The sequence below is a fragment of the Marmota flaviventris genome, chromosome 6 (assembly GCF_047511675.1).
Source record: "Marmota flaviventris isolate mMarFla1 chromosome 6, mMarFla1.hap1, whole genome shotgun sequence".
NCBI classification, from domain to species: domain Eukaryota; kingdom Metazoa; phylum Chordata; class Mammalia; order Rodentia; family Sciuridae; genus Marmota; species Marmota flaviventris.
In genome coordinates this window covers 76,679,664-76,968,021 of record NC_092503.1, presented here as the reverse complement: position 1 = coordinate 76,968,021, position 288,358 = coordinate 76,679,664, and the positions used below count along the sequence as shown (strand labels likewise).

The 288,358-nt window shown below is 36.1% G+C and overlaps 2 protein-coding genes, 1 non-coding gene and 2 pseudogenes across 3 annotated transcripts; 4 read left to right on the top strand and 1 right to left on the bottom strand.

Moving 5' to 3' along the window:
* Window positions 1-20,834: 20,834 nt before the first annotated feature.
* On the top strand, window positions 20,835-20,956 carry LOC114087005 (U6atac minor spliceosomal RNA). Its single transcript, XR_003581735.2, has one exon. It is a non-coding gene; the product is annotated as a U6atac minor spliceosomal RNA (small nuclear RNA).
* Window positions 20,957-32,517: 11,561 nt separating this feature from the next.
* LOC114086879 (tripartite motif-containing protein 51 pseudogene) lies at window positions 32,518-35,459 on the top strand (annotated as a pseudogene).
* Window positions 35,460-38,209: 2,750 nt separating this feature from the next.
* Prss35 (serine protease 35) lies at window positions 38,210-47,882 on the top strand. Its single transcript, XM_027928008.2, has 2 exons — window positions 38,210-38,250; window positions 46,625-47,882. The coding sequence occupies exon 2, from the start codon at window positions 46,644-46,646 to the stop codon at window positions 47,880-47,882; it is 1,239 nt and encodes a 412-aa protein (XP_027783809.1). The 5' UTR covers window positions 38,210-38,250; window positions 46,625-46,643.
* Window positions 47,883-60,403: 12,521 nt separating this feature from the next.
* Snap91 (synaptosome associated protein 91) lies at window positions 60,404-178,388 on the bottom strand. The gene is made up of 29 exons (XM_027928180.3): window positions 178,259-178,388; window positions 137,152-137,294; window positions 136,223-136,298; window positions 135,422-135,524; window positions 133,665-133,758; window positions 131,737-131,848; window positions 122,696-122,802; window positions 118,063-118,104; window positions 111,494-111,564; window positions 109,471-109,476; window positions 106,233-106,260; window positions 103,369-103,478; window positions 101,543-101,655; window positions 98,116-98,130; window positions 97,805-97,972; window positions 92,001-92,108; window positions 91,081-91,359; window positions 90,764-90,841; window positions 90,524-90,595; window positions 89,925-90,008; window positions 88,600-88,683; window positions 80,873-81,007; window positions 79,094-79,243; window positions 72,976-73,006; window positions 72,003-72,114; window positions 67,964-68,047; window positions 67,259-67,363; window positions 63,724-63,826; window positions 60,404-61,813 (listed from the first exon to the last, which is right to left on the bottom strand). The coding sequence occupies exons 1-28, from the start codon at window positions 178,386-178,388 to the stop codon at window positions 63,734-63,736; spliced, it is 2,733 nt and encodes a 910-aa protein (XP_027783981.1). The 3' UTR covers window positions 60,404-61,813; window positions 63,724-63,733.
* On the top strand, window positions 145,258-150,687 carry LOC114086849 (uncharacterized; annotated as a pseudogene).
* Window positions 178,389-288,358: the final 109,970 nt, after the last annotated feature.

Here is a 288,358-nt window from a genome sequence, read left to right as displayed (position 1 = left end):
GCAATCATCAAAGGCAATAGCAGCCTTGTTTCCCAGTTCCTGTGGGAGAGTAGGAACCTAAATTCATGGGTACCTTGCAAAACGACCTCCTGTCATAAAGATATGAGAAGTTGATTTTTTTCCCCCTTAGGATAAAGCCAATTAGCAAACAGCTTGGTGTATGACTTCCCCCTAATGTCTTCCAGTACTTTCCTACCAGCTCACCTCAAACCTTTAAAAAACCTTACTTCCTCTGCCTTATTCTTCCCCATCGCGATTTGCCTTGTATGAAGTTTTACTTGTCTATTTAACTTTGTTTTAATTTTTAATTTGACACCAGCTTTCAGAAAATGAAAATAGTAATTGTTTTCACAATGTAAGTCTTAGATTATTTTCAAAATAGTTTTGAAATTTTTATTTCTGTTTTGACACAGGGAATTGAAATCGGGATCTTGCTCATGCTAGGCATACACTTGATCACTGAGCCACAACCCATGTGATGTTTTCGTAAGTAAACCAACCGCTAAGTGGTCTGTATAGGTAATCATATAGCAATGTGGGCAAAGTGAAATGGTTGGATTTCAAAGGTAAACCCAATTCCAATATTTGAGGGTATGTAGTTGCAATTACCTGTAGCTATACTGATACCATTTTAGCCCCACCCATACCTATTACTTAGTTTAACAACTGTAAACATAACAGATCAGGAAGCCAAGTTTTTTAGTCTAGGAACCTTTCTTCTGGAACATGATCTCCCTCTAGCTAAATATAAAATATCCTTGCTAGGTTCATTGGTGAATCCTTCTAGTAGTCTTCTCCCATTATGATTCTCAGGCCCAGCCAAGGCTACATGCAGCTCAAACCTATATTTCCAGGTCTCCTCAGAATTCATATTCTCTGTGAACCTGAGGAAATGAATCATTATGTCTTTCAGCTTCTTCTCAGCATTGTGCCAAAGTTAAGTCACTATTAATAAAAAATATTTTTTTTTCAGAAAGTAAATGCAAGTTCATAAAGTGACAGCTCTTAAGGGTATTTTTCTTTTCTTTTTAAAATTTATTCCAATTAGTTATACATGACAATAGAATGCATTTTGACACAGCATAAATAAATGGAGTATAACTTCTCATTCTTCTGGTTGTACATGGTGTAGGATTACACCAGTTGTGTAATCATATATGCACATAGGGTCATAATGTTTGATTCATTCTATTATCCTTTCTACCCCCAAACCCCTCCCCTTCTTCACTCTTCTCTGTCTAATCCAAAGTACCTCTATTCTTCCCTAATCCCACCCCCTCATTGTGAAATAGCATCCACATATCAGAGAAAACATTTGGTGTTTCCTTCTTTAGGACAGGCTTATTTCACCTAGCATGATATTCTCCAGCTCCATCCATTTACTGGCAAATGCCATAATCTCATTCTTCTTAAGGCTGAGTAATATTCCATTGTGTGTGTGTGTGTGTGTGTGTGTACACATATGTCACTTATATATATATATGTCACATTTTCTTTATCCATTCATCTATTGAAGGGCACCTAGTTTGGTTCCATGTCTTGGCTATTGTGAATTGAACTGCTATAAACATTGATGTGGCCACATCACTGTAGTATGCTTATTTTAAGTCCCTTGGATATAGACCAAGGAGAGAGATAGCTGGGTCAAATGGTGGTTCCAATCCAAGTTTTCTAAGGAATCTCCATACTGCTTTCCATATTGGCTGCACCAATTTGCAGTCCCACCAGGAATGTATGAGTGCACCATTTTCACTACATCCTCACCAACATCATTTCTTTTCTTTTTTGCAGTGCTAGGCATAGATCCCAGGGCCTCACACTGTACTAGGCAAGCATTCTACCACTGAGTTACAACCCCAGCCCTTTCTTTTCTTTATTGTGGCATCCTGGGTGATTTACTTGTGTTTTCACTGACCATAAAAGAGGATCAAAATTATTGGCACTCATGCAGTTCAGATTTTAAAAGAGATGGCTTTTGTGGGGAAGGGAATGTATATGAGGAATCACAGAATTTCATAGAACTAAACATTCCCAATAATATATAAATGTATATATAAATTTCTGATTCCTTATAACTTTCAAAAAATTTTCATGTTAATTCTTTTAATCCTTCCAATAATCCTATGGGGCAGATGTTAATATAAACCATATTTTGCTAAAACAAGACATGAAACTAGGAACCCTAGAGACACTGAGTGGCAACCAGTGTTTACAAAACAGTTGTCTACCTCTGCTGTCCCCACTTCTCATTGTCTTTCTCTATATTCCATGGCAATTTATGCTTGGGCTTCTTCCACTTGATTAAAACTATTCCCACCAAGATCTTTTGGTCCTTATCTATTCATGGTATCATCAGCACTTGGCTTCCTGGGCCACACCTTCACTTGGTTTCTGGGATACTACACTCATTTGTTTTTCTCTTGCTTAACTTGTTTCCCTCCTGAGGACTTGATTTTCTTTAACTCAGAGCTTCCTAACAGGCAGGAAGCAAAGAGATGTTAACTGTGTCACTCAGGTGGATTCTGGCATTGCAGAACTTCCTGGTTGGTTGCTGTCATTTTACTTTTATTCTGGGCTCCTATGGGGGTCACCAAAGAAGAGTAGACCTGAAAATGTATCTGTCTTCTTTCCATAACCATAAAAACTTATTGCCTTCTAGTAAGTTCTCTAGTTCTAAGAGAGGCCAAGTTGGACATCAACTTTAGTAGCCCAGAGAGTACATAGCTTAAGACACAGTTGGCAGTGACAAAGAATCCAGGTAGGGGTTATTTTCTATTGGAGCTTCAAGTAGAGGACCAAACTCTATCTTTAAATATGTAGTTCTAACTACAGTGATATTAGTATCCATTGTAGCTGAAGTATGAATATCCTAACAATGTTCATTCATCAGGAGAGAATTTGAATTCAAAACTGTTCTTAAAAAAAGCTATTCTTATCTTTATGAGAAAATTGCTATTACATTTATCAATAAGAAAGGAAGAGCTAAGAGATTCTTTCAGTATAATTTCAACTGTCATAATTTCTTGACTGACTGTAAAAATATTCTTACTTTTTTTACTTATATATAACTTACCTACAGGGTGCTATATGAATGCTATTTTCTATGTGCTATGATATGTAAAAAGCTGGATAGTATAGTCTTCCACCCTTTCCAAAAACATAAGCATTTGCTAGGAGATTTTGTCCTTGGTCCTCTTATCTTCTCATAGTCAACCTGTTCTTGCTGGGTAATTTCACTATGCCAGTTACACCAGAATGTTGATGATTTCAAATCTTTGTCTTCAAACTCATATCTCTCCTGAACTCCAGACCCTGTAGTCAACTTCTTGCTATATTAATTAGAGGTACCACAGTCATTGAGACTGTAAGACCCACATGGGATAATAACATGATTTCTGAGTGGCTTGAATTTAGATTATTAAGATGGGCTTGGAGATGTAAATATCTGGGTATCACTTCGTGATCGAGCACTATAATTTTCTCTTTTGAGACAGAGCTCCATCTTTAAGACCTTCCTTGAACCCATCTTCCATGAAAGCAAAAAGAGAGTGAAGGAATATCATCATCTTGAGGAGCCTAAAATGCTGGCTAGGTGTAGTACATAGTCTCTGAGACTTTAACCAACTTTAACCGCACTGCAATAGAAGCAAACTTACCATGCATTAAAATTAGCAAGCTCATGATGTTAAATAAAATTACTCACCGGACATTCATGAAAAATGACAAGACATACTTTGTTTAAGTTAACTACAGTGGGGAGAGAGACTTGTATATAGAACTAAACTCAAATTTGCAGAAACAAAAGGCAGAAGTCTTTTAAAAAACATTTCAATGTGCTCAAGGAAAATACTGAAGGATGTCAGTGGGATGTGTTCATTGTGTTGGTGCTTATCAAAGTTAGGCTCCTACTCTCCCACAGACTGGGTGGGGGCAGGGCTAAACTTCTTGAAGATTATATTTCAAAGTGATGGCGCCCAGGTCCTTGAGAAAGATATTCCTGGAATGTAGAAGATAAATCCCAAAGAGAAAGTAAATTCACAACTGCAAGTTTTCTAAAATAAGTGCTCAAGGAAAGGGAGGTCAGGAGCCTGTTTTGGCTGGACTAAATGGTAAATTCTTTTGACAGCATTGAGCTTTCTCAGGCACACATTTTAAGAGGTCTGGGATTGTCCTCTTAGAAACACAGCCTTGAGCTGATGGAAACTATTCTAAAGTTTGTTCCATTTCTTGAGGTTTGGGGAGAAGTGAAAAAAATGTGCTTGCAGTTGCAGTTCTTACAGGCCAAGGTTGAGGCTGGTCAAGAAAAGGGCTCAGAAGAATCTGATTCAAGTTTAGTCAAGGACAGAGTCATTGTCAACCACAGTGGGAATCTAGGTAAAGTTCTTCTCTCACATTGGTGCTCTCAAAGAATTTTTAAAAAGCTGTTAATTTTTCACTCTACTTTAAAAAATAGTTAACACCTTTTGTAAAAAAATCAAAGTCAGACTAGATGAATTTGAGGTGTCTTATCACCAATGGCCAAGAGACAGAAATTTAATTCATATTTGTGAACTGTGGGGCTAAGAAGAGAACTTATTGGAGAAGCGAATTATCCTAGCAACTCATGAGGCTGAGGCAGGATGATGCCCAGTTTGAGGCCAGCCTCAGGAACTTAGCAAGACTCCACTTGAAATAAAAAAATAAAAAAGGTCGAGGAGGGGGAGGGGGGAGGGGGAGGAGAGATGTGAGCAGATTCAGGTTATATTTGAAATTGAATAATTTGCAAATGGATTAGATGTAAGGAAAGGAAGAATTATGGGGGCACATGGATTTGTGGCTTGAAGGAAACACTGGGGAAAATAAGTTTGGGAGGACGACATGAGTTAAATTTAAAAAGAAATGTGAATTAAGTACTGCATATATGAGTCTAGAATTTGGGGAAGGGTTTGAGCTCAAGATGTACATTTGGAAGTCATCAGCATATTGATAATATTTAACACATCACCTTTTGGATTGAAGAACACAAAAATGAAACATTATAGCCAAATGGCCGGATAAGGCAAATACAGTTGTCTCTGTCATTTATTAACTTAATGGTAGTTATTATATATTGCATATATGTATTTTATATGTTAAATGTTCTCTTAGGCACACTCAGGAATAGGGGGAAGAGAAAAAGAGAGACCCTGCCATTATGTTTTATAGTATTGTAATGCTCAAAAGTATATATTGATTTCTCACATCAACAGTACTGCACATGCTAATAAAAACAGTATATTCACTGCATGATATAAAAGTAGAGAACAGAAGTTTCTGTTATTATCTCCTGGTGCATTCCTGAATTATTACACAAAAATTATAGTAAATGCAAGGACTTTAAGTTGTCACTCTTCTTGAATTCAAGAGTTTGGAACAGAAGAGCTTTATATGATATTGCTCCCAGAGACCCATCTGAAGCCATGCTACATTGTATCATTTATGATTCCTGCTGATTGCAGTAAATATTTCATGGCACATTCCCAAAGAGTGACTGACAGTTTGGGCCTGTTGCAACCAGCAGACAGTTTGATTATGGTTTGCTGATTCCACATCTCCATTTCTCAAATACTCAGGTTAATCCTCTATGAGATTGTATATTATCCTACAGCAGGTTGAACAACTCTTCAGCCAATGCTTTGAGATGTTCTTTTTGAAAGGTGTCTTTTTCATTGACGTTGTACTCCACCAAAGTATAATCACATCCTCAGTGACTATATCCTTAGTCACATCCTCACATCCTTAGCATTTTAGCAGTTTATTAAATATTACTGTGTACTCAAAGTTTAATTAACATTTGGGGGAATTATAAAGGGAAATTGTGTTCTGATTCTTGGAGTTACTGGAATAAATGATTATTTATTTCAAGCTTTAATTTCCCTATTTATTCAAATGAATGCTATACATTACTATTTAATAAAAACTATATCAGACAAGTTGTTTCTAGGCTTGCTTCTGGTAGATTCAGAATTTTTAACTCTCCAACATGTTCTAAAGTGGCATGGTGGTTTAAAGCTGATATAGCCCTAGCATATCCAGCAGTGCTAGGCGTAGAGTAGAACTAAAAGTATTAACTCAAATATATTTGCATCAGGTAGTTACAGTTTTAGATCCCCTTTCTGCTTCCTTAAGGCTACAATATTGGAGACATCAACTTTACAAGCCTCACTTTCATCATCTATAAAATCAGGCCAAAATGGTCATCTTATAGGGCTTTTTTAAGGATTAAATGATGTAAAGTGCTTAGAGCAATGTTTGGCAATACTAGCATCAATTAATTGTAGTGATAAGTTCTGCTCTATATCTCTCACCCTGTGACTTTTACCCATCTGGGCTACAAGTAATGCAATCTAAAACTTCCATTGTTTCAAAAGGGTTACTTTAAGTAAAACAAGATTTCAAACTTTTAATATTTTGTTTCTGTGCTGGGGATTTAATTCATGGGTTCTTTACCACTAAGCTACATATCCAGCTCCTTGTATTTTTTATTTTGAAATAGAGTCACGGGGTCTCAGTAAGTTGCTGAGCTAGCCTTAAATTTGCAATTTTCCTGCCCCAACCTTCTGAGTAGTTGTGGTTACAGGCATTTGTTATCACAACAGGACAAATTTTCAAATTTTTCAAGAGGATCTGGATGAATAAGTGAGCCAATTCCTCCATAGTCTCTCCCCTCCCATCTTCTGAAAACATGAAGATCTTCTGAGCTGAGGGAAGGGAAATGGGAGTTGGAGTACAAAAGTGTTAGGTTTTAAATGTATCCTGGCCTCTACCCACCTAGCCCACACTACAAACTGTCAATATGGCTTGCAGTTTGTACACTAAAAAAAAAAAAAAAACACACACACAACAACACCACCCATCTTCCAGGTATGGTCGTGCACACCTGTAATCCCAACAACTCTAGAGGCTGAGGCAGGAGGATCACAAGTTTGAGGACAGCCTCAGCCACTTAGAGAGACCCTGTCTCAAAATTTAAAAAATAAATAAAAGGGCTTGGGATGTGGCTCAGTGATAAAGCATCCCTGGGTTCAATCCCCAGTATCAAAAAAAGGGGGGAAGGGGAAAAAGCACCCATCTAAGAAGGAAGTGAGAGGTAGAATCTAATTCATATCTCCTTAACTAACCCTGGTTTCTTATGCTGAGCTGGGGAAGGGAAGCCTTTTCTTCCCACAAAAACACCAAACCATAGTGAATGGGACTGCATTGACTCAGAGGTGATTACTTTATCTAATTCACAGGAGAATGGTCGTATCCTAGTAGATCAATTTGGATGGAAACATTGTGGGCATTGTCTTGTGCTCCCTTCTCAAGTCCATAAAGTATGGGCCACCATATTCTGGAAAATATGAAACAGAGGTGATTAAGGGACAAATTGTCTGATGCAATTGGACCAATTGCAAATAGACCAAAGGTCTGATGCAATTCTACAGAGTTTTCACACAGTCCAACCAGCTCAGGAAGCAGCCAGTTATGTTCTCTGATTGAGAATGGTCCAGATACAACCCTAATTGCATGAAGAACTTGAGAGATCTTTAGATCCAGATAGAAGAATTTGCTGTGAAAACCTCAGCAGATGACAGTATAAAAAGCTAAATACCCTTGAGGACTGCCTGACATTGAAGAGGATGCCAGGATATAACAAAAATAGAAGACCTTAGGTGAACAAGCATTTTTATCAACATTGTTAATATATGTTTGATACCTAGGACTCAATAAACACTTGTTCAAGGACTAAAGGAACCAAGGATAGAATTAAAAGTGAAGACCCATGTTTAGGTACTCCCTTTCCCCTGATGCCAAGGTGTATTAATTATCTACTATTAAAAATTTTTGCCACTTAAAACCATATACATACATTAATCTTATAGTTTCTGTGCATAGGGAATGTTAGCAAGGCTTTGATGAGTACCTCTGCTTAGGGTCTTATGAGCCTGAAAACAAAGTGTGGACCAAGGCTGTGATCTCATTTGAGGCCTAACTAGGGAAGAACCCACTTCCATGTTCACTCAGGTTGAGAAATATCATTATTATCTTTATATTGGTGAAAATGTTTCTCCACTCTAATTTATACCCAGTAGTCATATTTCTATCCTCTAGTGCCACCAAAATTAAATTTATCTTTTATCTAGTAATTCTTCAAATATTTTAACATGAAAATATTGTTCCTCAAAATTTCTCCAAGTTAGTATTCCTCATTTTATTAATCATTTATCATGCAAAATGATTCTAGACTTTTCCATTGTAGTTACTCTTATCTATGTATGCTCAAGTGTATTTCTCTCTCTCAAAGATTAGTGCCCAAACTGGGTTTTCCATTTTTTATTAAAATTTTAATACAGAATTTCCTAAAGTCTGCTAAATGATATTAAACTCTCTCAACAATAAAGTGGTAAAGCACTTTTAAGATAATGGGAATCACTTCCTTTAAAAAACCAACAACTCAGAATATAGTAGACTCAAGTTTTAATCATTTAAATAAATTTTTGTCTCATCATTTTCAGCTTTGTCATCACTTTTCAACTCTTCATAAATACTAACATTTATTTTGATTATTATAGTAACTGTTGCCAGTAATAAAAGCCATTGTTGATAGCATCTGCTTATAAAATTTAATTAATTGAGAAGTAAATAAATTAAAATGTAATTATGATAAATTATATACCATCTTATGTCTTCAAAGAAGGTTATACAAGAATCCTTAGAATGTTATGAACAAATGGTAGATACATCTGCATAAACATTAGCAAAATCCAAGTGGAAAATCAATCTGATCAGGAGGTAGAACAATTTTATACAGGTTTCATACTTCCCACTTTCCTGTTGCCTTATCAGGCAATGGCTTTTGATTTCTAGTAGATGTTCAAAGATGGTTTCGTGTTAGGAAACATAATTGTAGCATTAATGGTGTGACTTAGTACTTTGATAACTACACATATGTAACTCTCTTACCAGATTTTCCAATTTGTTTGAATAGCTTGCAAGCCAATGTCATCATGCTGCTCTTATTACCAATTCAAGTACAGCTGGATTGGTAATAACCTCATTAGGATCCTAAACCAGTGGTTTCCAAAGAGAACCTTGCAAATGTGCAGCAGCTGTTAGAGGAGGCCTGGGTTGTTTGGTGGCTGCTCTTAAAGTATGTTTTCTGGTTCTAATGGGCAAAGTGGGGGAAGAGATCAAGATTTACAGGGTTCATTCTTACACCTGCAGCATATTTCTGGTCAACCAAAAAAAAAAAAAAAAAAAGGAACTCATAAAACATTTGTCTGTTTCAGCAAAATTTAGTAGCTTAAAACTTCCCTATTTAGTAATCTGAAGCAGTTTTATAAAGGTTTAAAATTTTCCACTTGCTTTTCAGTGTTATACATTTTGTCCAACTCCTCCATCCATTTTCTATTGGCTTCCTTCCTCTTTTATCTCCAAAGCTTTTTATTGTTGTTGCTGTTTGTTTTATTTATTTTTCATTGTTGTAAAATATACATAACATAAAATTTATTACCTAAACCACTTTTGAGTGTATGATTCAGTAATCTTAAGAATATTCATATTGTTGTACAGTTTTCAGAACTCTTTTTTTCTTTGAAGTCTGAAACTCCTATACTCATTAAACAACAATTTGCTATTGCCCTCCCTGCTAGGTAATCTCTAGTCTACTTTCTGTCTCCATAAATTTCACTGCTCTACATCCTCATATAAATGGAATCATACAGTATTTATCTTGTTTTGGCTGGCTAATTTCATTTAGCATAATGTCTTCAATGTTATTCATGTTATTATATGTGTAAGAACTTTCTTCCTTTAATTTTTAAAGGCTGAATAATGCCCATTATACGTATATACTATAGTTTGTTTATCCACTTAGCAGTTGATGGACACTTGGACTGCTTCCCCCTTTTTGTTATTGTGAAAAATGCAGCTATGAACATGGCTCATTTTAAAAATCCAATTCGCTTTGAGAATTCATTGCTTCCTTTCTTTTGGTTATATAGCCAGAAATGGATCACATGGTCATTCTATTTTTAATTTTCTTTCAAACCATACCCAGTTTTATTAAGGATACTCTTCATAAACAGTCATGTTATTTCAGGCAGGACATGGGCTGACAGTCGTCAACAGGATACAACAATTTTCAAACTGTTCTTAGTTGAACTACTAAAATCATAAATCCACTATAAAACCCAGTGTGAAACTCTGAATAGGGAAAGTTTAGAAAGGGTTGACATTTCACATTTAGCAACTTGTTTAACATCTTTCCATGAGTCGACCCTGACTTTCAAGAAGTGGAATGAAAATGACAGAATTTTGAGAAGGTCAAGTTCCAACAGGTCTCTGGGTCTAGGATAGTAGATCTGCTGGCACTCTGATGGCAGAGTGGGAGAGGGGAACATAAGATGAATTTGAGTTTTTCTACACCACAAGGCATTTGTGCCAAGATGACTGTGTGTGCAGATGTCAGGGAATTTCTCTGGGAAACAAGAGGAAGCTTCTCAAAATTAGCAGGGAAACACATTTTCCTCACAGCAATCCAGCTTTGGAGATACACTACAAGCAACGTATGTTCCTTCCTACCCCCTAAATAACAATGAAGTATTCTGTGTGCTAATAACATAGCCTTAAAAAAAGAAAAACAAAATTTTGCATTTTTATAAAAACTTGATAAAAGTATTTCAAATGTACAGTCACCAGTAGTTATCAAAAACGCACACACATCCCTTGGCTTCATGCATAAAGATGTTAAACAAGTTCAGCTTTCTGTGACTGGTCAGTTTGGGCATCTCCAGTTTACCAGGGTTCTTCGCATTCTTGTCAGTGTCAGATTTTCCCCTTTTCCCTTTGAGTACCACTATCTCTTCCTTCTTTGCAGGGGTCCTTTTAGGTTTAGGCTCTGGCTTTGGAGGAGCAAGTTCTTCAGACAACCTTGCAGACCTTCTCTGTGGATCATCTTTCACCTTGGCTTTATCTCCTTTCACACCTCCTTCAGCCTTTCTCCTAGGCATGACCTGATTGCAGAGGGAAGTAGAAACCACCAAGGAGATGAAGCAGCACAAGGTTCTGGTTGGTCAGGTGTCATTCTTGGCTCCTCTTCTTCACACTGCTCCCTATTTTTATTTTTTTTTTAAAAACTTTTATGTTGTTTTCCATAGAAGCTGATTTTACATTCCCACCAATAATGCTCAGGGATTCCATTATTTTTTTCCGGAATTCTTAGCAATACTTGTTGTTTTCTGTGTGTTTTTTTTTTTTTTTTTCTTTTTTAGTATTAGTTGTTATGAGCAGAATTATATCTCCTCAGAATTTGTATATTGAACTTTCAACACCCTGTATTGTCTCATGATATAGCCATATTTGGAGACAGGGCCTTTGGGAGGTAATTAAATTAAAATAAAGTCTATCTTGAGACAGCCAGCACCTTGCCAGGGTAATTTTTCCTGCTCAGAAGGGGATAAGCCATCTGAAAAAAAATACAGTCTGAAGTAATTAGTGAAGAAATAAGAGACAAAATCAGAAAAATAGTTTTAAGGGAGTGCCTGATAGTTTCTTCCAGTTCAGAACTGGAACAGAACAGCTAGAAAATGGCTCCAGTTGTTTATTTATTTAAGGGAGTACATTAAAGGGAGGGATAAGGTTTCAGTGGGTGAAGTCTTGCTTCATGGTGTCTTGGGATCAACAGGTTGATTAGCATCTTGGCAAGCCACACCCATCTCTGAGAGGCTGTGTTGCTTTGTGGCTCCAGCAGGTCACCCATCTCCTGTGTTGTGTGGAACCTGGCAGAACTAGGTAGAATGTTACATGTATTTGGGCAGTTTCACCAGCAGGAGTACCTCTAGGAGTTCCCAGATACCAGACTTTCCTACCCAAAGTCTTCCATGCCGATTTGGTTCATGTATAGTACACGGATGGCTTCTGACAACCTTTAGGTTAGGCCCTAATCCAATTCCACTGGTGTTCTTATGAGAAAAGTAAGATACACAGAGAGAAACCAAAGATGAGCACACAAAAGACAATACATGTGAAGACACAGCAAGAAGTGGCTATTTGCATGTCAAGGAGAAACTGAACCTGCCAATGCCTTGATCTTGTGTTTCCAGGCTCTAGAACCATGAGGAAATAAATTACTGTCCTTTAAACCACACAATCTATAATATTTTGCTATGGCAGTTCTACCAGACTACAGGTCTGATAGAATTTTACTTCAAGTAAAATGTATCCTTTTTCCAGGACTCCCACAACCATCTCAAATATTCTTCATTTATAAAGGATTATTTTATTTATGACTTAAAATTTCACCTAAATCCATTTTTTTATACCTAAGGGATGTGATGTGGTATCTCACCAGGGTTTTGATTTCTATTTCCCTAAATATTAGTGATGTCAAACATTTGTTCATGTGGTTTTTGGCCATGCATATATTTTTCTTGAAGGAATTCTTGTTCAAACCTTTTGCCCAGTTTTTAATTGGGTTCCTGATTTTCATGAAAATGACAGAATTTGTGAGGGGTCAAGCAGTAGGTCTCTGGGTCTAGGGTAGTAGACCTGTTGGCACTCTGATGGCAGAGTGGGAGAAGAGGACATAAGCTAATTTGAGTTTTTCTACACCACACACATTATCATCACTGATGATGATGAGTTATAAGATTTCTTTATATTTTGGATGACTACCCCTTATCAGATATGATTTGAAAATATTTTCTCCCATTCTGTGGGTTGCCTTTTTACTATATGGATTGTGTCCCTGTGATAATTTTTTTAAATTTTAATATAGTCCAATCTATCAATTTTTACTTTTGTTGACTATGCTTTTGGTGTCATATCTAATAAATAATTGCCAATTCAATGTTATGAATTTTTTCCTTTGTTTTCTTCTAAGAGTTTTATAGTTCCCATTATATTTTGGTATCTAATTCATTTTGAGCTAATATATGGGATAATGTATGAGTCCAATTATTTTGCATGTGGATATCCAGCTTTACAAAGCTGAGTATAGAAAATTAATCCTTTGGTCTAAATTGAGTCTGTAATTCCCTAAAGATCAGTTTCCAGACTTCCCACATGGGCCCTGCTATGTATGATAAAACAGGGTTACAAGATGCAGGCTGGAAGTATGACTTTGGGAAAATACAGTTTCAATACAGAAAAGAGCCTGTGCTAGGATACTTCAAGTAAAATGTGCCCTTTTTCCAGGACTCCCACAGCCATCTCAAATATTCTACATCGTATGAAGGATTACTTTATCTTATTCATAACTTAAAATTTCACCTAAATCCATTTTTTTTATACCAGGGATTGAACCCAGGGGTGCTTAACCACTGAGCCACATCTCCAGCCTTTTTCCTTTCTTTTCTTTTCTTTTAAAAAATTTTTTGAGACAGGGTCTCTCTAAGTTGCTTAGGGCCTCTCTGAGTGAGGTTGAATTTGAAACTGCAATCCTGCTGCCTCAGCCTCCCAAACCACTGGGATTACAGGCTAACACACCCGGCCTAACTCCACCTCTTGTTCTAGCACTTCCTCACAGGTTTTGACTGGTTCCATTCAGTGAGGTCTTTTGTGACTTCTCAGGCACTCACATGAGAAACCCACTCACAACATGGAAGCCCAAGGTTAAGTATAGAAAATCAAGTCACACCCGTGAGCCTATCCTAATAGGATGTGGGGGCTGACAGAAAAATGCATCTTTCCTTCATCCTTTAGTTGGAGTTCTCAGATGCATTATGTAAGGCTTCACAGATGGTCCAGGCAGAATAAAATACCAGTCACTTGGATCATATAATATATGCTCTAATTTTCATCTCCACCATCCCCCTTTCTGCCATGCTTCTCCATGGAGTCCCATCACAAATGAGTTACAACCTCACAAACCTTTGTCTCAGGCTATAATTCCAGGGGAACCTAAGCTAAGACAGACATTGTGGAGTTACAGAGTACCTTGCTCCTGATAAAGTATCTACCCATCCAATTTGATGTGTTTCTGTCCTGTTTCCTTGGCTGAGAAGGGATCAAAGAAAAAAGATAATGGAGAATCTGGAGGTGATTTTCTGTAAGTAGTAATTGAATTCCTCTACATCACCTTGTTTTATTACTGTAGGAAATGGATACATCTCAAAATCTTACCACCAACTACTTCCAAGCGGCTGGAATGGAGACAAAAAATGGACAACAATGTCATCAGGGACACATTTCTTAATATGCGATTTGTTAAATATGGGAGTTCTCTCCCTCATGCTCTAGGAAACTGATACATAAAGAGTCTTCTTGCTGAAGCAGAATGGAAGGCAGTTTCATGGTAAGTTAAACAGATATACTGAGTAACACGTAGTTTTGCTTACTGGTAGGAATAGAAGGAAAATAAGAACATGGGCCCATGGGGAAAAACACTGAGCTAGAAGTCAGGAAATTGCTTTGATCAGCTCTGTTACCAAGACAAGTAACAAGTGCCAGCTCCACTCAGCAAGCAGGCGCCTTTCTTTTGGTTTCAGCTGAGGTTCCAGGAGCTACAGCTGGATAGGGCCAGAGATCATGAAACTATAAGAAAGGGTCTTATATAAAATTGAGCCCTGGAAACAGAAATAGTCTGAAGGCTGCTGTGCAGAGAGGCAAAGAGAGAGTTGCCACCAGGTGACCATGGGAAGGGATCAGGGGAAGAGAAGCAGAGTCCCAAGGCAAAACCAGAGCAAATCTCTTAACAAGCCCATATACATAGCAGGTATGTTTTATGTTGTTCCACTGCCACAATGCTGGATAGGAGATTAACTCTTAAGGACACCAAGTCAGTTCAAATATCCTCCATGTCTTGTTACTCAAAGTGAAATTCATGAACTAATGCATTGGATAACTAATGCAGAATCTCAGCTCCATTTCAGATCTACTGAATCTACTGCCTTTTTTGTTTATTTCTTTGTTTGTTTGGTTTTGGCACTGGAGATTGAACCCAGGGGTGCTTTGCCACTTAACTACACCCCTATCCCTTTTTAACTTTTATTTTAAGATAGAGTCGTGCTAAGTTGCTTAGGACCTCACCAATTTGTGGAGGTTGGGCTCAAACTTGCCATTCTCCTGCCCTCAATCTCCCAAGTTGCTGGGATTTTAGGTGTACACCACCACGCATGATTTAGCCTGCATTTTTAACAAGGTCACTGGTTGATTCTCATGCCCCTTAAAGTTCGAGAAGTATTGTCAGTGAATCAATTGTGTTTGCATGTTTCCGGGTTGTCTATGAGTACCTTGTTAAGGATTTCCAACAGGGAGGAAGAGGCATAATTCCAACAGGCATCTTAGGAAGTATGCCTGGACACTGGGGTTGTCACGGTGAGTCACACTGATATTTAGTGGCCAGGTGCCAGGGATGCTTAAACATCCTGCAAATTATGGGATGGTTCTACAGAGTAAAAAAAAAAAATTGTCCTCTCCAAATGAGAGTAATTTTCCTGGTAAGAAACATGTTGGCAATTTCTTCATCTGTAAAATAAGCATTTGGGTTTATTTGGATTTCAATGTTTCTCCCTTCTCTAAGACTCTTTTGTTCTACCACTGTTTTCACATTGATTTAGAAAATTCTCATTGCTCCCTCTAATTATGGCTTCTATGTTCCTAAGTCATTTTTATTTAGACAATCCAATGGAACTAGTCATAGGGATTAACCATAAATTCATATCATTCCCTCATAAATATATCTTGCTCATTTAGGTTAAGACTCAGAGAACTCTTTTAGTCAATTATGATGCTGATAAAACAAAGCAATCTGGAAATGCTTATAATCAGCAAAGATTTTTGCTAGGTAGAAATTTAAAGACCTTCCTTGTCTGGTCAGATTTTAGCTGAAGTGACTGTCTCCCCACCTCACCTCTAGCTGAAGATCTTGCTGGGTTGGCATGGGAAAAGGGACACTGAGGAGATGCCCTTCTCTAGAAACTTCTTCCATTGTCTGTAAAGAAAGAACAACTGGGGCTGGGATACAGCACTCACCTAGCACAGGCGGGACCCGGGTTTGATCCTCAGCACATATAAAAATAAAGGCACTGTGTTGTGTCCATCTACACCTAAAAAATAAATATTTTTTTTGAAAGAAAGAACAACTGATAGCAGACACATGGAGGGTCATAAACAGGGTCTGGTGAACCTGATGGCATTGAGAACCCAAAGGACAATGAGAGAATCTGAGTAAAGAGTTGGGCTCCTGACATTGTGGTATCCCTATTTAAAAATGAAAATATTTGTGCTGTCAGGACAAGGAAAACATCTATTGAAAATGTGAATCTTTGAATGAAAGATAATTCCCATCTATAGAACAGGATTTTCCACTGTGACACACACACCAGCTACAAAAGTTAAAAAATGAAGTCAGAGAAAAAGTCCCTCCAATCACCACAGTAGACAGCAATATCCTTTTTAAGACAGTTCAAAATAATAAAAACTTGCCTCAATGTTTTATTTTAACATAAAATGTATATATGTATATGATTTGTTTGCCCTTATTAAAAGCTGTTTTTTGGAATCTGCTGATTTCAGGACTTCCTTAACCACTTTTTTGTATTAATGATAAGTAGAAGGCATTTGCTGTAACATCCACTTTCAGTTTCATTAAAGTAAAAGTAGAACAAGAATTTAAGATAGGAGATCATGGTGCAGAGTTCTAATTTTTTAAAACTAACTCTTGCCAAAGGATTCAATTGTTTTCATAGAAACAATAACCTTTTTACTTTTGACATTCATATTTATGTTTGTTTTAAATTACATAATTACAATAACAAGTTGGACTGGCATGAACAAGTTTAGTAATCAGCACATTAACTCTTAAGTTTGCCATTCAGCATGTAGGGACAGTAGGGCAGGGTTCATATATGAACAGTCTTCTGGCCATGAGTATTTGTCAAGTCATGAGTTTGTGTGCCTTTTACAAAGACAGTGGAGAGCACCTGTTAACCTGCAAAATCACTGATGTGGAGGTATCTAAATAGCTGTCTATTATGGACTGAATTATATGCTCCCTCAAAATTCACGTGTTGTGAGAAGTGTACTTTCTCAATTTTGAAGGTGCAAGATTTTGTGATGCAGATTTCCCAGGAGAATCAGTGTTCTGATAGACTATTTCAAACAACATGCATGTACAGAAGATTAAGTTTTGTCAGACAAATTTGTAAGTGGAAAATATACTTTTCAGACAATCATTTTACTAGAAATTTAGTACTTACTATGTGCCAAGAAGTGTACTTACCTGAGGACATCAGAATAATCTGTCCTCATTTTGAGGAGAATCCTTCATTTCTTTTTGTTTTGTTTTCATACTGAGGATTAAACCCAGGAGTACTTTACCACTGAGCTATATTCCCACCCCTTTTTATTTTTAATTTTGAGATGGGGCCTCACTAAGTTCCTAAAGGTCTCCCTAAATTGCTGAGGCTGGCCCTGAACTTGCAATTGTCCTCCGTTACGCTTCCAGAGTAGCTGAATTATGTGTGCACCACTGTGCCTGGTAGAATCCTTCATTTCTAAGACATATTTTCTCTTTAAAAAGTTTTCACTTTTAAAGTACCTGTAAAATAATGATGAAATTTTGCCAGGTATGATGGTGTGCACCTCTTTTGGGCAGAAGGCCAATGCAGGGGGATCTCAAGTTCAAGGCCAGGCTGGGAAATTTAGAGAGACCCCCATCTCAAAATAAAAAATAAAAAGGGCCAGGAATGTAGCTCAGGGATAGAGTGCCCGCATTGCTCAGTCCCTAGTATGACTAAATAAATAAATACATAAATATGTTGGTGAGTTTGAAATGTGAATGTAATGAATGGAGTATGAATATATTTTGGAAATTTGAAGTATTCTAGCATGTTGAATAGTTGTTAATCTTTTTAGAATGAATAAATCTTTTTAGAATGAATACTTATATATACAGATATTCAAAACTATCAGATTACATCTTCCTATTTGGATATGGGAAATGTACAAGGACATTATTTTCTAGTTGTACCCAAATAAATGTATGATTGCAATTGTAGTTAAGCCATCACCATTATTTATTATTATTTAATCTCATAGTACTTTTTGAATATATAGGTTAACATTTGATTTTATATAGATTATACTGTATCTTCTATGTCTCTTGAAGAAATAAATAAAATAAGTATTTTAAGTAAAAAGTTATATCCAAGGAAATTGGATTCCATTATAGGAATTGGAAACCCATTTATAGTGAATACTATTTCCCTCAATGGTTGTGTTTAATTTTGAAATCCATTATCTTTGAGTCTTTAATACTTTGTTCATTTTCTTATGTAACAAATAATATTGAGTGATCTATGGGAATGCTATCTATCATCAACCAACCAATTTTAGCCTTACAACTAAAATGAAATCTTCAAAAAACTCATACATTGAAGTGCTAACATCCAGTGTAGCTATAATTGGAGTAAGGAAGTAATTAAAATTAAATGAAATCATAAGGGTGGGGCCCTGAGCCTGCTGGATTAGTGTTCTTATAAGAAAAATCCAGAAGAGCTGGCTCTGTCATACCAGGATAGAACACAGCTATAAGGCAACAGTCTGCAAGCCAGGAAGAGAGCTTTCTCCAGAAACCTACCCTGCTGGACCTGATCAGGGGTTTCTAGTCTCCAGAACACAGTTCTGCTGTTTAAACCATCTGGTCTATGGAATTTTTCTATGGCAGCCCAAATAGTTTAATGCACTATCCTTTTATCTCTAGTATTTAATACTATTCCTTTGTATAATATCTTGGGTTCTGAGGAACAATTAATAGCAAAAGACAGTTGGGAAATACAAAATTATTCAATGTGTGGAAAACTGACTTAAAAGTGTAGAACATAAGTTAGTAGATCCTGATAAATACCACATTTCAATTTTAATTCATGCAAATATTGAAACGTTTTGGACGTCTAATTCTAGTAACTAGTTACTATATACTCAGCTCCTGAGTCTATGACTAAAAAATAATCTTTGATAGTCTACTGTAGGCTAGACAGCTTTCCTTTTGTAACATCTGTTAACAAGAGTCTCATGGTATTACTATAACTATGCTTTAAAATGAGGAAACACAAATAAGGAGCAAGACAAAAATATGACTATTATTTTTCTTTCTACTGGAAGTTTCACTCAGTATAAGACCTGAGAAAAATAGAGATGTTAAGAATTAGAAAATCTTACAATTGTCATCATTTTTAATTTCTGTTTTTCTACATTAAAATATCCAGGGGAATCAACAGATAATGGTTGTGCAAACCAACTGTATTCTTTTTTATATATTTTTTAGTGTTGACGGACCTTTATTTTATTCATTTATTTATATGTGGTGCTGAGAATTGAACCCAGTGCCTCACACATGTGAGGCAAGCACTCCACCACTGAGCCACAACCCCAGCCCCCCCAACTGTATTCTTAAAAACCAGCAACAAATAGTCCAAAAGTATAACTTTTGAAGATATCATTAATGTATAATAGCAGTAAATCATACCACTAGAATAAATATTTTAGAATGGTGAAATATTTTTATAAAGAAAAATATGAAACTTTTAAAAAGACAATAAGGAAACTAATATTGGTGAATGGCAAGTCTCAGTAATAAAGATATGAGTTTTCCTGAAATCCAAAAATCCAACAGGCATTTTTGATGAAAGTTAATGAATCTACCCTAAGTCCATATGAATGAGCAAATAGCCAGCAATTGCCAAAATAATTTTGAAGACCAACAAGAGACTCATTCTCTTAGGTGTCTTGTATCTTGTATCCTGAAACTATAGTAATTAGAACAATGTGATTTAAGACAGCATGACTCCACAGGGATAGGACAAATAAATTGATGGAAGGCTTAGAATGGGGTTAACCTATATATGGAAACTTGTGATGCAATAGAGAAGGCATAAAAAATCACTGGGGATGGGATTCTGGAATAGCTGACTGTCTACACTGAGAAAAAAAATATTTTAATCTCCATTTCATATCATTCCCCCCAAACAAATTTGAGGGGAATAAAATTTAACTTTTTATGTACACTAAAAGACATCATAATGAAATGAAGACATTCTAAACTGAAGGAATTCACTTATAATGTATATAATTGATAAAGGATTATTACTTAGAAGATCTAAAAATAGTCCTCCAAGTCATTAAAAAATATTCTAATAGAAAAAAGATCAAAAGACAGGATAGAAGTTCATTGTAGAAGAAGAAACTTGAATGAATAATAAAAATAGGAAAAGATTAGTAATTGTGTTAGCTTTTCATCTTTGTGATCAGAATGCCAGGAACAAGCTATAGTCCCCAAGGGTATGCCTCCAGAGACCAACCTCCTCCAGCCATACCCCACCAACCTGAAGTTATCACTCAGCAGTCCTGTCTCTGAAATTTGCTGTATTGTGGACCAAGCTTTCAATACATAAGCTTTTGGGAACATTACAGATCCAAACCATAACAGTAATTAAGAAATACAAATTGAAAATGAAATTCCATATCACACCCATTGGATTGGCAAAAATTAAAAAGTCTGACCATTCCAAGTATTGAAAGGATGTGAAGAAACAGGACTATCAGACACAGCTAGAAAGAGCAATATCCATGAAAGCCACTTTGGAAAGCAATTTAAAAGTGAAGGTGAAACTATTCATACTCTGTGGCCTAGCGATTCTATTCCTAAAATTATACTCTGAGAAATTCTCCCATATGTACTTGGAGTCATGTACAAGAATGTTCTCTGCAGAATTGTTTGGATAACAAAGAACTAGAAATAACCTAAATGTTCAAAAAGAAGAACTGATAAATTGTAATGTAATCAAATCACAGAATAGAATACTATAAATACAGTAAAAATGACCTAACTAGTGTTGTATGAAAGGAGAGAAGGTTAGCATTCCCCTTGACAAGAATGGAAGAGGTCCTCGTCCTAACAAGCATATGGTTAAGACATTGCCACCTATTTTGTGGAATTTAACCATCATTTTTCTAGGAATTAGAACAGAGATCTTGCATCTAATAGAGGAAAAAGTAGGCCCAAATCCTCATCATGTCAGATTAACTGACTTCCTTAACAAGACTCACAAAATTCAAGAAATAAAAAATAATTAATAAATGGGATGGACTCAAACTAAAAAGCTTCTTTTCAGCAAAAGAAATAATGAGGTGAAGAGTGAGCCTACATTATCAGAGCAAATTTTTGCCACATGCAAGTCAGATAGAGCACTAATCTCCAGGATGTATCAAGAACTAAAAAAAAAAAATTAACTCCAAAAAAAAAAAAAAAAAAAGCCCAATCAATAAATGGGCTAAGGAGCTGAACAGTCAGAAGAAGATATACAGACAATCAATAAATATATGAAAAAATGTTCAACATCTCTAGCAATTAGAGAAATGCAAATCAAAACTACTCTAAGATTTCATCTCACTCCAATCAGAATGGCAGCTATTAAAAATACAAACAGCAATAAGAGTTGGCAAGGATGTGGGGAAAAAGGCACACTCATACATTGCTGGTGGGACTGAAAATTAATGCAGCCAATATGGAAAGCAGTATGGAGATTCCTTGGAAATCTGGGAATGGAACCACTTTTTGACCCAGCTGTCCCACTCCTCAATCTACAGCCAAAGGACTTAAAACCAGCATACTACAGGGACATAACCATATCAATGTTTATAGCAGCACAATTCACAATAGCTAAACTGTGGAGCCAACCTAGATGCCATTTAGTAGATGAATGAATAAAGAAAATTACACACACACACACACACACACACACACAATGGAATATTATTCAGCATTAAAAAGGAATGAAATCATGGCATTTGCAGGTAAATGGATGGATTTGGAAAGTATCATGCTAAGCAAAGTAAGTCAATTCCAAAAAAACCAAAGGCCAAATGTTCTCTCTGATAAGTGGATGCTGCTCCATAATGGGAGGTACATAGGAAAAATTGAGGAATTTTGATGGGGCAAAGGGGAGGGAGCGACGGGGAGGGGGTTATGGGGGCAGGAAAGATGATGAAATGAGATGGACATCATCTAGGTACATGTATGACTGCACATATGGTGCAATGCTATATCATGTACAACCAGATAAATGAAAAGTTGTGCTGCAATTGTGTACAATGAATCAAAATGCATTCTGCTGTCATATGTATCTAATTAAAATTAATTAATTAATAAAAACAAATAAATTTTAAAAAATAACCTAGCTAGAGGTATGTGTTCCAACATGATTGTATAAAGAGACTAACTTCATTTTTCATGTTTGAGCATTGACAACTGTTGTCTATCTAGATAAGAAGGTCAGTGCATTCCACTCATCCTTTGGCAAACATTAGGAGTCCAAACCTTACAAACCCCCAGCCAGTGCAAAAGAACTCTTCCCTGGCTCCACCCCAAACCATTCTCTTGGCTTTGCTCTTGCTTCACTCCTGTCTGAACCCAACCCTTTCTCTTTGGGGAAGCTTTCTGCCCTTTACTGTGTGAGCAATAAACTTTATTTAATAACCATTGATGCCTATGTTTCATTCCTCCCAACATCCTTGTAAATTCCTGGGTGGGGGACAGCCAAACATTCAGCCAGAGATACTAGATATAAAATGCGATTCTAAAAAAGACAAAAACACTGAGAGTAAGAGAGAACAGCTTACAGATGGTTGTAGAGACTATGAATGTTGTTTATATAAAGTTTAAAAATTACACAAAACAATATTATATAATGTATTATTTATGTATACACACATGTTAAAGAAAATCATGTGTGGAATGGGAAATATCAAATTCAAGACCATGGTACCTCTAGTGAAGAAGCAGCTAGAATAGGATTGGGACAGAGTACACAGGGATTTCATATGTGTCTGTAGAACTTAGACAATGGGTACAAGGTCATTTGTTATCACATTTTCTAGACTTTTCCTTGCATCTGAGATACTTCATAACTTTTGAAAGAAAAAGAAAAGGAGGTACAATTTAGAATTCTGACTGAACCCCCTGTGAGAGCAATACTTGAAAAATGTACCAATAATACATTCCTGGTGAAAATGTGAGGTTTGCTTTTCCCTGAGAAGAGTGGCTTTTAAATTGTAAGCAGCAGACTTGGGCTAAATATGGAAGAAGTGAAGATATAGGAGAAATGGACCATGTATTAGTTTTCTTTGGCTGCATAACAAATTACCACAAAGTCAGCAGTTTAAAATAACACCCATTAATTGGTACACAGTTTTATGAGTCAGAAGTCCAGGCAAGAGACTGGGGATGTAGCTTAGTGGTAAAGCCCTTGCCTAGCATGCTAAAGGCCTTGAATTCAATCCCTAGTACCAAAAGCAAAACAAAATAAGTCCCAGCACAGCATTATTGGGTTCTCTGCTTAGTGTTAAAGGTTGAAATCAAATTATGAGCCACACTGTGTTCTCATGTGGAGGCTGCAGAGAAGAATCTTTTTCCAAGTACGTGTTGACAAATGTAATATTTTCTCTATTGTTGAATCCCTCTCATGTTTAGAATCTCTGATGTCTTCTGTCTCTTATCTCTAGAACCAGTTTTAAAGGATTTACATGAATATGTCAGGTCCAGTCATACAATCAAGTGATATGGACCTTAATTACATGTGCAAAATTCCCTTACAGCAACACCTAGACTTGTGTTTGATTGAATTATTGAAAGAAAGTGAATGTATACCAGCCTACATAAATTGGAGGGGGGCAGACAATATCAAATTCAGCCCACCATAGACTAAGACAAAGGAGAATATATAATAGAAGGTCAGTGCCAGGAGAATTATATAGTAGTGTTCATATATGTGCTAGATATTTAAATATTGGATAGTATGCCTAGCTCATGAAGTTCTGTATGCTTAAAAATTAAGGGAAGAGAATAAAGATCATCGAACTCTCTAGGACTGTGACAGACTAAAGTTTAACAAGGAATGGTGTAGGTACTGCCAAAAGTAGCCACAGGCAGATCAATAGAAAACTATTTTGCTGTTGGAACTAGTTTTCTAATCACTGTTGTTGTAAATGATAGGTAAATGTAAATAAAATATCAATGTAAAGTTGAATATGAACACAAGTAAATACATATAAATAAGTACTTTAAAAAACAGAATATATATAAAACTGAATATGGCAGATAAGTCAAATTTGTGAAAAGTGTATTTTATGTCCTGTATGCGTACAGACCATGCTTCATTCTTCAATACATCTCTACAGCAGCCAGCCCTGTTTCAGAACATGTAAGGGGATTGATAAGTAGTTGTTAATTGTTTAATGAGTAACAATGCTGGGTTAGCCTTTAAAATTCACCTTGGTGTAGTCCATCTTATTTTTCAAAATTATTTTCACTACTTTCCTACTTATACTTTATACAGCAAACAACAAACAAACAAACATAAAGGCTCCCTTTCTCTCCAAACCCATTACCTCACTTTTGGCCCCGTATATCCTCCATGGCAGCAGCTACTATCAAATTTTTATCCATCCTTTAGGGCCCAACTTAAATATCCCTTCCTTTATGAAGCATTCTTTGATTCATCCCAGCTTTGGTGGAAACAATCTTTGCCACCTGAACTCCCAGAGCATCTTGTTTAAACTTACAGTGCATGTCACTGTCTACCTTCTACTATGGTTATTTGCATTCATATTGTTGTTCTTCCTACTTGCCTGGGTCTTCCTTGAATAGTAACTTAATAAATGTATACTGACCAGACTTTTGCATTTCAGATTACCTGTGGTGTCTGGCAGAATACCCAGCACTATAAATACTTAAAAACCGTTCATGAATCTATTGAATAACTGTGTCTTTGGCCTTAATCATAATGTTTAAAGCAAGGCAAAAGAGCTCCGCAATGTGGGGCATGCCTGTAATCACCACAGCTCAGTAGGCTAAGACAGGAGGATCAAAGCCAGCCTCAGCAAAAGCACGGCACTAAGCAATTCAATGAAATCCTGTCTCTAAATAAAATGCAAAATAGGGCTGGGGATGTGGCTCAGTAGTGGAGTGCTTCTGAGTTCAATTCTCAGTACAAAAAAAAAAGCAAGGCAAAAGAAATTAATATTAAGGTTTATATAGTGATGTCCTTAGCTATATCAAAAAGTTAGCTTTAATTAAAATTACATTCCACAGAATTGTTTCTCAAATCCCAAGTGTAGTTTCAGCACTGCACTAAGCAAACCCTTTGTTAAGCATAATCCCCACACATGCACAGGCTTTCATCATACCTAGGCGCCGCCAGCTGGGATCATGTTAATCACTAAGGGAAGTAAGTTTCTCCACACAGTCTGCCCCAAACCTCTCATAAAACCTCTCTTCCCCTGTAGCTTTCCAAACAAAGTTCAGCCACGTTACCAGAGGGAAAAGAAGATATTTCCTTAAGAAAACAGTTTTGTTTTTTTTTTAAAAAGTTGTGGACATGAAACTGATATAGTATTTATTTGTCCCATGTTAGCACAGGTTGACATCTTCCAAAGGCTTTCTGTAAGTTTTGTTATAAGATATTATGGAAATACACACTGAATTAAATTCAGACATTATTCATATCCATCCCGTGAGAGAAAATGAACACACAACTTTTTTCTTCAAATACCTGAGTTAAATTCTGGCTTACAAGTTAAGTTTGACGTTGTCATTTAACCAATTACTTCAGTGCACTCAGAAATCAATGAAGTGATATAATTTAATTATGAATCATGCTCTTAAATTCATCACGTTTTTAGGAATTAAAGGCAACATTCACATGGCCCACTTGTGTACTACATGTGCAGACACAAGTATATTCACATTTTTTAAAATACATTTTTTAGTTGTCAATGGATCTTTATTTATATATGTGCCGTGCTGAGAATCGAACCCTCTGCTTTCCACTTGCCAGGTAAGTGCTCTACCACTGAGCTACAACCCCAGCCCGTATATTCACATTTTTATATACACATATGCCCAACACACATATTTACACACAGGCACTTACCTTACAACAGGATATCACATGGGTGTTTTTTTTTTTTTTTTGACTAGAGATTGAACCAGGGAGCTCTACCACATAGCAACATACATCCCCTTATTTTTACTTTTTTAAATAGAGACAAATTCTCACTAGCTAGCCTTGAACTTGCAATCCCCCTGCTTTAACCTCCCAAGTTGCTGGGATTATAGAAGTGTGCCCCCACAGCTGGCTGCAACTGGACAGTTTCACACAGGAAAAAAATAACCACAATACAAAAGTATAAAGTAAGAACTGTGACTATGAATTCTGGTGCTCATGGTTTTTGAGTTAATAGCTGATTCCCTACATCATCAAAGCCATCCCAAGAAGATAGGCTAGACAAAATAGAAAGATCCCATCTGGACTAATCCAAAAGAAGGCAGTAAAATGAGGAGCAATTAAATTACAAATATATGAGACAAATAGAAAAAAATATGAGATGGTAGATTTAAAACCATATCAATAGTTACATTAAATATGAAAGGACTCTAACTGAAAGGCAGGTAGTTAGACTGGATTAAAAAAGCAGATTCCAAAATATCATTATAAGACACAAAATTTAAATATGAGGATACAAAATTGGAGTGAATTGTGATATATTCTACACACATGTTGCATAATTTGGTCAACTTCATTTCCCAAATCTTCCTCTTTCCCTCCCCTTATCCCTCATTCTTGGTCTGCTTCCACTTTTCTGATCTCCTTCCATTCACAATGGTGAAGTTATAGAGCCAACCTAAGTACCCTTCAACAGATGAATAGATAAAGAAATTGTGGCATATACACAATGGAATATAACTTAATCATAAAGAAGAATTACTTTATGACATTTTCTGGTAAGTGGATGGATCTAGAGACTATCATGTAAGTGAAATAAGCAATTCCTCAAAAAAACCAAAGGTCAAATGTTTTCTCTGGTACATGGAAGCTAATCCACAGTAAAGGGAGAGAGGAGAAAAACTGAAGTTCAGTGGATTAGACAAAAGGGACTGAAGGTGGGATAGGAAAAGGAAAGAGAAATGACTCTGACATAACTTTCCCATGTACATATATGAATATCCCACAGTGAATCTCAAGGCTGGAATGCACAATATTATTAGAATAAGATATATTCCATACTTATATAATTATATCAAAATGAACTCTACTGTCATATATATTAAAAATAACAAATAAAAATAATATAAAAAAAGGGCTGGTGGACTCAGAGAGTCAAGGGTTGAATGTTTTCTCTCATATACAGAAGCCAGAAGAAAAAAGAGGAATAAAAAAATGGAGTCCACAATTACTTTCATGCCAACAAAGAACAAAAACTGTTTTATTTCTTCCTTGCCCTCTTATGCTTTTTACATCCCTCTCTTTTTGCGGGTCTATAGCTAAGGCTTTCTATATGAAGTTGAATAGGAAAGAGGGGTAAGAAGGAAAATTCTGTCTTATTCCCAAATTTAGGAAGAAAGAACCCAGTTTTCCACCATTAGGCATGCTCTCAACTATAAATGTTTTATAGGTACTCTTTATCAGATTTAGAAAATTCCTCTCTGTTACAATTTGAATTTATCCCCCAAAGTCCACATGTAGACAACTTAATCCCTAAGTTTATATACTAATGATATTTGGAGTTGGAGTCTTTGGGAGGTAATTAAAATTTACAAAGTAATGAGGGTGGGGCCCTCATGATAGCATTAGTGGATGTATAAGTGGATGAAGAGAGACCTGCTAACCTGCTTGATCTGTTTCCCTGTGTGATGGCCTCTACTATTTTGATGTAGCACGAAGACCTTGCTAGATGCCAGTGTCATGTTCCTGGAAATTTCCAGCCTTCAGAATCATGAGCTAAAAATAAACTTCTATTCTTTATATATTACACAGTTTGTAGTATTCCATTATAGCAACAGAAAACAAACTAAGACACTGTGTTTCTAGTTTACTGAGTTTTTTTAAAATTATGAATGGGTGTTGGATTTCTTCAAATGCTTTTCTGTATCCTTGAATATGAACACATGATCTTTCTCCTTTAGTTTGTTGATGTGATGGAATATATTAATGATTTTTGAATAATGAACCAGTTCTGCATACCTAGAATCCACCCTGCTTGGTTGTGGTAAAGTATACTGCTGCCTATAAATACTTTGAAATGTATTTTTAAAATTACATGGATAGAAGATTGTATATTTGAAAAATTTTGCAATAAAGTAGGGAAATTATAAATTCACAGGGGTAAGAACTGTAGAACTGGAGACAAAAAAAATGAAAATGATTTGATTAGTACTGATTTTATTATTTTGGGCAAGTTTTTTCCCTCTTCAATTATGAGCCTTCTGAGCATTGTTGAAAACATTTAAAAAATATTAGTGTGCTGGATATATGGTGGCACACACCTGTAATACCAGCAGTTTGGGAGGCTGAGGCAGTTCAAAGTCAGCCTCAGCAACTTAGTGAGGCCCTAATCAAGAGGCCATTTAGCAAGACCCCATCTCAAAATAAAAAATAAAAAATGGGCTGGGGATGTGGCTCAGTGATTAAGGGCCCTGGATTCAATCCCTGGAACAACAATGATAACAACAAAATCAGTGGCAAATTCCCACTGTGTTTTACACATTTCTTTATAATTCTTTAAAAATATGTTTCTGTTTTAAAACATAATTTCATAATTTATGGTTTTGAGCATAAAGGTCAAAATTCCATCCAATATAACTGTTTTCAATAATGTTAGACATATGCCTTCTTTGAACCCTGTTGCTTTTTCCCCCCTCCCTTATTGACTTAAAAAATTTAGTTAAACACATAATTCAATTCCACAACAACTCACTCTATCTGTTCATCACCACTTGGATTTTGGGATGGTTTCTCTGATCTTGAAGTTCCATAAACAAAGCTACAAGCTTTTGCATTTGCGTTGCACTTTTATTGCAACTCTCTGCAAAACATTTCCTTTTAAAAAGAAAAGAGGATGAAATCTCCCAGAATAGATGTTTTTAGTAAACACAATTCAAAATCAAACATCTAAGTCTAGAAATATCAAAAAGATATTGTCGCTTTTTTTCAGTTTCAATTATTTTCAACATTAGAGTCTGACATTTCAGGTAAATGTGCTTCATGTCCCACTATGTTCAAGTTATTGTGCCTCATACTTTGCAACATGTTAATGATGAAATAGATATGGTCTTTGTCCTCACTCCGCACAGTCTTCAGCATTCAAACATCACCTTACCAAGGCTGTAAGAGCAACGCCATCTGAGAAAGGAGTAAGGATGGTGGGGCGGACTCTGTGGAGAAGGGGACATTTAAACTTAGATACAAAACAGTTTCAGGGGAAATGATTTTTAGGAAGCGTTTTTCAGAGAAAAAGAACAAAGTGGATGTATATGGAGAAAAAAAATATTTTAAGCAATTGGCTCATACAAATCTTGGAAGCTAAGAAATCCAAAATCTTTAGGGTGGACTGATAGGCTGAAAACCCAGGGAAGAGTTAAGCTTAAAATTAACCATCAGAACAGGATAATTGTGTTTTCATTCTTAGAGAAGAACTGAAGATTTTTAATAGGGATAACGTGCAACAGGGATGATTTGTGAAACAGGGTCAGTGGGAGGGAGGAGAGGGAGATCTATCTGATTAAGGAGTTGGCTGAAGAAAGTTAAAAAGTGCCAGAAAGTTTTGAGATGAAGAGGAAAAAACTAAAAATACTTCATGTCAGCTTTGACCTCTCAAATGAGAGTCTTGTTGGGGGCGGGGCTGGGGGCTGATGGCAGCTATAAGAACACCATGGAAACAAGGATGGAGTTTGAGGATATGGGAAAGGATTAGGAAGAAATAGCATTCAGAAGAAAATGTTTTAAGAAATGTTGAAGCTGTTAGCTTTTCATTGCTGTGAAGAAATACCTCCAAAAAACCAACTTAAAAAGAGAAAACACTTATTTTGGCCACGTTTTCAGAAGTTCATCCCCTGGTTGACTGGCTTCCTTGTTTCTGGGCCTGAGGTAGTACATCATGATGGAAGGATATGGTGGAGGAAAGCTGCTCGGTCAATGACATCCAGAATTCAGAGAGAGGGAGGAAGGGGCTGGGGACAAGATAGAGAGTCCCCATGGGCACATCCTTCAGGACCCATTCCTTCCACTAAGTCTCACCGCTTATAGTTCATTCACTTCTGAATCCATTGATGGATTAATCCACTGAGGAAGTTAGAACCCTCACAATCCAGTTACCTTCCCAAAGGCCCCACCTCTGAGCACTGTGGCAATGGGGACTCAGTCTTCAACAGGTTCATGTGTTGAAGTCTGACTTCTGACGTTCCAGATCCAAACTGTAACAGAACCTAAGTCAGATCTCTGTCATCTGTGTGTCTGTCTCTCTTTCTCTGTATTCCAACATGATCTCAAAAGAGAACAGTTGTAGAATTATACTAGCATGAATTTTAAATCCAAGAACCCATTCATTAACCCATCATGAGACTTTGGGCAAGTTATTCAAACTCTCGTAGTCTCCATTATAAGGAGTGCATACAATTATCTGGTGGGAAGTGTCTAGGACAGTGAGTTGTACCCAACCAGGGGTGACTTTGCCTCTCCAGGGACATTTGGTATTGTTAAGAAATATTTTTTATTGTCACAACTGAGGGTTGGAGGAATGCTGTTGGCCTCTAGTGGGTAGAGGCCAGGAGTGCTGCTAAACATCCTACAGTACACATACAGCCCCCTACAACAAAGGACTAGCTAGTCCAAAAAAGTCAATGCCCAAGACATTATAAATGTTGAGTCAGTGTTGGTTTCTGTCTGTGTATTAATTTGGAAAACAAATAGAATAGAATTTTCCCCACAGTGGGCACATCTGAAGGCTTGTTTTGGGAAATCTTAAAAAATGCTCTGATGCTCTGTGTTTGAAGAAGATCAAAGTGTAATTTGGAAACAAAAAAGAAGGAAACTCTGTCCAGAAATTCTTACACAAATAAAACACAATAACAATAATCCTTATTTATTTCTCATTTTCAATCATTAGCTCACTCAGTTTTATCACTGGAATCTGTCCTCTGTCCATCTCCAGAGCTGCTGCCTAGTTTTAAGTGTCATGAGATATAACTGGAACTATTACAACTTGTAGTTGCTCTTCCAACTATAAGCTTAATCTTCTATTTCTCTTCTTCTTCTTCTTCTTCTTCTTCTCTCTCTCTCTCTCTCTCTCTCTCTCTCTCTCTCTCTCTCTCTGTCTCTCTCTGTCTCTCTCTGTCTCTCTCTCTCTCTCTCTCTTCATACTGATTTTGGGATTGTGTTTCTGATATGCAAATGGACCTTATCTTTTCTGGTATCCCTTAGCCCCTAAATAGTGCAGTTGGCTAAGAAGGAGAGAAATAATAATGCTGTGGAGATAAGTAGAAACCAGGATTCAAACTGGCTGCAGAGCTGACAATAGGAGTGGTGACAGGCTCAATCTCAAGAGGGCCAGTTCCATCTTAACTGCTACCTCCTGCTTAACTTCAGCTGATGACGGCCCATGAGGCAATGTGGACCAGACTTGCCTGATCTCATTTTTCCCCCAAAACTTAGAAATCAGTTTTACAGACTTTAATGGAAAACTTTCAATTTACTGGTCATACCAGATATCTGTGATCTGAAACATTTGTCTCACAGGATCAAATGTGGCTCAGCCTGTTTGTGATTCTCATTTCTCACTTTCTCTCCTCACACCCATCATAATAGCCACATAAAATAACATGTAATTCCCAGAATTACCAGATTCTTCTAAGACCATTTTTTTCATGCACTGCCATATATTTGTGGATGGTCATTCCCCATTTGTTCAACCTCCAGGAGGCTATTTAAATGTTATAAAGATTGTATGATTTAATTAATGCTTTGTCTCTGGATCTACTCAGAATCTTGGGGGAATATGGAGCAAAGGAAAGTGTTATGGTTTCAATCTGAATTGTCCCCAAAAGGCCCATGTGTTGAAGGCTTGGTCCCCAGTGCAGCCATATTCAGAAGTGGAGCTTCTAAGAAGTAATTGGATAATGAGGACTCATTAACAGACCCAACATTGACCGGTTTGTAAGTGAATGGACCACTGGGAGGTGATAGAAACTGTAGGAGTTGGGGCCTAATTGTATGTCACTGAGGGTGTGCCCTGAAAGGCTATATCTGATCCCCCTCCCTTTCTTCATTCATCTCCTCTCTCTCTCTCTCTCTCTCTCTCTCTCTCTCTCTCTCTCTCTCTCCTTCCTGGCTGCAATAAGGTGAATAGATTTCTTCCACCATGCTCTTTCACCATGATATTCTGTCTCACCTCAGGTCCCAAACAATGGAGTCAACTGTGGTCTGAAACTGCAAGTAAAAACAAACCATTCCTCAAGTTCATTTTCTCAGGTATTCTGTCAAAGCAACTGAAAACTGATTAATACAGATAGCAAAGCACAACACAGAGAAGCTGCCAGCATTAAGGGTACCTGTGTTCTATTGCCACTCTTGGGAATCACCTGGAGGTACATCAGTTTCCGATTAGACTAAGGAGTGAAATAGTGGTCCCTGCCTCATATCACTCTTTATATTTTGCTCAAAGGGCCAATTCTCTGGATCTATGGAGTTGGAGTCTAGTCCTACTTATTGGACATCTACCATGTGCCAGGTCACAGCTAAGATCATTGATGTTTGTTCTTACATTTGCCCACCCAACCATTCTTTCAGGGAAGTTTTATCATGTCAATTTTTCAAATGAGGAAGCAGGAGCTTCCAAGAGGTATAGTGACTTGTTCCAAATCACAGGCATTAAACCTTAGTTTTCTAACCTCAAATACGCGTCTATTGAATGCACTGTTGTTACTGAAATTGGACTCAATACCATATTCAGGGACCACATAGGTAGAGGAGAAATAGGGGCTGGAGACATAACTCAGAGTGCTTGTCTAGCATGTGCAAAGAATCAATCCTCAGAACCAACCAACCAAACAAACAACAACAAAAGGAATAGCCTTTATTCTTTGTGGTTGGATGCATGAGGTTTGCTCAGGATTGACCTTGATAAATATCTTCCCTGAAGCTTTGTTCATGTCCTCTAGTTATTTATCTCCATTTTCAGAATAACAACAAAAAAAATGTAGTAATAATAAAAATCCCCAAAACTATCATGAATTTCCAAGTTTGAGATATAAATGATTCTGCTCCATTAGTCCCATTTTCCATTCCTATGAATTCAGTTTATAAGAGTCTCTATCTTTCAGCAATGCCTTGTGAAATCCTGTCCCCATTAGACTTGGAGGTTGGGGCCCAGTGTTCATCCTGGCCACATTCCCTAGAGTTCATGTCCTTTGCAGAGTTTTTACTTATGATGGTCTAGGTTAAGTCCCAGTGATTTCTGTGAGAAATACAATTTCTTTTGATAATCTCTAAACTACAGATGAGAATGATAATCTCTTGATTCTGGTTCTTTTTTAAAGACCTTTGAATTTTTCTCAGTTAACAATTATTAGACATCTAATTTACCGGTACTGTACTTGGTGCTGGACATACAAAAGTTTACCTGCCTGTGAGGCTTTCACATTTCTATTCAGGAGGCATACATAGAAACAAATTATTCAAAAACAGTGTAACAAATATCCAGACCCAGTGTATCACAAAAGATGGAGAGATCAACATTGCCCATGAGACAGAACAGGTACAAATGGAGGAAGGCTGTACCATAGTGGCTCCAAGGAACCCCACTTTCAGATTTCTTTTGGGAACATGTTATTGCTCCTCCTCAAGCCACATAGAAAAAGTAATAACATTAATGAATCTGTGGGTTTGTGGAGAGTCAGTAACTGTTTCTCAAATTAGCTGGTCATAGGTAGCTTCTATAAGAGTTAATCTAATTTGAGGACAAATATTACCCTATCTTTTTTTAAAATCACATTTGCTTAATTTTCTTTTTCTTTGCCATAGCCAAAGGGTCCTGAAGTTTTGAACATGTAGAACATTATTACCTAATATATGAAATGGGATTAAAAGTTAACAGGGGAGATTCCAGCCACAAGTTATGAACTTTCTGCAAGGTTGAGTTGTCACTTAGACCTTGACCATGAACCATGAAACATCTCCTCTTCCTGTCTTTCCATAGCTAAAACTTTCCAAGTACATTTCCATTACAAAGTAGATTTAGCCAAAGGGAAGTATTGTATTTTGGTCTGTGTTTCTTAGGAAGTCTAGAAAAAAGCTAAGTGGTACTGTCTTGTTCATAGCCTGGTCTGACAGTGGTAACCACTTTTCTTCTATTGAGGCCACAATGTCCCTAAAGGCTTGAAATGTTCAGGGCCTCTTGGTCCCATATCTCTTGCTCCCATTAAGCTTCACCTCTCACAAAGGATAGGTGATTGTAAATTCTGTTGGTACATTAGTGAAGGGCTTGTGTTGTATTAAGAGTAATTTGAAGCTGTGTACAGTGGCACACACCTATGATCCAAGCTACTCTGGAGGCTGAACCAGGAGCATCAGAAGTTTGAGGCTAGCCTGGGCCATTTCATGAGACTTTATCTCAAAATTTTAAAATGTCTGGGGATGGAGCTCAGTGGTAGAGAATCTGCCTAGCATGTGCTAGGCTCTGGGTTCAATCCCCAGCACATGCATGCGCGTACACACACACACACACAAAAGTAGTTTGAAAAAAGCTTCAGTCATTATAGACATAATATTTGAAGACTAAATCCAGGAGCATGGGGAAAAGGGTTATAAACTTTTCTATGAGACTTAAAAATTTTTTTAAAAGACAACATTCCTGCCATTTTTCCACAAAGGAGAATGGCATCATCTAGAGAGGCTGAAAAAGGAGGGCAAGGAAATTTTTCAGCAACTCAAATAAAGTAAAGCCAGAATGGCTAATATACAGAAGATGTTAAGAGGAATGTATGAGGAGCTGAAGTACATATGCCATATACCAGATGTGGAGTTACTCCATGCCCCTGGAGACACACTGCAGAGTCTTGAATCCATGCAGCTGTATGCAGACCAGCCTGTGAATCCAGAACTCAGTGCAGGGCCCATCACTAGACTAATCAACAGGCTTAACTGCTTCCAAGTTGATATTACTCTGTATCCAAGAGAGCCAACAGTCTTCCTGTATGGAGAGTTGAGAAGTATGAATGTTGGATGTAATCCTCAAGGTGCCTCCTGGATCACTCCAAAGTCAGAATGCTTTCTTGCCTGGGGTATTTAGAATTTTACCATTGGCAGATATTACTGGAAGGTGGATGTGGAAGACTCTTGGAACTGGGCTTTTGGAATGTGTAAAGATTGGAAAGACAACAGACATGACAAGATGGATGAGATAGAGAGACTCTTTCTTCTTGGATGTGTTAAGGAGAGTACTCTCTTTACCACCTCCCACTTGTACTTTAATATGTATCAAGGTCCACTGGCTAAATAGGAGCATTCCTGGATTGTGAAGGTAGTACCATGAGCTTTATGAACATAGCTCAAAGTTCTCTGATACACAGTATTCCTTCCTGTTCCTTCTGTTACCATCTCAAGTCTGTCTTTTGCTGTACCTGACATACCTAAGGACTCTGCCCCTATACCATGGGAAATACAATGTGTAAGGAAGCCCTCTTTCTTAGGTCTTATCATACATGTCAAACAGATTATATTTTATTAACTTTAGGTTCCTTCTAATGTTGTGAAAACCTATTTACTGTGTTATTAATTATGGTGATAGTATTAAAAGCCCATATACTCTTAAAATTTACATTTTTTAATTTGTTCACTTGGGGAATATAATTATCCATGATACATGAAATAGAACATATTCTCTGGTTTAACTTTATTTCTGAACAGTCATGAAATGAAAGAATAGATAATGGTTGATTGAATAAAGTTAAAATTTAATGCAAGAAAAAAAAAGAGATAATATTCCTTACAATGCATTATTTCCTAAAATGGTAGGAGTTACACTGTATAAGCTATTAATTTCCATATGTAAATCTGGTTGGGGAACATAGAAAAATGTAGAACCATACCACCAGAATGGGGAACCAAAAGGTTGGGGATGGGTATAGAAATTGCTTGTACTGGAAGTCCTTCCTTTCCTTGGTACCCATCCAATTTGGACTGTTTTTTTCTTTTGAATTCTAGATATTTTTACTATTGATAGAACCGATTAATGCTCTGTTTGCTACAAGAAAACAATAACATAGTGGATGGGGTAGTGAGAGAAGATGGGAGGGGAGGGAGGGGGGATAGTAGAGGATAGTAAAGGTAGCAGAATACAACAGTTACTAATAGGGCATTATGTAAAAAGGTGGATGTGTAACCGATGTGATTCTGCAATCTGTATTTGGGGTAAAATTGGGAGTTCATAACCAACTTGAATCTATTGTATGAAATATGATATGTCAATAGCTTTATAATGTTTTGAACAACCAATAAAAAAATAAATTAAAAAAAACAGTTTTGTCAATTTAAGCAGCGTGTGTCCTTGATTTTGAACATATAATGAACATTTTAGAGAACATGTAAACATGTAAAAAATACATCTAAAGCCTATGTGGAAAGAAAGAAAGAAAGAAAGAAAGAGAAAGAAAGAAAGAAAGAAAATTGCTTGCACTGGATTTCAGAAAACCTGAGGGGATAGAGTAAGCCGGGAGAAGGAATCCACCATGTTAAGAGAAGCCAGAACCCTGGAACCAGAGAAGAAGTAAATGTCAAACATCAGGACCAGATCAAAAGTCAATCTGGTACTATGATAACCTGGACCAGAAATAAAGTGCAAAGGGCTTTGGGATCAAAGTCTCAGGAAGGGACCATGAACATGTGAGAGCACTGGAAGTCTGTTTTATGGGATGCTGATGGGAAATGTTCACTAAATTAAGGAATCAGACCTGTATCCATACCATATCCCGCTGGATTTATACAGCAGTAAAATTCCCCAAATGTTTGAGAGTTGTAGACAATCAAGCTCTTCTAGCTCACCATCTCAGTTAACAGGTGGAGAAATTGAGGCCCAAGGTACACAACTCTAGTGTCAGACAGGATTCCCATTCTGAGTTCTGGGCTTTCTCCTAACTTCCTCACATTCCATTTGGTAAGAAAGAGTTTCAGAATCAATTCTACTACAAAACTTAAAAATTACCAAGACTTTAATTAAATGGGTAAATGCATGGGTAAATTTCAAGTGAGAAAACAAAATTGTGTGTGTTATGATCTCATTCTGTTAAAAAATACATAAAAATCTGAGAAATGCAACACACCTGAAATAAACCAAGTGATAAGGGACATGCCAATATCTTTTGTTGTAAGTACTTGTGTTCTTATTTGATGTCCTGGCCCTCAGGATGGAATTTGTACCCATTATTGTATCAGTGCATCTTGCCCCAACCTGTCACCCAGGTAGTAGCTGATTGAAGAGTTCCTTCCTCACATAACCTCCACTCCACAGGAACACCTCCCCCAAGGAGAGGAACAAAAGAAGGCCAGAGAGAAAGGACAAGGTTAGAATTTTGTTTGAGACTTAGATGGGAAAGGACCTTAAAGAATACTAACCCTAAGTTGAAAAAGCCAAGATTAGTTTTCTTCTAATGGAGGGAAACTGTCGCGCTCCCCCTGGAGGCGGCACTGGAGTCTTCCAGGGTTGTCCCCACCATCCCGACTTGATGTCCCGGGCCCTCCCATAGGGCCTGGGTTTGGTGGGAACCTTGGGCTAGAGGCGACCTTCGCTCTTGGCGCTGACACAAGTCAGATAGGCCCTGTAGGGTGGGTCCTGGGAGGCCAAGTCCCTAATAGAGGCTGGCTGGACAAGTTTGGTTAGATATTTGGTTCCCATGGACAGCTGGGTCCCCATAGGAAGCCCATGGGAAAGAGACTTCAGGAACAACTTTCTCGTGTAACCCTCCCCCACTTTAGAATGTCATCTAGAGACTATTTAAGGGGTGCCACAGGGACAGACATCTCTCACGAACCCACTCATGAGTCTCCCCACTGTTGCAGTGTGTGTGTGTGTGTGTGTGTGTGTGTGTGTGTTGGGGTGGGAGGTGGGCAGGGACACTGGGGTAAAAGTTGATGGATCCGCCCGCACCTTCAAGGACATCCCCCTCGGCTCTCTGGGCTCTTGCCCACCTCCTCCCCTCGCGTGCGCCCGGCGTCATCGCCCCCTTTCCCCTCCCATCTCCCTGCCGGCAGCTCGGCTCTCGCCTCCTCCGCAGTCTCTGCCCCAGCTCGGCAGCTGCAGGCTCCGGCCGTCCCAGGCTCCGGTCGGCGGCGCCCCGCCCTCCTTCCGCGCCCGCGGCCCGCCTCGGCGGCTCTTTGATCCCATCTGGGCAGCGCCTGGGACCGGGAAATTCTTCTACAGGTAAGGATGGAGTCCCTGGTAGGGCGGGATCCCAGAAGCTGCACGTCTCCCCGAGACGCAGAACCCACGCAAGGACAGCTTCTTTAGAGGGAGCTAAAGAAAAGGCTCAAGCAGGGCACTTGCAGCCCTCAAAGAGGCCAACCACCCTTCCCCTGGGCGGTCCAGTGTGCACGGTTTAACCGTAACAGTGTTTGCGTTGGAATATAAATGGAATTCTTTCTACTTAAGCAGTACCAGAGGGGACCCTCTTTATTTTTATGATTATTAACAGATGCCTCTGAGAAAGGTGTAAAACCCATTCCTGGAAAGTCTACTCTCGTTGAAAACTTCTTTGGCAGAGTTAACCATGAAAACCAGCGCCCACCCCGCCCCCCGCCTGCGCCCCCTTTATAATCAACTTGGTTGCCTGGGTCAGCAAAAGGAGCAGTAGAAACCGTTTAGAAAATAAGGAGCTGAAGTGAAATGGAAGTCGTGCTTCAAAATACCCCAGTGCCTCCCCTCACAAAAGGCGGGGGAGATGGATGAAACAAAATTGGCAAAAGTATTGATCATTGTTGAAGCTAAGTGACGGGCACACGGGGGTTACACTTTTCTCTTCTTGGCTTTCCTATTCTTTTCTCTCGACTTTGTGTAGTTGAGATTTTCTACTACAAAGTTTTTGAAAAATTGTGGACAAACTCTTGCCTGATTGCTCTGATTTTATTGCACTCTCATTGATTTACAAAGAAGTTGCATGTTACATCTAGCCTCCCTCTTTATTAACCTTTCTGCCTTCTGATATCAACTCTCGTTTTATTCCAAGTACCTTTATCTCTACAGAGAATTCTTAAAGTCATATTCGGCTGCCTGAGGAATTATGCTTAGAATCTGGTTTATTATTTGGAAGAGAGAATATTAAAATTCCAGCCAAATAAGACATCTACGCTTAAAGGGGTGACCAAGCATCATATGGAGTTTTATTTTTATTAGGAAATACTAGAGAAATGTCTTTAGTGTGAGAAGAGATAGATTTAGATACAGCCCCTGCTTTTCTTCCAGACAGCTATGAAACCTGTGTTCTCAAGAGTCTTTTTCATGTTTTAAAATATGAGATTGTTTAGAATAGTATGTGCTCATTTAATGTTAAAGTAACCAACTGCTATTGTGGATTCATTTTTCCACCAAGTAAATTATTGATCTTTCTGCACCCAATGCTGAAATATTTAACTATGTTACATTTTAACAGTAGAATCCGACTAGAATTTGGAAGGATGAAGCTACCTCACCTTAGCACTGAGTTAACTTTGCAGATGGAAACTTTGAGTTGAAGAAGGAAGAGCAAAGTCAAGTTAGTGGTAACCAAGTCAGTGTTTTATAATTTTAAAATAAAAGAATTAAAGACCTTCATATAGGTAACACTGGTGGTGTGATTTGCTAAAAACATTGTGACTCTAAAATGCTTTAAAGCCCGAAAATTTGGGAACCTAATACATTTACAGATATTCCTTGATTTCAAAGTCCAACTTGAAAAACACAAAGTCAGGAGCCATATGCTGCGCACTTCATAAATCAGCAAATGAAAGTGCTTGCAGAGTTCCCTTAGGGTTCCCTTAGTGCCATTAAGCCCAAATTTGATTCACACACAGTGCATCTATTGCATAAATTGAGATGTGCATGTCCTGGAAAAATAGCTAAAAAACAAAGGCAGGTTTTATTTATTTTTTTATTGTGATGAGAAACAGAAGTTCTGGGTTACTGTAAAATAATCAACTGTGAAACTTTACCATCTTCCTTTCCCTTGAGCCCTGCCAAACTTTTAAAGCAGACATTACTTTGTCTCCATTCCTGAAACTAAACTTGAAAATAGTGCTATGGTATGATATTTTGAGTAGAAATTGGCACATCGTCAATGAATTTTCTTGCCATTTACCCTCAGCATAGACTCAATGGAGAGCTTATCCTTTAGTAATGGATTATAAAGTATTTGATAAACATGTGGAATATTTGGCAGGTTCACGATTTTCCTTAGCGTTGAAATGAATTGCAGCACGTTTGGCTGACTGTTTAGCAGTGCTGTAGGTCATGGTGGAAGTGTGCTGGCACTGTAACTGTTTTTGGAAAACCACCTGCCAGAGAATTGTCTGGCTGGAGACAGCATTATCAGCCCTCAGTTCATCAGGATGGGCTCTGGGGCCTGTAGGTGGGTTTTCTAAAGGTGATAAATTCCATATGTGACAACTGTTTAGTATATTGCTAGCCTGTTAGACCTGCTCCCTTCCTCCACCCCATCTCCCATGCTTTACAGTAAATTCTCACAGCTGAGTGGATGCAATTTAAATATTTGCATTAGATTTGCCATGAGCAGGATGACTTTGCCATCTAGTGGTAGCAACACAGATAGCAAGTGGGTCCTACTCTGGAGGAGCAGGAATGAAAACTTCTTGAGGATAATCGATTAATAAATAGTGTTTTCTCACTCATGGTTACTTTAGAGCTGGAAGAGAGCTTAGGAATTTATAGTTCAACTCAGTAGCAAAGAAGGATTATCAGAGATTCTGGTGACAAAAAGTCTTTAGAATAATGCACAGAATAGTTAGTAGGCATTTGATGAATAAACACATTTATCTACCCTGTTCCAAGTCTTGTTTTTCTCTTGCAGTACTGCTCCATACCACCATCAGGTCTTATCATGATCTTTTGTTTTTAGTTCTTAAATTGAATGTCTGTATAATTTTTCTTAAATAGTTTCACGTGTGTTTAAGACCCATAAACCAAAATTCTTTTCTACTTCATATCACTTCCTAGTATTTCATTATTTCTAAACATCTAGGGCAGATGATTTTAGAAGCTAGATTCTCACCTTAATAAATGTTTTAATTTCCTATTGCTTCTGTGACTAGTTACCAAAACTTTAATGACTTAAAACAACACAAATTGATTATCTTACTTATCTGACGGTTGAAAGTTTGAAGAAGGTCAGCAGGACAGCTTCTTCTGGAAGTTCTAGGAGAGAATCTGTTTCCTTACCTTTGGCAGCTTGGAGAAGCCATTGGCATTCTGTGGGTCATGGGGCTGCATCTTTGGACCTGTGCTTCTTTACAGCTTAGTCTTATTTTGACCCACTTAATAAGGGCCCACATGATTATATAAGACTCACCTGGATAATCCAGGATAGTCCCCAGATCTCAGAATCTTTAACTTACTCACATTTGCATCAGCTCTTTCACAGGGAGGAACACATCCACAGGTTTTGGGGATGAGGAATGGATGACTTTGGAGGCCAATATTTGCATACTACACTGAGATATATATATACACAGCAGTTAGAGATGCATGACATGCCTTATCACTATCTACCTAAATGGTTTGTTTTTTAGTTAAGAGTCAGGACTTCACTATGTTGCCCAGGCTGGCCCTGAACTCCTGAGCCCAAGGGATCCTCTTGCATCAGCCTCCTGAGTAGTTGGGACTACAGTCACACAACACTACGCCTGGATTTATGCCTTAGGTTTCCGCTCCTGGTGTTGGATCATCATCACCAACACCATTATTGCTGCCTTTTGTTGAGTCCTTACTGTGCTCTGGGCATGGTGACCTATATATTAGTTTTTGAGATGAAAAAAAAGCCCTTAAAATATAGGCCTAAACTAGATGATTTATTATGGCCTTTTCTAATCCTGAGACTTTCTGAAATAAGAATCAGTTTCTCCTCAAAGTACTCTAAAATATTGTGCCTGTTTAACAGATGTGGAAAATAATCTTTGGACAGATTAGGCACCTTTGACAAAGTCACACTGCTAGTAAGTGGCAAGCTGATTTGGTTTTAAAGTCTACTGGCTTCACAATCATCCAAATACCCCTGTTCTTATTCTCCATCTTTGTTATGTCACCGACAATGCTATTTTCTCATCAGTATAGTACCACATACTTTTTTGCTTAAATATTGCTCCTGCCAGTGATTAACATTCAATAAGGGATATGGTAACTCAGGAATTAAACTTTATAAATTATCTATTTTTTCTTCAACTGCTCTCCCAAACTGAAAGTGACTATGAAGTTTTTTAAAATTTATTTTTTTTACACAAATGGAGCATAACTTTTCATTTCTCTGGTTGTACATAATGTAGAGTCACATTATTCTTGGGGTAATAATGTCCATCTCATTCTACCATCTTCCCCCCACACACATTCCCCCTCCCCACTCTTCCTTCTGCTCCATCCCAAGTTCTTCCATTCTTCCGTTGCCCCCCACCCATTATGGATTAGTATCCACTTATCAGAGAAAACATTTGGCCTTTGGTTTGGGGGGATTGGCTTACTTCACTTAGCAATGATATTATCCAACTCCATCGATTTATCTGTAAATGCCATAATTTCATTCTTCTTTAAGGCTCAGTAGTGACTGTGAAATTTTTACAAGTGTTTTCCAAAACATAACCCATGTCTTTAATGCTTCCTTTATGCTTGTTTACTGTGACTCCTCTCCAGCTTGTAGCACTTTGCCTAAGGCATCATTTCTGCCTACAGTTATTTATAATATCTGGGTCAGACCACGAGGTTTCCCTGTTGTGTGAGAGTCCTTACTGAACAGGTGGAAGATGAAAGTAGAGGAGGAGATGAGCACATGTCTTCACATTTAGGTATGTGTATAAATGTAGGCAGGGGTGTTCGGAGGGACAGTTGATTGGTATCATGAATGGCTAAAGGACAGCCAAAAAAGTGGTTATGCCATGACTGGTGTGTCCTAACATACACATTAGAAGTTGGTGTGGGCCCTACAAGGTCATTGATCTGGCTGAATAGTGCCTGACCCACACCAGTCCTCCAGAAAATGTTTGATGGTTAATGCAAAATTGTGTCTTTTGTCAGCATACTATTACATGAGTATGGACAACTACCTCACTGCACATTATGGAGGGACCAGGTGAAAAAAAAGGTTTAGGTAAGCATGCATCTTTCAGCTAGTAAATGCAGTTCAGTGCAGGTCCTCTGGTGGTGAAGTCAGCATCTTCATATTTGTTTATATTTAGGACAAATAATTAATTTGAAATATTTAGTATAGTGAGCAACCATCTATCTAATCTTTCATTGATCTGCCTGTTCTACCTATAAACTATAAACTTCTCAAGGAGAGAAAGAGGGAAACTGAGCTATAGAGTGTGATTATGTTATATTGTAGTCAAATTCTTTATACTCTACATATACCTGCTCACAAAGTTAGGTTTTTCTTTCACTGTAGATTGCTGTCTTAGAGAAATTATTTTGACATTGACTTGGTTTCTTTTTTTAGGCTGAGGACCTGATGAAGTTCCAGAATTCCTAATGTAGTTCCAGGCTATAAATGAGAACCTGGGAATGCAATTCAAGTGTTTTGTGGCTGTGTTTACTCACTTAAGTGTATTTAACCACATTTAAGTTTAAAAGCGATGAGAAAAATATAGTGCAAAGCCGCAGATATTCAGGGAAATGAGTAATTAGGAAGGCATTCATTTGAGAAGTCTCTAAAGTGAAGCTGTCCTTGAATACACAAAACAGAATAAAGAAGAAGGGCATTTGAGAGTGAATTGGAAACTATCTTGAAATAAAAATTCAAGATAGTTAAATAAAAATATTTAACTGTAAGACTGACTTTTTTGAAACTATATATTCTCTAATGTTGGCTCATGAATCAGTTTTAAAGTGATATAAATTCACCCACTAAAGCATAATAATTATAAAATAACATGTTTGTTGCTGTATAGTAACTTAACTGCTTACTATGCTGGGGCTTAGTGACAATTTTTTTTTACATATATTACCTCATTTAAATCTATAATTCACATTATTATTATCCCACTTTGCAGATGAGGAAAGTGAAACCTAGTGAGTTAATGAACTGCTTACATTCAAATACCCAGTAAGTAGAAAGATGGGAACTGTGCCCAAGTCATTCTTTGATCTTAGTCTTTGATCTGCACTTGTAACCATTATGATGGTATAGATACACGAGTATTCTAAACACTATCAGTATTCCACATTTATAAGAAATCATAAACAAACAACAGAAAAATAGCAATAAATCATCTCTTGTACTTATGTGTGGCCGTGTCTATTAATAGAGTAGGTACAAATGTGGAATTATATTTTTGCCATCATTAAAAGTTCCTATGACTACATAGGCAGATAGCCTTATTTCTCCCTAATTCCCTTCCAGTCCTTTTGGCTCCAGGATCTAACCCATAATCAACTTTGTGTATACTGACTCATGGTGGAGAGAAATGACTACGATCTCACTTTCATGAACCAAAATTGGAATTTGAAACCCTAAATTCAAGCCACCTGGAAACTGACAGTAAAGTCACAATTATAATAGAAGACAGGAAAGAGGAGAAGGTGGGGGAAGTCAAGGGAATATTAGAGTTTTCAAAATACTTAAGTTGTTACAAAAGGATCATGTCCCTTTAGGTCAGGGAGTTGGCGCTTTTCAGATGATGAGCATCCGTAGATGGATCCACTGAACTGTGGACTGCTCCATCAGTAAGAGCTATCGTTTACACTGACATTCTACCACAAGGCAAACTTAGATTTTTCCAAAAGAAAGTGTCCTTAAACACTTGTCCAATTTTAAATTACAGACCGAATTAGACAGGCTAACTAAAGCCATGTCCTCTTATTATTGTGATTTGAGGTCATATTACAAGGCACTGCCCTTCCTCTGCCCAAGGATAGATGTGGGCATGGCTTTTTTCCTGCAGTGAATTGAAGTGGAGCTCCCAACAGGGCTGGCAAACCAATGCCATTGCATGAAGCCTAACATTGGATGTTGAAGGCATTGCATACAAGCCTACTGGATTTGATTTTTTTCAGACATGTTCAACCACTTATATAAACCTAAGTTCTGTTTGTTCTTTATATTGAGTTATGAGCCATTGCATATTAGCAGTTGCCAACACAGAAAAGAGCAGAGTCAGTATAAACTTATTTTGTACACAAAGATAAAACAGATGTTATTTGAAACCCAGTTAAACAATCATCCCTGGAAACATTGCCTTCTGGTAGAGCCAGCTCCTGCACCCGGGCCTTGGCTGCAGCATAATTCTCACACTTTACTGAGTTTCAGAATCATCTGGAAGTGTAGATGAAATATAGCTAGGAAACCCGCCCTCCTCTCTGCTAGGAGAGCTCCTAATAGTAGGTTTGGGTGGGCTCTGAGAATTGAGAATAAGTTCCCAAGTGATGCTGATGTTGCTGGTTCTGGGACTGTAATCTGAGAAGCACTGGTCTAACATATCCTTTGGTTGAGAAATCAAGATTGGGCTCTCCGGCTGGGCTTGTAGGTCAGTGGTTGAGCACTTGCCTTGCATGTGTGAGGCACTGGGTTCGATCCTCAGCACCACATAAAAATAAATAAATAAAACAGGGATATTGTGTCCATCTACTACTAAAAAAATGTTAAAAAAAAAAAAAGATTTGGGCTCTCAATCACTGTTCTCAACTGCTGGAAGGATATTTAGCTGAGCACACATGTAGTGGGAAATACACCTATCTATTCATTGCTTTGTGCCAAGTATGGCTTGAAAGTGACTGAAGGGATTGAAAATTTCAAAAGTATTGGCCATGATCTTTGAAAAACCACTATGACATACTTAACCAACAAATGAAATTACACTTGATACAACTGGACTCTGATAGGCCATTCTGAAAAGTCTGGCTACACAACTATGTTAAAGGACACATGTTTTATATGTTAAAGAATATGGGGAATTCTCTATTTGATATCCATATTCTAGTACAATGATTTGCATAGTAAAAGATCATCTTGTCAGTTATCACTCGATAATCACAAACTGCCTTTCTAATCCCTAACTAGCTAAAAAGTTGTAAGACTAAGATAATAGTATAGAAAAGAAAAGAAAGAAAGAAAGAAAAGAATACCTAACTAGGGAAGCAGTTCCACAGAATCATGATTTATACAGCCTCTATTTTTGTCAAGGAATGCTTTTTATATTACCCCATAGATCATTAATATCATGTGTTCCAATATACAAAGTGAGATTCTATGTATTTCTCAGTATGGATAATTGGTGACTTTCAGTCCTTGATATATTAAATACCAAACTTTAGTCTTCGGAATATTAAGTACATCAGAATGAACAGTTGTCATAAAAGATTAAATGAAAAACCAATTTAAGATAAATTTGTGTCTTACATCAAAAACTTCCTTGACTAACATTTAAGAACAAGTGTATGTTGGTCTGGGGTTTTGGCTCAGCGGTACAATGCTCACTAACATGTGTGAGGCCGTGGGTTTGATCCTCAGCACCATATAAAGAGAAATAAATAAAGGTATTGTGCTCATCATTTTTTTAAAAAACAAGTGTATGTTTATACATTATTTTCTTTTTCTATTTTTAAGGACAAAATTGAAAAACAAAATGGAGAATATGCTACTTTGGTTGATATTTTTCACCTCTGGGTGGACTCTCATTGATGGATCTGAAATGGAACAAGATTTTATGTGGCACTTGAGAAAAATACCCCGGGTTGTCAGTGAAAGGACTTTCTATCTCAGCAGCCCCACATTCGAGGCAGACGCCAGGATGGTGGTAAACAGAGTGTGTGGCATCGAATGCCAGAAAGAACTCCCGGCTCCTGGCCTTTCTGAATTGGAGGATTCTCTTTCCTATGAGACTGTCTTTGAGAATGGCACTAGAACCTTAACCAGGGTGAAAGTTCAAGGTTTGGTCCTTGAGCCAACTCAGAATAGCACTCCAAAAGAAGCAGCTGTTAGGAGAAAGAGACAAGTGTATGGCACCGACAGCAGGTTCAGCATCTTGGACAAAAGGTTCTTAACCAATTTCCCTTTCAACACTGCGGTCAAACTCTCCACGGGATGCAGTGGCATCCTCATTTCCCCGAATCATGTCCTCACAGCCGCGCACTGTGTTCATGACGGAAAGGACTATGTCAAAGGTAGCAAAAAGCTAAGGGTAGGATTGCTGAAGATGAGAAAGAAAGGTGGAGGCAAGAAGCGCAGAGGTTCTAAGAGGAGCAAGAGAGAAGCTGAGGCCAGTGACCCAAGGGAAGGTACCAAAGTGAGTCTGCAGGAGAGACCCACGAGAAGAGGGAGAGTCGAGTTGGGTCGGGGTCAGAGAGTGGCGGAGGGAAAGCCTTCTTTCCAGTGGACGCGGGTCAAGAATACCTATATTCCGAAAGGCTGGACGAGAGGAGCAGGTGGGGATGCGGCCTTGGACTATGACTATGCGCTCCTGGAGCTGAAGCGCGCTCACAAGAAGAAGTACATGGAACTGGGAGTCAGTCCGGCCATCAAGAAGATGCCTGGAGGAATGATCCACTTCTCTGGCTTTGATAACGATAGGGCTGATCAGTTGGTCTACCGGTTTTGTAGCGTGTCTGATGAATCCAGTGATCTCCTCTATCAATACTGCGACGCTGAGTCGGGCTCCACCGGCTCTGGGATCTATCTGCGTCTCAAAGAGCCAGACAAAAAGCACTGGAAGCGCAAAATAATCGCGGTCTATTCAGGCCACCAGTGGGTGGATGTCCATGGGGTTCAGAAGGACTATAACGTTGCTGTGCGCATCACTCCGCTCAAATATGCCCAGATTTGCCTCTGGATCCACGGAAATGATGCCAATTGTGCTTATGGCTGAGACACAGCTGATACAAAGTTATATATCATCTAAGTCGCAAAGAAAACCTATTCTGATTTTCGTTAGTGAGATCACCTCATAGGATATGCTTGGACTGGAATCTATCAATAGCATTTGAGCATTTTTACAAATTTATTTTCTCACAATTTAGGAGATTTTCATACATTTAAAAATGTGTAAGTACAGATATTGAAACTAGCGGGGCACTTGAGTGCCAAGTATATACTCTTTACCTGGTGATAAGTTTTATTTGTGGACAGATTTTTGTTTCTTTCTGCCTTCTTAGAAATTAGACATTTTAAAACTTCAAACTTGTACAATAATGTGATTTCTCAATGGACTTATTCTTAGGGCCCTAATAGGATGCCAGTTGTATGTAAAATGTGAAACTGCATATACAAAGGTATGCGGTAACACAAGGAAAAGCAGGAACAGAGAGGAAGATTTGCAATTTGTGCTACTCAGAGTTGGATCCATTCAGCTCCTGCCCTCAGAATTTATACTGTTTTTCTGTTGGGTCTGAGAAGTTTAGTTTTTTTTTTTTTTTTTTTTAGAATTACAAATCAGAAGAAATAAGTTTTATAAACTATCAACTACAGCTTTAAACAATAGCAACTGCAGTATCTATTTAAAAATGGGGAAAATACTTTGTTTTATAAAATAAATCTAGTTTAAAAATAGGAAAGCTGAGACATTTTAAGATCTTAATTTTTTAATACTCAAAATATGAAATTTTTATATATGCATAGGGAAAACTTTTTACAAGTTATGAATCATGTATCCAAAGCCACATCATTTTATGCTATAATCCTACTATGTATAAGGTGCTATATTTTTAAGACAAGGAATTCTGCAGTCTTTTCCTAGAGAGATCCTTTTCCCTCTTGGCAAAGTTCAGCTTGCTTTCTTCTTTTTTGTGTGAGGCTGGATGTTGAGCCTAGGGCCTTTTGCATGCCAGGCAAATGCTGCAACACAGAGCTAAACAACCAGCTTCAAGTTCAGCTTTCTTAATAGCACCATAAGTGCTCTTTTGGCGAGTTTTCTGACTAGTAATTTTAGATATGTCCTTTATTAAAAAGAATATAATTTACAAATAGGATTTTTTAAAAAAAGTTTCTAGTTATCTTCTTTAGGGACCAAGGCTGTACACATACTCTGATTATCAAGTGGCATAAGCAGCTAAGTCCAGCAGCTGTCCTGGGACAATATGTATTTTTTTGAATTCATCAAACAACTGTTTGGCTATGAATGACTGCAAAAAAGGGTTAGTTCAGGGAATTATGCTTAAAGACTTTTAATGACTTACAATTGAGTGTGTCCTTAAAAATTTAGGAAATGCAGGTCTGATTTTTGGTCTGTTTTTCCTGGCAATTTCTAGAGTCACATTCTCTTTTCTCTTGACACACAGAGTCACTAATTCTGGCAGGGCTACAAATTCATTTTAATTAATTTTTAAGATATGCCCTAAAATAATGAGAGGCTATCCTTTTGATTAATATGCAAAGGAATATTTTATTAGGTTATCATAAGTGATTTTTGTAAACAATACCCAAAGTAGCTGAAATTCAACACAAATGCATATTCTTTTATAATGTTTGTTAAAAATAATTCAATAAAAATTTATAATAAATCAGTTTTATCTCTTACTGTATCTATAAATGTGTTTTACTTAAGGGTTTTAGAAAGTATTAGTTCATTTAATTAAAAATGATTCTATTTAAATCTAAACATATCTTACTGAACTGTATTTTGTAATTGTTTCTAGTGATACAGGGCTACCGACTCAAAAGTTTTGGTCAGATTTTTTTGGGGTACACAGCTATGTGATTACTGCAACCAAAACTATTTCAAGGTGAATTCTGTGTATTAACACACTTGCAAACACACGCACACAAAATCTTCATTTTTGATTCTTCTTCATACTTAATTTTGAGGTTTGTGTAAATTCAGAATAATGTAGCATGCTTAGTAAAATAGGTGCTTAGGGTTAAAATATGAATATATGTAATTTTCTTAAAATAACCATTCAATACACTTTTCAAAAATGTAAATTTTAAGATGGGTACAATGGCACATGCCTGTAATCCCAGCAACTCTGGAGGCTGAGGCCAGAAGATTGTAAGTTTGAGGCCAGCCTCGGCAATTTAGTGAGAACTTGTTGCAACAAAAAATAAAAGGGGCTGGGAATGTAGTGGTAGAGTTCCCCTGTGCTCAATAATTCCTAGTACTGCAACACACACACACACACACACACACACACATATACATGCACACACTCGTGTATATGTGTGTGTACAAAATTTAACTCATTTGAATTGAAGATATCTTGTTGATTCTTACATGCTCTTCTCTTTTCCAAAAACAAACAAACAAAAAAAAAAGATTGTGCATTTTATATGACCTCTTTGGGACCACTGTTATGTATGATATTAACTAGAAGGTCTTGCTTCACATTGTTTCCCTGTAATACTTATTATATTTGAAACAAAAGGTTAAACTAAACCTATTTCTCTAAACAAATACTCACTTGGGCCTACTGTGCACAAAGGACTCTACTAACTTAACTGCTTTGAGAATCTTCTCAGTGGTTGAATTCAAATAACTTTACAAAACAACTGTAATTTAAAATCGTGGAGTTTTTTTCCTTTACATAAAAAACATTTCACTTTGATAATTCTTTTTCTTGTCAGATGGATTTGTGTGGGCAGAAGTGACTTAACATATTTTTCCTTTCTGATGTGCTACCTAATTAAATCCAAAGTTTATTTTGAAAAAGATTTAACTGTATATATGACTGACTTAGTCAGTTTGGGCTGCTTTAACAAAGAATATCAGGCTCGAAATTTATAAACTACAGAAACTTACTGCTCACAGTTCTGGAGGATGGGAAGTCTAAGGTGAAGGCACCAGCAGATTCGACGCCTGGTGTGGGCCCCTCTTCATAGATAGTGACTTCTTGCTGTGTCTTTATGAGGTAGCAGCTTGAGTTCCCTCAGACCCCTTTATCTGGGTGAAGCCCTCATGACCCAATCCTTTCCTAAGGTACCACCTCTTATATCATCAGGATGGGAATTAGAATTCAACACAGGAATTTTGGGAGGACATATTCAGACTAGAGCAATAACTAAGATCAGAGTTGTTCATGAATTTTACTTTTTTTTTTTTAAATTGGGTCTCCCAGGCTGGCTCAAACTCAAGGGCTCAAATAATCCTTGTGCCTCATTCCCTGAAGTAGCTGGAATTACAAGCATATACCACCACATCTGGCTAATTTTTATACTTATTTTTTGTACATCAAAGAATTCTTTGAAATTATTATTTCAAAGACGCAATCTCAGCAATTCAGGGACCTTCTGAGCAATCAATTTCTAGAGTACCTGAGATTCTGAAAGGTAATGAAAGGACGCCCCTTCCTGTTCTAGGCATTTTTCCTTCACCAGCTCTGTCCTTCCTGCTGAGAGAAGTCAAGGCTTTTTTTTTTTTTTTTTTTTAAACTTTTGCTTTACTTAGAATTTAAATTACTCCAGACTCCAGATTTAAAAAGAAGAAGAAGAAGAAGAACACAAATTTTAGGATATAGAAGAAAAGAATATAACTAGTGTATACTGGAAAGAAGGTCTAGGAGGACACTTTTTTCCTTAAAATTACTTTGAATGAATTAGTTGTTCAAGAAATTTGCAATTGATGATCTTAGAAGACATAACTTTAAAGAAAACATTTTTTTTCGCAATACCTATAAAGTGCTTTTTAAATTTTTTTTTCTCTTAAAACTCAGGATATGCTTGGTGCCAAGATTCTATTGCCAAACAAAAGTACTACTTTATCAAGCAATTGCCTAAAAATAAAAGTGCGTTATTTTTGAGATGGAACTGAACTTAGTATTCTGCCACTGCACTTGGAACATTTACTTTAAAAAGGCTTTCTCTGTGGCCTGGGAAAATAAGTGACACTATTGTATCCACCAAATGGGCAGTTGTGCCATTTCACGTAGACTAGTACGTGACTGATGTGGCTCCCTGAACGGATGTCCTGAGCAGTCATTCACCCACAAATAGCAGCATTTCTACTACAAAATTAAAGCTTGACTTTTGGTGGAAACTTAACATTTCATAATGTCATAGGGACCACCTTTTTATGACTAGATGTCTCAATTCTTAGGCTAGATGAAGCAAAGTACTCTGTGGCTTTCCTATGCAGAAGTGTTTGGAAAGGCTCTCCTTTGCTAGAGTCATGTAGAACATTCAAGTTGAGCTCCATACTATGAGCCCTGAATTTATGATATTTCAATGGCTTCCCTCAGCCTGGTAACTTCCAAACTTGGCTGCTTATAGGAGTCATGTGGGAATTATTTTAGAAAGCCAGGTTTCAGGATCCAACCGAGACCTATCCTGGAATCCCTAAGAGTAGGGTCCAGAAATTTCAATTTGATTAAAATCTCCAAGTATTTATGATGATTATCCAGGTTTGACAACAGCTGACTTTTCTAAACCAATTATTCCCCCACCTCTTGCACCTTTCCTCAGGGCCTAAAGATGCTTGTCTTCCAGGCTGGGGATGTGGCTCATGCGGTAGCACACTTGCCTGGCATGCATGCGGCCCAGGTTCGATCCTCAGTACCACATACAAAACAGAGATGTTGTGTCTGCCAAAAACTAAAAAATAAATATTAAAATTCTCTCTCTCTCTCAAAAAAAAAAAAAAAGATGCTTGTCTTCTTCTTCTGGGTTAAATGTTTTCATATATATATATATATATATATATATATATATATATATGAAAGAAATATATATATGTATATATATATATATATATATATATACATATATATATTTCTTCTGATAAACTACTTCACAAACAGTTTGGTGAGGACAGTGGTGGTATCAACAACCAAATATACAGATGGCATTCTTTTCAGTATTTTTATAAACTGGAAATGCATTTTAGCAATAGCATTGTAGTAATACTGTTTTTCTAAAAGAAATGAGTCAAATTTACAAAATCGTAAATATATGTGATCATTTTAAAATTAATGACAAAATTCAGTTTTAATTATCTTCTGGAAATTATATTTTTTTAATTCATAACCCCTCCTATAATATATGTTAAATCAATGTGGCTCAACAAATTTACTGAGTGCAGTCTTAGGCACTTAGGATATTGAATTAAGTTTTAGATTTATCTTTCCTCAAATAATTCACAATCTAGTAAGGAAGTCTCTCTCTTTTTCTTTCTCTGTCTCTGTCCCTGTCTCTCTCTCTGAAAAATTAAAGTATAAGGAGCACACTGAGAAGAATCAACTCTATCAGGATAGGCAGGTATGATGAAAAGAAGGTTTTCTAGATGAAATTGACCAAATTATGTTATTTGTATGTACAAATATGAATCCCACTATTATGTATAATTACAATGCACCAAAATACAAAAGCAAGAAATCAAAACCCCCAAGCAAAACACAAAACTGAAAGGTTTCCTAGAGGAGGTGAGACCTAGCTTAGGTTCTGAGGGATGAATTGCAGTTTGCTAGCCTATCAATGGGGCATCTGAGGAATGTAGGGCAGCCTTGGGATTGCTGCTGTGGGAGGTTGGTGCCTCCTAGTGGTGAGCAATGGCAAGAAATGAAGCTTCCCAGGATCTGAGGCCCTGGGTTTGATCCCCAGCACCACAAAAACATCAAAACAAGCAAAAAACAAAGTACAATGTTCAGTACACTTTGTGCCACTGAAAGCAGGAGGCAAGACAATTCCACTATAAAGACACCAAGAATATCAGCATAGCGAAGTTCCAGAGTTGAAGATGTTATGCCACCCAAACTTTTGGCTTGGAAGACCAGGTAGATAGAACACTCATCAAGATGGCAAAACTAGGCTTGAGTAAGAAACATAACGAGTTCACTCTTGGATGTTTATGTTAAAAGATGCCGTAGGATATTTGTCCTAAGGTTGTAATGTCTATACATAAAGAAAATCATGACAAGAAAGTTAAATAAAAAAACATGTGATTCTATTGAAGCAGGCCAGAGACCCCTACCCAGAACCCCCCACCATATTTGTAATATATAAGTTCCTCATCTTGTCAGATACAGGATGTCAGCTATCAGCAAAAACTTGTGCGGAAGAGCATCGTAGTTGGTAGTTTCCTCTTTTTGTAAATGCCAGGTTTGCAGAAAAAAACAACTTGTGAAGGAACCTCTTCCTGGAACAAAAGAGGTTGGAACAAAAAGCACTTGTCATGTGAAACTCCAAGCCCCTCCCTCTCCCACTGGGTATAAAGTTCAAAGAATTTCTAGACTCTTTGTCTAGAGGAGGAAATTTTAGGCACAAGCCACACTTTGGACCCTACAGTCAATAAAACTGCTTCCTGAAAATTCCTTGGGTGTCCAGCCTCTTCTGTCTTACTTCACTCTATAGGGAACTAAGCCATTAGTTAATAGACACCCAGAAGGTTATAACTACATGTTGTTCTGACAAAATAGCAGCTACACCTTCTTTTCTGCTTTAAATAAAATGCTCCTTTTAACTTAGCTTTGAAACCATAATTTTTTTCTTTAAGGAAAGAAAAAGAATTTTAAAAATCTGGTTCTAAATTTTCATCTGAAATATGGTCAGAATTTCATCTCCTGTTCTTCAATATTACCGAAATCCACATTCCAAAATACAGATGATTTGAAAAGTAATGCCAGCTTCCCTCGGGATATATTTATAGAGCTTTTAAGACTATAAGATTTAACTTCTTGTTGAGGTTTTAAAAATAAAATTATTAATTATAAGATTATTAAATTATCTCAAAGGTGTTTTCTACACTGGAAAAGAGATGAAGCACAAAGATGTTAGGTGCCTGGAGATGAACTTAGTATTAAAGACGGATTTAACAACAGAGAATATGATTGCTAAAAGTTGATTGTCTCCTCAGTAAGGGGAACCTTTCCAAGCCCTGCCCCCTGCTGTCTGGGACCTTGGTGCTAGTCCATATTACAGTCTTTTGTAACCATAGATTCTTGCTCAAAATGATCTCCCTTCTTCAGCTTCTATGGCTACAGTCTGTACCATACTGTTACGTTCATTCTGGATATTTTTAAAAAAATATTTTTTAGTTGTCAATGGACCTTTATTTTATTTATTTATATGGGGTGTTGAGAATCGAACCCAGTGCCTCACACATGCAAGGAAAGCACTCTACCACTGAGCCACCTCCCCAGCCCCCACTCTGAATATTTTTATCTTCAGTGGCATCTTTCATTTCAGTCTAACTCATCACTAAATATTTCCTCTTGATTAAAACAATTAGTCAATACACGAAGTTTAGAAACACTTTTGATTCTATCACTGGCCAAAAGCAACTATTAGCATCTTCATTTATGTTCTTAAAAAGTGTCATTAGGTCAGGCATGGTGGCACATGCCTATAATTCTTGTGATTTTGGGAAGCTGGCAGAAGGATCACAAGTTTGAGGTCAGCCTCAGCAACTTAGGAAGAGCCTGTTTCAAAATATGAAATGGAGACTTGAAAAGAAAGTTAAATAAAAAACATATGATTCTATTGAAGCAGGCCAGACTGGTGGTAGATTACACCTAGGTTCAATCCACAATACACCCTCCACCCCAACACATGCACAAAAATAAGATATTAGGAACTCTGTCTAAGAAGGAGACTCCATGAAATGGAATCTCATCTCTGTGATAGATGTTGCTTCCTAGTCACTCAGGTACCATCTCCCAGATGGTTCCCCATTCCCGCTCTGTGCTGAATATGAGTTGTATTTATATGTGGAACAGGCACTTACATTTACATTTGCTTTATTAAGGAATATTACCATCATTGACTATTTTGATACTCTTCTCTATCCTTTAGTATTCTTACAATTGAGGACCAAAAAATCTATAGCAAAAGTGACCATAATAATTTTAAAAAGTAACAACAGCAATATGTACTGAGCAATACTTTGTGCCAAGCATTTTCCATTCATTATTTTATTTATGTGTGTGTGTGTGTGTGTGTGTGTGTGAAGTCCCCATTCCACAGACAAGGAAACTCAAGTTTAGAGAAGTTAAGCAACTTGCTAAGTAACTGGGTGGTGGAGCAGAGGTTTCCTTCCACGCAGTCTGGTGCAGGAATCACATTCCTTTATAAGCCTCAGAATCACTTAAAAAATAATGTGCAGGCCAGGTGCAGTGGCGCATGCCTGCAATCCCAGCGGCTTGGATGGCTGAGACAGGAGGATAGCAAGTACAAAGCTAGCCTCAGCAATGACAAAAGTGCTAAGCAACTCAGTAAGATCCTGTCTCTAAATAAAATATAAAATAGGGCTGGAATGTGGCTCAGTGGTTGAGTGCCTCTGAGTTCAATCCCCTGTACAAAAAGAAAAAAAAAAGTAATGTGGGGAAGGTGGAGGTGGGCATTTGAAGTCACTCAACAAATAATAGTTGTGGTGGTGAGGCTACTATGAACACACACATACACACAAGCTAATATATTAACTGGTAAGCTTAATTTTTTAAGATCTAAAGCAGTGGTTCTACAAGCATCAACAGTAGACTCCCAAGGATCCCAGAGATACTTTCAGGGGCCTGTGAGGTCAAAATCATTTTTATAATAATAATACTGTAAGGTCAGAACTGTTTTCATAAAAATACTAAGATGAATTTTTCTTACAAGTGTTGCAAACAGTGGAATTTTCCAACAACTGTCTGACATGACTATTGTAATAGATTGAATGTGGAAGTAGATATGAGGATGCAGCTGCCTTGTGCTGTCTTTATTAAAGAGATATGCAAAAATAGCAAAACAATACCATTTTCCTAAATTAATTTTTTTTGGAAATTATAATTTTTCATTAAATATTTTGTTAAAATATAATGGTTTTGATATTTATATCTTTAAATGAATTAAACAGAATTTTGACTTTAATTTAAAGTATGTAAGTTTTAATCTCTAACAGTAAATATTGACAGACATAGCTCACATAAAACAAAAGTTTTTAGGGATCTTCAATACATTTTTAGAGTATAAAAGTGTCCTAAGACCAAAAATTTGAGAATCTATGCTTGGAAATCAATTATAGAATACTTTTATATTGCAAACTTAAGCATGCAAGCCACAAGTGGAAAGGAAACAGATGATTAAGTGCTGTGCCTCTTGAGAGTTTAGCCAGACCAGGGCTAACTGTGTCACTGAATCACAAAACGTCATTCTCTCTTAGCTCTCCATTGATGAGCAGATTTCAATGATGTATTCAGAAATGAAATCTGCTGTCAGCTAGGCCACGAGAAACAGATTTCCTTAAATTCCCAGAGGATTAAAAACTACCACAAGGGGCTGGAGATGTGGCTCAAGCGGTAGCGCGCTCGCCTGGCATGCTGTGGCCTGGGTTCAATCCTCAGCACCACATACAAACAAAGATGTTGTGTCCGCCGAATACTAAAAAATAAATATTAAAAAAATTCTCTCTCTCTCGCTCTTTAAAAAAAAAAAACCCACAAAATGCATAAACCAATATGACTTAACTAAGAGAGGTGGTCACTTTGATTTTCATCAAGAGCTTCTACATATAAAATGTGATCACTGCAGCAAGACATTCCCACTAAGGGACACTTTTAACAAAAATGTTAAGAAAAGAAAGAGGTCTTTGCATAATTTATCTTTTTGTGATTCGAGTTCTCATTTTTCTTTATATCCAACTCCTTTCTTCTCTTCTAAGCCTCATGATTCCTCCCCAAAAAGTCTTCATTCTTTTTTAGATAGAGAACAAAGGAGACAATTTAACATGGAGACACCCACCCTTCCATCATTATACATATATAAAAGGATTCTAATTCTTAGTTCAAGATGGGTGTTTAATGGGTGTGAGCTCTTCTATTACAATAAACTTACAATGAACTATTAAAACTCTAATAAAACAGAACTACCGCTCAATCCAGCAATCTCATTACTGTGAATATATCCATAGGATTTGAATCAGTACATTTAAGAGCTGTCAGCACTCTCACGCTCATTGCAATATTATTCATGATAGCAAAGATATGTCATTGATGGTGCCATATCACAACTGTTGCACACAGTGTAATGGATGAATGGATAAGAACAATGTGGTATATCTGTATAATAGAATATTACTCCTTAAAAAAGAAGGAAATGGCATAATTTGTAACAATATGGTTTAGCCTGTAGCACAATATGCTAAGTAAAATATGGCAGGCACAGAAAACTTTATATCATCTCACTTATATTTGGAATCTAAAAAGTCAGCCTCACAGAGGTAGAATGGTGACCATAGGAAGTTAGGAAGTGGGGTTGAGGAGGTATTGGTTGCAAAGTTTCATTTATACAGAAGAAATAAGTTTTTGAAATCTATTGCACAGCAGGGTAACTTAGTTAATAATGTATCATAATATTTTTAATAATTCATTTTACTTGGCAAATAAAATTTTATGTGTTTAATGTGTACAATATGATGTTTTAAAATATGCATATATTGCAGAATAGCTAAATTGAGCTAACTGGCATACCCATCATAGGAGAAGAAATTCCAGATGTTCTTCCCACATAAAATAAGTATATGAAGTGACAGACATACTCATTATCTTGTTGCAAGCATTGCATATTACATACATACATCTTAACATCACAATGTACCCCAATAATACATGACTATACCTTGTCAATTAAAAATAGATTTAAAGAACAACTAATAACATTTGGCAATCAATGCGCTCTGAGTTATTTTTTAGTAATGAGAAAGATGATATTAACCCAGTGCTCAGGTAAGTGGAAAACTCTAAGCACTTGGGTTCATTCCGCAGACACTTACCTGGCACCTGCTCAAGTGCTGGCTGCTGAGGACAGAGGCAGAAGGAGACATCTGCCTCCATGGCTCAGAATGGCTTGAGCGGCTGACTCCTGTACTGCTGATTATAATGCAATATGGTAAGTGCTGTAAAGGCCAATGAAGGTTGTGCTCTGAGGGGCAGGAATAGGCTCACTGGTAGGGCTAGTAAGGAAAATGCAGGTGTAGGCCAGCAAGTGCTTGGGGTTCCTGTGCAAGTAGTTGTTGTGGTCACACAGAGAACAGTGTGTGTGTGTTTGTGCTTGTGCATAAGCGTGGGGAGGGTGGTGTTGGGGGACAGGTCTGGCTAGTGAGGCAGGGTAAAAATAGTATAGATACACTCACCATGTAGAAGAGCACCATGTAAAAGGGAGCTTTCTTGCAAACTATCCCCAGAGATTAGCTTTTTCAGTACTCAGAGAACCTCATCCAGCATCTCCTTTATAAGACAATTCCCCTACAAGGACACCAAGAATCTCAGCATAGCGAAGTGCCAGTGTCTGATTTAAAAATAATGTTCTTACAGCTTTTGACTTAATATTAATAATTTCACACATGGGCCACTTGATGAAGAAAAATCTTATTTAAAAAGCAATATTAATCTTAAAATTATTTTATATTCTAAGATACATTTTTCTTACAATATGACCACAAAGTAATTTATGATTAAATGTAATCTCTAGAAATCATAATACATAATCAGACACTAGCTTCTGAAAGTTAGTTCTCAAGATAGAAATCCTAGGTAACTGAGGGAAGATAGTTTAAAATATATGTAAGAATGTGCTTCATTTGAGAAATACTTTGAGATTGAACTACTTTATTTTTTGTGCTCCTGGGGATTAAGAGCCTTGTGGGTGCTTGGCAAATGCTCTACTACTAGTGACATCTCCAGCCCCAAGATTGGACTACTTTTCGAAATGTTATAACATTCTAATTGTAGGAGTAAAGTCACCCAATTTTTTAAAAATAGGTTAATCTAGTCAGGTCCACCTATGATCTCAGCTACTCAGGAGGCTGAAGTAGAAAATTGCAAGGGAGAGGCTGGCCTCAGTAATTTAGCAGGACCCAGTCTTGAAATAAAAAAAAAAAAAAAAAAAAAATAATAATAATAATACAGCTGGGATATAGCTCAATGGTAAAGCTCTCCTGGCTTCTATCTCCAGTAAAACACACACACACACACACACACACACTAATTCCAATTTTGTGTGAGACTTAACATTGTATATGCAATTGTGTGTGTCAATGAGAATCTAAAGTCATTATTCTTCAAATTCCATGGAGAATTCTTGAAAAATGATTACAAGTCTTTAATTCCATGTTTCAAAAGAAAGTTCGCCCTAAAAATAAACAGATATTTGGAACATGGAACTTTAATTTATTTGGTACCAGCCATGGAGTCCCAAGTGTAATGAACATTCATTAAAATAGCTTTTTCTGGGGTGGGTTTGTGGTTCAGTGGTAGAGCGCTTGCCTCATATGCATAAGGCTCTGGGTTCAATCCCCAGCATCACAAAAGTGAAAAGAAGAAAAAAAGACTTTTCACCTTCTTTTAAATTTATTAAAAAATAATCAAAACTGTATTGGCATGGACAGTATGTCTCACCTCAAATATTTAAAAACTCCCAATATTTTGTGTATGCTATTTATGTCATTTGATACAGACCTTTTCCCTAAAAATAATCAGAGAGAGAGAAAGGTTATGTTTGCATTTTCTTTGTTCAAGGTGTTTATTGCATCTCAGAGGGCGTACATGCACTGGGTTTTTAAACCGAAATACAAAGAAAAGCCATTTTGAAATTGGTTTTAGGTAATTTTTCCCCATTACAGTGTATGTTATCCCCACAGTAAATTCAGATACAACCACTTTTAAATGGTACCATACATCTATTAAATAATTTGAAAAATAGGCAAATGCCTTTCCAACCCAATATGCTTTTACAAAGAGCTGCCAAGCCACTAGCAACACTGATCAACAGTGACCTCATGTGTGCATCAAAATCTTAAGCCAAGCCATCAGCACAGACAGTATGACAACAAATTAAAAATTAAAGAATACAGTATGTACAGTAAAGGATACAATTCTCTGAATAAGTTTAAATCCTAATCACAATGGTACAACAAAACCTAGTTTGAGCTCAGTTGAAGGATGGAAAAACACTAGCCTATAGAACACACAAAGAAATACTAAATGAACAGATGTACATAAAACCCACAGTGAAGTAAAAACATTTGCAGTAATCTTTAAATTACAGATATACCTTGGGGTGCTTTCATAATCACGTAAATAGCACATTTCTAATTGCATTTTCACAGACGTGATAGAAACGGACGCTTTACTTTTCAGTGCATTTAATCAAGAATGAATAAATAGGTCAATTTAGATGCAAAACCTGCAAATATAATTAAAATATATATTTTAATATAGCAGTGATAAATATGGAATTCTTCCCATATGATTTTTCATTCTTGATAAGGTAGCTTCAAGGAGAAGTATTTATTATGGACGTTAACCTTTATATTTTTTAAAATAAAATTTCTTAACATATACAGTGCCACAAAAATAAACATTTCTCACAACAGTTGAAGTTTCTGTGATTGGAAAAATGTACTCCACACGGAAAAAAGTTTTGTATATTTAAGAGTGTTTTCCTTACTATCAGGTATTATCACATTACGCTTGTAACAGAGATACAGAAGAAAAGAGAATTTATGGGAAGAGTTTAGGGTTTGTCCAAAAGTTATATATACATTGAAACCTTCGAAAACACAGACACATCTTTCCAAATGGCTCACCATACAACAGCTGCATCATCCGTCCATGGGCAAGGTCCAGAAAAGCACTATAGGCATCGGAAACATCCATTCATTGTTTACATCATACAACACACAAATAACCCAAATACACTACAATTTTGAGAGTAGGGATAACAGCTAAAGTAGTACACATTCCTAACGTTCACTTTCACAGCTGTGCTACACATTTTGGAAGAGAAGTTATGAGTAAGCATTGGGTTTGGTACTGGTGGCTCACTTTGAAACTCTGAGCATCAATCTTATTTGAAGTCTCCAAACTCATTATTTTTCCTATTCAGTCACAAAAATTGCAGCTGTGAAGAAAAAAGTACTTCAGTTAGAAAACAGACTATCATGCCTCCCTTAAACATTTTATGTCCTCTGCAATTTTACTTCATAGTTACTACAAAAGAGCTTTATACCAAAGATTTCTATATTAACACATTCACATTTATGTATTTTTCAAAGTTCCTTAAAATAAGCTTAAAATTTCAGTCAGGAAACTTAAAAACAATCAATTTTTCCATGCACAGTTTCATTTTAAACAAAGATCACATCAACAGAAACTTGAGCTTTAGATACTTATTAGCAATCTTAATTATAAGACAGGATAAATTAAGAATAGCTAACCTTTAAAATAGAAGAGTGAAAATAAAACATTGGAATGGCAGTGACTTCCATTATTTTTTGCTTCTATTTCATTATGGTGTTCAATGAGTCACTCACTGAACAGTTGAACAAGTGACAGAACAGGAGAGAAGGGAGCTATCCCTGGTGACCCAGTTTCTTCTCTCACACCACTTTCCACTTTGTTCATCAGTCATTTCTGCCAAGAAACCTTTCCTGGGGTCTTAAGGCTTAGCCAGAACTCATAGAATCCTCTGTGTCTGCCTCTCTCTGGGCTGTGAATCCCTGAGGGCAGGGACTCTCTCAGGCATTTTTTCTTCTGATACTCACTGAAGTTCCAGGCATGTGATGACAGCAATATTTACTTAACAAGTGGTGATAAAAGGCTACTCAAGGCCGTTTTCTTGATTACTCCTGAAACTAATTGCTATGAAATAAGTGCTCCTTGTCTTACTTATACCAACATCTACTTATGTCTAATCAACCCAATCCAAAGTGGAAAAGTGTGCCTGAGGAGAAATGACTTGACTGAGATATTAAAGTGACATGTTATTAATCCTATTGGTATATAAGAAAAATGATTACAAAGCAGAATTCCACAGAAATCTCAGTAGGCATTAGAGGGAGTTTTTAATATACATAGGCAGTAGATGTATAATGAAAGTACCACTGGATAGTGGTCCAAAAGCTTCCACCTTCTTACTGTTCTTTTTGCCAGACCCTGAGTAAATCACTCAATTATCAAGAATCAGTTCTTCTAGCTATATAAAAAAATTAATTCTGGGTAGTTTACTGCACAGAGTTTCATCTCCTACTGAGAAGTTCAAAGATATTAATGACTGGGAAGTAGATATGAAAAATACTATGTAAAAGAAAAGCAGTTTAATTGAGCAAAATATTTGCTAAGAACCTACCCACCATTAGGTGCAGGGTTAACAGTAAACATTATTCCTTCATAAGCTTCCTTCCATAAATTCACAATGAGTCACTTTTAATGAAATTGATGAGACTTAAAACTAGATTGTTAGAAATTAATATTACAAATATTAGCTTTCTATTAATTTCAGTCATGGAATAAAGCATTAATCTTCTAATTTATCAAGAAGTTTGGGCAACTTTTGTATTTTATCAGTATAATCTTTGTGATTTTCAGGATAAGGACAACTTGGAGGTTTCTCTCCCTCCTAGTTTTTCTTTCTTTTGTGGTACTAGGGACTGAACTCAGGAGTGCTGTAACATTGAGCTACATCTCCCATCCATTAAAAAAATATTATCTTTTATTTTTGAGACAGGGTCTTGCTAAGTTGCCCAGGCTGGCCTCAAGCTTTCTATCCTCCTGCCTCAGCTTCCTGAGATTACAGGTATATGCCACTAATTACAGGTGTGGTCTCTTCCTCCTAGTTTTATAAGTAAATTTTTTTTTAAAAAAATCATTAATAATGATAGCTTTTAATATCAATTTTAAAACTTGAAACATTTGAGTTATCATTATACACATCCACTCAAAACACATAAAGAACAAATATCATATCTGAAATAGCCAAGCACTGTATAGCTCATTATTAAAAGTCCACAGGAAAATCTCAATAGAAGATACCTTAAATTGTTTACAAGAAATCCTTGATGTTAAGATCCGCTAATGGGTCCTTTGCTGGAGGTTTCTTGGGACTCTGAGTGGCAGGTGTAGGGCTTGGAGAAAGCTAATAGGGAGAAACCCAGCCCCAAAGAGCAGAGATAGAAAGCAAACAGAGAGATAGGTAAGCATTAGGCAGAACATATATTGCAGAAAAAAAAAACATGCAGAAGAATAGATGGCTAAAAGTTAAAAAAAAAAACTACTTTGTTCTACTTAGTCACAGTGTTGTGTTTAATTTTGGAGTGGTAAAATACAATTCAAATGATATTTGGCTTTCTTGAAATTTCCTGACATCAAATTTAGCCAAAGTAAAATTTGGGGACTCTGGTAGAACAATATGGACATAAATTAGGGAGATGTAAAAAATTAGTCACATAAGGATATTACAAATATATAGTAAAACAAACAAACAAACAAAAAGTGATCATTTTTTCTATAAAAACACTTTTACTTTGAGTTATTAGTACTACTAAACTAATAAAGAAATTTAAATGGCTTTTTTCACAGTGACAATCAGTTTGAAAGGAAAATTGAAAGGAAAGTTTGCAGACAGCCACTTATGAAATTACTTAATATTATTAACTAAATATGCTAAGATTTCACATAAATTATTTTACGGTTCTATTTGTGAACACCACTGAGTTCTAATCCCAGTCCCACCTGTCCAGCTCACAGAGAAGGCTAAATAATTACAGGAAAGAAACATATGGGACTTGTAGTAAAAGGAAAAAGAATTAACTCATTTTTGCTTCTATTGAACCAATAACTAAATGATTTTCATCTGTGACAGAAATAATTTCTGGAAGCAGGCTTCTGCAGGAATGTCAGGGTAAAGACCTTAAAAAAAATCTCACTCACTCTGTCTAGAGTAATACCTGACATCTATCCTTTGAATCTAATTAATTTCCCATGCTTGTAAGATGATAGGAATTTCAGAACTCTGGGACTTTGGGGCAGGGTATATGTTTTTATTGGTTCAGGAAGCAGAGCTCCAGAATTAAGGATTTTCAGATGTGTTCCTATGTCCAGAAACTACTGCATTATCTATCTGTCAAATTTCCATTTGTAGAACTGAGATAATGCTTAATTGAATTCTCATAAAAAATAAACACCAACCTTGAAATTGCTTGGAAGAAACTGTAGAATTGGTCCACAATTAATAATCAGGTGAGATGACAATGTTTCAATATCAACCAATTAATGAATATTGGGATAGTCCAGGCATCATTAATATTAAAACTACTATGAATTCTGAAGCTACAAACTCATTTTATTTTATACTCTGGGGTTATTATGCTTCTTGGAAATAGAAAATGTAAAAATTATCTGACATACCATTCCCTGATTTATTCTAAATTCAATTACTGATTAAAACAATATATTCTCATATCATCTATTTTCCAAATTAGGTAAATAATTGATGCTAAATATGGTATTATGCAAGAAAAACAATTACTTTTAGTAATAAGATTATATTAATAAAATCTCTTTTGTTCCACATATATCTCTCTATATTAATTTTTTTCTAAAGCTTTCAACACACCAAATACAAGACTAAAAAACAACTTCAAAAACATTGTTCATTAAAACAGAAACATTCTGTCTTCCTCAAATATGATAAATATTCACAGGTCTATTCAACCATCAAGGAAACCACAGTGAGATTCATCTTAGAATTTAAGCATACAAGGTTAAACTTAACCCATGAGTAGGTCCCAAACCTTCCTCATACCCTCCATAAAAACAACACTAGGCAGGGTTTCTTGGTCTCCAAGCAGACTAGAAAACCTGTCCTGAAGTCAGTATGTTGTTATGGCCATGAAGGCTAGGGCTTCTCATATTCCAAGTTGTCTTTTTCAACAACCACCATTTTTTTTCTCCTGATCACTGTGGCTTTTGAGGTATTAAAGTGAAGAAGTTGAAAGCAAATTTGGGAAACAAGTAGAAGATGGATTTAGATGCGGATCAAGAAAGCAAATGGGGTTAGAGTATACTCAGAAATTCTAGAGTAAGTATCCTACAGATAAATATCCACTTAATAAATTAAAAATATTATAGGAGTGAAAGAAACCATACATTGATATCAGTAAACTCTACTTGAGCTATTTTGTTCAGTTTGTTTGGCGTGCTGCTACTAGAGTTATAATTTGGTGCTGACTCTGTCCAAGTCACTTTCTCAATGGTGAAGATCTCCTTGGTTCCACATATATGTTTCTACCTTGCCAGATAATTAAACAGAGGAGTCAAGAAAGAATAATTCATCAATACGATGAGTATTAGCAGCAGTTCAACAAAGTGCATTTATTGGGCATATTTTGACATCTTGGTAAACGGAGGGAGCACATGGTGGCATAGTAAGGAATTTTGCCTCAAGACACGTTTTCCCTTTGTCCTGGATCCTACTAGGTGACCTCTAATCTTTGTGATTTTCTGAGTGACAGAAAATTTGCTTTTCATGATGGGCTCCTGCAACCTGCCTGATAAAATTATGCTAACCAGGTGACTCCCAGGGGCTCTTCCTAGATTATGCTGACAAAATAACTCAGCATGGAGGTGGGCCATGCCAGAAAGACCTACCACATAATGCCAACCTGATCTTCAGAAGGAGGAGGGTTGGAAATTGAACCTAACTCATATCTAATATTTCTCTTTCTCAATCTCGCTCTTTTTTTCTTTTTTTTTCAACCTATCATTTTTATGTAATGAGGCCTCAATAACTCTGGACCTTAATGCTTGAGTGAGCTTCCTGAGCTGCAACACTGTGTGTGTATTGTCATACATTGATGCTGGGAGAGAAACATATCCCTGAGGCCAGAGAAGTTTCATGCTTGAAGTTCTCATAGATGTCACTCATGATCTCTTTCTTTAGCTGCATCTAATTTGTATCTGTTCACTACAAAGAAAACTGTGATCCTAAATTTGGCACATTCTTGAGTTCTGGGAGTCATTCTAGAGAATTATCAAATCTGAGGATTGTCATGGAAAACCTCAAATTTATAGCTAGCTAGTCTGAAGTGATGGTGGCCCTGGGGATTCCCAAACTCGTGGCTGATGTTTGAAGAGAGGAGATTCTTATGGCACGGTTCCCTGAGACTTTGCAGTTTGGCAAACTCACTGCTGTTGATGTCACAAGTATTAGGCAGAGTTGGCAGCCTGGAGGACTATGCCTTGAACTTTTCTGGCTAACTCTGGAAACACATAATAAAACCATGGATCAGAAGTACTCACTTCTCGGGATGCATGCCTTGGATGATTCACATGCCTGGTTGTTTTCCTGTACCATTTTGAGTTAAGTAAAAGAAGAACAGACCTTAGGACAGTTAGCTTTCCCCCAAGACCTCACACTCTTGCTAATCTGTCTTCTCTGATTCCTTCACTTCTGAAGCAACAGGTATGAGAAGCACATTAGGTAAAAACACCGTTGAAACAGTTAACCACATGACAGTCTTATACTTAGGGGTTAATGTCACTGATCTGTATACATGAAGAGACAGACCTGTGTGCCAGGTACAGCTGTGGCTCCAAAGGGTGGCCTCATCATGGGCTGTGCAAACATGACTGGCTGCTGAGGCATCATGGGCATGCCTGTCCCAGCAGGAGGCTGAAAAGGAAGACTTGTTTAGAGCCCAATGGAGTCATCAGGGTGACACCCCAACAAGGATTATTTTTATATGCTTCTCACAATTTTTGAAGATTCCAGGTGGGTGAAAAACTGGAATTTGTTATTTTGACCTCTGGGTGTTGAGGCTGTCAGATGGGAGAGTCCCTGAGCAGGGATACAGGCCGGATGGCTACACAGCATCCTCATCCCAACCAGGCCTTGCTCTTCATTCACCTTCTTCAAGCATAACTCTTGAAGAGATAAAAACTTGTTTCTCTATGGCCCTAAAAGTTGCTGATTAGTGAAAAGTCCTAGTATAGTGATTCAGGGCTGATTTTGATTCATTGCATTAAGATTATGATTAGCATATATTATTCCAAAAGGGACATAACAATGTACTGTAATTTGGTGGCAGAATTTAAGTATTTTATAACTGATTTTTATAACTACATGGTAGGCCACTTAAGGCCTGAAGCAGGTAACTTTTTAAGTTTGCTGCATTTTGGGGAGAATTATATTCTGTAGGAGTATTTGATAATTTGGGATTTGGCAAAGAACATAGAAATGTAATTACAATTTTTAGAATAGGTCATCACTCACCATTCCAAATCCTGCTCCAGGTTGTCCAACAGATGGGGCCCCGGCCACAGGAGGAACTGAACTGGTTGGAGGTACTGCTCCTTGCTGTACACACATACCCACACAACCACATGAGCGCATGCACACACACATACACCCCAAACAAACACACACAAAGAAACAAAATAATTTGTTTTTAAAATGACAATATAATTTAAAAATGCATGTATTTCAAGTTTATGTGTGGAGATATAAAGAAATCTCAAATTTTGGTTTTAAGTTTAAAAAGCAGATGACTCTAGTACTACACCAATGATATAAACAAAGTTACTAACTTGATGGTAGTACTATTTACTGTTGGTAGTACTGTTTGGATTAGCTGGCTTGCAAGAACATTGGCTTCCTCTCAAATTCCTTATAGTTACCCTCACTGGGAATGAATTAAGCTTCTCTAAGCTTCTCTTTTCCTATCATTTCCTTTGACAGGTTAGACATGAGGATCCTATTTTCATTTACATTTTAATGGTTGGCTTCCACTCCCCCTTAAATTTCTTCCATATTTTTATCGGTGCATTATAGTTGTATATAATGATGTAATTTGTTACATATTCATGCATGCACAAAATATATAACAATATAATTTGGCCAATATCACCTCTCCCACTTTTATATCATTCCTTTCTATGTTTCACATTACTCTTTTCTATGTTTTATTTGCTTCTTTTTAAGTTTTGGCTGTTGCATAAGGACCAAAATTATTTCTCAGAATAGAAAGCCTTTAGAAGACAGCACATAATACAGAATGCATGTGCTGTTATCAAGTTCAGAGCTCAGTTTTCAGTCATGCATCACAACTTCCTAATATTTCCCTCTTGTTTAAAAATTAATCCTACTGTAATAATTTAAATTGATCATTAGAACAAATCCTAATTAAAAGAAGATACTATAGTGATGTCAGCAAAAATGATGAACTAAGGGACTCCAAAATCCCCTCATCCATAAAAGTAATGAAAAAACAGGCAACAACTGTCAGAATTATCTTTACTGGATTCTAGAAACTATCTAAAAATTTGCAGCAATCCATGAAGTACTTATTGAAAATTAGAGGAATCTTGGTAAGAACAATATGTTTTGTGGCATTTTACCTTACTATAATCCCATCTTCTGCTCCCCAGTTTAGCTAAGTTTATTTGCCACTATACAAGTCTCCCGTGAGAGGGATACCTGGTCATGAATTAGACATTTAGGCACTTGGTGGCTCACAAGGATAAAGAAGTGTCCTTTAAAGACACTGTGAACATTCATAATCACTGCCCTGAAGCCCCATTAGGGCAGGACTATATTCATTTCCTAACAGAGACCTCAAGACCAAATTAGAGAAAATCACAATGAACAAACATCTCAATAGATACAGGAAAAAAAAAAACATTTGATAAAACTAACACCCTTTCATGACAAAACCAAACCAAAACCAAAACCAAAAAACAAACAAACAAACAAAAACCTACTCAACAAACTAGGGAGAGAAGAGAAAGTCCTCAATCTGACAAAGGGTATCTAAAAAAACCCCCAAAGTTAAATGATTGAAAGATTTCTTCCAAGAACAAGATGCACCAGAAATTTCAGCCAGGGAAATTAGCAGGAAAAAGGATGAAATAGCAGACTGAAAAGGAAAGAATAAAACTATCTTTATTCACAGATGACATGATCTTAAATATAGAAAACCCCACAGAATTCAAACAAGAAAGTACCAAAACTAATAAATAATTTCTTTAAAGCTGAGGATATAAGATCAATATATAAAAATCATTGTGGTAGTTCATTTTATGCTAACAATGATCAATCAAAAATATAATTGTGATAATAATTCCATTTATAATAATATCAAAAATAATAAAATATTTAGGAATAAATTTAACAAGAGAGTATAATACTTGTATACTGGCAATCATAAAACATCATTGAAAGAAATTAAAGAACAACTAAGAAAATGAAAAGTTGGTCTGTGTTCATGGATTTGAAGACATAATAATGGAAAGAATGCAGTAGGCAATTCCTATCTAAATTTTGACTGCCTCCCCCTTTTGTTTTTAGAAATTGACAAACTGAATTTAAAGTTTATATGAAAATGCAAGGGGACAAGAATAGCCAAAACAGTCTTAAAAAAGAAGAAATTTGGAAAACTCAAACTTCCTGGTTTTAAAACTTACCACAAAGCTACATTAATCAAAATAGCATGCTATTAGCATAATGATAGACATATAGATCTAACACAACATAAGAAAGAATCTGGAAATAAACCTATATGTCTCTATGACCAATTGATTTTTGTCAAGAGTATTGAAAACAATTAAAAGAGAAACAATAGTCTTTTCAACAAATGTTTCTTCTACAGCAGGATTTCCACATGCAAATAATTACACTGGACCTAGACACACACACACACACACACACACACACACACACACAGGCCCAAGACTTAATTTAAGAGATTACACTATAAAACTCTTGGAAACAATTGAAAAGCTTTAAGACCTTGAATTAAACAATGGTTTCTTAAATATGATACCAAAAGCACATGAATTAAAAGAAAAAATTAGGTATAATGAGTTTATCAGAATTAAAAATGTTGAATATCAAAGAACACTATCAAGAAAATGAAAAGATAGTTTACAAAATGAGATAAAATATTTGAAAATCATATATCTGATGAGCATTTATTATTAAGAATGTATGACAATCTCTTAAAGCTCCACTAATAATCTAATTATAAACTAGGCAAAGGATGTTGTAGGGTAGGAGAATATGTCACTCCAAAATATGACACTTGGCATAAGGTTATTTTGAGCTTAAAGCAATTTAAAAGTATATTAATCAAGAATTTCTGCAAGTTTATTTTGTTTTGATAATAAATAAAACCTTTTTCCCCTTCATAGCCTTAAGTCCTAATGATATAATTAGGGTTTGGTAAATAGTCTATCACCTAGCCTTTGATTGATGGGTAAAGAGTGAATCAGAAATACAATCATTAGTATTTTCTTTCTTTTAAAAATGTTTTACTGAGCTAAAATTCACATACTACTTAAATTTACCATTTTAACAGTTGTACAATTCAGTATTAGTATATTTATAATATTGTGAAATCATCAACATTATCTAATCCCAGAACATTTCTAAGACCCCAAAAGACTTCCAATTTCCCCTTCCCCCAGAAGAATCTAGTAATTTGCTCCCTGCTTCTTTTCCTTTCTTTTCTTTTTTTGACTTCTTTATTCCAGATGCTGCATCCAAACAGAATCCTATGCTATGTAGCCTTTTGTGTATGGTTTCTCTCACTTAGCATAACATTTACATTCTAAGTTATATTAATTTACTTCCATGCATGTTTGTTTAGCTGGGAGTAGTGAGTGATGATTAAGAATTAATTCAGTAACAAGGAAAGAATGGTGCCAAGGGAGCTTTAGAGATGGGTATGATGTAGACAGGTGAGGGTGGTAAGCAAAGGTGGAAAACTGCAAGTGGCCTTGGGAAACAGTGACTTGCTTAGATTTGCTTAAATAGAGGCATATATAGAAAATTAAAATATCAAAATTAAATCTACTAAAACTCTATGGAAAAGATGATGTTAGCAGTTTGAATTTTAAAAGTGGTGAGCAAAAATAGAGTTTCAAAACAAAATGCCACTTACACAGTAGAAAACTGCCCAATCTTCCTGGTAATAAAAAAAAAGCTTTCATTATTTATTGACAATCAGGACACTGATAAGCAGTGTGATAAAATATATAATTGTCAAGTGATATTAAATGCTTTTTAAAAACCATTTCCATAATTTTACACATAGAGAGAAAACATAGTTACTATTTGAAAATATTTAAAATAAAAATAAGTCATAATTATTAAAATATTTAATTCAATGGAATTTGAATTTCAGTAAAGTCTGCATCTTGCTTATACTTTTTCAATGTGGAAGATGAAGTACAAGGTCAGTGGTCAAGTTTAGCAAAACACACCCTGCTCTATACACTTGCCCACACTGCCCTGGCCTCTGAGGGTTGCGTACCAAAGATGCACTTGATGGAACACCTGCTGACCACGTGGCTGGAGTTACTTTCGGCTGCCAGTTGGCTCCACCAGTCAACTTTTTCTCTCCAGCATTCCACTGAAGATCTCCCCTAAAATCAAGCAGGCAAAATAAATAATGAAAAACTAGAATTAGAAAAAATGGTGCATGGCTCCTAAGATTCTTTTATTTGGGTTTAAAAGTACTCTGAGTCAAGTGGTAAAAAGGAGAATAGGTTAAAACTTACAGAGGAGTCTTATCATATTGTAACTATGAAATCTTATAAACATTTGAAAAAAAATCATATATAGTTTGGACCTCAATGATAATAGAAATTTCTTATAACATATAAGTAGGAAAGTATGCCAGAAAATCCATCTGAATTCCTCACTCATTATAGTAAATTCCAAATAAAATTACAATACCTCTGAACTCTTAGATGGCATTTAATTTAACATGCATTAGTGATGCCATCTTTTGGATTCTTAGAGGGTTTAATAAAGGTTTCACACAAAATATCATGTCTACAAGCTGACTTACAGTGATTGTAAGGTGCCACTTTCTGTAAAATGTGTCCCAACTAAATGACAAAACATACATCTAAGAAAAGGGTACATTGTTTGCTATTCTTCCTTGAAACTGATACTCCATGAAAGACTATTTGAAATCAATGTTAGCTAGGAAGATCGTTATGAATATAGAATTTAAAGCTATTAAAATATTCAAAGCACATCCCCAGGGATTTCTAGACATAACATTGACAATCTTGGAGACAGAAATATATTACTCCTTTTCATTGCTGAGCAATAGTTTGGAGGTGTCAGCAGAATAACAACAAAAACCCCAAATGAAATATAAACCAACTTTGAAATTATGTAGGCTGAGAATGTGTTGTATGAATGCAATGTTTGATAGTCTCAAATAAACAGAAATACATTGTCAAAAGGAAACCAGGTAATTTCAAAGCACTTACTTTTTTGATGTAGTACCAGAAATTCCAAGATCTATAAATAGATAAAAGAAAAAAACAATACAAATGTCTATGGTCAGCTTATATGATATTTAAGAAATCAAAGAATCAGAAGTTTAGAGAAAGTCCAAATTTTGCCTAGGAATGTAAGCACATATTCAGTTATTTAAAAAAAACTATATTAAGAGATATATCTATAAATTTAAGAGTTTTCTTTTACTTCATGATAGACCTAATGATCACATTTTAATATGAACCAGTGTCTAGAAAAGAGTAGACAGAGCAGACTTAGGTTTGACTAGTAAATAGCTCTCTACAATAAGACAGAACTTTGTCTAAATTATAATTAATAATAACTGGTGATAACTGGCTCACTGGGCCTAGACTTTTCATACATCCATGGGGGTTATGCTGAACTCCTGCCTTCTTTCTGCAGGCCTGGAGTCTTGGTATATGCCATGCAAAGAGTGCCCACATGTCTGGCAGCCAGTAAGGACCCTGGGTGCTGAGACTCTGAAGGGCTTCCCTGGGCAGAAACATCTCACACACATTCCTGGAAAAGAGTGTGCTCATCTCTGTGGGAGGCCATCCTCGAACGTGATTTGAGTTACCTCCCTGGCTGGGCGAGAGGTGCTTAGGCACATCTTGTGTCCAGAGCTTTCTCCACCCTTCTCAGGTCTGAGGGCTTGTCCGTGTGGAGGCGTGTCTGACCACTACCCTGAAGACCCAATCGTCACCCCTGACCTTAGAACGCTGCCCCCCTTAATCTTCATTGGATGGGATTATCCCCAGAATTTTTTGTTCCCCAATAAAAAAGTCCACTCCCTGGCATGTTCCCTCCCTCCTTCCTCTCCCCCCCCCCTCTTGCCTCTTCAGTAAACCTCACTACCATAATAGGTAGCTTGAAGCTGGAGGTAGGAGAAGCCATCTTGGAGCTGGTTTAAAGGTAATTAGAGTCTTGTCTCTTTAATTCAAAACTCCCTAGAGGTTTCTCACGTTTCGAACCTTCATTCATGAAGTCAGCGCTGGTCTCGGGCTAAACATCTCTTCATAGAAAAGAGAGAACATAAGAAGTCTGCATATATATTTTACCAGAGTCATTCTCCTCATGATCCAGCTGTGCAACCTAACTATGCTGCTGTCATAAATCTCAGCTGTAAGTATAACTGTATGCTGAGTTCTATGAGTCCTAATGTATCAGTAAATGTGGGGGTAGTCTTAAAATCCCTATCCAACTGGCTTGATCATTCTACTCTAATTTCCATTCATTTATTAATTCAGCAAAGATTTAATGAGCTTACTTATATATCAGACATTGTTCTGGGCAATTGGGAAATACTGTGAAGAAAAGTCAAAGAACAGAACATGAACATTAGCAGTTTAAAAGCTGACAAGCTGTGGTTTTGCACACTGACACACTGGCTCTGCTTACTGACATTTAACCATAGAGGCTTGCAGCAGGTAACAGCTACCTGCAGTAGTAGAAGCAGGAAATAATGTAGTGGGGAGAAAACAATCCCCCTTTGGGTTCAGTGCAATAAAAGTCCCTAGGCTGTATGAGCTGAGTCCCTAGGTTGTTGACAAGCTTGTACCCATACGAGGAATGTAGAATGCACTCTCCAATAGAATTGCACAAACTCCCTTGCCTTGATGTACACTGTTTATGTACAAAAGTGAAAGTCCTGCTGTGCCTGAACTCAGAATTTGGGAATTATCCCTCTGGGCTGTGGCACCGATAAAATGTTGCTTCCAGATCTAGGTGTCCTGACCCTCATTTCCCACAACCTAGAGCTTTCTAGCTTGAGTTAACAGCCAGTACAAAGGTCCTAATAAATGCAGGTTGATTTGTTAGAGAACATTAATATTTATTTAGTCCAAATCTTGACATCACAAAATACAATAAAGTGTTATTCTATAACTCAGAACACCAAATACAGAAACCATTACACATAGTTTCAGTCTTTATTTATTTTTTTTAAAGAGACAATGTTTCACTGTATTGCTTATGCTGGCCTCAAACTCCTAGGCTCAAGGGATTCTCTTGCCTCACCCTTCCAAGCAGCTAGGACTACATGTGCCAACAGGCTTGGCTTGTCATTTTTATTTGTGAAAGATAAAGAAATTTCATATTTAAAATTTATTTTTCAAAACAAGACTAAACTCTAAATCTCTATGTATTAAACAATTAAAAAGCTGAAACACATATTTATGCCTGTTGATGCAAAAAAGGCAAAAATAAGCAGATGTGTTACAGATGTGTGTACTCAACCCCTTCTGCATTTCTGTGGCAGATGGGCCTGTAAGCTGAGGCCCAGCATTACTGCAGCCAGGTGCCTGCAAAGAAGGTTCTGAAATAATCAGCACACAATATTGGAAGAGAAGAGGAGGAACTGCCAGTGGGTGAGACAGAGATTTCAGTCTCAACAGAAGCTTTGGCTAACACTGGGAAGTGTTTTTAAAAACATTTTTTGCTGAAATATAGCTCACATCACAAAATTCACCTTTTAAAGTGCACGATTCAATAGTTTTAGTGTGTTCACAGAATTGTGCAACCGTCAAAGAATTTTAGAATATTTACACCATCTCAAATGGAAACCCCGTGCTCATTGGTGGTTACTTCTCTTTCTCCCTTTTCTCTCTCCCTCTTGCCTCTGCCCATTTTCCTATTGGACACTTCTTATCAATAGTATTATGTCATATGTGGTATTTGGGGCCTGCTTTATTTCACTTAGTGTAATAACTTCATGGTATATCCATGATGTAGCAAGTTTCAGAACATCCTTCTTTTAAAATACAAATAATATGCATTTTGTATGTATACTTCTTTTGTGTACCCATTCATTCACTGAATGCTTCTACTTTTTGGCTATTATAAGTAATAATGCTGTGAACATTTGTGTACATGTTTTTGTATAGATCTGTATTTCCATTTCCACTCGATATACATAGGAGTGAGATTGCTGAGTCGTCTGGTAACTCTACGCTAACACTTTGAGGACCTGTGAGACTTCTTTCCATAGCACTTTTACTGTGTTACCTTCTCATAAGCAATACTGGAAGGTTTTAATTTCTCCATATCCTCATCTACACTTGTTATCTGTCTTTTTTATTATATACATCCTAGTGGATGTGAAGTGTTTTGTCATTGTGGTCTTGATGGCTAATGATGTTCAATATCTTTCTACGTACTGACTGGCTACTTTTATAAATTTTTTTTGAAGAAATGACTATTTGAGTCCTTTGCCAATTTTTAAACTGTTATTTATTTTGTTATTATTGAACTGTAAAAATCCCCTATACATTTATAAAGTCCTTTAGGAAATATGTGTTTGCTTTTAAAACAAATTTTTTAAGTTTGTTTTAATTAGTTATGCATGACATTAGAATGCACTTTGATACATCATATATAATAGAGTATAATTTCTCATTCTTCTGGTTGTACATGATGTATAATCACACTGGTTATATAGTTACATACATACATAGGCTAATAATGTCTGATTCATTCTACTATCTTTCCTACCCCCCTTTTTATTTTCTTGATGGTATCATCTGTGCACAAAAATTTTTGATTTTGATGAATTCCTATTACTCTTTTTATCTTTGGTTGCTTGTGTTTTAGGTATTGTATCTAAGAAGCCACTGCCTAATCCAAAGTCATGAAGATTTATGTCTAAGTTGTCTCCTGAGAGTTTCATAGTTTACATTTATATCTTTGATTCCTTTTGAATTGACTTTTGTGGGTGATATAAAGAGTTAATTTCATTCTTTGGCATGAGGCTATCCAGTTGTTTCAACACAAGTTATTAAAAATATTAGCTTTTCCCTCATTGAATGGTTTTGGCATTCTTGTCAAAATTGATTTTGTCTATATACATGAAGGTTTGTTTCTGGGTTTTTTATTTATTGATCTATTCGTCTACTGTTATGTCAGCACCATTTGTCTTGACTACTATAGCTTTGAAGAAATTTTGAAATTAGGAGATGTGAATCCTCCAAATTTGTTATTTTTCAAGACTGCTTAGTTTTTCCTCAAGTGGATTAGTTATTTTTCGGCTGAGATAATTCTCAAAGATGGTTGAAGCTGGGGGCTGTTGGTTGAACACACTTACGATACCATAGGATATGAGTTCTTTATTTATGAAGGGGGACTTAGGTGATATATTATAGTATCCAACACATGAAATATCCCAGTGAGTTGAAGGAAACATTCAATTATCTTCTCCCTGGGTGTCATGAAAGCATTTTCATAGATGCCCCAAACAAGAGCAACGAATGAAAAACAAAAAGCTTGTACACAGGACGATGCATAGGTTAAAGAAGTCTGTATCAGTGATCTGCTAAGGTTTTGATACTGTCTGGAGTCATGAAAGATATCTGCAATGGTAAACCCATTCATTTTAATGGAAATTAAAATTCAGAGTTAAAAGGAAAGGTCAATCTTTTTTATAACTGCCCTCATCGCCTAGGCCTTACTCCTTCATTATTCAGCTCCAGCCTCTAGTCTCCTTCTTATTCCTTGAAATTACCAGGCTATCTTGTGCCCCAATGTCTTTGCACTGACTTCTTCCTTGGCCTGTAAATGCCGTCCTTCATATAGCTACATAGTTTACTCCTTTACCTTCAATTTTTTGCTCAAATTTTACTTTCTTGGTAAGGCTTCTACTATCTGTAGTGCTCGCTCCCACTTCTCCTCTGCCTGTTCGGTTTCTCTCCATGGCAGTTGTGACTCCACATACTATAGAATTTGCCTATTTTCAATTATTTACTGTTTGTCTCTGCCCTTCCCAATGGCCATAAGGATAGAAATAGTATCTATTTTCTTCATGACTTATCTCTAAAGCCTGGAAGAATGCCTGATATAGAATAAATATTTGTTAAATGAATGACTGAAACTCAGATACATAACTTGTAAATATTCTGCATTTAATATAATTTATTGTATTCTAATTTTCAAATGGATGGAGAATTAAGTACTTATTATGCATAATGAACTTGGTTTCATACTTGTGTATGCTCCTTAACTATCTTTTTGATGACTTAGATTAAAATGTTCAACATCTCTAGTAATTAGAGAAATGCAAATCAAACTACTCTAAGATTTCATCTCACACCAGTCAGAATGGCAGTTATCAAGAATACAAACAATAAGCACTGGCAAGGATGTACAGGAAAAGGCATGCTCATACATTGTTGCTGGGACTGCAAATTGGTACAGCCAATCTGGAAAGCAGTATGGAGAGTCCTTAGAAAACCTGGAATGGAACTACCATTTGACCCAGCTATGCCACTCTTTGGTCTATACCCAAAGGACTTAAAATCAGCATACTATGGTAATGCAGCCACATCAATGTTTATAGCAGCTCAGTTTACAATAGCTAAAGTGTGGAAGCAACCTAGATGCCCTTCAGTAGATGAATGGATAAAGAAATTGTGGTGTATATACATAATGGAATATTACTCAGAGTTAAAAGAGAATAAAATTATGGCATTTTCAGGTAAATAAATGGAGTTGGAGAATATCATGCTAAGCAAAGTAAGCCAATCCCCCCAAACCAAAAATGGATGTATTCTCTCTGATAAGTGGATGCTGATCCATAAAGGCGGGGGGCATGGGAAAAATGGAAGAACTTTGATTAGGTAAAGGGAGGAATGGCAGTGGAGAGGGTATGGGGGCAGGAAAGATGGTAGAATGAGATGGATATCATTACCCTGGATACATGTATGACTGCACATATAGTGAGATGCTATATGGTGTGCAGCCAGAGAAATAAAAAGTTATGCTGCAATTTTGTACAATGAATCAAAATGCATTCTGTTGTCGTATATACCTAATTAAATAAATAAATAAAATACAAGAAAGATAATCATATGCTTTTCTTACTTAGCTATTTAACATGGTAAATTACTACGAGGTTTTTTTTTTAAGTGTCATACATACTGTTTATGAGAAAATGCAGTAGCAAGTTTTTACCTCCCGAGGAACTGTATAGTATGAAACACTAAGTATTTCTATCCAATCCTTGATAAACTTACCTATGAGTGAAACCCGAAACAAAACACGAAAAGACAGAAAAACCAATTAACATATGCTTCAGTTAAAGAAAACTAAACTACTCACTGCCTACTAAGCTGGCAAGAGATGAATCAAGGTCACTCCCAAGGGCTTTGCTGGCTGCCATTGCAGGACTGGGTGGTATCATTGAGACAGGTGCAGGCTGCCCGGCTGGTGCCATGGTTGGCATCAGAAGATCACCTAGACCATCAAAAACTGGAAATCAAATAGACCAGGTTCAGACTAATTGAAAAATGAGCCATGTTCAAAATCAAAGAGCTATTATCTTGAAAAATTATGGAAATAAGTGAATATACATTCTTATAAAAGAAGGCATGTAATTCACTCTTTTCATGACTAGAACACTAAGAACATATCTATATATGTCTACTCAGAAAGTATGGAAATACTAATGGACATGAACAAAGATGGAAAAATGGGAAAAAAAAAGCTGTATAATGTACAGGAAAGAACACAGATTGGGGCTGCAATTCAGCTGCATGTCTCACCAGCTGTGAGACCCTGAGAAAGCTATTCTCTGAGCTTTTAGTTTTCTTATCTGTAAACGTGAACACGAGTACCACTAATATATAGCTTTGTTGTGAAGATTAAGTTAAATATATATACCTATATTTTTATTATAATGCTTGCTCTGTGTAGGCACTCAATAAGTGGTAACCATTGCTACTCTTATTAAAAACAACCACTAAAGCACTTTTTATTCAAAATGGTAGTGATTTACAGCAAAACCTAAATTATTTACTCTGGAAACCTAAGATGTGTACTTTAAAAATTATTCTTAAATGAGTAAATAAGATTGAGTCTTCTATGAAATTAATATCAAAATACAATCTGATCTAATGGTTGGCAACTAGAGATAAGTATCTGAAAAACAGTTGACTTAAGAAGTAGTAATGTTAATTTTCCTCTAATAACTGAAATTAATTTTGGTTCTACTTTTAGGGGCTATTTAAATTAAAAGGTATTTTAGATATTAGAAATAAAATGCCATCCGTGGTAGTTCCTGATCACCACATAACATATATCACTTATTCAGTTCCTAGAATACAGAAAGACCATTCAAAATACAGACTCGGGGTTTTCATGAGATATTGCTAATAGCTACATAAAAAACTTTGTGGTTGTTGAATTTTATCAAAAAGTTATACATATCTATGAGAAACACAATACAGTAACTCTAAAGTAAAGAAGGACAACATTCAAGTAGGCACTGGCAATAGAAGCAACCAAATTGTCAGGCAGGGAGTAGATTTAGGGTGTTTCTGAAACACATTTAATTGCCAAAAACTCACCAATTGAAAATTTGTAGTAAGGACCCAGCATGGGAAGAGTAGAGAATGGAAGAGAATACAAACAGAGTGACAGCAGTGACGAAAGGTTAAAGGCAGCAAAGAAACTACTTGTGTCTCACTTTATAAAACTGAGGGCCATGCAAGCTTCACAAGGTGTAAGCAATAGCAAGGGGAGGGGTGTCCTCATATTCAGGGACTGTACGAAGATTGAGTGCAAAGCACTTGTTTTCCCTTTACCAGCTATAAATCATGTGCATGTACACTCATGCATATAGATGATGTGCATGTTAAATTAGATTTCTGCTAAAAAAAAGAAAACAGAAACAGAAAAGATTGCAGTTATTCTTAAGGCTACCAAGATGTATTGGAAATTTTGATTTAAGGTATAGAATGAGAGATTTTGTGAAGTTTTAGCACCAGGTTATCACTCAATATTTTCCTGTTGTAAATTTCCTGAAAATGCAGGAACTTTAGGTGGTGCATTTTATTTATCAGAATAAATGACAAAAGTGTTTGAAAATCACTGCCTTACCTGAAGGATCAAAGGAGCTGCTGCCAGACGTTGAAGGTGTTGTTCCGAAAGCTGCCTCAAAATTGGGCTGTAGCAGATTATTCTGAGCTGGAGTCACTGGTGATGGAGAAGGGGCCATGAAAGAACCCCCAAATCCTGAAAAAAAAATAGTTGCAGAAAAATATAAGCAAAAACAGTGAGAGGTGGGTAAAAGCCATAACAACAGAAAAAAAAAAAAAAAACTGAAAAGGAAATGAACTCATGTAGATTAGTGAAACTGGGGAATTTTTTAAAAAGTTTTCCAAGTATCTTAATATGCCATGTATTAGTTAGAGACTTAATTTGATTATGAACAAGATAGCACACAAGAATGTATACCCTTATTTTTAAAAAATATTTATTTATTTTTTAGTTGTAGTTGGACACAATACCTTTATTTTATTTATTTATTTTTATGTGGTGCTAAGGATTGAACCCAGGGCCTCTCACGTGCTGGGTGAATGCTATACTGCTGAGCCACAACCCCAGCCCAAGAATATATACCCTTATTAAGAAAACCTGTGGCATCCAAATCAGTTATTATAATGTAGAACATAAAACAAAGAAAGAATCATTAGGGTTAAAATTCATATAATGATTTTCATTACATGGACATTTTACATTTCTTCAAATCAATACCAAGTATTAGTTGCACACATTGGCGTAGTATAATAAAATATAACTTAGAAAAACATGCATCAAATCCTCCTTAATATTTTTCATATATGTTTTAGGTCTATCGTTGTTACCAAGAATAGGTCCCTCCCATCACTGCTCTTGAGATTTATAAATATGGGGGTGGCGGGAGGTCCTGTCTCTAGTGTGAACCTCTTACCATCCAGCTTCTGCAGTGCACCCAGCATGATCTTTTTGAGTAGAAAATGTTGAAGGTTACTTTTCTCAAGGCTTTCAGATTTCTTTAATGTGAATTCCTTTGTAGAGCAGTCGCCCCGTCCATGTCTGCCCACTGGCCCCTCATCATCCCTACATACTCGGCTGCAGTTATCACCACCATTCCCTGTGCCACATGCCTGTCTGGGAGATCTTCCTTGCCTTATCCTGCCACCCACTTTCCACTACCCACCACCCACATCCCATATTCACACCATTGTCTTTAGTGCCTGGTATGTAGCTCCACTTTACTCCTTATAAGGAGTTTAAATATAATCTCCAGATCCTCATCATATATCTTTATCCCCATGCTCCCCAAATCCAAAAACCCAGAGATGGTATTGTGGAGTTGGGAGCTGTATCTTTTTTTCTTGTCTTTTCATGAATATTCATCACAGTGCCTAAGACATTGAATTATGTTTGATGAATAAAGGACATTTTTGAGTATAGAAGATAAGGAGACATTAAAGATTGGTGAAAATTAACCAAACAACCAATTAAATATTTGATCTTTGAAGGTTGGAAGAAAATGACTTTTTTCAAGTAACAGAAAGAGAAGAAGTTATTATGTATTGCTTCTGTATGAAAATATGCAACCTGTGAAGGAAATAAGTTTTGTCTCTTCGTTTTTTGCTCTTTCCCTTCTTGTGCAGTGTACCCCCAACCTGCCCCATGCTGGGGATCAAATCCAGGGTTCTGCACATGGTAGGCAAATACTCTAAATTCCCATCACATAATTTCTTAAGGCACCAATTGATATTCTATCAAAAGAATTAATTACTATTAGAAGTCTTTGTTATACACAGTACGGACATACATTTCTTTCAAAACTAGATACATGATCACCTATTCTTCACAGTTTGCAAAAACACAATGATTCAAAAAAATTCACTAAAATTACATTCCAATTTACATAAAACAAATTTATAATTTTGAAAATAACGTCCATTAAACTCTCCAATTTTTTTTAAAGGAGGTAGCATAATATTTATGCCTTGCTGTTCCTGGAAATGGACAGTGACTTGGGTTTATGCTTTCCTTGTATACATATATGAAAAAAATTCAACTGAGTGTGGTGGCACAACTCTGTAATCCCAATTACTCAGGAGGCTGAGGAGACAGGAGGACTGAAAATCAAGACCACCCTAGGCAACCTATATAGACCTGTATCAAAACAAGGTCTATATAGGGGATGTAGCTTAGTGGTAGAACATTTGTTTAGTATCTGTGATGCCCTGGTTTTAACCCCCAGTTTCACAGCAAACAAACAAAATCATGAGTTTGGAAAAATTGTTCCTTATTAGAAAATGGTAATTTTCAACTTCACAGTGCTCACATTTTAGTATTTGAGTGACATTAGCATCACTTCTAGATTTCTTTACTGAGGAAAATATAATTTCCAGATCCCTAAAAACCAATAACATGGAGAAAAGACAGGCTAGAAGTAACTATTTTTTTTTATGTAAATGCTTTGTTTTTAGGGAGATGGGTGGCTGTGTTAATGCTGATTTCTAAAAAACATTACCTTATTCCTCTAACTAAATATGGCTGTGGTCAATTTACATCATTGTTATATGGTGTACTTTTCTTGTTATAGTGAATGTGATAGCTGCACTTGATTGGATTTCTGAAAACTTGGCCAAGGAAAGAACACTATATTCCAGAAACGTGTAGTAGTATTGGAAAGTACCTTAAGATCTAGGGTCTATCTTTGGAATACTACCATTCCATGGCTGGAGGAAGTGACTACAGAGAAACTGAGCACTTAGCCAAGATTCAGCAGAAAGAAAAGGAAAAAGCACACCTTGTTACAGGGTTCATCTGCTTAGTACTAATGTGTTTCACTTGAAGCCAACACCACATCTACAGGTGAATAAATAATAATGGTCCCTGAAAAAATCAGTGCGTCTTCTAAGGAATTGAACTATAAAGCCGACATTGGCATGAGGCTCCCCAAGGGCCAGGCATTGTTGTAAGCATTCTTTTTTAGGTAGAACCATTTGAAACACATGAATTGCCTAAATTTGATCATTGAGATCTCACAAAAACAGTAATTTCATATGGTTCAATCTAAAACATACATTTAATTTAGCTAATTTAATCCTTACAACCACCCCAAAAGGTTTAACAGATGAGAAAACTGAGGTCAGAGAGATTAAATAATGCACCCAAGGTCATGTTATGACAAACGGCAGATCCAGAATTCCACTGAAGAATCCTCCAGAGCCCAGCTCCTTGGCGCTGCACAGCATGGACTGTTGTTTCTCACACCCAGGAATAAGGCTGGAGTTTATCCTTGTATGGGTTCATAAACTTACATCTGGAAGGATATATTTTTTTTTTGCCTGATATTCAGCCCCCTCTTCCTCTGGCATTGGGGATTAAACCCAGGAATACTCTACAATGGGCTGCATTCCCAGCCCTTTTTATTTTATTATTTTGAGATAGGGTCTTGCTAAGTCGCCCAGTCTGGCCTTGAACTTGCAATCTTCTTGCCTCAGCCTCCCAAGTAGAAGGTATTATAGGTATGTACCACCATGGCTGGCTTCAGTATACTCAGTTCTTATGAAGTATATGCTCTCACAGGTCTAGGGTAATTAAATATATATTAAGTGATATAAAATGATCAATTGATTATTTTAAAGAAGAGATCCACTATTGCTATACTATATAAAGAACTAAACAGGAAATGAGGAGCTTGGGAAACTTCTGTTAAGTGACTGAAGCTTTATAGCCATGGAATAGAGGTAAATAATAGAAAAACCCAAACCATTATCTTTCTGTATGGTTCTAAGTGATATTAAGAAAGATGCTCTATAGACTGGAATTGGAAATAGGATAATAATAAATGGGCTTCTAGATGTCCCATAGTCATATATGAACTGTCCTGTGATAACTGAATAGCCAACCTTCAGGGTCTCAACCATCTGCAGATATGGTGTGTTTAATCACTGATGATTAGGCTTACAAATGTATCTTTCCAAAGGGAAAGAACACAGGCAATTAATGAAGTACTATTAATACATATACATTGAACCTGAGCACCATAATATACCTAAACATCACATCATCTTGGTCAGGAGAGTGAAAATTTAAAACTACTGGTAAATAAAAGCACTTCTACAATACTATCCTGAAACCTAATATTTGCTCCATTAATGTAAAGATGATATTGTTTCATGTATTGTCAATGATGCAATCAGTTATTAATACATCCCACTAATGGGTCTGAAATAGTATTTTCTAGGAGCAGTTGTCTCAGAGCCTGTTATCTGATGCTTTCAGATTGGTTACTACTCCTACACAGTATGATAGAACTAGTAGGCCCTCCGCACACCTTCCCTTAGTAGAAGTTGTTAGTTTTTAATTCCACATGAAACATTTTGGTGTTTTAAACTCACTTCAAGGAATTCTGTGGCTCTGCTAAAATGTGGTTAAGAGAAGGAATGCAAAACTACAAAGGGCTTCATTAAGTTGGCTCACATTGTTCCCTGTCTTTGGGATTAAAGATAGGACAGGGCACTTTCCTATCCTAACACAGATTTATGATGCAGTTACCTTGGACTTGTGTCTATGGTTGTCCTCCTTGAATGGTGACCTCAGAGGCATATTATTCAAATACATCTAATTTTTCTTCATTCTATTTTTACCTTTGTTATCCAGAATCTCTATATCTTTCAAACACTGATATTTTCAGTTTGTGTATCTTGAGCAAAAAAGGTAGTTTTATTTTTTCTTTTCTTTTTTTTCTTTATTTCTTTTTTTGGGGTACCAGGGATTGAACTCAGGGCACTTGACCATTGAGCCACATCCCCAGTCCTATTTTGTATTATTTAGAGCAGGGTCTCACTGAGTTGCTTAGTGCCTCACTTTTGCTGAGACTGGCTTTGAACTCGTGATCCTCCTGCCTCAGCCTCCCCAGCTGCTGGTATTATAGGATGCAGCACTGCACCTGGCATGAATAATATCTTTATCCTACAAATAATCAGAATGGTTTGGAGAGAATATCTAAAATCTTTTAAACACTTAATTATATATATATATATATATATATATATATATATATATATATATATTCTCTTATTGTTTTTACATGTAAACATATTTTTTCAAAAAACTCTAATCTTTGGGCTGGGGATGTGGCTCAAGCAGTAGCATGCTCGCCTGGCATGTGTGAGGCCTGGGTTCAATCCTCAGCACCACATGCAAATAAAGATGTTGTGTCCACCAAAAACTAAAAAATAAATAAATAAATAAATAAAAATTAAAATTCTCTCTCTCTCTCTTTTAAAAAAAATTCTAATCTTAATCAGGCTGAGATGAAAGTCCTCAGCCCAATAACCAATCCCATGATGGTGTAAATGTATTATTTTCTTTTATATTCTTCACAAAACAGGTTTATTGCTAACAGCTAATAATATAAAACTGGAGAAATCTTCACAAAATACATCTCTCCTCTTACTCTCTCTCTCTCTCTGGTTCAAATGAAGATTTAAATCTGGCCACATTTGTAGGCTTGTTATCTATGATTAAGCTCATTTGCTTTTTAATGTTCTTCTTTATTTGCAGACTTTGGGCTTGGATGATTCTTCCCTACAAAACACACATACATAAGTACAAAGAAAGTGCTAAGTTTCACTGTAAACTGCCACAATGCAGAGCTCCAAATATTTGTTCTACTGATGTCCATTAAGCAAAAATGTGCAATGTGAAAACACAGAAATAGCTATTATCAGCTAGACTATGAAAATGAACATGACTGTGTTCTGTATATTAGCAGGGCTTACTGGGGAGGAGATTAGGGAAGTTCACAGGATAGAATTATATTGATAATTTTTGGGGGGGTAAGAACATAACTTCCTGAGGCTTTGGTAGTGAAGCAAGTATGAGCAATGTTTTTCAATAAGCAAAACAGAGGAAAGTATGAGAAACTGGCCCTTAGAATTAAACCTTACCAAAATGAAAAGTAATTTAAAATTTCTTACATCAGGATATAAGGTAAAGGAAGAGCTGCCTGTACCAAGTAAATCAGATGTTCCTATATGTATAAATTAAATTGTTTTGAAAGCAAATTAGACATTAACACCCACATAAACCTATTTTCACTAAATATTAATTGATTTAAATAGAAAAAAAAAGAAACAAGAAAGGTGATACAATACACAACTTTTCCCACCATTGAAAGAATCATAAGATGCAGAGGAAGAAATGGAAGTGCCCAATAAATAAGACCTATGTAAATGGTATTGTAGCTTTTATCACTGATTTTCTCTTCTCTAATCCATTTTACTATGATTTCAGAATGGACAGGTCAGTTGAATAGGCTTACATTAGGTGAAGTGAGCTAACTTGCAATTCTTTGCATACTTCTCCCAGGGCCTCAGGCACCTGCTGTTTCACTAGGTATTGGTGACAAAACCTTGTCTACTTGTTCCAGACATGCTTTAGATCCTAATCTCATCCCCTAGGATTAAACCTCTTGACTCTGTCACCAACCTCTGACTTTGAATTGGATAGGAAAATACCATCTGGCTGTCACTGGAATGAGAGGACTTAGCAAATAAGAGTGTCATGTTTGATTAAGGGATCTGGAGAAAATGAGAAAGTTGAAAAAGAAATGTTGCTGCCCCTAGGACAGACTGAAGAAACCACAATGAATTACTGAGGGAAGGAAAGGTTAACAGCTGTGCTGTCGCTACCTCCTCCAGCTTCTTGAGGAAAGACCTGACAAGCCAGATTTCCTGTAGCTCTGAAGGTTGAGGAGGGTCCCTTAGGATCTGCCACTACACAATTCCAGTCTAAAAACAAACTTTCCAAGTCTGTTACACTTGGTGTCAGGACTGTTCATATACTACTTATAATTTACAGACTACAACTACACTTAAAACTAGGAACTTACCCTATATAGGACCACATGGTGGCCATGGTATTTAGCTGAGAGATTTTAGATGTGGTGGCTTCCCTGTGCGGATGTGACTCACAACACACTCACATCAACTCCTTGTCAACTTTGGAACCAAAATGCATCCTTTCTGGGGAGGGACTAGGGTGGAACATGGGAAGCTACATGTGAGGGTCTGAGGCCTCTGTGGTACTACTGCTATGCTGCCTGTTGTGTGCACAAGTAAAATTGTAAGCCAACAGCATTTTGCAAGTTCATTCATAATCTGAACCTAAACTTACTATTGGGGTCTTAACAATGAATAATTTTCTAGGTCTGACTATCAGTAACTGATACTTGACTTTTACTGTCTTTGAATTTTTTTTTTTTTTAATCTACACTATCCTAGCAATAAGTAATGATTCTAGGCAAATCATGTTAATCTGTGTCACACTACAGTCCTGCTGAGCTGGGATCACCCAAATGATATATATAGTAACTGCTTCACTTTAGTGGTAGAAATCTATATAACAGTTTCTTCTAGAGGGATTCACACATTCTAAAACCAAATTTCAAAATCAAGGTACATTTCCCCACCAATGCCTTCAAAAACCATATAGGCATAGGAATCATAAGATAAAATTGCTACACAAGCATATTTCTGTTTTAGTAAACAAAAAGAAATGTGCTGACTGAAAGTAAGGCAGATTATGAGCACCCTAAGAGCCACAGGGTGACTCGTTACAACTGTGATTTAAGACTAGTTTCATTAAATCCTGGGAAGTAATCAACCTCTATTATATAATAGCTTGTTTTTCAATTTCATATCTTGAAGAGAAAAGAAAGAAATACACCCTGCAATTCATGTAATATGTTACATATAAAAATATATTCATATTTCTACAAAATATCATTTTATTTTAATTTTATTAATTACCAGCTAGTAGATCTGCCGATGCTGATGAACTAGAAGCAGCCTGAGGTGCAGGTTGGGGTTCAGAAGCACTACTTCCAAATGCATCTATCCATTATCCATTGTGCAGCAAAAAAGTAAGAGAGTGTAAACAGTAAGTACAGTGAGTAAGAGTAATTTTATGTCATACAGAGACATGCATAGATACAACATTCTGTATGGTGATTGAGTGAATTGAATTATCCTTTGAATAGCTTATTCTCTCAAAAGAATTCTAAAATATTATATTTAGGAATTAACACCTCCTTTTAAGATTAAGAGGTTTTTTTTTTTTTAAGAAATTTTTGGACTAAATACTATCACTTATGAAGACAGGATTGAGATTTTAAAAATTTTACAGAAAGGTAAAACAATTTCCCCATTAACTTTAATAAACTTAATTCATGTAGCTGCAACAGTAGCAACTCCACTTGCACCTAAATATCAAGTTTCAGTATTTGGGCACTTCAGGACCCAAGTTTTGAGATGCAGAATATCAGAAATTGTGACATCTCTGAACCCTCATGTACTCATCATGGCATATCCTTGATGCCTCAATATACAGTAGATGTTCAATGTGGGCATAACTTGCAAAGGATGGTATTTTAGCCCAGAGCCATCTACATTATGGATCTTCACAAAGTCACTTCAAACTCTCTTCCTGTAAAATGACTACTAACAGAAGACTTTAGATTTATCATCCAAATAAGTAGTTTAACAATTAATTCAATATATCTTCCTGTTTTAAGGTATATAAAGGAAGAAGAGAAAATAGTTAAGTCAGGGAAACATTTTCCAATTCTTTGGAAGAATTTTAAAACATTAAAATCAATGTAAGTAAACCACATGACACAGTGTATAACATCAAATATGTATGCTTTCAGTTTTGGCTGGCTTGTTTTCAATTCTGAATTATCTGGTTTATATTTATACCACTTTTAAGAACTTAGGAATGTTGATTTAACCAACAGATCAGAATCATCAAGGAAGAATAGTATGAGGAAATTACAACCAGGTGATTATATATTAGGATGAACAAAAAGTTGAAAAAAATGAAGACTTCAAATGAAAAAGTATCTGGTTTTGTTAGGTCATGCACTGAAAATTATGATGATCTGATGAGGATGAAGGAGATGATGGCAAAGAAATAAAAAAGACCTTAAAAAAACTACGTTTACATTTAAGAGACAGAAGTAACTTTACTTCAAAAGAAAAAAAAATGATGAAATATAATGAAACAGAAGATATAGAAACTACTCTGGAAAAAATAAAAGAGACTCCTTAAGTGTCAAAGGAGGAGAGATACGCACCCCCAAAAAGGTCTATCACGCCTGAAGACTCCACCTTTGCTGGAGAGGCAGTGGTTGCAGGAGATGGTGCTGCAAATGCATCCACTGCAGTGAAGCAGACACGAAGTGCATGTCATTCAAAGGAAATGAAACCAGGAGCCTTGACAAATGGCACCTTGAGATTGCATGGTTAACTCCAGGCAGAAGATTGTGTACAGTCTTAGCAGTTAAGAAAAGCAAGTAGAGAAGTACTGGGACTGAACTAGAAGATGATAGATTCCATGTTTTTATTATGTCAAAACGGATTCTACTATTATGTATAACTAAAAAGAAACAATAATAAAAAAGAAAATAAAATAGATTTAAAAATACATATGTTCCCAAACAAAATAAAATTTAACTCCTTGAAGTCAGAGATTTAATGTGAAATTTTCTTTTTTTAACCAGCTTTGGATATATTACCCTCATCAGTTGGTGATGGGTCAAAGAATGAGACCTCTTTCATAAGTGGATTCTGAGTTTAAAAGAACATAAGATTGTTCTCAAATTGTTGCATGGGCCTCTCCAGGTATAACCCCCATGAGACAGCTCTGAAGGCTGGGCCCTGGCAAAGCACTCACCGGATAAGAGGTCAGCAGTGAGAGTACTCTCAGGCGCAGGAGAGGCCCCTTGTGGTGGAGAGGAGAAAGCATCTTCCAAAAGTGAAACAAACCAAAACCAAGCAGAAGTAAGTAGCAGAAAGCTGAAACCAAAGTCACAAATCTAACAAATGCATTATCACAGGTGAGTACAAAGGTTATTCATGAAAACATCTAAGAAAACTAAATTAAAAGAAAAACAAAGGGTTGCTTTGGTTTTACCTGTACCAAACAGGTCTATGCTAGGAGCAGCATCTGGCTTAGGCGCTGCAGCAGCTTCAGGAGCAGACTCAAACAGATCTAAGACCAAGAACACACATGCCTTTACTCAATTTGAAAACCAAGCCTGAAACAGCACCACTCCCCGGTTCTGAATGAGCAGTTGGCAGAATTCTGAATTAAGTAGCACATGGTTTCTAAAGAACCATTCAGTGACAGGGTATTCATGCAGGAAGGCTTGGATACGCAGTACATCTCAAGGACCAGAATTCAATCCATCAGGTGGAAAGAGTTCAACAACAACAAGAACAAAAAATTACCACCAAAGATATCTAGAGCAGGAGGAGCGGTGGTGGAGGCTGCGGCGGCAGAGGTGGTGGAGGTGGTGGTGGTGGCGGCGGCGGCGGTGGCTGCGGCAGCAGTAGTGGCAGCAGTGGCAGCTGCAGCGGCGGGAGCAGGAGAAGGGGCGGTTGCGGGAACTGGAGGGGCTGTGCTAGCTGTAGGGGTAACTACAGGAACGCTGGTCTCAGGTGGCTTCATTGCAAAGAGGTCCAGCTCGGGTGCCGCCTCTGCACTACCTTCAGACGGGGCAAAGGGGTCTTTTGGAAAGCAAAGTGGAGACATACAGAGCATCAGCAAGGGAAGAGACAAGAGACAGTGGTGTAAGTACGGGTAAGAGACAGCTTACACACATTTACACACTAGCTAGGCCTCAGGCTGCTTGGATTTAACTACTATCCTATTAGCAGGGGCCAGTAACTAGAATGTTTTTCTAAAGAAAAAAATAAATAAATATAGTATAGGTATCACAAATTAAGAATCTGAAACACTGTAAAGTGCTGTGAGATTAGCCTATAGTCTAGGATCCGTGGTTGTTATCCTTCAAACGCTTCCTTAATTTAATCAGTTGGGTAGCTTTGAAAGTTCATTAAAACATGCCGATATAGTTGAACTCAATGTTACAAAAGAGTACAATATGGCATTAGAAGAAAAAAAACAAACATTAAGAGAGCATACTTGCACTGACAAAAATTGTCAATTGTGAGGAATTGTCAATTTTGATAAGTATGCACTTCATTGTCTTAATGTTTTATGTGCTGGCATCATTTATTCAGTTATGATGAATGATAGTTTACACTCAGAAGAAAATAAAATTAGAAAAACATATGGCCACATCTAACTACATGGGTTTCACATTAGGACAGAAAAGTAACAGACGGGCTCGTGACTGTAAACCCACCATTTCCTGAGCATGCATCAAGTGCTGCCGCTACCGGGGTTGGGGTAGCTGGTGCGGCGGCCCCTTCGGATGCTGCAGGGGCCTCCCCAGGAGAAGCTGCAAAGGCATCTTGGGCGCGGTTTTTAAAATAACAGAAATTAAAGGAATAAAAGAGAAGAAAATATAGTAAAAGAACCAAGTTAAATTGTGAAGAAGGCTCCCTTATACAACATGAATTTTTAAAAATGCATTTTTATGGCCCATGCACTTTTGGCAATCATAAAACAATTATTCTTTGTGCACCTTCATGTTAGTTAACATGTAAATGGAGGAGTATCGATACTGCTGAGGCCTATAAGGATCCAACCAGATTCTCATTGTATAAGGGCTCTGAGAAGCATGTTTTATGTATCATTAGAAATTAATGGATGTGAAAATTAAAATACAAAAATAATTTTATCATGTAATTTAAGCCATTAAACTTTCATGTCTAGGTGATACTTTTTCACTATGTTACTATAATGTCTTTTTTTAATGCAAATAATATTAAATAGATGATGGCAATGTAAACAATCAATTTAAAAATTTTTTATGATCTAGTACAGACAAAATTATACTGTCAACATGAAAGGTTTACTAACTATTCATAAATGTTAAGTCTTTACTATCCATGACAATTAGCATCAAGTACTTATTTTAAAGGAATAAAGATAAACAAATTAGGTCATGATGCTATAATGTCTTCATTTCTACTTAAATTTGTTGTTTTAAAATATTATTGTATTTTCCTAGTTTTTTGGAAAATGATTTATTATTGACAGATTAAAATTAGATGATGAGTACATTTTTATTTATAGGAGGAAGTTCACTAACATCCAGGCAGGACCAGTTTAAAAATACCTACTTAATAAATGGCTGGTATATGCATTTCCAATGCACTTCTGCCAGCACATCATGTTAATTATGGTAAAGTACCCTTGGGTTCCATCCCCAGTACAAAGGAAAAAAAAAAAAAGAAAGAAAGAATTTGTTAAATATGGTTGGGAAATGCCACACAGTATATTCCTTATCCCCCTCCTCAGAGATTTATTTGGAATATTAAGATCTAGGAAGTCCTACAGTCAAGATACTTGCTTCTCAGTTGAACTCCATATGCCCCAAACTGGGCTAGGTACAACACACATTTAATTAACACACCGAAGCCTAGTGTTTTGTGGAATATGAAAGCACTAAATTTTGAGACTTATTTCAAAGGGCCTTTTTTAAAACACAAGTAACATATAGAGTAATTTGATCTGATTGCTTCTCTCAGCTATACTGAGGGAATATATGTCATGTCTGGAGGCCCAATAAATAATTTTGGGGAATGAAAACTACATGGAGGGGCAGGCAAAACTACATCCCCAGATACCAGAAGACTTTGAGCACCATGAAACCCTAAGAGAAGGGCAGAAAAACACAAAAAAAAGTGTAAGAGGAGGTTGAGGGGACCATACATTTTCTGCTTTGTCAGGTCTGTTTTTCTTTTCATCCCTATATGACATGGAATGGAGGCCAATAATAATGGGAAGAGTAGAAACAAACAGTAGTCATATTTTTAACATTATTAAATCTAAATCTTGCAACTATCTTGTAACGTAGCTTCTAGTACTTTGATTCTGTAGATAAGAGAACCAAGGCTTAAAGATTTTAAGTGTTCTCACCATAGGAAATGATTAATGAGATAATACATATGTTAATTGGCTTGATTTAGCCATTTCACAATGTATATGTATTTCAAAACATCATGTTGTACATGACTATATATATATGTGTGTGTGTGTGTATATATATATATATATATATATATATTTTTTTTTTTTTTTTTTTTTTTTTTTTAAATTTGTCACTTAAAAGAAAATAAAAATTTTAAAAAGTCGCATGACTTGGCCAAGGTCATACAGCCAGCAAACGGCAGAGTTTGGATTTGGCCTGCAGCTGTCTGGTGGAGTTTGTGTGTTTCCCCACTGTACTGTGCTGTTATGTACCATGAAGCCTTCTATTAAATGATTCCTTCCTTCTAAGATGATACATGTATTCATGTCAGGGGTCAAGGAGATATTCATGGACTCTCTAGGTTATCACTTAGGTTTAAGTAGGTGAAATCTGTATTTCATCCTTAGGAGAAGGTTCCTCTGCCACATGTCACCAACACCTCTCCTTCCAATGCTGCTCTTGTTAAGACTAAACATTAAGAACTTAACTCATCTCCTTCTGTCAAAGCTTTTCTTAAAAGTAAAAGCCCCAGGAGCTCTAGTCCCCAGCTGTCTGAGTCTGCTCAGTCCAGGAGAAGGAGGTATGAATGAGTCTCCAGATGCCACCACCATCACTGTTGAAGTGTGGTCACAAAAAGGATTCTGAGCGAGAACTGCCCCACGGGGTCCAGTCAGCCCCCAGAATTGTGGGAGAAAATAAAATTTTCATGTTGTTAAAAAAAAGACAAGAAAAGTTTCTTTTAATACCTAGCTGCCCCCATCCCCCATTATCAGTGGCAGCATTATCTTTCCAGTTTTGCAGACCAAGCTTTTTCCAATCCAGTTATTTTTCCCCTGTTAGCCATTCGCAGTTCATTTCTACATTCTGCCAGTTTTTCAACTAGTGCTATTTCCTGGAAATGCATGCTCCTGCTCCTCCATACTGATGGACTCAGGCCAGACCCTCACCAGCAAACTGAGCTGACTGCTGCAACCTACTGTTTCTTTCTTTTTTTTTTTTTTTTTTTGTTTTATTTCTAGCACTCCGAAAAGAATTTTCCCCTAATACTTTTAATCACATGACTACCTTTCTCAAAACTTCCAGTACCTAGTCAGATTCTCCTAGTCAGAACTGATCTCCAGTTTACTACAGCCACATATGCCATTTATCACTCCTATATTCAGCACAAAGACAACCATTGTCATCAATGGCCCAGAAGTCACCGTTCTGGTTCCCTTTACCCCAGATAATAAAACTATCACAGGAAATCTAGTTGTAAGTGCTTATGTACTTACTTAAGTACTTAAGTACTGGTTTTAAGGAAGATCTATTAACTTACTTCTCTAACATGTAGAAATGGAGTCAGGCTTGTGAGCTAAGTTCTTTGGTTTCTAGGAGCTTTGTTTTATGCTCACAGACCTGTCCTCATGAAGGATTGTTCACAAATTGACAAAAGTTCATTAAAAGGGTCCCCTTGTGGATATGTTGAGGAATTAATACCAACTGAGCATTCTAGTGCTTAGAAAACCCCAGGTTGCTATAAACCAATGTGCTATATTAGTGAAGTTTGAATAAATGAAAAACAGGATGTTTTTAAATATTTTGTCTTTCATTTTTATCAATATCTATGCATTTTACTGAATTGTTAAGCATATTGTTGCCTTATAATTTTGTTCTGCATGACCACAAAAAGAAGATTCTATTTCTTAAAAGTTCACCTTAAAGAAATAAAACATTTAGTAAATGTATCTGAAAAGACATTTTTTAATGACTTAAATGAACTACCTACATTGATAGGACTAAAATACTATGTGGATATAACTTTGAATATTTCTTTAAAAACAACAGATATTTTCTAGTTTCCAAATTTATAATTCATGTATAATACTAAAAGACAGAAAAATTTAAATGTTTTTGGATTTCATAATCATGAGACTAAACAGTGATTTTTCTAAAATTGAAAGCCATTAAGCTTATTTTCATAGAAATCTACTTACTTGTCATAAACATTACTTGCAACCTGAAGAAGATACATTTTAAAGTTGAATACACAAAATATAACTAGTGACCTTATTAGAGTTTTCCCACTTGCCCAATTTAGAGAGACAATATATTAAAATGGTCACACAATATGCTCAAAGAGATTTAAGTTTATGTTTCTATTTAAAGTAAAATTTCTAAATGACTTCTTATAAACCAACTAAGCACATGCAAGATAACAGGAAAACAGTGACATATATAGACACCTGGAGACAGAGGATAGAGCTTTGACAGCTGTCAGAGGCCAGGAGACACTTCACAGAATTATGCAGATCAATAGAATGATTATGATGAGATTTGCAGATGAACTCATCTTTGCTCATGTTCCAGCCAGATGGCTAGGAAGAATACTAATCACAAGGGCAGTCCTGTTCTTTGGCATTAAGTTATGTGACTGAAGTACTAGTCCTTGAAACTTGTATTTAAAGGTAAAAAAGAATGTCATATGAAAAAAAATTCAAACATAAATATTTTCCTATTTGATAAATAAAATCAAAGTAGTGACAAATGACAAGGACAAACCACATAAACGCCCAAAGACTATTTCAGAGAAATATCTTAGGTTTTATTATTTGAGAAGGCTATGAGAGACACAAGACAGAGTTGACTGATTTCTCAGAGGTAATCAAACTCCTAACAGGTGGACTAGAAACCAAAAATTTAAATAGCAAAAACTGTAGAAAGATTTCAGCACACAATCATTATCTATCCTGTCCACATTTTCCATTTTCCTTCTAGTTTTTCTATTAACATAAACCTATGGGAAATCATCCAAACCCAACACTAATAAAGGGGGCAGGGAGAAGGAGGTAAGAAGTTGATTTTATATATTTAAGCTAAAACTTAAAATTTTGATTTCCGATACAGTGGTATAACTGAAAAACCAATTTTCTTTTTTAGAGACTCTTCATAATAAAACATAGAAGGATGTGTAACCCTCTCTCCTCTGCTTTTTGGAAAACAGGTTTCTCCTTGTAGGCATGGCAGCATGGTGAAGGGGAACAAAATCTCCCTTGTGAGCCAGTGACTGCAATGCCGTGACAAGCAGCTAAGCACTATTTATTCTGGGCGACCTCAGAGCCTGGGGCAGGGCCACAGATGAGTGGTATGTGACAGTGCGTAAGTGTGTCTTCCCAGGGGAGGGCACTGATCCCACCAGGGCCGGCCAACTCCCTCCTGCCCTATCATTTGTTCCCTCTAAATTCCTTACTACATTCTCAAAATGCTCTGGTAAAGATATTATATGGTAATGAAGAAATACAAAACTATAATGACTATAACACTACTCAATATTTATATCTGATATATGCACTTCTCTAGGTTTGGACACCAGCTCCACTCAAATGGAAATATATAAATAAACTGCCTTCAGATGGTTCATCAGGTCCAGGAATATTACACTGGCAGAGTCTAGGGTATCTCACATTTGCTTGGAAAGCACATTTCTAGACAATCATTTCAAAGATTGACCTAAACCTGTTTTCAATCAGCATGTCAAGTACTGCTTCAGATGTTGTCTCAAAGTTCCAAAGTCCAAGATGATCCTTTTTTTAACTTGGACAGAGCAAGCTGAAAGTTGCAAAAATTAGGCATAGCCCTAAACTTTCTTTAGAGAACTCCAAATCTGAGCTATTCTTACATGTTTTTCATCCTAAATATTAAGAAATGACTTAAGAGTATTTACCTCCCATATTCTTCAAATAGTCTCTGGGCTAGTTCTAATCTGGCCCCAAAGTCAAACGTGAATATGACAAAGAAGTCTGTCTCATTCACATATAAGTACTGCAGGGCAGGAGCATGTATAGGATCAGAGTTCTGGCAGGAACTTAAATCCTAAACTGAGATCAAACGGGCTTAACCTATTGCAACCTCAGCTACAAAAGGGGACAAAGTTGATGGATTTAGCAATGATAATTACATATGAACAAACACTGGAAAAGTACCTATGCACTCTGCCATGCTGTTATATAATGTAAAAAGAGGCCTTAACTCTCAGGTAATTTGAGCCATCCCCAAAGGAAAATTAAAGAGTAGAGATGTGACTGACTAACCTCCAAAGAGATCCACGTCAGCAGTGACAGCCGTCACAGTGGTGGTAGTTGAGGCAGAAGCTGAAGCAGTTGCAATTTCAGCAGTTGTGGTGGGAGGGGTAGGTTCTGGTGCGAACGGGTCTGAAATCTGTGCTTCAGAGGGAACAGAGGAAAGTGCAGCCAAAGAATCTGCATTTCACCAGAGAAGGAGAGCAAATGGAAGCAAAGGAAAGGAAAGGACAAATAAACCAGATCCCCAAAAGTCAAAAGAGGACAGTTACTAAGACACAGAAGTCTGTCCAAAAAAAGTTTGAAAATAAAGCTCTACTCACCCTCTCCCAAAAGGTCTATTGATGTCCAACGTGGGGCAGCATATGAAGAAATAAGAGCTCAAGCTGAAACATTCGACCATACCAATACCCAAGCCGGGCGAGGCACAGAATAAAGATATGTTGGCTTTATGGACCTTCCCAGACCATTTGTGATTAAAGCATACATGCATTATTTGTTATTACCATGGAACTTTCAAGCTGGAAAAGACCTTAGGGATCCTTTAGATGAACTTCCAATTTTATAGATGGGAAAATGGAGGGCAAGGGTGGTCAAGAGACTTCACCTGAAATCTGGCCTAAACAAATTACCTGAGAGTTCAGGCATCTTTTTATATTGTATAACAGCATGGCAGAGTGCATAGGTACAGTTCCAGTGTTTGTTCATATGAAAAACTCATGGTACTTCCTACCAGATATATCATTTCATCTGCTTTGGCTGATTTCACTGTACTACAAACATCAATTCTGAAGAAAAGACAGCTGAACTTGGTCAACCTTCTTCATTTGATGTATAATTTAGGCCTGGAATTCCGGAGAATAAGTTTGAGCTTTATAATAGCTGCAGGTTAGATAACAGAACATACCAGTATCAAAGAAGTAAAAGGAAGCTTAGGTGCTAGGAAAAATAAACTATAACCTAAAATATTTTCTTTTTCATAAGTTTCATACTATCTGATGTTTTTCAATGGGATATATAATTTTGACCCTTAAAAACAATTTTATATGACAATATGTGAGAAGAATCTGTATGAAGAATTAAGAGGCACTATGAGGCATTAAAGCTTTTCAGACTTTCTGAGGTCAGCATGCTGCCAGGAGGTTCAGACTCTCTTAGTGTCCAACAGTGGAATTACAGTTAGCCTCCTAAATAAACAACCTAAGAGAGGTTATTCTTAATTATATAATAACTTCAGGTTAAGCATTCAAATGTCCTGGGGCATTCTCACATATACTCCGTTGTGTGATATATCTCAGGGCTTATATTTAAATTTATGAATGCCACTGGGAATTTATTTTAATTTTGAAATTCATTAGGAAGCTATTTTCAGGGCCTTAAAAAACAATGTGAGAACTCAGTAAAACAAAATTTCTAGAAGATATCTAAAACACTGAGAACATAAATTTGACATTGAAAATAATCACATTTGTTTAACACTACAAAAAATACACTACCCCACACACAGCTGTTACAATTTAGCATCGTCTTCAATCACTAGGAATTTGTAGCTTAAATACAAAGAGATGGTAACTATCATTTCTCCCTTTCACATTACAGTTGTTTACTTCAATTTTTGAAGGAATATAAATTGTGTTATTTTGCTTAGAAATTAAAGAATTTACTTATTAGTATTTCACCCTAAACTTTTCTCTTGCTAAGAAATGCTGCAATTATGGAGTTTTGTGGTGATAAAGATGCTGTTTAGTCATGAAAAGCTGACCATTCAGCCCAGTGTGGTGACCCAAACTGGTAATTCCAGTGAGTCAAGGGTTTCTCAAGTTTGAGGTCAGCTTTCACAACTTCGTGAGACCCTGAAGCAACTTAGTGAAACTTGTCTCAAAAATTAAAAAGGACTGGGAATGCAGCTCAGTGGTAAAGCCCCGCCTCAGTAAAAAAAAAAAAAAAAAAAGAAAGGCCATCCAGCCCTAAATCCCTAAACCAAGGCTTCTAGAAGCCAGCCTACAGTGCCTTTGTACCAATAATTAAAAGTGCTCCCTCTATTGGGAAAGGTTAGAAAAAGAAAAGCATCTCTTCCTTTCATCACTAAAGGGTCAGTAAGTTCTAAATTTGGAAAGTATGAAGACATTTTTATTTAAATGACTGAAGGAATTAAAAAATAACTCATCTATATATGACTGAAAAAAATTTTGTATAACAAACAAATTTACAATTTTATAATTAAAACTAAATTTTAAATTGTAAAATTTTATTGAAGTCATTTATATGAATTTTATGGCTGAGAAAATTTGATTTAGGGGTATTTGATTCGAAACATTCTTAAATAGGAAAATATAATACATTGTGTAAAATATTACTGTAATGAAAAGATATTGTTAGCAAATTGAAACTATTTAAAAGAAATCTCAAAAAGAAAAAGGGCACACAAGAATAATACCCTCATAAATATTTTCAGCAACATTTTCGTTTTTCAGCTGAAATTTAACATATTTAAATGAAGCTTCAAGAACAATCTAAAGAAATTGAAAACTTCAGTGTTAGGAGTTGAACATTTCAATATAGAAGGTTTGAACATTTAAAATGTTCATGTTTGTAGTTAGCAATTTTATTTCTGAAGTAATTAACTTTCTGTCATTTTTGTTACCCAAAAACTTGGAATTAAGATTAGTAGATTGCAGAATGTACTTCTGATGTTATGCTGATATACTACATTATCAGCCCACCCCAAAATTATTTATGTAACTTCATTTGACTTTGCTATTTACTATTAAATAAAGACTGATTCTGAAAGGGTCTATTAAGTTACAAATCTTGTCTGCTAATGATGCAAATTATTTCTGTCTGGGATCAAGATCATGATTTTTGTTGCTAACAAGGTACTAACTAGTTTTTCCATCTTATTCGAACATTCTTTTTTTTTTAAGTGTCTATGAACACACAGTTCCTCAAAACACTCTTTGAACCAGCTGTATTATCTAATTGATTTCCTTTTACTGAGTTTCTAAGTCTTTTACTTGTGCTGCTTCTATAGTTGTGCCATGTTTTGAAAATTTTTATTATGATAGTTTGATATAATACAGCATGATATTAAAAATAACTCCTTGCAGCTTTGAGAATCATGTAGCAATTACCTTAACTTTATATGAGTATAAAATACCTTTAATAAGTATTTATAAAAGGTAGATTTTTCTGAGATCCATGAATCAAACAGGAAATAACTGCTTAGATATGATTATTCTTGATCAGAGTAGTGTGGATTTTTTCTGACACAAACAAGAATCTGTAATAGATTTCAATTTTATGAAGTCAAGTACAATGTGAATAAAACCAGTTCAGGCCTAATGCCATCCAAGAACTACACCAGATCAAGCCAAATTAGAAATGCTGCCTTAAGTAAGATAAATTCATGGGAATATTCAATTCCTTTAAAGCCCCAATCTCTAGAGAATAATTTCTAATAATAATCAGAATCTTAGAATTACAAAGAAAAAATACTTCCTTTGTTACAACTTTTAAAATATAGTCTGTATGTAAAATAAAAGTATTTAACTACTTGAACATTTAAACTGTATTATATTTTCTCTGTCTCTTTCTCAATTTATACTACAATCAGTAGATATCATTCTTAGCATTTTCTCTACAAGCTTCTAATATTGTTTTGGATGACTGGAAGCTAAATATAACAATTTACTTGAATAAAAACAACCCTGTAATGCCAGTAGAACGTCAGGCCTATTCCATTCCACTCACCTCCCCATGCAGTGGCTCCTCCAGCAGGTGGCGGTGCTGGGGCGGCGGCTGCTGCTGCTCCTGTAGAGAAGTCTGGCTGGAGGTCCAGCAGATCACTGGATGGTTTAGAAGCGCTGAAAGGAAAATACAACTTTAAAATCAGATGCTGAAATTTCATAATGTCAAGCTGTTCCTAAAGACTTACGTAGAAAATATTAAAAAAATGTAGATACTTTAAATCCAGTGAAAAAGTAATATTTTTGAAAGTATAGCAGTATAGCATATACCAAGGGTTGTTAGATTACTTTTGCAAAGGAATTGTTGGTATTCTAGGCTTTGAGGGACAAGTAGTCTCTATCACTACTCAGTTCTGCCACTGTAGTACAAAAGAAGACACGGTGCAATACAGAAATAAATTGACATGTGTTTATTCCAGTAACACTTTATTTACAACAGTAGTGAGCTGGATTTGATCCATGGGTAGTATTCTATATGGCAATAAAAATCATAAGCTGAAGATTATTTTTCCTCTACTTCTAAAATTTTTTAGATAGAAAAAATTCATGTCTTGTAAAGAATTTATAAACCAAGGAATACTAAAGTCAATAATTAATTGTGAATGTACCTTTTTCCTAAATTAGATTATAATATATGAAGTTTTTCTCAAAACAGTAGTTCTATTATTATCTTGTTTACATATTAATTTTCCAAACAATATGCTTTTGAAGAAAGGATTATGCTGTTTTCAAAAACTGTTTTAAGACCTCTGAAAACATTGCTTAGTTTTGATGTTCATTTCATAAATACAAGTGGACTAAGTAGCAGAAAAGGAAAACATATTTATTATTAAGAGCTTAATCAGGGTTGGAGGTACGGTTCAGTGCTGGTGCTTTTGCCTAGCATGCGCGAGGCCCTGGTTTCCATTCCCTGTACCACCAAAAAAAAAAAAAAAAAAAAAAATCTTAAGAGTCTTATCAGAGATTTCATAAGAAGCAATTTATCTTAATGCAGTAGCAGAAAGGACTTGGTTTTACCAAGCTTGCTTGCTATTATAAAAAGCAGAACCAAGCAAGTAAAGCATATAGTTAACATGGGTATGATCCCTGAATTTACGGCTCAGTTAAAAATTCAAGTCTCCAATTTCAAGGCATTCATAGTTTATAGGTACTACAATAGGAGACAAGAATCCTCTCAAGGTCTCAAAGCAAAAGAACAAAGACTTGAGCCAAAATTTTTATTTGAAGAAGCCCCAACAAGTTGGTGATTCTTTTGGTAGCTCTGAGATTTCACAGAATGCACAATCAGACCAACCTTTCTCACTACTGCTGACACACAGGTGATATGAAAGCTGATTAGAAATACCCTGAAAGCTTTTCCCTATTGCCTGAGTTTGGGTTCCTTGTGTGCCCACCTAACTGGCCTACAACTCCAAGTTTGTCGTTGCTGTTATTTTTAAAGCATTTTGATACACCTTTTAAGTTTTCCGCAAGAAGAAACTAATTTTAGTAGACATTTTCCAGGTCAGCCAATATCAGAAGAACCTACAGGTATGTGCATCATTCTTCCTCTTCCTTTCCCAAATGTGTAAGCAACAAGGTAATCTGTATAGCTTAGATATTTCTAACCATCAAAGAGGTACAAGCCTAAGTACCTGCAAGAGCGTGAGAGAATTTATTTTAATCATGAAGAGATTTTATTGATATGTTGTGGGTCAAAAACAATCTCAGATATCACATTACCAGGAAGTGATTGCGTTTGGTGAAATCATGTGGGTACCATACATGAAAAGAAAACAAAAACCTGATTAAAATATTAACAATCAGTTCACGGCATACTCATTAACTGACCTGACTGGGACAGCCGCAGATGCAGTTGCGAATAAATCAACTGGTGGAGATGTGTCAATAGTTTTAGCTGGTGTAGAATTAGGAGACGTCACGGTTGTGGCTGGCGAAGACTGAAATTGAAGATGCACAACACACCCTAGTCAAATATGAATCCACAGGACACAGAGCAAAAGGAGTTTTGCTTTGCAGATCTATAACTTTCCCAGCAATTTTTTGGTAATTCCTCATAGGAGAAAAAAAACTCAAGAAAATTTAAAATCAAGAATTGTAATAATCAATTGTAATATTCATTCCTGTATAAAACATGCCTTAAATTTTAAAAGTTAAATAAAATATACTTAAAATTTTGATAAAATATTTGGACAAACACTGTAATGACTTCTCTTCATGTATTTAAAATCAAAGCTAAATATACTGGAATACAAAATTATTGGGAAGAATCTTACTGGCTGCCATATATTTTGAAAATTATCAGTTATAATAGTTGCTATAAAACCAAGGTAATCCTTCTTCCTTCTCACACTAAGTAGACTTCATGCAAAGTCCTTTTACTTTAATATCCAGGCATTCAACCTAAGTAGTTCTCAGTTGTTGGGAAACAATTCACAAGCAAGATTCAAGTCACTGACTGCTCGAGGATATCCTAAAATTTATATGAAATAAGTAAAAATAAAAAGTAAAATAAAATCGAAAAATTGTTTTCCTGAACTATTTTTTTTAAAGAAGAGGAGTTAATGATCAACTAACATATTAAGAAATTAAAATTTGTGTGTAGTAGCCATTATAATTCTATTTTACCCAGTGTATTTTATTTTCCATGTATTCATAAGAGAAAGTTTAATGGAACATTTCAAAACAACCTGCTGATACTAATTCTATAAGTGGAAATGAGATATGAGAGCAAATAAAACACACAAAGGCCAAGAGCAAGCAAAGGCTATCAGTTATTGCCATAAATGAGTGTCGGATTTCAATAAACAAAATTTAGAGGAAGTTTTAAAAATAATAATTTAAGAAAGGACTGGATGAGATGAAGAATTTATAATAAACTAAAAATAGTTTATTATAAATACTACTACAAATACTTAAATAGTATTCATCTAATATCTATTCATCCTAGAATATAACTAATCAAGAAGTCAGCATTCAATAGATATAAAACTACCAAACATTCAGCAATCAAGAGAGATAACACATGAGAGGTATAAATATTATTTTTTAGAAAATTCAACTCAAACCTTTCTTCAACAAAAGTACTAATCTTCCAAATGGAAGACAAAAGGTCATCAACAGAATGGGAAAAGCTAACGAAAACTGATTTTATGTTATCCATTGTGGACAACAGCAATGCCTCTAAAATACTTTTATTTTAGGCACTATTTGTAAATGAGCTCAGAAAAAAGTGAATGTTTATGACAACACTGGGACTTTAACGACAGAAAATAAATCTTTCCAACATTAATGCAGAAATGAAGGTCTACAAATGCTCATTAAGATGCCCTGTAATAATCTCAGTGGAGACATGAGAGCAAGGGAAAATAAACATATTATGAAAAGAAAATGTCAGGTAATTTCATTTGGCCAGAATGTTGAAATAGATCATCCTGCATTTCATAACACTCTACTCAGTGGGCAAATGTTGGAATTTTTCACATAGACATGATGGTTTTAAACCTGGATTTCTATTAGAAAAACCAGAAAGCTTTCTGCTTGCTTGTTTCATTTGATTGTTTGTTTGAGGTCCTGAGGGGATCTTAAGCAGCCAGCCAGCTGGACACTGGCATAGTACATGGTGTCTGGGAATCAGCAGCACAGTCAAAATGACAGCCTTGAATGTCTGTAATGACATCTATTCTTCAGTGAAATTTGCCAAAGAGGAATGAGCACGTCTATTACAGTTTCACCTGAGAGATACAATGGCCAATGTGAACTGCAGACCTGTGGAAATAAATGCTTTTACCACTGATAATCCTAATCCTGTCTTTCAGCATGCTAATAAAGAGATGGGGAGGTAAAGGAGTTACTAAAACTACTGCAGCAGACTGTCTAAAGATTAGTTTGTGGGAAGATCCCTAGTTACAATTTTTTTCTCTGCCATTAAAACCTGCTTTGTACCTTGTATATTACTTATCTCAGGCTCTGATTCAGAGTATGTGAAAATGCTTTCAAACCAGTAACACATTACATGGATGCGTTTGTTTTCAGTTGTAATGTTAATAAGTGAAAATCTCTCCTACTTTAAATACTTAGTACCAATAGAGGAATAAGTTACATATAACTATACTACATGGGACTGATAAGCTTAATATAAAGGAGAACATATAAAAACACATCTTACCTTTTCTCAAAAAAATTAAACCATATCCCTTGCAATTCTACTTTGGGATATATACCTCAAAGAATTGAAAGTAGGAATCAGATAATCCTTATACTCATGTTCACAGCATCTATTATTCATCATATCCCAGAGATGGTGGCAACTCAAGTATCCATTGATAGATGAATGGATTAACAAATTGTGGTGTGTACATACAATGAAATATTATTTAATCTTAAAAAGGCAGGAAATTTTGGCACATGCTATACTATGGCTGATAGGAAGACATGTTAAATACAATAAATCAGTCATAAGAAGATAGATACTGTCCAGAGTAATCAAGTTCATAGAGACAGAGACTGGATGGTGGGTAAATGGGAATTTTTGTTTAATGAATACAGACTTTCATTTTTGGAAGATGAAAAAATTTCTGGCAATGTATGTGCTGATGGTTATACAGCAATATAAATATACTTAATGCCAGTGAACTGTACAGAGATGGTAGAATGGTTATAAAAAACCACACTAAAAACAAAAACAAACTTACCTTACTTAATGGAGAGGGAGCACCAGATCTAAAAGGCAACATAAGAAAATTAAAACTGAATACCCAAGAATACATTTGTAAAAGCATTTAAGTTTGATAACACTTTGTCTAGATTAAACTGCTTATAGTTTTTTCCAAGTAATGAATAAGCTATTAAAGTATTCTTTAATCTTTTACACAGTTATAATGTCATCTTTCAATATTTCCTATAGGCTTAATTATTAGTACTAGAAATTCTGGAATTAAAAATTATTTTCTCTATCCGAGCTATTCAGTTCTTTCAGCCAATCATTATTGCCTATGCCCCATCAAAATCAAACTGTCAAAATTGCAGTTTTAAAAAGATTTGCCAAGACTTGAGAAAAAGCATGTTGTATATAATTTATGAAAACCTCATTATTTAACAAATTAAAAAACTCACTAAGGTTAACATAAGTGTTAACCTTATATTGCTATTTTTAATCATATTGTAACTCATAAAAGCAGAAAGCCTAGAAAAAATATCTCTGTGTTCCCTGAGTCTGAAATATGACTCAATATCCACATTCACACTCCTGAAGTGTGTCTGTTTTTATTTTCATGGCTGTAAAAAAAAAAAAAACGCTAGAAAAAAACACTTCTATCATTCTGTTATGACTAGTGGAACTTTGAAAAAGAGCAGCAACTTATTTCTAAGAGAGTAAAGGAACATTCAGAAAGGCTAAATATTATTTAAAAGTTAGATTAGTGGTAGCATTGACCATTGTACATCATATCTAGAAAAGGATCCATAAATAATTGCCTGAACAGCTTACTTTTTACTCACATGAACTGGTGGAAAAATGAATCGTGAAACAAAATGAAGACAGTACATTTTAGTAAGATGGTGTTCTACTCATCTACAGAGAAAATAGCACATACAGTAGTAGCAAAACAAAACTAGCAGAAGGTAATTGGAATTTTGTACAATATTATGATCCTTTTCCACCAATTGATCAATAGTGTATGCCATATTAATATCTTTTCCATGTATATTTATCTATAATTTCTCATTTCAAACGGTCTACTGAAAGAGATTCACAGTATTTTCTCTAACTATAGAAACTTAGGAACTTAAAAATCTAGTACAGCATAAGACTGAAAATTCTCTCATTTTTGACTACTAATTTCTCTAATTCACCTTTTATAACAACTAAAAGAGAAAGAAAAAGAAAAAAAAAGCATGTCATTTGACATGGTCTCTTTCTTAGATTTAAATTAATTTCTCAGGAAACATTCATGAGTCAATTCTTTGCAGTATTGACACAATGACAAATATTAATACAGAAAAGAGAATTGAGAATAAGCATGAACTTTTGAAATACATTCCCCAGCCAATAAATAAAAAATGATATCATATCTTCTGCCCTGTAGTAAGAATAAAGTAAAAATGATGGAATTGAATTTCTTATTGTTAGAGAACATCATACTCAAAGCTAACTGTGAAAAATATAATTGGCAAAGGAATCCATTTGTAAAACACCCAAGAATAAAGGATTACTAAATGGTACTTGTAGTTATTCCATGGATGAGCAAATGAAAATCTCTACTATCTCTGTTGAGCTATTATCCCACTTACCACATCATAGTTTAATTGTCTGTTTAGCTATCTGTCTTTATCCCTGGATGCTACGTTCTTTGAAGGGAAGGAACTCATCCTGTTGTTTTATATCCTAGCACTCTGTATAGCATCTGGTGTTTTCTACATTATTTGCAACTTTCAACAAGAATGCATTCATTTATTCATTTTATAACCAATAAGTTAACCAGAATTCTTAAAAAATATATTTTCTGTGAAACTAAGCTGTCCAGATGGGAGACCTCTGTTCCCTTTGACCAGATTTAGCTTTTGTCCTGATTTAATAAAAAAAAAAAAAAAAGGTGAGAACCAAAGGATCTCCCATGGGTTGTAGCTTTAAAAAGCATCGTTAATCACTGAATAAAATTGGAGGGCTTCTAGGCTTAGAAGGTTAACAGCTTGCCTGAGTCTCATCATTCTTTAATGGTAAATTCAAGGCTCTACTCCAAGTCTGTCTGCTGCCCAGAGCCTGTGTTGATACCCTTTCCAGTTTGCCCCACTAAAAACACAAATGAGCCAGTACATTTGTTCCTTTCTTACACAACACATAAATTGCTGCTTCGTATTTATTCCTTGCTTGAGATCCCATCTTATTGTTGGTCACTGCCCTTAATGAAAGAAAATACTATAACCTTTTATATATAGGTAATGATGTTTATTAAAGAGCAATACTTTAAAACATTTTCTTCTAGAGAAATCAAGCACATCTGAACTGAGGTGGAAAAAATAACACAGTGTGATAATTTTAGAGGGAATGAATGACCCATCGGGTAATCTATTCTAAATTCTGTAACAATGCTATGATCAAATCCATGAATTTTTACTATGAACACAGCAAATACCAAGGTTTCCTTCCAATATGGTAATAGTAAGCTGTCAAAGAGGAAACTTTGTTATTTTTTTACTTATTCACAACAATAATCCCTACATAGTTTTGCATATAAATGTTAGAAAAAGACAGAGATGTGAAAAACCTATCTTCATCTTCCAAATAATCTTAATTACAAAAGACATCTTGGTTTCTTGTATTGTTCACATTTAATAAACACACATGTAGGATAAAATAAATGTCTCCCTTTTGTCCTGTTGACTAGTAGAAACAAATAATTCACAAGGGTGTATTATACCATATCACACACAATTTTAAAAGTAAACATCTGTGGACATAAGGTACTAAATATAAAGAGCATAAATATTTTACACAGCAGAGATTTCTAAATGCTTCATTTTATGTATATACTTGATTAGAACTTGGAATAATTTTATACTGCTACTAGATGAACAAAGAAAACAATTTCAGGGAATCCATTTTCTTTATAAAAGTCTTTTGGCACTTCTGCAATATTCTGGGGGGAAACTTTTGACTACTCAACAAATAAAAATTCTTTGATTTCTAAAATTGAAGAGAAATATTTATACACCTAAAATAGATTGTTAGTCTAGATACAAGAAGACCAAAAGAAAGTAAAACCATTTATGCCAGTCACCTTGGAAGACAAAAATAAAGCATAATGAAAAAACACAGATGCATAAAATGAAATCAATTTTAATGTTCTCAATACTACAGGTGGAATCTAAAAGAGTGTTTTTGCATTTTTAGTAATTACAAAATGCAAAAAGGTCACTCTATGTAGTACTCACCCTTCACTTAAGTTCCCAGGTAAGCACGAACATACAAAGAAGAAAATAGTTAGCTATTATAGCTTATTTATTTTCAAAATAGGGAATAAGCAAAAGACAATTCAAATGTGGTCTCAGCCAATTCAGAAAAGAAATATGACAAGCATAAAATGATTTTAAAGGGGAGAGAAAAATTATTCTAGGCAAAAGGCAGTTCAAATGGAATATTATTGAGTTTCATTCTACCTCTTTAGAAATGTTAATTAAACACCCATGGCTAATTTTTCCAAAGTTAGCTTGCAATGGCCACAAGGGGGCAGATTTAGATTTGAAGTCAGGGCTGAAGAGACATTGGAGCTAGGGAAAGAAGCATCTCTGGTAATAGCAGCATGCTGGTAGCTTTTACGAAATATAAGGGCAAAGTGTGGGCCTAAGCAGAGTACAGGCACCCAGAGGTAAAAAGATCAAGGTGAAACTGGCTTATAGGGTGTGTCTATAGCTGCCCAAGGGAGAGATCAACTCTAGGGGACCTGTAGGTTTCATTAGTTAATGAGCTCATTCTGCCACAGGAGGAGAGACATATAGCTTCCTGCCTCCATTTGTGTAATTGTAATCCCTAGGCAAATCACTGGGATTCCCAGATTCCCTAATAGAGGATGGGCCCAGTAATAAATAGACTGCTGCGATTTAATGTAGTCTCACATCAAAAACCTGTTCATTCATAGCCACACCTAAAGTGGGGCAGACTGTAGTAAGGTCTTGGCAAAGCCCTAGAGAGGTTCTGCCACCCATCATTCCTAGTAGCTCTCCATTGTAGCCTGAACGATTTCTCTACTGTTGTTTATCATCGAAAACATACAATGATTACTATACTCATTTGGAAAAGAGGACAGAAACATCACTTAGCTAATAAAATAACCAACAAAAAAGTAACATCAAGATGTACAAGCCTAGGTTTTGGGAGAATAGTCAGAAAGAAGAAAGCAGAAAAAAGTGACATTTTGAACATTCTATCATAGGTAAAATCCATGATCAGCCTATAACCTTGCAATGATCAGTTCATTGGTTGTCTCTGCTAATTCCTGCTGTCAAGCTAAATAAAATAGTGTAAAGCTGGTATCATCAACAATGACAGTTGACTCTACAGGGACACCAACATTAAATGTTTAGATACTGACCTTTGGAACCAAAAATCTATTGAAGTTACATTTGTTAAATAAAATAGCCATAATACAGGGAAGTTTATCGTTAGGAAGGCTTCATCAGAAATTAGGACTGCAGGTAGCCATCCCAGGATGCATAAGAGTTACACAGGCAGGACAAGGGTAAGCATCCAAGACTGGCAGAATTACAGTTGAACCAGGCACAAAGACCAGAAAGGACTGGGTCTTTAGAACAGAAAAGTTTCCTTCCTGGTGGAGAGATGGAAAAATGGAACCTGGACATTTTTTGCATGCAACAAGGAAAAATAGTCAAAACTGTAAGTACCAAACACAAAGGTAAAAAACAAAATCCAGTAAAGTGTACTTCTCATTGTTTGATTGCTACTTCCCCTATTAAAAGATCTGAGTAAAATGTCAGTAGCTATGACATGCCTAAGTGGGGGGATACTAAAGTCCTGGAAACTATACTTGAGGATTTTGCTTTCTTTACACTGGGGTTGGTAACATAACAGTGTTCAGGATACTTGTAAAACTGTGCTTATTTTGACTCATGACCAACCATTACAGTTTTAATTTTTAAATATGAGCAAATCCTTTGTATTGTAGATTTTTTCTAAGGGCAAATATGTAAATCAGCAAGTTCAGTCAATATAGGAATAATCTATTAATCTGCCATATTAGCTTGCAGGTAGACTGATTACTCATGAGGTCCTACTGACACAAGTAACACAAAGGGCAGGGGTTCTGTGGGAACCCCCCAAAATTACAATATAGCATACCCTGAAACTATAGTAGTATAAGTTTACCATGATAAATCTCATTCTTATAAAGAACGATCCTAGTATTTTTTATCTTATTTAGAATACACAACTAATGCGTACTTGTTTCCAGGTTTCTTTCCTTCTAATGTATTTAGATGTTGTTCAAGGGTCTCCATAAGACTGCTGGGAGCCTACAATAAGAAAGTAAAAATAAATGTCTGCATTGTTTTCTTTCAAAGTAAACACACTGTAACATCACTGTAACTTTTCAGGGTGGAAGTTTATGGGTGGAGCCCAATATTCATGTGCGATAATTTCATTTTAGGTTCTTCTGATGTTTAAATATTTAAGATCCATGGAATCTCAGGTAGGCCCATCTTTTACTAACTCCCCTGCATACCAAATAAACTTCCAGCAGGTTTTCAGTGTAGAGGCTACATTGGACAGACTTTGCTAAGATATTACTTGAATGTAGTATACTCAAATCAAGTTCACAACCTTCCCATAAAGCCACAGTGGAAGAGAGAAAGTGCCCAAATAGGAATTTATAGAAATTTGAAAATACAGTAAAACCTCACATTGAAATATTAAGAAAAAATTGTTATCATATTTAAAAATGGAGACTAAGTGAGAGTTGGAGGAAAAAGAATACAATTTAATAGACATAATAATTAAAATTTTATTATTGAGCTATTTAATTATGTATATAATAAAGCATTGTGCATTGTCAGACTAAATAATACATTTCAACTCTTAATTAAGAAGGTCGTGAATGTTTCTTTCTATAAATAAAATTTCAGGCAACAAAAAGTGATGTACTGTATATTAGAAGAGAAATAATAGCTTCATACAAATATTTGACCCAACCTATTTCTCAAGCATTATAAATTTAATTTCATCTTTCTCAAATAATTTTCACCCAAACTAAACCTTAACAGCAGCACAGGCACTCAAAGAAAAGCATTTCATGAATGAATGAAACAACAAACTACATTCACAGGTACATTTAATTTTGATAATTGTTCTTTAATGTGAAACTACTTTTGAAGGACTTCACAGTAACTATGCTAACTGCAAAACTGACTTACAGAATTTGAAGAAATTAATATAATTACATTTAAATTATATGTTTAATGACAAAATAAAATTCTTATTATTTTTTTAATTTTAAAAGTTTAGAATATATATGATTTATTTAAATTTTATTGATACACTTATAAACTCAAAATTTATATAATTATTATTCACATAATTATATGATTGTAAATGTAAATACTAAGTGAAACAAAACACCCAATTTATAAATATATAAAAATTACTAAGTGAATGAAAATATTAACTTGATCCAAGTGACGGAGGTGTGGTGGGAAGGGACAGCTTTATCAGTGTTATCTAAAAAGCTTTGGACTAAATAAAAAATAAAATAAAAAATTATCAGGATATAATGAATTTAGAAAAGTATAAAAATTAGAATTTTAAGATATAACTCAGGGTAAAAATCAACTAAAAAAACAAAATTCTAGTAAGCTGCAGCTAAGGGTATAGTTGTAAGTCTTAAAAAAATAAATTTTTAAGAGAGATAAAGGAAATTTTGCTTTATATAACCAATTGTAAACCATAAAGAAATGCTCATTGAAAACAGAACATACATTGCAAACAATATTTATATAGATAAATATATAAGTGACTTCAAAATTTTTAGATGGACTCATATCTGATAAATCCAAAATTGTCATGCTAATTGTTGGTGATGCTGAACATGATCATGATGATGGAACTAGGAGACCTGTGCATATGAATTAAACTTTTTTACATTCAATTTGTTGTTGTTGGGATATGGTAAGGAAAAAAAATATTGAGTCATAGAAACTCTTGTCAGAAGACGTGAGTTCTGAGTATTATATACAATATAAAGAAAGAGTGATCCTTTGCTAGACTTAAATTTAAAATACTGTCAAATGATAAAAACAAATGATACTTATAGTCATGAAATAGAGAACAACATTTATGGGATAACAAAAGAGGTCATATTTTCTTCTTTAAAGTTCCTTAGGTATTTTAAACAAATCACCATGAAGATAGTCTGAAATTTCATTCTTCTTGTAGAAATTCTTAATAATTTAACTGAGAAAATTGGAAAATGAAGTAGAAGTTACAAAAATCACATGAGTTGAAATAGAAATCTAACAAGGGAATTCAAGCCTGTAAAACTGACTCTGGATTTAAAGGGGGTTATTTAGCAATACACAGCACACAAAATTAAATTTGGAGCTTTTTAATCCCAGAGGTTTTAAAAGTGCTTCATAATTTACATTTCTTATAAGGACATGAAAGAATCTAAGAGAAACAAATTCTTAAAATGTCTTGGGGAAAAAAAAGAAAGGTATGTTAATATTAATGTCTAGGAGTGCACGAATGTGTGCCTTCTCCACTGTCTATGGCTCTAAAGGACTTCCTGGACTGCAGGATACAGTAAATGAAAATGGTCTACATTTCCAAGGAGCAAAACTTTGAGAGTGCCTCTGCTGTTGTAAAAGAAACTCCAGATAACAAAGTATAATTAGCACCTTACTTATTTTCTCATTTAAAAAATGGCAAAGTCAATGATCAAATCAGATGGAAACACCAACCCAAAGAATAAATCAGACTATGAGAGCTAATAGAAAACAGCAATATTTCCATGGTTACCAATGCATGGGGGTATAGTCTTTAAAAGGAGACTTGACTTTACCAGTAGTTTTCAGATCAACCAGAATTCCTGACATCAAATCCTAAGATATTTTTCATAAATGGAGATATTTTAAATTGGGAACACACACACGCACACACATACACACACACACACACGCACCACCCCCCAAAGAAATAATATTTAAAAAGCATTTTCTTGAAATAAATTAATAGCTAAGTGTAATGCCTAGGATCCAAAAGGGAGAATCCATCTACAATCCAGATGCTTTAGATCATAAAGTATCATTAAAAGCAATGTAAAAGGAGCAATCAAAAGATTCAAATTTTTTATCATAGCCCGAAAGAAACCATTTGAAAGTGCTGGGAAAAATATTAGTTCCAACATCATATTTACTTCTTACCTGAAACATTACTTTTAAAAGTATTTTGAAAATGTCACTGATATTTATATTTATATATGTATATGTATGTGTATGTATACACACATATTGTACTGGGGATTGAATGCAGGGGTGCTCTACCACTGAGCTCCATCTCCAGAACTTTTTATTTTTTAAGAAGGGTCTTACTAAGTTGCCTAGGTTGGCCTCAAAATTGTGATCCTCCTGCCTCAATCCTCTGAGTTGTGGGATTTCAGGCATACAGCATTCTGGCATAATCATTTAAATGCAGTGATGATTACATGAACAAGTTATAAAGGGCTACAGATGACTACCGTGGTACTTACTGTGTATTCTCTAACCTAAAAGATATACATTAAACTCTTCCATTTTGCTGCAAGAGGATTTCTAATTATTTATTATTTATTTATTTATTAGTTATGAGAACTGATTTTTATAGGAAGTCCCTTTGGTCTACATCACTTCTTTAAAGCTATCCTGTTAGGTATTTTTGTCTATTGCTAGGGCTAGATTCAGTAGTCATGGTAGCCATGGAGAAGCCTGACGGCAAAACCTAATCTCAGGGGACTTAAACTGAGTCCATACAATCTGTTTTTTATGACTCATTTCTCAACTAATCCTAGCCTAACGCTACCTAAAGGATTAAACTCAGAACATCACAAGTTTCAGCTCAGATCTACTGTACTGTCATAGTTGGTCTAAATCCCTAGCTTGGTTAGAGACCTCCATCAGCCCTGTGGAAGGGGCTCTAAATAAGAACTATGGAGGACCTTCAGCTCTGTCGCCCATAATACCAAAAGAAAAATTAAGAAATTTCAGAAGCATACTATACTCTTGTATGAATTTAAATGTACACAGGAAAATCTGACCAGATGAATTTTTATTTTTAAAATTTATTTTGTTGTTAATGGACCTTTATTTTATTTATATGCGATGCTGAGAATTGAACCCAGTGCCTCACACATGTGAGGCGCTGTACCGTAGAGCTACAACCCCATCCCTAGATGAATTTTTCTAAGGCGGTAATTTAAAAATAAATGTTGGGCTGGGGTTGTGGCTCAGTGGTAGAGCGCTCGCCTAGCACGTGCCAGATGCTGGGCTCAATCCTTAGCATCACATAAAAATAAGTAAATAAAATAAAGATATTGTGTCCAACTACAACAAAAAAAATATTTTAAAAAGTTAATGTTCAAGTTTATGTGGCTCTTAAGGTCATTACAAAAGCAGAGGATAGACTGCTACCAGTCTAATGAATCCCTACCACAGAACAGCTTCTATTAGAAGATTTTGCTTTTGGGAGGGTGAAGTCTATTCTCCAAATTATGAAAACAAACATCTTGTATCATTAAATACAATATGTCTCTGGACTTCTTAATAAATTATATAAATTATAATAAATATATGGTATTATTAAATATTAAACCCAAGTATGTGAATGTATACACAATCTTTTATCAATGATATGCTACGATTTTATTTTTATTATTTATTTTTTAGGGTACTGGGATTTGAACCAAGTGGCACTGTACCACTGAGTTACATCTTCAGTCCTTTTTATCTTTTATTTGAGGGTCTTGCTAATTTGCCCCGACTGGCCTTGAGCTTGTGATCTTTCTGCTCTGCCTCCCAAGTAGCTGGGATTACAGGTGTGTACCACCACACCCAGTTTATCATTCTCCAATTTTAAAAATCAAAAGATATTTAAGTAGTCTCTTAAGTCTTTCCTAATGTCCATTCAGACTGTGCCCAAACTGAGACAAAGAAGGACCTATTCTTTTATTTTATTTTAATTTAATAGATTTTATTTTTTAAATAAATACATGACTGCGGAATGCATTATAATTCTTGTTACACATATATAGCACAATTTTTCATATCTTTGTATATGAAGTATGTTCATGACAATTCATGTACTTTGGTTTTGTTTACATTACAATTCTTATTACACATATATACTACAATTTTTCATATCTCTATTTGTATATAAAGTATGTTGACACCCAATTCGTGTCTTCATATATGTTCTTTGGATAAAGGGGATTAGCAAGGATGGTGGATTGTGATGGACATTAGGACCTATTCTTTACTGAGCTCCTTTCCTTAACAAAATATCTAGTTTTCATTTTATCTTACAGTAAGGTTTGTCTACAGTGTTAAAATAAAGATGACTTTTCATTTCTAAAAGGAGTTCATTAAGATAAATACTTTAATGTACATCTTCTTAAAGTTAACTTATATTATCTATCTTGGATAAATGCATGTAAATTTTTGTTATAGCTGTATAGATGAAACTACTTATTTTTGTTTAATGAGTTACAAAGATAAATTTACTTCTGATAAAAAGATTTTAAAATAACATTTTATGCAACCTTAATTTTTATCCCTACTCAAATTACGTCAATATCTTATTCAAGCACACACCTACTCTAAGAATACTATTGTCTTATAGAAATACTTTATATGAATATTCTGTCTAATAGAAAGAGTTATCTTCCAGCTTTTAAACTAAAAAATACAATGTCTTCAAATTTTGAACTGCTAAGTTTTATTTATGAAGAATTCTTTATATTTGATAGGTATTTTAATAATACACATACAGAAAAATATTTCTCTGTGTGTTCCTAATTTTTAATAAAAATTTAAAGATTAACATTTTAAATATGTAAGTATTTAAAGACATTTAAGGATAGCAAACAATTAAAAGCACTTTGATACTATTAAAAAGTGGGTAATTTATTATGATGATTTCCTTCTATTATAATGACTTTTTAAATTTATAGACCAAAAAATTCATAATATTTGTCATGGTATATAAGATAACAGTTCTATATTCTCTCCCATCATTTCTATAACAACATTGTTTCTAGTTAAAGGACATGTTTGGGACTGAAATTTACCATTACAGAGTGATTAAGCAAAAACTGCTTTTTTCGGTTATGAGAAGTGTTGTACAACTATTCTGCATCTGTGAATGACGCCCTGTTCTCTCCCAGGAATTGGATGCTGTACTCTCCTGATAGATAAAAAGATTGATAAGGGAGCCCCACTATTGTTGTTGCTTACTAGATGGACCCTCCCCAAATCACTGATCTATCACCACTATATTTAAAAAAATCATTTTTCTTTTATGTATAGGAATTCCTTCTCTTCACAGGGGTGACAGACTCAGCGTAGTAGGACTGTAACATCTGAGTTCTGGCCTTCTTCATATAAGGGGCGCCTTGAAAAACTAGGAGGACAAGCTGGAAAGAAAGTTCCAATGTTCTGATTGCCTACCAATAGTGGTTTTTCATAGCTTTTTTAACATTATTCAAGGTTTCCTTCTGACTTGAGTTCAAGAATGAAAAGATGAACTCAATTAGTAAAGTCAGTTGTCTCTGAAGAAGAAATTACATCTTAAGGGCAGGAAAACTTTCCCATTGCCTCCAGAAACATAGTCAATAACTAGAAAGAATAGGTAAGATAGAATAATTTCTAAGAAAGTTGGTTGACCTAAATTCAAAATCCATTAAGCACAGAAAAATATGCCTATTTGTGACAACATCTGGAGTAATAATTTCATGCATACTGAGTTCTTCCATTGAGAGAGTCACTTACCTGTGTGAGGTCAGGAATGTCACCTTTATCAATACCAACTTGCTGTGGATTTAAAAAATAAGAAATTACTTAGTGGGATTTTTTACAATTGTTTTCAATTAATGGAAGATCACCACACAGAATAAAACCGCAGCTCAATCTTGTGTAAAAGAATTCATACATAGTTATAGCTCACTTTAAACATATGCTCTTTATTGAGTTTTCCACTCAACAGAGCAATGATTTTATTAATGTAGTTATGTATAACAAATTTCTAAAATTTTACTAGAATCCAAAAGTAAGTGAAAAATCAAATGAAGCATAAAATTTAAAGTATCTTCCATGGTTAATAGCAACTAAAATCTAAGAAGCTGCTTAGACAAAATTTTAATAATTATGCCTTCTAAGTTCTCTGGACTCTGAATGTTTACATAGTTTTAATAACTTGTTCAGGGTATAGTTTCCACCTTCTCCCTCACAGAGAGAATCATTTATGAGAAATAAATAGATACATTTATTTTGCCATTCTCATACAAATAATAGCATATTATATACACACACTGAACTTATATTTTTTGAGCAGTAATATATCTTAGAGACACATCCATATCAAAGCACAGAATGTCTTCATTTGCGGGGTGGGTACCAGGGATTGAACTCAGGGGCACTCAACCACTGAACCACATCCCCAGCCCTATTTTGTATTTTATTTACACACAGGGTCTCACTGAGTTGCTTAGTGCCTGACTTTTCCTGAGGCTGGCTTTGAACTTGCAACCGTCATGCCTCAACCTCACAAGCCAATGGAAGCATGCTCCACTGAGCCCAGTAAATGTCCTCGTTTTTTAGAAAGCTGTATAGAAATCTGTATAGAATTTCCCTGTCTTGTGGTTTATTTAATGAGTCATTGAGTAATGAACATTCGAATTGCTTCCAGTCTCTTGCAAGCAATACTGCACACACCATTTTGTATGTGTAGAATATATTTGCAGAAGTGAAATTATAGGGTGAAAACATATGCAAACTGGTAATTTGGACAGCATGAGAGTAAGTGGGTGAAAGAGGGGGAGGGGAAGCAAATATGAGAAAATAGATTTGTAGATTTGAAAATTACCAAAATTTTTTTGTAAGTTCAAAATAAAAAGTTGAGGATAATATATCACTTTTAATTTTATCACTTTATATAGATAATGAAATTGATGTTTGAAGAAACAGAGTAGGTTAAATCAAGGTCTCCTTGAGAAATGAAGTGCTTTGATCATGCTGAAAGAAACACAGAAGCAAATGCATGAAGTAAAATCACTGGGCTCTTAAGAAGGCAATATAACAAATAGGAGATTAAAATACCCATTTGTAGTAGGGAAAGGTGGCACATGCCCGTAATCCCAGCTACTCGGGAGGTTGAGGCAGGAGGATTGCAAGTTTGAAGTCAGCCTGGGCAACTTAGTGAGACCCTAATACATAAAATTACAAGGTCCAGGGATGTAGCTCACTGGTAGAATGCTCTAGGGATCAATGCCCAGTACTGCAACAAACAAAGACCCCCAAACCATTTGTGTCTTGACTACCTTCTCCCTTCCTTCTTTTCTCCTCCCTCCCTCCCTCCCTCCCTCCCTCTTTCTTTCTTTCTTTCTTTCTTTCTTTCTTTCTTTCTTTCTTTCTTTCTTTCTTTTTCTTTCTCTCTCTCTCTCTCTCTCTTTCTTAGAGCCATCTTTCTTGGCCTGACAGTATTGGGATTTTGGCAAGATAATTCTTTGTTGGCTGATCTGTGCATCCTAAAATGCTTAGCAACACCTGTGGCCTCTATTCTGCAGATGCTAGTAGGATAGAGGGTGACCTTAGGGGTGACTAGTAGTAGTTACCTTTAGGGTAACTACTAAAAATGTGTCTCCAGATGTTGTTCCCTAAAGAGGAGAGGGGAGCAAAACTATCCACTGTTGAGACCAGTTGTGGATATAGAGCACTGGCCCCTCATCTCTCTGGATCCATTCATGCTGTAATTCAGCATTTCAGATTTTACCTTCTAATGACTAAAGTCTGGATTTAGAGAAATCACTGAGGCCTCCCTAATGTCATTTATATTATTATGAATGATTAAAGTAACTTCATTCCATTTATTACCATACTTTAATACCTCTTTGCATAGTGAATTTAAAAATATTAATATGAATGGTGGAAGCATTTTAAAAAATGAATATATTATGAATATCTAATACTGCAATCACTTTGGAAAAATGTGATGTGCTTCCATTAAATGGATAATTTTGTTAAAAGATACAATGTAGGAATCCCTTGTCAAGGTTACTATTTTCACTGCCCTGAACTTTGGAATCACAATGTGATTGGAGGGTTGAGGTGAGGTGTATGACAGAAATTCTATTACTCTCTATCTACAAACATTCTGGGAGACAAATAAGAATAACTTGGTTCTACAAAAAGGAAGAGTGTTTAGCAGAAATGCCAAACACATGTACAACAATCATTTTACAAAGTTTCAGTTATCTGCCTTAGGAGAATTCAGTGTAAGAATCTAAAATGTTGGCTCAATGGTAGAGCACTTGCCTAGGACAAGTGAGGCCCTGGGTTCAATCCTCAGCACCCCATAAAAACAAATAAACAACATGAAAATTGTTCAACTACTCTGTATGATGGACAACTTACTGTTAATATTTCCTGAATATCCAATATGCATGTATGCATTGTTTGTTTTATTTTGTTTTGTGGTGCTGGGAAATAAATCCAGGGCCTTGCACATGATAGGCCAGCACTCTACCATTGAGCTATACCTCCATCCTTATTTATAGTTTTTCAATGAAATTCTAAAAGTTTTCTATGGACTATTCAGACAAAATGTACTAACTACAAGTAGTTTTACAAAGTATGAGCCCATACATACATATACCACATGAGTGCTGTTTGGTAGAGAGAAAAGGTTTGCGCATCTGTTGAAAATTTTCTGTATTAACCAATCATAATCATAATCACTCAACACTGCCTTCAAATTATGAGTAATACAATTGAAATATGAAAGAAACTACAAATGGTTAGGGTTATTCCACTGTGGTCTAAATGTTTATTCTATTAAAAATAATGTTGTCACTTAGTATCCATTCTATAAAAAAATCTTACAATGTTCAAATAAAAATGCATTATTCAGTTATTTAAAGACAGACTCTTTTAATGGCCTAAGTTTAGCTAGTGCTAACACGAGGTATCAATAGGCACAAATAAAATCAAATTTACATGTAAAAATAAGAGTGGACAAATAAGCAGCCCTTTTCTCATGGAGCTCTTGAGCCCAGCCTTTCTGCTGATTAGAGAAGTATATTCCTCAGACTGTCACATGTCCAGGACCTTACTCACACCCAGTAACAAAGGGGAAGATTGAGGAGCATGTGCCTCAGGATTTAGTGGAACAATGAAATAATCTTCTGCTCTGAGTGCTTGGGCATAATTCTACAAGATTTACTGATAATTATGGTTAAACCATGGGAAAATCATACCAAATAGACAATAAAATCTATGTAGTAGCAAAAGTAAAAATTTAAGCAGTCCTATTCTTTCTTAATGACAACCAACATCAGTAAATCCAAGAGTAAACACACATAAACATGCTTGATTTAGTGTATAGGTAACCTATATAAGTTCATATTTATCTTTTACTTCCCATATTATTTGTTAAAACAGATTTTCATTCTGATTATGTATTATATGTGTTGAAGTTAAAGAATCTGCATTTTGTGATAGTATTTTGATCTCATTTGAGTGAGACAATTACTACTACTGTGAATAAATGAGGCCTGAAAGATAATGAGTGCCTTATGGCACTTTTGAAATTGTGTGTCTAAAACGTGTGTCCTTAGGTTATATTCTCAGAATGATAAATAACACAGGATGGCATCAATGCTCCACAACCCATGGTGTTGTATGTTTTGCTGTTGAGCCTCAGATTTACGTCACACTGCACTTTGGTTAGTCTCTAGCAATCATTTAGTTGTCATGTGAGATAAAAACCCATGGATCATCCTTCCAGAAGACTACAATAGCAATATTAAAATTTTCAAACCAGTATTATAAATTCAATAATTGGATTTTGTAAAAAAAAAATAACAACTTACAGATAGCCTCAGGATCACAAACTGTATAATTATGGTTATTATGATTAGGTATAAAGAAATATCCTAAAGAAACAATTTATAAACTTTATAAAATGAATTATCCTTTGTGTTTTATTTTTCATTGTGCATCAATCATTGACAATGTAAGGAAGGTCAGAATTTATGACTTACATGTTAAGAACAATGAACAATTGGTTTTTCTAAAACAATGAACAATTGGTTTTTCTAGGGTTCAGTAATGAGGAATAAAAAATAGCCATTAGGGAGGATAAAGTATCTTGCAAAGGACCATCTTGCAATGCAGAAATGATCTTATTGACAAGAAAGATTGTAGATTCATCATTTGATTAGAAGGTTGTGTAGGTTACAGCTCTGAATAACAGGTTGGGTGAGATGACTTCTAAGGCCACTCTGAGCCCAATCACTGTGACTTGGTGGCAGATATCTTGCCAAATTATGCATTCTGCTATACACTATAGATACATGAACTAGTAGTTTTAAAATTACATTTCCCCAAAAAGATTGATATTACTTACCTCTGCAACCTTGAGAAATTCAGATACCCGTGTCATTCTAGTTAGAAATCGTTTGTAAATTTCTAGAGCATCTTTACATTGTCCTTTCTTCATTTCAAAAAACTTTTCTATAAGAGATAAAGTAATAAGCAATTTGAAAGGAGTATTCTATTTTATTCCAAGCTTATGTTGGGATTACTACGTAAAGCTTAATGTTTGAATCAAAACACTTGGCACCAAAACCTATAATTATTAACAAGGGAACTGAGTAGTTTAAGAAAGGTGTATGGTTTAACATAGTCATATATCTCATATGAGATTATTTGAATAATAAAAAGTTAAAGTAGAAGGATACATGAACTGTCTAAAAGGTTCAATTCATGATCTATATATCACAGTATTTAGTCTTAGAAAATAGCAAATTCTTTCTAATAACAGCCTCAAATTTTCTGACTGTATTCTACAGCATTCCTATTTTATTACTAGGTCATTATAAACCAGTAATCAATCAATCTATCTATCTATCTATATAGTAGGTTGATAATCTGTAAATCTTTCTGAATTAAAGAATTCTTTAAATTTTCTGTATTCTATATTCTATATAAATTAATAGCTGCTTTTATGAGTAAAAAATGATTTCTTTCAAACATTATAATATATTTTTGTTATAAAATAGAGGGTTTTTTAAACCTTTTTTATTGATTCATTTTAGTTATATAAAACAATAGGATACATTTTGACATAACAAAAAAGCATAGAATATAATTTTCTCTAATTCAGTCCCTGGCACTTCCTCCTCCCCCTCCTTCCCCACTCCCCTCCCTCTACTCTACTGATCTGTGTGCAATTTATTTATAGCTGTTAAAAATTAGTGTCTTGTGCAAAGCCACATCAATGTATATAGCAGATCAATTCACAATAGTTAAGCTATAGAACCAACCTAAGTGCCCTTCAACAGACGAATGGATAAAGAAAATGTGGTATATATACACAATGGAATATCACTCAGCCTTAAAAAAAGTATGAGACTTTGGCTGGTAAATGGGTGGAGCTGAAGACTATCATGCTAAGTAAAATAAGCCAATCCCAAAATCCCAAAGGCTGAATGTTCTTTCTAAAATGCAAATGCTAACGCACAATAAGGGGGGGTGGAGGGAAGAACAAAATGGGAATGAAGGGTAGGGGGAATAGGACTAGAAACCTCAGTAGAATGAATTGGACATAACTTTCCTATGTTCATATATGGATACACAATCAGTGAAACTACACATCATGTACAACTACAAGAATGGGACGTTACATTCCATTTATGAATAATATCTATCTAAAAGAACAAATAAAGAAATAAAAGTAGTATCTTGTGGATATACTTGATACTGGGATTCACTGTGCTGTATTCATGTACGTACATCTGCAAGTTTGAAGTTTGGTCAGATTCATCCCATTGCTCTTCCCTTTTCTATCCCTCTCTCCTCCCCCTCAATCGCCTTGTTCACTCTACTGATCTTTCCAAAATAGAGGAGTTTTATGAATAACATTTGGTTTACCAAACCTGTTATGACTTTGCAGCCTATAATTCTTTTTCTCAACCTTATAGACTGAAAAAAGATAGAATTACTTCACTTTTCTCTTTTGCACTTCCAACACTAGAATTCACAATCATTAAGGTAGCATAGCTCTGTTATAATTGCAGTATGAAAATGTGTTTTTCTCATCTATGTTTTAAGGAAAACCAGCACTTTATTCATTCAGTCAATAATTATTGACATTGTAGATGGCAACACAGCAGAGCAATGAAATATAACTGATGGCCAAGTATCTTCTTTATAAGTCCATTATTTTATATTTGCAAATGATTAAACACATGCTACTTTTATAGTCTTTCATAACTGGGAGTTCTTTATGTCATTCAATATGTAATTTTACTACCTCAAAGTATTTTTAATTTTCTCAAGAAAAGTTTAATAATATATAATTATGCAAAGAACTAATTACGTAGGACAGCTACTCATTACCTTCTGTTGACAGTCTTCAGGTAATTTTACTTTTAACACAGACCTCCCCTGTAGGGTATTTAAGGGAAGCCAAAAGATCAAGAAAAGAAACACTCACTGTTTTTTACTTGTTAAGATTTGAGAGACAAGTGAGGTTTTCAAAAAGTGGCTAAATTTGAGGATATTTTCTTTATCTACTCTACCCTGTTTTCCCAATGCTATCAATAGAATCATGACACTATAAGAAATCTTTTTTTTTCATCTAAAAATTTGAAAGTAAGAACTTATTATGGAAAAATATAATTTTCCCTCTCTTCATAAACAATCTTCACATAAACAATTTCATATATCTAAATTACTTTTTTACTATAATCTAAATTTATTTATTTAATCTTCAATGACACAAACTGAAAAATCTAGATTTCCCTTTAGAACTAATGCATTAAGGGCTAGGGATGTAGCTCAGTGTGTAGCATGCATGAGCCCTGGGTTTGATTCCCAATACAGTAAAAAACAAAACAAAGTAAAAAAATAAACTATTGCATCAAAATAAAAAAATTTTTTTTCTCTGTCTCTTCTGGATTTCTGTATTTTCCATGGTAGTTAGGATTTAGAAAAAAAACACATTAAATCACTATAGCTTTAGGTTATAATCTCACAGCTGTTTCTATAATAGTGGTAACAACACAGAAAGACAACTTGTACTATATACTTACATACGCAAAGCTTGTACTATATAGTTATATATGAGGTTCCCTTATTCTCAGAGACCAGGGTAGGATCTAGAGAAAATACTACTTTTACAGAAGGGATAGGTCACCCCAAAATGACACTCTATATTTCTTTATACTGAAGATAACATATCTTTCAGTATTTGAAATGATCACATTTGACCTTTGTAACATGAATATTTGCAAAGTTCTGATAAATCTCCTTTGCATATTAGTATTAATTTTTGAAGGGTAACCTAGGAAAGAAACCAAATGAAAAGGGACCTCATTCTTGAGAGACAAGCTTAGATTTTTCCATTATTACTAATGCCTATTTGTTGGGAACGTTTTTCTTGGAAGTAAGTTTCATGATAGTGATAAAACATTTGTGAAGATTTGTAGCACCAAAACTGATCCTAACATTACCTGTAAAGTACTGGTCAGGAAGTCCTTTATTAAACTAACCCACAAAATATTTATAAGTTTAGTTTCTAGCATTATCTGGTAAACAAAAAACATACTTGCCTCAAAACAGTGAGGATAGTCTCTTGCATATCTGTGTTCTAGATAACTTCAACAAGAGCAGTTTGACAATGCTGAATGAAGGCAGCACCTCACCACAATGTTACAAGGCAAGAACACATATTTCCACCACTTTTGAAAAATCTTTAATAGAAAAAGGCACAACTTTCCTCCCTTTGTGCTACTAACATAGCCAGTAGACTAACATTTTCAAGTTACATTTAACAAAATGTCTTGAATGGTTGGATATGGTGGTGCACGCCTGTAATCTCAGTGACTTGGGAAGCTGAGGCAGGACAATAGAAAGTTCAAGGCCAGCCTCAGCAACTGAGAAAGACACTTAACAACTTAGGGAGACCCTGTCTCAAAATAAAATATAAAAAGGGCTGGGGATGCGGCTTAGTGGTTAAGTGCCCCTGAGTTCTGTCCCTGGTACCAAAGGAGGGGGAGTCTTGAGTGGTTATTATTTTCCTGTTTTGTGCGTAGGGAATTTCTGGGGTTGAACGTAGGTCCTTGCCCATGCTAGGCAAATGCTCTACCACTAAGCCACACTGTCAGCACTTGAATTGTTATTATTTTAATGTAAAGAGAAACTAACTGCATTCTTAACAACATCTCTCTCTGAAGTCTTCATAAAGAGAAAGTAGAGTAGAACATCTTTAAGTAGCTGTTCAGGACAACACTAGAGAAGAATCACATGACTGAACATGTTTAATTACAAAGACACTAAATCCATGTTCCTGAAGCAAAAATGGCAATAAAACAAGATGAGAGAATTTTTTCTGACTGGCTGTGGATTTCAGGAAGATGAGTAACTCAAAGATAACTGATGTTTCAGGTTTAAAAGACTAATTATATATAAACAGAAATAAGGAGATTAGGAAGGGTAAGTTTAAAAGTTCAGTTTTAGATATTAAGTTTTAGGTAAGAACACAACATCTAAATTTAAGTGTCCACAAATACTAAGACATGCAAAACTGAAGTTCAGAAGAAAGGTAAGAACTACAATAATGGATTTGAGGCTCATCAAAATAGAGATAATAGTTGTGTGTGTGTGTGTGTGTGTGTGTGTGTGTTTCCCAATGAAAAATATACAGAAAAAGCAGATAAGTAAATGGCTAGAAGTGAACTTTAGCAAAAGCTCTCATTTATGAGTGGGAAGGAGAAGTGTAGCCAGCGAAAGATAATAGGAAATTCTACTCTATCTGATTTACTGATAAAATCTCTGACCTGATGCAAAGATATATTTGGTTTTAAACTTTGCATGTAAGGCAAGAATTGTTACCCACTAAAGATAAAACCTTTAAGACCACTTTGATGCTGATGATTGGTGCATCAGACCTTCATTCTCTCTCTGGATTCTTCTGAAGCCAGGGTTCTGGGTACAAATTTAGCACTACAAATGAGACAGACCTGTGGGAGATCTGGAAGCTAACACTGAAGAGATGTTCCTCTTCTGTGCCTTTTCAGCTATTGCTTGTGATAGGTAAGATCATCAACATGTGAAATAATTCTCCAATAGCATTTTACTTTCTACCCCAGCTTCTTGAATTTTTTTTTTTGGGGGGGGACTAGGGATTGAATTCAGGCGCGCTCAACCACTGAACCACATCCCCAGCCCTTTTTTGATTACTAGAGACAGGGTCTCAATGAGTTGCTTAGTGCCTCGCTGTTGCTGAGGCTGGCTTTGAACTAGTGATCCTCTTGTCTCAGCCTCCAGAGCTGCTGGAATTACAGGCGTGTGCCACTGCACCCAGCTGGCTTCTTGGATTTTGAGGAGTAATGATTAAAGCCACAGCTACTTGATATGACTCCTCAATCCCTGCATTATAGCTTCAGGTTTCATTAAATTCCTGTCTATTTAGAATAATGGGAGGAGTTTCTGTTTCTTGAATAGACACAGTATTTGGTACCTGAATTAGACACAGAAAACAGACTTTCAAATTGTCAAATATAGAAACTTGGGGTTAGATATGTAACCCAATTAGATATGAAAGTGATCATCCCCTATGTCTAATGGAAAATGGGATTCTTAAAGTCCATGCTCTATACAGGAGCAAGTCAATTACTTAAATTATCACCTAAGTTTTTGTGAAATGAGCAGTTGGAATGAAATTTATCAAACCATGGGATAGGCACCACAACAGGAACAAGGCAAATGGAAACACGGAGTGGACAGCTGCTCCGGTCTCCACTGGAGAGCTTAAAAAAGAAAATGAAAACACAGGACTTTGAATTATTGGTTTAAGGCAAGTTCAGACAAAGGCACTCCTCCCCTAAAATAATCTTATCTCTTGCAGCCACAGGTTGTCATAGCTGAAAGTCAGACAGGAGTCTGATCTTGTAAGTTACTGAATTATTGCATAGGTGGGAAAGTTTCAGACAGCCTCGCTATGGTCTCTCTTGTGAAAGTTAGGGTGTTTATTCAGGAAAAAAAGGGGGGAGAGAGTACTTGTCTGAATCTAGCAACCTTAACTTTAAGGCAAAAATCTGGAGAATTAGAATGGATTCTAAAGCTGCTAGGCAGGAAAGAATATTATATTAGATTTTTAATGTAATTAATAATTATCAATTTGGGTGATCATGCAAAAAAGTGTGGGTTCAAATCTCCTGCATCTGGTAGTGGCTCTAATTATAGTGGTTTCCAAATTGAAGTCCTCAAGCCAACAGGAACAGCATTATTTGGGACTTTATTAGGAATGCAAATTCTTAAGCCCCACCTCAGATCTCCTGGATTAGAAATTCTGAGCCAGGTCCAGCAATAGAAGTTTAGTGAAGCCCGAATATCCTGATGAAGGTCCTGATGAACACTGTTGAATGTACTTTTTCCAGGTCTTCGCACAGGGACCTTAACCAGATTGAGTGTGCATATGGGAAAGGGACATGCCCAATTTTGTTTTAAGACTTTTTCCTTTTTTTTTTTTTTTCAAAGTTTTAGCAAAATGAAATGGACATGGACCGGACCGAGATTTTCCAGATGTGCCCTGACTCCACACATGCATAGCCTCACCCATTATGAACATCCCCTACTCTACTATATTCTGGAGCAGACTGTAAAAAACTGGTATAATTTTTCATTTAAATGTTTGGTAGAATTTACCAGTGAATCCATCTGGGGTCTGGTGCTTTCTATTTTAGAAGGTTGTTAATTATTGATCCCATTTCTTTTGTACATTATAGCCTATTCAGATTGCCTATTTCTTTGTTTTTTAATGTTTTTTAGTTGTTGATGGACTTTTATTTATTTATTAATTTATATGTGGTGCTGAGAATCAAACCCATTGCCTCACACATGCGAGGCAAGCGCTTTACCACTGAGCCACAACCCCAGCCCAGATTGCCTATTTCTTATTGTGTAAATCTTGGAAGACTGTGTCTTTTGAGAAATTTTTCATGTAGGTTATTAAATTTGTGAGCACAGAGTTGCTCATAGTGTTCTTTTATTATCCTGTTCAGGTCTGTAGGATTTGTAGAGATGTCTACTTTTTATTTCTGATATTAGTAAAGTAACCTTCCTCCCTGCCCCCTCTTTTAGTTAGCTGGCAAGAGACTTGATCTTCTATCAATCTTTTCAAAGAAACAGCTTCTGGTTTTATTAATTTTCTCTGTTGATTTTCTGTTTTTGATTTTATTGGTTTGTGCTCTAATTTATTACTATTTCTTTTTCTTCTTACTTTGGATAATGTTCTTTTCTTTTTCTCATTGCCCAAGGTGGAAGCTTAGGTGAATAATTTTAGACCTTTATTTTTTTCTAGTAAATGTATTCAATGCTATAATTTTTCCTCTATGTGCTGCTTTTTACTGAATCCCACATTTTATGATGGATTTTTTAAAAAAATATTTTAAAATTGTTGATGGACCTTTATTCTACTTATTTGTATGTGATGCCAAGAATCGAACCCAGTGCCCCACGCATACCAGGCAAGCGCGCTACCACTGAGCCACAACCCCAGCCCCCATTTTATGATAGATTGTGTTTTTGTTTTCATTTAGTTCAAACTATTTTTTAATTCTCTTGAGAACTCTTCTTTGACTCATGTGTTAATTAGAAGTATGGTGCTTCATCTCTACCTATTTTGGGATTTTCCAGGGGTTTCTTTGTTACTGATTTCTAGATTAATGCTATTTGTGACCTAAAAGCAGACATTATATTATTTATATTCTTTTAAATTTGTTAAGATGTGTTTTATGGCCCAGATTGTGATCTGTCTTGATGAATGTTCCATGCAAGCTTGAGAAAAATGTGTAGTCTGCTGCTGTTGGATAAAATAATCTGTAGATGTCAATTATATTCCATTGTTGTTGTTAAGTTCAAATATGTCCTTACTGATTTTCTTCCTGGGGGATTTGTCCATTTCTGATAGAGTGGTAAAATCTCCAGTTTTACTAGTGGATTCATCTCTCTCTCCTTGCAGACCTGTCAGTTTTTGCCTCATGTAGTTTGATGCTCTGATTTTAGGTGCATACACACCAAGGACTGTTATGTCTTCCTGGATAATTGACCCCTCTGTCATTGTGAAATGCTCTTCTTTATCCCAGGTTCCACAGTTACTCCAGCCTGAAGCTACATGGGCTTCATTCTTTGAGATCTAAAGGTACTCAAGATGTTTGCAGCAGATTTAAATATTATAGAATGCCTCTGGCATGCTCCAGTACAGGCCTCTTGTGCTTTAGAGCAGAGCCACATCTTCAGATAGCAACTCCTTTGGAAAAATTGTTGTTGTTTTATTTCTAGAGACTGAGATTCTGATCACAGAACTTTAAGTGATCCTCAGACCTAAATTTGGTGTTATTTAATGTACAAAACCATAAAGGTGAATAAGTACAAGTATACTCCATTATTAAATGGAAGTTTTAGTAAGAGATCAGTTTTAAGGAGGTCATGAATCAGCAGGTAGGTTGTATGAACAGAAGGTTTATCTTCCCAGTGTAACTACTCTCTCTTCTATATTGCTGTTTTGTCCACATCTCCCTCAAATCATATCTATGGCCTCTGGGGAGCTCCTTATGACCAGCTTCTGAAGAATGGTTCTAGCTCCTCATGCTAGAACCAGCTGGAAGTGATCTGATGAATCATATCTCCACAAATGGATGACCTTGACAGTAGAAAGAAATCTTCCTACTAAATTGAACTTTCAGCAGTGTATCCGATTTTCTACTTTATGTCAAAGGAAAGCTGACAAGGCACATTGAACTACATCAAATCAATGATTGACCTGGATGACAAGGGACTTGGAAAAATTAAATTGAAGCATGGTGACAAGAAGGTTTGGGGAAATGATAGTGGATGGACCTTCAGAATAGATAAATAGCACAAGATTACTTTTATCTCATGTGAATGCAAAACAAACAGGCTCTCAATAATCAGAGAAAAGAAAACACTATAGGAAGTGGCCATGATGTCAGAATTGGAAGTTGTGAATAGGCTGAATGACACAGGCTTCCCACCCACAAGGCTGATAATGTCTATCATTACCACTGAGTCCTCAGTCACTTAATGCCCAAGATCAATGCTAACCTTCCATCATAGCATCCTAGTCCAGAGAGACAGCTCCCTACCAAAGAACAGGTTGATGACTAATTCCTTTTACCTGAGAAGACAGTAGCAAACTCTCTACACTGATAATCTTAAAAATGAATGTCCTTCTCTAGCCCACATTGCTCTGCTAGCACCATCACCTGTGGACCTATTCAGGATCATGGTTTCATACACAACACTGCCCCTGCCAAGGTTCACTTTATTGCACAAGAAGTGAGACAACAGACTCATCCCACAGAGTTTGTCAGTCTTACCACATATCCCATCAGCCCATCAAGTTTATGTAGTTTCACCTACCGAGCAAGTTAATAACTCCATCATTGTAGCAAGCGAAAAGTTTGATAAGATCTTTGAAAAGAAGCATAAATGCAGCATTTATGACACCATTTGTTAGTTCATTTGGATGCACCTGGAAACAGATGAAAATTTAATGTCAGCTGCATATCATCAAGTCAATATTTTTCCCAAATCACATTAAAGTGTAATTTTACTAAGAAATCCAATTACTAAGAAATTCACTTGTATTCTACAAATGTTATAACTTTAGTAACACTAATAATATCAAAAGATGGATGGCATCTTGTTTTACATTTAGTTTTTACTTTAACTTAAGTCAATGAAACCAGGCCTGTTAAAGATGTGTACACATTCTGTTGACCAATAAACCACAGATCAGTCAAATTCAGTGTTTGAACACCTGATTTTCTATTACTTTTACAAGGTTAAATTACATTTCTTCCATTATCCCTATCTTAAAGACTCTGTGACCATGAAGGTTCAGGCTCAAGGAGCCTGTAGTGATCTCAGGAAGAATGGAGGGGTTGTATCTTAGCCAGCTACTTCTTTTTTTAAAGAATTTTTTTTTAGTTGTCAATAGATCATCATTTTATTTATTTTATACGATACTGAGAATTGAACCGAGTGCCTCACATACGCTAGGCAAGTGTTCTACCACTGAGCCACAATCCCAGCCTGTTAGCCAGCTACTTCTAAAACACTGAGACTCACAGCCATTCAACCATTCACTAAATATGCCATTACCAACAAAGAAGAATATTTTCTTCCCACTCCTCAGTCTTTGTTCACAATTCTTAGACTTTGTCCCCTCTACCCCCCACTGCTTTTATGACTTTTTTCCTTTAAGGCAGAAAAAAAACCCTTACCAAGGGCGAATAAAGCAAAGGAAAATAAATGGAAAGGAAAAAAAATTAAGAGAAGCAACTCATTCCATAGATATGTAGTTAAGTCCTTACTGTAAAATCTATCAAAACCAACAAGATGGTTTGCTGCCTTTACTGAAATTTCACAGGAGTTAGGTGGTATGACAGGGCTCAATTATAGACTAAGTCACATAATCTTAACAGAGACTTTAAGCTTCTAATATTTGAGGAAAGCCTTTGTTTTAGGCAACTATCAAAATACAGAAAAGCTGATGAAGTGAGTTAAAATTTTTCCAACATGTGAAAAAAATGTCTTATTTTCATGAGTCAGGTTTTCTTACTTAAATTTTTTATTTGGAGGTAACTGTAAATTCACATGCAGTTTTAAGAAGTAATACAGGGAGATCTCATATCCCATCTACCCAGTTTCTCCCAAAGTGAACATCTTAAATTATAGTCAAAAACAATACGACAATGAGGATATTGACAGTGACACAATCAACCAATCATTTCCAATTCCCTGTTTTACTTGTACCCATTTGTGAGTGTGTATGTAATTAGTTCTATGTGACTTTATCACATGCGTGGCTTAGTGTAGCTGCTGCCACCACAGCCAAATACAGATATATATTTAGGACACCAATCACTGACATTGCCAGGAAGAACCAAAGATAATTCTCTTTGGTGCAGTGTCACCTAAGCTATCCCCATAAAATGATTTTCAACAGCAGATCAAGTAAGTTAGCTGCCTGCAGGTAACATCTCGTAGATACTTCATCCTGTCAAGCACAATAGGAGGCCACCATCCTGCTCAGAACAGAAGGTTCCAAGAATTCAGCACTCATATTTTTCCATGACTTAAACACTTGACAAGCTACTTCCAAACTGGGGTACCAAAATCCTCTCTATTGTGCTTAACGGTCTAAGTATTCATCAAATTTACTAAAATGAAGAAAAAAACCTAAAGCTGCTTCCTGAGGAAATCTCTGGATTTACCTGTAGCCCATCTTCAAAGGAAAGACAATACTGATTATATAAGGAACATTTTTCTGGTGAGATACATACATCAAATTCAAGAAGTGCATCAATTTGTCCCTGCAGTATTGGCATACTCTTTAGTAGCTTCTCAGGAGCCATTGTCCTCATTACGCCATCAGCCCTACAATAAGTTTTAAAAAGAAAAGGATAAAACTTCCTTGCTTATGGGAAATCCAAGATATACATCACACACACACACACACACACACACACACACACACTGTTCCAAGCTATACCCCCTTCCCATGTTCATGTTCATCTTGTGAGGTCAACATGAAGCATTATGAGGTTGTGGCTATTTCCCATTCCTATATCCTCTTGTGCATTCTCAATCCTCAACCACACAAGTGATGCTTTCTTTCTATCTACACTACTCTCAGGCAGAAAAGCAATGCAGTCTGATAAAAGAGGTCAGTTGAATTTTTGAATAGATACCTAAAAATCTGTAACACAAATAATAGCCATTTTTTTTGTTCTTTTGAGAAAGAGATAACATGTCTTGGAAGTCTACAAAACCTGTAGGCCTGGGAATGCTACCATCAGCCAGTGAGGAAATGCATGTTGGCACGTACTTGTTTCTCAAATGGAGATGGCAGTTTAGCGGTAGAATATCCGACTGGAGGTTGGTGCTGGAGGGGGCATCAGAAGGGACAGTGTGCCCTATATACATCTGCAAACCTCTTAGGGAGTCCCTGCATTCAGCAATGGTCAAGGAGTGGCAGTATCACAACAGCTGAAGGAAATACCCAGGTTGATAATGGTCACCTTTAGAGTCTCTCCCTTCCCAGCACTGGAGAAAGCATTCCAGAGTGTCCTTAAGGGCCCACACGGGGTGCACTGTCTTCTAAGAAGGTCATGGACATATTACAGAGAAGTCACAATAAACTGAGAACATCAGGAATGGTGGCAGAAGTCAGAGGATGGTGTATGATCTAGAATCATCTCTAATGATAAGGGGATACAGGAAAAAAACCCTAGTTTTGTGAAGTGTTCACCTAGAAGAAACTGATATATTTTGAGAAGGCAAGTTTGCATTTTCCATCAGTATGCTGAAAAGGTAGCTCAAAGTTAAGTTTAGGTCAGCTATGACAAAGATACAGATATATCTTTTCATGTGGGTTCCTGAAAATAAAAATATTAAACCTTCTACAATACCTTACCATTATTTTAAGTTAGGAACAGATAAAAGATGTGTACAAACTTTTGGCTGAACACTCTTGACGAGATTCAAACATCTATTTAGAGGTAAATAAATGTAATTATGGATTAAAATTCAAGTATTTCAATGAGGTTTTCTAATCAATAGGTAATATTAATAATTAGTATGATTATGAAATGTGTTTATTTCTTAGGACAGTATAACTTCTTCCAAAACAGATTCCACAACACACGCATTTTAATTTTTACCTCAAAACCCACTGAAATAGCTATTGTCATCTACTGCCACTCTACTTTTAAATACGTCTAGCCAATTCTCTCCCTCTTCAATTAAAGGTGTTCATGTGTTTAAGAATTTGGCATTAATTTTAGTAAATAAAATTTCAGACCATGTAAACTCTGAGCAGCTACTCAGATTTTCTTTGCATGAAGATATAAACAAAGTAATGCATATGGCAACCTCATGGCTAACTTCTATAACATTATTTATTGATCATCTTTCAGGTGGTTGTAAACTAGGCCTTCATGATCAAAATTAATTGGCACATAAGCTTCGTTAAAATAAATCAAGTATGCTTCAAGGACGTATCCTGCTCCAGTAAACATGGGAAAGAAAAATATCATACCCTTTCTTCACTCTGGCAAAATCAAATGCCATCTGTCTGTATGAGAAAGCCTTTTCATTCAAATATCTACTATAGCGCCTTATGAAGGTAGACATATCATAACCTAGGGGAGAAGGGAGAGGAAATAAAATTAATTAATAAGATACTTTCAGTCGTGCTTTGTGTAGTACTAAGAATTTTTTTTAACTCCTTAAATGATGAGGTCAAATAGTGTATCAGCAGACCTCATTTAAATTCCTATTTCCAGAGCCAAAAAGGAATAACTAGTTTAGTTATTCAACCATCCTTGTACACAATGTCTCTTCTGATTTTTCCTTGCATGTTTGTTCACTGTTTCAATAACAACATGTTTCATATTTAATCCAAGTAGCCCTCTGCTAATAGTCTACCTGCTTGATGTGTTCGCCATATAGATAGCTAGTAAGTATGGTGAATGAACAGATGATTGCAGTTCAAACTCTATAAATCTATAAAGAAAATTTCTTTAATATTTAAATCATTTAAAAAAAATTTAGATGGCATCTTTCATTTCACTGTCTTCTGCACCTTCATAAGCAATCTATGGGTCTAGTATACCCACAGTTAATTTTTAAAGTGAACATCAAAAATGATAAAAAATAAAATTAATATGGAGTTGTCTACAATTGAATATTTAAAAATTACTTTTATATAGTTACTTTTATATTTTTCTTAAAATATAAATATAAATATTTATTAAGCTATGAGTTGCAGTGATTCTGCATTAATAACCTCCCATTAAACTCAAAGCATTAGAAAAGATAATTATTTAAATATTCTCACCATGGGATCCACTTTTGTCCAAAAAATTGCTGAGATTGAATAATGTATTTCTAGAGGCCAAATACTGAATAAATCTCTGAAACACAAAAATTAGAATTAAATGTCTGTATTATCAAATCAGACCTTTAAAAAATTTTGACCAAAGGGAAGTTTTTTTTTTAAACAAATTTTCATTGTGATCTCTTTTATTGGTCATAAAGCTTTATATTTTTCTGATGTTCTCTAAGGGAGAAAAACTTTGACTAATACCCACTAAATTAGAATTAAATTCTATGATCTTTAATTTCTGCATGTAATAGGAATACTGAAAATTTCACAGAATTTAGTAGGTATTCCATACAAAAGGAATAATTGTAATTTTATCATTATTTTCCAAAATTCAGTATTTTATAACAGCCATTTTCACTCAAAGGAATAAGGAACATTTTCTAAGGGGAAAATAGTCTTATTGCTTTTCTACCCTAACAACAATTTTTTCCTCACTAATAGGCTTATATAGTATTTATGTTTTAGGCACAAGTAATGTTTAGTATTTTGGTATCTCTAAGACCAGCTCTAACCTAAAATTTATTTTTATAAAAATAACCAAATGGAAGATTATGTTTTTTTTTTAAAGAGAGAGAGAGAGAGAGAGAGAATTTTAATATTTATTTTTTAGCTTTTGGCAGACACAACATCTTTGCTTGTATGTGGTGCTGAGGATCGAACCCGGGCCGCACGCATGCCAGGCGAGCGCGCTACCGCTTGAGCCACATCCCCAGCCCCAAAGATTATGATTTTGTCCAGGTGATTTTGAACCATGGATTTCTTCTTTTCCAAATTAACAAAAATTTAAAGAGCCATACTCTTTTAACATGCCATATTCTTCCATAAATGCCTTCCTCCTCTACCCATCCACCTCCTCCCCAAAATTAGTTTATCTAGCTTACCTCATTTCCATGCACCATGAGATGATGTGTGGTCACTAAAGCTTTAAACACAACCACCCAGCTGCTATTTGTTGCTCGCTCAAAGAGCGTGTCAGCCATCTGAGGGATATTAACATTGGTCTCATTGGTAGCCTGGATCAAGTCTACAAAAATAAAAGACATGAATCAATGGTGTTAACCATTAAATATACAAATTCACTTCAGACTTTAAATATGTAATCCTCTTCACTAAATTACTGGTTTAAAAATTAAACCATAATAGTTTTATAAATAGACACAGTAAGTACATTATTTACCCAATGTATTTATTTATGAGTTTATTTTTTTTAGTTGAATTCTTTTCTGAATTTTATCTGTTTTTCTTGGACTGATATTATTTTTTAAATTACAAACTTCAGGAGAGATAAGACTTATGTTAATCTTGTTTTGCTCTAAAAACAATGTCTCAAATGTATAGGCACTTATCCTAAACACCATTTGAAGGCAAAAACTTAAACGTGTTTTTTGAAGCATGATAGCTAAAATTAATCACTGGGATTAATTTTGAAGAGTGCTAATTAATATACTTATCATGTGAGTGTCAGAATAAAAGCAAAGAAAAAAGAATTCCATTATGTTTATCTAAGCTTTCATAGAATATCATGCATGCTTTAAATTACTATGATTTGACCTGAGTTTATAAGACAGTAAAACCTTTAAAATATATTCATGTCCATATCTATATGACTCCAGGTATAGTGGGGATAATATAGTGCTAAACACGGGGTGCTCAGTGTTCAAAAAAAGTGCTTAGTGTCAAAAAGTTATCTGGGGCAAATAAAGGTCATGTGATAAAGAACAAAAGAACAGAATCTAAGCCACACCGGGGCAATGCAGTGGTGAGTGTTTCCATGGCACAGAAGGACTTCTTAGGACAGCATATACAGCATGGGTTTTATTATAAGCCATATCCACCCTGCAGAGAACCACATGTGATATCCCAATTCCTAGGACATCCCATGCAACAAATGCAGAGACGAATCCACCCTTTTTCTTACTCAAAATTCACACCCAATAATCATTAAGCTACACATTTACTTTATCTTTATCCACAATAAACAAGGTTTGCAAAAATTGACAGTCCATCACTGAAGTGGCTCTTATTGCTTAAACTTAAGGATATTAGTAATTGTTTGAATTATAAATGGGGAAGATTAAAATAAATATATATAAATTACATATGCTTTATATTTATTTCAAATTCCAGTTTTCACTCATTCCTATACTGTCAACATAATATTTTCCCAGTATTTGCTTTCATTGCAATTCTACTCATCCTTCAGGAAAGCTTTCCTGGTACTTTTTTTAAATACAGTCCCACATGTGAACACCCTCTAATTTAACACCAGAATCACTCTGTTCCTGCTGTTTTTTTACATTAGATGCAAACCTGCCACACCAAAACTCCTTAAAGATGGAGGCTGTCACGTTAATGTCTGTTTCCTGTACAGTGCTTCAGAGCTCTGCACAATAAATGATTTTTGAGCAAAATGTACAAAAAACATTCTTCCCCAAAACATAAATACCTCTTTGAAAAAGAAAAACTCACTATGCTATAATATGGTTTCCTGAGATTATATCATGTATCTACTTTGTCCTTAAGATTCTGTGCCAGTCACAAATCTTCTGCTCATTTTATTATTGAACTGGGTTCTATAAACACAGAGGAGACAAATACATGTAGTAAGAGCTAAAATCCTATAAGAGATGAGTAAAGAAAGTCAACATGATAGAGCAGAAAACCCAGATCCAGAGCCCAGCTCAAACCCAACTAAATGTGTAATCTGGAAAAATTATTTAATCTCTCTTTAACTCAAGCCTTCATCTTTCAAATGGGCAAATAATTACTACCTTTCAGAATATTATAAAAGCTACAAAATGTCTGAGAGAGTGAGTGCTCGAAATAATCATATGTAAGTACTATTTTATACACAGAGCATTTTGAGAATATATTGGGGGCATTAGGAAAGAATCTATGGGGAAGGAAAGTTGAGTGGGTCCCTGAAGTAAGCAATGGGATGGGAGAAAGTGAGAAGGTTAAATTTTTTAACAAGTGTACAAAGTATAAGTCCTTCAAAGGTGTGTATCCTTGGAGAGCCACAGTGATCTGTGGGCTAGGTATGTGTGATATATAGGAAGGAGGACACTTAAGCTGAGGAGTTAGGGAATGGACAATAAAGTGTCATATTTCACACTTGAGAGATTGAATTTCATCTTTTGGATAAAGAGGAGCTCCTTTTAGTCTTTCTGCAGAAAAATACCCCCCCCCCAAAAAAAAAAACCCTTGGCTTTTACAGATGACCATTTTATTCAGTAACTACTAAATACCATATGCCAGGTATAAGAGAGACACAGGACAAGGAACAATCTCCTTTGCATGGAAAGATGTTCTATAAGATAGGAAAGCAGTTTGTTGGAAAGCCTCATTGTGAGTCAGGAATGAAAGAGGTGAAACTGAACTGATGAGAAGGCAGTGCAGATGGAAGTAGATAATGAAAGGAGCAGAAAGATATTTAGGAGATACAATTGACTGGATTTGCAGGTGAGCAAATGAATATTACAAGTAAAGGAAAAGCAATCTAGGACCATTCCAGATTTCTGGGCTGATGGTCTAATAAATGCTATTTATTGAAAGTGCAGGAAAGTTGGTTTTAAGAGAGACACAAACTATACATATGTATATATATTTCAAGATTTAATGAAAATAATAACTGTTACTGTGTGTATTATTATATATATATATATAGAAATGGGGTCTTTCTGTTCTCCAGGTTGGTCTTAAACTCTTGGAATCAGGTAATCTTCCTGCCTCTGTCTCAGTGTAGTGGGGACTACAGACATGTGCCACTGCCCCTGCTATTATACTAATCCTTTTAATATTCTATATCAGGGGCTGGCCCACTATATGCTTACTGGGAAAATCTTGCCAATTTCCTATGTTGGGAAAGTTTTATTGGAATGTAGCCATGTTCATTTATTTATATATCATCTGAGGCTGCTTTCACACTACAATGACATAGTTGAATAGTTATAACAAATTCAGTTTCAACTCAACTCAGTGATCCATGAGCCCAAAATATTTGTTATCTGAGCCTTCATAGAAAATGTTTCCTGTCCTGCTCTATGTCACTAAATGGGAAGTGTGCGTAAAACTTCTGTGATGCATAAAAGGATCAATAGCTGTTTCACAGCAAAGCAACTCCAGATTGAATTGAGGTGAACTAACTATTTTTTTCCTGAACCACTATTTTCACTTTAAAAAATGTTTGACAGACTTCAAACTATAGTGATTCAGACTTAGAACAGAGTGGGAGATATTTTTTCAAAGATAAAAAAAAGTGAGCTTGTGACTTCAAAGAAAATGACAGTACTAGTTATCAATGACAAAATTTAATCTTTCAAACAAGCATCAAAATTTTAAACAACTCTCCCACAGCAAGCTTGACAGATTTCCTGTTTTCAGAAAATCTTTTGATATCATTGGTGACATTAATTTCATTTATCAATAATTATGTAATGAAATGTGTAAATGTTTGAAAGATGTGAATAACTCAATAAACTAATATTTTCCAATGACTAGTGAATAATGTTACAAAATAATGCATGGGTAAAAGATCCATTCAAAGTACAAGACAGACCAATAGACTTTAATATGACAGAATACAAAATGTTCACTGATGTGGTTCAGATTCAACAATGCAACTTCTTTTAAAGAAACTGTCTCTTGGACAGTTGTGTAATACCAAAGAAGAATATTCAAAAATTTCTGAAAAGGCTATTTAAATAGTTCTATTTCTAACTACATATGTTTGTAAGGCCAGATTTTATTCCTGTATTCAAATGAAATAATATATTCCAGCAGATTGAATATAGGAATAGAGTATCAGTCTTCTATTGGGAAAGACACTGAGGAGAGTTGTGAAATTATAAAACAATACCACCATTCTCACTAATTTTCTTCATTTGGAAAATAATGATTTCCCCTAAAAGTATTATTTGTGTTAACATGTCAATAGGTTTATTATTGTCATTTAAAAATGAATATTTTAAAACTTTCCCAATTTTAGTTTCTAATAAAGTAAATATCTGATATAAGCAAAAGCTCTCAATACATAAACAAAAGTTCCTCAATAACTTAAGAGCATAAAAGAGTCTTGAAATCAGTTTAGAACTGCTATTTTCATATGTACCTAGAATGAGAACTGTTCAATAGTGGGGCATGCACACATTTAACTTGAAAATGTTTTTTTCATAGTAATGACATCAAATTATGGTCTTACTAGTAGATTATGTATGTTTCTACTGCTCCACTTCCTCACCAAAAACAACAACAACAGCAACAACAACAAAAACTGGTTTCCATTTAAAGAATTTTAAAAAATTAAATGAAAGCAAAATATAGGTATAAACTGCAGGAAAAATATTTTTTAAATCCAAGAGAATTTAAATGCTTCTTGTCATATTTGAGTCCGCAGAATTAAAAGTTTTAAACTTAGGAAGACATAGCTGGTATCTGGTAGTTTGAAAAAAAGCTTTACTAAAGTATAGTTTACAAAAAAAGCCCTACATATATTATAATGTGTACTATTGGATAAGATTTAGAAAAATGCATTCATAAAATTTTCACAAAAAAATCAAGAAATGAACCTAGTCAACACTCATGGTTTCTTCATGCCCCTTTAACATTCTTTCTTCCTCCTCTTACTCTCTTCCTTACTGCCCCTTGGCAACCACCAATTTAATTTCAGTCAATGTAAATTAGTTTACATTTTCTAAATTTTATATAAAGAGAATCAAACTCTTCTTTGGTAGAGAAGAGGTCTAGATTCCTGTGGTCAGCAATATTATCTGGAGATTCACTCACCTTGTTACCTGTATCAATAGCTCAGACCCTTTTTATTGCTGAGATATATTTCCATAACACAAACATACCAAAATTGTTTCCTTATTTACCTGCTAATGAAATTTGAGGGTAATTCCAGTGCTATTACTTAATGTTGCTATGAGTATTTATACACAATTACTCATAAAATAAATGGATATATGCTTTCATTTCCCTGGGGTAATTGCCTAGGAGTAGACTAGTTGAGTAATTTTTGATATTTGAGAAACTACTTCCAAAACACTTCTATCATGTTTCATTCCCAGAAGTGTATGAATGTTCCAGTTGTTGTACATCCTTGCCAAGTTTAGATATGGTCTTTTTAATTTGGTTTGCCATTCTAGCAGGTGTGGTGTGCATCTCATGGTGGCTCTTCTTTGCATTTCCCTAATGACTAATGATGTTATTTAATATACCTTTGTTTAATTTTATTCCATTGTTCTGGGCAGGAGTGTATATACTGACCTTCCTTGTTGTACCATCTTGCCACAAACTATGCATTTCTCTTTTGGGAGATTTTAAGCAACTGAAAATTTATCTTAGAAAACCTCTTTGAGGTAAGATAACTCATCCACAAGAGAATGAAAGAAATAGTTGTAGTGGGAAAATAGCTTTTAGTTATTGTAAATAATTGTTCACTGAAATAAAAATAGCAACTAATCTGAAGAGCACTCCAATCTGAGCAATTGCCCCTGAGCAATCCCCAAGTACCCTCCCAGCAAAAAAAAAAAAAAAAGGAAAAGAGTAATTTTGTCCATTGAATTAAATATGAATAACTCAAGTATACACTTTATACCTTAAAACTTGAGCAAAAGGTATTTACTTACACTTTAAGTATAGAGTTTATATCTTATACTTTACTTGAGGATAAGGCCTTTCATTAGAAGATTCGACTACCTTCTTGATATCTTCTCTGCCATAAATTGCAATACCTTTTTGTGCTGTTCTCATTTCCTAGAATGTTTCTGCTATCACCCTACTGAGATTTTATGTCCCAGGGTCAATCTCAAATAGTATCTACTCCACGGAGTCTTTTCTGATTGATATTGCCTTCAAATGGAAGAGAGACTTCAATCTTCTCTTCCAGGCAGCCTAGGAAGCAAGACACTGGATTTGGGGCCAGAGACCTAGTTCACAGCCTGACTCTGCTACTTAAGACAAGTTAGCTGGATCATTCTGTGGCTCTATATTTGCACTTAGCAATGAAGATGACATTAACTATCTTACAGAATAGACACTGTCATTTATACTAATTCTTATCTTACATACCATTGTGGTAGTCCTTATTACACAGAATTATAATAATTAGTTTATATGTCTCTCCTCCACTGGAGCTACAGGTTCTAAAGGCTGGAATGAGGTCATATCTATATTGTTGGATCCTTGAAACCTAACACAGGCTTTGATATATATAACTGACATATAAAACACAATAATTTGAGATGTTTACAACTGGCTTATTATCTGTCTCAATCTAAAATAATTTAAAAATTAATGGTGGTATTAGAAGAAAATTTCTTTTAATAATTCTTACCAGATATAATTGAATCAAAGACTAGGATTAGTTACTCTCTGTTTCATTGTTATACATACGTTTGTCAGCAGTCTTCATTTAGAAAGGCATCCTCTATTACATCTAAAAATCTCAGTTCCTAAGTTTAATTATATGATTTATAAAGCTCTACTGAGACAAGTTCCCTTTGACTGAATGCCAGAAAGAAGAACAAAGATTGGTCATTCTTTTAGCGTACAATCATTGAGCTTCCACAAAAAGAAAAATAAGAAGCTATACAACAAAGTCCAATGACAGACTAATATACAATTTTATCACATAGTAGCAGCTCACAATATGTGTCACATGATCTAATATATATGTGAAATTATATATTATAGTTATTTTAAATTTATTTTTCCTTTCTTTCTTTCCTTTCCTTCCTCCCCCATTATAGAATAACTTTTACATCCCCTTCATAATTCATTGCTGAATTCTTAGCCCCAGTGTAACAGCATTAGGAAGGGTCCTTTGGAAGGTGATTAGGTCATAAGGGTGAAGCTCCCAGGAAAGGAATTAGTGCTCTTCTAAAATGGACCTGAGAGAGTTCTTTAGTTCTTTGTGCTATATGGGGACACAATGAGAAGTCAGAAGTCTGTGATCTAGAAGACCCTCACCAGAGCCTGGCCATGCTAGATTTCCAATCTCTAGAACTATAAGAAATAAATTTCTGCTGTTTTTATTTTATTATAAAAACAAAAACTACTACCCACCCTCCCCACTTCCTGGCTATCTCTTGTTAGTTGAGAAGCTTAAACCCACAAACACTTGTAAACAGAAACAAATTCTTCCAACTTGGACAATACTACAAAAGGATGTGGATGATTCAGAAGTTGTTCTTGTCAGCCTTAGTACAAATGACAGACATTAATGTTGCCTCACCAATAGCTATTTCTTTCCCTTTTCTGCCTCGGAAGAATCCTGTCCCTGTCTCTGCCCTACCTGTCAGAAAGCCAACATGTCACTTTGGGGCAATCCTGGCTTCCTCATAGCTAGATGTATGAGCAGCAGTCTGCTGAGGTCGCTTGGGAAAAAAACTTTCCTTTGTAATACAGAGAGGCATGAAAACTAAATACATCTCCATTTCCTCAAAAGGCTGTAGCTATGTATGTGAGGTATCCTACCTCAGGATAGGAGGCCAGACTTCACCAATAAGCTGAAGTAGCAGAGGGAAAACATGGAAAACACCTGGGTCTGCATACTTGTGGGCTCCTAACCAAACTTTAGAACCACTCCACCTTCAGACTTACTGTTAAGGAAGATAGCAAATCATGTTAAGCCCTTAGTTTGAGCACTCTGTTACTTATAGCCAAATGCATGCTAATAGATAGAAACTGAAACATGAGACAGCAAAACAAAAGAAACAGGCCCCCATGACTTCTAAGGTATCTTCCAGTTCTAACACCTTTTGTTTCTCTTCCTGCACCTTAATATCTCCAGACATCTGGAGCTACTTGCCTAGAAGTTTAGCTTCATGTGAGTTGATCACAGGAACTAGATAGAGGGCACAATGGAAAGTATTATATTTTGGGAAAGAGTAAAGGACTACTTTATTCTCATGGAGAAAGAGCACCTGATAATGTGACAAGAATTTATATGGTGTAAATCTTGCATACAGAAGTTCTGAGATAAGATGGGGAAGACTGAGAAGAAAAAGACCCTGAAGAAGGGGGCTGGACCTCCCATTCACTTCCCAAAAGAAGAGAGGGTGAGAAGTTCTGGGAGAACTGGGGCACATCTTGGAGAGGTTAAGGGTTCTCCATAAAATGCAAGTATCCAGTGAGGGCTTGCAGGGAGTGACACCTGAAGAGGAGATGCTGACAGCTACACAAATGAGAGCAAAGGAAAGGACAGCAAGAGCAAAAGAAGATGGCCCTAAAGTGTAGGTGGCAGGAATGAAAAGGGCAAGAAATAAAAGAATAGATTCTGAGCTCAGAGAGGGAAAGGGAAAGCATCTTGTAAATGTGCCAACATGATGGATTTTATTTGCATAACATTTTTTTTCTTTAACTAGAAAGGTATGAAATGGAAGCTTTTAAAATCTTGCTTAACTTAATATAACTGAATAAATTTATTTGTATTTTTATATTACTGCACGTGATCTTTAATGGAACTTAGTTTCTAGAGTTTTTGAGTAACTTCTTTCATCTCAAAGGAACAAAAATACACATTCTATAATTTTGTAGTCCTTTGTAAAAATAGATACAGAAAAAAATTCCCTGTTATTCTATTTATTTTCTGATAGGATTTTGGCACATTAAAAATTAGGAGATGCAATATATAGCACAGTTATCTAGTTAAGATTTTGAAGCCAGGCCAGACCTACTGTAATTAATTTCTATTAGTTAATAACTGTGTGACCTTGAGAAAAGCTGTCTCTTTGAGCCTCCATTTTGTCATTATTATGATGGGGATAATAAAAACACCTATCTGGCAGCTGTTTTACTAAACTGGATAAGACAAGCAAAGAATCTAGCACAGGTCCTAATATCTTATAAGGAGTGTGTGTGTGTGTGTGTGTGTGTGTGTGTGTGTGTAGCAAAAACATACAATTATAATTAGTCACCTTTGGCTACCTATATTGAAAAGGATTTGGCATACTTTGTTAATTAATTCAATTGATTCATTTATTAATAAATAACAACAGTGTGCCTGGCACTGTTTTATTAGCTAGAGATAGAGCAAGGAACAGAACAGACATGGGTCTGCCTTCACGGAGCTTACATTCTAAGGGAGAGGACATAGAGAAACTAGATATACAATGTCAGGCAGAGATGAGAAGCCTAATGAAAAATAAAGAAAATATCAGGGTGGGTAGATAATATAAAGACAGACAGACAAACAGACAGATACAGATAGCTGGTATTATTTCAGATAGGGTGACCAGAAAAGGCCTCTTGGAGGAAATGACATTCAAAGAGACCAAAATTCAGGGTCATTCAATCATCATGGGAAGGACTGTTACAAGCAGGGGAAACAGTAAATGCAAAGGCTTGGAGATGAAGACACACCTGACTGGTTCAAGATAAAGCAAGAAAACCAGTGTAACGGGAGAGAGTTGCAAATAGAAAAATGGTCAGGTTCCTGATAGCTCAGTGTGTCACAGATCACAGGAAAGATTTACTATTCCACTCAAAACATTTTGAGAAGTTGCTGGAACCTTTAGATCAGGAGAGTGATGCAACCCAGTTTATATTTTGAAGGATTATTGTGGCAACTCTATGGAGCACAGACTCTGTGGGGAGAATGGAGTTAAAGAAACAAAGCAGGTGATTTCAATAGTTCAGGTGAGAGGGGATGATGGGCTTGTCCCAGTGCAGCAATAGTAGAAAAAGGTAGGACTGCAGATATTCCAAAGGTTGAGCCAAGAGGAATAGCCGATAGATTGGATGGGTGGGTGGGTAGTTTGGGGACAGGTATAAGGTACTGAGAGGAATCAAGAATGATGAGCTTGTAGCACTTGAACAGCTGGATGAATTGCCTTCTGCACCATCTCTGGAAAAAAGAAAGAGAAGTGCAGAGACACGGCATGTTCCTGTACTTGTTTTCTCTTTCCATCAACTTCTGCTGTCACTCTCTTTGACCTTACTTGAGAGGCATCTCCATGCTCTGTCCTGATCATGTTTGAGCTATATCCAATGGCAAGTCCACTGTCAACACAGCACATGAAAGCAAAGTTTCAGAGTCCATCCGTTGTTTAAGAAGCACTGGCAAACTGTACCCCCAAATCTTCTAAACATGGTCCAATTTGAGCTTCAGGCATCAGCAACTTCACAAAATAAACATTATGCATTATTGAGCATGACTCCAGAATGCAGCCCCATGACTTAGCTCCAAATATCCCAACTGCCCACATGAGTTGAAAACCAGGGTCACATACTACTATGCCTCTGGAGTGGTGCAGTGGGGTGAAGGAAAGAAAGTAGCCCTTGTGCCAAGTACTGCCAATCCCTGGGATTACAGAAAAATTTTACCAACAAAAATTGGAACATTATGTTTTTGTCCTTCAGGACTTGTATATAGCTACTTATAGGATTAACAATGTGACCCTAAACAAGTTATAGGACCTTCTGCCCTAGTCTTCATTATGGGGTAGAACTAATTACATATGCTCACCAGCCTTAATACTAACATTGCTTTTATAGCTCATCTTCTTCTGAGTGTTTTCTTATAAATTATTATGGGTTTCTCAAAGAATTCTGTTCTTTTAGAAGTAGACAACAATTTATATGAACAGAACTTTAAAACAATAAGTAAAGCCAGCATGGTAATGCACACCTGTAATCCCAGCTACTTGGGAGGCTGAAGCAGGAAGACTGCAAGTTAAAGGCCAGCTTGAGAAATTCTGGGAGAACTTATTTCAAAATAAAATTTAGAAAGAACTGGAGAGGTAGCTTGGTGGTAAAGCACCATGGGTTCAACCCCAGTACAAAAATATATACCTATAATTTTAAAAAAGTTGACAGCACTGTAGAGGTAAGAGATGGCCCTTTGTAAAAGACCACTGAAACAGAAGATCTTGATGTACTGGGCAATCCTCAAAGAATCTCAAGCCAGTTCTCTCAGCTGGCAGCAAGTGCTGGAAGGATGGCCTTTGCTGACTCGGTTGCTAGGGAGATTTTAAAAGATACATGCAGCTTGGGTTTCTTATTTCCTGCTACTGCCACAAGATGATCAACTACCTATGTCTAGTCTTCAAGTGTGTCAGGTAAATTAACGCATGACCTATTTACATGATGGCCTTAAGGTTTGGTTTCTCTTTCACAGAACCTTGGGCTAAAAAAAAAAAAAAAGCTTTTTAAGAGGTTGTCTTTAAGTTATCACCAAAACAATATTTTTTGGGGGGTCTCTAAAGAAGACTTTACCATGTTGATAAATTTGCCATATCCTAGCACTGAGTAGCCCTGCATGTCTTTTAAAACATCAAACCCATATTCCCCAACCATAGCCCATCACTTCCTACTCTATCCTCAGAAAAGAAGAGCTATTTCATCCTCAGTTAACTGTTTATGTTCAACACTTCCTGTAGAGTGCTCTGGAGCCATAAGGAAAGGCAGTGCCTTAGAGATAGGACACAAACAGCAGAAACAAGGCATTGGGTTTCTGTTCCAATCAAGCTTCCTACCCACATATGTGAAACTTGTGTTTCCTAAAAATAAATAGTATTCAGAAATGGCAACTGCTGCTGCAAGCATCTGGGACTTTTCTTCTTTGCTGTCTCTAGAACCTTATCTGGAAGGTGTCTCTAGAACTTTCTTCCATTTTTCATTCCAAGTCTCATGCAGGACTGAATCTTACCTACCACATTCCATTCCTTCTTCTCCCTTAGGTGAGAATCTTTGGCAGCATCTCCCAACATTAAATCTCTCTGACCTTACCCAAAGCCTTACTGTTTTTAATTCTTCAAAGCTCTCATCTTACTTCCTCGGAGGAAACATTAAAAAAAGACCTGAGTCTATTTTCTTTCTGAAATACCAAGAAATACACCTTTAGCTCTGAAAATGTATTTATTCTTTACTGTAGGATTTAAGTAAAAAGAGAAACAAAATATCCATTGGGAAAAAAAAAAACACAATCATTTAAGGCTTCCCTCCATTTATAACCTCAGTTACCAGGAAATAAGGAAAAATAGAAGGAAAACTGGAAAAATGTTTTATATTTCAGTAGAAACACTGAAGAGAAGTTGTTGAGACCACTTAATGATGTGGGAGAAAAGAAGTAAAGACTGGTTAAAAATTCAAAACAGATGGTGGATGGTAGCAGCAGAAAAGTTAAGAGAAGGTCAGCCCCTGAGGCCCTATCTCTTTCTGTAGAAAGAGGCCCTGTACAGCTGAGAGCATCCACCAACCAAGTCATTCCACACTTATCTATCCAGCAGGTAAAAAATAAACCAAATTCCTAGTTTCTCTATAGTTTGCAGAGCAAGGTCAGGGAAGATCTTTTTGGTATCCCCAAAGAGAACACTGTTTTCAATCCTTAAAATGTTCTAACAACAATTAGTTTCTGTAGTATTTTAGGTACAATATGATTAATACAGGCTGTGGTGAGATACCTGAAGAACTTAAATACTAATCAGGACATTGTTCTAGACAGTCTTGGACTCCCCACAGTCTGGCCAGGTTGCTCCTGCCACCACTGCCAGGCCCTGCTTCTCATGAAAAGGACAGCACTGGTGGCCAGGTGCACAAGTAACAGCCCCTCATGCATCTGAGTCCTTAGAGGAAGGCACTGAGGAGGAAACCAAAAAATTAGGATGAAAGAAAGCTCAAAAGAGTGAGCTGGAACAAGTAGTAGATTTGGAAAAAGAGATTTTTTTCTAGAAAATCAGGTTTTAAGAGAGAAAATTCATGGCCTTGTAGCTGAGAACCAAAGGTTAAGACAGCACTTGGGGATGCAGGAAGAGCAAGTAGAGGTGGAGGCCAATGGGAATGGAGTAGGACCAAGTCTGGGTCTCACCCTTGGACGTGTACCTTTGCAGTAGCTGCAGGCCTAGTTGCCCCCTCCAGAACATCTCCCCATGGATTCTGATGGCATTGGCTCTTCAGATCCTGAGTCTGATATTCTCTGAGGGATCCTGGACATCTTGGTCTGAGTTCTTCAAGTGTCCCTTCTCAGGGTCTACCAGCCTGGAGAAGTTCACTGAGGTCTACCCAGAAGAACCCAGTTCCTTACTAGCCTTTTCTGTCAATGAGGATGTCATCAGCCAAGCTGGAAGTCATTAATAAGCAAATCCATTTTGACTATGTATATCCCCTCTGAGACACAGAGACACACTACTGTGTTAATAAAAATTGAAGAAGCACCTCTCCCTCAAAGAATGACCACCCTGAATTCATTCTCAGTGAGGAAAGAAACTGTAGAAGATGACTTCATTCCAGAGCTGGTTATCTCAAGTCTACTTTCATCCAGCCACTACCTGAGCCATCTTCCTGCCTGCTGGATGCTTACAATGACTGGATATGAGGGCTCCCTTTCCCCCTTAAGTGACAGTCCTCTCTGCTTGGGAAGTGTCTTGGAGGACACTTTTGCCAATGAACTCTTTCCCCAGCTGATTAGTGTCTGAAGAGCTTCCCAATACTGTTGCTTCCTTGGTTATCACACTGCCTGGAGGCTAGCAGAAAAGCTCATCCATGAGTTATTCAAAAAGCCAAAGTAGCAAGTGTATAGTTCAAGAGGATTCCTCTAGAATATTTGTCTGTTTAAATCTCATCGATGATCCCAAGTGTTGTCTTTTGACACCAATGGTCCATGGCCTTCAGATACATCATTATAATTCTGAACTATAGCTTTTGAGATCCCACTTTTATCTGAAAGGCAGGAGTGTGCCCTTATGTAAAGGTCATTAAACAAGCATCTCAAAGTAAACATGGAGATTATGATGGCCTTTTGTCCTTTCTTTTTCCCTCTTCCTGGCATTCCAGCCTTGCCTCTGTTTTAGGTCTTTAATATGCTTCTGCAAATAGGGAGAACACTACAGTATGGGATTCCTTTCCCCTCATGTACAGTTCAAGAAAAGATCTTGTAAAGTGATAAAAATTTACTATCCAAATATTTGATGGACTCTATTCCTGCTAGAGTGGCTTTTGGAATGTACTTCTCCATTTATCTAAAACTCCCTATGCAATTTAAAAATGCAGTACAGAAAAAAAGGAACATTCTTCTGAAGGAACAGTGTTCTTAGAAAGCGCTTTCTAAGATTGAAAAAGCTTCAGTGTTCATGATGCACAACAAAGTTATATACTACCCATGTCTACATATATTCTTTCCAAAACATTAAGCTAAATCAAAATATAGTTACATTTTCTATAGTACAGATAATGCTTCATTTACTCAAGTTTTAACAGCTCTTTATTAGACATCTCAGTGTATTTTTACAGCTCTCAGATTTAACTCAAATATATTTATAAAATCTTTCAACTCACACAGCTAACTTATGTCAAAGAGACAGCTGAACTTCTCTCAATAAAATCTAAAAATGTAGGGTTAAAAGTTCATCATAGTACAATTTTTCCCTTTGCCCATTCATATCTATACCAATATCTGTGCCTGAAACTTTACCCATATTAGTATCTTTAACCCCTTTAGTAGACACACCTACTATACAATTCAAAAGGTAAGGTTTTAAAATTTCAAACTTTCTGTGTAGATACTTCTCTCCTATCTTATTTAATAACCTCTGATCTTTTCATTTTCCTTTATTTTATTAAAATGGTAGAAAAAATGGCAGTGTTACATTCTGCCAGAAACTCTAGTGATCCAACTCTTCTTTAAAACTATCCATATCTAAGTGCTCTGAGCATGCTCACTGAACAAGGAGCTTCACAAATATAGGATATTTTGGCAATTAGTTTTGCTCTAGTTCCTCCAAACTTAATTCTCATCTCTGCCTATCTCCTTATTAACTTCTCATGCTAACAACTAAGAAGTATGATATAAAACTTCAAAAGTATTTTCTTAAGTCCTCCAGTGCTTAGTCTAGAACAGGTTTCTTAGCCTTGATACTATTGACATTTTGGGCCAGATAAGTCTTGGTTGTGTGAGTGTGTGTGTGTGTGTGGCGGGGGGTGAGGTGGGTGGGTGGTGGTGGTGGTGGTGTTCTGTGCATTGTAGATATTTAGCAGAACCCTGGCATTTACCACAAGAGGCCAGTAGTGCCCTCCTTCTGCCAGTCAAGACAATCAAAAATATCTCCAGACAATGTCAAATATTTCCTGGTAGAACATTTGACCATGAGAATTTCATATCTAGAGTAAAAATTAGGAAATCTCATGGCCTGAAACTGGGTTGGAGTAGTACCCCATGAGAGCTACGACCAGTGTTTAGGATATTTTGGCAATTACTTTTGTTCTAGTTCCTCCAAACTTAATTCTCATCTTTTAACTAATGTTAAAAGAACATTAGTCAACACTGGACACAGTATCTTGCACAGAAGATGATCAATTCCCCCATCTAGTCTATAATGAGGAATGGTGGCAGAAATCCAGGAGTCAAAAAACCGCTGAGACAATAGAGTTTAAATTTGAAACCCTCTGGGTCACAGAGATCCATTGTCAGGTAACAGAAGTGAGAGCAACAAGCACATAGCAATGTTCTTTTAAGTTACAGGGCAACACAAGTTGCCTGGCATTTTCCTCACATTCTCTGGGCCATCCTTGCATTTGGTGACATGATAAGTCCACTCTTTCTTCCTCAACTATAGAAAAGGAAAAGTCCTCACCTCCTTCCTATACCTTCTTTTAGGCTCTAGTCCCCCAGATCTTTATATCTATTCTTTTTCTTATTCTTTTTATATTCTTTTTTATTTTTAAAATACTCTTTCCCTGTGTCTTCAAAATATGTGTTCAAAATAGTCCCTTTTTGAGGGAAAAGAAACATAAAAGTCCTCTTTTGACCCCATGTCAAACTGTAGATCCCTAAATTCACACTTTCTTCATTTCTTCTTGGGAACCCACTGTAACCCAATCATCCCTGTCATCCTACTGCATCTGTCCCAGGGTCATCAGAGTCCTTGAACCTGCCAAAGCTGACGGGCACTCTCTGGTCTCCTCCCAACTCCATTTTGTATCATTGAATAGTACTGACCTAGACCTCCCATATTCATGGATTGGAAAAATTAATATTGTTCATACTAACCAAAGGGATTTACAGATTCAATCCCCATCAAAATACCACTTTGTTTTACAGAACTAGAAAAAAAATCCTAAAATTCATATGAAAACTCAAAGACTTCAAATAACCAAAGCAATCTTGAGCAAATAGAAAGCTGAAAGCATCACAATACTTGATTTCAAGACATAATACTGACCCATAAAAACCAAAACAGTATGGTATTGGCATAAAAATAAATGCATGGACCAATGAAACAGAATAAGGACACCAGAAGTAAATCCATGCAAATATAGCCAGCTAATTCTCAATAAAGGCATCAAAAACATACATTGGAGAAAGGACACCTCTTCAATAAATGGTACTGGGAAAAATGAATGCCTATATACAGAAGATTGAAGCTTGGTCCTTTTATCTCACCCTGTACAAAAGTCAAGTCAAATTTGATTAAAGACCTAACTGTAAAATCTGAAACTACAAAGGGAAAATGCTTCAAGATAATGATTTTCTGGATATGACCCCCAAGGCATAGGAAACAAAAGCAAAAATTGATAAACGGGATTATGTCTAACTTAAAAGCTTCTGTACAGCAAAAGAAACAATGCACAGCGTTAAGAGACAACCTATAGAACGGGAGAAAATATTCACCAGTTATTCATCTGACAGAGGTTAATATATAAGAATATATAAGGAGCTCAAAAATTCAACAACAAAAAAGTATTCCAATTAAAAATGGACAAATAATCTGAACAAACACTTCTCAAAAGAAGAAATATAAATGACTAACAAATATGTGAAAAAATTGGTCAATATCATTAGCCATCAGTGAAATGCAAATCAGAACTGCAATGAGATAACCTTTCACCCTAATCAGAATGGCTATAATAAAAGATAAAACAGCAAATGCTGACTTAGTTTTTAAAGTCATATTTCCTGGGTTTGGAGAGCCAGGCTTTTCTGGCCTCTTATCTCCGTCTTTCCTGTTCAGTGTACATTACTGACCCTTCTTTTTCTTCCAATCTCTTAAACATTGGTGAAACAAGATGACTTCCCAAGTCCTCCTCTTTTCTGTGTCAAGATTTTTATAAAGCAATCTCATCCATGCCTATACTTCTTCTAGACCTGAATAATCTAATATGGATCAGCAATGTCTTGCTGATCCATAAAAATCGTCCCAGGCTCTTCAAATCTACTTTGTGTAGCTCAGATAATGGTACTGCTGCCCACAAAGGCACTTTGGTGTTTTAGCGCTGCATCATCCTCATCTTCTTTCTTTTTCTTCATCTTCAGTGAACCAGCCTCATACACATCCTGCCTCCTACATAGCTCTAAAACTATTTCTCCATCTACTTTAATGTTTTTACTATCTTCTACTCGATTCACAATTGCTCAATAACTTTTTTGCCATTTTTAATCAGCTCCTAAAAGTATATTTCTAAACACAGATGTGATCATATTATTCTACTGAGGACATGAATAGTTGCATATAATACAGTCCTTCTCAACCTGAGTTCCCTACTACCCTAAAGCGGGCATTATATATAACCAATTGAATTCTCTTTCATGCATCTGGACTAGTTACATACTATCACTGGGAAAATTGAGAAAGTAGTTGCTCAAATCTTGTTCTGTTTTATGGTTCAGATAAAGAAACGAGTTGAAAAGTCTGACAAGGCCTCCTGCTAGCTTTTCATACACAGCTGCCTCTAAGCAGGAACCACACATGCTGTTTCACACCTGTGTGTCTCTGAACATGCTGTTGCCCTGGCCTGGCATTCTCTTCTTCCATCCCCCTACCTGAAGGCTCCCATTCATTCTGGATGCTCAGACAATACTTCCTTTGAGCTTTCTCGGACCTTGACAAACACATGGCACTCTGTACCCTTAGAGCTCATCTCATAATATCCAGCAGGTTTGTTCACATATCTGTGCACTTTATTAGACCTTGAGCTCTGCTTTTTCAGAAAAATTCCTGAAATGTGTAATGAATATGGAAAACTTTGTTGTTGTTGTACTGAGGATTGAATCCAGGGGTTCTTTACCACTCAGCTGAATACTAGTCCTTTTAAATTTTATTTTGAGACAAAGTCTTGCTAAGTTGGTTAGGGCTTTGCTAAATTGCTGAGGCCATCCTTGAACTTGCAATCCTCCTGTCTCATCTTCCTCAGTTGTTGGGATTACAGGTATGTGCCACCATGCCCAGCTTAAAAAAACTTTTTTGAGAGAACTATAATAAATGTTCCTTTCCTCCTTATTTTAAAAACCTGCAATAGTTATTCAATTGTTTTCAAAATATGAGAAACAATTTAATATCACATTGAAAGTAATCAGAGTTACAGGAAAGCCTTTAATCCATCCCAACTCACCCCCACCCCCACTCCTGGGCAATGACTCTCTTTTTCAAAAGAACAGATGGAGAGAGAAAACCATGACAATTATTCTTAAGATGAGTTACAACAAGATCTATGTCTATTTCCAAGAAGTTAACAAACCTGTGGCAAAAAAAGGAGGGGGGTGATGACATGTAATATCTGCACAGAACTTGTAAAAACTCTCTTTAAAGATCCATTGCTGTTGCTAATCTGCATTCCTGTTAGAAAAAGAAGCAAAGCTCATCCCTGGGGTCCAGACAAGGCAAGAATTATAATGGTGCCACACTTAGCTTCAAATAAAGTTATTATAATAAGGGCCAGAACACACCCCATGTTAACATGGATGCCAGTTGTTGGCTGGGGAACACCCTTCCATGCCATACAGGGACCCCCACCAGCATGGGGGTACAGGGCCTTTTCTGCACTGAAACACTATTTCTGACAGACAACCAGAAACAGTAGGAACAATGCCTACTGTGTTGCTTGGCACAGACTAAGAGACAGAATCAAGGAAATCATAAACTCATTGATATTCCTTGTCAGAAAACATCTACCTCATTGTTATTAAAAAGAACTGAAGCAAGAACCAACACAAAAATGGGATATCCCTAATTTCAGCAAGTCTCAAGACCATCACACACTAATTCATTCCTTCTTTAACATTCTGTGGTGCTAAACTAGACTTAGAACCTTTTCATTTGACTCTTTCCTTTTATCCATGTTGACACCACACTGTTATGAACTTCTTCATGTCTTCAACTCGAGCCTTACTTCACAATTTCCCTATAACCACCACTTCCCAGTTCCTAAGCATCTGTGTGTGAACTGCTGGGAGTCCCACCAAGTACCTTGCCATCCCTCCAGTCCTCTCTGCATTTGACCAAACCAAGGTTCTCAAAACATCTGTTCAAACTAATTGCACTCTTACTCTAAATAACTTCAGGAAAGATTTTTTTCCTTTTAATATAGTACTTAATTTGGTTACTATGTTTATTGCTTACTGACTCTTCTACCCCTACCTCAAATGTAAGTACCATTTGCTCACTGATATAGCCTAAGCACACAGCAGATACATTAAACATTTGCTGTGAACCTGGAATGCATGCAGTTGCCTCAATTCTATTCTTCCTTTACATCATATAGTCAACCCTGATTTTTTTTCCTCATGTCTTTTACTTGAGTTCTTCTTGTACCAGCCTGCAAAACAGATGATATTAGATGAAGTCTCTTAGGCAAAGGATGTTGGCTAACTACTTTAAGCAATATTTTGATGACATTAAGTACTCTTATGAATAAGCTGGTCCTATTTATGTAATTCATAAAATTTGCTATTTAGTTTTTTCCCCAAGTTATTGGCCACAGAAGTATTTAACAAATAACAGAGGGTAGAGTGTAATGAGTTTTGCCAGAGTTTAAATATTAAAGAAGAGTCTCCTTTGTTCAAAGCAGTGACAAAGCTTAGTGCTTTAAACTGTGGCTAGTAGGTCTTTGGTGACTAATTCAGCTAACAAATTACTTAAATTTAGGGCCCAATTTGAGCCCAGGCTGTTTTTCAGGGATGTAATCACTTTCATACCTTATTTTTATACTACCTAGTGCTTTAGATGGCTCAGCTAAATTTCAAGTGTAACATACTTCAGCTTAAATATCTTTAAGGCCAATGACTATCTCCATTAGAATTAATGGAGTGTTTCAATGGTGATACTAAATTTACTAGTTCCAATTTCAATTAACAGAGCTTGATCAAACTTTTCCTTACTGCTATCTCCTATGAGAATTCAACTAAGTGAAAATAAAATGAATGGCAACTTCTAAAGAGTTTATTGGGGTGATGGTGGTGCAGAGAAATTCTTACTAGTGTGTGAACTGCATGCTTTTACTAATTAACAATAATGCTTTTTTTGTTGTTGATGGGCATGCAAGTTCATATTTTTGTTAAAGGGCATTTTTAGTGCTTTAAGAAAAAGCAATATTCACTAGTTTTTATCTTTTCGGTCAACAACTTTCAATTAAATTCTAAACTTCTTGATAAAGGTCAAGTGTTTAAGTTCTGACCCTAAAGAATGGATATAATGCAGGAGTTAATAGGACTTATTTGATGGCAATTAGCTAGGTATTCTATGCCTCATGTAACCTTGCTGTGAACTGTTTAGCTTGCTGAGCTGGTACTGGGGTCTGGTGAGTTCTTGTAATGTTGACAGAATGAGGCATTTTAGGGGGATTTGTGGTAAAATTATCAGTCACTTCAAATGAATGTGTGCTTATCGTACGGAATTAGTTGCTCTTACCTAATACTGTGATAATGAAAAACAGTATTTTAGGAAAAATTGAGTAGCACATTATTTCATGTCCTTCAGAAAATGATGAGAATATCCTAAATAGGCCATATGTCTGTGATGAAGTTCACTTAAAATTAAGCTAAAATGTAATTTTTGCTAGAACTTTCAAATTATACCTGTATGAAACTGAAGATAATAATATAGTTTCCTTCCTACCTATTTTATTGCTCTTCCTCTATACCATGTATCACATCATGCCCACCCCACCATCCATCCAGATATCTGAGGAAAGAGGATTCATTTGAGGCAGTGAAAAGTTGGTGCCAAGGTTGGGGAGCCTGCATGACCTGCCCAGGAACAGTGAGAGGCCAGTGTGGCTGAAGCCCAGTATGAGGTAGAAATGGTAGAAGTTAAGTCCTAAAAGGATTACTTGAGCTGCTGTACTGAGAATATACTTGGGGAAGGAAGGACAGAAGCAGAATTGAAAGCTATTATAGAAATCCCATGAAGAAATGCTGGTTGCTGGGATTGGTGATGGCAGTGGAAGTGATCACATCTCTATATGTTTTGTATAGATGTAGAGTCAACAGGTTTTCCTGACTGACTGAAAATGGGGTAGGAGAGAAAGAAAGGAGTCAAGAAAGACTTCAAAAGTTTTCACCTTGAGCAAGTGGATGAATGATCTGCTACTACCTGAGATGTGGATGATTGAGTGGAAAAAAAACAGGAGAAAGGATGAGAAAGAGAGTTCAGATTTGGATGTGTTGAGTGTGAGATGTCTAAAAAAAATGTTTTCACACCCAAGAACTTTGACTCCATTGTAGGTCAAGTCTGGAATTTTAAGTAACAATGGTCTTCTACCTCCCTTCCTTACACTTCCAAAATGGCCCCACAGCTCCTATATCTGAATTTTCTTCCAAATCAAGCCTCTCTATTTTATGCCCTTCATAACATTCTTGTTTGGGCTCTTACTATTACTTGACACACTAATGTATATCTAATATATATGTAGAGTCTCAACCAGATGTAATTCCTAAAAAAATTTGATAATGGAACATTTCTGTTTAAAACTTTGCCATGGGTTTTTCATTCCTTTATAATTAATAGGGCTGGCTTCCATGATTCTACACAGCTTCACTCTACCTCTCTTTTCTTATGAACTAAACATGCCATTTTCAGTCACACTTCTTTATCTAGTAAACTCCTGTTTGTTTCCCAATGCCCAGCCAAACATCACCACTTCTGAAAAGCATTTCCTGACTCACTTTAGGCAAAACTAGCCAACTCCCTGCTCTGTGCTTTCAGAATCTATCAGTCATACCTCCACTATATCCTGTGTGATGATGTATTGTTATTGGCTTGCGGATACATCTGTCCTATAAGGCTCTCAACAGAGGCTGCCGTGTCATTTCTGTTTTCCTGTAGTGTCTCATTGAGTGGTAGGTTCATGAAGATTCTCTGCTTACTGAGCTCAGTGACGAAATCTGGTGTTGCTCAGAGGTAATGCAGGCACCTACAGTCCCAGACCTTTCACCTTGAGGTGAGACACCTATCATGGCTCAGAATGAAGCTTAGAACATTAGTGACAAAAACATTTAGGACCCTGCAAAGAAAGGGGAACTGTGGGCACGTCAAGACAGCTTGATGACACAGCAGTCACTATGGTAACTGAATTGTCAGCCATCTCTTTATATTTGAGGTCTTTATATATATGAGACTATATAGCATGACACAGATAGCATATAGTAATTCAATCAATTACCAATTAATCTCTTGAAATTAAATGTTCTGTTTTTGCTCTTCTATCAGATTATAAAACCATAAAAGCAATGAAACCAATGCCTAATAGAATATATATATATATATATATATATATATATATATATATATATATATATACACACACACACACACACACACACACACACACACACACACACACATTATAGCCTGCAGTGAAAAATTCATTAAAGCTGGGTACAGTGGCACATGCCTGTAATCCCAGTGACTCAGGAGGACAGGGCAGGAGGATCTCAAGTTCTAGGCCAGCCTGAAAATTAGCACAGTCATGTCTCAAAATAAAAAATAAAAATAAAAAATAAAAAAAGCTGGAGATGTAGCTCAGTGGTGAAGTGCCCCTGGGGACAAATCCTAATACTCCCCCCACACAAGTAAATAAAACTTAGCAAAAATTCACTCAATTTCAGTTTGACAGTGCACCCTTCATCCTGTAACATAAGTGCCAAGATTATAAGAGAAGACAGTAAAAAAAGAATAAAGTCACACCTTTAAAAAACAATTTATTAAATAACACTTGACATCACTCCTCAAAAATTATGAATATAATCATCACATCTTTAATTTTCTATGGGTCCATGTCAAGTATTTGTCTCCAGTCCTCCCATCTCTTCATTTTAGTTGCCTCATTTTTCTTTTCTATATTACATATTCCATTTTGACAGTTAGCTCTCCATCTTTTAGATGGGATAGAAAATTTTATCTTAAGTAGTTTACTATAATTGCTTTCATTTTTTCTCTATTCCTTCCTTCTCACTTCTCATCATTTACTTTATTCTCATCTTACATATTAAAAAATTTTCACTAATTTTAACCATCTCTTCCTTCTCCACCTCATCTGTAAGCAATCAGTTAAAATCTTCTTTGCATTCATGATTAATATAAAATTTTTCTTTGGTAAGTTTTCTTAAACATAAAGATAAAAAGGTATATCACAAATTGAGGGTTTTCCTAATGATTATGATCATGAAAGCAATAACTTGAGTATCTGAAAAAATTTCAAGGAGTGCTTCCTAATATTACTAAGATGAATAATCTATTGAGGAATGAATAATAACATGATACAGACAAACGTAACATTTTTTGAAATATCTCTCCTTTAGCACAAGTTTTTAATTGACCTATGATATCCTTATCCTTCTTTTACTATATATCTCAAAAGAGACAAGAACATATTTTGAGATCTCAAAATTAGTTAGGAAGCACTTGTTGAAAGAAGGTTTGTAGGTCTAAGAAAACATAAACTGTAGCTCAGTTACACATTAATAAAAAAATACTCAATTCTTTTCTCAAGCAAATAGATCCACTGAACAAGTATTTTGTTTGGTTGGTTATATCCATATGACTAACATACCTCCAGGGAAAGAGAAGGCCACCAGCAATAAATACTTTGCATTTTCATAGGAGTAAGTTCTGAAACAGGAACACTGAATCTGTAGCTTGAGAGACTTAGTAAGTTTTATAACAGGCAATTTCTGCATCTCATTCTCTAACACCCTTCAATTTTACCTCTTCTGTCATGCACATATAAGAAAAATGAGATAGGAAGGATTTGTTTGATTTCCATATTAACTAGCAGTCTGGAAATAATTATTAAGTTATTATGGGAAAGGCATTAATAGTTCTAATAACTTTCATGTAATATAAAATATATTATTTAAACTATAATATAACATCATTTAAAATAAGATAATTAAGATCTGATACATACAGTGAGTCATGCTATGATGTAGAAATTGCTAACATTTAGTTTCTCATGCATTTAAACTCTAATGCTCTACTATGAAAATTAATTCTTGTGCTTTTAAAATTAAAACTTCAAATAAAAAATAGTACTCTCAAGTCAAGGCAGATGTTTGCTATTTTCACACTTTTAAATAGAGGCTGGGTAAGTATAGCAGTTTTAAGAAATAAATAACAAATGAACGCACAAAAATGTTTAAAAATAAAAGAACTCATAATAATGACCTATTTGACCTCCCTAAAGTTATTTTGTACCTGATAGCTTATTAAATGTTATGTTTTTAAACCACAGCTATACTTAGTTTGACTAGTTTAGTTAACTATAAGGACTAAATTTTTACATGCAAAATTTAAAATGATTCAGTTATGTACTAACAGTCTTCCTTCCTCCCTCCCTCCCTCCCTTCCTTCCTTCCTTTCTTCCTTCCGGTGGGGGTATACCAGAGATCAAACCCAGGGGCACTTAACCACTGAGCCACCCCAGCCCTTTTTTGTATTTTATTTAGAAACAGGGTCTTGCTAAGTTGCTGAGGTCCTTGCTAAATTGCTGAAGCTGGCTTTGAACTGTGAATTCTCCTGCATCAGCCTGTTGGGATTACAGGCACGCACCATCACGCCCAGCTGAACATCAGTGTGCTCAATGTTATTTATTGACTCAATTTTGTTATATCGTCCTATTCAGTTTTGTTTGCCTTTCCATTAATACTAAAAATTGTCAAAGGGCTTTGGATAGATTTCACTAAAAGTACATACAATGTAAATACTGAGATTCATTTCAAATATTGATCATCATAATTAACTTCACTATTAGGCCAACTTTTTTTCAAGTATTTTATGAATTTTTCTCAACAGCAACGTACTAGTGCTTAATGAAAAACTATATTTAGTGTCCTCTCCATTTCCATTTATGTCTTCAGTTATAACCTAATAGCAGAATAAAATGCTAACCATGAAGAATCCATTTTCAACAATAAAATCATTTCATGTATTTTAGCCTTTTTTCTATGTGTTTTAAACATTTCAGTGTGCAAACACCACTGTTTTTCTTAAAGAACCAATAACTCTCTTTTACTAAAAGCCTATTTGAAAAGTTTAAAATAAAAAAAAAATCAAGTCTAAAACAATATCATCAAGTCTCAATACTCTAAAATAATAAAAGAAAACCATAATAGATATTCTAAAGTCAATTGTGTTTTAGGAGATAATTTTAATCAAATATATATTATGCTTTGTTTTTACAATTAGTACTAACATTTGTTAATGAACAAAACCAAAATTATGAAACTATAATGAAGTACAATTAGTACTAACATTTGTTAATGAACAAAACCAAAATAATGAAACTATATCTTCTAGTAATAAACAACCATTTATCAGCAGATGCCAAAGGTAAGCACAGAGAAGCTCAGACTGAGCTCTTTCTGCATGTTTATTGCTGCATACAATACTTGAAAGATACCTAGGAAAATAACTGTTGGGTTTCAAAACACTTTTTCCTCTAATAATAATAATAATTTGTAGAGTAATTTGGGGTTGAAGTTTGTTGTTGTTTTTAGCAAATATATTCATTTAATTGTTACCATAACCCCATGATACCTTAGAAAAGAGGAGATTGAGTTCCAAAGAAATTAAATTCATCTGGCCAAGATCTCAGCTAGAAAGCAACAACAGCCTAGAATTATACTAGGTCCTCTGATGATAAACCAGTACTTTCTGCTATACTCCCACCACCTCTCAAGGTGTTTAGTTAGCAAGATTTGTAAAAATTAATGTTTTAATAGCGAATCTTCCAAAGACATACCTGATGAGGGTGAGACAGGCTCAGGAACAATCACTGGCTCCTACTCCCCCATTAGCTAGAGATGGGTCTTCACAGGGAAAAACTCATGTAGCTAATTAGCTAATAAATTGCTTTGAGATATCACCCATTTTTCCCTCTGGAAAACAATCATATAGTGTTTTACCTCTCTTGGTTTTTGTTTTATAGTATTCCAACTCGTGATACTAGAGACAGATGAGCAAAAGCATGATGCAAAGGTGAAAACACACATGAGCCTTGCAAGAGGAACCCTGAGGAAATCTCAACTCTTTCCCTCTTAGTGGTGGGCCTTGGATGAGCTTCTGGTTCTGCTGGTCTTATTTTCCTCTTATGTAAACTGGGGACAGGAGAATTCACCTCACAGTGCTCATAGCAATCTATGTGTCCATGCCATATATTAACCATATATGAATATAGCTATTAACCATATTAATATGACCATATATAAATATGGTCATGTGTGTGGCACATATTAACCCCTCCTTTATCCTCCCCTTGATTTTTTTCTTCACTTAAATCTTATGGAAAAACGGAGATTGCTAATATATTTTACCTAAGCCAAGTGAATCAAGAGTGATATTAAAATTGAAAAGAAACCATATTTATGCAGGTGCTCAGAAGAAACCCAAAGAAAAGTTCTTGGGTACTAAAATTCAAATATGCTTTGCATTATTCATATTTTAAGGTGATTGAGTAATAATGGACTTGATGCTTGGAGAAAGTTTAAAATTTTTAAGGCAATTGAGTAATATCAGCAGAGAGAGAAACAATTCCTTCCAGGGCCTAGACACATAAATCACTAAATTACTATTTCATAAGACAAAGTCACTGGCAGATGAATACTGGCTTGGAGCTGTGCATGCTGAATGTCAGTTCTGGGCATCTATGTGAATCCAATGAGCAGCTGTCTCAATATCTAGGATGAAGAAATTGCTTAGACTAGAGATAGCAAATTTGTTTCAGCTTGTGTCAACTACAATGGATGGTGGAAATACAAAGCACTGTGCGTGGATGAAATCTAAGGCAAAATCAAAGCTTTGCAGTAAAGATCACTCTGCAAAGTCTACTATAGACGAAGGAATATGTAGTAAATCTATTGGCTTGCCATTAATTATCCATTTTCAGAATTATCTGGAATCCTTGAAAAAAATTAATAGTTGCTAGTTTATTACAAGATTTTAGTGACCACACTACCATAACAGCGAAATCTCCATAAATTCAGTGACATAAAGAAATTAATTTAAAGATAGAGGCAACAAATTATAATCCAATTTTTTCCCTATGAGCATGGTAGAGTCAATGTTATGTATTCACAACCCATTTCCTTCTCCTGAACTCACTTTATCCCCCAGCTTCTTCTATATTTTGGTGAGACCATTAACTGAGCTCCTGCCAACGGAATATAAGTAGAAATGATGTCTAGATCTGGTTTTATTCCCTGCAATATGTTCCTTTCTGTATTCCTCCCCCTTCAATCAGATGCACAGACTCCAGTGAAGGAAGCTCAAGCCCCAGGTAGGAGACAACCCAGATGGAAGGAGTGGAAGGAACAACAACACAGAGCAGGCCGTGATAGGAACAAGAAATAAACTTGTATCAGGTCACTAGCCCTTGGGATTCTCAATGACATAGCTCTGGTTGGAACTGACAGTCATAGTATCATGCCACATACATGGATCAATCATGACCTGGGTTAAGGAGATAAAAATGATTCCCTATGATTTTGTGAAACTCTATCTATAGGAATAGAGTCAATTTCTCTCAGTGAGGTTGTAATGATGTGAGCCTGGGAGCTTAAAATGTTTTCAGACTCTCTGAGAAAGTTAGTCCACAAGAATGAAGCAGTGCTTCACAACTATTATGTGAAATAGAAATATGAGGTGAGGCAAGAACCAGAGAAGTTCAGTTTCATCCCTGCCTCTTCCTCATATTGGTTTCCAGAGCTGAATTATTTCTTTTTCCCCCCAAACTAGTTTGTTCTATATTCTTGTAACATGCAAACAAAAGTTATTATTAATATAGAAATAAAACAGAAAGCAAAAGTCATAGACAACATTTTTGCGTATATTCTTCCAAAATATACATTATTTTGGGATATATATACTTAAAAATGAAAACCAGATCTTTGTAAACTCCTTTCCATGCCAAAATACTTAAAACTTCATTTTTTAAGGTTGTCTAGTATATTATGGTTTAGAGACACCATCATTTAAAAATAAAGTATTTAGGTATTTAATTTTCTTTCTCTGTGTGTGTATATATACACAAATGTATACACAACACCCTTGAATGCATAATTTTCTCCATTTTTTCTGAGATACATTTGTAGAAGACAAATTATTGGATCAAAAGATTTTCAAGGGTTTTGAGTGATGTTGACAACCCACCCTCCTGCATATTTATGCCCATTTATACTCCCACTAATTGATTACCCAACTCATACTCCTTTTCTAGCTGAGAAATTAATGCTGAGAAACACTTCTTAATTCACATTACCACTCCATGAAAGGATTAGTACAATCTACAATAAGGACCAAAGTAAAATCTCTAATCCACTGCATATATGTATGCATGTGTGTGTGTGCACACATGTACATGCATATATATGTGTATCAATGTCACTACAGCAGTTCAATGCAATGCAAAAGTTTAGGTAAAAATCAAGCTACTCCTTTGGAACCATGGTGAGAATTATTGTGGAAAAAAAGAACAGGTAGAGAACCACAAAACAGTGAAGAGTTGCAGGTGTTAAACAGTTGGTTCAACTCACTAGTGCAGCCTCCCTCAAGTCAGCCTCAAGTGGAACCTACCATTCATGTTCATGTAAGAGTAATCCAAACCAGAATATTTTATGTTAAAATAGTTAATGAAGAGACCAGAAAATCATAAACACACTGCAACCTAAATGGGGTAAGGGGAAAAAACAACAGACCAAAAATACATCTAATAGTCTAATTGAATTACCTTGCTAGAACTGGAAGGGCTGTGAGCTCCACACTACACATTAACACTAACTTGGTTAATAATGAGATTATGGTAAAATCTTGTGCAGTTAGAACTATGTGAGCAAAACAATGACACATTAACCCTGGCCAAGATGGGTAGTAACAATTAATCATTATTAACACATACAGATTGTGTGACTTTGCCACTTTGGAGACTCAATTTCTTTATTTGTAAAAATTAAGCGGCTGGACAATTTTGAGAGCCAACCTCAAAGGCCCTCCAGATCAAGGTCCATCCACAGCTGAGGTGCCATTGCTTAATATTCTCTGCCTCCCTAACCTCAGTCTTCCAGCAACTTCAACTTCGTTAATCCTAAAATGAGCCTTGCTTTCTGTGAGCCTCTTCATTGACAGAACTTGCAACAGCCCTTGCTCACCCCTCACTGACATGTGTACTATTCATCTTTCAAGACTTCCTCTGCAACCTACCTCCACTGTGGTCTTCACCTTCCCTATTAAAATTGAATTCTTTTTGAATCATCTGTAATTATTTCTTTCATTTTCTATCTCCCCTACAAAGCTGCAAGCTCTCTGATACCAAGGACTGTGTGTATCTTGTTCACCATGGTATCCTTGCCTCCTGGAACAATTCCTGCACTTGGGAAATATCCAAATATTTGCTAAATGAATAAATAATGAGATTATTCTAATCGAGCTACTGAAAACCTCAACACGAAAAATAATTTCTAATTTCTCCAAATGCAGCATTAAAACAAAATTAAATATGTCCAACATTTATTGCTCTCTTTACAAAGGCAAAACAACCCTAAGTTTTAGGTGCTTGTTCCCTCTTTTCCTCATGCTTTTATAAATCCAAGTTGTTGCTCTTGTTTTTTGTTTTTTTTTTTTTTTTTTTTTGTAATGCTGGAGATGGAACTCAGGGCTTCACATATACATGCTAGGCAAGCTCTCTACTACTAAACCACATCTCCAGCCTTATCTCTCAACTTGTTAATGGTAATACTATCATGTTAGTGAAAAATATCACTAAATAGTGAATAATCTCATTGGAATGTAAATTCAGAGTTTGTAGTCACTTCTGAAATTGTTTTCTCTTATAACTATCCTCACTATGTACAATATGTATATTTTTATGAATTTAAAAATGAATATTGAAAAAACAATGCTACCCAACCTTAACCAACTAAAAACAAACTGAAGAAAAATGGATACACACATATCCCCACACAACATTCTGGCAACGGATTTTCTGTAATATTAATACCTAATCATTTCAATATCTAATTATTGATGAAGTACACAGAGAAGTGCACATATGCTCTAAATCCACAATTAAAATATTGTAGATATACTTGGTAAATATCTAACATTTTTTCCAATTTACTAATTTGCTCATAGTTCTAACTTTTCAAATCAAGTTTATAATTTCCCCCCATTTTTTATCATATCATAAGAATGCAAATGTTGAGAAGCCATCAAGAAATATGGATTAACTACATACAGTGAGCAATTTAATGGATCTATTTATTTGTTTTTCTCCAATATTCCACTTCTATTGCTTTTATGGTCTTTTGAGAGAATGTATCAAATTTATCTCCTTGCTCTTCTGAGAGTGATAAAAGTAAAATCTTTAAATAGAAAGTCTGTGAGGAAAGAAAGGTCTAACATGTGGGAAATATGAAGTATGTAATAAAAAAATCATTCAGCAAATATTCCCCCAAACCTGCTATTGCTCTGTTAGATATTAAGAATAAGGTGGTCCAAAATAAACTTCAGACCAGAGAAAGGAAAAACCACTAAACTGAATCCTGCTCTGGCTCTGTGAATGATATGAGAGGGATCTATGCTCTGCACAGTGGCCATCTAGGCTCTGAGAAAGAAGGACTAAAGCTAGGTTTTAGATATGAAACTTAAAATAATTAAAATACAGGGAAAAAAACATCTGCAAAGACCCCCCCCCCAAATAATACACAGTTTAGAAAATTTGATGAATTATAAAGTGCTTAAGAATGAACGACAGGGTGTGTGTGTGTGTGTGTGTGTGTGTGTATAGATAAGAACAAAAGACAGGAAGTCAGGGTGATTTCATTTCTAGCACACAAATGGGCATTTGTCAAGGATAAAACACCACCCAATAATCTAGATAAACATTACAGGCATCTTTCCATCCATTTAGCTGAACTCACAAGAAAATAAAAGCAATCTGCAGAACTAAAAAAGAAAGAGGGTTTTGAAAAACTACAAGATAGAGGAATATGGAAGAGAAACACTGCCCTGAAGGCAGGTGTTAATCTGAGTGGCCTAGAGGCTCGGATTTTGATGTCCCTCCTGGCAAACAGGAGACAAGGCCTTCAGGATTAACTACCATGACCAGCTGAAGCTAAGATCCTTCACATAAAGCTGTGATTTTCCCTGGGCTATATCCTTAGTAAAATTAGAAGGGCAAGCAAACAAACAACAAACAATAAAATAATACCTTTTAGCAAAGGGAGTCAACAGGAAAACATGCTCCACTAAGTGTACACTCTGGCTAGATGAGGAGGGAGCTCTCTGGGGCATCAGTAACCACAGCTTTCCCCTTGCCCAAGTTTGTGATTTGAATTGACATTACAGATCCATTCTATAGTACCTAGCATCCTTAGAGCCACATATGTTTCACAATTCATGATTTTTCAGACTCAACAAAGGTATTATGGTAGATACACAATGTTAGCATCCCAGTAAAATTTGCACAATGCACCATAATATGACAATATTTCTGTAGCTCAACATATGAACTTTTATGATAACTGGTATAAATATTATATCAGGTCTACTTTTGCTACCAAATTATTTATAAAAAGAATTTTGGTTTTCTGAACTTTTATGATTTCAAATTATAGATAAGGATTTTGGACCTGAACCTGAACTAAGTGGAAAAACTCTAAGAGTGGAAATCAACTGCAGGTCCTCCTGCTATAGCAAATACGAATTCTAAGTGACCCTAGGCTTTCCAGGATTCTCACTGATGAAATCCTAGCCAACATGACCTCAGAGTCTAAAATTACAAAAATATAGGAGGAATCATCATGATCAAGGGTCAGAAACAAATAACTATAGAAACAGAACTGCATGTCTATGAGACACAGAATATAAAATTGGTTTTGTTAAAAATGGTCAAGAAATAAGACAGGAACTTCAAAATGTGAGCAAGAACATTCAAATAATGGGCAAATTCAAAGAATTTCAAAATTTAGAAATCTAAATAAATAAAATCCTTAAAAATTAAGGATGTACAAAAGTGGAGGAAACATAGCTAAAGAGAGAATTAGTAATCTAGAAGATTAATAACCTGAAAAAAATATACAGAATACAAAATAAAGCATTGGAACTTATGAAAGGTATATTTAGAGATATAAAAAATAAGTTTTACATTTATTTAATTGTATTTGAAGGACACTTAAAGAAAGAGAGTAGGTATAGACAACAATCAATGATAAATGAAAGGTAGAGAATTTTCCAGAACTGATGAAAGACATTAACTCTCAGATTCAGGAAATACAAGTTCTAAAAAGAATAAACAAAAGGAAAGGCACTTTTAGACACATATATACTACAGAAGGACAAGACAAACAGAAACATTTAGAAGCAGCCATATAAACAAAGGGATTACCTAAAGGCAGGTAGACTGATCAATTAATTCTTTAAAAAAAATTTTTTTAGTTGGTAGATGGATTCAGTATCTTTATTTTGTTAATTTGTTTATATGTGGTGCTGAGGATTGAACCCCGTGCCTCATACATGCTAGGCAAGCTCTCTACCACTGAGCCACAATCCCAGCCCCTGACTGATTAATTCTTAAGAGCAACAATGGAAGCCAAATGAGTGAAATATTATCTTCAAAGAGAAAATAACTGCCATTCTAGAATTGTATATCCAGATATATTATCCTTCAAAATCACGAATAAAAGTTTTTAAGACCAAAACCTTTTATAGTAAGGGGCCTCACTGAAGAAGCCCCAGAAAGATGTAACTCAAGAAAATCTAGACATAGGAAGGAATGGTAAGTTCAGTTACAAGGTGGATATACATAAATAAAGATGTGCCTCTATCAAACAATAATAGCTAGCCTTAGAGGTTAATACAATGGTGACATTAACAGCACATAAACCAGAAGTGGATAATTAAGTTTCTAAACTTCTTTGGAAAGGGGAAAGAAATTACTTTAAATTACACATATTAAATGCTCAAGGATAATCACTAAAAAGAATGGAAATAGTATATAGCTTCCAGGAAAGAGGAAAGTTGGAATTAAAGTAAAAATTGACATAATTAAAAGGAGGGGACAAAAGCAAGCATGGATAAGAAGGGGCCAAAGTACTAAGGATATGTGTGTAGTTGTTACAGTGGTGGTAGTAGAGGTAAGGGTACTAGTGGCAGCAACAGTAGAAATAGTGTCAATTGTACTAGAAATGGTTAACAGTAGCAGCAGTGCTAATAACTGATTACTGCAGATTTGTGTATCAAACTCTGGGGTAGACATTTTATGTGCATTATCCCACTTATTCCTCACCAAAAGTGAGAGAGGTACTACTATTAATCTTCATTACAGATGAGGTTTATTACTCATGTAAACTAAGGCTGAAGTGAGCTAAAGAAGATTTCAGAGAATTTTTAAAATAATTGATCATGAACTGGATTTGAGAGAAAACTCCCAGGTCGGTGGCTTGGTCATTTGACTAGGTAATGAATGACTACCCAACAGCAATTCTAATATTTCAAGCATAAATTAAGCCAATCAAAAATGGGGAATAGCCAAAGAGGTGCAGAAGCTGTGTGTATGTCTTCTTTGAAACAGTGAGATCAGTTTGAAGAAGTTTGGTTGTGGAATTTAAAAAAAAAGAGTAGGGGATGACATATGACATATTGGTTGCTGGAAGAGGTCACAGAGTCCAGAGACACTTGTGTGTGGGTGGTTTTGCTTGCTTACTTTAAATGAAGGTACTTGAAAATGCTTATGAGACAAAGAATGGGGGAGGGAGGGTTAAAGATACAGACAACAGAGAATTATTCATGTAGAAAAGAAGAGTTATAATTTAAAATAAAAGTGCTAACCCTGGGAGAATAATCAAATGAAAACCAAAACTACACAAGGCGGGCAAAGATCTAACTTTAACTTCTCTCTCTCCTGAGTAGCCAGGAATAACACATCACAAAATCCCTTAGAATACATCAGAATCTCCTTAAAGATGTCTAACAGAGAAACTTTCTGTATGCAATGGAGGGGGAGAGGATTTTCACACACCTGGGACAAGTGAAGAGAAAGTAAAACATCTAAAGAAAGACTCTGGGCTTCAAGGTACAATCCTCTGTCTGGTTTGTGCTTTCACCTAACTGTCCTGAGGGAGAGTCTATAATTTCTTTTTATTAGTGCATTATAGATATACGTAATATTGGGGTTCATTTTTGACATAATTACGCAAGCACCGAATATAATTTGTTCCACTTCATACCCTTCTACTTCCACTTCCCTCTCTTCCTCCCTTCCCTTGGTTCCGTTTCCTGTACTCCACTGATCTTCCATATATATATATATATATTTTTTTTTTCAAATAGTGCTTAGTAGATAAACAGGAACATGAAATTCACTATGGAATATGTGTACATGGGATAGTTTTCTTACAGGTCATAAAGTAATTTACACTAGGATATCTCATTCAACTGTTCTTTACAAAAAAAGAAAAAAGAGAGCGACTGCCAATTATGCATAAAAAAATTTCCCTTCACAAGCAAACAATACATTTCTTTAAAAAGTCAAAGAAATTTACAAAAAAAAAAAAAAAAAGAAACTGAACAATGAATAGTTTAGTGGCAATAAATGTGACTTTTAAAATGATTTAAATGTGGTGTGATTACATTTGAAGGCACTCCCTGTAGAGTCTGGCTCAGGCACTGAGTCACCAAAACACAGCTCTCTAAGGAAAGCATACTCAGCCCTGGGGGAATAGGGTCATGTGTCTCTTCTGACCTTTACCAAGTTATTGAAACCAAGATAAAGACAGAATACCACTCTATCCCAGCATCAATCAACTCAAGAGATGAGGTAAGTTTTTAAAAGGATATTTATAAAAAATTAAGAGAAAGCTCTATAGCAACCAAATGCACAGATGAAAGAACAAATAAGTATTCAGAAGCCATTTTATTAAACATTAAAACTAAGGTGCCAATATACTAAACTCTAGATGTTAATCTAAAATACTGCAAGTTAATATTTAAAATAAGATATGAATTTGCTAACTGCATAATTATGCACACATACACACTCACCATTTTTCCTTATACACATCTGCTTTAAATCACTAAAGCAACATCTGAAAAATCAGGTTTTGAGGGCTGGGTGGAGTTTCGTGGTAGAGTGCACATGCTTAGCATACACAAGGCCATGGGTACAAGTCCCAATAACCAAAAAATAAACAAAATAAAAACCAGTTTGAATTATTAATTTTCTACTGGTTTTAAGAAAGTATCTATGAATCATATTGATCACAAAATGGGAAAAAGCAATGAGACTGACATAAATATATTTAACTTTATATAGCAAAAAAGATCCTTCTGAAGAGAAGAAAATAAAAACATCCATAAAAAAATCTTTACTTTCTTAATAGACACACTGTTTAACTTTTTTGTTTGTCTGCTTGTTTGTTTTGGTGCTGGGGATTGAAGCTAAGGGTGATTTACCACTGAGTTACATCCTCAGTCTTTTTTCTGTTTTATTTTGAGACAAGATTTTTGCCTCGAAATTGCTGAGGCTGGTCTCAAACTTGCCATCCTCCTGCCTCAGCCTCCAGAGTCACTGGGATTACAGTGTGCACCACTGGGCCCAGCCACCCTGTTTAACTATTTTTAAGTCATCTTTAAAGTGTGCTTCCTCTTATTGCCTAGGACTCTTTGCCACTCTTCCACTTTCCCTTCTCCTACCAACCTCTGAATCTCACATGATCTCTTTTCTTCCCTCTTGTAATGCTGAGCATCATCCAAGAACATCACAGAATCACACAGAATGCATTCCTTATGGATTTGTAATATAAATGATAACCAGATTAAGTGAAGTATATTTCCCCCCCTCTCTCTTTTAATCCAGAGACCAGGATGAGTGAGTATAAGAGTAAGATTTATTCAAGTGTGCATAGAAACAGAACCCCTGCAGGGCAAGAGGATACCCAACAGGGTTTGCTCTTCCATCTCTTCTTCTCCTTTTTAATACATTGTCCATTTTAAACCTGGCTTACATCTGTTTGAGTAAAGGCTTTATCATTAATGAGGTGCATTTACACAACAGATCACTAATACTGTTTTTCTTGGTAATCTCACTTTTTTTGTATTTTCCTTGTAAAACGTTATAACTGTTATCTGTTGCTTCTATCCTTACCTGAATTAATTTGAGATAAGAAGCCATCACCTACAGGACAGATAGGATATAACACTAATTTCAGTAAACAAAGAGGTTACTATAGATGGTAGACATTAAAGTACAACCCATTGCTTCCATCTCTTCTTGACTGCCTAAAAAACAATATAGTCTGTTCTAAACAATCTCTATAATTAGGCTGGGTTTTCTGATGAAATATAAAAGAAACAGAGTGTGTCTAGGTAGAAGAAAGTAAGAGGGTGTGATTAGACAATATCAAACAGTTACATGAGAACAACTGAAATCAAAGTAAAATAGATTTACAGAAAGTTAGTGCACTTCTCATATTGAAAGTTATCCTAGTGTTCAGTAAGTCTTATATGTTGTTTTACTTAATTTTATTTAATAAGCCTTACTTACTTTTTTGATCTTTCAGCACCCAAAAGCCCTATTATCCCCAATATAAACATATGGTATCTACTAAATTAGTTTGCAAATGTATTTCTATGAATCAAAATATATTTTACATGTACTAGGCAAGTTTATGTAAGGCAAGTTAGTTTTTATGTTTAAATTTTCATTATTTTGCTATTAAAATTTCTTTTTTTACAGATATTTTATGAATAAAATTGAAGTAGCAGGAACCAATATTGCCTTGAATCAAAAATGTTTGTATCTTTTACTATCTTCACCAGATACTCTTATAAGAAACACAATCTTATTTTTTCTTAATTTGGGAGGAAAAGAATCATTGGTGAAATTCTAGTACCTCAAACATGAGATTTGGAACTCATATCCCACTTGATTTTTATGTGGGATAAATACATTATTTATGTATTAGGAAGATTAATATGAGGAAAAATATGATTATTGATAAACAAACTGACTTTCTATTAGGTCTGATTTGATGTTAATTGTGATGTATAAGTTTTAATTTTTATGATTTTAAATAGGGTACTTTAACAATGTAGCATATACAGGAATCAATTGCAAGCACTATTAACTGAAATGAATCTTATGCCAGGGTTGCCAACTTTCCAAATTTCCCTCTGCAGGTGTTACTTTGGGCTAATTCTGTTTGTTTGTTTGTTTAACCTTGGAACAGTACTTGGGTAGGTCCTGGATAGTCTAGTATCTTTTTACTTTATTATTTACTGGAACTATCCTTTAGTTCATCAACCACAAACCAGAGGAGGAAAACCCACTGAAATGGAAAAGAACTATAACCAAGAAGGTGAATATTTGGTGAGACCTGGATGTTTAATGTGCTATCAAAGATGCACAACAAGTTACAAGGGAAACAAAAGGTGAGACTGTACATATGGTTCCAGAAAAACTAATGTGAAACTAATATTGGTTAGGTCTTTAGTTTTCCTGTGTAAAGGGCAACATTATTATAACAGTATAAAGTCTGGAATGAAGGTTTTGTGTAATCCCAAAGTACCATAAACATGTAATCTTTATGTAGATCATTAAAGTTTATCCTTTAAATTTAATATATAACTGCTGACTATGGTGATGGTTTCATGAATCTTTTTTACCTTCAAAAAACATACTGTTACTGAAAAAAAGAAAAAAAATGTGAGACTATATATAGAGTTTATGTATACAGTTTCATTTTATCTCCACCTCTTCATCATAAACAATTCTACCCCAAGATGTTCACCATTTCTTTGAACATATAAATCATATGCCATTTAAGCATCATTTTATAAATCACATAATTTACCCCAGTAATTTTCTTAGACTTTCAACCTAAAGTGAAAAAGATTATCTTTTATACCAGTCCTTTAACTAATATTAAGTACACATTTCATAAAGATTCTGAGCCTAACAAATCAAATCACTTAAAAAAATTACAGAACCATATCTGTATTCTTATAATCTTCTAGTCCAAACTCTAAACTAAAATGTATGTACAAATCAAACTAACAATAACCTAAATTATTACTATTTACATCAAACCAAACTTAATGGAAAGTCAATTTGGTGATCAAATTTTTCTTATATTAAACTTCTATCCCACATCAAATCCCCAAATTCTATTATTTTGCGCCATTTTCCTCCCAACCAGTACTTAATATTTTCAAAACTAAAACACCAAGAACTACTTAAGAATGCATCAGTAACTACAGACAAAATTTACTTATGCATGTACATGTTTTACATGTGTTCACATGTATGATTCACTTTTATAACTGGTATGTTACCTAAAACCTGTGCACATATTACCAAGGTAGTCTACTGCTTTGTCAAGGAACTTCACAAGAAATTTTGAGCAAAGGTGTCCTCTTAAAATGCATACAAAACAACAATATGCACATATATTTAGGTTTCCCATATCATCCCTTTTGAGAATAGGATATATTAGTGGCATGATACCCATTCTTCCAAATTTCACCCACAGGCTGGTTTTAAATGGAAGATAATTTGCTTTATGATTTATTGGAAAAGTGAAACATCAAAAAGAAAAAAAACACCAACCAATAGTCTTTTAGTGCTTGTTTTTCCTTCATTTCTGTAAGTGACAGAATTAAAAATTTTCATGCATAGAGACTGTAATACATGTGTGGGTTGTGATGCTCAATTTTACAGTCATGCAAAGGGGATAGGTGTTCTTAAGATTAGACCAGTTAGGCTAATATGGTACCTTTTCTTCCTTCTCATTGGAGAATATTACTAAATAAACTAGAGATGGCAGTTAAATGCAGTAGCTAAAAGCCATAGAAGTTGATCACCCTAACTGGACTTAATCGGTGACAGACTGATAATGTAAAGCTCAGTGGTAGGCATATAGTAACTGCTCAATAAATGTTTAGCTAGTATGATTAATCATATTAATTATTCAATACCAATGCCTATTTCAGCCACTTTCTTTTAACATGGAATCTTCCCCCTATTTTCTATATCTTTGAAACTGCCCTTACTAATATGTGCTGAAGATACTGGGAAAACATCCTATTTTCAAAAACTTTAACTTTTCCAGGCCTAACAGACAAATGTGACTAAATTTTTTATTTTAAAAAGTCAGTCTTTATCTGAATAATGTCTTAATAAAATGCTCAAACCAGTGAATGTTTTCTGAAATGTACTAATCTATCATCTTTATGATAGTTCAGTATCTTGCAAATCCATAACCTCTATTTTTTTATTATGAGAATTTTCTAGATGACATACACCAATAAGACATGAGTCATCCTTTCAGAGTTGGGGAAACTGATGGAAAAATGGCTATATGATTCAGCATGCTGCAACAAAATGAGGTGGTCATAAATTTATAATTCCCACTCCTGTGAGGTGCCCTGGCCCTGGTGGCCTCTCTCTTAACCTGTACTTCGTGTATAACATGTGATATTGTAATCAATAAGTTTTGTTAAACATTCTCTCAGGAAAGGAGTAATGGTGTTCTCCTTTCAGAATTGCTTCTAGAAAAAAAAAATCCAATACTATGAGACAACAGGTTCTAAAGGCTGGACAAGTCTTACAATGTCCAGTTTTAAGTCTCCTCAAGCTTTGCTTCTGCAGATGAAAGGGCTAGAGTCAGTTCTAACACTGATGCCATTCTCTCAGCTGCAGGAGAGAAGCAGTGGGGGATGGTCTGAAGCAAAAGAAAACTAGCAAATGGGCAAAGGAAGCCAGATGGAGAAATGGGCATGCTATACCTGGGTGTCTTATGCCAACACTAATCTTTATCAACAAACATCTAATAGAACAGAAGATTCTAAGCAAGTCAAAAAGACTGAACAGAAACTGTAAAATACATTCTGATGTAGCCTTACTTAGGAGGAGCCTCACTACCAAAGTAGGTGAAATTGTTTTTTAAGTATCTCTATTTACCCTTCAATAACAAAAGACTTACAATGTTAATCAAATGAAACCTCTCAGAAATATATAGATACCAAATGAGAATAAAGCCTTTTTTCCATTAAATAACTAATATGAAAAAAGTATGATGAATTAAGTGTTTTAATCCAAAATTGCACCATCTCCAATGCCAAGAAAGTACATCCATTTTGTGATCAAGGCATAATCATTCCACCTAGCATTTTCTGAGAAAGGGACAAAGAAATGTGCCAGGTGTAAAATGAAATCACCTTTATCTCTGAAGTGTCCTTTCCTCATTCAATTGCTTGAATTTATTTCAGTTTGGTGTGGTGACATCTCTCTCTCTCTCTCTCTCTCTCTCTCTCTCTCTCTCACACACACACACACACACACACACACACACACAAAACCTCAATAGCAATGTTGAAAAAGATCAAAACATAGTACTACTTTAGAACTACCCAAAATATATTTAGGAAAAAACTAGAGGGTCAAGTTTGACCTTCCACGAATTCATCCCCCCCCCCCATTCTGACTGTGGAACCTCTGATTTCTCTTAACGTGGAGAAGGGAGGCTTGTGGAGAAAGAAAGGGGAGGTGAAAAGCATCTCTAACTTCCCCTCCAAGACCTTGGAGGTCAACAGGAGAACAGAGCTCAAAAGACAAGGTTTCAGGATTGACCCAAGGCGACATCCCCACAGCTGGAGATTTCCAGCTCAGGGGCAACCCGGCTGGGAGCCCCGAGGCTGCAGCATTCCCGACAGTTAAGCCAGGCCATGCAGCCGGCATCCCAGGCGCGTCTGCGGTGCGCATGTCCCACTTATATAAAGAGATGCTTACAGTCCAGGTGCTTTTTCTTGGGGCCCATCACTTCATGAGTGGTGGCTTTGCAGACTGCTCTCGCGACAGCAGAGCCTGTCACACTATACTGAGCGGCGGCGATTCGATCTGTAAGCGTTTGGCCCGACATCTTCTCCAGCCGTGTCTACAGCCTCGTCTTCTGCAAGAAAGAAGGGGAGATAGTCCCGCTTTAACCCGCATTCCCTACTCTCCAAGCACTCAGGCCTTGCATTCAGTCCTTCCGCACGGAGGCTCTCTCCTCCTCCGACCCCGCCCTGGCAGCACCTCTCCCGGCCAGCAACGCGCCAAGCCTGCTCATCCAACGCGGTACAGAGGGTGATAGCCTTGAGTAGAGCCCTTACGGAACCCCAGCACGGGCTCCAGTCCAACATCGTGACACTGTTCCCAATCTCCCCACCCCCTAATGAAGCCCGCCTTACTCCTTTGGTGCCCCTCTCTCAACCAGCACTTTTCCTGCAACCTGATCCTCAGGTGCGGGACTAGCTCCGGTGTGCACTGGGGTTATTCCCTGAGCGCTGCGCCCACCGGGGGCCCCACATCCCACTCTCAGCTGCCGCAGCGTTTCCTCTAAACAGTTTAAAGGCTTCGGAGAATGAATCAAATATCCAAGCCCTGGCCACCTCCCTCCTCCTCTTCAAGCTGCTGCAGCAATGGGCTCGTCCTCCCTCGGTCGCGGTGGAGATTATCCTAGCGTTGCGCCATGTTATGCCCTCGCCTCCCCTTCCTTCCTCGCCTCTGCCTCCAAAGCCCACGAGGCCCTTGGCCCGGGCCCCCTTCCCTCGCCCCGATATCCCGCAGCAGGGGCCGCCGGGGGCTGTGCAGAGTCACCGGAGTGTCTGAGCACCTCATCCTTCTGGGTTTTGGAGCAGAGCTGGGCTGACAGCCCAGCCCCCCGCCTGCCCTCAAGCGCGCCGAAGAGCTGTCACCCGGCCACTGCCCTTCGGTGCGCCCTAGGATTATCCGGTCCGGATCCCCGCGCAGCCCTGGTAAAGGGGAGGGGGTCGAGTTGGGGCCATGGGTACTCACCCCGCCCCTGGAGCGGCGCCGCCCGCCGCAGGATGAGCGGAGCCTGGGCCGCGGAGGAAAGCTGCTCGGGTGGGTGTGTGCGGCCGTGCGCGGACCCGGGGCCCCGGGGCGCGATGCCTCCTGCCCTGGCCCGGTCGCCGCCCTTAGCTCCGAGGTCCCTGCGCCCGCCGCCCGTAGCCCCAGGAACGAGTACCCGCCCGCCGCCGCCTCCTCCTCCGCCAGCGCCGCCGCGTCTCTCTAGAGCTCCGCGCTGCGTCCCCATCCCCGCCCCCACCTCAGCTGTGGTTCCTCCGACGAAGTCAGGTGACGGCGGCGGACAAACCCGCGCGAGCCCTCTGCGGAGTGCCTCGCGGCCCCCTCCCAGCTACTCACACACGCCGCCCCCCTGGGCCGCGAGCTTAAAGACGAGGGGGGCAGCGCACAAGCATCTCCGGCAAGAGCTAGGAGTGAATGTGGGGAGGCGGGGAGGCAGGGAGGCCCACACCCAGTCAGCAAGTCACCCTCTCCGCTTGGCGCCCAACAACCCCTCCGCGCGCTGGCTGCGCACCCGCAAGCACCGGGTGCCCGAGCTCCGCTCACACCTGCCGGGCCAGTGCGGGATGCACCGTGAGCGGCGCCGGGCGTTAGCTTAGTGGAGCTATAGGTCTGCTCCGGTTCTGCTCTGTGAAGGCCAAGGCAAGGGCGTCGTCGCGCGCTGCCTGGCAGAGCCCAGCCTCTTCTCCCCCACACTCAGTCTCTGACACGCCCGCCTGTCAAAGGCAGCGGAGGCCCAGATGGGCAGGGCGATTTTAAATGTCAGATTCTGCCTGACTGTCACGGCCCTTACCTGTGTGCCCTCTGCTCCTTAGTGCTCCTTGACTTGTCTCAGTTACAACTGGGAGCTGGGGTGGGCAGGTAATACTAGCCACTTTAGCTTTAAACGGATACTGAGGTCTGCGGAAGGACCAATAATTAAGAAAGTCATTAATAGAGTCCTAGGTTACATTCGACAGTGATCATGTGTATCCTTAAAAAGTAATTTCTGCCAATTAAATACAGGGTTTGAACATCTTATGTCATTTTAATGTTGAGTGTGCATATTTGTATCTTACTCATGAATTTCCCAACAATGGTTTGGACTCGGTTAATAACTTCGTATATTTGACATTTTAAAAGGTCGTCATATTAATCATTTTTTTTAATTCTCACAATAGAATTAAGTTCAGAACTTGATATGTTAATTTTCCCCAGCTAGAAGTAACCTCTGTTCGACCTCATGGATGTATATATATGTCTACTTACAAATACCAAGAGTTTGTTGTTTAGGCCTCGATTTCACCCAGCGCAGTTTTCAGTATGCAGTCATGACTTCATAACTGCTGGGACTAATTCAAGCACTAATTAGAAGCTTCATGACTAAAGAAAGACAGTCCAAGACCACCACTGTCAGATTTCCAATACTAGTTTCACTATATGACCCAGCAATACCACACTAGGTATTTACCCAAGGGAAATAAAAACACATTTCCATTCAAATATTTTTATTCAAATTTTGTAGCAGTTCATACAATGGGCTCCTGCTGGAGGAAAACCAAATGTTATTGTACTGGTAAGTGGGTTTTAAAAATGTAGTATTCCACACAATGGAATTACTTAGAAGGAGCCCAAACCCAAAACACTATATACTGTTTTGATGTGTCTGTATGACATTCTTGAAAAGGCAAAACTATAGAGAAAACATATCAGGTATCAGGATTGGGGGAGGGGTTGATTGCAAAGGGGCAGAGGGGCATTGTTTGAAGTGATGGAAATGTTTTATGTCATGACTGTGATGGAACACAACTGCATATATTTCTCAAGACTCATCAATTTATATACATAAAATTGTGGAGCTTTATTTTATGTAATTTACACCTCAATAAAGCTAATGAAAAGAGCTGGCAATATTAATATGAAAGTAAAGTTCACAATAAAAAATATTAATAGGGATAAAGAGGCACTTTTCATAATGATAAAAATTCATCAACAGTATATAGCAACTTTGCATGTTTATGTATGTAGGAACAGAGCCTCGAAATAGGACAATGGTAAAATGAAAGTATTGAAAGGAGAAACACACTTATACCTGAAGATTTCAGCTCTTTTCTCTGTAGTTGAGAGGACAGAAACCCAGTAAGGGTAAGATGACTTGAAATAGCCTCCATTAACCAATTTAACTTAATCACATTTATAAAATACTATACCTAGCAACAGTGGAACACACGTTTCACTCAATTACACATAGAACATTCACCAGGATAGATTATATTCTAAGCCATAAAGCTAAACTCAGTATATTTAGAATAATTACAATCACACAAATCATTAATGGAGATCTAGAGATCTCTAAATAGTTGGCAACTGAACAACACATTCTAAATAAACTGTGGATATAATTTTCTCATAAGGAAAATTAAAAATACTTTGAACTAAAGAATAATGAAAATGCACAAATTTTTGGAATACAGATAAAACAGTGACTAGAGAAAAATTTATAGCATTAAAATGCTTAGATTAGAAAGAACTAAAAACAGCTGTGTAAGTTTCAACCATAAGAAACTAGAACAAAATTAAATTCAACATAAACAAAAAGAATGAGATCATGAAGATAAGTGAAAATCAATGAAAGTGAAGAAAGCCAAATAATCAATAAAATCAATGAAACCAAAGGCCATTTATTTTTGAAAAAGATCAATAAAAGTCAATAATCCTTCTAGTGAGACTTATTTAAAAAGGAAAGAAATGACACAAAATTTTAATGGTAGGAACAAAAGGGAAATAGATGTTGTAAACATTATAAGGATAAGAGAATGTTATGAACAATATATGTCAACAAGTTAGGTGATTAATGTAAAATTTTAAAAAATTATGTAACATAGTGGTTCTCCAACAGTTCATAGTGAAATTTTATCACATCTTACTATTAATAGGTTTTGAGCAAGTAACATGTTTCCAATAATAATTAAAATAATACAATCTGTGAATGATTTACTTTTCAAAAATAAATTGAAATAGCTTCAAGGTCAATCCTACAACTGTATGAAATACCATATAGTCCATGGAAATATGTGGAGCCATAGGATAGATATGCTATGCATATGTTGTGTGCCATGAATGTGAGAGTATCACCACACAATGTCCTGTCATGGGTGTTAGCAGAAAAATGAAAATTCCTCAACTATAGAATTGTTATATACAAATTAAATTATGTCAAGGGTGGTGCCAACATTTGAAATGTATGTTGTTTGGGAAGATCTTATGGAGCTTTGAAAAATAATAGAATATTTCTAGTGACAAAGATTAAGAGACGCCAGGATTTTATAGGCATGAATCTAGAGTTACAATTATAAATACTAAGTTGAAATAAAATTAACTAAATGAAAGAAATACATTGAGGTGAAGAAAAATCATTCCTTGTCAACATATTCTTTTTGAAGTCACATAATAAATGCTATTCAATAAATCTTAAGCAAGAATAAGAATTGACATTTGATGTTTTCAAAAATTGATAGATTTTCTGATATCTCTCAGTGGTCAGAAAAGAGGTTACCTACAAAGAAACCCCCAATTTTTATAAATATATATATATATATATTCACCATTTTCTGAGCAAATGCATATGTATGCCATTATACCGATTTTTCTGTCTCTAATTATGTTCAAATGTTTTCTTCTGAGTGCCCAATTCAATACAGAAAACCCCAATCAATAATAATTACACACGAACCAATAATTTATATCAACACATGAGGACAAATGTCTTCAAATTCTTTGTTTCAGTTTATTTATAAGAAACAACAGGTGTATGAGAAATAGAAATAAAGCTGAGAGAAATCTGATCACCTCAGACAACAACCTTAGGTGGAGCTGGACAGTTCCTATCCTACTCCAAAAACTACATTTTTGTAAAGCAAAAGTAAAGTATGATTTTATTCAGGGGTGCTTTTCTGTCCAAGTAGAAAAAAATATAAGGTCCAAAATAATCATACTGGATTATATTCATTCCCCTTCATACAAATAAGACATCTCTAACCAAAATCAAAAACAATGCTTTTGAGCATGATGGCACACTCCTGTAATTCCAGTAACTCAGGAGGCTGAACCAGGAGGATTACAAATTCAAGGCCATCCTCACAACTCAGTGAGGCCCTAAGCAACTTGGTGAGACACTGTCGCAAAATTTAAAAAGTTGAAAAAAAAAAAGCTGGGGGGATGGTTATGTGGCTCAGTGGTTAAGCACCCCTGAGTTCAATCCTTGGTACAAAAAAAAAAAAAAAAAAAAAAAAAGCTATTGGCAACAAAAAGCAAAATTTGATGTGTTGAATGCACTTGGCACTTGTATAAAGAGGAAATGATTGCTTCTCTTTTATAAGGAGAAAAATGAAAGAGACCAGAAAATGGATGAACATTTTAGTGTGGCAAGAAAAATTGTAGGCTGCATAAAGTCTCAGTATGCGATTCGAACAATGAAATCATCCTTTGGAAGTATAACACTTCATCCATGAAACTATTCAAGTTATTTAAGAATCAAAGTTAATGAAGTATATATATTCCAAGCCAGGACAAACATGTTTATTAAGTCTTGTTCTGCCTAAAACACAGGTTAGCAATGAACTCACTATGACAACTGGCATATTCAAAGGAATATGTGCATTTTATATGCATTATAGTGTGAATACAGTTCAAATATAGTATTTTTATTTTGTTTCCTTGTTTTAGCTCTTGTGTGACTGTTCGGTATCTATTGTTGTATAACAAACTTTGTGGCTTAAAACAATAATTTTTTTTAACTTCTCTCACTAATCTGTGAGCTAACAGGGTTCTGTTGGGTAGTTCTCCTTTAAAATGTTTTCTGTGGTGACAACTGGGGCTATAGTCATCAGAGGCTGGGCTGTGCAAAATGGTTTATTCACTCCAACATCTAACAGTTGAAATTGGTCATTGCGTGGAAGCTCAGCTGGGGTTTAAGGGGGAGCACCTCCACTTGTGGTTGAGCTATGCATAGTGAAGTGATCCAGGGGAGTTCCATTTCTTACATGGTGGTTGGCTTCCATGAGGAAATGTCCCAAGGTGGAAGGTTTTGATAACCTAGGTGGAAACTAAGTTTCTTTTGGTCTAACCACCAAGCATTGGTCTGATGTAGTTGATTGTTCAAAAGCTCAAGCAGAGCACATATACAGGCATGCAAATAGTCATTGGAGACATTAGAGAGCTGTTTTATTTTGTGTTCTTCCATTAAAGAGATGATTGCAGCCGGTTACAGTGGCTCATGCCTGTAATCTCAGTGGCTTTGGAGGCTGAGACAGTAGGATCTCAAGTTCAAAGCAAGCCTCAGCAAAAGCGAGGCACTAAGCAATTCAGTGAGACCTTGTCTCTAAATAAAATACAAAATAGGGCTAGGGATGTGGCTCAGTGGCTGAGTGCCTCTGAGTTCAATCCCTGGTACTTAAATAAATGAAGAAATAAACAAATAAAAAATAAAGATGATTGCAAGAGAATTCCTGGAATGAGTTTTTCTTTATTATTAATCATTTTTCTTTATCATTAGTCAGAATGTCTGAAAAAGGAGATTTCCCAGGTTTATTTATTTATTTTTTCTTCTCCTGATCCTAAGGATTGAATGTGGTATCTCAGGCATGCTAGGCTAGCACTCTACCACTGAGCTACTCCCAAGCCAATTCCCAAGTAAACTTTAACTCAATAATATGTCTGTCTCATTTCAAGTGTGTATCTCTTGATGTCTTCCTCTCATTATTTTGCTTTTTCTTCCATTTTCTGTTGTTTGATTTACATTCTGGGTTGCTTAGGGAGTGACTGACTCCACTGGATACTTCATTGCATAGGTATTGCAGAAGACAAAGTCTTTTGTCTTTGTACAGCTTCAGCATACAGTAGTGGGGGTGGGAGAAGTGCATACTCCTTCAAAGGTGTAATTCGAACATACATAGATTACTGGCGAACTCAAAAAAAGTCCTCCTGAAAGAGACAAGTGTATGTGTGTGCCCATGCACATGACACGCATCTCTTATCCATTAACCATTTGGCTTTCCAGTAAAGAGAATATTAAAGAGAAATGGAAACCCTAGGCTATTTGATGTTCTATATAACTAGATGAGAATGAACAGCTGTGTTACTGTCTGAACTAACTGATTGGGACAAGTAAGGCCTCACTCCTTCTAGTAACAGTATTGAATTCCTTTTCTACTTGCCTCCAGTGCTTTCCTTTGTCCTATGCTTCAGACATTCAGGAGTCATGTGTAAGACAGAGTACTGTTGTGGGAGCTTACCAAATTAGCAGGCTCTAAGTTTACAGCTTATTCACATACTTCAGCCACTCTCATGGCAGAATTTCCAAATTAACTTCCCCTGAAGTATAGTGAAATAAAATATATAATTTTCTCTCTTTTAAAATATTAGTTTGGAGAACTAAGTTTTCAGCTGAGGATCACATTTTCCCTTAGGAAAATAGATTAAAATAGTGCTGAGTGCCAATGATTGCACACAGAGAAACAAGTCAGTTGATTTTTGTGTTTCTTTTTGTTTATGACTCAACAAATAGATATCTTAATCTTAAAATTTTGTCTTTTCAAGATAAAACAATTCATTCTGTTATCATTGTCAGTGATTTTAAATATATTCATAAAAAGAACAAAATTTAAGAAATGCTCTAGCATTATCATGTCTGCACATGGATTAAGTCTGTATCAGCTGCTTCTAGATGGGCCTTATCAGAGATGTGCATTTGGTTTAATGACACCTGTGCTGATGTTAATGGTTCATCTCTTATATCTGATAGATGTAGAGAGACAGCCAATTTGTTTCCATTGCTACTGACATCATTCCACAGTCTCTGTCAGGTTCACTCAGATTTTGTTGATAAGACAGAATGAACATTGGCATTACAAGAAAATTCTAGTTTCCCTTTCATGGGCAAAAGTAATGAAATATGGATCAAATAAGCAAGTTGATAAGTAAACAATGTTTCCTGGAGACATCAAAGTATTTTTCATTAGTACTCCACAAACTTTTGAAGACACACATGTATCTGTACTAACAAATATGATTGTTTGTGTCTTTGAAATTTTGTTGGGGATTTTTAACCTTTAGCCTAACATTATTCAACAAGGAACATCATCTGGCAACTGTATGATTTATTGCCGGTTGCTGTACTTTGCATTTGGGAATGTTTTTGATTGTCACCATCACATATTCCCTAGTAAGGAGTCATAGCTCATTTGGAACTACAAGCATAAATATTGTTGATTTCTAACAACAGTAAGGGTCTATGTGACTACCTATGTTTGAAACCTGCCTGACCCACACAATCTCTTCCTTATAAAACCTTAATGGTGATTACATCTGCTTAAGTACATCAAGTTTCAGGGAGCTATAATCCCCCAGTAGCCTTGCCACTTTTGGACATCAGTAAACCCTTAAAATATCACTTGTGCTTTTTCTAGTTGCACTTGTCTGAGCCTTAGCTGGCTATCATGGAGGTGTTTCTATATCTTGACCTCATCTGCTTCATTCCATACGCTGTGTATGTGAAGAATCATTTTCATAACAGTGTACTGGCCTCAGTTAAGTAATTCATTGCTGAAGGGTCTCTGTTGCTTCTTTTTTTCTCTCCATAATGACCATCTGAAAGCCTGGATGTGACATACTCAGTAACAGCTCTAAGTGTCACCATCATTTGGAAGATTACACATATACCTCTGGGACTTGATACCTCACTGCCTCTAAACTTTGCCAGCTTCATCTTGGCCTCCTTGACTCAGGAAACCAAAGTGCCTAGCATCAAACAATGCCCTATGGCTTTTAACCCCACAGAGTACATGAAAGGCCCTGACTGTGGATGGGCTAGCTTACATAGGCGAATCTGAAATCAGATAAGTAGGGATGTACTCATTCTATGATAAGCAATTTTTTTCCCACATGGAAGTTTCCAGAAGAACAGCAAACAAGCAGAATTAATTGGGAAATTAAGTGACACAAGGCTGTCTTCGGTTGGTGGATTTTCTTCCATATATGGAAGAATAGTCTAATATAATCTTATGACTATTTTTATAATTATAAGTAAGTTTATATAGAATATATTGCTCAAAGTACATCTAAAAACAAGTACTCAGACACTTCATTTAGGTGGGTCCATTAATAGATTAGAAAAAGGCGGGGATGTGGACCTCAGTGTACATCTAGGATTTAGGGTGCAGGTGACTTAAGCCCAAATTGCATACAAAGGGTAATATTCAACATGCCAACTTGGTATTTATTGGCTACAGCAGCAGAAGAGCAAGCAGGTAGCACTTGATTATCCAGGCAAATATGTCATAAAGAGGCAGAGCCCAGGGAAAAGTTTAGCGGCAGACTATCCAAATTTGATAGGAGTGCTAGTAGGAAAAAATTTAGAACCATGATTAAAAGTCATCCTTAAGTACTACCTGTATCAGGCTTGGTTCTGATCTGAATAGCATTGTTTTGGCAAATATGAATAAAGTGGTCCCATTTATAAGGAAGTGTGCAGAGACAAGAAATCAAGGTTAGCATGAACATGGCCTTATTTAGTCCAATTGTTATCTGGAACTATAGTGTCACTTGTAAGCTGTCTTTACATGATCTAGAAACTAGGCTATTAATAATATGCAAACATGTTTCCTTATAGTGATAAACACATAATCAAAATAATTCATTTACTTCTTTGGTGACAATTTTGATGTAATGCATCTATATGTATTTAATATAAAGATGATTTTCTATCATAATCTCATGTTCTTATTTGCTTACAGCAAAAATAACTTTTAAAATTGCTAATTGGTCTGGGTAGGGCAGTGCATACCTATAAACCCAGAGACTCAGAAGAGTGAAATAAAAGGATAGCAAATTTGAGGTCAGCCTCAGCAATTTAGTGAGGGCCTCAGCAACTTAGTGAGATCCTGTCTCAAAATAAAAAGTAAATAGAATTTAGGACATAGCTCAGTGGTAAACCACACCTGGGTAATTCTCCAGTAGGGAAAAATGGGATTAATTTTATATTGCTTTTTTTAGGGGTGGGGTGTACCAGAGATTGAACTCAGGGGCACTCAACCACTGAGCCACATCTCCATCCCTATTTTTTGTATTTTACTTAGAGACAGGGTCTCACTGAGTTGCTTAGTGCCTTGCTTTTGCTGAGGCCAGCTTTGAACTCAAGATCATCCTGCCTCAGCCTCCCGAGCTGCTGGGATTACAGGTGTGTGCCACCACACCCGGCTTACATTTCTTTTTTTTTTTCTTAAGTCTTTTTCATTTTTAATATATAAATTAATTTCCTGACTATGCAACTATCTGATCAGATTTTGCCTATAAAATCTGGGCCTCTCTTCAGTACAGATAAATAAATGTTTGATGAGGGAGCCAACAAATAAATGGATCAATATCTATCACAGTACTTAAAACATAGTAGATACCAAATAAATGAGTTCAATGGGAAACCATGGGTAGTAACATTGGCAGTGGAAATAAATTTTTCTGGAAATTTTAATTTCTTAAATATACTGGAACCATTGATTATATGAGGTCACATGCACAGAGAAATGAAAGGAGATAGCCTGATACTTTTTACAAATTGAATGGCTTTTCTCCAAGGAATTCTAAACATTGTTTTAACTTGTAATTTGCCAACTTCAGATGAATTCTTAAAACACATTCTAGTAAGTCTACAATAATTGTTCAAAAGTAGGCTTAAAGGGTTAATCACGACTGTTTTGTGAAAATACTACAATTTTGTTAACTTAGCAGTACATTTTGATGGGTATGGAACAAGTATAAAAAAACTACAATGTCACTGTGACTCATGATTCCTGACTAAATTTTACTTTCTTTTCTTCCCAAAATATGCTCAAAGCTTTGATATATTTTATTAACTAAGACAATTTTCCCATAGCTTTAATAAGCAGATGGGTGCTTTTTTTTTTTACACAATTTCTACTGCAGGAGCAATTTTCATATTTTAGAAATAAATCACAGTGTATTCTTTGCCTAGGGACCACACAGTTGGGAAACAATTATTTTAAACTAAGTATATTAAATCATGAACAGTCACATATAAACCATCTTAAAATAAAGATTTAAATAATAATGTGATATGCCACTAATTAAACAAATATTCATTGAGCACCCAGGAGCCAGGTATTTTCTAGGGAAAAAAGTCCTTGCTGTAGTGGAGTTTACATTCTGCCTAGTAAAAGAAGGCAGAGGATAAATAAACAAGTAAGTAAATTGTCTAAAATGTTCAAAAATGGATCTGGAGGCTGGTGTGGGAGGTGAAGATGTCATTTGAGACAATGAGGTCAAAGGGTCCCTCATGAAGGAGGGACATTTGAGTAAATACTTGAAGAAGGTGAAGGACTGAGCCACCCTTGTGTACAACACATTGATAATTAATCTTGTAAAATTTCCCTTTGAACAGCATGCATGTGCATGTGGATGATGTCATTCCCCTGCCTAAAGCTCTCCAATTTTAGCTTAATGTGTTAATGCCTTAATTTGTTGTATGATATCTCTGTGTTCTCACCTCTGACTCAATCTCCAGTCATCCGTTTCTTTCCCTCAATTATTGTGTCAATCATACTGGATTTTTTTTTTCAGTTCCCACATGTGTACCAATGGTTTTCCCACCTTTTGATCTTGCCATAAGCATTTCTCTCTGCCTACGTTCCTTGGACTTTTGTGTGACCAACTCTCAACTCGCTGATTACTCCATCATGCCCTGTTCTTCCATTCTCGTTGTACAATCTACTCACCCTCCCAGTTCTTATTGCAATCATAATAACGTGTTTTGTAATTATTTGTTTAGTTTCTACTTTTGCTGATAGACTGTAAGTTCCCTGATGATGCAGATGTTGCCTATTGTTTGTCTTGTTCATTATTATATTCCTCTGCCTGGCATATGGTAGATGCTCAATATTGGCCGAATGAATGAAACATGCTTCAAATGGGGTGGAAATCATGTTGCTGGGTTGGTATGGAGTTTTCAGTTACTCATGAAGGATATGCAGTTAGTGGGGAACAAACCTTCACTTTAGCCCCTGAAACTTTGGGTACTTTCTTTTTGCAGAATATTCTAATCTATCCTAACTGACACACAGAGAGGAGATTCTTAGGCTCAATTGTACAAAGAATTTTTCAAGTGGCTAGTACCGAAATGGAAAACTGAACTCATTATGTCTTCTCCAAAAGGGGTGTCTCCATAAGCCCACTGACCCGAAGGAAACCAGTTGTCCAAAGCAGAGCAGCTGACTCTATTCTGGACTCCTTCCCCTCCCATGTTCCCCACAGGCCATCTACCATCTCCCAAATGCCTCCTGAATACTTTCCCTTCTGCACCATTTCACTTTCCACCTGTCTCTGTCTTATCTTGGGCTCTCACTGTTTCTCTCCTGGATTGCCTCTTAATTCATCTTCCTGTTTCCTCTTTCACTCTTCTGGAATTCTGCAGCACTGTTGCTAAAGTGGATTTTCTTAAAAAAGAACTCTGATCACATTCTTTTGTTTAAAACTCTCCACTGAATTTTCATGAATTTCAGGATTAAATCCAAATCATCAGGAGGATACATTCAAGCAGGACGTTTGTGACCCTCAGCCACTGGCACCACCCCTTCATAAGCTCATGGGATGCCCATCCTATATATCCCCATATCTTGCTCATGTCCCTATATTATGCTTTTCACAATCTCCCATAGCAGCCCTGTGGCAGCAGAACACAAACTGAAAGGACTGTAGTCCCACCGCATAAAGGCATCCCATCACCCCAGTGAGTCACAGTGGACCATGTGAATAAGAGACTTATACTGTACTTCATATGGAAATCGCCAAGGATATATTTCTGTTCTTTAATTCATTTTATTTCTCCCCTTTTTCTTTAACAAGATACAAAGATTTGCATTTTTTACTTGTATTGGACATTTTCAGTCATTAAATGCTAATATCTGCTATGTATGTTTTTTATATATGAATCACAAGTCCTTTTTCCTAGCTTTTGACAAATGGATATTGCCTTCCTTCAGGAATTTATTGCTATGGGAGCCTGAACAAAATAAAGATCTAAGGATAAACTGTTCTGTTCAAAATATGTCCACACATTTAAGTCTTATTGAGTTTAATAATAATTTTTAAAAGGAGAATATTAACCAGTATCAACTAACACTGTCAGTTTCAGATATCAAAGCCCCTTGAACCAAGCTCAGAGAGACTGAACCTCCATGTGTTCCTTTTCCAAATGGAATAAATTATTGACTTAAATGTACTTAAATATCACCAAAGCTTGGAATTCGATGTGCATATTTTTGCACTATAGAGAAATAAAGAAGTAAGTTAATGATGTAGTTTGAAACATCAGGACCATATGAATAGGAAGATTAGGTAAGAATAAAGGACTGTAGAGTCAAAGACAGTTGAAGGCTAAGCTAGTACCTCCTCTTACCTTGGACAACAATTCATTTAGGTCATTCTGTACTGGTGAAAATCTCTTCTTTTGTGAAGACTTGAGAAATGAATTCCACATGTTGTCTTGATTGTTCCTTTCACTGGAATCCCTTGGTAATCTCAGACTGTCTCATCATTTTAACTGCTTTCTAATTTCCTTGTTGTCTAAGATTTTGGCCAACCTTTTCAATGTAATCAAAAGTAATCTGCCTCAATAATTCTTTTTGGACAGCTATCTTTTGTTAAGGGCAAATTTTAACTTGTGTGTATTTAGGTGAATTTTTAAAAAACAAACAAACAAAAAGCACAATGTTTTTTGTCCTGAAGGAAAAAGTGATACAAAAATTAGGCATATGTACCAATATTGTATATTCATATCTTAATGATATAGATCATTTTAAAAAATCATTTGGCAACTAAATTTTCACTTTGTAATTAATAAGATTTTAATGATACTTTTTTAAAAGGAAGTGATGTTTTTGAGCTTAAAACTTATAAAACAGTATTAATTTAGCTGCTTAGCTATTATACAATGTATGCATATTATAAAATTTTGTATTGTACACAATAAATATATACAATTCTTTGCTAATTAAAAAGAAATAAAAACAACTTAAAGGGACCTGTAACATTAAATTAATGATTAGTTTTAAATATATGAGAACTGTTGACAATAACCACAGTTATAGTTTCTTTTAAAAAAACAATAACATCAACAAAAGATGAAAAGGCCATTTTCTTATTTATAGCCAATGTTATAAATAAAATATTTTATTTTATCCAATGAATTTTTTTTTCAAAGCTTGTTAGCTTAGGTTACCTCCCAGGGATCCTGTTTTCATGATCTGAGTTTCACCTTAGAATGAGGGCAAAGACACTGGATAGCTGTCTTCTTAAGACACGGGTGTATCTACAAGACCTAAAAGAAGAGAGAGAATGCTCTGAAGAAACTCATTTACTCCTGTACAATACCAAAAATATATACTTATTTATGTTAGGAAGCTGTCATCCTGAAAAACATGGAGATCCTAGCCTTGAATAAATGAAATAGGAAGTATATTCTTGATTGAGGTGTTTCTGAGGCAGCCACCTTTGTGTTCTGTGGGGGAAAGTGCTAGTTTCCTGCAGTGTGCCTAGGTGAAAGCCAGGATTCCCAGAAAGACCTTACAGGCTCACAAGTCCAGGAACCACCACACACTTGAATAATTCATGTTGCGAGCAGTCTTGCAGTTTTAAAGATTTGTTGGTGAAATGATCCAAGCCATGGAGTCCTTACACAGTCACACACAATGGGCCCTCTTGCAATTACCCCTCACTGTTCTCCTCTCTCCTCTCATTCATTCTGCCCTTCCATCCTGCTCAACCTGGGCCTGGTTTCCAGTCCCTCAGTTTAGACTTGGAATCCCTTGATGTTGAGTTGCTAAAAGGTCACTGGCTCTATGTGACTTGCACAGCCCTGGAACCTCCACCGGTGAACTGCATTATGATAGTTGGGAGCCCAACCTTCACCTTAAAGGGTTGGACTAGATATTCCTAATGAAGGAGACTATGGTCCCTGGGATAAAAAGAAAGGAGGAGAATAGAAGATTCTTATAGACCTAAGATGGCCCCTCTCTTACTCTCAAAAATCTGAGCAAAAAAGTAACTTTCTTTCATGCCTGACCAAAATAAAAACAATACCAGCACTTTTAGGGTTCTCCACAATGTTACTCTTCCCCACTTGACAAGTGATGAAAAGGAATGGCATGGGTTGAAGAGGTCTGTGGGAGGATCCCTGCTTCTGCTCTCTAAGAAAAAAACCCCAATCTGATCAAACAACGTAAAAAGGGAGTCCAGATGCTTCTACTGGCTCAGTGGCCCTTAGACACTTGTCATTATTTACCTCTGCCTCAGGGTCAGACTCTCCCAGAGCTGGGAACTAGGTTGCAGATGATCTCAATCATGCGGTGGGAGTCATAGGCCTACGGAGGAAAGAAGTGGTTAAAGTCCCTCCTTTCCCAATCTCCTTGGAAGAATCCTGAGTCTATTCATAGGACTTTGATAATTTGTGGACTCCTCCTGAAGCCCATAAGGATTGTAAGGTTGATTTATTCTATCTTACTACTTGAAATGACTTAATGTGTTCTTTGAAGCGGAGGGCGAAATTCTCTCCCTATAATAAAACAGGAGAGGAAAGTTAGCGTGGAGAAGAGGATCGTATAAGAAAGAACTTTCTAACAATAAGAGACTTACAGGAATGAAACTGTAATCTCTTAGTGGAGTCAGAAAAAAAATGTATCAGGAATTAGGTAGAGTTGAAAGCACACTATGGCAGACTTATTTTGTATGTGTGAAGTGCTTTCTTAAACTGAGAACTGAAAGTGGGCCATCTGATTGTCTTTGTCTCAAATTCTAAGTTTGAATGTATTGTAAAGATTATGTTATATATGCATAAGCTCCAGACCCTTTTCTCTAGCTTGGGTAACATACTTTTACTGTTTAAACCGTAATGATTGCTGACTTCTATTTGCCCAGAGTGTTTAATATGAAATACCTTTTCTAAGATGTCTCTCCTTAAGTTTTCCTGGGAATCACTGGGGAATACTTCCTCGTCCTCTAACCCATCCTCTAGCCACTCTGAACTCCAGGACTCTAAGTCACCTGTGGCTATTTATAGTGAAACCTGACACTGTTCATTCATGCTGGACTGATTTGCTCTAAGAATAAACACACTCCTTTTTCTTTACCATGTCTCCCATCCCCCAGTCTCAGCAATGCCAAGGACAATGATGCTTTATTGACTATGTGGAAGATTCAGTGCCTCTGTGATTTACCCCCCTGGTCACTTGAATCCGGTGTTGGGGGGTCCAGCCTAGCTTCCTGAAGATTCCCCTGTGTCTGGAGGCTAGTCCACGGCTCCAGTCAAGGAGAAATCTCCACATTCTTTAACTTTAGGACCCCTGAAAAGAGTCTCTCCTTCTCCCAGGCCCAGGCCCACCCCTTCTAACCCAACCTATCTAAATATATATATTTACTTCTTGTACTGAAGGACCAGGCATTTCCAATATCCAACTATATATATATATATATATATATATATATATATATATATATATATATATATATATATATACACACATACATATATATATAGGCATGGGCTAACAGTCAATGCTCAGATAGTACAACCTCAATAGGTAAATGTGTATTCCCCACATTTGGGGTAATTCCATCTGAATATGTGATGGGGACTGACATTTGGCATACATCCATATTCAGGGAAAACAGTTCTCTAATTCTACAAGACACAGTCTACCTAAAATGTAGCCATTTACATTTCCCAGTAGAACAAGGATTTATTCTGTAGCTACTACATTCAGATTTGTGGAGACATTACAATGTTCTCCAGGAACAATGGTAGGTATTTTTATGTAACTAAAAGTTCCATCCTGGTGAATTTCTCAAAACAAAGGAAATTCATTCCAAAACTTAATTAATATTTCCAATTCTAGGAACTAAAATATTTAGCAACCTCAAGTAATAGTTTCTTTTCTAAAATTATTTCTAAAGATAATAATAAAAGCAATTTTATGATTCTTTCCAGGGATTCTCACTAGTTATAATTAATATCCAACATGAATTCAGGTTTACATGGGGAAACATATAAAAATGATGAGATATTTGTCTTTAATATAAAAAGGAGAAATAGATTGACAGTTCTAAATGCATGTCCATTTGTGTTTGTGTGTGTGTGTGTGTGTGTGTGTGTGTACAATTTCTAGTGTAGGCCCCAATCTTTGAGAACACCACACAAACAGAATTATTCTCTAATTTAAGTTACTTGTGAAAGTATGGACCTTAAGCTGAAAAAGTTATTTGAGCAATTATCAAAAAATGAAATTAGTGAAAAATGACTAGTGATTTTACAACATTTTAAACATGAGAGTGTTAAAATGGCACAAATAATAGCTGTTTATTATTTTTAAATGCATAAGATAACAGGAAAGTAGAAATGGTCTCTGTTTATTATAAAAACAGTTGTGGTTCCTGGTGTAGTTTAGTGGCTAGTGTATGCTTAGCACTCATGAGATCCTCCATTAATCTCCAGCACCAAGAAAAAGAAAGTACAATATGGGAAAAAAGAAGTGAGAAAATACCCACAATACACAGAGACCATGAGTGGTTATGTTGCTATCTTTCCTTTTAGTGTATTAATAATTCTAAAATGGTTGTGATCATGTGCTATCCCAATTTTCCTATATGTTATATGAAATTAAAGTATTTTCCTGTGTCATTACAATTTTATATTTAAATATCATTGTGATGAAAAAAATAGCATTGTTGAGTTTGGCTCATGATAGCATTTATAGTTTCTGAGGTAAGATCTGAGATGGAACCCTTGAGTTATCCCTTTTATAGGCCAATAAAAATTCTCCTGAGTCCTGGAAGAGCCTCTGATGATGGCAGAACTGAGTGGTCCAGTCATCACTGCAAGTGATTATGCCATCTGGTTTCTATAGTAGATATAAATCCAAAGCCTTTCTTGATATCTTTCTATGTACCTGACTCTGTCCTAGATGTTGCACATAGACTAAACAACTAGATATGGTCCTGTCCTTGTAGCACAGCCTAACTTGACCTTGCTAACCAGAATTTATCTAGGAGTTTCTGTGCAGTGTTAAATACTCAGAATGGGTCTTATCAATCACTAAACATGTAGTATAATGGCCTAGATTGTAAAGGGATATTCCAATTCTTCAAAATGAAACAAATAAGGACATGTCTATTTGATTATATGGCATATGCCATTTCTCAAATCTTGTAAAATAAAGAATGCCTTTTATTAGTGGGCTAGAGAGAATAAAAGCATGTAGTCATTCTGTTTCAAGAGCAGATGATGAGCCTCAGGGGTCAATAAGTAACTTGTCAAATGTAGCCTACACAAAATGTGTCTTTCATAGAGCTTTTAATCAGAAGATTGTGTACTAGGCAATAAATTTTATATCCAAAATAATTAAATACATGGAGTTCTTTCTTATAAAAGAAAAAGCTACCTATGTTAGAATAAACAATTCCTCTGTATTAAAATAAGTATTCTAGATAGATTTCATAGCTGCACAAAATGACAATGTACACTAGTTACTATGCTAATCTAAAGAATATGACAATTACTTCAGGTAACTTATTCTGAAATAAGCAATAAGATCAGGGGCTTAAAAAAATAAAAGTGGCAGAGAAGGGACATCACAGAGGCCAAATGTACAGTTCTGGATGTGTATTTATATATCCAGCACCTGCTGCTGAGAAATATTGAAGATCTCATTCCAGACATGCTATACCAAAGGCAACCATTTCATTGCCTGTGCATTTGAATTGTTGGTGCATTAGATAATATCCCATTGTGCATGTGTTTTCTATATTCTAAGATGCCTGAGAGTATGCAGTGTCACTAATTGTGATGTAAGGATGTGTGGTAATTCTGTTAGCATACACCCAAGGGCAAGTTTCTTTTATTAAGCTATTCGTATTGTCACAGAGAAAAATCTACTCATTACTACAATATGGGGATTTAACCTTTTCCATTATACTTACCACTCTGTAAAATATGGTTCAGTGAAAACATTAACCTTTCCTAAAAAGTCCACAAGTATATTTTTTCACTCTATATTATTTTATTTTTTTTGCTTGATGCCTGCATTAAAATAAAGTAAATTATCACAAAGAAAGATAGTTAACTTTCACAATAAACTGGCTCTTTAGCTAAGTGTGCAAAAATGTTAGTTGCCCATTTATAAGCATCACTGACCTGAAATTTAATGTATGTGATTGCAGAGGTAGTTTATGTTGTAGGTTTATTTGTATAATTATGTTTTAAAGGAAAATGGCCCAGATTTCACAGAATACATGTACAAAATAGTATTTGATGATTAAAACGAAGAGTGTAGGTATTGGACATTTTGCTCTTCTGATGTGCTGAAGTGAAGGGATGCCTTTCATACCAGTGAACAGTTGCTCCCTTGGAGTTGTCAATGAATCACTGAAACAACACTGCATATGAGGAACCAAACACAGTGCCAGCTTTCTCATTTTATAATTTTATGCCTTCCAGTATTTAATGGGGGTAGTTACTGAATCTCCTAATTACAAAGTGCTTATTCTTTTCAGTCTTGCTCACAGGAATAAGAGATTACTGGACTAATAAGATAAACATGCCCTAAAGGCACATAAGTTAAAATAGAGATCTGAATTACTGTTTTCCGACTAGTGAAGGGTTAAACTATCAGTATTCGCTATGTAACACTGAGAAAAATATACTGAGAACTTGCTGGGGGAAAAAACTAATTGAAAGTCATCTGTATGTGTTCAGCTAAGAAATGCCCATAAGCACTGGGATATGTCAAGAATTTCATAGGAAGGTGAAAGGGTTTCATTTTTGTTATGCTCCCTGCTGCTACAGTTAATGTTGGACAGGGTAGAGTTTTTTTTTTTTTTTTTTTTTTTAATGCAATCATTTGAAAACTTTAATTCTGAGTTGCAAAAGATCATGGCTATGAGACTATTTTGTTAAATCTAAACCACTGACAATTTATTTTGTATTGCAAAGCAATGTCTGAGGCAGAAGTTGAATTCTGTAAGTGATTAGATCACTGAACTTGAGTTAAATGTACCTGAAACTTTGTGCTTCCAGCTTCACCTGAAATTGCTTTTGAACAGGTCTATGAAACTGTGGGAGAAAAAGTGAAGGGAGTATTTCATAGGAAGGCAGAGATTCCCTTGGAGTAGAGTGGAAAGAGATTTATGAGCAACTGAAATAGCTTGATTGTGAGGTTAACAAAAGAATAAATGAAATCTTCATTTATTTTTCTCAAAATAATTCCAATGGAGCAAATTATATTCCGTGTGTATGATTGATGTTAAAATGAACTTTACTCTCATGTATAACTATGATGCTCTAATAAAAAGACTTAAAAAGAAAAAATGCAAATAAAAAATCCAAGTATTTCTTGATGACTGTAAGAGAAATAGACCTACTTATACTACATTTCTTATGGTATAGCTATTTTAATGCAAATCGAGTGATCAAGAAATTTTTGATGACTCAAATAAAATAACAATTTTACCTTCTGAAATATTAATGGTTCTCCTGAGAAAACTGACCAACTCAGACGAACTTTGAGAAACTATAAAACTTGGGACCTGGGTAGTTGATAGTCTTATATTTCAAACCTATAGGGACTATTATGGTGAAATGATAATCAACAGCCATTTAGGAATATCCAACATCACATTTACAACTTCTGAATATGGGAGAGAAATACAATTAAGATAACAATAAAAAATACACATATTATAAAATCCCTAGGGATTTTTTTAACTTCCTTAAAGTTAAAAAAAATGTCATTTTATTAGGCAAAGTTGTGTAAACAAGCCCCCTGGATTTCAGGAATGCATTTTCTAAAGTCTCTTTATGGCAACGTAGTGGATTAGAGAGAAATTTAGACTGGATTACAGTATAGGTGAATGAATCCCTAAGTGTTTAAATAGGAGAGACTCAGTGACTGTTAGCAATCTTGTATTTGACAATAATTTTGAGTCAGTTGAAATAAAATCTAAAAAAAAAAAAAAACTCTTTTCAAGTTTTAGATGGTAAATTTGCTGATGTGAATATAATGAGGAACAAAATTCATGTTCAGACAAACCCTGAAAGGTGGATTAATAGGTGAAAATTAAAGAGATTAGACTTTAAAGGAGGAGTGTGACATTGGCCTTCTGGTCCCAATGTCTTCCAAAAAGGAAAACTTTCTAAACTTTGAAATAAAGAAAAAGATCAATAGGTTCTCTCAATGCTGCAAGCGAGACTAGTGTCCTTGCCAGTGGAAAATAAGCAAAGAAGTGACAGAGGATGCAAAGCTGAGGGCTTAGGCGTCTATCTATGCTGTGCTTTGGAGGGTGGGGGACTACATTAACACTCTATGGGACACCAAAGTCTCTGTGGGTGTAACAGAAGTTTAAGATTATGACATTTGAAAGGTGAGGTGGGTTCAGGTTTAAAGGAAACCTTTTGTTGTGGCTAAGGATGCTGCTGTCTGTTAGTTGGAGCAAGGCAGAGGAAGATTTTCAGGAAAAGGTACAGTCTGCCTAGCAGTTTCTGGATGGCTTCACTGAGATGAACAGGCTGTCTAGCTGGAAGAGCAGCACCCTAGCCAACAGTGGTGGCTGGCAGAAGCTAAGAGGAACGCCCTATAGATAAAATGAACCTCAGATCTAGCAGTGAAGGGGAAACAGATAAAATGTTTACGGTCAGGATTGCAGGGGGAATTGGAGAATAAAGAAATATGAGAATGCTTGGGGCCCACTTTGGGGAGTCAGATATCAGGTTGGACTAATCAATATAAAAAATGACTACCTATTGAGAAAGGAGGGTTCTGAGGACCATCATCCATCTTTGACCTGGATGGTGTTAGACATGGAAATTATTTTAAAATTTTAACAAAATTAATATTAAACTGCAAAATAAAATACTATATTAAAGAAAACAGACTAGTTGATTGATCATAGTGAATATTAAAACTAATATTAAAAGGAGTAAAATAGGGATAGCATAAAATAGGGATTAGGAGAAATGGACTCTGAAGTCTCTAGATTCATATCTTGGCTCTAATATTCATTAATTATGTGACTTCAGAAAAGCTACTTAACATCTCTGCTTCTGCCTCACAGAGCACTTGTTTCAAAAAGTTTTTGTGAAGATTGAGTTAATGTTTGTAAAGTATGTAAAATAACACTTGGTAAATGATAAGTGCTACATAGTTGGCCCTCTATATCTATGGTTTTCGCATCCATAGATTTGATCAATGGTAAATTGAATATGTTTTTTAAAATTTTAGGAAGTTCCCAAAAGCAAAACTTGAATTTATTGTGTGCAGAGCACTATGCTGAATCCACACAAATGAAGTGACATGTAGGGCTATCCTTCTGTTGGTCCCCCTCTTTTTCAGATCCTCAGTTGCTCTTCAGCACAGGTTGCTTGAGCATTGTTCACCTTGTCCTGTTCATGTACTAGGTAGTTAGGCCTACAATGATTGCCTCTGTACTGGTCACGTGCAGATTTTTTTTCCTATATTATTCTCTAACCAATACAATTTAACAACTATTTACATAAAATTGCATTGGATTAGGCATTATACATAATCAAGAGATGATTTAAAGTGTATGGGATAATATGCATATGTTATATACAACTACTACATCATTACATATAAGAGGCTTGAGCAACTGCAGGTTTTGTTATCTATGGGGAGTCCTGGTAGTAGTCCTCCACATATATCTAGGGCTAACAATCACACCATAGCTGTTAATCAACCTTAACAATAATTGATGGAATGCATCTTATAATAACAAGGTAACATTATAATTTCAGTACCATTGTAGACAAGAATGAATGAGTATATTTATTTCTTCATAAAACCCTCAATGTTTATGTTAAATACAATTGTATATAAGCAGTGATAGAGAAATGAGGACCACATTCTTCCCTTTAAAACCTCATAGTTTAGGTGAGGGATAAACTTGTAGACAATGATCATCAAACAATGCTTCATGAGTTGTTTGTTTTACTCATGACCTTTTACTCATGCACTTACACAGAAGAATATTGGAACACACAGGTGGAAGTTATTCATTCTGGCTGGAGGAAGAGAGGAGAGTAGGAGGAAATTATCTATGAAAGGTAACTCAAGGTCAAATTATAACAGATGCTTGTATAGTCCAGCTAGATGCTTGGCATAAAGTAGAGATTTATCATAGCTGCTCTTCATTTTCTAACATTAAGAAGTTAAGTCTAATATTTGTAAGATCCTTGCCTTGACCTTAGGAAAACAAAGATGTCCGTAAATGCTTAGAGGGTAGTCCATGGAATCATCATTCCTGAAGAGGTAAGTAAAACCTATCACAAGCACCTCCTTCCATTTGAAAGCACTTTGGCAAGAGTACTGTAGATTCCTGAACAGAGCTTATGATCCTGAGAGTTTATTACAAAGAAGTAAATAGGATTATTCACAATCATAAAAACTAGGAATGCATAAACTGTGCTCTATCAATCTGATGGAAATTTTTGCATAAGATTTTAAAAAGTTGAAAAATTTGAAATCCATGTAGAAGCATGAAAACATACATAATATGAAATGAAATAATTTGAAATGGCATCTATGCTATGATTACTACTAAGCATGTCAGAAAGACTTTAAGGGAGATTTTTAATAGTTGTTCTGACTTGCCTAGATTAGTAGAATTTAAGTATTTTTTTTCTGAATTTATTTTTAACAATTAAATTCAGAGTACAAAGAAGCAAAGAAAATTTCTTCATGTAAGTTCAAAAGGATAAACAGTGGATTAAGGAGACTAGCTTGACAATATATCAGATAAAAACGCCCAGGGACTTTTTATGAACTATGAACAATTTGACATCACTATGAAAAAAGCAAATTCCATATTAAGGGACAAAAGCAAAAGAACAGAATTTACAATAGGGAGGTGTTAGCCCAATTTCAGTTTTTATTGGTCAGATTCCATCCACAGCTTATTTTGTCCTGAAAGCCACATTTTAAGAGGGATATAGACAAATTTGAGTAAATTTATAAAAGGGGGAGTGCATGAAATTGAAGAATATGCCCAAATTTAACTTGGAAAGGGAAAGGCAACACGAGAATGGGTAGATGTCATCGTTATCTTCAAATGTTCTAAGTGCTATCTTGGAGAAGACAGAAGAGATTTTCTTTATGTAAATACAGGAGTCCCAGTTGGTGGACGTTACATGAAGGCAGACCTAGGATTATAGATTTACGATCATTTATAATACACTTTAATACTATTCAAAACAAAATGGTCTGTCAGAAAAAATAACAAATTTCTTGGAGTTGGACTAGTTTGGCCAGATGCTGTATATAATTTGTTGGGGATACTGGCATAAGGTGTAAGAGTTTGTAACAAAGGTTGTTAACATCTATCCCATTCTGAAATTCAGTAATGCAAATTGCCCTTTCTAGAAACCCAGGACTTAGCACATATGCTTTCCTGAATCTGTAGAACATACTCATTACTTCTCTTTTGTATTGTGCTTAGATTAACTGGGCTGCTGTGATTTGTAATGACAGAGTTGGGTTAGAAGTTAGAATGACAGCTGAAATGAAGACAGTCGATATTTAAGATACTTCAGAATTTAAGAACTCAAGGGACAACTTGAAGAAGGTACTACTATCAAATCCTTTAGTAATGAGCAGTTGGATGAGGAATAGAAAACTTGTGTTACAGTAACTATTCCAATCATTGACATTTTGAAATAAGAAGTTTTATTAAATTTAATTCTAATAAAGATTAAATCCATTTAAATCCTCAGAAGGAATGTTGAAGGAACATTTCGGAACCCGGAGAAATAGCTTTGGCTCACATAGTTTCTGAACTTTGAGGATGAAAGATATACTTAAGATGTACTTTTAAATGGATCCTTTTTATTTGTAGAAAGCTAATTTGTAGCCTAGGAATTTTCTGTGATTATTAAAAGAACTATCTCTCCAATGTTTCCAATTTAATGGCACATTTTTGTTTGCTTCCTGTTCCAAAGATTTACACAGGATAGCACTCTTTTCTTTGGAGCCATAGTATAAACAGGGTTAAAGACTCAAGTTATTATTGCAATTATTCAAGAGTTTTTGTTGTAATTGAATGATCTGTGGCAAACTGCAAGGACCTAATTCAGCCAAAGGGATGATCTGAATCTCTGGTTCATCTTCTTGTGGACCTTGAAGTGTTGCAGTGTAATTGCGGAGGAGTAACTAACATTTCAGAAGTTCCTCCCTGTAATAACTTGCTTTAATCTATTTGACCTTAGGGCTTTTGTTTTCGTGTAGAATTTAAGAATAATTGTTGGTATCTATTTTTAATTTCCTTCTTCCTTTCTTTTACCCTCCCTCCCTCCCTCTTCCCTCCCTCCCTTCCTTCCTTCCTTCCTTCCTTCCTTGAATGGAACCCAGGAGCACTTTCCCACTAAGCCACAACCCCAGCCCTTTTTATTTTTTTTTTTTATTTTGAGACAGGGTCTCCCTAAGATGCTTAGGGTCTCACTAAGTTGCTGAAGCTGGCTTTGAACTTGTAATCCTCCTGCTTCAGTCTCTCGAGCCACTGGTAATGCAGGCATGCTACTGTACTCAGCTATTTTTAATGTTAAGAAGTATCTATACATACTGTATTTTGTTATTTGAATAGAGTAACGGGGTGCTATAGTAAACTGGTTTAATTGAAAATGCTTAATTAAAAATATTTTATCTTGTGACAAATTGATTTTGTGGCTCCAAAAGAAATGACCCATGCAATACACATTTCAAGATCATTTGGCTATGTGCTTCCTGCTTAATGAGATTTTGTATTATTTTGTTTGGGTGTTAATTGTTATTGTAGCATCAGGAATTTTGTTGACCTTGAAACTTGGATTCAGTTTAAACTTTATGATCTCTGTTTGAGAAAAAAATATGTGTGAATAAATATATATCCATGTACACACATATATTATATTATTAATATTTTAAGTCACACTTCAGAAATTATTGCATTTTGCAAACATTTTCTTTTGGCAATTTTAGAACAAATATTTATATTTTAAATGTTATTTTTCCTTGGTGGTCAGCAGGTCAAGTAACATTTCTTTTGAAAATAGCAGATAGAAATAAATTAAAATCATCATAGTTAATTAAGTTTCAAGCATTTAACATGCTAATAGCTATAAACATTTGAAAGTTCCCACTGCTGAATAAACACAGAACCAAATAAAACTGGGTTACAGTTCTACAGGTTCCTGCCTTTATCAAATTAAGTTTTAATTCTCATATTTGGAATAAATTTTAAATGGATTAAATGTGATCATAGTGGAATATTTATTCATTAGCTTGCTATAGTTCCCCTTCTCAAACAATTAGCATTCAAAACAAATACTTTGTAATCAACAAAATGCAAGGTAGGGGAGGTAGGGCTTAACAATTAGAAGAAAAGATTCCTTTATCCAAAAGCTGATAAGCAGGTGTTTCTAGCATGCACTAATTTACATAAACACACATGCGCACACGCTCTCCATCAGCTACTGCCGATGCTCTGCCCTGTAGACCAATTCTGTTCCTGGACCATGGCCATGTGCTTCTGGCCTTGGGCCTTGCAGTGCCCTTAAAAAAGGAAACAGATGACTGAAGGAAACTGGCCCAAGAAGATGTAGATCTAAATTATCAAAATAGCAAGCGACTCCAGGGAGAGAAATGTACTCATGTCTTACAGGCCTGAAGCACTGCTCAGGGTAACCTTTGATGGCAAGAAACAGAGTGGTGTTAATTATAGAAAAGACCTTGTAGGACTGAAGAGAAGTCATATGAAGACTGAATGTTCCTGTATCTTGGCTATATTCTAGGATGTTAATTTAGTAATATTGATCAAGAACCATGTTTTGTTTTAAGTTTACTGAGAGATAGTAAACTATCCTTTTAGGACATGATATAATGGAAATTCACACAGTCCACATTCTAGGTGAGAAGTCTGGGTGGTGATATCAATTCTTTCCAAATTAATTGAAAATGTTAACACATCTGAGCACAATCTCAGTGGCATTCAGAGCAATATTCATCAGTATTACTATGGAAGAACAAAGAGCCACTCCTCTTTATCATTGAGTCCCAAAATTACACTCTGGGATAATTCTTCTATAGTTCCAGAGTGAAGGGATTGAGAATGAATTTGGACTCTTTGGGGTAACAATATCTGCTCATTTTTCACAGCCTCCATGTCTTGGGTTTTGGATTATTACCATACCACTTATTTTGATCACTTAGAAAATCTTAATAAAATATGATACAAAAAGCAAATTGAAAGAAAATGAAAACAGAACACTAAAATCTCTCTTTCAAAATGAGTATACAAATCAAAATTTCATCATATATGACCAGCTTCCACAAATAGTGAAGAAGTTTATTCTCAGGAAAGCCACCTGTGATTGTTAATTTCATGTCAAATTGACTGGGCTAACAACATCAAGGACATAACTAATCTCTTCTAGGCTTGAATAGAACAAAAGGGTGGAGAAGGGGCAAATTTACTCTACCTATTAGAACTGGGATATCAGTCTTCTCCAGTCCTCAGACATTAGTGCTCCTGCTTCTCAGGCCTTCAAACTCAGCATGAATTATACTACTGGCCACTGACTCTTCTGATTCTCAAACTGCAAGAGGCAGATTGAGGAACTTTAGCATTTACAATTTTGTAACCCAGTTCCCATAATCTCTCTCTCTCTCTCTCTCTCTCTCTCTCTCTCTCTCCCCATTATACATATATATGGATCTGGACAAAAATTTAATATATATATATATATATATATATATATATATATATATATATATATATATATAATGCTTAATGAGTTAAATGAAGGAATTATAATGTATCAAATAGTGATTCAAAATGACAAAATAAATAAAATTAAAAGGACATAAAAATAAGCATTTAGAAGCTATAAAAATAAAAATTATTGAAATTAAACATTCTAAAATGTAGTATACTTTATATTGGAGGTAGTAGTCAAGGAGAAAATTGGAAAGTAGAAAGATGGTACTGAAGAGCTTGCTCAGAGTGGCATATAGATGTAATCTATGAAGGAGAAGTGAGACATGGAGAATAACTACAATAGCTCTGACATGTCTAATAGAAGTGCCAGAAGAAGGGAATGGAAGAAAAATTATAGTTGAAGAAATTTTTAGCTACTGCTAAACTGGAGAAAGATATGAACTCTCATAATGAAAGTATATAGTGAATATTAAGTAGGATAACTAAAGTGATATCAATATTTGTTATGGTAAAATTGCTGAATATAAAAAAATAAAATTATCGAAACTACCAAGGAGAAAATGCAAATTATATTGTAAGAAAGAACCTTGAAACTGGTAATAAACTTATCCTTAGGAACCAGGGATGCTAGAAAAGTATGGGGCAATATCTTTAAAAGCTGAAGGAATACACCTGCCAAATTAAAATTGTGGGTGGCTAATCTATTATACAAAAATGGACTAAAACTAAAAGAAGAAAGCAAGACATACTCAGAAACATATTTACTCTTTATAAACCCTTTCTAAATTATGGAAGTATTAAGAACACTGAATTGAGAATGGAGATATGGAATCCAGGAAACAATTGTAAACTCAAGAAATAATTAAAAAATTATTAAACTGCTTAAAATAATTAATAATCTTTGTATAAAAATAGAGAAATAAAACTATAGATAACATTAACAAGATAGTAGGTGGAATGGCTGAAGAAATTGCAGGAAAGTCTTTGTATTTGAGAGGAAGATAGAAATACTGAACCAAGACTGTTATAGACATATATATGTGTGTGTGTGTGTATATATATATATATATATATATATATATATATATATATACATACATACACACACACACACACATACACACACACACAAATATTTAAGAATAATGACCAAAAGAGTAGAAGTACAATATACCAACATATGGCTTCCAAATAAAAGAGGAGGGGAAAAAATAAGGGATCTGGAAAAAAATCTATTAAATAAAGAAACTAAGGAAAGGGAAAAAAGTAAATGAAAATACTGATAAAAACAAAGCCCCAAATAAAATGTATAAATAATCCAAATGTATCAACGATTAAAACAAATACCAATGAATTAAACTCACAAAGGAAAAATAATTATCCAATTTGATTTCTAAAAAATCCAGCAACATATTAATTTTAATAGACACGATTTAAATGAAAGCATATAGAGAAGTTAAAAAATCACAGATTAGAGAAAGATAAACACAATAATAATGTTACAGATAGAATTTGAGGCAAAAGTATTGATAAGGAACAAGAGGAATGACATTGCAATTAAAAGTCCATGAGAAAATAAATCATCAACTTCTAAGTACTTAACAACATTGCCTTAAAATACAGAAAGCCAAAACTAAGAAAATAATAAACATGTTTGACAGGTCCATGTTTATGGCATATGATTTAACACAGCTTTCAAAAATCTGTAGCTCAAACATAATTAGTACAGACATAGAAAATCTTAGCAATGAAATAACAGAACTGTTTTAATGACTATGTATAGATTTCTGCATCTTCTAATCAGAGAATATGCATTCTTTTTAAGCTCATATATTGAAAATTTGCAAAAATCCAATCTGTATTAGGAAAGTAGAAATTCTAGTAAACAAAAAGTCAGTACTCTACCTATGAAACTCTATTGCCATAATATAATATTAAACACTAATAATTAAAAAGTCAAAACATATATGCATGAAGATATACAGGAAAATTTGAAAAAGAAAAAAAAAATAATTTCCAATCATGTATGTTAGCATGCCATAGAGCATAGAGCTGCAGTAACAGTGTTGTCCACTTAAGAATAGATAATCCAGCCAGATGTGGTGGTGCATGCCTATATTCCCTGTGGCTCAGGAGGCTGAGACAGGAGTATCTCGAGTTCAAACCAGCCTCAGCAACTTAGCGAGGCACTTAGCAACTCAGAGAGACCCTGTCTCTAAATAAAATATAAAAAGGGGATGTGGCTTAGTGGTTAAACACCTCTGGGTTCAATCCCCCCCAAAAAGGGAGAGAGAGAGAGAGAGAGAGAGAGAGAGAGAGAGAGAGAGAGAGAATAGATAAGACAGAATACATAGAATTTCACATATATGCAAAAAATGTATATATGTGTCATAATTGAATAGAAAATTATTCAGTAAGTTGTAGTAAAGCAATTTTTTCATAATTAAAAATTCTTTATATTCTCATCTTGTACTGTGTACTAACGTCCATTCAAGAAGGGTTAAACACTTGAATGTAAAAGTCAAGGCAAAAAGTAACTACTCAATAACAGAAATGAATAAATGTCTGGATAAAAGAATATTCTAAATTTGAGGTAACCAGTAAGCAAAAGATAGATTGGCCACATAAAGACTTTCTAAAAAAAAAACCCTCTATACATTAAAATGTCTATTAGAAAACAGTATGGAGGTTCATCAAACAATTAAAATTAGAGCTACCATATGATCCAGCAATCCTAGAGCTAGTAGGTATGTACTCAAAGGAAATGAATTCAGTTACATCAAGGAGATATCTAAGCATCATGTTTATTGCAGTACTATTTACAATAGCCAAGATATGGAATCACCCTAAGTGCCCATCAATGGAAGAATGGATAAAGAAATGTGGTATATATACATAATGGAACACTATCCAGCTATAAAAAATGAAATCCTGTAGTATTCTGTTTTTAAGTCCTTTGGGTATACTCTGAGGAGAGGGATAGCTGGGTCAAATGGTGGTTCCATTCCCAGATTTCCAAGGAATCTCCATACTGCTTTCCATATTGGCTGCACCAATTTGCAGTCCCACCAGCAATGAATGAGTGTACTTTTTTCCCCACATCCTCACCAACACTTGTTGTTGTTTTTCTTCATAATAGCTGCCATTCTGACTGGAGTGAGATGATATCTTAGAGTAGTTTTGATTTGCATTTTTCTGATTGCTAGAGATGATGAGCACTTTTTCATATATTTGTTGATTGATTATATATCCTCTTCTGAGAAGTATCTGTTCAGGTCCTTGGCCCATTTGTTGACTGGGTTATTTGTTTTTTCGGTGCTTAGCTTTTTGTGTTCTTTATATACCCTAGAGATTAGTGCTCTGTCTGATGTTTGAGGGGTAAAAGTTTGCTCCCAGGATGTAGGCTCTCTGTTCACCTCATAGATTGTTTCTTTTGCCGAGAAGAAACTTTTTAGTTTGATTCTATCCCATTTATTGGTTCTTGGTTTTAATTCTTGCACTACAGGAGTCCAGCACAATTCACAATAGCTAAACTGTGGAGCCAACCTAGATGTCCTTCAGTGGATGAATGGATAAAAAAATGTGGCTTATATACACAATGGAATTTTACTCAGCATTAAAAGAGAATAAAATCATGGCATTTGCAGGTAAATGGATGGCGTTAGAGAAGATAATGCTAAGTGAAGTTTGCCAATCCCCCCAAAACAAATAAATGCCGAATGTTTTCTCTGATATAAGAAGGCTGACTCATAGTGGGGTAAGGAGGGGGAGCATGGGAGGATTAGATGAATTCTAGATAGGGAACAGAGGTGGGAGGGAAAGGGAGGGAGCAGGGGATTAGCAAGGATGGTGAAATGTGATAGACATCATTATCCAAAGTACATGTATGAAGACTCGAATTGGGTGTCAACATACTTTATATACAGAGATATGAAAAATTGTGGTATATATGTGTAATAAGAATTGTAATGCAAAAAAATCAATAAAGACATGAATTGGCATGAATATACTGTATGATATGAAAAATTGTGCTCTATATATGTAATAAGAATTGTAATGCAAAAAGAAAGAAGGAAAGAAAGAAAGAAGTTCTGTCATTTGTGAGAATGTGGATGGACCTAGATAGAGATCATTTATATATAACAATTTTAGTAACAGGGTTTTAGAGAATTCTGAGGCCTCCAGCAGCTTTGGAAGTCTGTGATTTTATCCCCTACTATTAAGGCCATTCCTACACAGATGTGGGACTTTGGGCTGGTTATCTTGCCAAAGGCCACTTCTCCATTGTCTCCCTACCAACAGTTTTATCAACTTGAATCCTTTGGCTAGAGGGCAGAGGTAGGCCACTGTGCGTGACAGACAGTGATTGTCAGTATGGAGGAGGCCGTTAGTGACTGTGGGGTGGGAGGAGGAGAAGAATCACGAGCTGGCCTGTGTTGCATTTGCTGACTGAGTTCTACTTCACTGACACCACTTCCTTCTTCTGCCTTCTCACTGGAACTAATTAAATAGGCCCATCAGGCTGACATGTGACACAGCTTCACCCCCACCAAAATGTAAAATTGTATTCAATTGTCCCACTCTTCCAGGCCCTTTGGGACTGTTTATCCAGTGGTCTTGTGCCAGTTTCTGAAGGTAATAGAAAACAAGATTAGATTTTTTTTTTTCTCCTGTGAAGGAGCTCATACCTGGTTGAGGAGGGAGAGGGAGCAATATAAGAAAATGAAGAAAATTTGGGTATTGTCACTTGCTCTCATTGACCAAGGACATAATGTTCACCTTGCTTTGTTTAAGGAAAATTTGGGGTGGTGTGAATTTAATATGAGGAAAATATTGCATCTGAATTGTTCTAATCAAGTTAATTGAACATAGGGAAGAATTCCAAGAATACCTTTATGGCTAAATGAGAACATTAATCTTCATAGGAAGTCTTAGACCTAAGAGTCCTCCCTACCTTTCTGGAATGAAATGTGAACTCTTACAATAAGGTTGATATTCCATTTTTACATTATTGATAGGATCCAACCATATATCTGGATTATTAATATATGACACAAGGTCTAAGTTTATGATACTAAATGATGTTGTTTTTACTTTAAGAAATACATTTGATTCAATTATTGTCCATAGATAAACAAAGGAATTTGCTTTACATTTGATAAGGTGATTAAAAATAATGGTTTAGTGTTCTTGTTGAAACTGTTATTGAAAATACCTTTATTGGCTTAATATCAGAAATGCATAGTGTGACCTTCTGAAGCCCAGTGCATAGAAGCTGATTTCAAATTAGTTCATACAAAGCTCTGGTGTTCTTAGATAATATTCATGTTCTGCCTCAAAAACTATTGCTCTAGTTTGGATCTGAAATATTTCTCCAAAACCCACATATTAAAGGCTTGGTTCCCAGCACATGGTGTTATGGAGAGATAGTGGAACCTTTAAGAACTGGGACATAAACCAGGCATGGTGATGCATGTCTGTAATCCCAGCTACTCAGGAGGCTGAGGCAGGAGGATCACAAGTTTGAGGCCAGCCTGGGTGACTTAGTGAAACCCTGTGAATCAGTGATAAAGTGCTCCTGGGTTCAGTACCAAGTACACAAAATTTTTTTTAAAAAAGTGGAGCCTAGTAGAAAGAAGTTAAGTCATTGGGGAGGTGCCCTTGTGGGTCATATTAAGACCCTTACCTGGTCCCTGTCTCTTCCTCTTTTTTTTTTTTTTTGCTTCTTGCTGATCATTAGATGGGCACCTTCCTCCACCTCACACTCCTACTGTGAGATGCTTCCTTCCCACAGGCCCTCAAGCCATGGACCCACCAACTATGGAATGAAACCTCATAAACTGTGAGCCATAAAAACTCTTTTCTCTTTATAAGTTGATGCTCTTGGTTATACTGTCCCAGTGACAGAATACTGACAACTATTTTCTTCGTTGGGCTGCTCTATTGGTCAATGGCAGCTGTTTCAGGGACCACAAGTCTAGTGGTAACATGGTGCTTAATTTTATGATGAAATAGAAGAAAGAAAACTCTAAAAAATGGATTAATGCTCTTTCATTAAAAATTTTAAAATATCTACTAGATGTAATAATGGAATAGATTAAAGTTTTTAAGAGCTGAGGATGGAATTTAAACTACAGATTTATGGGATTCTGGTCTGGATTCAGGGAGACTGGAAAAGGCTAAGGTTTTTGGAATGGTGATAGAGTTTAGAAAATCCTCTAATTCTTGTGGTAGATGGATCCCAGAAAGCCCCTGGCACTGGCCATGAATTAGGATGATGTGCTTGTGGAAGGAATTCACTAGCTGTTGGACCTCACAGGGCTCAGAAAATAATATCTAAAGCAGGGGTCTAAAGTTGAACACCTTCTGTGGTATGCTGTGAATTCCCTCCGCAATCCTTTTCTGTCTGTTGATATTAAATCTCTTATGGTTAGAATTACATCATTTTCCCCTCAAAATCCCTTTTTCGTCTGTAATCTTTCTTGACAATAAAAATAGAAATCTCTTTCAAGACTACATTTAAAGAATCTTCTTAGTTACCTTACACCGAGCCAAGTATTTAGGTCAGTGAGATTTTGGATTATTTTCCAAAGCAAATGGGAAAGTTTTGACTGTCCACACACTCTAAGTTGCAAATTATTAAGATCAGTTCTGAAGGAAACTTATAGTTTCTCAAGTACAATCTGGGGTCAATTTGGAGATCTGATGCATTTGAGCTCATGGATCTCTGTTGTGGGAAAAATCCATCCTTCTTTCAGGAAGAACATGATACCCCAATTGTCAGCACCCTCTGGTTTTGCTTTAATGGTAGACGGATCCCTCCCTCAAGAGCATACTCTTCCAGGCTTTCCACGTCCCATGACTGATGGTGGCATGGTATGAAGGACCCACGTGGCACTACTCTGATGAGCCAGTATGCTTTACCTCCCAGGGACACTAGCTGAGGCTTCAACATCTTGTGTCAGTTTGACACATTCCTGTGCCCAAATCTGCCCCTGCCCCTCTGTGGCATGAGTTGATTTCTCCAACTAGAGATGCCAGCCTGAGACTTTATTACCAGTAGTGGCCCTACAGTGTAGGAGACAAGATGGAGCATTCACATTGGATCACTGCCCAGTAAGCAATGAGGGATCCCAATCCTCTAATTCTGGTGTTAGGTAGATCACAGAGAACCCTTGGCACTGGTGGTGCATTAGGATAGTAAACTTATGGAGAGAAATTCAATAGTGGTTGTAATTTATCAGCTGTGTTGGGAAGGATGAGAAAATAGTGACCCAAAAGAAAATGCCTTTGGATGGCTATTGTTTAGTACCATTCATTGATAAATTTGAAGATAAAAGCTACAGAGGTTAAGAATCAGTGCTTCTACCAACAGAAAATGAGGTGGGATTCAGATACACTAATTTAGGAAACATATCTCTAGGCCAAAGATCATTTTGTATAGATGACAATTCTCTGACAGAGCAAATTTTTTAAAAAGAATCAAGTATTTAAGAGCACCTAAAGATATCAGAAAAACAACAACAATGACAACAAAATAGGTCTCCCTACCAATTTAACTTGTTGAAATAAAGGTGATTATTTTTGGTCACTCTTCTTACTAGTCTTCCCTACCTTTCCTTGTGGTTTTTGAAAGGTTGCCAATACCCACATTCATGAATTTCATCTTCAAATTCTTTTTACACACAAATATTTCAATTACTTTCCTTCATTGAGCTATTTCTCTTGATTGCTAATAACTACATGTGCAAAGTGATAACACATCTTTTTTGTTTATATTGGAAGTACTTTGAATTTTATTGATCTGAATGAATTCCACATGGCTCATGCCAAAACAGAAAATGTTAGCACTTTTCTGCCTTTATTATCTTGTCATGTAGAATTAAGACACTGAATGAACATAATAAATGTTTTGTAATGGACCAAACACTTTGTTTCTCAATCTCCTGATGGGAAGAGAAACCCTCCTTTCCCCAAATCTTTTCAGGATCTTTCTAAAATGATTTTTTTTGGGGGGTGCTAGGGATTGAACCTAGGACCTCCTGCATGATTGGCAAGTGCTCTCCACTGAGCTACTCCCCAGTCTTCTAAGTAATTTTTAAAAATGAATACAAAGTTTAAAACATGAAAAATTGGAAGACAAACACTGTGGATTTCGGAACATTGGTTTAGCTAATGTTAAGTAGAAATATGAAAATTATACCTATGAGAAAGATATATTTAGCTTCCTTTATATTTTTTAATGTATACTCATTAACTTTCCACTTAAAAATAATATAAATAATCTAAGAGAGTTTTCATGGGAAGAGAGAAAATGTTTGCTCTCTCTTAAGTTAGAGAGATATCTTCCTATGGTGGAGCACACCTGTAATCCCAGTGGTTTGGGAGCTGAGGCAGGAGGATTGTGAGTTCGAAGCCGGCCTCAGCAAATTAGCGAGGCCCTAGGCAACTCAGTGAGACCCTGTCTTTAAATAAAATACAAAAAAGGGATGGAGATGTGGCTCAGTGGTTAAGTGCCCCTGGGTTCAATCCCTGGTTCCAAAAGGAAAAAAAAAGAGAGAGAGAGAGAAAGAGAGAGAGAGAGATAGATATGTCTCAAGCCTCAGGTAGCCTGTGGAATCTACATAGAGTTGGTTTGTTAGGAATAAAATAAACAATTTAAGATTTGGGATTCTATGTGTAACAAGTATAATCAAGTTCTGGTGGAATCTTTTTTTTTTCCCTAATGGCAGAGGCAATGTTTATTCACACAAGCAAAACAAAGCTAGGATTCAAGAGCACTTGATCAAATTACCTCACCAGCGGGGACCTCAGTTACCTCCTCTCTGTATAAGTGGTTCTTAGAACCTAGATGTGCATTAGAATCATTGGTCAGTGTTATGGTTTAGATATGAGGGATCTTCTGAAAAGCTCATAGGCTAGACAATACAAGAATGTTCAGAGGTACAATGATTAGATTATGAGAGTTGTAACCTCACCAGTGGATTAATCCAATTGATGGATTAATACTTTGAAAGTGGTACAGCATGCAGGGTGGTAACTCTAGGCAGATTAGGCATGTCCTTGGGGGATTATACTTAATTCCTGGCTTTTTGAGCTCTCTCTCTGTTTCTCAGCTGCCATGAGCTATGCAGCCTTCCTCTGCTGCCCCCTTCCATTATGACGTTCTGCCTCAACTTGGGTCCCGAGCAATGGAGTCAGCTGACCATGGACTGAACTTCTGAAACCATGAGCCCAAAATGAGCTTTTGTGCCTCTAAATTGTTCTTGTCAGTTATTTTTTCCACAGTGACAAGAAAGCTAATTCAGGGAACTTTTTACAAAAAACATCCTAGGGCTGGATGTGTGGCTCAGTGGTCCAGCACCTGCCTAGCAGATACAGAGAGCCCAGGATTCAATCCCTAGAACCATAAAAAATGAACCAAAAGAAATTCCTGTCATCATAGCTTAGTTTTGCCTTTCTTTTTAAAATGAGATAATACAAAATATATTCCCCCCACCCATTACTGGGTGATTAACCCAGGGGTGCTATACCAAAGAGCCACATCCCCAGTCCTTTTTATTGTTTATTTTGAGACAGAGTCTTGCTAAATTGCCCAGGCTGGCCTCAAACATGTCTCAGCCTCCTGAATCGTAGTATTATAGCATGCACCATGGCTCTTGGCCCAAATTACCCTTTTGTGGCAATTTTTAAGTTCAACATCATTTCCATGAAATTATCATTATTGTTGCATATATCACTAGTTCATCATTTATCATTGCTGTAAAACATTCCCTTGTATAAATATGTCATAATTTATTCATTCTTCTGTTGAAAGTTATTTAAAGTGCTTCTTGCTGGGGGATATTATATGTAGTACTGCTTTAGTAATTTTGGTCTGTGTTTTAGAGAATGAAAGTGTACCCATTTCTTTGAGGTAGGTACCTAAAATTCAAATTGTTAGGTCATAGGAATTTTTTATGTTTAACTTTGATATTGCAAATCACTTTGCTAAAGTAGTTATGCTGAATAGTATTGCAGGAGTGTTCCAGTTGTCTTATATCCCCCTTGGACTCTTGGTTTCTGTTTTAGCCAGATTTTGCATCGCTGTGACCAAAAGACCTGATAAGAACAACTTAAAGGAGTAAAAGTCTATTTTGGTTTATGGTTTCAGAGATTCAGTTCATGGTCAGCTGACTCCATAGCTTTGGGCCAAAGGTGAAGCAGAGCATCCTGGCCTAAGTTTGTGGTAGAGGAAAGCAGCTCAGGATGTGGAAAGCAGGAAGCAAAGACAGAGAGGTGGGGTATGCCCAGTTAATCCATATCAATGGATTGATCCACTGATTAGGTTATAGTTCTCACATTCCAACCATTCCACTCCTGAACACTCCTGTGTGCTGTCTCATATGTGACTTTTTGGGGGACACTTATTATCTTACTATCCAAACCATAATAGTATCATCTAAAAAAGGAACAAAACCCCAAACAAACAAACAAACAAAAAACTTTTAGCCATGCTGGCAAATGTGTTATGGTGTCATTGTGGTCTTAACTTACAGTTTTCTGTTTGCTGTTGATCTTCAGCACTGTCCTTATTGAACATTTGAATTTCCTATTTTTAAGAAGTATCTGGCCAGGTGCATTGGCACATGCCTGTAATCCCAGCGGCTTGGGAGGCTGAAGCAGGAGGATTGTGAGTTCAAAGCCAGCCTTAGCAATTTAGAGAGGCCCTAAGCAACTTAGCAAGACACTGTCTCAAAATAAAATATAAATATGGACTGGGGATGTGGTCCCATGGTTAAGTGTCCTTGGGTTCAATCCCTTGTACAAAAATAAAATAAAAAAGTATCTGTTCCAGGTTTTTGCCTTTTCCTAATTGTGCTACAGTGATTTTTAATATATTTTGAGTACAGGTTCTTTTTTGGATACATGTATTGAAAATTTCTTTCTCTCTCTATGACTTTTCATTTTCTTAATGTTATCTTTTGATAAGGAGAAACTATTAATTTAATGAAATTTAATTTACTACTATTATTATGATTAATACTTAGGTGTCTTTTTTAGGAAATCAATGACCATTAAATATTTTGGGGCTGGGGATATAGCTCATTGGTAGAGTGCTTGTCTAGCATGCACAAGGCCCCTGGGTTCAATCCCCAGCACCACACACACACTCACACACACACTCACACACTCACACACGCACTCACACACACACACACTATATACACATACACACACAATATATATATATATATATATATATATATATATATATATGTACATATATATATATATATATGTACATATATATATATATGTACATATATATATCAGTTTTATTATCTTCAATTCTATCACATTTAGATATATAGTCTGTTTGAAATTAGTGTGAATTAAGGGTCAAGCTATTTTTCCATATGGTATTCAATTATTTATTTAAATTTTGTTTGGCTTTTATATTCATGAGGTAGATTGAGATTATAAGAAAATTTACTTTTCTTATAATGTTTTTATCAGGTTTTATTAGCTGAGTTATACTGGACTCATTATCAGGTTGGGGTATTTTCCTGTTTCTCTATACTCATAAGTTTGTGTAAGATTAATATTGTTCCTCCTTCATATGCTCAGAAGAATTAATCAATGCAGTCTCTGAGCAGTTTCCCAGATCTAAGTCCTCCCAGGTTACTATTATAGCCTTCTAAACTGCTTGTGCCCCCATACTATTTTTTTACTTATTTTCTCAGTTATTAATCCATTTTCAAGCATGAAAGAGAAATTAAACTTCATTACAGAAGATTTTAAGAGGGTATCCACATTAATTCTCAATAAGGAAATCTTAGCTATGCTTTAAAATACTAGAAACCATGTGTCATTTCTCCAGAAAACGCACTTAAGTAGATGAAATGGAAAAAAAGAATAGTGTGTAGGTGTGATAAGTGTTCTCTCTCTTTTGTACAAAACAAGATAGGAGAGCTGTGTCTGTGATCTAAAGTTGCATTTGCTTATTTGTTAGATTTCTAAAAATGTGCCTTCACTAATAGGCTGCTGGGTGTTGGTAAAAATAAGCATTATAATTAAACAAATGTAATGTCATGGCTCTGTTGAACTGTGAGAGTTTTGTTTTAGACAGAGATGACTGTGGTCCTATTTAGGAAAGAGAGAGAGAAAAATAGGTTGTCTAGGTTTGTAACAAATATCACCAATATCTGATACAAGAGGAAGGGAAAAATGACTGCCTCAATTAACTTAGCAATATATTAAGTGACTAGAAAGGATTAGCTACTGCAGCAGGTTAGAATTTTCTACAAAGCCTCAATCAATTTCTATGGAGAATTTCTTTTTTTCCTCCCCCCCTCCCTCTAACACACACACAACCGTACACACACATACACACACACACAAACTTTGATCTTTTATACTTGTATTTCAACATCTTGGATCTCTCTGATTTCCATCTGTCTTACTGACACAGCATAACTTACGGTTCAAAAATAAACCCCCTCCTCTCCCCCAAATCAAATGAAGACTAAATGGTACAACAATTCAAGTGGGCATAAAACCAACTGATGAAGTCTATTTGAAGAGGCACTATGATGACACTTCATGTGATGATGTTGTATAGAGAGTACAGACCAGATGGAGGACTTGGAGAATTTCCTTTCTTTCCCCGGGGAAACCCTAGGAGGTGGAAAAAGTCATTGGTAAAAATGGAAGAAAATTTCACATTTGGAGAAGGTTTTAGGACAGAAAGAAGTGATTTACAGCATGGATAACTTCAAGTTTCTGATCCAAGGATGTGTAATTGGAGATGATTTTATAAGCAAATGATAGTTCACAGTGTAAGCAATTAAATAGATATGACTTGGAAATAAGAATGAACTTGTTCGAAGAAGGAGTTTTACTTTCTCCTTAATGAGAGAGCTGAGAGAAATAGTTCTGGTTTGTAAGGAAGATGGAAGTACCAATTAGGAGAGGACACAAATTTCTACCAAATGCTATCACATTGGTCAACTTATGCCCCCTCCACCAATAAAAGTATTGCTACAAATTCACGTAGCTGTGACTCACCTGCTTTGTGTGTGTTCTATCACAGCTGACTGAACAAACCAGGGAAAGAACCATTGGAGAGTCAGAGGGATCATGATCTGAGAGGTACAGCCTCTTCGGGGGAACCTTCTGGTTTTCTAGGTGTCAGAGGCAGGAGGTTACCTAAGTGAAACTTCAGAAAGCCTTTCTGCAGCTTTCCTTGGCTACTGCATATTGTTGTGATGTAGCAGGCAAGACAAAGGTCATTGAGCAAGTTTCCAAGACAGTCCAGCTTGGTTAGCTGTTAAGAATCCCATGTGTCACCTCATGCTTGAGCGTCTTGACCTTGGGGCACCATTTATAGCTTTGTCTTCTTTTAGCCTTTGCATGCTTCAGCCAAAACAGAAAGCCCGTGGGCCTCAATACCAGCTCTCTGGGATTTTCTGTCAGATGTTAGTTTTTTTTCCAGCTGTTACCAATCATGTTAAATTGTTCCCAGCTGCACATCTGTGGCCCCTGGAAGGCTTCATCAAACCTTAGGTGTGCAGGTGCCCTGCCTGGCCGGCTTGCCAGTCTTTGTGAGGCAGGTGCTGATGTGCTCTGCTATTCTTCTTCCCACTGCTCTTCCTCACTGAGTGATCTCGATTCACACATAGCTTTGCTTCCTCTTGGAAGTGAACCAGAACTATTTCTCTGCCTCTTGAGGTGAAGTGCCTTCAAAGAGAGAGGGATGGGGCTTCATGCCGGGGTTGAATGTGGTCCTTGAGGCCCTTCTAGAATAAACCTCAAAACAAGATTCTCTTCGCAGCACACATGTCTCCTCACCCACCTTCTCTCTCCCTCTCTCTCTCCCTCTCTCTCCTGACCCTTATGGTCCTGCTGGGGAAAAGAAATCAGGTGGCAAGGAGTTGTTAAGGCTGAGGATTAAGCTACACTTGAAGAAAACAGTTAACCATTTTTCTAGGTTTGTGGTAACTGGAGTCTATTTTTTTTTTTTTTAGCACTAAGAAGCAATTTTTGTATTGCTTACACACTGGAAAGTTAAAGTAGATTTAGGAGATCATGCTGGTGAAACAAGCCAGCAAGCCCTCTAAAAAGAGAAAAGATTGTCTTTACCATTTAAAATCTGGAAACCTATATTGACCTATACTGTTTAAAATCTGGAAAGATTTAACAACTTTCTTCCAGTTCCTGCAGAGTAAGATTCACTAAAAATTTAGGCCTTACACTGAGTTCATTAAAGACTTACTAATGGGTTCATTTATTGCTAATCCGGCTGTACCCACCGGCTCCCACCCTGCTTTTGTATATATTCAAGATATAGTAAATCTTTGAGGTTTCATGGAGGGATTGATCTTTTTTATTCTTCTATTTTGTGTGTTTTATTTATTCTTTTTAGTTATCTACAACACCAGGATACACCCTGATCTATTCACAAAAATATGGCACACAATCCACTCTAATTCAGTCCCGCTCCAATGCACCCCTCACCCCCTGCTCCTCTACCTCACTCCACTGATCCTTCTTCAATCCATTTACAGTTTTCTTTTTTAAAAAAATTAGTGTCCTGTGGATACACCCCATGCTGGGACCCACTGTGACACATCCATCATGCACATATGAAAGTTAGGACAGATTCATTCCACTGTTCTTCCCTTTTCCTGTTCCTTCTTCCTTTTTTTTCATTCCCCTCCCTCTCCTCTACTGACCTTTCCTCTATTTTGATGAAATTGAGGGAGTTATCAGAGAGCAATCAGATTGCTTTCTGAACACTCTCTCCTCTCTGCCCATGATAGGAAATTAATAAATGTTCACTATATAGATGAACATGAGAATAGTGGGACTTTCTGGTCCATATTAGTCAAAGGAGGAAGGGAGAGCAGAACAAGAAAAATAGAGCTTGGAAGAATGGGCCAGGAGACAGGGATCTGATGGCAAAGGGGCTTGAGAAATATAAGTGGACAAGGTTTTTTAGGGAGGTTGGGGGTTCTCAAAACAGCATACCCTAGATGTTAAAGGGGAAGCTGGATCCCATTCTTGCTGTGTACACCAATGGTTAAGCACTGGTAAAATATTTGTCTTGGACATGGGCAAGGTGTGGATTTGGAGAGTGTTTGGTAAATCAGCAGACCCTGGTTTCTCTTTCTTTTTGGTTTGTACTGTGTATATCTTGATGCTATTTCCCTAAGAGCTCTCAAGTCCATCTCTTCTCCACTCCAATGGAGTCCTGAAATTCCAGCCATTTCACATTTCCTACTTTGAAAACTAGAGCAATCCAATTTGTTTTTCAGTTTCTAATAGTACCTTTCTAATCCATTGTCAACATTGTTACCAGACAGATCATTATAAAATGCAAGTTCATTTTATTGTATTGCTGCTTTATTGACAATTCTTTAGGGCTTCCATTGCCTCCCAAACTTTGGGCATATAAGACACTTCACTCCTGCCTACCTCTTCAGCCTATCCCCTGCCAGGTCTCCAGCACTACTGAATCACTTCCAGCCCAGGAATCGACAATATGGTTCTGACCTCTGTATCTTTCCACAAGTGGCTTCCCCTGCCTGGAATCCTCTACATGATTCCTCTTCACCAACCTCCTACTCTCATCAACTGATGACCCTTGGACTTTATTTATTTATTTTTATTTGTTCTTTTTAGTTATACATGACAATAAAATGTTAGCTTAGGAGGAATTTGGTTCCTAAGCCAACATGATGAAGATTTGGGCTGACTTTTTATTCTAGTAGGCACAGGGTCTCTATTCTAATGCCTAGGACCTTGATCCACTTTGAGTTGAGTTTCATGTAGGGTGAGAGATAGGGGTTTAATATAATTTTGTTACATATGGATTTCCAGTTTTCCCAGTACCATTTGTTGAAGAGGCTGTCTTTTCTCCTATGTATGTTTATGGTGACTTTTTCTAGTATGAGATAACTGTATTTATGTGGGTTTGTCTGTGTCTTCTCTTCTGTACCACTGGTCTTCATGTCTGTTTTGGTGTGAATACCATGCTGTTTTTGTTACTATAGCTCTGCAGTATAATTCAAGTTCTGGTATTGTGATGCATCCAGCTTCACTCTTTTCTTTTCTTTTTTCTTTTTCTTCTCTTTTAAACCAATGATTGCTTTGGCTCTTCAGGGCCTCTAATTTTTCCAAATGAATTTCATGGCTGCTTTTTCTATTTCTGGGAGAAATGTCATCGGAACCTTATTAAGAATTGCATTAAATCTGTATAGTGCTTTTGGCCCTGTGGCCATTTTGACAAATTAATTCTGTCTTTCCAAGAACATGAGAGATCTTTCCCATTTCTAAGGTCTTCTCCAATTTCTTTCTTTAGTGTTCTGTAGTTTTCATTGTAGAGGCCAGTTCTTAGTTCCTTATATCACTTGTGGCCCCCATGTTTCCTGATCTTGTGTTCAAGTCTCTAACCTCAATCTCTCCTGCCCTCACACTTCCAAATTTCTGACTCCTCATGTCTCTCCCAGCTGGTCCTGCAAGCGGCTGGATTGGAGGGGAAGAGGTAGAACTGGGTGGGATTCCATGATCAGTTGTCCCCTGTATAAACCTCTCTCCATTTTTTATTTTCTCCTGGTTATTTAAGCACACTCTATGTCATGCAGTGTTGTTTACTGGGCTTGTATTTTGGACCAAACTCGGGTTTTTCAGGAATTGGCTCCCTCAGCTGCCAGCCCCAGTGCGGTGGCTGTAAAATGGTTTCTTCCTTTGTCCTCCATACACCTCTTTCCTGCACAAGGATATTGTTCTGTGCACCTTTCAGTTCATGGCAATGTCCTTTATTTCTAAATGCTCCATACCAGACATGCCTCAGATCTCCTGAAAATTAGGATTCTTGTAATTCCTTTATGCCTCCACTTTGCTCAAGGTGAGACTGCTCTGGCTTTTGCTTCTGGTCCAGCCAAGGCAGTGGCTGTGCAGCTGGGGATTCTTCCTTATTTTATTATATCCAACCTTCTGAGTTCCCAATCTGCTTTGAATATCTGGTTTTAAATTCCAGTAAATTGTCCACCCCCATTTTTTTTTGTTCACCCACCTTGCCAAGATGCTGCTTGTCTGCCTTCTTGGTTTCATGCCATGAAGCATCCAGGAAAGGGACCTCTTCTATTCTGCTATCTTGAAAACCACTTACTTGTACTTTTAGACTCAACTCGAGTCTCATCTTACCTAACTAGCTTCCCTGTCATCCCCATCTCTTGGAGTGCTCTTTCTGAGTGCTAATTCAGCACCTTTTATGGCAGCAGTTATGACAATACCCAATAGTGGTTGCTAGGTTGCTTTTTTTCTTTTTCTGAACAATTCATTAGTTTCTTGAAAACATATTGAGGCTAGAACAATAAAAAGCTTATAATAGGTATTCAGTAACTATTTGAAAGAAGAATGAGAGAAATACAGAAGGAGAAATATATAGTCCCCCCGTACCTAAGACCACACCTAAGTAGATAGGGACAATCAAGACCCTGGCTTTAAAAGATTAACTGAAGCCAGTAAGATTAATGTCTTGTGGATTTGGAATTAGGGAGTGAGAAACTGAGTGAATTAGCAAGGGGAACTGAAACTGAAGGCATGATATAGAGTCAGGATACAGAGGCATGGGGGAAACAGAAACTACTTCCACCTTGTAAGTAAGAAGACAACAATAGAGGCATGCAAATGGAGCAGGTGCATAAATAAAACAGAGGTATCATGAGAGTAAAGCCATATTAGCAGGGAGAGGGAGAGAGAATCTTATGTGGTTCGTAATCACTTTTAGTGTCTCTATTCTTGGATAGATTCCTGCAAAAATCTCTGTATTTTGACATTAAATCTTTATTTTATTTTATTATTTACATTGACAGGTAAAATGAATATATAAGTAATAATATATATTACTGTGTACTACATATTTTGAAGTATGTATACATTGTGGAATAATCAAATCTGGCTAATAAACATGTATTACCTTACATACCATTTTGGGGGTAAGAACACTTTATATCCATTCTCTTTTCTGAAGTTTCAAAATTAGAACATGTTACTAATCATAGTCACTAGGATGTACAACCGACATCGTGGATTTACTGCCAACTGAAAAATTTAATCCTTTGACCAATCTCTTCCAACCTTGCTCCTCATCCCCCCAGCCTCTAGTCACCACCACTCTTCACTTCTGTGAGATCAACATTTTAGAATCCATATGAGTGAGATCATGTGATATTTGTCTTTCTGTGCTTATTTCACTTAAGCAAGATGTTCTCCAGATTCATGTATGTTGTTACAAATGACAGGATTTCATTCTTTTTGTGGCTAAATAGTATTCCATTCTGTATATATACCACAGGTTAAGAAACCCATTCATCCATTGATGGACACTTAGTTTACTTCCATGTTTAGCATATTGTGAATGGTGCTACAGTAAGCAAGGAAGTACAGTTGTCTTTTCTACATAGTTGATTTTATTTCCTTTAGATATATACCCAGTAGTGAGATTTCTGGATCATATGGTAGTTCTATTTTCAGTTTTTAAATGAACCTCCATACTCTTTTCCACAGTGGCTGTACTCATTTACATTCCCACCAAAAGTATGCAAGAGTTCCCTTCTGTACATCCTTGCCAATGCTTGTAATCTTTAGTCTTTATAGATGTAGCCATTCTAACAGGTGTGGAGTGACACTTATTGTGTTTTAATTTGCTTTGATCTGGTGATTAGTGATATCGTGTGTTTTTTCATAAGCATGATGGTCATCTGATTTCTTTTTTTGTGAGATGTCTTACATTAAATCTTTGTGAGAACTAATCTGAATGAATTTCTCTGCCTTCTAAGTAAAGGATTCTAACTGAACAGAGTGAAGAGGAGAGAAGAGCAGCGTAGGTCAAGGAAATAGAAGACAAGTATGCCTTGCTTTAGACCACCAACTTCTCCTTCCCCTCAGCTTCTTCATTTACTTTGAAATTTTCTCCCTCCTGGAAAGGAACAAGGAACCCCTTCTCCTTTCCACTAACCAGGGAGGAAGTCCCCTCAGGATCTGATGTTCATCATCTCACCTCTCCTATGGGTTCACTCTTGTCTCTTTTCCATTGCACTGTCATTGTGAATGGTGTACAAATGAAATGAGGTCTGAGGAAACAATGTAAAACCCTGGTGTTAACATGAAATAAATAATTAAGGTAGTTAAAAATGTTAAATGTCCTATTGAAGTCCAAAGATAGTTCATAAATGCCAAATTTTAATAGCAGAAAATGAATTTAGTCAGAGAAATACATTTGGGTTTTGAAATTGTTTTTTACTAAACATCTTTACTAAATGTTTTTTAAATATGCATGAATCAAATATCAATGTTATCAGTGGAAAGTTGTAGAATAATAAAAAACAGTTAAAATTGTTTTGTTTCTAATTCTCTATCTGAATACTTTTATTGATTGTTTCTGTGTTTAAAACAATATTTTGTTAGAAAAAGTTAACATGAAGATTTATAATGCTGATCAATTGTATTTCTTCTTCTGTGAAGCGTCTGTTCAGTTTCTTAGCCCAATTATTGATTGGGGGCCTATTTGATTCTTTGGTGTTAAGATTTTTGAGTTCTTTATATATCCTAGAGATTAATGCCTTATCTGAGGTGCATGTGGTAAAGATTTTCTCCCAATCTGTTGGCTCTCTATTCACATTGATTGTTTCTTTTGCTGAAAAGAAGATTTTTAGTTTGAATCAATCCCATTTATTGATTCTTGATTTTACTTCTTTTTAAGGAAGTCAGATCCTAGGCCTACTATATATATGAAAAAAATGCTCAACATCTCTAGCAATTAGAGGAATGCAAATCAAAACTACTCTAAGATTTCATCTCACTCCAGCCAGAATGGCAATCATCAAGAATACAGGCAACAATAAATGGTTGGCAAGAATGTGGGGAAAAAGGTATACTCATACATTGTTGGTGGGAATGCAAATTGGTCCAACCACTATGGAAAGGAGTATGGAGATTCCTCAGAAAACTCGTAATGGAACCATCTTTGACCCAGCTACCCCACTCCTTGGTTTACACCCAAAGGACTCAAAATCAGCATACTACAGTGACATAGCCACTTCAATATTTATAGCAGCTCAGTTCACAATAGCTAAACCATGTAACCAACTTAGATGTCCTTCAATAAATAAATGGATAAAGAAAAAAAAAATATATACACACACATTATGTGTGTGTGTGTGTGTGTGTGTGTATATATATATATATATATATATATATATATATATAATATTCCTTCAATGGAATATTACTCAGCTTTAAAGAAAAATGAAATTATGGCATTTGCTGGTAAATGGATGGAGTTGGAGAATATCAAGCTAAGTGAAATAAGCCAATCCAAAAAACCAAAGGCCAAATGTTTTCTCTGATATGTGGATACTAATTCACAATAAGGGAGGCCACTAGGGAAGAATAGATTTGCCTTCAATTAGATAGAGGAAGGGAGTGAAGGGATGAGAGGGGAAGGAAATGGTAATAGGAAGGATAGTAGCATGAAACAATCATTATTACCTTGTGTACATATATGACTGCATTACTGATATGGTTCTACAATATGTACAATCAGAAAAATGAGAAATTATATTCCATCTATGTATGATATATCAATGTGCATAAATTCATTCTACTGTCATGTATAACTAATTAAAACAAATAAAAAATAAAAATAAATAAAGTTTAGGAGGTGGACACAGTAGTCAAATTTGGGCTGTATTATTTTAATGAAAATTAAGTTAGCATAACTATAGCAAGTAAAGCTTATCTTTTCGAATCTTGGTTTTGTAGGGGAAATTGATTTCTTTTGTTTATGCATTTATTATCTGTCTCTTCATTATAAGCCTCATATTGCATGGACAGTTGTTAGAGTCTGTAAACAAGTCTGGATGGCACCTGGAAAATGTTAGAGTCTGTAAACAAGTCTGGATGGCGCCTGGCAAAATGCCAGAGGGAGTGGTTTGTGAAGTAACGCCAGCGAGCCATTAAGTGTGGAGATTCCTTATTGGTTGACTGATGTATCTAGTTTATGCTAATTAAGATAAGCTGTGCGGAATGTATAAATACCGCTCCTGTCCTGCAATAAAAGGCTCCCACTCCTGCTGTATCAACATACACAAGTTATTCGTCACCCCCCCCCCCCCCGATTATTCTGCTGCAGCCGGACTGCGGCAGACAGTGTTTTAATAAATTCTGTTTGAAAATTAAAACCAAAAAAAAAAAGGTTTACAATGCCAAGAAATAGAACCTTTAATTGATATATTCTGGATTTATAAAAAAATCTTGAAAGAATGTTTTATAAGAAACCTCAAAATATTTTCAGGTAGTTCTTGGTAAATAACAATTAATAATACATTTATGTGTGACTCCAAAATAACTCTTGGAAATAACTATTTCCTTGTAGTTAGAAGCATGACTAATATTTTAATAAATTTGCAGGAAATAATTGAAAATTTATTGTAAAGTGTTAGATGTTTGCATGAATGTATTAACTTTCTTGAAAAAAAAAGACTTTCTTGAAAAAAGAAAGACTCCAAAGAATGTATGTATGGAAATGACCAAAATTTCCAAGAAGGGTGGTTTTTGACTTGTTAAATTAAAGAAACATTCACAATTAAGTCTTGGATTATTTCTTTATAAAAAGCAGAAGTTCAAAAACTGTTAAATAGAATGATGGGTATGCAGTGTAAACTCTATTGAATTACTTTGGGGGAATTCCATATATATTTAAAACTGTATCTTTTATTTTACAAAGGAACACATTGAAGGGATAGGTCTTTTTTCCTAAAGAATTTTAGCTATATTATTTTTTATTAAGGAGTTAAAACAAATACAAAAAATCAGATTATATGTACCCTTCCTATAGAAAGTGTAAATGAAGAAACTATTTTTTTCCATCAAGCACCACTAATTGCTAAGTGTTAATCAGCTGTAAGCCATTTAAAAACAAAAAGAAACAATTGTTTTTTTCCCCAGAGATAATTTTTTTCAGAAATGTTCAACTTTTTATTTAAAACTCAGCTAGCAAAAGGAGACATCACTGCAGATCCCATGAAAGCAAAAGAACAGGAAAATAATATAACAAACAACTAACTCCATGCCCTTAAATTTAATAACCTAAATGAAATGGACTGATCCTTGAAACACACTATCTGCCAAAACTCACATAAGAGGAAAGAGATAATCTAAATAGGCATTATATATATATATATATATATATATATATATATATATATATATATATATATATCATAGCTTCAAAATAGAAAGTACAAGGTACAGATGTGTTTACTGGTGAATTATGCCAAACTTTTAAGTGAGGAAATTATACCAATTATTTACAATCTTTTCCAGAAGACAGAGCAGAAGGAACACTACCAAACCCATTCTATGAGATCAGCATTATGTAATACCAAAACCAAACATATTTTATAAAAAGAAAACTGCATTCCAATATTCCTCATGAGTGTGAATGTGAAAATTAGTACAAAATTTCAGCAAATCAACCCAATAACAAGGCTGGAACTACATACAGTTCAGGGGCAGAGCACATGCTTATTATTCACAAGGCCCTGGGTCCAATCCGCAGCACCAAAAGGAAACAAAATTAAAAATAAATAAATAAATAAATGAATACCAACAAGCAAAAAGTAACAAATAGAAATCACCATGGTGATTTATTCCAAAAATGCAAAGTTAGTTAAATACCTGAAAATTAATTAATGTAACTCACCACATTGATAAGCTAAAGAAGAAAAATATTATGTTATTATACCAAAATATGTAGGAAATGCATTTGACAAAATTCAACACCAATTCATTTTTAAAACTGTCAGTATATTAGGAATAGAGAGAAGTATCTTTTTTTAGAATTTATTTTAGTTGTAGATGGACATAATACCTTTATTTTATTTATTCATTTTTTTGTGGTGCTGAGGATGAAACCCAGTGCCTCACACATGTCACGCAAGCACTCTACCACTGAGCCACAGCCTTTGCCCTAGAGAGAAATATCTTGAACTTATAAGGAATATCTATGAAAATCCCAGCTAATAATATATGTAAATTTTGTGAGAAATTGAAACTTGGTAAGATCAGGAACAAGGCAAAAATGTCCCCTTTCACCATTGTTTTTCAACATTTCACTGGAAGTCCTAGCAAGGAGAAAGAAAGAAAGAAAGAGAGAGAGAGAGAGAGAAAGAGAGAAAGAGAGAAAGAAAGAAAGAAAGAAAGAAAGAAAGAAAGAAAGAAAGAAAGAAAGAAAGAAAGAAAGAGAAATTGAAGGTATACAAATTGGGAAGGAAAAACTAGAACTGTCTTTGCAGATGATAAGATTATTGATGTAGAAAATCTGAAAGAATAAACAAACAAACAAAAAAACCCTAACCCAAACTAAAATAAAACTTTGAAACTAATAAATGAAGGTTTCAGCTTTAAGGTAATTATACAAAAGCTAATCACTCCATATGTTTAGCATGTCTGAGGTCCTGTGTTCATTCCAGCATCAAAAACTAACTAAATAAAATGAAAGTAAATTACTTTCCTATATACTGGCAATTAACAAGTGGAATTTGAAATTACGAACACACTGTCATTTATGTTAGCACATCCAAGCTACAAAATATGTATGTGACATATAAGGAAAACTCCAAAACGCTGATGAAAGACACCAAAGAACTTAATACATGGAGGTATATTCCATATCCATGGAAAATAATACCCAATATAATCAAGATGTCTGTTCTTCCCCACTTGATTTATAGATTCTATGCAATCCTAATATGAACCTCAGTAAGTAATTTCGTGGATATCAATAAAATGATTTTAAAGTCTATATGGAGAGGTAAAAGACCCAGAATAGCCAACTCAAAATTGAAGGAGAGCAAAGTTGGAAAACTGACACTACCCAACTTCAAGAACTACTTTAATGTGACACTACTAAAGACAATGTGATATCGGTGAAAGGATAGACATCTGGAAAAATGGAACAGAATAGGGAGCCCAGAAATGCACCCATGTCAACTGATTTTTTTTTTTTTTAATAGAGGAGCAAAGACGCTACAGTGGAGCAGAGATCATTATTTCACAAGTGGCCCAGAACTACTGGACATCCCTATGCAAAAAAAAAAAAAAAAAAAAAAAAGAAAGAAAGAAAGAAAAAAAAGAAATCTAGATAACTATTTTATACCCTCTGAAAAAATTCATTCAAAATGCTTCATAGACCTAAAATAAAAATATGAAATCATAAAATTCCTACAAAATAACATATGAGAAAACCTCAATGATCTGGTGTATAGCAAGGACTTTTTAGATACAAAACTAAATAAATCCATCAAAGAAATAATTGGCAAGTTGAGCTTCATTAAATTTAAAAATTTCTGCCTTGTGAAAAATAATGTTAAGAGAAAGAGTAGACATGCTACAAACACTGAAAAAATATTTGCAAAAATACATACTTAATGAAGGTCTGTTATGCAAAATATACAAAGAATTTAAAAACAAGAAAACAAACAACCCAATTTAAAAATGGGCATAAAACATTGTTGAATAGACACATCAACAAAGGAGATAAATAGGTTCATATGAAAAGCATGTGAATGATGTTCAACATCTTATGTTATTAAGGAATGACAATTAGAATGAGATACTACTTAACAATCAAAAAGGTTCAAATCTACAATACTGACAACAAATTCTTTGAGTATGTGGAGCAATAGGAGTGCTCATACATTGTTAGTGGGAATGTGAAATGGTGCAGCCATGTTGGAAGATAATCCAGCAGATTTTTTTTAACAAAATTATGTATATACTGTTACCATAGGATCCAGTATTCAGTATTCATACTCTTTGGTACTTACTAAAATTAGTTTTAAACTTGAAACCTGCACAAATATTTGTTGTTTATAGCAGCTTTATTCATAACTGCTAAAATTTGGAAAGAACCAAGATATCCTTTAATAGTTAAATGAATAAACTCCTACCATCCAAACCTATCATAATGTAATATGGTTCAGTACTAAAAAGAAATGGAGTTATCAAGATGAAAAGCATAGAGGAATATTAAATGTATTAGATACAGAGAATGACAAACCCCAAAATAGTGAGGCTGGGAAAAGGGAGTGAGAAAGAAAGCCATACATTGAAAGCATTGATCCTTTCCCGATACATTCTTTCCTGATGATAAAACAAACCCTGGGGAGGAGGTGTCCATCAAACCTAGAAAGGTAGTCTCTGGGAAGAAGCCAAAGCACTGATCCTTCCCTAAACAAATCCTTTCTAGATACCAATCACCGACTCCAGGCCCTCCATCCAGTCAAGTAAGATAAATCCTAGAAATTGACCACTGACCCTAGACTCCCTTCCAATTTGCCCAGGAAAACAGACCCCAAATTTCCGAGTGCCCAAGCTGATATACTCATTAATTAATCCACCTTTCAGTATAACACATATGAGCCCAGTTCCTTCTTTTGTTTGGGCTCATTTTCCACCAGGAAAGTGGGTCCAAAGACATCACCTGCTTCCTGCCTACCCTGTTCCTGCATGAAACTTTGTTCCTGAATAAAAGGCTGAGATGATCCATGGAGTTTGTGTCCGACCTGGTCTTTTTGTGCTAACAAAATGCATATTACTAAGTGAAAGAAGTTGATCTGAAAATACTACACATTCTATGATTCCAACTATATCACATTCTGGAAAAGGAAAAATTAGAAAATAAAAAAATCAGTAGTAGCCAGAGGTTATGAGGGATAGAGGGATGAATAGGCAGAACACAGAGGATTTTTTTAGGACTATGAAACTAATTTTTAAATGCCATAATATGGATACATGTCATACACATTTGTCCAAACCCAAATACCAAAAAGTGAATCCCAATTTAAACCATGAATTTAGGTGATAATGATGTGTCACTATAGGTTCATTTTTTTTTTTAATAACAAATGTACTATCCTGGTACTGATAGTGGAAGATGATTATCTGTTGCAGGGGGTGGTATATGGGAACTCTATAGTTTCCCCTTAGTTTTGCTGTGAACCTAAAACTGCAGACCATATGGAATTCAACTACTCAGGAAACCAAATCATGACAATATTTTGAGCATCATTGAGGTCATTGAATCTGGTTAAAATTTATTTCTCCTTAAACTTATAAATCTCTAAACAGATCTATAACCAGACTCAATCTTAAATTATGATTTACTTGTTGAGTTATATGTCATATAAGACCAACAAATATCACTAACTTGTCCATCAACATTTAATTATTGCTAATGTAGTCACAGGAATGCTGAGAATATGTTCAATTATGTGTTCATAAACTGAGTGAGACAGAAGTAGGAAAGATCTCTGGAATCATCTCTTAAAACACCTTATTTCACACAGTAAGGGATTAAGTGACAGTGAATTTAGTGACCTTATCAAGGTGTCATAGCTAATGAGATGCAAACACAAATTTTCTGACTCCATAAATTAAAAGTTCCAAGTTCATAAAATATAATATGTTGGCCTCAAAAGGGAAAGAAGAGACTATTTGAAGACTTATGCTTTTATGAATAAAAAGTGTGAACAATATGAATTACTAATTTGATCAAAAGGAGTTAATGTTATCAACTCTTTGGCATGTTTATATAGCTTGGATTTGACATAGTTGCTTGCAGTAGCAGTGTACTGTAATACCTTGCAAAAGAAACAAGAAATTTATCGCAGGATATGACTTCAGTTTAGCCTCTCCTTAAAATAGAAGCTAGCTCTATTTAGAGAGCAGGTGTGTTATTGGGGAAAACACACCAACTTTACACTTTGAGCATATTACAATGAAGTATTCAATTCCTGAGAAGGAGAAGAGAGGAAATATGGTGAATATTTAATGATATACTCTTTGGTGGTTCCTCCCAAACCTCAACATGAAGGCAGTATTTGTTTGGCCTGAATGATGACTGTACTTGGTGCATTATGTTCCATTTTATGTGCAATCTATATGTCAAAGTTGTCACTGCTATGAGAAGAGGAATAAAACAAAACCAGTTGTTTGCAGTCCTCGAGAAGAGAAACAGTATTTTATTCAGTGTGTAAATCAATTTTTGAGGAATGCATCTGCACCAGAGACAAGCAAAGACTATATCATTCCCTCTGTTGGAGCTGGCAAATGTGTCCCTTTCCTACTATAACTGCTCCTTCAAGTTAAAGAAGAATGTGTTTTGTTGTTTGAATTTTACTTCACTCATTTCATTGATTTACTCCCCATTTTATAACAGAGGATTCAAAACCTTTTTTAAAGAATATTTTTAGATTTCTATCTAGAAGCAAGGCAGAAAGCTCCCTATCTTGAATTTTATTTTGAATTTCCCTGCATGACATTTGTTCCTCCTGCCCTGTCCCCTCAAATTATCCCAATTTACTTTTCCCTTGAATATTCCTCTATAGAAATAATTTTGATTTCAGAACTAATACTCAAATATGGTGTAGCACAAGGAATCAGTGTATTGGTTCTTTTCTCTAATTATTCCTCGCTTCTATTTAATATTGACATTTTGAAAGTGTATTATTGTATCAAAAATAAAAACATCCGTGCTAAAAATAAACATTTCTTTTGTCACTTATGATGAAATGTTAAAGCATCCTTTCTCTGTTACCATTCATTATATTGCTGAACCATCAGGCCTTTCCCTGGGCATTCATTTACTTCCCTTGTTTGTCTTCTTTACGCCTAGATTTAGAGGATTTGCACCAAACATGCAAATAACTTCGAAAAACCATTAGGTGGCAGAAATTGTATATCGATTGACCATTCTTAACATTTAAATTTCTCCTTCCAGACTCCTGCTTATATGACACTGCCTTTTATTACTGACGGATAAGCAGGATACCTTAGCAAAACAGTCATACGGACATTATGTGCTAAGGTCCATCACTCAGTAAACCGCCACAATGGAAAGGCTTGATGAAAAGTGAGGTTTTATGAAAACGTTTTATGAAAAGTGAGATAATTCATGTGGGAGGGATTTGTGGTGCAGAATAACTTGGTAAAAAGGTAGATCCAATCCAGGGCATTAAATCATTAGGCACTATTGAGAAAACTTATTCTAGACTTGACCTTGCCACTAACCACTTAGCTGATTCTGGGAAGAGCATTTAATTATCCTTTTCTCCTTGAGCTTATATCACTCCAAAAATTAGTCTGACAGCAAACCTATCATGCTCTTACTATGTGCCTGTGAATCTTTTCTGCCTATTAAAATTTTGCTCTCCTTGAAGAGAAGAAAAACTCTGCACACTTTTCTGCATCACTCAGGTGCAGCCCCGTTATGGTACAAAGTAAGTGCAAAAGGAACTTCAGCTGATGAATGTATTTTAACCAATTGGGGAACCTAAAATGTTATTGGTAGGGCTTAATTTTTGTGAGGCTCGTCAACTTGTTTAAGGCTCTAGGTACAAAGCCTGGTGACTGTTTTTGCCATATCTGACTTAAAATAAGCTCCGTGTAAGGAAGTGAAATGTAGGATATCAAGTGCAAGGGATCATTTGACAGACAAAACCTCTGTGGAATATCACCAGCAGTCTTATTTGGGGAAGGTATTTTACAAGATCACTGTCAAAGTTTAAACATACGCCCGGGAAGCTCCCACAAAATGGGAGTTACACTTGTCAGAGTCTGCCAAATTGAGCCTGCCTTCTCTATTTCTGTCAGGCAACTCACCTCCTACATGAAAACCACCACAAATACCTCTAAGTGCTATTTTCTTTTTTTATGGTACCGGGAATTGAACCCAGTGGCACTCTATAAATGAGCTATAACCCCAGCCCTTTATCTATCTATCTATCTATCTATTTGTATGTGTTTTTATTATGAGACGGAATCTTGCTAAATTGCCTAGACTGGCCTGAAACTTGCAATCCCCCTACCTCAACCACAATCCCAGCTAGGATTATAGGCATGCACCTGACTTGTAAGGACTGCTGTCTTAAAGCATTTCCATGGTGTGCTCTTGAGTTGGCACTATTTCTAGGATTTCTATTCCCTGTGACAAACGTTTCATCATAGTCAAAAGGTGGTGGCTGGTTGAGAAAATATGTTTATGGATTTCTTTACAAGTAGTCCAAGTTAATTAGACTACTGTGCTCTCAAATGGGATGTGACAATGCACATGCCAAGGGTTTGCCCACTTTGGTATGTTTGATATTAATAATGATCGATATTTATTAAATATTTGCTATGCCAGGCACTCCTATAAAGCACTTTACAGCTATTAGTTCACTTGATACTCCCAACTATTGTCTGAGATGTGTACAATTATCATCATTTTACAGATGATGAAACTGATGACCCAAAAATGTTAAGTGACTTACTTGCTGGAGAGTGCATGTCTTTCTGGTAGCTGGTCTGTGATTTAAACACAGGCCATAATATTCCAAAGTCTGTATACCTGGCATTATGCATTTTGTCCAGATATGGTCACCAAGAGATATCTTATTTCTCTCTGATAACAACAGCAATGATAATGTTTATGAGAATATAAGTCTCTCCAATCCTCCACTATCTGTTGTGGCCTTTTCTTAAAAGGACAATTTGATGAAAATGGGGAGGGGGACTTTGCCTCCTCCCTGTATGTGGACTTAAAATGATATGTCTCTGACATAGATACCTTAAAAACCTAAGTCTGGAAGTTTCTGCAATTTGTGATTTAATCGACTTAATTGCAACTTCTTTCTTTCTACAGCAAAGATGCTAACCAGGATAATACATGACCAATGCTTCTGTTTTGAACATACTGGCTTCTTTAGGAAAGGACTCAACAAAGTAGGGCCCACATCTCATTAATATGATGGATGAACATTAGTACATCCCAAGAATTCATGGCTAGTGCATGGATGGACTTCGCTTATTATTTGGAACATGACCAAAATTGCACAAGGAGAAAAAAGAAGTTAGGTTTTTGTTGTTGTTGTTTTTCAAATAAAAGATATCAGTTCAGTGTTGTTGAGGGGCCTATACCACAGCCTGAAAAATCTAAACCATATTTCTCAACCCAGTTTCTTATGAGTTAGTTGAGTGTACATTTACTGAATTTAGACTAAGGCACTCACTTAACCTCCATATTGCATTTTATTTACATGCTCTTATTTGTTTCCTTGGAAAATAATACATTTGCATTTCACTATATCAAAGAAAATGCTTTTAGTCTAGGAAAAAGAAATTAGTTTCACCATATGTCTTAATGGCATGTAGTACTCCTGATAAACTTATTTGCATAATAAATGAGTATTTAATTTGTTCATCTCCTGCTAGACAGTCTGGAGCCATTCTTTCCATAACTTTCACTGACCTCCTGAAATGCTCATCTTCTCTCAGAGTCCAGGCTTGGTCCGCAGAGCTTCTTTTGCTCTACTCACTCTCCTAAGATCCTGCCCTTTCCTTCTTCTAGAGCCTGTTAATTGTGAAGCCTTTTCTTCAGCACCCTCCCCACTTCCCAGTTCCCATTACCATTTCGAGGATCTTAGTTTAGATTTTGATTATATGTGGCTCCAATTATGGCAAATTATAGTACACTTCAAATGGGCCTTTTGGCTTCTCCTTTCTGCCTCTTCCAACCAGTGCTCCATACTGCTACAATTATTATCTTTCTAAAATAGAAAGCTGGTCACAGAACTCTCTGGCTACAAGCTTTCAAAGACACCTCATTTTTTTTTTTTTTTAATTTTTTATTGTGGGTTGTTCAAAACATTACAAATTTCTTGACATATCATATTCCACACTTTGATTCAAGTGGGTTATGAACTCCCACCTTCACCCCATACACAGATTGCAGAATCACATCAGTTACACATCCATTGATTTACAAATTGCCATACTAGTGTCTGTTGTGCTCCACTGCCTTTCCCATCCTCCACCCTCCCCCCTCCCCACCTCTCCCCTCCCCTCCCCTCCTCTCTCTCTACCTCCTCCACTGTATAACCCTGAGGGTCTCCTTCCATTACCATGCAATTTCCCTTCTCTCTCCCTTTCCCTCCCACCTCTCATCCCTGTTTAATGTTAATCTTCTTCTCCTGTTCTTCGTCCCTACACTGTTCTTAGTTACTCTCCTTATATCAAAGAAGACATTTGGCATTTGTTTTTTAGGGTTTGGCTAGCTTCACTTAGCATAATCTGCTCTAATGCCATCCATTTCCCTGTAAATTCTATGATTTTGTCATTTTTTAATGCAGAGTAATACTCCATTGTGTATAAATGCCACATTTTTTTTATCCATTCGTCTATTGAAGGGCATCTAGGTTGGTTCCACAGTCTTGCTATTGTGAACTGTGCTGCTATGAACATCGATGTAGCAGTGTCCCTGTAGCATGCTCTTTTTAGGTCTTTAGGGAATAGACCAAGAAGGGGAATAGCTGGGTCAAATGGTGGCTCCATTCCCAGCTTTCCAAGAAATCTCCATACTGCTTTCCAAATTGGCTGCACCAATCTGCAGTCCCACCAGCAATGTACAAGTGTACCCTTTTCCCCACATCCTCGCCAGCACTTGTTGTTGTTTGACTTCCTAATGGCTGACAATCTTACTGGAGTGAGATGGTATCTTAGGGTGGTTTTGATTTGCATTTCTCTGACAGCTAGAGATGTTGAGCATTTTTTCATGTACTTGTTGATTGACTGTATGTCCTCCTCTGAGAAGTGTCTGTTCAGGTCCTTGGCCCATTTGTTGATTGGGTTGTTTGTTTTCTTATTGTCTAATTTTTTGAGTTCTTTGTATACTCTGGATATTAGGGCTCTATCTGAAGTGTGAGGAGTAAAGATTTGTTCCCAGGGTGTAGGCTCCCTATTTACCTCTCTTATTGTTTCTTTTGCTGAGAAAAAACTTTTTAGTTTGAGTAAGTCCCATTTGTTGATTCTAGTTATTAACTTTTGTGCTATGGGTGTCCTATTGAGGAATTTGGAGCCCGACCCCACCGACTGTAGATCGTAGCCAACTTTTTCTTCTATCAGACGGCGCGTCTCTGATTTGATATCAAGCTCCTTGATCCATTTTGAATTCACTTTTGTGCATGGCGAGAGAAAGGGATTCAGTTTCATTTTGTTGCATATGGATTTCCAGTTTTCCCAGCACCATTTGTTGAAGATGCTATCCTTCCTCCATTGCATGCTTTTAGCCCCTTTATCAAATATAAGATAGTTGTAGTTTTGTGGATTGGTTTCTGTGTCCTCTATTCTGTACCATTGGTCCACCCGCCTGTTTTGGTACCAGTACCATGCTGTTTTTGTTACTATTGCTCTGTAGTATAGTTTGAAGTCTGGTATCGCTATACCGCCTGATTCACACTTCCTGCTTAGCATTGTTTTTGCTATTCTGGGTCTTTTATTTTTCCATATGAATTTCATGATTGCTTTCTCTATTTCTACAAGAAATGCCGATGGGATTTTGATTGGCATTGCATTAAACCTATAGAGAACTTTTGGTAATATCGCCATTTTGATGATGTTAGTTCTGCCTATCCATGAACAGGGTATATTTTTCCATCTTCTAAGATCTTCTTCTATTTCTCTCTTTAGGGTTCTGTAGTTTTCATTGTATAAGTCTTTCACCTCTTTTGTTAGGTTGATTCCCAAGTATTTTATTTTTTTTGAAGATATTTTGAATGGAGTGGTTGTCCTCATTTCCAATTCAGAGGATTTGTCGCTGATATACAGGAATGCCTTTGATTTATGTGTGTTGATTTTATATCCTGCCACTTTGCTGAATTCATTTATTAGCTCTAATAGTTTCTTTGTAGAGCCTTTTGGGTCTGCTAGGTATAGAATCATATCATCTGCAAATAGTGATAATTTAAGTTCTTCTTTTCCTATTTTTATGCCTTTAATTTCTTTCGTCTGTCTAATTGCTCTGGCCAGTGTTTCGAGAACTATGTTGAACAGAAGTGGAGAGAGAGGGCATCCCTGTCTAGTTCCAGATTTTAGAGGGAATGCCTTCAGTTTTTCTCCATTCAGAATGATGCTAGCCTGAGGCTTAGCATAGATAGCTTTTACAATATTGAGGTATGTTCCTGTTATCCCTAGTTTTTCTAGAGTTTTGAACATAAAGGGATGCTGTACTTTGTCAAATGTCAAAGACACCTCATTATCAAGAGAGCAAAGTCCAAGGTCCTGAGGAGGCCTTGCACTCCTGATTCTTTCCAGACACCTTCTCTTCTCTCGCCTTATCTACTGAGTGTCTGCTTTGCCCAATAACTCATGGCTCTGTTAATACTGGGCTGCCTCCTCCCTTTCTCTGCATCTGACAGATTCACTCATTGCTCATGGCCAGTTTAGATGTTATTTTCAATAATATGCAAAGGGTAGAGTCTTCTAGGCAGAGTGAAGTTTCCCCCTCCCAGTGCTTCTCCAATAGGCATTATATAGTTTTCTTGAAGCAATGTGATATTGGATAACAATAATTTGTTCACTTGGCTTTCATATACATTGTGCAGTTCTGTGTTCTTTGAGTTTTAGGGGTTAAAAACTGTACCTTTTCTTCTATGGCATGTGTTTGTGGTGCTCAATGGATTGAAATACAGACATGCAAGTCAGATCATGGGAGTTCACATCCTAACTATATCACTCAGTGTCTGGATGACCTTGACCAAAATTGCTTTATCTTTCTGAGTTTCAGTTTCTTTATCTGTAAAGTAGAGGCTAATTATACAGCTTCATAGGTTTGTTTTAATAATAAAATGAGTGAGACAATAGATGTCAAACATTTAAAAAACATAAATAGAAATACTGGCCTATATTTCACTTTTTTTGCCAAGAAAATAATAATACTGGTATAAGTCTTGACGAGGTAAGGCCTACATCTCATTGCCCTGACAGAACAGCCAGCACATTGCAAGAATTTATAGGATAATGCATGGTGGACTTCACTTATCTGTATATAGAACACAACAGAATTTTGTCACAATAGAGGAAATGGAAGATTTTTCCAATGAAATATATACTCTAGAAGTGATTATAGTAGACTGTGGGCAATGCTTTTTTATTGCATACAGAATAAGTTTTGCTTCCAAACAATTTCTGAAGAGAGATAGCTTCAGGCAATGAAAAAAAAAAAAAACCATAATGATTTCCCTTTTGATTGACCCTATGTTACATTAAAAATTAGAGTCTCCCTTGTGGCAAAGTTCAAAAGAACATTAATAAAATATGATAAAGTTGATAAACAAGCATGTTAGTGAGGGCATGAAGATCATTATGTTCATTTGTTGGTGGCAAAGATTTTCTTTTGAGGGTAACATTCAGGAAAGATACATGTACTTTTGCATTAATTCTTGTGTACCTGCAAAATATAGAACACTTGTCATTATTTTTGTCACCTGATAGGGTCACCTGATTTGCCTGGGAGAGTTCATGTTGATAACTGTTACTCTGGTATTTAATATAACCCATTTTTACTTTCAAAACTGTCCTTGTTTGGGACTGGGGTTGTAGCTCAGTGGTAGCGTGCTTGCCTAGCATGTGTGAGATGCTGGGTTGGATCCTCAGTACCACATAAAAATAAATAAATAAAATAAAGATATTGTGTCCAACTACGTCCTGATTTGGATGACAAGTTACCTGATTATTTTAGTATTGGCACATGCCATAACTCAGACAAGCAGGATTATCACACACTGTGATTAAGCCATATGCTAAAGTGGAAACCAAGTAGAAAACCTCCACAGGATGGGAATGAAAGGGAGAGTAGAGGTCTCAAGAAACTGTAATTCTGGAGAGGATAACAGGGTACAGGAAGAGGATCAAGGGGGAGGGAGAATGGTGAGGGCACTTGGAGGTACTGTGGAATAAAATTGATCAAATTATGCTATATGCATGTATGGATATATTGCAATGAATCACATGTTTATATAAAATGATAATGCACTAATAAAAAAATAAACAAATAGAAGAGAGAACAGTAGAGTAGTGGGGGGGGGGTCAGGGGTATCAGGGAACAGGAAGAGGGGAGGAAAAGGAGAAGTACTGGAAAATAAAATGGAGCAAATTATGTTATATAATGTATGAATAGGACACAATGAACTCCACCATTAAGTATAATTATAATGCACTAATAAACATGTTTAAAAATGAAGAAAATGTAACATAATAAAAATGTTTGTTTTGAATCTAAAAGATGTAAAAAAAAAAGTTGTACAAGATCCAACCTGGTAGATGGGACCAACAATAGATAATGCTCAAAACCAGTCAGATGGTCCAGTTAGGCTTAAGATGAGACTCCATGTGAGGGACTAGTCATAGGACAGCTGTTTGTGGTTGTAGTGGTAGAACTATACCAGCAGGAATTGGGTGAGTCAGGGTCCCCAAAAGTTGATTTACTTAAGGTACATCCCAGACCTGGGGCTGAAACTAGAATTCTAAATGAGAAAACTGAAGCTTGGACCTTTTGTATGGATTAGGCAATAGAGTAGTAAGTAAAAGAGGGCTACAACGTGAAATGTCCATTTCAAGTGTACTGGATATCAGATCCACAAGAGAAAAGCCAGGTACGTATTCAGTCTATGATTAGTACCACATCTCTTATGTACCACTTACTCTTATTAGTATCACATCTGTGTTGTCTCAAGAGTAGGCTGTGATTGAATGACATGTAGAAGCCATCATAATAACAGGGCTGAGAAAAACATAGGTATATAGTTGGACAGGGCTGAGAAAAACTTGCTGTAATTTTCTTTGGGGGAATAAGGGACAAGCCCAAGAATTCCATTTCAAGGCAGGGTTCTTGACACATAAGCCGATTAAAAAGATATACTGAGAAAATTAATTCCAAGATGATGTTGTTTTGCTATTGAGGAAACCCCAGCTAAACAGCACTACTGGTATAAATGCAAGCCAAAGTCTTTGATGGAGACTCAAGGTGTTGACCAGAAACTCACAAGTCTCAAGGTGAGGAGTACAATCACATGTAATTGATGCAAAGGCCAGACCAAGTCAAAAAAGGAGCAGGTGGAAATGAATGAGGAGGACCCACAACAATGGACATGCCCATCACTGGATGACAATGGCTTATCTCTGAGGGCTGCAGATGTGTGGAGTGGAGGTATGTCCATTAAATACTGAGTGGAGCTTGGTGACAAGCTGATCAGAGAAGCAGCTTTGTTTTCTAAAGACTGACTCAGTTATAAAGCATACAATGAAAAACAAAACAAACAAACAAAAAACCCAGAAAGGCTAGAGTAACATCTTGATACATATCTATTGAAACACACATCCAAAGTAATATCAGAGAGCTTTTTCTGCCCACACTGGTTCATACTGTGGGATTTTTTTTATTTCTTACATATATGACAATAGTGGAATGCATTACATTCATAATTATCCATTTACAACATGATTTTTTGTAACTCTGTATATAAAGTATGTTCACGCCAAATTATGCCATTATACATGAACTCTCTCTCTCTTTTTTTGCATTACAATTCTTAATACACATTTATACTACAATTTATCATATTTCTGTTTGTATATAAGATATGTTGACACCAGATTCACATCTTCATACATGTATTTTGTTTAATGATGACCATCATCTTCCACCATCCTTGCTATTCCCTTTCCCCCTCACTTGCCCTTCCACCCCTATTCCCTATCTAGAGGTAATCTTCCTCCCTTGCTCTCCCTCCCTACCCCACTTTGAGTCACCCCCCTTATATCAAAGAAAATATTCAGCATTTGGTATTTGTTTTTTTTGGCATTGGCTAACTTCATTTAGCATAATCTTCTCTAATGCCATCCATTTACCTGCAAATGCCACAATCTTATTCTTTTTTTGTGCTGAGTAAAATTCCATTGTGTATAAATGCCACATTTTTTTTATCCATTCATCCACTGAAGGACATATAGGTTGGCTCCACAGTTTAGCAATTGTTAATTGTGCTGCTATAAACATTGATGTAGCTGTGTCCCTGTAGTATGTTGTTTTTAGGTCCTTTGGGTATAGTCTGAGAAGAGGAATAGCTGGGTCAAATGGTGGTTCTATTCCCAGATTTCCAAGGAATCTCCATACTGCCTTCAAAATTGGCTGCACTAATTTGTAGTCCCACCAGCAATGTATGAGTGTACCTTTTCCCCCATATCCTCGCCAACACTTGTTGTTGTTTGTCTTTATAATAGCTGCCATTCTTACTGGAGTGAGATGATATCTTAGAGTAGTTTTGTTTTGCATTTCTCTGACACTTCTCAGAAGAGGGTATACAATCAATCAACAAACATATGAAAAAATGTTCATCATACTGTGGGATTTTAATAAAAATGCTGAGAGAGCTTTAAACACTTGAAATTGATACTGTGACTATATCACTTTCTGCTATATGTGATTCTTGTACATGAAGTACAGGGACAACATAACATTAAATAATTACAAAAATGAATATTTTATGCAAAATCTTAGGCAAAAAGTAGAACAATGGTACAATAGTTAAATTTTAAAGCTGGCAATTCCTTCTGTGTAATATCAAGTTGAGAAATTCACAGGTCAATTTATAGAAATAAAACTGACATCATTCTAAGGAGAATATTCAGTTGAAAGACAGATTTATAATTTGGGTAAATAATGAGTTCTTTTTTGTAGGTAAGATACAGACTATGTTTTGGTTAATCCTGTGGATACTATATCAAAAGTTTTTTTCCAGATTAGACCAGTACATACATGTGCACACTACTAGTAAGACACACACACACACACACACACACACACACACACACACCCCTCTAGTTCTCATAACATTACAAGATGGCACCCTGTATAGATGAGGAGAATGGAGGTGACATACCTAAGTCTCATGGTGAGTTCCTTGATCAGGTTTAAATCTAGACATGGTCTTAAAGCCCATTTTTCTTTCTCTTAATCAATAACTCATTATGCCACTCTGCTCTGATTATTTTACATCCTATCCTGGTTCTATGTATGTGCCAAGAACTCAACCAATAATACTTATTAAGTTGCAGAAAGAAGCACATTAAATACTTTCAAAGTTCCATTGAGATTGAAATCTATAAGCTCCTAAGACTGTAAATTCCTGTTCGTGGTTATATCCTTTGCACTTGGTAAATAGTAAGCACTCAACAAACATTTGATAAGGAGAGAACAAGAGAGAAAGAGGAGAGTGGAGGAATGAAGACTAATTACAGAAACATGCACATGCTTCTGTCTGGCCCTTGCATTCTTTCTTTTTCATCAGAGCCAGGCATGTGGCTTAGATGCTCATGTTTATGTGGTAATGAAGAATGGAGGAAAGAAATTTGAAATGTTAGTGCTAGAAGGTACAGATGATTTTATAATTGTCACCCCATGTGGGAGAGTGTCACCTGAGGCTAAAATCAAGCCATGGAAGAGTATGCCTGGCTCAGAACAAGAAGGAGTATAAGGGCCAGATAGAAATGAGTCTGTTTCTATGATTCTAAGAGCTGTAAATTTAGAGGGCTTTGAAGTGAAAAGAGAAAGAGAGAATGAAAGAAAAGAGAAATTTTGTTAAGTATTCCATATTATGTTCAGTTGTATAGAGAAGATTCGTCTCTCTCTCTCTCTCTCTCTCTCACACACACACACACACACACACTCTCTCTCTCTCACACAGAAGAGAGAGAGAGAGAGAGAGAGAGAGAGAGAGAGAGAAGTGATAGCAATGGAGACCTCAGCTCCATTAGAAAGCCACATTCTAATAATGAAAAACAGGATAATTGGACTGGGGTTGTGGCTCAGTGGCAGGACACTTGCTTAGCACACGTGAGGCACTGTGTTCAGTCCTTAGCACACATAAAAATAAATAAATAAATAAATAAAGGCATGCTGGCCATCTACAACTACAAAAAAGTTGTTTTTTTAAATCAAATAATTTTGTTACTTTTAACAATGCATCGCAATAAATGTATATTAAGAAATCAACAAGAGTCGCTTCCAATGTACATTTATTATTAATCTATAATAAAGAACTCTTGGTGAAATGGAAGTGATACAAGTCTCTAGAGAAAGTAATAATACTATTTATTTATAATGTCGAAGAGGTGAACTCTGGGACTTGTCAGGCATGTAAACTAGGGATTAGAATCGGATCCTCTTTGTTGCTCCCTGCTGTTTCCTCTGTGCATTTTGATTAACAGATGTTTACAAGGGGAACATACAAAAGATAACAAGGGAGCTAAAATTTCAAGGATCTATATGTGAGAGTTACAAGGGAGCTAAAATTTCAAGGATCTATATGTGAGAATTACAAGGGAGCTAAAATTCAAGGATCTATATGTGAGAGTTACATAAAGCTGAAATAATAATATTAGAAAGACTCAAGTGTGGGTTGTGCTGAATCTTGTAGATATGCTAAACAGGTGTTTTGGAGGGTTTGGACTGATCTATTTCTTAAGCTAAATTCAGAGCAAGAATAACAAAATGAGATATGGCCAAGGCGTGGGGCAGACGTTATAATATTAATAGATGGTAAAGAAAAGGCAGAACTCAACTCTCTTTAATTGCTCCATCAAGAAAAACGTTACTTAAACTGGAACTTATGAAGTACATATCATAAAGAGGGCATGAAAGATCAGCTTAAGCAAGACAATCATTGATTTGCTTCTTTAAGTGTCTTTAAGACTTTGGGTACACATGAATTGTTCCAAGATTCTTAGGGATATGATCACAGAGTTTATGTGGATTAACTTTCAGATTCATGGTCAAGAGTTCAGGCACAGAAGTAGAAGATGTTACCATGGGTTACAGTTTGGGTATGAAGTGTTCTCTTAAAGTTCTCGTGTTAATGTAGGAATATTCAGAGGTGAAATGATTTGACTGTGAGAGTTTGAATGGACTGAGTGGGTGGTCACTGCAGGCAGGTGGGACATGCCTGGAGGACATGCGTTATTGGAGGTTGTGCCCTGGAAGGGTTCATTTTCCCTGTGGCCACTTTCCCCTTCCCTCTCTCTGCTTCCAGGTTGACATGAATGGAGTAGCACTCTTCCACCATGCTCTTCTGCCATGATGATCTGCCTCATCTTGGGCCCAGAGCAATGGAGTTAGCCCACCATATTTTAAGCCTCTAAAACTGTCAGCCAAGATATACTGTTCCTCTTCTGAGCTGTCACAATGCCAAAAAGCTGACTTATGCACCATGAGTGTAAACAAATTTCAGAAGGTAGATCTTGAAAATGCAGACCAATAAACTTGAGTTTCATGCCTGGTGAAATGCTAGCACAGGTTACTCAATAGATGGCACTGAGCACTTAGGAAACCTCCTCACCAAGTCACTGCTCACCAGAATACTGACGGCAGGAGGAAGGAACACAAGGTAGGGTGGGGGTATTAGAAGCTATTCTGATTAACAAGCCTGAGAAAAGGGAATAAAAAAAATGAATGAGAAAATCATTCTGCGAAAGGACAAGAATGAAGAATAAAATACCAATCAAATGTAGAATAATGGAGGGGACTGGGAAGTCTGAAACCTCAGACATGAGAAGATGTAAATCAGGCTGAAAGAATATTTGAACCAGGCTTGGTATAGGAAACCAAAGTAGGGCTATGAAGGGTAAAATGTTTGGGGCCTTTGGGATCTCCCTATTCAGTGCTGCTTCTGGGCTTCCCAGAACCTTATGCCCTAGAAAGACCCAAACACCCGGGACAGTTCTCCCAACCCCCTCCCACTCAGCACTCTCTAGGTGCTTTCATTTCTTTGTGTGGAAAAAAAAAAATCATATTCTGTAAAGGGAAAGACTTTAATCTTATTATACTGTGAGTTGTTTAAGACGCTTGCCAGGGTCTGAATATTTGTGCCCCACCCCCCTATATTTAAATATTGATCTCCTGGCCCTCAAGCAATGCCATTAGGAGGTGGGGCTTTGGGGAGGTGATTAGGTCTTGAGGATTCTGCCCTCACAAATGGGATTAGTGTTTCATAAGAGAGGTCCAAGACAGACCTCTGACCCTCTGCTATGAGGACATAATGAAAAATGCTAGGCTCTCTCCTGACAGTGAATCTGCAGGTGACTTGATCTTGGCTCTCACAGCCTTCAGCATAGGAAATAAATTTAGGTTGTTTATAAGCCACCCAGACTATGGCATGTTGTTATGAGCACCTGAACCAACTAAGATGACAGTGCCTCAGGGAAGACATTGCCTCAGGCAACTATTCACCAAACTTTACAAACTCACAAAGGAAAATGTCTTTCTTTTCTAACATTATTATACACAGAAAACCAGAGTTGCAGAGGAAGTCCTGCCTGGCTAGATGCTATTTCCCCCCCCTGTAAATTAAATAAAAGAAGTTAGGAAAGAAAATAACATGTTTTCTTAATTAAATGTAGTAAATATTGCTTATCATCTTCAGCATTATTTTAAAAAATAATAACTTGCCCTAAATGAGCTATTCTTGGCAAGGCTGTATCATCTGTTACAGGCCGTATTCCCAGTATCCAGGCAATTCTTGATTAGAAGAACTTCATTAGAAGTTCAGAAATACATAGCAGAAATGTGTGGTTCTACTATGAAAGGTGTGGACGGCACACTTCATAAAAAAATGTTTTTCCTTCTGACAATTATGTGGTTCATTCTTTTAGGTAAGCTTTCTTCAGATTAAACTTCCTGTCTCCTGTTAGGAATTTTCTTGAATGCTGAAGGTACATCTTAGAATAAAATGTTAGAATAAAATGCATTCATTTTCTTGAATGCGTTAGAATAAAAAGGATTTCTTTTTTCCCACAGGTAATTTCTTGAGTTATAGAACCTTTTATTTGACATTTTCTACCATTTTATTAATTTCCTGACTGTGTAATAAATTGTGGGTGAGAAAATATGTACTATTGATAATTAGAAGGTGTTTGTTCTTAAGAAATTAAACAAACCATTATTTTTTATGAATTCAGTATTTCTCTCTGATTCTGTCCCTCTCTCTGCCCCCCATCCCTCCTCTCTGACCCTTAAACCTCTAATATACACATTTTATTAGTTAAAAATACTTTTAGTGACAAATAATAGAAAATGTTTCTACAGTGGCTGTGGAAGACAGGAGTGCATTTTCCTCATCTATGAAGAAGTTCAGAGGTGGGCAACATGGGGTGTCACACAGCTCAGCATCATTGAGGATCTGAATGCATTCTGTCTTCCAGAAGATCACCATCTTTACCATGTTAATACCTATCTATGTTATTATTGCCTCATGGCTGCTCTACCTTTGAGCTGGAATAATGGGAATAGAATGTCAAGTCATGTTTGTTCTTTTTTTTTTTTTTTAAATAGATCCTTCCTTTCCATTACTTCATTGTCCCAAATTGGGTTACCTTGCCATCCCCATACCAATCACTGGAAGATGACTAGAGAGAAGGGGTATGTGTGAGACTGGGTCAACCAAGTAATACCTTCTGCCATACTTATCGATTTCCTCCTACCACATCCTGTAACTTAGTTAAAGAGTAGTACTCATGATTCCTAACAGGTTTAGAATCCTCAGTATGTACTAAGCATGATACAAAGTACATTTTATTAATTATTTTATTTAAATTGAGTAAAATCCCATACAATAATCATAATTGTTGTTATTATCATCCTCATTTTAAAGTTGGGGAAAGAAGGGCGTGGACAGCATGAGGTCACACAGCTAATGAGTGGCAACAAGCACATCTGGCCCACCCAAGGCCCATGGACTTAATACTGTTGATTTGGCCTACAGTTCTGAACTCTAATGTGAAGAATAGGCTTATATCTCCTGAAATTGAAGATCTAAAATCCTTGCATGTTAATACAATAAAACTACCCTGATACTAAGCTTTTTAAAATAAAGATAACCTATAAGATAGGAAGAAAGGGAAGAAAGGAACTAAACATGTGTCTACCATCAACAGTTGTAGTCCTATCCCTCTTCTGACATCTCTTTGATAGGAAGGAACAAGGGGTTTGAGAAAAAGATTACTAAACCTGGGAGACTGAGTCTGAGTTTGAATCTCTACTTTGACACTTATTAGCTATGTGGACTTGGACTGATAAATGTTAGCACTTGGTCTCTGAGTGTGATTCCAACATGAAGATTGATCAATATTTTCATTATTGTTACTGGGTAAAATAAAATTGAAGTATTGAAAATGTATGTTGAAACTTCTTTTGTTCATCAATGAGAAGACTTCTTTGCTAAATCATGTCAGGATTTTAAATATTGGAGGAATATTTCCTCAATTTTTTGTGCTGTTCACAATGTAAACTCTATATACATTACACATTTTAAGTTTAATGTTTATTAACATCAAAAGTCTGGGAATCAACAAAAAAATAAATAAATAAAATCTTAATTTTCATGATGTAAATAACACCAATTATTTGCAATTATTGCTGATTTCAAGATACAAATGTGATGTTTCTAAATGTGGAATTAAGGAAATGTACAGAAAGTAGCACGCTATTATAGAACATTTTCACCACATAGATATAATGGATGTAAATAAACTCAGGTAATTGTAAAATGTAAAATAATTATGAAGTGATGGATTTTGAGTATAATTTATGTTTTTAATATAGCTTATTTACTTGTAAACATGTAGCATTGGATATTTAATAATGGTATATTTAACAACTGATTTAACATTTGATTTCCAGAGCCTGTTCACATAAAACATTAAACAATTTAGCCATTCTGAATGACAGTTTCCTTATTATAAATTAGAAATTAAAATTCTTTGTCTAACCATAATTTTGATAATTATAGGAAGTAAATTATATTTGGTGAAAGGACTTTGTAATTGACAAAGCAGTACATAAATATAACCTCAGAGAAAAGGGAGACATCTAGGAAAAGAAACAAATTTGGTCTGGAGACATGTGCACTATTTCAAGGGAAAAAAATAGAAAATAAACTTTCAAATTAATTCACTAATTTGATAGTGAAGACATCTTGCTAGGTAATAAGAAAAAGAAAGGAAATAAATTGAGAGCTATGGGGAATTGAAAAAAATAAGGCCACGATTCTTTGCTCCTCCTTCCATCAGAGGTTGAATGTGGACTGACCTTGCTTTGGCCAATAGAATGTGGCAGAAGCAATCTTATGTGCCTTCTGAGCTTGGCCCTGAGAGACTTGGCATGCTTCCATTTGCTGCTGCTGGAACTGTATGACCAGCTGTATGAAGAAGCCGAGCTGTTGGAGGATGAGAGGCCACGTGGAGAGGAAGCCAGACACTGTAGCCAATAGCTAACCATTCCCCAGCTTGTTCAGCAGATAGCTGCAGATGCATAAGTGAGCCCCAGTAAAGATGAGTCAAGCCTCTCAGTTGGGGTTAACTGCACTATTGAACTCAGTCCAAGTTACTGACCTTCAAGACTGTGAGCTAAATAAATGGTAGTTGTTGAAACTTACTGGGAGTTGAGGAGGTTTGTTATAGAGCAAAGACCAACATAATACTATAAGGTTTAAGAGTTTATATTTAAGTTCTTCCTGTGATTAAATCTGAATGAATATTTTAAGAATTCTCTGGGTACTTTTAATTGTATGTTTAATTCTTAAGAAACCTGAGGACTCAGATTAAAGAAATGTGGTAACTAACAAATTGAAGATTACATTAAAGAGCAAATACGACTTGTTTAAAAATATTCACAGAAGATGTAGTGGTGTTTCAAACTGGAATGGGGAAAACAAATTTGAAAGATGAGACACAAGGAAGTCTATTATGGTTAAGTAATTAATAAATGTTTACTATTGTGCTTATAATATTTGGATCATTGAACATGTGAAAAATATACTGCTTTGTCATTTCCAAATATGAGCAGGTATTTGGGAAAATTGTTTTTCTTTACAAAATGTCTGAGATTATACCTGATACTTACTACTACTTATTCATCAATGAGAAGTCTTCTTTGCTAAATCATGTCAGGATTTTAAATATTGGAAGAATATTTCCTCAATTCTTATTCTTATTTCCTCAACTTATTCTTCTATAATCCTAAGTGCTTTTTGGAGTTGGATGTTCTTTCTAAATTTCATGATATTTTATATTCAAGGCTCTTTGCTGGCACTATGATTATTAATATTTATTGCACTTGACTAAGAAATACTCTAATTCCTTGGTTTAAAATAATGAATAGTGAAACAATTCTAAATCATATATAAACATGTACATTTTCAGTAATTAATTATTATACATTAAATTAATTTAATCTTTAAATTAAAAGGGAAAATCTGTAATATCGTCACTCAAACCTTTGTTCTTATTATGAAGCTGAATATTAAATTTCTGAATTTCAATTGTTTCTCAATTCTTTATCATTTTTTTCCCTAGAAATACCTATTCTCACTTTTAAGTTTTTGAAAATATGTCTTCCTGAATGAGTTATAAAACAAGAACTTCTGGTGATAGCAGCTACATGTAGTAAGAAACTGTTCACTCTTGATTTTTTTGAAAGAAAATTATTTTGAGATCAGCTCTTAAAAGTTATAGGGAAACCAACAGAATTATTTACACATTTATTTGCAAAAAAGGGATTGCAGAAAGCTTATTTTAAGGATGCAGTATTGCTCACAGGCAAATCATGAAGATGGTCTCTTTTGTCTTTGAGGCCCTAGTCTCTTGGACTGGGCTCATTCTCTCTCCACTATTGCTTTCTGGTATCCCCATGTTTCTTTCTTGGTATCATCCTAGCAAATATTTGCATTTCATAAGGACCAAATCCTTAAACTCAATGGATAAGATTTTACTACAAGATATTCTCAAAGTTAGTTTGGCTGGGGTGGGGTGTGTGTGTGTGTGTGTGTGTGTGTGTGTGTGTGCATGCAAAAAAATTATGCAAGTCATCATGGCATTGTATCATGGTGCCACTGATCTGCTTCATGTGTTCAAATTAAATCTCCAAGACTCAAAACACCAAGACTATACTGCCCCTCCTTTTATTATCTAACAATATTAAATTACAGAACAAATGCAAGGAGTGCAACACAGGTCTGACTTTTCTACTGGTGTTTTCCTTGAATTGATTCTAATATTAATATAAAATACTTTCAATCATATAGATTTTTTTTTTCATTGTCTTTGGGTCTCAGCATAACTCTGAAGTCATAAAACAGATATTCCTTGTTGGTGACCAGCACAGCATGCACAGCAAAGTCTTTTCTGCTAAGATTACAGGTTAGTTTTCTAGGAAGAGTAACAATAAGACAGCCCCAATGATGATCATACAACATGGGCATAAAATGCTTGCTTCTTTTTAGTAAATGTACAAATTGCTAAATATTTGGAAAGATTCTCTTTGGTGATAATTAGCCTTAAAAAATAAATTTGCCAGACATGGTGGTGTATACCTATGATCCCAGTGGTTTGCGAGGGAAGCTGAGGCAAGAGAATCAAGAGTTCAAAGCTAGCCTCAGCAACAGCAAGGAGCTAAGCAACTCAGTGAGACCCTGTCTCTAAATAAAATACAAAATAGGGCTGGGGATGTGGCTCAGTGGCCGAGCGCCCCTGAGTTCAATCTCTGGTATCCAAAAAATCCCCGCCAAAACCAATTAAAAAACCTATATAAATTCATACAAAGTCAGGAAAGACTACAAAGATGATGGTGGTAATACCTATGGACTATCTGGGCTCCCATCTCATTCTCCAAACCTCTTTCTGGTCCACCTCTGACATGTCTCCCAGATCCTGAATCAATACCTTCTCTTCATACCCCTTCTATTGGGATTGGCTACTAAATCCTTAAGACTTTTGTCCTGGTCTTAAAGTTGCAACTTGCCTTTTATAGCTTTTGCATTCTGGAGTGGGGATCCTGACTGAATTTTCTTGTTCCTCTAGTTCTTACCATTGAATCTCTACCTGTTTTGGTTCCATGCTGAGAACCTGGTTCCATTAACTTGCCTCATTTACTAGTCCTGTGAGGCAACCATTAGAATTTTCCATTTCTCTTGTTTGGCTCTTGTTACAAGATTGAAGACCATTTTGTACATACCACCTAGTAGCTAGAGCCTTGATCCTATAGACAGGGACCACTGGCCACCTTATCAAGCTTTCTGGTATTACATACCTGTGCTTTCCATCATCTTGCCGGTTCCTTCATCCTACTGGGTGATAGCATCACAGCTGGGTCTTCTCCACCCAAGGTTGACTGTGCTTGAGTATTGAATAGAGCTGTTCAAAGAGTACAGCCAAGCCAGGAGCTACAACCCTTGGTCCTTTCCCACATGAAAGACCCCTCAAAAAATCTTCAGAAAGAAGGGATATCAGATATAGTGTCCAAACAGAACATGAACAAAGCCACCCAGAAAGACACACGTTGTTACCTGAGACACAAAGATAGAGGTGGAAAAGCTAGAGAGAAGAATAAAGAAAGGAACTCTCTAAGCAAAACTGAGGTCAAGGCAAAATAGGCAGAGGTCTCTGGAATAAGGCCTGGGTGAATAGCAGGGTCTGCACAAAGTTAAGGGTGCTAGTGGGAGACAGACCAACAGACTCCTTTAAACTGGCTTGGTGTATCCTTGAGGATGTGCTAGGGTGAGGAAAGAGCCTGAAGTGCTGAGCTCTACCAGCAGAATGCCCGCCTTTATAGTCTTCTGCACTACTTCACTCTGAATAAACCACCATGACTCGCTTAAAAAAAAAATTCCCAAAATACAGCAATCAGATCCCATCTGAGTCATCGATTCTGACATCCCAGACAATGCCAGGGGCATTTACATGAAAATAAGACATTTTATTTTAAAATACATTTAAACATTATTTTATTGTTGAAATTACTGCAAGGTAACTGTAGAAGATTAGGAAAATGCAAGTTAGTGAAAAGAAACAAAAATCATTCACAAATATGCCACTTGTTTATAAAATTGTTAATATGAAATAGTTTTGATGTTTCTATACTTTATATTATTTACATATATAATATGTATCTCTCTCTTGATCTATCTCTATCTTTTTAAATATGAGGTTCTGCTATATACTGTTGGCAGTTTGATCTGTGCCATAGATCTTTAACAGAATCACTTTCAAACACTTCTTTTTTTCATTTTCTTTTCATAGACTGATAAAATAAGTCTTTAATTTTGTACATCCAGTAAAATGAATCATCCAATACTAATTTTTTTTCCTAAAGTATATTTTTTAAAGTCTTATACTAAGTCCAATTGCTCATAAAGAATTTTAACTGGGAAATTGTAAGGCAGGCAAAGAAAGAAAAAAAAAGTCTAAGACTAGGGAAGTATTGACTTGAAAGAAAAGACTTAATATACTTTGAAGTTTTTTTTTCCTGATTTTTAAATGACAAAAAAACACTCCCATTCCCATCTTGGATCAGAACTCTTGTGACAGATATTTCTGGTCAATTTAAATTATTATATATTGTTATTATGATTATATTTCTATGGATAAAACATGCAGTAAGTATCTAGAAAGCAATCATTCTGTGAAGATACAGGTCCAAGCAATGCATTCCTGCATGAGGCCCTGAATTATTTGTAATTCTAAATCTCATGGGCTTTCTAGGGCTGGGAAGCCCAATGTGTGTGGCTGTCTTGTTCTGTGAACACATCTCTGTGAGGGTTCTTTGCAGATGTTCCTACACAAAAGACCTTCCCAGATACTTTTTGTCTTTACCTGGAGATATCTACCTGAATTATGAGACCTCCCACTTCCCAGTATGGAATATTTCTTTTCTTTTCTTTTTTTTGGTTGATCACAAAGATCAGGCAGGTGTCTATACCCACTCAGAAAATTCTATCAACAACTCCCTAAACTCTGTGGGTGTGTGTAGATTCATGCCTCAATCATATCTAGAAAAATATCTTTTTCTTGTAACTATCACATAATAAATGTTTTCCTTGCATAATATAATCTTGGTTTCAATAGTTTCAGACTCTTCTGGATGATCCACCACATTCAGTAGCTGTGTTATATCACTTTACTGCTTTTACAGAACTTAAACTGGTACATGTGGCTGCTTCTAGGTCCTTTGTAGTATAATTATGTATCTTGTTTAAAAATAACCAATAGAATTTGTGGGAAATGTTATGGGTGCTGTTTTGACACAATTTCCTCGAGAGCAGTCCATGCTTTTGATGTTCTTTGATTCTATTTGTATGTCCTTGTTATTTTTTCTCCTTGTGGTCTATTCAGCAATTGAATCCATATGACTGGAGAAGCATTTTTAACTCATCATTAGCATTTCTCTCTAAAACTTTTGAGAGTTTTGTGATTCTTCTTTACTTCTGAGGAGTGGTTTGCGGAAGCATGATTTGCCTCCTGAATAGGATTTCAGTGCTTTGGTAGTGGGATGAGCTGTGTAAGGACCTCTCTGGTGGGGTTTGTAAGCCACTTCTTTTCTTCCTGTAAAAGCTCAGCCACCTCTTTTCATTTTCCTGCTCTGAGATATTCCTCTATATCAACTCACTGCCTCTCACCATCTCTCTTTGTTAGCATTAAAATCACACCAGGTTTCTAAGAGTTCAGAGGATGACATGGTGTTCCAGGACCATCGTTCCCTCTGCTCCTCCTGAGCCCCCATCCATCCTTGCTATCCTTGTGGTGTCAGTCCAGCTGGGTTTCTCATTTTTGGAACTTTTTTCCATCAAGGCCCTGGGAGTACTCCTCACTTAAGACTATCTATAACAGGGGATCAAGTTTTCATGCTGTATTCCTTCAACTAAGTTAGCCTTCCACGATCCCCATTTCAATGCCCAGGTTTTCTGGTGTTTTGTTTTTGCTTTGTCTTGGAACACATCCTCTCCTTTCCTTTCCAGTCCATCAGAACATAAAACGGATGCCCATCAAACCCTTAGTAAAAAGTCTATAATAAGTTACATTTAAATAGCCTGTGCTTGCCTACGATGTGACAGGCATGTTAAAGTAATTTTTCCTTTGAAAAAATGTAATGTTAATGTTCCCTTGAGCCAAGTTACACAGTGCAGAACAGTTATAAATTCAGTAAACATACATTCTGTGGTCTTGTTCTTAATAAGATTCCAAGCCAACCGCTTCAATGTGCATATTTGCTTAATGTTCAGAAATTCTTCTTTGATGATTAAGGTTATGATTAATGATTCCATCCTGAGATTTAAAACACTTATCTAATTGGTTTGTTGGCTCATATGGTGCACTCTAGTGGGGTCTACTTGTATTACAAATAGTCATGTTCCCACCATTTTTTGGAGGTTAGAACATGCCTTGAAGAGACAGGAGTTAACTAAAAATACATATGGCACAGCATTTATGATTTAGAAAGATGGAGGGCTTTTTAAATAAAAGAAGCACAGGTTTAAAAAGGAGGTGGGGATATCTAGCTCCTTTCATTCCTTCTAATAAGCCCTTTACCTATGTCAATCCAGAAGAGAGATTTCTGCCTTACACCTGTGTCTGCAGGAAAGGAGCGAATCAAGCAATACAACCATGTAGGTGTTTACTTTCAGAAGGCTTCAAATATGTATTAGACATTACTTTTATCAAATATTTACAGAGATGCAATTGTTCTTGATACTATGGTTATTTTTTTCACCCTGGGCTACTACATGCATTATAACTACTGACAAGCCACTACACACAACTGTATCTTTTTTTTAATATGTATTTTTTAGTTGTAGTTGGACACAATGCCTTTATTTTATTTACTTATTTTATGTGGTGCTGAGGATCAAACCCAGCGCCTTGCATGTGCTAGGCAAATGCTCTACCACTGAGCCACAATCCCAGCCCTCACACAACTGTATCTTTACGTTCAATTAAAAGCCCAAAATAGAACTCTTACAGGATGAGGCAATGCCACAACATTGTAGGAAATAGCTATGTTCTGCCAATAATGTTCAGGAGCCAGAAACACCCATCATGGAAAATGTCTAGTCCATTCTCCTTCACTGTAGCAATTTGTGCATGTGTGTGTGTGTGTGTTTAAGAAAAAGAAAATCTAATAGACAATGTAGATATGAAGCTATGTAATGTTGCAAAACAGAGAGGACTGATGTTTGTGCTATTTCACCAGTGAACTGTGAGGCTAGGCAAACAAATGAACTGTCTGTGTCTTCTCTTTCTTATCTGTAAAATTATGAAGTAGCCAGATATTTCTTCATTGTTTGTTTCCTTACTTGAGGTTACCTATAAAATTGCATTGTTTCTAAGTAGTGAACAATTTTTAGAGTCCCTGAAAGTCTGCGAAAAGATCTGGCATACTTTAACATCTATATTAAAGTCCTGTCTGCACCTCAAGAGATCATATTAACCCTGTTAACACTAGAGGCTTGTTAGTATAATTCAGGCCAATAAGCACCACAGAAGAACATTTTTTGAATATTCCTATTTGTTCATGATGCTTATATTGCCTTGGATCATTAGAACTCAAGAGTTATGGAAGTAAGCCATGCTGTGAGTACAATAAACTCTTGATCCTAGCTGTTCTTGTTTTTGATAAGCAAATGTACATACAGGTAGAGTTTTTTCTTCTCCTTCTCCTTCTTCTCCTTCTTTCTGGTACTGGGGATTGAACTCAGGAGCACTTGAGCACTGAGCCACATCCCCAGCCCTATTTTGTATTTTATTTAGTGATAGGGTCTCACTAAGATGCAAAGCATCTCACCATTGCTGAGGCTGGCTTTGATCCTTCTGACTCAGCCTCCATAGACACATGGGATTACAGATGTGCACCACTGCACCCGACAGATACAGGTAGATTCTGTCAGAGTCCTTACCCTATATGCTTCAGCTGGGCATGGGAAATTGTTGTTCACATGGTTTTTCTCATTATTAATATTAGATATTAATAGATAATATGTTAATATATAAGATGTTAATTATAATATAATAACGATTTTGTATGTTTAAGTTTTTTGTTGTTGTTGTCAAGACACACTAAAATGTATGTGGATCCTGAATAACATTTTCCAGTTTATACTTCAATGTCGTACAAGAGCTGAGTATGGAGGCACATACCTGTAATCCCGACAACTTGAGAGGCTGAGACAGGAAGAACACAATTTCAAGGCCAGTCTCAACAAGGCCCTAAGCAATTTAGTGAGACCCTGTCTCAAAATTTACAGAAAAAAAAATTTTAAGTCCTGGGGATATGGCTTAGTGGTTAAGAGCCTCTCAGTTCAATCCACTGTTCCAGGAGAAAAAAAAAGTCATATAAGAAATAAATTCTGCTAAATGAAGCAAAGTGGAGTCAAGAATCAAGACATTAAAGCCTCCTTGAGAAATGATTAAGTCCATCTCTTTGTTCATAGCTAAACCTATGTTTTGTGGTCAGAAAGAGAAGACTGACCTAAGTTTAAATTGCCTATTGTAGTTGGTTCCCGAGTCCTCTTGAGCAGTTTCACTTTCCTGTGTCTAACTGCTTTTTCAGACGCCACTCCCTTCCCCAGGTACAATTTTTTAAAAAAATCTATTAATTAATTAATTAATTAATTAATTAATATGTGGTGCTGTGGATTGAACCCAGTGCCTCACACATGCTAGGCAAGTGCTCTACTGCTGAACCACAACCTCAGTCCCCCAGGATACAATTTTTAAAAACACTATTGAAGTGGGAAAATTAAATAACATATGGTACATAATTTATGCTACAGATTAATCCCCATTCCATATAAATATTTCCATTGATGGTCTGTTTTGATTTTACCTCACTATGGCTGCCACCAAGTAGATATAGTTGCATAATAGCATCACCATTCAGTCTTTAGTTTAAATAATAGTTATTGGCTTTTAGTAGGCACTGGGCAGTATGTAAATGCTAAGGTTACAATCTAGCAATTTATTTAATAGCTAAACTTGCTTTTTAAAAAAAATTAATGCTCCATATTAAATAAATGAATTCTTTGGTTAACTATTTGATACTAAGTAGTTGATTCAGTCATCATGGTGCCTGACAACATGTACTCAAATTAAATTAAATCAAATTAAATCAAATTCAATTTAAGAACAAAGTCACTTAATAAAGCAACACTATTAAGATTATATCTGGATTCACACCAAAGTATGTTGCTATAGTGTCATTTAATTTTTATTGATTTCTCATATACATAGAAAATAAAATTTTAAAAGTCATCAAAATGTTCAAATATTGAATCTCACCATCACGTACATCTGCAAGATTTAGGTCCTAACTAGAATAAGATATATTGCGTTCTACTCTCATGTTTAACTAAACAGAACCACTAAATTGAAAAAAATCAGAAAAGCTAAAGAAATATTTGGGTAAGGTGTCACCTGAAAATTGAAGGGATATCAGTAGAGGAGAAGAAAAGGTTTAGGGAGAGGGTGGAGGGGAGGGAAAGTGGAAAATACTGAGAAAAGATAGTAGTGAAATTATATTGTTATATTGTGTGCGTGCATGAATACGTAACAACAAATTCCACCATTATGTACAATTATAATGAACCAAAACAAATACAGAAAAAAATGTTCAAATATTGCTCTTCTAAGAGTGGAAAGGTATTTGACCTTGATGCTAGTGAAATTCACTGAAGTTGAAATATGTGTCTTAGTCCGTCTCCTGCTGCTGTAACAGGATACCACAGAGGTGGTAAATCTTAAACAATGGAAGTTTACTTGGTTTTGGTTCTACAGGCTGGAAAGGCCAAGTTCAAGGGTGCTACATCTGGTGAGGACCTTTTTTCCATATCACAACGTGGCAGAAGGCATCATAGGTGAACAGAGGAAATAAGATAGGGCCAAACTCACTCTTACAACAACCCACTAGCAAGAATAAACCCAACTGTTTGATAGAGCCCTTATGATCTAATCACCTTCTAAAAGTTCTACCTCTTAATACTTTATGAGGGCAATGACTTTCCCACATTCAAACCAATTGCAACATGTGATGCTGACTTACTACAGAAGTTTTAATCATCTACATTGTAGTTCTATATTAAGGCACAAGACAAGAACAATTAAAGAATTTTCCATATAGACACCCAGAAGAAGTTTCTGCATTTAATTAACTACAAATAGATACTATATTTAGTTCAATTCTCAGAGTACTTCAGCTATTATCTCTATCTTGTAAAAATATTGATGAAAATGAATCATTTTGATAAGCTTTCGAAAATAGCCTAACTTGGCAAATTCATTATAAAAATGTTAATCTATATAGATTAACACAGGAAATGTGAATTACTATAAGAGAATTCAATTACCCAGAAATTCACATGCAGGGAAGAATTGGTCTCAATCCAATAACAATCACCTCTAATAAAGTTCTCGTCTGTCATAGTTTATTTCCTGTAGTCCAGGTATGTTCAGATGGTATAAATAAATCCATGGCTAGAAATGTCATGCTATGGCATCATGATTGACATTTGTTGTGACTAAAAATAATGAAATATAATCACATATTTTTAACTTGGTCTTTCTATAAACACTCAAGAACCCCAAAAGTATAATCACATCAATGTTTATAAAACATTCTATTGTCCAATGCATAAAGTGCTAAAAGTACCTTTATAGATGTGGAAGCATTTAATAGAATGGGAGACCTTGGAGGGAATATATTTATACATAACAGAAGTTCTCATTCTAGAAAAGCACACATTTGCTTGAGCTGTTTTCTTCCTGTTATATAAGGACATGGGAGTCAGCCAATGGACATCTTGCCTCAGAGAATTGACAGATGCTTGCAGAGTAAAAGTGGAAACAAGCCAGGAAGTCCAAATTGGCACACTTTACATTAACTCTGGACAAGACATTTGCTTTAAAGAAAGATATTCAACTAGTTTTCCAGTTTTGATGTTGGCCTTATGACTTTCTGAACACATTTTATTGCCCACTTCTTTGAAGCTTCTTACTAGTAATTAGTATACTTGCTTTCATAAATGCAATGTTCCATTTTATTATATAGTTAAAATGAACTGTAATATGGTCGATGGTGAGAAATACTGAATATTTTAGTATTATAGGCATATACTTTTGCTTTTTTTTTTCACCCAGAACTGAGAATCTGACTTATGGCTAATGGTAGGAAAGCACACTACCACATCCCCAGCCCTTTTTACTTTTTATCTTGAGACAGAGGATCACTAAATTGACCAGGCTGGCCTTGAACTTGTGATCCTCCTGCCTCATCTTCCCTAATATCTAGGATTAGTAGTGTGCCACTGCACCTGGCCACTGTTGCTTTTTGAGATACAGTGAGAAACTATTTGCAGGGGGATGATCAATTAGTAAAAAAATAATAATAATAATATCAAGTTTTATGCAAATAATTTTTATCCCACAATACTATGTTTTGTGTGTGTGTGTGTGTATTGTGTGCTTAGGGTCCCCCAAGTTGTTCTGCTCATCAGCACATTTCCAGCTGACTGTGTAGTATGATGAAAGAGGTGTGGGCTCTGAAAATTGGGAGCTCTGCCTCCAGACCTAGTTATACCACTCACCAACAGAACGACCTTGGAAACTGATCCTCAGTTCCATCATTTACACAAGTGCAACACTGTTTAAAGAGAAGGGCTGTTATGAGGATGAAATCAGGATATTTGTCACACTTGGTAGGAATTCAGTAAGTGCCATTTCCCTTAAAATTCTCCTTTCATTAAATACAAAAACAAAACCCAAACAAATCAAACAAAACAAAACAGAAGACCACCCAAATCTGGGCACTTCAAATATATCCTTGTTTTGAGTAAAGCTTAAGTATACAAAATTTGTTTAAAAAGTGCTATAGTTTTGATGTGTCCACAAAATTTTATGTGTTAGAAACTAGATCCCCCATGCAGCATGTTGAGAGGTGGGATATTTTGTAACAGAATATTGGGTCTTCTGTCCTCATGAATAGACTAATCCATTTACAGTTTAGTAGGTCAATATGTTATGAAGGGAGTGAAAAGGTTGAAAAGTGAACTTTCTCAGCTTACTCTTGTCTCAAATGCTTTCCTGCATGTCCTGATACAGCAAGAAGGCCCTTGCCCAGTGCTGGAATCATGCTCTTGGGCTCTACCTATAAATTACTCAGTCTGTGGTATTTAAGCATAGCAAGAGGAATGGGATAAAATACAATAAATATATATTTAGAAGGACAAAAACAAGTTATAACAAGTTAAAGTCCTTTAAAAAGCTAATTTAAAAATCTAGATGAAGCATCATGCTTTTTGAAGAACTTTTATCTGACAATATTATAATTGTACTTTTTTTATATCAAGAAGAGAAGAATAATTCAGATTTTTCTCCTAGCATAGTTGATTAAGCTTTGGTTTTTATTACATCTAGTCTGGGAAAGTTGTCTTTTTTTTCAGGCTCAGGACCATATTTGGTAGTGGCATGTTAAACTTTAGAATTGTTGCTCACTTTAGGAAATTTTACATCATTTCCTTGATATATAAGTTGCAAGATTAGAGGGAATTTGAAGTTTTAAGTGACACATTTTACAAACTTTTAAATAGACAACACTTGACCAATTTTGGGTTGATAGTCTCTTGTCATGATTTGGATAGAGTGGGCAGTAGTATTTAGATAAAGTATTTTTACATCTATTCAGCTAACAATATGCCTACATGTGACTTTGTACCCCACAATTCCTAGTAAATCCAAACTAAAGTGTCTACAATTCAACTTCCTCTTAATTGCAATTCACAGTAAGGGGAGAGGGAATTACAGTGCAAAGAGAAAGGTCTTATAATTAATTACAGTTAAAACATTTTACTACTGTGAAGCTTATAAAACTTGATCACATGATTACATATGTAGGGCTCCTCACCATGCCTTGCAAGGGGTCCATGTAAGTGAGGGTCCCTGAAACTTAAATTTCCTTAGCTTCTCCTAAAATTTACCTTTGCTTCTGATTTCTTTCATCTTTTTTCATCCCTTTTCTGCTCAAATCTGGCCACCTCCTTGTATTTTCAGTGTCAGCGCTTTGCATTCTGACTTTCAGCTCCATCACATTAAAATTGCTCTCTTGAATGTGATAACATTCAACCAGTATTCCTCAATTCTCATCTGACTTGATCTTATCACATTTCAGGTTAATGATCACACTGCTGTGATCCCCTTAGTTCTCTGTACCCATTGCCTCTTGAGCTCCAGAGAGGGCTCTCAGATCTGGTGGTTCTAGCTGTGACCTCTACAGTGGTTAATTTCTAAATTTCAAACTCCCACCTTATCCTTTAATCATGTTACACTTTCATCTTCCCATCCAGCTGAAGGGCAGATCTCCTCAGAGGCTCACCATAACTTTAAAATCAAATGTTCAAAATATACCTCATACTTATTCTTCCGAAATGTATCCCATTTGTACTAAACCATTTGCACTGCCTAATTATTTAGTGATTTTGAATTATGAATTTTCTCAAAAGATTACAAGCTCATGTCTCCTCCTTCTCTTCCTTCTCCCCCTCTTTGTTTTTCTTTAAATTCCTAGATAATCCTTTAATGTTGGTCACATAGTAAATGCTCAATAGAAATGTGCAGTTTAAATAATTAAAGAATATTTTTTAGAATGTGGAGGAAAATTCTATAGTCTGCTTCTGATAGATCATGTTTATCTTTGTTTGCCTAATTTGACTGTATAGGCTTAATATTTATTAAATTTTCAGGAAATCTTGAAACATGGGGAAATAAGGGGAAAACCATGAAGACCTATTTATGAAGATAAAGTCACATGCACAACACTCCAATTGTTTCGTCCTTCATTAAGATGAGGAAATTTGCCCATCCAAAGAATTATAAAATTAAAAGTCACACTCAAGTCAATTGATGACTCACAACAGAAATACCAGTTTGAAAGCAAACACATTATATAATGAGTAATATGGTCTCAAACAATGGAGAAGTATCCAGGATAAAGGAGGAGGGCACAGCAGGGGGAGGAGGAGGAGGACTGAGGTGATTACCCAGTTGCCATGTCACTAAGGCAAGAAGATGGAGGAGGGAGGATGACTCAATTAACTATTCTCCGTCCTCATCATTAGCAACCTACTGTTGTAGAGAGCCAGGAAAGTGTTTAATTTCAGGAAGACTTCTTGTTCTGCTTCAATAATGTAACTGTGTTTCATTTCTTGATTCAATTTGCCATCAGAGGTGTGTGGGGGCGGGGAATGAAAGGGTTAAGAGGCTCTGAGTTCTCACAGAGATGTGGTTCTACCCTAAGAGAAGAAGGATATCGATCCACAGTTGTCCACATTTTTTCAGGGAATGACTCACCCCTGAATAAGAAGAATGCTTCTACAAAGAATGGGAGAGTGATATCATGAAATCCACACTAGGGAGTAATAACAGTGAAAGTAATAGCTACTTTTGATTGATTCCTTACTATGTGCCAGAAACCTCTAACCGTTATATGGTTGCTATTTTATTGATCCACACAGAAACCCTATGAATTAGGAACAATTACAATTATCACATTGATTACCAATTTTACAGATGAGTAAACTAAGGCACAGAGAAGTTAAGTAATTAGCTCAAGGTTATATGGTTTGAAAGTATCAGTACCTGGATCTTACTCCAGGAAATCTGATTTCAGATTTCATATCTTAATGAAGGAAATTATATGCTAAAATAAGATGTGTTTTAATTATTTGAGGTCATTTTGTTATTATGTATGCAGAATAATATGAACTAGTTGAATTAATATGAATTATTTGTACTATTAAAATTCAGCAAAAATGGGTGCAACTATTATAGCTGCTTCCAATTTAATAAGAGAAACTGCAGCATACGCTAACTGAAAGTATCAAATAGTGACATACTTAGATATTCATCCTTTCATCTTCCAAGTTATCTCAGATTATATATAGTTATAGAAATAATTAAAAATCTTAATATATAGTTATAGGTTTATCCATTTTGAAATTTAACTCATTGTTGAAAATTAAAAAATATCAAGTGTACTTATTTTCTATAGTGGCAGAAAATTCAATGACAATTTTTATTTAGTACCTTAACTTAGAAAGTTTTGAAAGGATTTATGAGATTTATAGCTATAAAGTTCTTGGGATTATGTGACACAAACTATATTACAAAAGTTCCCTTTAAAATAAACCTAATATATATTAATGTATTGGATTTTATATAAAAGCCAAATGTTTAATAACCACCTACCTTGTTCAACCTTCCATAGAAGCAGACTCTGAGATAAGAATTTAACTGCAAATTGTTTGTGTGGGACAATAGTCCACAACCAGAAGAAAGTGAAGAAGTGACACAAGGAAGGAAGACAGCTAATGCAGGGTATGTTAGGGAGCCAGCTATCACTATGTGTTCATGCAGCCTAAATCCATAGGGAATGCTCCCCTTCCCCAAGTCAGTGTAGACAAGGCACCTAGAAGAGAGACAGAGCTGGGACATTACATATTAATTTTCACCAGTCGTTGCTCCAGTACTGAATAAGGGCTGTTTTGGTGCAGGGCAACAATCCCACCATTCCTCAGGCCTGCTATATGGGAGGCAGAAGGGGCTCTAGTAGCAAGAGAAAGTCCAAGGTGTGGTGCAGGTGCTGCTGCTGGAACTCCAGCCAACATTGGTCCCAGCAACATGTGCTATACCACTGCTCTACCCTAACTTTCACGCTAAAGGATGTCCTTGTCTCCATAAACCTTTATATCCAAATGGAATCTACAAGAAAATAAAAATTCAAATTATGCAGCAATTAGATTTCTTAATCATGTTGGTTTATGTGAGAGTTCCACAGAGGCAAATACCCAGGGAGAATCCAGATTCCCTGTTTTCAGCTGCTTCAGATGAGTAAACACAGCATTTTGCACAGAACAGTGCTATGTGAGTTAGTGTGCAAGAAGCAAAATACACTAAGTGTACATCCCCTAACTGGATATCAAGATGCCCTCTGGGAAGCCTCTCTCCTGAACAGCCCTAGAATAAAATTACTGTTACTGTGTAAAGCCTTGCATTCGTCTGAGGGAAATGTTGATCCTTCTTTCTTTATTCATGAAACCCTAAAGTTCTATGGGTTTCCAAATCCTTCATTTATGAAGCAAGGAGATTGATGGTTCAGAGAGACATCAGGTGGAGATGGCTTATACTTGGTCATAAACTGAGTCAATGGTTTAACTAAGCAAGAGTTTATTCCACATGGTCAAGGGGATGGGAGGATCTGGAATAAGATCCTGCCTCACCTTAGCCACTCTCCTATGTTAGACACATTCTAGATCCACCTGCCTTGAAATTTGTCTCATTCTTTCCCTCATATGAAAGTTCAGTTCCTAAAGTGACCAGATTGATATCTTTCTTCTCTATTGTTCCTGAGTCCTGTGGCTCTGAGTGAGGGATGAGTTGCAGTTCCTTTATCAGGAGTGAAAAATGAGGTGATGAGACAAATCCTCATGGGTTTATGCATGCATAAAAATGCATAGAATATTTTGACCATCCCTACTTACCCTCATACCTAGTTTTTAACTCATCTTTCAGCTATATACTCACATAGATAGAAAAAATGGTTTTATTTGTATATCTTAGAGTTTGTTTCAACTTTTCCCATATTAAGTTGCCCTCAGAATATACCTTCATGCTTTGTCCTGAAACAAGCTTACTCACTCATTAGTTAACTTTGTAAGAATAATCAGAAATATCCCCCAAGTTGGAAGAAAAAGCAATCAAGAAAGAAATGCCATGCTTTAAACAACAACAACAGCAACAACAAAAGCAATGAAAAGTGGAAATCATGCATTCACATAAGAAGTGTGATTGCCACCATCTTGTTGGATGCCTGGCAGGACTGCTCAGAAGAAGAAGAAGAAGAAAAAGGATTGACTATATGCTTCATATTTGCTTTTTGAAATTTATCCCTAGACAGAAATCAGATCTCTGTGTTTACTCAGCCATGAGATGGAATCACATTACTCCTCCAAGTGATGACTCACAGGAATTACTGGGTGATTTTTAAACTGAAAAATAAGCCTAGCATTCTTTTTTCTTGAACATCCCAAAAGACAGGCAGACAAGAGTAGGAGAATGGAAAATGTCTTCTCACAGTCACCATTCAATAATCCTCATCCAGTTCTAAAGAGAGCAGAAATGCTCTTTTTCTCTGGTTTGTACGCCAGGAAATGTGGAAGTATGCAGTTATAATTTAAGTGGATTTATTGGGAGATTTACTTCCCAGCTAAGCCTCCAGGTATGTGTGTGTGTATGTGTGAATGCATTTATGTGTGATGGAAAGGAGAAAGACATCCACATGGGGCTAGAAAGATAAAGTTTGTAAATCTACATAACTAGGCTTCTTGTACATTTCTTTTGTATCTTTGGAGAGAAGCACCAGAAAGTTTTGAAGTTTATAAAGGTAAAAATGGTGATTACAATAGAAGAGCAAAATACAGCAGAGGTCTCAGAGATGCATATCTCTACAAGTGTTATATTACACTAGCCTTTTCCAGAATAACATATTCCTATGAAAATATTGTATAGAGTACAATATATGTCTTACTCCTGTGTCTTAATTGCATCAAGAATACTGATAATCAGCAGATGTTGATTTGACTAAAGATTACCAAGAGCATGATGCCAATTTAGGGTCAATTTACTTTGCTTGGGTATGGTCAAAACTGGTTCAGTTACATATTTAATGCTCTTGTTAATTTGATCTGGGGCATATGTCTCTTCATCTATGATCTAATTTAGACACTGGCTCTTAGGTATTTACTTAAGACAGATGCTGTACTTATTTATAAGCAGCATGATCTCCCAATGAGGTGCTTAGATGTTCAAGTCAGACAAGAATATGAATGCCAAGACTTGATTTCCCAGTGAACATTTATGTTCTCCTTTTATGTCATATATCAAGTCTTCAGACTCAAGGAATACATAGGAAATCCAGGCCCTTAAATATGAAGATAATATTATACAACTTTTATAGACATTCATAACCACCAGAGACATTTGGAGATAGTGGCAAATTACTTTAACTATTTCTCACAATGATCCATTTAAGTGGAAATTTAAATTGATGACAGGAGCAAAAGAAGAAAAAGATCAGATTATTCTAACATTACATTGTGACCTGCAGTTGGAAAATGCAGCACATTTTTATCCTGTAAGAATATACTCCCCTGAATCTGAAGTACAGAACTATTTAATGGAACTATCTGTGATGATGAGATGTCCCATGTCTGCCCTGTCTTTTATAGTTGCCACTAGTTATATGTGGAATTTGAAATGTAGCTAGTGCAATGGATAAACTGAATTTTTAATTTTATTTAATCATTTAAATGTAAATATCCACAAGTGGATATCTCCATGATTATCATATTGAACAACATAGCTCTAAGGGGAAGATCTTTCTTTTGGTGCCGGGGATTGAACCCAAGGCCTCTTGCATGCTAAGAACAATACCCACTCTGACATTGAGCTATACCCTAACCTCCAAAAGTTCATTTTTTTGTGATCCCTGAAGAAATGTTACAGTAGAGTGGCAATAATGATACAAAATTAGAGACTTTGGAAACAATGAGCACAGACTGGAAATTGATAAAATTTAAAAGTACGTTCTAACTCTAAAGGTTTGGAAATCCCATTTTTAGGAAAATATCTTCAAATCCAACTTTGACTTTTTTGAGACTTTTGACATAGCTATAAACTCCTCAAAACTCTCTGTTTTTAGGGTTCTTTGACATTGATTTCTTCATTATGCTCCTACTCCTCTTTCCTTCTCTGACTCCATTGATGGTTCCTTTAGTTCTCTTTATTTATAGACCTATTATTTGGGGCTCCTAAGTAATTTTGCCCCTTCACCCCTTAAGACTTTCCTTTGATAGCTGCTTGCTCCACCCAGTTTTTCAGTTTATTTCTTTATCACAATACTATGCTTTTAACTCTCAAATCAGCATCTTGAGCCCTAGATTTCATATTGGGATACTTCCTCCTCCCCAGGCCCCTTGTTCCTGAATAGTCCATACAAACCCAACATAAGAGGTTTTGGTTCAATGATCTCCAATACCTTCTGATACCATTAGGCTATAGTTCTATTAAATTGTGGGGATATTTTGTGCTTCCAAATTTTCATCAGTAGCTCAAAAATGTCTTTGAGCTACCTCCATCAGCCCATTAGATTTTCATCCATGTGCATTTCACCTTTACTACAAAATAGCTACTATAGCTCTAAACACTCCAAGTTCATGTAACTCTCCCAAGGTGAAAAGAAATATCAATGACAAGTGTGTCATCCTGAGCTAGAGAGGCTAGGGAGAAGGAAAAAAAAAAGGTGCCATTATTCATTACTTGAGGCAGAGCCCCTGCTCCCCAAACAAAACTGAAATCATGGTGGGAAAAAGAAATGAATTTTGACTAGGGATCTCAGATTAGTATTTACCCCTCTCTTGCATCTTCAGTCTTGGCTGTAATTTCCTTGAAAGAAGAAATAACATATATTCCAGAGCATGCAGTAGTCTGAAAAACAGTAGCCACTCAGTACTTATTTTATGGCTGAATATTTAGCTACTATTTGGGGGCATTCCCTATAATCTCACATTATGTCTTGGGTATGGTCAAAACTGGTTCAGTTACATATTTAATGCTCTTGTTAATTTGATCTGTGGCATATATCTCTTCATCTATGATCTAATTTAGACACTGGCTCTTAGGTGTTTACTTAAGACAGATGCTGTACTTATTTATAAGCAGCATGATCTCCCAATGAGGGGCTTAGATGTTCAAGTCAGACAAGAAAATGAATGCCAATCTACATCCAACTTTTTAGTTTCCATTTCCGAGTCAGTAACAGTTACTATTTTGAAAGTAAGAAAGTTCAACAGTGCCCTGTGAACTAACAGACATACAAATTTAACATGCTTTATGTGGATTCCTACAGAAACTCAGAAGCCAAAATACAAATACTGAGAAGTGGTTTTTTTTTTTTTTCATTAGTATCTGCCTGATATAAACATTATGTACTCAGCTAAGTGAGAGTCCTTTAATTATCTTTTCAGGAAGCCTTGCTGAGAGCATAGATCCCTAAAGCTACCAGCCAGAGCAGCTTCCTGACAGCCAAGGCATCTTTAAAAGAATGAGTTAACTCCAAATAATAGTTCCTTTCCCCACACATTATAGTATTTATCTGAACACAAAGTAATTAACATCTCCATCAAGTTAAATCTCTGATTGCATCATATGGCCTGAGCAACTCTCAAGCCACTCACCCATCTGGTTGCATCAATTTTGCCATTTGCCGGCATGTGGGCCTGTGTGTGCGGTGAGGCGGTGTGGGGGGGCAGCAGAGGATTGTTGGGTGTTTGGAGTAACACGTTACCACATGTGCATGGACAGATTTTAACATGTACCTAATCACTCTATTCCTCTGATCAAGTAAGAAAGGGACAGCTACTCCTGGTCACACACTCTTGGGTTTGAACTCTGATACATTCCCTGCTTTCCATAAGGTGAAGAAATAAATGCTTTCTAATTAATCATGTGAAAAACTATAGCCTTATAATTCCTCAGCTATGAAAGTAAAATGCTACAGATCAAGGAAAATAATGGCAATGCTAGAAAAAATACACAAGGAATTTTCGAGCCCTTTGGAGAGAAAAATATATTGAAAAATAGATCCTAATAGTTTAAGTCTACCTATGCTTTCTCAAATTATGCCTATGTAGATTAATTTGTGCACATTGCTGAAATACTGGGGTAGAAAGTGAAAAGTTACAAAAATAACTGAGATGATTTGGTTATAGTGACATTGTGCACCCAGATATTCTGTATCCAACTTTTTAGTTTCCTTTCAACTGCTTGGAAAACAGGTAAATGAGATCAACAAATCTGTGTAGATGTAAAGTGAATTGGACCAATTTATATAATAATTAGTGTAGAAACTAGGAGATATTCAATGCACGATTTTCAGTTGTCTGAAGTTGTTTTTTATTAAGCAGATCTAAGTTATCATTGAGGGAATCAGATGACAAAGCAGATGTGTTAACTGTAACCCATAAACACACATTCCATGTATATGTCAAAATAAAATAAAACAAGCTACAGATATTCCTACAAGCTAAACATAGCACTTGTTGATATCCATGAGTATCAACAACCAATAAGATTTGCACCAATTATAAATTTTACTATTTATTTTTTCAATATACTGTTAAAATTAGTTTGTTTTCCATGAAGGAAAAATGCAAACCCAACCTAGAGTGAGCATTTGATATACTCTCCTGATGGGGATACAATGACCTTGCCTGGATATTAACAATTATAGCTGCCAAGCTGGGTTGGGAAGATGGGTGACAGAGGAGCAAGGAGGAAAATGATGCAAAGGTTCCTAACACCCCACAATGTTCAGTTTGCAATTTGCTGCTGCTGGCTGGGACTGATTTTCCTAGGCCCATTGAGCCCAGGCTGATGTTTGCCACTGAGAGTGAGAGAGGGTGATAGAACTGCTATTGAGTGGTTGGAGTGCTGGTTCTAGATGGGCTGGAATCCCACCCCAGTAGGCTTGGCAACATCGTTTGGCAACGTGGCTTGGCTTGGCACCCTGGGCAAGTTGCTTGACCTTTCTAAGCCACAGTTGCTTTTTTAAAAAATTTGGGTTCATTACAGTAACTATCTCAGGGCCTGTGGACAGAGTGAATAAAATAACCATGTAAAATACTTGGCCCAGGGTAAACTCTATAAATGTTAGCTGTTATTATTTTAGTTATTGTGGTAATAGAGGGGAGGGGGGAGGAATTTTAACCCGACCCTAGACCTCATCCATCCATTTATTTCTTACTGATTGTCATACTGAGGGCCAGTATGGCAGGTAGGTATAATTGCCTAACTGCTTTGGACAAGACAGAAGATCTTGGTAAAATTCTCAGACAGGTGAAATTTGCCTCTCACATCTTCCCAAATTCCTTTAAGTTGCTGTTTCCCTCCTCCAGAGAATTGTTTTCTCCTATTTCCCTGTGGATCAGAGCCACTCAATGAAGCTCTTGTTTACACACTCCACTGTCACCTCAGTTACCCCCCACCAAAGTCTCAGATGCTTCTTTTTCTTCCTTCATCTTCTTTCTTTTTTGTTTTTTATGATTGCTTAATTCATGTGAAAGTGTGAATTTTCTGGTGTATATTGTATTAACAATTTCAACTAATCAGTGCCTTTCAAAAGGGGCCCTGTAGAGATACAATGGAGTGAGTTCTTCTCATGCTAGAATTTCAGAGACAAAAATGGGATCACAGATAGAGATCTATAGTAGATAAGATGCTTAGCACTTTTTAAATCTATTCACTAGGTGGTTTTGATGACACTCAGGGATGGTGTGGGAAGGGGTGATAAGGCTCTGTGTAGTGAATTGATGGAACATAACATTTAGTTGGAGAAAAAATACATCAATTAAATAAATAGAGCATAAGACCCAATACATGATAATACTGAAAGCATATAAAAATGCCAAGTTATTTACTACTAATAACGAATGTTTGTTGAATACTTCCTAGGTAATAGAATATTTTATTGTGGTAAAATATAGATAATATAAAATTTACTATTAATGCCATTTAGAATGACACTGGTATGACATTTAGAATATCATTTTGTATTCACCATCTTGTATAAACACCATCATTATCTAGTTCCACAATATTTCTACCAATCCAAAAGGAAGCTCCTTATTATTATTATACTTCCTGTTCTCCCCTTGTCTTTAGTCCCTGGCAACTACTAATTTACTTTCTGTCTCTATGAATTTGCTTATTCTTGATCTTTCATATAAATTCAATGATATAATTGACTCATATAAGATATTTTTAGATTTGGTTTCTTTTAGCTAGAATAATATTTTCAAAGTTCATCCATGCTGTAGTATGTATCATTATTTTGTTCTTTTTAAAGATTGAATAATGTTTAATTTCACTGATATACCACATTTTGTTTGTTGGTTCATCAGTTGGATGGACATAAGTGTTTGTTCTATCATTTGGATCTTATGAAAAGTGCTGCTCTGAACATCCATATGTACATTTTTGTTTTGGCACTTATTTTCAATTCTTTTGGGTATGTAGTCAGGAGTAGAATTAAGGCATCAGATATAATTTTATATTCAATTTATTGAGGCTCTACCAAGCTTTCAATTTCCATTTTCACATTACCACCAACAATATATGAGGGTTCTAATTTCTCCATATCATCTCCATACCTGTTATTTTTCAATTTTCAAAGAAGTTGTAGCCATTCTAGGTGATGTAAAGTAGTATTTCATTGTGATTTCGATTTGCATTTCTTTAGTGACTATTGACTTTCAAGATCTTTTCATATGTTTGTTGGTGAATTGTATTTCTTTATATTTTAAATACCTTATCTCATTTCATATTTTTCTTTTTTTAAAAAAAATATTTTTATTTTTAGTTATATATGACAATAGAATGTATTTTGGCAGCATATACATACATAAATTATAACTTCTTCTATTATGGTTCCCACTATTGTGGTTGTACATGATGTGGAGTTACCCTGGTCACGTATACAAGGCTAGTAAGATTATGTCCAATTAATTCCATGGTCTTTCCTATTTGTCTCCCCACTCCCTACCCTTCATTTCCCTTTGTCTAATCCAATGGATTTCTATTATTCCCCTCCCCATTGTTTGGGGTTAGCATCCACAAATCAGAGAGAACATTTGATCTTTGGGTTTTGGGGATTGGTCTTTTTTTTTTTTAACTTAGCATAATACTTTCCAGTTCCATCCATTTACTGACAAATGTCATAATTTCATTCTTCTTAAATCCTGAGTAATGTTTTATTGTGTATATATACCACATTTTTAAAAAATCCGTTCATTTATTGAAGAACCCCTAGGTTGTTTTCATAGCTTGGCTATTGTGAGGTGAGCTATTATAAACATGGATGTGGCTGTGTTCCTGTAGTATGCTGATTTTAAGTCCGTTGGGTACAGACCAAGGAGTGGGATAACTAGGTCAAATGGTGGTTCCATTTCAAGTTTTCAAAGGAATCTCCATACTGCTTTCCATAGTGGTCACATCAATTTGCAATTCCACCAGCAATGTATCAGTGTACCTTTCTCCCCACATCCTCACCAAGATTTTTTAATACTTATATTCTTTATAATTGCCATTCTGACTGTAGTGAGGTGGAATCTCAGAGTAGTATTAATTTGCATTTCTCTAATTGCTAGAGATGTTAAACATTTTTTTCTTATATTTTTTGACCATTCATGTTTCTTCTTCTGTGAAGTGTTTGCTCAGTTCCTTTGCCCATTTATTGACTGGGTTATTTATTTTTCTGGTGTTAAGTTTTTTAAGTTCTTTGTATATGCTGGAAATTAAGCATTATCTGAGGTACTGGTGGTGAAGATTTTCTCCCAATCTGTAGAATTTCTGTACATGTTCTTGATTCTTTATTTTGCTGTGAAGAAGCTTTTTCAGTTTGATATCATCCCATTTATTGATTTTTTTTAATTTTATTTCTGGTGATTTAGGAGTCTCATTTAGTTCTTACATAGACTTAACAGATATTTTATAGATAAGTAAACTGGAGCTTGGAAGTAATTTCCCCTAGAAATGGACTTGAAAAATAATGGACTTGTAGAGTATCCAGACTCTTGAGATGAAGAAAATTTAAGCACAGTGTAGTTGCAAACACATGGGAAGCTACTCATTTTAAGGCAACCATTTCTTCCTTATAGGCCACATACAGCAAGAAATCTGCACCAGTGTTTAAATGGGCTTTAAACAGACTTTCGCTTTTGCACAGGAGGCTTTTTGGAAGACTCTGTAGACCATTATAAACTTACTTTTATTTAGAAAACAAAAAAAAGTAGCCTATCATAATTGCATCGAGATCTAATTTTTCATAAAATATATTTGTATTCGATTAACTAGAACATTGTGATCAGAATGTAAAAGACAAGTGAGACTTATATAATTCGATAGGAACAGAATACAACCTGCTTCAAAGATCTTCTGATCACTTGGGATATTCAAAGAGCTTTGAATTAAACAGGTGAACAAAGAACACATGTCCTGGAGTCAGTACTTTCTTAACTCACAGACTGGTCCAATGGCTGTGCACAGACATGTCACATGCATCACATACATGGAGTATATAGATGCTACTCAGAGACATACCATGTGCATGCCATGGAGCAGACTGAATGCACACCCAGTTGACCATCCTGCCTCCTCTTGAGATTATTCTGCCATTGATCACATCATTTGGAAATGAATTTATTTCATTTCAAATTATAATCAAAGTTCCTATGAAGTGCCTTTGCATCTAGCATCTAGAGAGAGCTTTTCATGGTAAAAAAAAAAAATGCCTGAAGTTACATAAATACTGAGCCAAATATGAGGTATTATAAGTTCCAGTCTATTTTCTCCCAAATACTGAATAATTTTTCATACTCTAAGAGATAGAATGAAAGTAATGTGTGGTAGGACACTGTAAATTAGAAGCCAAGAGAATCAAATAAATACTGGAGCCAGTTAGAGAAACCAAAGGTTTAAATTCAGGTAATTTAAAAGCATTGTGAAAAGCTATATCAAGAGATGAAGCTTGCTGCTTTTCCCAGGTACTTGTGTGAGTAACACTCGCCTGTCACGTAGCCCTGGACCATGTGGGGTGTTTTTATTAGCACTCACAGGCAAAACTCCAGCAACACCATTGTTTTGTGTTTATTTTAGAAGAAGTGCAAAGTATAGATGTTTACCAAACCTGGACTAGACAGCCTGGTTTTCAAACGAGTTTGGTTGTGGTTTCCGTTGTTTTCTTAAATGTGTTTCATATGAATAGAACAATTTGGGACAGAAAACAGTGCGATTCACTTGGATACCTTTTCTCCTGTGATCTATGCCTCCCAAGGAATGAGGAAATTGACGGGAATTTTCCTATCAAGGATCTTTATAACATGACCTGTGTTAAGCATACAGTATAACTCTTTTAAGAAATACTTTTTAAAAGCAAATTGGTTTTAAAAGACATTTTCCCTAAGAATCTTCTTTCCTCTTATTAAAAAAACCTCACAACAAAAGTAATATTTATGTAAAGATGAGGCATTAGTGGAAACAACTGGGAAGCATTTGCTGGTGCCAGGACTGTATCTGGAGCATTTGTTTCCTGGAGAGTGTGGTGAGATAAAGTGAGCTCTTTTATTCTCAGCATGCAAAACACAGATGCCTCAAAACCCTATCCTAGTGCAGGGCCCAAACCCTCAAACACAGATCCTTCATACCAGGATCTTTTTATATATGACTGGCTATGATGTAAAGGCACAATCCAGCTGGGTCCACTAGAACTCCCTGGACATTGTAAAAATTCAAATGGACTTTCAAAGAAGTTATATGTATATTTGAACAATGTGATTCCAAAAATAATAAGATAGTCTATATTAAAGTTTGTGGGAAATTAAAAGAAGTGGACATAGCTAACTGAATATTCAATATTCAATATTCAAATCTCTGATTATTTCCTTTAGATAAGTTTTAGAATTGGTTGCTGATGAGTAAAATACAAAAGTAGAACTTTGAAAAGTTCATAGTTTGCCTTTACTGCTCTGAAAAAAATGTGCCACTGTAAAATTGTATAAACTCTCACATCACATTCTACTGCATCACATTCTTATCCAGACTTATTATTAACACTAAAAAAATTGTTTTCAGTTTGATATGACAAAAGTAGTACCTCAGTGTTCCTTTAATTTGCTTTTTCTCTTTTTTTACTTTCTGATTTTAGGTAAACAGTAGAGTGTATTTTTTTTAGACAGAGAGAGAGAGAGAGAGAGAGAGAGAGAGAGAGAGAGAGAGAATCTTTTTTGTAGATGGACACAACACAATGCCTTTATTTTTATGTGGTGCTGAGAATCAAACCCAGGTCCTGCCCGTGCTAGGTGAGCATTCTACCGTTGAGCCACAATTCTAGCCCAGTAGAGTGCATTTTGACATATTATACATACATGGAGTACAACCCATTCCAATTAGGGTCCCATTCTGTGGTTGCACATGATGTGGAGTTACACTGGTTATATATTCATATATGAGCAAAAGAAAGTTGTGTATGAATCATTTTATTTATTGTCTTTCCTATTTCCATTCCCACTCCCTTCACTTCATTTCCCCCTTTGTAATTGTTTTTTCTTAGTGCCAGGGATCAAACCTGGGGCCTTGTGCATGTTAAATATGCTATTTACCTCTAAGGCATATCCCCAGATCCTGATTTTTTTTTTAAACTAGTTAAAGTATACATTTGTGGCAATTTTATGTTTTCTTTAAAAAAAAAAAACTGTTGATATCGTCTATTTTTCTTTTTTCCTCATTTGTTTTGTTTTTAAATTAGAAATAGATGCACTATATAAACATTTAAGTAAACTATAATTATTTATAGAAAAATATTAAACTTATTCCTCAACTTCTATCGCAACATATAGCTTTGTGTCCATCTTTCTTATAAACATTTACAGAGCAGAGCACACAGGTATACAGAAACACATATAGGATGTTTTTGCATAAATTAGATTGCTTGCTTTTTCACTTAAAATATCATAGACTTATTTGTCAGTTCATAGCTAATTTTCATTCATTTTTAAAATTATAGTATTCTGAAGCTTGGACACAGCATAATTTGTTTCACCATTTATTTATGTACATCTTGGTACACATACTGTGAATAAAACTTTTGATTATTTCTATTCATCTAATGGAATGTAAAGTCTGGACCTAATTTTTCATTTAGTTTTTTTCTGAGGGAAGGAACTTCTGTGTTGCAGACTGAGAATACAGTGCTCACTGGAAAACTAGAAGAGCCAAAGGCTTTTAGTAGGCCCCATTCTTTATACTCAGAAGTGACAGTACAGTTCCTGGAAAAGCTGCAGAATATGTGTGACAGTCTTCTCTCATTCCATCCCATTCTAATGTGAGACTAGTTTGCCACCATGCCTGTGTAGAGCAGAGGGCTGAGTCACCATCTTTTTTTTTTTTTATTGGTTGTTCAAAACATTACAAAGCTCATGACATATCATCTTCCATACATTTGATTCAAGTGGGTTATGAACTCCCATTTCATACCCCAAATACAAGTTGCAGAATCACATCGGTTACACATCCACATTTTTACATAATGCCATATTAGTGACTGTTGTATTCTGCTACCTTTCCTATCCCCTACTATCCCCCCTCCCCTTCCCTCTCATCTTCCCTCTCTACCCCATCTGCTGTTGTTTAATTCTCTCCCTTGTTTTTTTTTCCCCTTTCCCCTCACAAACTCTTATATGTAATTTTGTGTAACAATGAGGGTCTCCTTCCATTTCCGTAGTTTCCCTTCTCTCTCCCTTTCTCTCCCCGCACTCGTCTCTGTTTAATGTTAATCTTTTCCTCATGTTCTTCTTCCCTGTTCTGATCTTAGTTGCTCTCTTTATATCAAAGAAGACATTTGGCATTTGTTTTTTAAGGATTGGCTAGCTTCACTTAGCATAATCTGCTCTAATGCCATCCATTTCCCTGCAAAATCCATGATTTTGTCATTTTTTAGTGCTGCGTAATACTCCATTGTGTATAAATGCCACAGTTTTTTAATCCATTCATCTATTGAAGGGCATCTAGATTGATTCCAAAGTCTAGCTATTGTGAATTGTGCTGCTATGATCATTGATGTGGCAGTATCCCTATAGTATGCTCTTTTAAGGTACTCAGGGAATAGACCGAGAAGGGCGATAGCTGGGTCAAATGGTGGTTCCATTCCCAGCTTTCCTAGGAATCTCCATACTGCTTTCCATATTGGCCGCACCAATTTGCAGTTCCACCAGCAATGTACAAGTGTACCCTTTTCCCCACATCCTCGCCAGCACTTATTGTTGCTTGACTTCATAATGGCTGCCAATCTTACTGGAGTGAGATGGTATCTTAGGGTGGTTTTGATTTGCATTTCTCTGACTGCTAGAGATGGTGAGCATTTTTTCATGTACTTATTGATTGATTGTATGTCCTCCTCTGAGAAGTGTCTGTTCAGGTCCTTGGCCCATTTGTTGATAGGGTTGTTTGTTATCTTATTGTTTAATTTTTTGAGTTCTTTGTATATTCTGGATATTAGGGCTCTATCTGAAGTGTGAGGAGTAAAAATTTGTTCCCAGGATGTAGGTTCCCTATTTACCTCTCTTATTGTTTCTCTTGCTGAGAAAAAACTTTTTAGTTTAAGTAAGTCCCATTTGTTTATTCTTGTATTTAACTCTTGGGCTATGGGCGTCCTATTAAGGAATTTGGAGCCCGACCCCACAATGTGTAGATCGGAGCCAACTTTTTCTTCTATCAGGTGCAGGGTCTCAGATTTGATATCTAGCTCCTTGATCCATTTTGAATTAACTTTTGTGCATGGCGAGAGAAAGGGGTTCAGCTTCATTTTGTTGCATATGGATTTCCAGTTTTCCCAGCACCATTTGTTGAAGATGCTATCCTTTCTCCATTGCATGCTTTTAGCGCCTTTATCAAATATAAGAAAGTTGTAATTTTGTGGATTGGTCTCTGTGTCCTCTATTCTGTACCATTGGTCCACCTGCCTGTTTTGGTACCAGTTGAGTCACCATCTTGTAGCTTGTCCTCTGCTGAACTGGTGGCTTACTGAGTGTAGCTAGTGAGCAGATTGCCAATGGCCACATCTGCAGGCCAGCATGGGCCTGTTCTCAGTTTAGGAAGCACCAAAGTTCAGTGCAGCTAGGCGGCCTCTTGATTTCTGCTTCCAGGAAAAGTTCCAGACAAAACAACAATGATGACAACAACAACAACAACACCTCAAGGCCAGAGCAGAGAGAAGCTGCCAAGCTCAGCCCCATTTCATCACCTGCTTCTAAGCATTGTTAGCCTGGACTGTCAGCAGAACTGTGACTCACCTGCCATCCTGCTTCAGCATGAGGGAAGAATGCTCTGCTATGCAGACCCATCACCCATTACTCTTGGAGCTCCTGGGAGGACGGTTATACAAAATCCATTCATGCACTCATTCATTAATCATACATTTATTAAATGTCTCCGAAATGTCTATGGTTTCAAACATCTTGCTGGGTAGCAGGGACACATCAATGAAGGGAACATTGGTCTTTATCCTTGGGCAGCCTGCTGTCTATTGTAATGAGATAGATGTGAACAAATGATTACAACAACATGATTAGTACCAGGCTGGAAGTGTGCAAGGGGTAGAGGAGGCTCAAAAGAAGATATGAATTATTCCTACTTATTATGAGGAGAGTAGGAAAGGAGGAGTAGGAAAAAAGGAGGAGCTGTTGGAGCCAAGTCTGTTGGTCTTTCCAAGCACTGACTTTCTGTATGTTCATTGACGTCCTATGTGTCCCTTAAGCTATGTTTGACTCCAGAGCCAGGTCCTAAAGAGCCATTATCTGCTAGCTGAGCTTGGCCACACCAGTGTCCAGCCTATATGGAAAGCTTCTTAGACCACAGAAAATGGGTCCCAGCCTAGAACATAGCATCTGCATATCAAAGACCCAGTCCTCAGTGAGGATGTGGATTTCAACCTCATGTTGTTTCTTTGGTCTTTGTCTTCATTTGGGTTTCTTCATAAGCAGACACTGAGATAAAGGTAAATCTTTAGTAAAGGCAGAGTGAAAAGCAGATTTGTTGTTGATAATTTTGTGATACCATTATCTCTGCTTCTCCCAGGTCACAAGTATAGAGACCACTGCTCACACTCACTGTGGTTCCAAAAGACCTTGGTTCACAGGCAGGGCTAACAATAAAGAGAGATCCAGAATGTTGGTTTCTGACAAGAACCTCTTCAAAGTATGGAATTTATCAAAGATAACACTTTCCTATTTCATTTCATGAGAATTTAAGTAAGCTGGATCCTCACTGATAATGCTAATTCTATTTTTGAAATTAAACTTCAATCAATAAATTAAATTCAAATAATTAAATCTAATATTATGGAATGGACAAGCCTGATAGAGCAGACTCTTGAGTCCATCATTTCTTACAAAATGAGCATTAATGCACATCACCTGTTTATCTTGGGACAGGCATCTCCAATGGTGAAGTTAATAGTGGGGACAGAGAGACATTTAGGAGGGTCCTAGAGTCCTTAGACCTTTTGGCTCTGAGCTGTGTGTACGTTACTTTGAATATAAATGACTCAGATATATGAAATTACACAAAATTCTAATGTTGGGTCATGTTTTTTAAATATAAATTTTACATCAATTGACTAAACATCCAACCCCAAGACAGTCCAAACATTTATGTTTTGTCATTAATATATTGCTATGAATAGAGATGGGGCCTTTTCATAAAATATCAATTAATTTGGTGTATTCTGAAAATTGCTATCTAGTAATCACTTGAGCCAGAGAGTCTCAAGCCTTTGATTATTTATTGCTGCAATCAGCAAGGATAATGTGACATTATTGCATTTCTCCCCCTAAAAATTAGGAATAGCAGTTTTTATTATTTTTAGACCATTGTGGGGAATTATTAGCTGAGAGTGGTTACATAATGATTCTGACTCCTTCCTTCTGGCTTGTAGGCCTGAAGATTAGAGCTGGGGTTGGGAGTACAATGGAGTAGAGTGCAACAGAGGGATTTTCAGTGCTGTGCTTGTAAACAGGTTCTTTGGGGAAGAAAGAAAGGAAAAAAAAAGAGATCTAATTAGTAGAATTTATTAATTCTCAGTATAAACACTCCCACTATGTTGAATTTCAATCCACCAAATATTTTAACAACCAGCTATCCAAACTCCTGGAAAGTTAACCATCCATTCTTGAGCTAGAGAGAGTTTGCTACAGCCCCTCACTGCATTTTCATACAGAAATGGTCAAAATTCTCATGCCACCAAGGGGGTGTGTGTTAGTGGAAAATTAATCAGTTTAGCGTTAAAATCCATCCCTTTTTCCCCTTTCTACCTGTATCATAGGTGACAGCATCTACATTATAAAGTGTATACAGAAGTATTTTGAGCATTTAAAAGAAAAGACCATTTTTAAGCAGAGTAGTCAGCATCTGTCAATATAACAAATACAGAAAATAATCAACTTATAAAAAAAGAAGTCTTATTTGGCTCACAGTTTATAGGTGTCAAAGCATGATTTCATCCCCATTGCTTTGAGTCTACAGTGGCACACATGGGAGATGGGGGCAGGGATGAGGAGAGGGCTGGAGTCCTGCTCTTTCCTTCAAGGGTATATAATTGGGGAATAAACTTTTAACACATAGGCCTCTTTGGGGGATATTAAGAGACTAGCATAGCACTAAGCATAGAAAATTTTAGTAATCTCTAACACAAAACCAGATCATGATTAATTTTTTAGACTGATTGGAATCCATGTCCTTATAACTAAAAATTCCCTAGTTCTCATTTAAGTCACATATTTTTGTAAGAATGGGAAAGAACAAAAATTAATTCACATATACCCATCACTCGTTTTCCAAATATATATTTAAAATTAAGTAAACTTGTTACCTTTCCTTTATTTCCTACTCCACCCTAATATTATCCTAGCCTAATCTTCATCATTAACAGTTATGAGTTTCTTTTATCAAAATAACTTGGCATTAAAGTTATCATTAAAACACATGACTAACTTCTGTCTTTAAGATTGTAAAATTGTATGGATTTTAGATTATGCGGTGTTTATTGCTGTTCCTGTAAATTCTAAAAGGGTCTGAATTCTGTAGGAGCAAGTTACTAAGTTGCCTTTCTTGTTCAATGAAGAGAAGAAATAATGCTAGGAAGGTTCCATTCATTCTTCTGAGTTGTATTTTCATAATTTTTTTTTTAATTTTAATTTTTTAAGTCATAATTTTGAAAAATCTTTCCCCAAGATGAGTTCCTTAGCATCTGTCTAGATATCACCTGATGAGGAACTTGTATCTATGAGCATTTATCTATGCATAATGCATATACAAAAATTTATCTTCCAACTAGATTTGACATATGAAAATCTGAGAAGGGTTTTAATTGCTCCAAGTGTTCATTCAAAGAAATTATTTAACTTCATTACATAAAATGTTGCTATGATTATTATATTGTCCTGAAGTCTTTGTACACTTTCAAATATAAAAGTAATGTTGTAAATGTCTTAGAAATAACTATAATTATTACCCATTACCCAAAAGTTCACTTACAAATTTAACCCAGATTCATTAAATGATTGAATCACATCATTATCGTTATTTCTGATCCTATGTCAACACATGTGTGAGGGGTAGTATAGGTGAGAAGATTGACTAACATTGCATAGAACTTGAAGCCTATTTTATGAGGAAGTCTGTCCTCAGATAAATAGATGGTGTTTGGTTTTTTTCACACCTAAGGCATTTCACATGGGTCAATATGAAAAACTGAGTTTCCCTCATCTGTTTTTTTTAAACACCTATTATAGTTTAGATACTAATTTTAAAACTAGAAAATACTTAAATGATATTTTCTATAGAGGAGTTCATGCTGTGGTGTGGCAAGGGAGAAAATCCTAAGTAAGAGATTAGGTATATTCACAGTGGTAAGGAAATAGGGAGGGAAGGAAAAGGACTGGGGATGTCCTGAACAAAAGGGATTTTGAGTTGATCATTAGAGCCAGAGTAGGGGTATAGTAAATAATTAGGTGGATAATAATAAGAGCTGGGGAATAACAAAGAGAATTTCAAAATATTTGAAAAATAATGGTTCTTTTCAATGTTGTTGAGGAAATAAGAGATTGGGGTGACGGAAAAGTAGCCTGGGGCCAGGATGGAAAGATCCTTGGATACCATATTAGTTTTCTGTTGCTTCTCTAACAAATTACCATAAATGTACTGTCTCAAAATAACACAAATTTATTCTCTTATAATTCTGAGGTCAGGGGTCAAAAATAAATTTCTGAGGCTAACATTCAGATGTCAGCAGGGCTGCTTCCTTCTGGAGGCTAGAGGGGAGAATCCTTCCTGTCCTTCCTCTAAAATTTGGAGGCTGCCTGAATCCCTTATTTCAAGGTTCCTCATATCACTCAACATCTTTCTTCTGCTATCACATCTTCTACTACTAACTTTTGTCTTTCTGCCTTCTTCTCATAAAAGCTCACGATTGCATTGGGCCCATCCTGATAATCCAGGATAATCTCACATATCAAGGTCCTTAATCACATCTACAAAGTTCTTTCTACAATGGATGTTATCATAGTCACAGATTCTGGGGATTAGGATTTGGACATCTTTAGTAGGACATTAATTTGCACACTTATGGATATCATACTCTTAAGTGTAAACCTATCTTTAGGACAATTAGGAATTATATAGGTTTCTAAACTATGCAATGCCTTCATAAGGTTTTCATTTTAGAAGATGACAATGTTACCTCCTTTGAAAGGAAAGAATCAGGACAAGCCCAGATGGGAGATGGTGAGGACCTGGACTGCAAGAGAACAACATTATAGGGAAAGAAGGACATCAACAGTCATAGAAGAATATGATATTCCTTCATTTTTACTGTAACATGTGTTTTATTCTTTATTTCTCTTTTAATTTGCTGAATTAGAGGAATAGACTGTAATTATTTCCTCTCTCTCCACGGGCGGTTTCAAAGACTGAACCCTTTGTGCCTTTGAAGAAAGAAAATTGACTATTTCTTCAGCCTTTCATCTAGGGTCTATATTTAATGAGTCACTGAAGTCTGTTGTGAGATGGCATGGGACATGGAGAAGGATGAAGAGGTTGTGGGGTCAGGGAAGACTGAGGAAAGAAAGGGCCTAAGATGGGAAAAACCACATGGACTCGCAGAAGCTGGGGAATTGATCTGGGGGAAGTGACCCAAGTAAGGGAAAAACCCAGTGCCAAGAAAGTGGGACTTGGGTCTTCTTCTGTGATGGCCCAGCTCTCACTGAGTAAGAACCTCTCATGAGACACAGCTGCAATATCTTTGGGCTCACCACATCATTTGCTTTTCCTCCTAGGCACATAGGAGTCCTCAGTCCCAAGGATCTTAGTAGTACAGTGTGACTGGTTCTGGCCATGGTATATGGTGGATATAATGAGGGCCATTTCCAGACCTAGAACATAAGAAATTGTCTGTGCCTGATCTTACGTTCTCTTTCATTGCACCCTGCCCCAGGGATTATAAATGTGAAGATGTTTAGTCTATATCATCTGGTGTTGGAAAGAGCTTTGAGGAGACCTGCTTTGGAAAGCTGCTTGATGAGCATCTGTGTTGGACTTTACCCAAATAAAAAAGAAACCTTTATTATGTTAAGCTGCTGAGTTTGAGGGTCTATTTGTTGATGCAGCATAGCTTGTCCTGTCATGACTATCACCCAGTAGCCTGTTAAGGCTGTAAACAGTGCTGAGAATGAGAGATTGTAAGGGAGGGTCCTGCAGGTGTCTGACACTAGCCCTCTTCTTGATGGTACTCTGATGTCTTTTGTGGGGATTCTTGTGAATTGAAATTCTTGGCTCTGATCCCACATTTCCCTGAAGCCCAAGGTTACAGATCTATCTTCTGTGTTACCTGAGTGTACCTTATTGGTGAGTAGGTGATTCTGGGAGGCAGATTGTTCATAGCCAGTAGGACAAGTCTAGTTTCCCACACTAGGGCACAACTTGATAACATCCTCTCATAGTGGCTTAGTTTGGGTAAAGAACACCTCCAGATATTGAATCCTGAGAGAGTATAGCAAGGATGAGAGCAATCTATCAAACTTACATAGTGGTGGCCTTAGCAACTACATTCTAACCAGGCTATGCCTTTGGGGTGACGGTCTTTTTTTTTTTTTTTTTCACTTCCTGCATCAATCTGAGTTATCTTGTTTTTCTCATTTGCTAGCTTAAATTCCAGCCTCTCTATGAGTCTATAAGGTCCTGATATTATTCTAACAAGCTCCCTTTTCATTAAACTAGACATAGTTGTACTCTGATAGACAATTATGGATAACACAGAAACAAAGTTGAGGTGGGCCAGGGAACAAGAAATAATATCATCATCCTTTTGAACCAGATTTGAGCTCATCATATGGACCTTTAATAATCTGTGTAAGAACCACTGGATTCAACCTCCACAAGGCATTATGCATATTATGTGTACATAAATGCCTTGTGTGTGTTATGATGCCTTTTTAAGTAGAACTAATTGTGCACAGAAACCAGCTCTGGCACTCTCTGGCTAGAAATAGCATTGATTAAGAAAAAATCCCTCTACTTTCTGCCTCAACAATTTACCAGTAATATTCTGATTAGAATAAGAGAATACACTCTGATTTTTTGCTGCCCTCTAGATTTTCTTTATTTTGCTTCAAATCAATTTAACATTAGTGATATAATTAAGGAGAGATCTAGAATTGTGGATTGAACACACATTTGTCTCATTTTCTTCTTAAATCTTACTAAAGTGATGATAAAGGAACAAAACAAACCAAAACAAAAAAGTCAGACATGTGCCCAAGGACAAAGCCAAGAGGAGGGGATGGAGAACCTGTAACTGACTCATCAGTCTGAAGAAAGCTGACACCTAAACCAGCAGTGGGAGAAGGCAACAGCCAGAAACAAGCTGATTCATGCTGCAGAACTGTGGGAAAGCTCAAAAATTAGAGGTACCAGTTACCTTGAAGATGAGAATATGGGAACAAGCTGAAAACAGAATTAGCTGAAAGTCTTCATTTTCAGCAGACTCCCCTTCCCTAGCACACAAATTAGGAAAATACCCTTCCTCCACCCTGCTGAAGTCTGAAAAGGTCAACTCACTATTCTGGATTTGAGCACTAGAAGCACAGCTGCAGTGTAGGTGAGGTACTGTGCTGAAGTAACAGGAACACTAAATATACCCATTATAAAGAAGCCTCTTACACTCTAGGTGTACTCTGAATAATCAATTGCCATGTAAATTCCAGAATTTTCAACATTTAGTTGCTCTATTTTGGGTCTTGAATGGCCCCCAAAAGCCCACATGTTGAAGGCTTGGTGCTGGCCCCTGGCACCATTGGGCAGTGGTGAAATCCTTAGAAGGTGGGGCCTAATTGGAGGAAGTTAGGTTACTGGGGTGTGTGCCCTTGAAGGGAATATAGGAAATGCCTGACCATGAACCCCAGTGTAGGAAAAGGACCCTGCTCTCCAAGACCAGTCATCCAGATATTGTGCATTCAAGTGAGTGCTTCCTATGCTCCACTCTGGCTATTGATTATTTCTAACACAGCAGTTATAGAGCAGAATTCCTAAAATCAAGGTGCTTAGGTTCAGATTTTAGCTCTGCCAGTTACCTTGCTAAGCAATCTTGGACAAGATACTTAAATTCCCTATGCCTTAGCTTCTTTACCTAAAATAAATATTAATATTCTTCCAAATACTGGGTAGTATAATATGCTTAGACTTTACCTCAATTACTTATAAAAAAAACTCATCAAGATTGTATTGTTCTCAAAGACAGAATTCTAGGATATTCATTCATAAATATCATGGATTGCTTTATTATTCTCCATGGTCACAGAAGTTTTTGATTCAGAAAACACTGATACAAAATAGAATCATTGAATTTAAAAAATCTAAATACTAAGGTCTAGAATGTCAACTAGTGAATCGTTTTTAAAAATCCTTATAGTAATAAAGTTAGTAATATTATATAAACAAATTTACATAATATTCAAGTATCTCCTTATAACTTTACAGTGAAGGAATTGGGCAGACACTATGTCAAGCAAGTGACTAAGGTTAATAATACATTAATGGGTCAAACCCCATCATGTGACACTATTGGAATGATTGATGGCATTTGAATATTGACTGGAGATTAGATAAATAGTCATCCTATTAAGGTATCAATTTTGTTAATTATTCTGTGGTTATGAAAGATACTGTCTTTGGTTTTAGGATATATGAACTAACTAGGGATAAAAAGATCTGTAACTTACTCTCAAATTGTTGAGAAAAAATGTGTATAGATACAACAATAAAGCAGAGAGGGCAAAATGTATAACACTTAGTGACCCTGGGTAAAGGGTATATAGGAATTCTTGTGACCTTTTCATATGTTTGTTTGAAATTGTACAATATTAATAATTAAAAAATATATACAAGGACTAAAATATTGCCTCTTTGGTAAAATCTTCTCCAGGTGGTATGAGATGATGGAATGATCACAGGAGATCAATTTATTCTGTCATTTCGTATTTCTAAACTTAGAGAAACCTTGCTTTCAAACCTTTCCCAGTGCTTTAAATAAAGGCAAGAAAGATACTCCAGACTCCCAGATCCTGCTGAATCTGTGTATGAAGGCAGGGAATCAACTACTTTATGAATTATTCTTCTGATTAACATTTTACAGAAAGTTTTGAGTAGTGTCAACTACAGAATAGAATCTGTGAGTTGCTACCCTAGTATGCATTCTTTCATTTATCCTTGGTAATATACTACCATTTTTTAGATAGGTATAAAGTTGCTCACAGTTTCTTTGTAGTTAGGTAT

Excerpts from the sequence above, each read along its gene's own strand:
- Prss35 (XM_027928008.2), top strand. The coding sequence starts at position 46,644 with ATGGAGAATATGCTACTTTGGTTGATATTTTTCACCTCTGGGTGGACT.
- Snap91 (XM_027928180.3), bottom strand. The coding sequence starts at position 178,388 with ATGTCGGGCCAAACGCTTACAGATCGAATCGCCGCCGCTCAGTATAGT. Across the intron at positions 90,596-90,763 it reads CATAGACCTGTTTGGTACAG|ATGCTTTCTCCTCTCCACCA; the intron begins GTAAAACCAAAG and ends CACTTTTGGAAG. Across the intron at positions 90,009-90,523 it reads CACTGCTGACCTCTTATCCG|TGGATGCATTTGCAGCACCA; the intron begins GTGAGTGCTTTG and ends GCTTCACTGCAG.